This window comes from Microcebus murinus, chromosome 18 (assembly GCF_040939455.1).
Source record: "Microcebus murinus isolate Inina chromosome 18, M.murinus_Inina_mat1.0, whole genome shotgun sequence".
NCBI classification, from domain to species: domain Eukaryota; kingdom Metazoa; phylum Chordata; class Mammalia; order Primates; family Cheirogaleidae; genus Microcebus; species Microcebus murinus.
In genome coordinates, this window is record NC_134121.1 from 11567131 (window position 1) to 11855488 (window position 288358).

Here is a 288358-nt window from a genome sequence, read left to right on the forward strand (position 1 = left end):
CATCTGGCAAGATTATTATTATTATTACTCAGGGTGTGGGGAAAATGTCGTATTCACACACTGGAGGTGGGCCTGCAAATCTTTCCATTTTTTATCTACAGGATAATTTGGCAATACATATAGGAAGCTTGAAAATATGACACACTTTGATGTAGAAATTCTAATTCTTTAATTTTGATCTTAAGATAAATAAGCATATGTACAAAGGTTTAACCGTTAACATGTTGATCAGAGAGATATCTAGAACAACAGAAGATAAGAAAGAACATATTGCCCTAACAACAGTGTGATCCTATTTTTGAAATACGTTTATAAATTCACAGTGTTATCTTGGTTAGTCAGAATATGGGTGTTTTTCATTTTTTAAATGCATCTGAAATTTCCAAATTTTTATTCAATATCACTAAAATGTATGCATGTTTATATATAAACACATATACTGTTAGATTTTATTTACTAAAATTTATCAATAATTTCTATCTCTATTCTTGTAAGTGATATTGGTTTGTTGTTTTCATGTTTGTGCTATCTTTATCAGGCTTGATAACAGGGTTAAGCCAATTTCATAAGATGAATTGGGATGCTTTCATTTTATTTCTGTGCTCTGGAACACTTTAAATAGCAGAAGAATTATCTGTTCCTTGAAGCTTTGAAAGAGCTCCCCATAAAACCATCTGGGCCTGACTACTTTTGGGAGTGCTGTTCCTTGACAACTTTTCCAATTTCCTCAGGGCTCTTGGTCTATTCATGATTCCCACCTATTTTTGAAACACCTGTAGCAATTTATGGTTTCCAAACAAATAAAGAACTTCCTTTTAACATAAGCAAACATAAAATTGCAAAGGTATTCTCTTATCATGTTTAATATTTTTGCATCTGTTATTAAATCTTATTTTTCACTCCTAAAGTTGTGTGTTTCAGTGCTTCTTCTTTTCCCCTTTCTTTATATCTATTCATTTTTTCTATCTTTTAAAAAAATAACCTGAAATTAATTTATTAATTACTCTTTTAATTTATTCTGAGTTCTTCATTGGGCCTGCTGTGCAAGTGTCCATCTGGAGCCCAATAGGAAAGACAATCAGCCACCTGGGGCAAGTTCTTATAGTGGTGGTAGATGTTCCAGAAGGCAAGAGGAAAACGTACAAAGCCTCTTAATGCATAGCTTGGAAGTGGCACATGTCACTTCAACCCACATGCCACTGGCTGACGCAGTCTCATGGTCAAGCCCAAAGTTATTAGGTGGGGAAATACACTCTGCCCATCATGAGGCCATGGCAAAACTACAGATCAAGGGAGGGCTGAAAATTTGGAGTTGATAATGCAATCTACCATGCCTGAAGATGGGAGCTTCTATCATCTTGTTTAAAGGATAGCTTGGATTAATGGATATGCTTTAATGGTGCAAGTTAGATACTTGCAGGTATAAAGGTGGTTGGAATCTAAAAAGGATACAAGGATAGCTTGGATTAATGGATATGCTTTAATGGTGCAAGTTAGATACTTGCAGGTATAAAGGTGGTTGGAATCTAAAAAGGATACATAATATCCTCCAGTTGTATTGTAGCACTGAATGTTGTTTTGACACATTAAATACCATAGGGCTTAGGCATATCTACACTAATAGCAATTTATTGAGCAATTCATTGATTCCCCAAAATTTATGGCTTAGAGATCTTGTACTATAAACCCCTACATAGAAGGTAAGGAAAGAGGAGCCTGCAGAAGTCAGGTAAAATGACTGGTCATAATTATATTAAATAGTAAGCTCACAACCTCCTATTCTGTTTCCTTTCTTCTGCTGGATCCTACAAAACCATGTGTGATATAATGACATTTTGGTCAACAATGAACCACATATGTGACAGTGGCCTCATAAAATTATATTAATGATACCATATTTTTACCGTACATTTTCTATGTTTAAATACGTTTAAACACAAATACTTACCATTGCATTGCAGTTGCTTCCAGTATTCAGTATGGTACCATGCTGTACAAGATGTAGCCTAGGTGTATGTATAATAGGCCTTACCACCTAGGTTTGTGCAAGTACGCTCTATGATGTTAGAAAAATGATGAAATTGCCTAATGATGCATTTTTCAGAATGTATCCCTCTCGTTAAGTGACACACGATTGCAGTCTGAATTCTGTTCTATAGACCAGCGCTGTCCAATAGAACTGTGTTGATGGAAATGTTCTATTTTCCACTAATATGGCAGCCACTAACCACGTGTGGTTAGTGGGCACACTTGAAATGGAGAAACCGATTTTTTTGTTTTTTATAACCTAATTTAAAATTAAACTTAAATAACCACATGTAGCTAGTGACTCTCATGTTGGGCAGGGCAGCTCTAGTGGTGCTCACACTCAGAATTAAGAGGCCAAAACCATTCTAATTTGGGGGCTTCTAAATGGAGTATCAGATTTCTAAGGAAACATATTTCAAATAAATAGTACTGCAACGTTGCTGCAGCAAGTATAAAAGGCTTATTTTGTTGGCCAAAGCAAGTTGTCAGGCAAAGTGAAGGTCAACAGGAGGAGGAAAGTGTAATTCTCCCATAGGTCAAAGTTGGGTATATAAGAAATTTAATTTTCTTTCTCCATTCCTCCTCCTCTTCTTCCTCCTCTTTCTCTTCTTCTTTTACAAATTAACTTAATTTTTATTTCAAGTCTATTCAAATTTCTTCTAGATAGTAAAAATTAAATCTCAGGCAATTCAGTCTTCTACATTCTCCATCTTGGCCAATGCTGCCTTCTCCTCTTCCTCCTCCTCCTCTTCAATCCCAACAGCTTTTACAATCAGCTCTTTTGAATATCCACACACATATGCCAGATCATGGTGCATGGCTGGGGGCAGGGAACTCCGGGGCCTCTACAGGACTTGGTATAGGTGCTTCAGGCTCTCCATGAAGTCATCCTCCTGCTTCTGTGCCTTAGAAGGCAGAGGACCTCTGTGAGTTTGGCCTGCACTCCAGAAGTGGTGCACAGTTCTCCACTGTGCTCGCATCCCCCAAAGCTATCTGATATATCTGCCTCCAGCCTGCCTACTCCCAACCTAAGCGTTGACCATGGGAAAAGGCAAGACGCAAACCAAGCCCTCCGAGATATCCATTGAAGCAGTCAGCTTAGACTCAGTTATGTTGCGGCAACAAACAATCCCCAAACCTCTGACTTAATAGCAAAGGTACCTTTTTCACTCTGCCACAACTCTGTTCCACAGCAGCCCCTGACTGGTTCATTGCCCATATTATGGTAGAGTGAAAAAAGAAGGGGGCAGGATTCACAAAATGACTCTTAAAACTGCTGTAATCAGAAGTGGCATAAATCACTTCGGGGCATATTCGTTGCCCAAAGAAAATCACATGACTGATCTTGACCTCAGCAAGGTCACATGTGGCCTTCTAGGTTCTTACATGTAGCCTTTTGACTAAATCCAAATTTTACAGAACAAAGCATTTTATTAAAAGGGGTCCAGCAGAGAAAGATGAAGCTTTTCTTCTCTCCTTTGGTGCTTAAAAAAAGAAAAACCTTGAAATTAGAAGGCCACAGGTTCACCACCCCTGGATCCTTTCCCACAGGGATTGACAGTGAAATTTGGGGTATTAATAGAATCTACACATGCATCATCTACTTTTCCTCTCTCTCTCTCCCTTGCTTTCTAGTCCCCATCACCATCTTTAACACCCCACAGCCAGTAGATTCTTTATCTAGACTAGGCAGGATAGTATATTCTTCGTAATCTACTATTGATGACATAGACTTTTAAAGCTCCAAAGCCCATATTCTTGAAACTCAAAACTCTTTTCTTTAAACACTCTATTCTCTCACGTGTGTTTCTGAAGCTCTTGTTTCTGCGCTATCATCCCTTCCCTGGGTAGGAAGCAGAAAATGTACCGGCTGCTTCCTGAGCAAAGGGAGAGTTCGTAGAAGAACGAGAAATATTTGGAGAAACCATCAGTTAATAAAATATTACTGGACCACATTCTGGCAGGGTAGACTGTCTTTTGTGGGGAAGTAGGGATTTCCCTTTTGGAACTGAAACATCTTGGGATAGAAGGCAGCGGCTGGTGCATTATTAGAGTTATCTACCAGAGTTCTTTAGGACTAGTGCTATTCAGCAGAACATTCTGAGAGGGCAGGAAGGCTCTCTATCTGTGCTGTCCCTTATAGTAGCTCTTGGCCACATGTGGCTCTTAAGCACTTAAAATGTGGCTTGGATGACTGAGGAATTAAATTTTGGTTTGGGGGAGTTTTTGTTTCAAAATATTAAGGAGGTACAAATGTTTTTGTTACATGGATTGCTTTTGTAATGCTTGAGTCATGGCTATAACCTGAATACTGTTCATTGCACCTGTTAGGTAAGTTTTTGCCCCTCTCTCCCTCCCCCCTCTCCCTACTTGATTTCCAATGACTTTTACTTCTCTCTGCACATATGTGTGCCCCTCAGTTAGTTCCAGTGTATTAGAGAGTACATGTGGTGTTCGTTTTTTTTATTCTTGAGATACTTCACTTAGGATAATAGTCTTCAGTTCCATCCAAATGCTACAAAAGGCATTAATTCATCCTTTTCATGTCTGAGTAGTACTCAATAGTATATATATACCACGTGTTATTAATCCATTCATGAATTCATGGGCATTTGTGTTGATTTGTGAGGCAATCAACACTTGAGTGCAGGTGTCTTTTTGATAAAATGACTTCCTTTCCTTTGGGTAGATACCCAATAGTGAGATTGCTGGAGCGAATGGTAGGTCTACTTTTAGTTCTTTGAGAACTCTCCATACTGTTTTCCATAGAGGTTGTACTAATTTGCAGTCCCACCAACAGTGTATAAACATTTCTTTCTCTCTGCATCCACTCCAGCATCTATTGTTTTTGTACTAGGAACTAAATTTTGAATTTTAATGAATTTAGATTTGAAAAGCCACATGTGTCTCGGGGCTATTGTATTAGTGCAGTTCTAGAAGTTACCAGAGATAATAGTGCAGCTAAAAGTCATATAGTGACCTTAATGTCTCACTATTATTTATATCTATAAAAACCATGCTGTGCGTTTTTTTTTAAATCTCAAAATGAAAATAATTTCAGTTTGTATAAACATATTGGCATTATAGTTAGAACACAGTTGGTGAAAAGCAAATAGTGCCTTCACTTATTAATTGGCTAGAGCTGCCTGACCTAATAAGCAGAGGCTAAATTTACAATTAATTAAAGATTTTATGTTCATTCAGCCAAGACATGCCTCAAACCATTTTTTGTTCAGCTGGCCAGCAAGATACTTGGAGCCATATTTAGGACATCTTGCAACTATAATCAACATATGCAAAATATCCCATTTCAAAGAAGTTCTTTCATTTATCAGATTAGTAATTCTGTTGTACTAATAGGATTTTTCTCTATTATGCTAACTATAATCATATTTGTAGTAAATGAATATGGCAATGTACTACATGGAAATTTTTATGTAATTTGATTATTGGTAATTTAACAAATGGTTCTTTTTCTTTGCTACCAGGCAATATATTTCTTTATTAGAGATGAGGAAACCGAGGCTTAGAAAGGTAAAGCAATTTTCCTAAGGTTATATAATAGTTATGTGGAATTATGATACAGGAATTCATGTCTTTTATCCAAAGCCCCCAACACGCCTTAATACTGCTATTACTTGATATATAATTGTAAAACCTAACTACAATCACCTATCTTTTCCTAAATATAGAGACTGAAGAAAGCCACAACCCCTTGCAAGGAACTAACTGATGCCGATGGGATGCTGCTGCCTACACACTCCAGGCCTGCCACAGCCGATGCCCCTTGGTGTCCTGGTGTGAAAGGGAAAAGGGAATAGACAGGACACTGGAATCTAGCCATGCAAGAAAGCTGTCCCAGTCAGGTTGGGCCGGTAGACACAATGTCACTACCTGTATTGACTTCTAGTTACCTACTGGGTTTGGTGAAAATTAAAGATCAGACTCCTGGATTGCAGGCTATGCCCGGTTCAAAATCTGCCATCAGACCCTGTGCCCAGGCTTAACCCTGAACCACCACATTAACTAGGTGACCTTACACAGTTTTACGATCCAGGTACCTGCTAGCATAAATGTCCCTCCTGTGCATTCAGAACAGCGATGATGCCTCACCTTCACTTAAAAGACAATGGGAGACAGATGCTCGCTTTCTTTATTTGCTGCTGTATTCTTGGTCCCACTTTGCCATGTTTGAAACAGGAAAACGTTTCCCTTACTCGAATGCCAACGCGCACAAGCTACAGGCGACGCTGCCTTCTCCCACCCCCGCACCCCGCTGTCCTTGCAAACTTTGGACAGAGGAAAGGTGGGCACGGGCCGCGAAACTACAAGTCCCAGCATGCCCGGCGCCCTCCGCACAGGCGCACGGGGACCACCTGGCTCGCCGGCCAGCCAGCCTGCGGCGATCCCCGGTCCCCGCGGCGGACTGGGGCTGGGGGCAGGCAGCGCGCGCGGACCAGGCCGGCGCCGAGGGCGGCCTCGGATGGCTGCGGGGGCGCCGCGGCGCGCGTGAGGGGGATGCGGCAGGAGGCGGCGCGGCGGGAGGAGTAGGCGGCGGTGCCCTCGGGAGGAGCTGCGCGCGGGCCAGACGGCTCCGGAGGCTCCGCAGTGCCGCCGCCGTCGCCCCGGAGGCTCCGCGCGGGAGCCATGTAACCCTGGGGCGGGCTCCGGGCTGCTCCGTCCTTCCAGCTCCCGGGCTAGCGCGGCAGCGGGGCCACGATGAAGAAGCAGTTCAATCGCATGCGCCAGCTGGCCAACCAGACGGTGGGCAGGTAGGTCACCCGCGGGCCGCCGGGGGCCGGTGCGCGCCCGCGAGGCTGCGTCCGCCGGGGCGCGCAGGTGATGGAGCCCGTTGGCCTCCGTCCTCCTTCCCTCCCTCCCTCCCTGCCCGCCCGTCCCTCCCCCTGCGCCGGCTCCCTCCGGGCGCGACCCCTCCTCTCTGAACTTCCCAGACCCCCGGAGCCCTTCTCGCTCGCTGCCTGCTGCTCCCGGGCTCCGCTTGCCCAGCGCGAGGCGTGACGCATCCTCTACCTGCGTCCCCAGCTGCCCCTGCACCTCGTCCTCCCTGCCTTTCCCCGGGACTCCCTTCTCCTGGCCGCGTATCTTCCTGGAAACAGGTGTTTGCTCTGATTGTGCCGGAGGCAGCCGGGCCGCGGTCGGTCTCCGGAGATCCCTTCGCTCCCCTCCCCTGCGCCGAGTTCTGGGCTGCTCCCGGGTCCAGGGGAAATGCTGGGCCTGGTCGGCCTGCCCCTCCCGCCGTGTTTGTTTTCAGGGACTATGACTGTACGAGATTCTGGATCACTTTCCTGGCCCGGATTTTTAAGGCGTTTGGTGGTGGGGAGAGGATGGGGGTGGGAGAAGAGGGAAGGCGCTGGAGGAATGGCGCTGCTCTCGGTCCTAAGACTGATTTCAGGGGCGGGAGGGAGGCTGCAAAAAGGAGGCCCAACACCTCTGGAAGATGAGATAAGCGGAGGATCACAGCTAGGTAGGGGAGGGGGACAGAAGCCCCGCAGGCAAGAAGAGCCAGGCCCCGGGGGAAGCTACGAGACCCAGTTTGCTGTCATCGCGAGGAAAATGGGCTACATCTGGGCTAGTGTCTCCAGGAGTAGCTCTGCGGGGTGCCCACAGCTATTAAGGTTACATAAGGATCCTGGTGGGTCTCTACCAAAGCTAGACATTTTCCGAACACAGGATTGTTAGGTAGAAGGGATTTTTTGTGGAGCCCCTACTGCTGGGGAGGGATTTACGTCGCTACTGTGGCAAAGGAATCCAGGTGTGCAGTTCTAAAGCAGTCGGGAAGCGAAGAACCCAGCCTTGGGTGCAGTTCAAGTGCAAGCTCAACACATCGAGAGCTCTCCACTAGGTTTATCAAGAAACCAAATACCTTTCTTGGGTGGGAAGTGGAGCCCGAGCTGGCACCTGCTAGGTTGGGGGTGGGGACGTCCCTGGAGAATAGGGGACATCTAAACTCCCGTCTAAGCATACTGCCCTAGTTACAGTGGGCATTTGAGGGCAGGGGATGCGGTGGCTTCTTATGCTTCCAGGGACTCCAGATGGTTTCCAAGTAACAATATCTAAAATTGACTTGGATTCAGTTTTCCTTCCCAAACACATGTGCTTTAACATGAGGGGGAATTTATGAATAGCAGAGTCAGATTAGCCCAGATTTCTGGCATGATATTGCCATAAATATAGCCTCACGTGGACTGCCTTTTGATATGTTGGATAGTGTTTTCCTGGTACTCGTTGTTTAGCGGATGATGGAAAGCCGACTGGTCTTTAAGGTCTTGGCTTCTTTATCACCCTGCAGGTTGGCATCTGCCATCACATCAGACCAACCAAGGGACCAGGAGGCCCCTGACACTAGACTCGGGTTGCTGGTTTCTCTCGGTCTTGGGGTTTCAGCTCAGCGTTAGAATCTAAACGCATGGAGGTTGTTTATGCCTTTTCCCTGGTCTCCCTGAAACATAGCACTTTTTTTTTTAAGACTTATTTTAAAGGAGGAAGATTTTTGAGCTTCATCCATGCAGGGGATGAAAAAGGGTGAGGGAAAGTTGGGTTAGAAAAAGTAGCCTTACTTATTGCGAACACGTTCTTGGAAGTCCAAGCAACTGGCCACCAAGAGGGACTTTCCACTTGTTGCTTGGGACTCTGGTGGAGGTTGGCTTATGGATGAATTCTGTTTCTTTCTCAGATGCTGTCCATTGTGCTGTGCACTGGGTGAAGTGTGGGCCAGCCCGTATCTCTTTTGATCACATCCAGAGTGAACTTTGTAAAGCAAAAATGAGTTCGTGTTATCTTGCTGCTTAAAAGCTTCCAGTGACATCTCATTGCACTTAGCATCTCAAATCTTGCCAATGGCCTACAAGACCATTCCTGATTTGGCCCCTCTGTGTCTCTCCATACTCCTGTTCCATGCTCTCCTCATTATCTGAGGAGGGTCCAGCCACATGGCCTTTCTTGCTCCAAACACACCAAGCTCATTTCCATGTGCTCCTCCGAAGTACCCCTTCCGATGGGTCCAGTCCTAGTGCTAAGGCCTTTGAGAGGCCCTCCCTCCTCCATCTGCTCTCCAACCCATCATCCTTTTCATTTCTGCACAGCACTCATCACTGCTCCAACTGCTCTTGTTTTTTATTTTCTTGTCTGTCTGCCTCCAATAGAATGTATTGATTGCTGTTATATCCCCAGCGTATATAATGCAATGCCTTGTAGATAATTGATGCTCAATTGATGTTTGTTGCCAAGATTAAAACAGTTTACTTAAGGGTCCATGAGGATAAATGAAAGGAGCAGCACCTCCTTTGTCTTATGTGTATTGGAGTAAAAGGGCCAATGCTTCTTAATGTCTTAAATCACTAGAAGCACATAGGATTGGAAGTTTGGGCTTTTAGGTATGCAATCATTGCATACCTAATATGCAGCACATACCTCATATGCAGCACTTTCTTGATTCTTACTCTTGTGTGTATTTCTGAAATGGGGACTTCCTTCTCTCTGGGGGAGGACTAAGAAATGAACTTTTGAGAGTTGCTCTTCCTTATAGCTAGCCTTCCCTAAGTTGCAGGTCCTGGAGCTGTTCTGCATATAAACTGCTAGGGAACTGCTCCAGTCATTTAGCAATGTAGGAATTGCCCTACTTAAACATACCCTGCTGGGTTCCTAGTACTTTCTCTTGAAGTGCTCCTAATAGAGACTATGAAAAGAGTTGATAAAACTCATGTATTTAACTGGGAAAAGTTTCTTCTCCTCCCTAGTCTACTTGCTCAGTATTTGCACATGTTCTTTCTGCTTTAAACTTTCCCCTGTTTATCCTTTGACCTCAGTCCTCCTTTGGCAAGTGCTCCCTGGCCACCATGTGCCTAGTGGTTAGAAGCTTGGGCTTTCCAATGGGGCAGATCGGATTTGTTGCTCAAATCTAGAGCTTAGTTCTCTGCATATTAGTTTTTTTTTCTCTGCAAAAATGTGAATAATAAGGATTGCACTGTAGTAATATGATAATTGTGGTCATGATAACATGAGATCACCTCGGAAAAGTGCCTAACAGTGCACAGCACTAGGAAATGCATGATAAATTGTAGCTACAAGTATCTTTGGGCAATGTTATAACTATTATTGGATCAGATGCACTATGGCATGGGTACATGCACTTATTCATTCTGTAAATACTTATTAGATGCCTACTGTGTGTAAGCACTGCTCTGGTTTAGGGAATATTGCAGTACAAACAAAATCCCTGTTCTCTTGGAACCTGCTTTCTAAAGGATGCTATGGTCTTAGTGGTTAGATTGTATTGTAATTTTGATCTTTTCTTATTTAACTTCCATTAGACTTTAAACTCCTTGGGGCCAGAGACAACTGCCCTAATGTTGCCCGATGTAGTAGGTTCTCTGAAATTACTTGGCATCAGAATGAATAAGTGAACAAAAGATCCATGTGCTATAGAGAGAGAGGAGTCTTATGAAGTAGTTCAAATATGCAGAAGGCTCCTGACACAATGTTTCTTTAATTTTGTGATGGGAATGGTGTTCAGAGGAGTGAGGAACAGCTGTACTGCTGGGCTTTGGGGGATAGAGCAAGATTTAAGCGAGAATTTAGTACATACTTGATCTATGGCACTATTTTTTACCTTCAAGAGAGTCTAGTAGTTGCTCGGGTAAGAAGCATCCGGAAAGGCATAGAATATTTTTCTTGGAAGTGACATTTGGTTTATGTTGGGTGAAACAAAGCCCTGAGCTGAAATGTAGTGTCCAAGAAACTCACTAAGAGGAAGAGAAAATGGAAGAAGTAAAATTGGCACCCTGATCTGGTGAGGAGGACTTTCTTTTGAGTCTGTGCCGTGGGAGTCACAGTAGCCCCCACCTCAGAGGGCTGTCACAAGGTTGAAGGGAGCCTGTCCCCACTCCCCCCCTCCCCCCCCAGCACTCAACAAATGGTTGAGGGGGTTCATTGTCATCTTCCTTTTCTGCGTGCCCATTCAATCTTTCAGAAGACATTAGCCTCCTAAACAGGAAGGGCTTCTTAGATACTGACAGCCCCTCCCCAGTGCCGGTCCAAATGGGGTCTGTGCTCTTGTGTAAAATGGGCGGTGTTCAAGGTGTCTGTGAGCAGCCAAGGCCTGTGGGAGGGACGCGGCTGATTGGCCTGGGTTGGATTGCATGGTTTTAGAGGAGTTGGGAGGTAAAGACAAACTTTTGTCTCCAGAGCACTGTTTTCCATTCCTAGACTGCTCAGGCTGCAACACTGGCCAGGCTTGGTTTCTGCTGCACAGCCTTTGCCGGTGTCATTGCTGCTGTGCAGCTCTCAGAATTCAGCTGCAGAGGTCCGGGCACCGGCCAGGGGTGGTGAGTTAGGTGCTGAGGCCATGGCAGCCTCTAGAAGCACTGGCGCTGCAGATATTTCTGCTCAGGCCAAAGCCAGGGAGGATGTTTTCCTTGAAGGTTTCTCTGAGATGCTGCCCTGCCCTTTAGCAGGCCTTCGAAGAGCCGTGACCCAATCAATAAGACGTGAGGGAAAAGTCAAAACCAATTCCAAATTAGTCACTGGGCTGCTTTGTTCCCTCCCTGCTATTTCCCTGACTGTGGGTTGGACCTGTCAGACCAACGCAGGCCCTGCCTAGGCTTCCTGTTAGTCCGGCAGGGCTGGCCAGACCCAGACCTGCCCCCCAAGGAGCACTGTGTACATCCGTGAGGTCTCAGAGCAGAGTTCTTTATTAGAGTTTTGTGGCAGCCCAGGCCTTACCGCCTGCTGTGCGGCGCAGACATGAGAGATAACAAACAGAACATACTAACTCACTGATAACCGGGCTAGCAAATCTGGAGGGAATATTTTTTGCTGTTGTCTTCTAAGATCCTTACTGTGCAGATCTGCCAGGTTTCACCTGCTGGGCTGCTCTCAGCAGTCAGCCCGAGGCTGCCCGGGTCTCCTGCAGAATTCTCTTATCCCAGACCTGCAAGTCATTGTGAGGAAGCCATCCTCTTACATAGCAATTAATCATTTCTCCTCCCATTTGGCCTCCACCAAAGAAATTTGTCAATGATTTGGTGTTTTTTTTTAGGGTGGATGATAAGGACCATTTTTTTTTCCTGTAGAAAAAGTGAATCAGTAGCCATGTGAATATCCTAGTAATTTTAGGTTGTTCCTTTTAGAGGGTCTCCGTGAGTGTTCCTTTTATTAATAATCAAGAGCAGGTTATTTCAAATGCTATTTAATAAAGACAGAAAATGATGAAATTATGCTTCAGCTCTGTCTTGAGGTGGTTGTAGGGCAGAGAGAAGGTTAGGGAGAGAGTGGGAGAATCCGGGCTGTCCCCTGGGGCACAGGGCATCCGACTGAGCTGGCACCTAGAGCCCCCACTGCCTTTGGGAAGTTCGTGGCTGTCTAGCAACTTAAAACTGTCCTTTCTGTCCAGGAAGCAGATGTTTTTGCTTTCATTTTCCAACTTGAGAGCTTATTTTTAGAATAAATGTTTATTTTCCCACAGAATTCAATTTACTTTTTTTAAACTTTCTTTGTGGTTATGTAAGTAATATTTTAATATATACTATTTAATGTTTAAATAATATTTAAACATAAAATTATTTTTATTGTAGAAAAACTATAAACTTAGGGATGGACAAAAAGGAAAAAAAAATCACCTATAATCTCCTTGCCTGGAGACCACGGTTAATTTTTTGTAGTCTTATAGTCTAATAAGTTTTTAATAGGTATATATATATACATATACATATATATTCTTAGAAAAGAGTAGAGACCATACAGTGTATAGCATTTTGTAAGCTGTTTTTTCTTCATATTACATCTTGAATATGATCTTCTGTCACTAACAATATATCTATAGCATAATTTTCAAGGCTATATAATATTCCACTGTAGTTAGCTGATTTGCTAATCATTTAGCAAATATTTCTCACCAGTTTAATTTTCTAGGACAAAGTCTTAGAAGCGGAATTGCTAGATCAAAGAATATGCGAGATTTTAAGGCTGTGAGTGTGTATTTTACATACACAGACACGTATACACACATATTATTTTCCCATCCTTGGTAGAATTGTCAGTCTCCTTTCTCCAATTCCATTAGCAACCAACATTGCAACTTTGTTAATTGCATGGGTGAAAAAAGAGAATTCGCTTTTAACCTCTTCTAATTTCTGGTGAAGTTGAGCATTTTTGATGTTTTCTGGACATTTGTTGCCTTTTCTGAATTGCCTGCCTATGTCTTTGCTCCGTTTTCTAAAGTCATGTTCATAATTGTTTTCTTGTTGATTTTAAGGTAATCTTTATTATATAAGGTAATCTTTATTATATTAAGGTAATCTTTATATAAGGTAATCTTTATTATATTAAGCATATACATGCTTTGTCATTTACCATATATATCTCCCCACAGTTTTGTTTTAATTTTGCTTTGGGTGTGGTTGGTTTTTTTTGTTTGTTTGTTTGTTTGTTTTGCCATATTTTGTGATCTTAAGTCTATCAGTTTATGGTTTGTGCTTCAAGGTTATGTTTAGGAATACTTTTCCCAGACCCAGATTATATAAATATTTATATATTTTTATTACTATTTATAATAGTTAGCATCAAATCTTTAGTATGTTAGTCATTAATTTTGGCGTATGACATAAATTAGGTATAACATTTAGGTTTTTTAAAAATTAGTTACCTTACTATTGAATTGTTTATACCACCTGTACTGAAATATCCTCATCATTATGTACTAAACGATTTCATCTACTTGTGTTTATCTCTAGAATTTCTAGTTTGTTCCTGGATCTGTCTGTCAGTTCTAGCAGGACTTTGAGATGGGCTCAGTTGCTCAGATGAGCAGTGGTGGATTAATCCTTATTGTGAGACCCCATGTATTGGGTGGGAGTGGAGTTAGGCTAGGCCCCGCATCCCAGCCTCAACCAGGGCCACTCCTTGGCTTGGGAATTAGAGCTCAGCAACCTTTGCCTAAGGATCTTGCTGTGCCTTAACCACAGCTAATCTCCAAGTCACTCCTTTATGAAAGAAATATTTTCTTGACTGTGCTCGTTTGTTTATTCTCTTTCAGTATTTATTTTTTTTAAATGTATATATCAAGATGGGGAGAATTGACATTTTTGCAGTATTGAGTATAATGAGAATTCTTCCCATCTGGGAATAGCATATGTTTATTCAAGTCTGTATGTAATCCTATAAAGTAGTTTTTGTCCATTTAGGTGCTACATAATTTTGCTGTTAATTTTAGATAATTCATCTTATTGTTATTGTAGCTTCAGTGATTAGAATGTTATTAAGTTACATTTTGCCCTATAGCTTCTGGGCTTTTTGGCTAAGAGCAAGTGAAGTTATATTGGTCTTATTCTTTATTGCTGAAATTTAGGAAAGTTATTGATTTTTATGTAATTATCTTAATAATAACTTTCATGAACTATCTCATTACTTTTATTTTTTTTTTTATTTTTTATTTTTTTTTGAGACAGAGTCTTGCTTTGTTGCCCAGGCTAGAGTGAGTGCCGTGGCATCAGCCTAGCTCACAGCAAACTCAAACTCCTGGGCTCAAGCAGTCCTACTGCCTCAGTCTCCTGAGTGGCTGGGACTACAGGCATGCACCACCATGCCCAACTAATTTTTTCTATATCTATTAGTTGGCCAATTAATTTCTTTCTATTTATAGTAGAGACAGGGTCTCGCTCTTGCTCAGGCTGGTTTCAAACTCCTGACCTCGAACAATCCACCCGCCTCGGCCTCCCAGAGATTATAGGCATGAGCCACCACGCCCGGCCATATCTCATTACTTTTAAATACTTTTCTTTAAAAAAGTGAGTCTGTGGAATTTTCCAGGTAGATAATCACATCTTCTGCAAGTAATAATTTTGCATCTTCCTCTCCAGTGTTTATACTTACTTTATTTTCTTATCTAATTGCCTAGTCTAGGACTTGTAGAACCATGTTGAAATATTGTAGCCATATGTGGGCATCCATGTCTTCTCATTAATCACAATAAAAAATGATAGTTGGTTTGAGAGCTTTTATTTTTTACTCATGTTACATGTTGCATAATTTTATTATTTTGAGTTTTTCTTTGGCACCAAAGTTAAATTTAATTTGTTATCATGGCCTTTATAGATGATCATAATGTGGTGGTATTTGCCTTTAATTTATTAATATTCACTCAATAATTTATTTCATAAATATTTATTGAGCACTTACTATGTCCTACACATCATTCTTTGTGCTGGGGATGCATTAATGATAAAGTCTCTACCCATGAGGAGTTTGTGTTTTGGATGCTTGAACCTCAATAGATTTTCTAGGATTGAGCTCTCCATGCCTTCCTGCAATCAGTTTTGACTTTGGTTTGTTCATTTTTTTCTAGTATTAATTTATTATTGTTTTATTTAGGATGTTGGCATTCAATAGTCATAAGTGAGAGCATCTGAATTTTTTCTTCTGCTTTATCTGTCATGTTTTTTTTTTTTTTTTTTTTGAGACAGAGTCTCACTTTGTTGCCCAGGCTAGAGTGAGTGCCGTGGCCGTCAGCCTGGCTCACAGCAACCTCAATCTCCTGGGCTCAGCGATCCTCCTGCATCAGCCTCCTGAGTATCTGGGACTACAGGCATTTACCACCATGCCCGGCTAATTTTTTGTATATATATATTTTAGTTGGTCAATTAATTTCTTTCTATTTTTGGTAGAGACGGGGTCTCGCTCAGGCTGGTTTCGAACTCCTGACCTTGAGCAATCCGCCCGCCTCGGCCTCCCAAAGTGCTAGAATTACAGGCGTGAGCCACCGCGCCCGGCGTATCTGTCATGTTTTGATAACAGTGTAAAGTGGATTGGTCAACATCCTTCTTTTTCTATGGAATGATGAGATGGGGAATTACTCATTCTTTGAATGTTGGAAATAAATTCCTAAGGACATTTTTTAGATGTACTTCTTTGACAATTTTCCAAATTTCTTGAATGGTCATTGGGCTATTCATGTTTTCTATCTTTTCTTGAATAACTCTGAATAACATTTATTTTACAGAAAAGCATCATTATGATTTTAAAGTTTAGTAGATTCTTTCTGACTATAATTATATTTCCATTGTCATTTCTAATTTGCATTTCTCTCTCTTTTTTCCCCTGACTAGCTTTGCTGCAGAGGGTCCTCCCCAAACCTCCCCATCAACTCTTAGGTTTAATCTGTTGTCATTTAGATTTCTTTCTCATTAGTTCTTGTTCAGTATATTTTTTTCCTAGTAAATTCTGCTTTTTAATTATTTTTTTAAAATTTTTATCTTTTTGAAATAGAGTCTCACTCTGTTGGCCTGGGCTGGAGTACAGTGGCATCATCATAGCTCACTGCAACCTCAAACTCCTGGGCTCAAGCGATCCTCCTGCCTCAGCCTCCTAAATAGCTGGGACTACAGGGGCATGCCACCACACCTGGCTAATTTTTCTGTATTTTGTAGAGACATGGTCTCACTCTTGCTCAGGCTGGCCTCAAATCGCTGAGCTCAAGCAGTCCTCCCACCTTGGCCTCCCAAGCGCTAGGAGCCCAGGCATGAACAGCTAACTGCACCTAGCCAGATTCTGCTTTTTCAGTCTTCAGATTTCTTCCTCCTGATTTGCTGGGGTTCATTTTGTTCTTTTCCTAGTCTTCAGTCTTCTATGTTGTATTAGTCAGGACAGGTTAGGCTCTGCTGTGATAACACATGAGCTCTGGAATCTCAGTGGCTTAACATAGCAAAAGTTTAAGCTCATGAAAAATGTGATGTGAGTCAGGGGGACTCCCGAGGGCAGCTCTCCTCCATGTGTGATTCTGGAATCTGGTCTGTATTCATCTTCCCCTCTTCCTCCCGTTCTCAGTATGTGGTTTTCAGTCACTCCCAAAGGTGAAGAGAGGATATTGAAATGGCATGCTGGCTCTTAAATGCTTTGGCCTGGAATTTGTGTCACTTCTGTTCATGTTTCATTGGCCCGGACTAGTCCCCTGGATGTGACTGGGAGCAAGGAACCTCTACCACAGTTGAATGTCCAGGAGTTTTTTCTCTCTCCTCTCCCACTGCCCATTATCCTTTAAATCCACAGTCCCCTCTGCTCTGCCCTGTCCTCCAGTGTCCAGGTTTGAGAGGGTCATTCTGTGTCTCCATCACAAGAGGACGGCTATAGATTCTTTGTCCTCCCTGCTAATTAGTCAGATCCTTCAAAGGGGGGCATCTTGGAGACAACACATTTTTCTCTTGCTGATAATATATACTGCCTCTCATGCCAAAATCAGTTTTTGACTTTTTTTTTTTTAAGCCCATCCTATAATGGGGGAGAGAAATAATGAAGAGAACAGAAATTCTCATCCTACCATACTGGAATGGTACCTACTTTATGGGATTAAGTTAAGATAATAAATATAATATCCTTAACATAACCCCTGGTTATAACAAGCACTCAATAAATCATAGTTATTACCACTGTTCCTTGCTGTGCTGAAAATCACTCTGACATGAAGCTTTTATTTTATTGTATTTATATTCCTAAGTACCTGAAAATTACAAGTTGAAATTAATACCCAGGTGTCTTCTTTTCTCGAGTCAAACCCAGTCTTTCTGTCTTTAGCCAAGGACATGACTGAAGGAAATACCTCGAGGTATCAGTAATTGTAATGGCTTCACTCATTTAATCCCCATTGTGACCAATAATTATTGTATGGCTCAGGCTAGTCTAGGTTAAGCTGCTCTAACAAAAGTGCCCAAATCTCAGTGGCTTACAGCACTGGCCAATGGGAATAGGAACAGCCCTTACAGGACCCGCCTGCCATAGACTCAGTTCCACAAGTGCCTCTGTGGTGGCAGAGACAGTAAAGGAGGACACTGGCTCCTGATATTTCTTTGGGAAGTGACATCTGCATTTCTACTCTCATTTCATTGGCCAAAGTGAATCATGTGACCACTCCAGATAAAGCAGGGAAAGGCAATCTTGCTAGTGGGCCTGAAAGAATGAGAGCCGCAAAAGTCACGTGTCTTACCAGGATGGGCTATGTATTAATACTTTATAGGCGTTATTTTCATTTACTCATTGCAACATCTCTATGAATTGGGTGCTGTTTGCAGCCCCATTTCACAGATGGGGAAATGGGTACTAAATGGGGCAAAGCCACATTTGAACTGGGTCCTAAGTAGGTCAATCACAGGCAAACGCCTCCCCTGCTCTGCTCTCCCCACGTTGTTATTGCTGCAGCCTCAGGGCCCCTCTAGTTGCTTCAGTTTAGGTGGTTTTAGAAATGCTAATTAACTGCTGCTGACTTGAATAAAAATAAAAATGTCACATTCATTTAAGATAATTGAGTATCTTGCATGTACCCTTGACCACAAGGAGCATGAGATGAAATTTCTGCCAATAGAATATTCTTCACTTTGTTTTCTTTATTGCAATTTCAGCAGAAAGGGTAAGAGAAAGTTCTTTGTAGCTCTGTGCTCTATGTTGAAAGAAAGCAGTTTCTGTACCTACCTACAAAAGCCCTTACAGGCCCCTGTGTAACACACTAACAGAACAGGGACCAGAGAACATACAGTCTAAGAAAGGAACGTGGAAAGTGGACAGAGCTTTTAGCACTAGGAATCTCAGGAGCGCCGTTGTCTTTGGAGACGTGTGCATACTCACTTGCTTTTCATAGAGGCTGTTTTCTAAGTCTGTCCTGTGTCAGACACCTGTGCTGTACTGTACAGACCCTCCTGTTTAATCCTCACAGCAACTCTAAACGTAGGTGCTGGTGTGTCCCCCATTGTCTACACGCGCCTCGGAGCAGGTGAGTGCCTTGTTGCTGCTGGTTGTGCAATTGGTGAGGGAAACAATTGGCATTTGTTTCCAGATATGCTGGCTCCCACATGGGTAATCTTCATCGATATATATACTTTAGTGACTCTGCAGTAGGGGGAAAAGCATAAAAAACGAAATGTCTAATATTAATGGAATGATTAAGTAAATGCTGGTACATTTACATAATTGTAACTATTTTAAGTGTTTTTATAACATTCAAAATATTTTTAAGGGCCGAGAGAAATGTTTAAGATAAGGAAACAGGATATTCAAGTGCATACAGAGTTAAGATTGTACAGTATTTCTCCAAATGCATAGAAAAGACTGGAAGGAAATCAGGAAAGACTAGAAGGTTAAGCATTCTGTGTTTATCTCTGGGTAGGATTATGAGTGATTCAATTACTGCTGCTTGTACTTTTAACTTACAAATTCCTTGAAATAAACATGTATTTTATTACAGGAAAAAAATAAAAAAGGCCCCAGGACTCAAAGTGGGCAATTGTGGTCAGAATTTCTTTAATGATATTTTAATTCTAGGGCCCTTAAAGGTTTAAATACAAATATGTTTCAAGTTCTCTTGGGCCTTGGTTTCAAACATGGGAAACCTCTTATCTTCAATGCTCTGGGAAGAACATGACGTCATATCTCATAGGATAAAATAGTCAGCCATGAAGAAATGATATGCTAGTACCCTTTTAGGTCATTGCTACTAATTTTATAGATATAACACTTTGAAACTTGGTCTGCATGACATGTAGCCAAAGACTAGTGGTTCTCCCATGATCAGTTAGGGTTCTTTGGTTGCACCAGCAGAAATAGACCTTGGCTAATTTTAGCAAAAAAAAAAAAAAAAGTTTGAGGAAGGGCGGGGGTGGCTTACAAAATCAAAAGATAACTAGACAGTGCATCCTGGGAATGGCCACAGCATGCCCTGTGCTAGGCGACAGGACAGCCTCTTCAGAGGCCACCATCTAAAGGGTTGCTTCCCAGTTGTTTTCTGTTATTGGGTCACTCAAGTGATTCACAGGTGCCAGTATAATGGGTTAAGTTTGGTCATCCCTTAGGGGCAATGGGAGGATGCAAAGCTCTCTTGATTGACAGTCCACAAAGACAGCAGTCTAGGAGAGGAAAATCAGAGACTCTTGCCCAAGGGACCAAGAAGGGATGAAGCTGCTCAACATTCTCAGATGTTGCCCAGGCCCCTCTAATCAATAGCACCAAAGAAAGACCCCACCTAGATCAGTTTGCCAGGGTTCTACTCATTTAGCATGTGTCCTGGCATTCAAATAAGTCATTTTTCACCCCTGTATATCCAGTTAGTTTGCTACGAATCTATCCCTGAATTTCATCTATTTCTTCTTTAGTATTTCTGTATCTTAATTGTAGTCTGTGTCTCTAGCCTGGACTTATTGCAGGGACCCCTTTCCTTGTATTCTTTCCTAATCTCTTCTCTCTGACTTCCTGCAACACAGGCCAGACCATATTTTTGAATACATAGACTGAAGAATGTCATTTTCCTTCTTTATCAAGTTTTTTTCCTGTGGGAAGAAAAAAGAAATCCTAGGACTGTGGGAAATGCTGTATAATATAAATTTATCTTAGCAATTTATAATTCGTGTTTGTATTTAAGGCTCTAAGAAGTTCTGCAATAAAGAAAATTGTTGACTATTTGTATCTCTTGGATAGCTTTTGATTATAATAACAGATGTCATAATTCAGAGTGGCTTAAACAATAAGGAAACTTTATTTCAGATAACCTGGCATCCAAAGCTAAGGAGAGTCCAGGTACCTTGTAATTCGGGCATCTGCTTTATTCATGATGAAAATACAGGTATTTGCAGCAACTAAGGGGAATTGTTTCCATGCTGACAAACCAAAGAATAGACAAGGGAGAGAAGAACAGACCAAATGGCCCCAGTCATGGGATAAGAGCCCTCTCCTCCAGTCTAAGCCAATTTATCTCCCATGTTTACTATTGACATAGCACTTGCTGGAGGGAGGGGTTGCAGTGGGCTGATCGGGTCCAGGGAAGTAGGATTATGACAACTGGCTTAGATCCATCAAGACCCCTTCTGGAGTTGAAGGTAGGGGTAGCTTCCTGTGTGTTAGGAGACCTTCGTGGCAGAGGTACAGACACCTGGACAAAGTCACAGTTCTGCTAGGAAGGAAGGAAGAGGGAAACATTCTAGTAAAAAGCTGGCACTATCCCCTGTAGCTTGGTTTAGTGCAGCATTTTGAGTGTGAAAAACATTTTTCATGGGACACCCATTTTTTAAAACTAGAGTTTGTAGAATGTATCATGGGGAATGTTAGTCAATGAAGTTCCAGTATTCTTACTTTGGCATTCAATATTTTCACCTTCGGGCAGGCTGTTGCCTCTCCTTTCTGTTGATCAAAACTGTTCTTTTATATTCCAGAGCACTGGTCCACACTGCTGTGTGAATGTACTCTAGTGGTGGTGGAATGTACTCTGGTGAGAGTTCTCCATCCATCTGTCTCTTCTACTAGTCTGTAAATCACCAGCACAGGGTCTGGAACATACAACTGAGAGGGACTTCAGAACTGTTTGGCAGCTGGGCATGGGGGCTCCTGCTTGTGTAATCCCAGCACTTTGGGAGGCCAGGGTGGGAGGATTGCTTGAGGGCAGGAATTCGAGACCAGCCTGGGCAACATGGCAAGACCTCCATCTCTACAAAAGATAAGAAAACTTAGCCAGGCGTGGTGGCGCATGCCTGTAGTCCTAGCTACTTGGGAGGCTGAGGCAGGAGGATCACTTGAGTCCAGGAGTTCAAGGTTACAGTGAGCTACAGTCATGCCACTGCACTCCAGCCTGGGAGACTGAGCGAGACCCCATCTCTTAACAACAACAACAAAACTTAAAAGAAGGAGTGTTTGTCATATTTATTCTTAGAGTTCAATTCAGATGTCACCCCTTCCAGGCTCCCCTTCCTTTGTGCTTCCACAGCACCGTGCTTGTTTTCTTACACTGCTTATTTCATCCTGCATTGATTTCTAGTCACTGTCAGTTCTGTTTCCTCCACATACAGACTGGAAGCTGTATGTGTTTGCTGGGACCAGGGCTGTCTTCACCTCTGTGTCCTGTGTTGTCCACAGTGCTTTGCAAATAGCAGGGGCAGGTGCTTATCGAGAGTGTGGAGACGGAGCTGTATGTGCTGCTGTAAAAGGCGTCAAAGATGGATTTTTTTATGGCCACTACATTGAGGTTTTCCATGCTAAATGCGTATAATCATCCTTTCATGATCTCCAAGATTTTTCTATATTAGCAAAGATCAGACATGGCTTTAGAATGACAAAATTACTAGTTCCTAATATATGGTCATTAACCCCAAGGTATGATTCTCCATTCTGGAGCCATACCTGTGCCATTACAAAGTCATATATGCCAAGAGCAACTTGTCAGGCATGGCACCTTATTGAGTAGAGATGTCATTCATTAAACAGGTATTTGTTGACCACCTCCTGCCACAGCTTGGCTCCCTGGAAAGCAGATGCTGAGAATAACATGCTGAATGTTCACTGGGGCATGCTGTTAGCATCAGTACCGGTGGGAGGGGTTGAAAGGAAGCAAGAGTAGGCAGAGGGTGTTGAACTGTGATGCAGTTTCCATGAAGGTCTTAGCTGGTTCTACATTAGGGGTGAGTTCAGAGTTGTCCTGAGTTGGGCAGAAGGGGCTGAGCCTTTGTATCTCTGCATTGATCAGTCATTGAATGTGGGCTTCCCCTGGAAGATGGCGTGACTTGCAGCAGAGGCAATGTCAAAGGGCAGATGGCTGAGGATGGCTGTCCGGCAGCATTCCTAGCAAGTGGGGAATAAGTCCTTCATTCCTGAAGGGGAATCTAGTGCCAAGTCCTCTGCTAGAAGTATGAGGATGAGTAGGAAAGCAGTTAAACGAGCCCTTACTATAGAGCTGATATCTTTGGTGGTAGATGAAGTGTTCGTGGCTTGATGAGAACACACTTGAGTTTGGCTGGCATGGGGGTTGAGAGAAAGTCATGAGAGCTGAGACCTGAGGGGTGAGGCATTGTTAGTGGGCTAAAGAAAGTAGAAATTGCATGTGTGATTGCCAAGGCATGTAGCTGTAGCTCTTTCAAGGAAGCAAAATAAATTCTCTATGTTTGGAATATCACTGGGAGTTGCAGTAAGGCTTGTAAATAGGATGACCATCTACTTTACTGTTCACCATGATATTTCTGAGATTACAACTAACAGTGGTAGGACAGCAGGTGGAAACCTGGGCAAATGGGGTGGTCACCCTACTTACAAGACATGATTAAGCAGATGTAAAGCTGCTGCTAAGGGTTGGGCAAAGTGTGGGTGCTTGTGCCAGTCCCTGAGAAGGAGCCTGTGAGAAATGCAAGGGAAGAAGTTGCCCTTAGGCAGCTGGGAGGAGGGTCTGGAGCTTGGGAGGGAGGTCCAGGAGATGATGGAGTTAGAATCATCCACATGTGGGTGGTGTTAGAACTCTGAAGCAGGGAAGGTGCTAAGAAGAGAGGACAGCTGAGGAATGGCCTGGAGTGTGTTAGAAAATACTAGTTAGGCTGGGCATGGTGGCTCATGCCTGTAATTCTAGCACTTTGGTATGTTGAGGCAGGAGGATCACTTGAGGTCAGGAGTTGAAGATCACCCTGAGCAAGAGGGAGACCCGACTCTACTAAAAATAGAAAAATTAGCCAGATGTGGTGGTACTTGCCTATAGTCCCAGTTACTCAGGAGGTTAGGGCAGGAAGGTCACTTGAGCCAGGAGTTCAAGGCTGCAGTGGGCTGCAGTGAAGCCACAACACTCTAACCTTGGTGACAGAATGGGCCTCTGTCTCAAAAATAAAATGAAATCAAATGAAGTAAAATAATAAAATAAACTACTAGGCAGTATGGAAGGGAAGGGAATATACTAGTTGCTCTCATTTTAGCTTACAGCATTACCCATAAGAGAAATTCTTGCTCTACCCACTGTGTTAGTATTGTAGAACTACCATAACAAATCACTGCAAGCTGGGTGATTTAAAACAACAGAACTGTATTCTCTTACAGTTCTGGAGTCTAGAAGTTAGAAATCAAGGTGTCAGCAGGGTGATATTCTCTCTGAAGGCTCTAGGAGAGAATCTGTTCCATGCTGTAGTATAATAAAGAATATTTTGTCTTGGTCTCAGTTCTTGGCACAAAGCTTCAAACATCTTTGGAATTTCTTATGTGATAGGAATGTCTTTATTATGCTGATGAGGTAACTAATGGTGGGACCCCTAGATAGCTTCAGGATGGGAGCTCGTTATCAGAAAGACCAATCATGTGACTAACAGGTTGGAACTTTTGAGCCCCCCAATCTCTGGGGAAGGGAGGAGAGATGGTGATTGAGTTCAATCCTGTGGCCAATGACTTAATCATGTATATGTGATGAAACCCCATTATAAAAACTCTGGACACTGAAGCTTACTAGAGCTTCCTGTTGGTGAACATATTGGTATGTGAGAGGGTGATGCTCCTGGATTCCATGAGGAAAAGGCATGGAAACTGTGTTTCCCCTCAACCCACCCCAGACCGTGCCCTGTATATGCATCTCATCCATTTGGTTCTTCCCGAGTTGTATCATATACAATTGACTCTTGAACAATGTGGGGATTATGGGCACCGCCCCCATCAGTCAGAAGTCCACATATACCTTCTGACTCCCCCAAAACTTTACTAATAGCTTACTGTTAACCAGAAGCCTTACCAATATCATAAACAATTAACACATATTTTGTATTGTGTTGTATGTATTATACACTGCATTTTTATAATAAGTAAACTAGAGAAAAAATGTCATTAAGAGGAAATCATAAGGGAAAGGGACAAATTCTTGGAAACATACCTCCCAAGGCTTAGTCAGGAGGAACTAGAACTCCTAAATAGACCAATAATGAGCAACACAATTGAAGCAGCAATAAAAATCTTTCAATGAAAAAAAGTCCCAGACCAGATGGATTGACAGCCAAATTTTATCAGACCTACAAAGAAGAATTGGTACCCATACAGCAGAAGTTATTTTGTAACGTGGAAAAGGAAGGAATCCTCCCCAACTCATTCTACAAAACCGTTATCACCTTCATACCAAAGCCAGGAAAGGACACAACAAAAAAAGAAAACTATAGACCAATATCCCTTATGAATATAGATGTAAAAATCCTCAACAAAAGTCTAGCAAGCCAAATTCAGCAGCACATCAAAAATATAATCCACCATGACCAAGTGGACTTCATCCCAGGGATGCAAGTATGGTTCAAAATCCATAAATCCATAAATGTGATTCACCATATAAGCAGAAGCAAAAACAAAGATCATATGACCATCTCAATAGATGCAGAAAAAGCATTTGATAAGATTTAGCACCTTTTATGATAAAAACTCTTAACAAAATAGGCATAGATGGAACATATCTCAAAATTATAAAAGCCATATATGACACACCCACAGCCAGCATCATACTGAACGGGGAAAGGTTGAAAGCATTGCCACTCAGAATTGGAATAAGACAAGGATGCCCACTGTTACCACTTCTATTCAACATAGTGCTAGAAGTCCTAGCCAGAGCAGTCAGGCAGGAGAAGGAAATTAAGGGTATCCAAATGGGAAAAGAGGAGATCAAACTATCGCTCTTTGCTGATGATATGATTTACACGTAGAAAACCCCAAAGATTCTGCAAGAGACTCCTGGAATTGATATAAATTCAGCAAAGTCTCAGGTTACAAAATCAGTGTATGCAAATTAGTAGCATTCCTATACATCAGCAATAGTCAAGCTGAAAATCAAATCAAAGACTCAATACTATTCACAACAGCTACAAAGAAAATAAAATACCTAGGGATATATTTAACCAAGGAGATGAAAGATCTCTACACAGAGAACTACAAATCACTCAGAAAGGAAATTGCAGATGATGTAAACAAATGGAAAAATATATCATGCTCATAGGTTGGCAGAAGCAACATTGTTAAAATGTCCATACTACCCAAAGTGATATACAGATTCAATGTAATCCCTACCAAAATACCAACATCATTTTTTGCAGATTTAGAAAAAATCTATACTTTGTGTGGAACCAGAAAAGAGCCCAAATAGCCAAAGCAACCTTAAGCAAAAGAAACAAACCTAGAAGCATCACTTTACCAGACTTTATACTATAAGTCTGTAATAACCAAAACACCATGGCACTGACACAAAAGTAGAGGCATAGACCAATGGAACAGAACCAAGAACCCAAATATAAAACCATCCACATATTGCCATCTGATCTTTGACAAAGCAGACAACAGTTTACACTGGGTAAAAGAATTTCTATTCAATAAATTGGAAAATTGGATAGCTACATGTAGAAGATTGAAACAGGATCCATATCTCTTAGCACTCACAAAAATTAATTCAAGATGGATAACAGACTTATATCTAAGACATAAAACCATAAGAATTCTATCAGAAAATGTTGGAAACACTCTTCTAGATATAGGCCTAGGAAAGAATTTATGAAGAAGACCCCAAAGACAATCAGAGCAACAACAAAAATAAATAAATAAATGAGCCTTGCTTAAATTAAAAAGCTTCTGTACAGCCAAAGAAACAATCAACAGAGCAAATAGAACAACCAACAGAATTCTCCCAACCTACAAAATGGGAGAAAATCTGTATGCTATACATCTGATAAAGGGCTAATAATGAGAATCTACAAAGAACAAGCAAATCAAGAAAAAAATCAAATAACCCAATTAAAAAGTGGGCAAAAGACATGAACAAAAGCTTTTCAAAAGAGGATAGACTAATGGCCAATAAAATTGAAAAAATGTTCACTGTCACTAATCATCAGAGAAATGCAAATCAAAACTACAGTGAGATATCACCTAACCCAGTGAGAATGGCTTTCATCAAAAAGTCCCAAAACAATAGATGTTGGCGTGGATGCAGAGAGAAAGGAACATTTATACACTGCTGGTGGGACTGCAAACTAGTACAACTGCTATGGAAAATAGTGTGGAGATTCCTCAAAGAACTAAAAGTAGACCTACCATTGCACTAAAATATTTCAGCACAATTCACAATCACAAAGATGTGGAATTAACCCAAGTGCCCATCAAGTTCATGAGTGGATTAATAAAATGTGGTATATGTATACCATAGAATACTAATCAGTCATAAAAAATGGATTAATACCTTTTGCAACAATCTGGGTGGAACTAGAGACCATTCTCCTAAGTTAAGTATGGCAAGAATGGAAAAACAAATACCACATGTACTCACTATCAATTTGGAACTAACTGATCAACACTCATGTGCACAGATGGAAGTAAAACTCATGGGAATCAAGCATGTGGGAGTGGAGATGAGGGAATGGGTAAAATTACACCTGATGGGTACAATGTATGCTATCTGGGAGATGGGTACAATGTACACTTATATCTTTGACTCAAGCAGTACAAAAGCAATCCATGTAACCAAAACATTTTTACCCCCATAATATTCTGAAATGAAAAAGAAAAAACAAATAAATTCAAAGCCAAAGTAGGTCTAAAATAAAACTGAGAGGAGAAGATATAGGAAAAAAAAAAAAAGAAAATCATAAGGAAGAAAAAATATGTTTACTCGTCATTAAGTGGAGTGGATCATCATAAAGATCCTCATCCTCATCATCATCATGTTGATTTGGCTGGGAAGGAGGAGGAAGTGGAGGGTGGTCTTGCTGTCTCGGGGGCAGAGGTAGAGGAAGTGGAAGAGAAGGCAGGAGAGGTATACGTACTCTGAGTAACTTTTACTGGAAAAGTCTGCATGTGAGCGGATCTGTGCAGTCCATGCACATGTGGTTCAGGGACCACGTGCATGTACATCTGAAGTGGGACAGTCTTGTGAAGTCCTTTTCCTTAACTCGTTGGGTCTGTGTTAACTCTGGGTATTTAGTGTCAAACTGAATTTGACTGCGGGACACCCAGTTGGTGTCTGAGAATAGTGTCGGAACAGCGCATTTTCCCCTTCTGGTGCTGGTGGAGATCCTTAGTGCTCCTTGGCTACTGGGCATATCCCTCCAGTGTCGGCCCTGTCATCACGTGGTGTTCTCCCTGTGTGTCTCTGTGTCTCTTCTCCTAAGGACACCAGTCATACTAGATCAAGGGTCCACCCTACTCCAGTGCAACCTCCTCTTAAATAGTCTGTAGGGATCCTGCTTCCAGCTGCAGTCATATTCTGAGGTTCCTATGGTTAGGAATCCATATTTTCAGGGGACACAGCTCAGTCCACAACACCTACGAAACACACTTTTCTCGTTCAACAGACGGCATTTTTTCTGCCTGCTCTGTGCCCACCTCAGTGGTGGGGCCTTGAGACCAGCAAAGGTGAGTAATTCCAACCATCTTGCCCTTAAAGGGCTTATATTTCAGTAGGACAAATAAGCCCTAAACACACTGCAGGTATTTGAGGCTGGTTTTCACCTATGCCCTAAGATAATATGCAGTGCTAGAATGATCAGGAGACAGAGCAGTCCTCTGTGGCTTTAATAATCAGCCAGGATTCAGGGAACAAAAGGTAATTTCAGTGGGACTTTGGAAGGACACGTGGGATATTTGACAGATGGAGATGAGAGAAAGATACCAGGGAAGATTTAAGATAGCAAAGGGCACTACAAAAAAGGGGACATGTAAATCTAAGACGTGGATTTGGATTTGCATAGAATTTATTCCTCAAAAAATTACTGACTTGTTAAATAGATTATGAGGCATCTATAGATGAAATGTCACTTGGATCAGATCCAAATACACCAATATGCAGCCATCTCCAAGATGCACCGACAAGGGAGAAGTGCAAGATGCAGCGCATAGTTAACATGCTTGTAAACGTATAGGAGGGCTCTAGAAGAATATAAGAAATTGCCAACAGTGCCTTTGCATGACTGCATTTCTCACTGCAGGCACAAGTTAGTTTCAGCTCGTTTTTAAAAGTAAGTTACTATTCTAACTGACCTTACTTTTGCATTTTGAAATACCTTATTTCTTTTAACAAAAGCTGCAGGCTTGAAAAAAATTACAGTCGTACTTTGTCTGTAAAAGTCTATATTTATCTGGAATATTACTTTTATAGATCCACTCACTCAACGATGGCAGGTGCCAGGCAGACACGCCGGGGCCCTGGCCTGATTGGACCCCTGTTTACCCAGACTTCCTCACCCCTCACTGTCCGCCAGTGCAGTCAGGCCATCGCCTTAGAGCGCCATGTCACATGTCATGAATTTGCTCTGCATGCTGTAAGGAGCCGCAGAAATAATCATTCACGATTCAGCAAGCACAAATGCAAGGTCATAGGCGGGCAGGGCGCCCGCCACCAACCAGGATGGACTTGTGGGCAAGTTATTCCCAGACTGCAGCAGGGAGGCTGGCGGTTCTCCTGGCCCGCGGTGAGTGCCGGTGTGGAACTGGGACACACCCACTCCACCTGCTGCCGTCATGGCTCACTAGCCCCTTTGACCTTGCCCCTTTGGCGTCAGATTTGGGGATTTCTTTTTTTTTTTTTTGAGACAGAGTCTCACTCTCTTGCCTGGGCTAGAGTGCCGTGGTGTCAGCCTAGCTCACAGCAACCTCAAACTCCTGGGCTCAAGCGATCCTCCTGCCTCAGCCTCCCGAGTAGCTGGACTATAGGCATGCGCCACCATCCCTGGCTAATTTTTTCTATATCTATTAGTTGGCCAATTAATTTCCTTCTATTCATAGTAGAGACGGGGTTTCGTTCTTGCTCAGGCTGGTCTCGAACTCCTGAACTCAAGCAATCCTCCCTCCTCGGCCTCCCAGAGTGCTAGGATTACAGGTGTGAGCCACTGCGCCCGGCCAGATTTTGGGATTTCTTAATAGTCAAAGAACAGTCTTTTTTTTTCTCTATTAGGGTTATCTATTATGTTTTGTCTTTCTGTCACTGGCTACAGGCTTAATTGTCTACAGCAGTGTTTGTCAGGCTTTCTTAAGGCCCGTTTTGATAAGCCTGAAATGTGTATGTTCTTCTTTCTCGGTGGGGTCTTTCAGATTCCGATACGCTCTCCCTTGGGCAGTGAGGGGCCTGCCAAGTCACACACCCAGTCCTGTTGTCGTGCATGCATCTCCCAAGCTTGGTTTTGTAACTCTTCTGTACTTGAGCCTATACAGATTAATTCCTCCTTGAACTGAGGCCAGAAGGAAAGACAGGGAAGCTCATATAAAAATATAAACAAATATATGTATGGTGGGCGTTTGTGTATGCACGTATGTGCACATGTGTGTGTGCACGTGTGCAAGCACAGATAGCCCCCCCCCACATACATATGACAGAGGTTTTCAGTTCTTCACGTGGACCTGGCACATTCCTCCTCTGAGGTCCCCTCTTGTTTTTCTCTGTTCCCTCTTATCTCCTGCTCTCTACTTATCTTTACTTTTGATTTATTCTCTTTACCTTTGTAAAAAAAAAAAGTATCCTTGGCCAGGCACGGTGGCTCAAGCCTGTAATCCTAGCACTCTGGGAAGCCAAGGCGGGTGGATTGCTCGAGGTCAGGAGTTCGAAACCAGCCTGAGCAAGAGCGAGACCCCGTCTCTACTATAAATAGAAAGAAATTAATTGGCCAACTAATAGATATAGAAAAAATTAGCCGGGCATGGTGGAGCATCCCTGTAGTCCCAGCTACTCGGGAGGCTGAGGCAGGAGGATTGCTTGAGCCCAGGAGATTGAGGTTGCTGTGAGCCAGGCTGACGCCATGGCACTCACTCTAGCCTGGGCAACAAAGCGAGACTCTGTCTCAAAAAAAAAAAAAGTCTCCTTTACTTTCCACACATCTTAAAGTGCTGTGTATTCCTAACATGCTTACCTGTTAGGGCCAGGCTGTTGTGAGGAAACCATTTGGCTTCCTTGCCCATCTATGCACCTGTCCCACCGCCTCCACGGGCATCAGAAACCTCCCACCTGCTTTTACTTCCATTCGCTCCTGGCTTTACAGGTAACTGAGGACGAAAGGACTCTGCTGCAGGTGGTTCTTTTGACTTTTAAAAAAGATTTGTGTCCTGTTTTTCTTGATTCTTCTGAGTCTCCTGGGATGCCGTAGGGAGGGAGGAGCAGCAGGGTCCCCTGCAGCTGTCGGTGGTAGGCATTTAGAGTGTGCAGTCTGCTGGCCACAGGCCAGCAGGTGCCTGTTGTATTTCCTTGCAAACATACCCCCTTCGACCCATTCTGTGAGGGGAATAAGCGGTTTCCCCCCATAGCCAATAAATGTTCATTGTGTTCAATACTGGGAGAAATACAGAAATAGTCTTGGTTGGGTAGAAAAGGCTGGAATGGTGAACAAGATGATGTAGCATATAACAAGGAGGTAATGACTAAAAGATCAGAAGGATTTCGGTGGGACAGTGGAAGGATCACTGAGGAGCATGATAGATATATATAAACTATAATGCAGTTAGGGCCCCCAGGACCCCATTTTATGGGAGAGTGAACTGGGCAGGAGAAGATGAGAGATTTGCCCCAACTCAAGCAAATAAACAGCAGACTAGAACCCAGCTGAATCCAGGCACTGCCCGGGTCCCAAACAGGCCACCAGCTACAAATAACACTACAAACTGAAAACTCTCTTTCCTTTTGTTGCTTGAGAAGCTTCATGGAGGAGGTGGAACTTGAAAGCGAGCCTTTAAGAATAGTTCAGAGTTAATAAGGAGATGAGCAGGCAGTCCATAGGAAGGGAACCAAGTATGGAAAGTGGGAATAGATGTTGTGTTTCACAGTCAGTGGGACAGATGGAACTAGTTAGGAAGAAGTAGGAGGCCAGACACGGTGGCTCACACATGTAATCCCAGCACTCTGGGAGGCCAGGATCACTTAAGGCCAGGAGTTCAAGACCAGCCTGAGCAAGAGCAAGACCCTATCTCTACAAAAAAAGAAAAAGTACCTGAGTGTGGTGGAACAGACCTGTAGTCCCAGCTACTGGGGAGGCTGAAGCAGGAGGATCACGTGAGCTCAGGAGTTTGAGGTTGCAGTGAGCTATGAAGATGATGCCACGGCACTCTAGCTCAGGCCCCAGAGTGAGACCCTGTCTCAAAAAAGGATAAAGTGGGCACTGTGGAGGTTGATGGGAGGTCTAATGTTGGGAGACTGGGCTTTGGGGAGCTGCGGAAGTTGAGCACAGGGGTTGAGGTGGGGTCTGCCAGGCAGTGGGAGTTACCAAAGGTGATTGAAAGGGGGAGTGAGGTTATAGGCATTGTTGTTTTGGAAAGTACCTTAGCTGCAGTGTACAAGGTGGATTGAAAAAGGGGAGCCTCGAGTGAAGGAGGTCAGCAAAGAAATGTCAAATAGAAGGCAGCGCTTGTTGAGCCTCTGAATTTTTAGTCGTATTTGGGTGGAGTGAGGAATGGCTTTCTGGGTTCCTCAGCATTCCTCTTTTATTCAGGTTGAAGCTATGGGCTTGAGCAAGGAAGGTGGCCTTCCCCAGTTGAGAAGGTGTAAAAGTAACCGTACAACCCTCTGCTAAAACTGCCACACAAGCTTTTAGGCCAAAATAGGAGGAAGCTTTTAAATTAACTTGACTAGAATGTGATGAGGGCTTATATTAGGGTAGGAATGTGACGTATCCTCCATCCCTGTCCTTCTAAGGAGAAGTCATAAAAAAGTTCTTGAATGTGATAAAAAAAAAAAAAAGCATGAAAATTTGAAAGAAGCTGTAAGTTATCCTTTTCTATGCAAAAACACCAAAACCCTTGCAAATGAATAATTAGGATTAAGAGCTTATCAAGTTTGCTCAATTTAGAAGAAAGGTGGAGTGGATATATTAATATCAGATACAGTAGACTTCAGACCAAGGAAAATTACAGGGCTAAAGAAAGATATTAAAGGCCGGGCGCGGTGGCTCACACCTGTAATCCTAGCACTCTGGGAGGCCGAAGCGGAAGGATAGCTCAAGGTCAGGAGTTCAAGGCCAGCCTGAGCAAGGGAAGACCCCCTTCTCTACTGAAAATAGAAAGAAATTAATTGGCCAACTAAAAATATATAGAAAAATTAGCTAGGCATGGTGGCACATGCCTGTAATCCCAGCTACTCAGGAGGCTGAGGCAGCAGGATTGCTTGAGCCCAGGAGTTTGAAGTTGCTGTGAGCTAGGCTGACGCCACAGCACTCTAACCCAGGCAACAGAGTGAGACTCTGTCTCAAAAAAAAAAAAAAAAAAGAAGAAAGATATTACATAACGGTAAGAGCTTAAACTCACCAAAGAGACATTATAGTCTTACATGTGTGTGTACCTAAGAACAGAGGTTAAAAATTTAAAAGTTGTAGAACTGACGGGAGAGGTAGACAAATCTGCAGTCATAGATGAGGACTTTGGCATTCCTCTCTTCATTATTGATAGAATTATTACACAGAAAATCAGCAATGACATGGAAGACTTAAACACCACCATAAACCAACGGGATCTAATTGACATTTATAGAATGGTTCACCCAACGATAGGATATACAGAAGATACATATTATTTTCCAGTGCTCATGCAGCTTTCCCCTAGGTTGACAATATCCTCAGTCATAAAATAAATCTTAACAAATTTAAAAATTTGAAATCATACAAAGTTTACTCTGTGATCATAATAGAATTCAACTAGAGATCAGTGACAGAAAGATAACTAGAAAACCCCAAGTGTTAAACAATACACTTATAAATAATACTCTGTAGGTCAAAGAGGAAATTTTGTGGCAAATTTAAAAATATTTTGAACTGAATGAAAATAAAAATATAACATATCACAATTTGTGGGATGCAGCTAAAGCTTAGAGGGAATTTATAGCCTTAAATGCTTCCATTAGAAAAGAAGAATGGTCTCAAATCAATAATCTAAGCTTCCACCTTAGGAAAATAGAAAAAAAAGAACAAAATAAACCCAAATCAAGCAGAATGTATGAAGTAATAAAAAGATGAGTGGAAATCATTGAAATAGAAAACAGAAAAAAATTAGAATAAATGAAAATAAAAGCCAATATTCTGAAAAGATCAGTAAAGTTTAACTAGCCAGACTAAGGAAAAATAGAAGACACATTATATTGTGGAGAGTATTTACTTCCAGGTTTAAGTAAAATTAAGCTTAAAATTGACTTCTAGGTTTTGACCTGGGAAATGGATTTGATAAACTGTCGTTGAGTTTGTCCTGTGTGCGTGGCACTGTTGTGAGAATAGCTGAATGAATAAGACGGATCTGCCCTGGAGAAACACGTGGACTAGTGAGAGAGACCGTGTAGTAGGTGTGTGCTGTCTCAGCTGCACGTGCATGCCTTCACTGAGGCATTGTACAGCGTGGGGAATCAGATGACCATGGGTTTTGCAAGACATGGCTACCAAGCAGGTAGAATGAAAGGATCTTGGAAAAGAAGATTGAATGATGGAGATTTTATCCCACTGTGATAATTATAGAAGACATGAGAATGTTTGAATCCGGGAAGAAGACTCTTTGTTTTCTTCACTTGTTCTGACAGTCAGAGGCTCTGAAGACCGTGTCTTTTGCTCTTGAGAAGAGATGAAGTCTCTTGGCTTTATGGAAGAAGGGAAGTCTTAAAGGTTTTAACTGTGGTTAACTGCCCTAATCCTTATGCTTTTTCAAATGTGCCGATTAGATTTTGTTTGGCCTTTGGGGTGATGTTTGGCATTGACGACAATCTCTGTGACTTGGAGCATTCAGGATCTAGTTGCACAAACAGCTGAGTTGGAAGAGGAGACATTGTACGCTAACAGAAGGCACTAGGGAAATCTGACTCAAAACTGGACAGTTGGGCAACTCAGCAAAGATTAAAGACCAACAAAAATTAGGCATCGTGACGAGTAAGGGATGTAATGTCTTCAGATGTTTCTCTTTATCCAGAGGGATATCAATGATAGAAACCAGCATTCACAGTGCAACTGACATTTTGAGACTGGACCATTTCGTTTGGTTTTTGTCAACAACCTGGTCAGAAGGTTGGTTGCTCACAAAGAAAGAGTTCTAAATGTGCCTTGAGCCTTGTTATTTGCATGGCAAAGTAAGGAGCCATCTCAGCCTTAATATCCTTAAGGCAAACAAAATTCATTTCATTGTATATTATGCAATGTTACTATATTAATAGAAAACCAGTCTTGGCACTGTATGAGTTACAGGAGTTGAGCAGACAACATTGATGGGGCAGATAGCTTTCCCTGGCCTGCCATGAACCAGAGAGCCATCACAGTGGGCATCTGAGTGTTGGTCTCAAGCTTTGATCTCAAAACACCAACTAGAGAAAATAGAAAAGCAAAAGATAAGAAGCAGAACATCATCCTTCATTCCTTTAGGATGTTTTCTGAGCAATGTGAATCACAACCTTTTTGATTTCACTTTCACAGTGTTGCTTATTAAAAAAAAACAAAACACCTTAGCTTTGTAGTATAGATCAACTGACTTGCTATAGGGAAAGGTAAGTAGCCTACTTATTGCTTTGTTTTTGATTGGCATCTTCTGGGATTATTCCAACAGTACCAGTAGCAGGTTTATAAACCACATTACCAACTTACATGTAACGACTTGTGGTCCTGGTGCTGAGATGGCTTTGGGATTTCATTAGCTCTAGGTGCCAATTCTAGTTGATAGATATTTTTGCTTGAGGCACTGGCTTTAAAAGTAGAGAGGATTTGGCCAAGGGTGGAGGGGCTATGATAAATAACGGGTCAGCAGACTTTTCTGTCCAGGGCTGTATAGTAGATATTTTAGGCTTTGTGGGGAATTACTCTGCTGTTGCAGTGTGAAAACAGTCATAGATGATGCATAAATGAGCATTGCAGTGTTCCAGTAAAACTAGTTACAGACAGATATTTGAGTTCCATGTAATTTTCACACATCACAGAATATTCTTCTTCTTCTGATTGTTTTTCAACCATTTAAAAACGTAAAAGTTATTCTTAGCTTGTGGACAATCCAAATCCAAGCGATGAGCTGGATTCGACCTGCAGGCCGTAGTTTGTGGACACCTGCAATAGACACCACTGGCTGCCCTTGGCTGGGACGAAAAGCAGTGGCATTCATGCTGCATTAAAACTCCAAAACCTCAGGGAGTTCAGTGCCAAGAGAGGTCTATGAAGCATGAGTAAGGCCATACTCTGTTTAATAAACCATTACTGTTAAATATTTATGGAAAGGAACCAAAGTCTAGAATGCAAGCCATTTGCAAGCCGGGATAGAATTGTCTCACCGCCTTGGGCCTTGAGTAGAAGTGATGAGTGCTCAACAAAGACAATTGTGTGCAGCAGCAGAGCCAGGAAGAAAATACGTGGCATAATGAAATGGTGGTTCTCCCGTCTGCCCTCCTTGCCTGGTTGCTCTTCCGTCCTCCCCTGCCCGAGGAACACATCTGACCCTGAGGCTCGACTTAGGTATTAAGTCTGTCAAAGGGGCAGTAATTCTACCCACCCAAGTTGATCTCAAAGCCAGCAAGAAGTATTGGATAGATTTTGTTCTGTTAAAGCATCAAGATGGTGGTGGTCCTAGGCAGACCTTTCTCCTGTCTGCTACAATGTGTAGACAGATTTTGCTTTCTATTAATATCTTCTTTCATCCACAGAGGCTCTTAACTCAGAAATCTACCTTGGTAAAATCTCCAACTTAGCGTAGACTTTGTAATATAGAGTAACGCCCTGTCTGGCAATCTCTCTCAATGGTGAATATCAGCAGCAGCTTGTTTTTGGGGAAGAGCTTGATTGTCTTTATGACAAAATGAATCTTCAGGGTCTCAGCTTCCTTTAATATTTCTGATCAACTTGCTAACCATCAAACCTTCTTCGAATGCTTCCCATCATCTTTGTGCCTACACCCAGCTGGAGGAAGTGACTCAAAAGGCAGGTTGCTACTGCTACACATTCTTTATTTAGCACCCAACTCCAGTGGGCTCCAGTTGCTGCTTCCAGATCCTCCTTTTGTCAGATCGGCTTGTTTGTTCATTCTCCAGAATGATAGTATTTCTTCCCTTTCCTACTTTCCTCAAACCTCTGCTGCCCCAGTACTTTCTCTCGTGGCCAACCTCACCTTCTATTTTCTAGAGAAAACTGAAGCTCTGTTCGGATGGTTGGAATGATCTTGAGTTTTTGCTATGAAGTGAGAAGACCATCTGTGTGTCTTTAACCATTGCTTTTCTCTTTCCCATCTGTTCTAGTAGAACGAGGTATCCTTTCTCTAACATTTCATCTGAGCTCTGGTTCTCATCTCTTCCTGAACCATAGTATGTTATCAAGTATCTCTCCTCTTTCTCCTGTGAATTCGACTAATCTTTCAAATAGTTTGTTCCATCAACACTTGAACATGTTTGATTTCTTTCATCTCAGCAACAGAAGCTCCCTTGACACTCTCCCCAACCCAACTCCAATTGCCTCTCCTTCCTTTTATAGCCCCATACTTTTGGGAAGACTCATCTATATATTCCCTGTCTCCGTTCCTTTGCCTCACGTTCATTGCACATCCCACCCTGTCTGTCTTCTAGTCCCACTGCTCTACCAAAACACTCTGCACAAGCTCAGTAAAGAATCGAAGGCACCAAACTCCATAGTGCTGAATCCAGTACACATCTTGTAAGTCTTTTTTTTGTTCCACCTTTCAACAGCATTTGGCATTGTGGATCACTTTTTCTTAAACTGCTTTTTTCTTCCCCTTGGCTTCAGCAATACCACATTCTTCTGGGGTTGTTCTTGTTTTTCTGGCTACTCCTTCTCTGTCTCCATTGCAGGAAATAATGGATTTCCTCATGGATCATTCTGTAATCTCTCCCTGTGCAATTTCCTTCGTGCCTCTGGCTTCGGTGGCTATTTTGTACACACAACTAACAAACTTCCTTCTCCCGAGCCCTGTTTGAGCTGCAGATGGTAGAGCCTCAGAGTTAATATATCATGGAAAAGAACTTGAATTTTGAACAAACGAGTAATACGATTTTGCTTACATTTTCAAAAAGATCATTCTTTCATGTCTCTCAAGATGGTTGTGAGAATTCAGAGAGGTATTTACATAGCCAGTTGAGCCCAGCATGTCAGCTATGTCATGACTTCGAGAGGAAGAAGCATGGAATGAAACCTGAAGCATCTATAGGTGACAGAGTCCTGGTGGTTCAAGTTTGAGCCAAGTTTTCTTCATTTATAAAATGAGAATGATGATACCTGCCAATTCTGTCTCAGAAAATTGTTCCAAGAAGTGTATGAGACAGTACTAGTGATTCGAATTACACTTTATTTTTGTTAAAAATCAATAAAAGGGGTGGCCACAGTTGATACCCAAAGGCCCACTGCCCATGGCCACTTCGCCAAAACTTAAGTCATCTTGATATCCCTAAAATAATGGCTTTAATTTTAAGCAAAATACAAAACCTAAGCTTTTCATCTGTGTCAGCATGCTTCAGTAAAATTAAGCCAATCACCTACAGGGGAATCAACTTGAATAGCTCTGCTTACCTTTAAAAAAACGTGAAAGTACAACAGCTCATCACAAAAAAGGTCAAAATACTTTCTCCGTTATGATTTATAGGGTGTGCTGTAACTATTATAAGCTGAGCTTCTTGTCATTTTTGGTTTGACATCTCTGCATTCATGAATTGCTCATTTGTATGCACAATAAAGTTTAAAAAATGATCATTCTTCCTGCTGTGTGTATAATAAATAATAGGCAAAAGTGGAATCAGGTAGACCTCTCCAGAGGTTAATTTCCAGGGGAGAAGTCATGGGGGCTTGGTCTAGGGTGATGACTCGAGTTAGATGTTCAAAGCTACCTCAAACTGAGCACATCTAAGACCTAATTCATGATGGTCTGCCCAGACTTCCTGCTGTCACCTTCCATCCAGTTGGATGAATCGGAAACCTTGACCCCACTTTCTTCTTTAAATTCTCCATTACTGTACCCTCTGGCCGCCTTCTCTAACACAATTGCCGGAGTTGTCTTCAAAACACAAATCTGATGTCATCCCCAAGCCAATTCCGTTCAGTGTTTCCCATCACTCAGAGGGTGGTGACTGGAAAAATCTGACTGTGTCCACATGAGGTCTCTTCCCTTTGCTTTTGCGCTTCTCTCTGCTTGCCTTGTTCTCTGCCACCCTGACCACTTTCATCTCCTTAGCTCCTTGTTCTTCCAGAATCTTGGCTGAAGTGTCACTTTGGGGGAAGATTTATCATAATGCTGAACCCCAGTTAGGTCAGATTTTCTTCTTACAGAACCAGGTTTCTTTCTTTTAGTAGGCTTATCTTAGTTTCCAAATATATATTCATTTATAGGATTCTTTTGAAAAGACAGATGACTGTCTTTTATGACATGAGGGACTGTGTTAGGGTTCTTCAGAGAAACAGAACCAATAGGGTGTGTGTGTGTGTGTGTGTGTGTGTACATGTGTGTGTATGTATGTGAGGGAGAGATTGATTTTAAGGAACTAGCTCATGCAATCGTAGGAGCTAGAAAGTCCAAAATCTGTCGGGCAGGCAGCAGGCCAGAGACCCAGGGAAGAGTTGATTTTGCAGTCTCAAGTCTGAAGGCTTTTCTTCCAGGGACCTCAGTCCTTTCTGTTAGGGCCCCCAAATGACTGGATGAGGCCCAGCCACATTATGAAGAGTAATTCGCTTTACTGAAAATTTACCGATTTAAATGTTAATCGCATCTAAAGATGTTAATCACAGCAGTATCGAGACTGGTGTTTGACCCAAAACTGGGCACTACAGCTTAGCCAGGCTGATACCGAAGATTAACCATCGCAGGGACCATGTCTGCTTTAGCCCATCGTTGTGTCCTCGGTGTCTGCCGCAGTGAGTGACATGGAAGCACTCAGTACAGATTGTGTGGATTTAGGAGCGTTAGATTTCCATTTTCCACCTGCAGCCAGCGCCACTACGCACAATGCATTTCATAACGGTAAGCACTGCTCTTCACAGTAGTTCTTTGTGTTCATTCTAAAATATTTTGTTGATAGAGCTTTGTGATTCAAGAGATGGCTCTAATTTTTGACAAGTTTGTTTTCTCATAATTCATCTACAGTCCCTCTTAGGCTCTGATATTTTGCAAACTCTTTCAGCCTCGTCCCCTAAGAAAGCCTTATCGGCCATTGGACGTGATCTTCTTGATCATGGGTTTACTCTTCTCTGGCGGTCCTCTTCTGTCCTTTTTCTTGTATTTTCTTGGGTGTAATAACCAGAGCCAACTTTGTTCTCAGTATAATTGGACCATGACTTTATTTAAGGAGATAATTGGCATTTTTATTTCTCAATGCGCTTCCATTTTATTGGCCATTTTGGCTACGGCAGCACATTGTGCTGAATTTTCTGTTTCTAAAACCAAACTTATCATCCTGGCCCTGTGTCCAGAGTTTTCTATTTCTGTCATTGGTGCCAGACACCAAGACAAGAATGCTGGGAGTCATCTGGAATTTTCCCACCCCCACCATTCTCATTCAGTTACAAGATTCTCTTCTTTCTTTATATGGTCCTTCAATTTTAGGATATGATCCTTTTAATTTTTCCATTTCTCCCAGCAAGCCCTTATTATGGGCTTGTGCTATGATAATAGATTTATTATTATTGTCCCTGCCACTGTTCTCTCCTGACTTCAACTTACTTTATCCAACAGTGTGAGATTTATCTTCCTAAGAAGTATCAGCTGGAATATACTTTCGTCTCCCAAACTCTCAATACCCAGTCACTACTTTGAAACTTGGTGGTCCCCTCTGTATACCAGATTAACATCCAGACTTTATTTCCTTCTTATTGGACCTTCAGTATGGAGGGTTAATTTTACTTCTCAGACCATGGCATGCTGTCATCTTTGGTCTCTGAAATCCTGTTCTCTTATTTGTTTCTCTTTTTCTTTTCTCATAGTAACAATTTGAATGTATTGTCTTTTGTCTCTGTGTGTTCTTATAAAATAGGTATTATTGCTTTGTTATTTTAATATACATGACTTGTACTCTAGATCTCATTTTATTTTGTTTTACTGTATATATTTCACTGCTTTTCAGATCTATCGATGATGCCATGTGAACCCATAGTCCAATGCTTCTAATTGCTGTTTCTCTTTTTTATTCACATTGTTATCTGTGTTTATTCAAATTTGATACTTTTCTCCTTAGAGGCTTATGTATTGGTTAAGTTAATTTTTCTATATTTCCTGGTTGTATTGCTCTTATGAATGATATGTCATTATGCTATATTTTACATTTGGGTTTTGCTGCTGTAATGAGATTGACTTTTTTTTTTTTATCAACAATATTGACAGAGTCTCTTATTAATTCACATAGTTGCTTGTATATTAACTTTTGTTAATATTACATTGAACCATATGGCATTGCTGATATTAAATTATTTTGCCCATAAAAGCTGTCATTTCAAATGGTTCAACCAGATCGATGATCATGTAGTCTACATATAATTATTTGTTTTCTCTTCCTTTACACCTCATGTTTTTTCTTTCCCTCGGTTTGTCAGAATGTCTAGACTGTGTTAAATAGCACTGATAATGAATATTCTACAGTTTTCTTACTAACTATAGTATTTGTTCTAGGCTTTTGGTTCATGTAGAGATCCCCAGTTTACAATAAGGTATTTCCTTTTTTTTTCTAATCACAATAGATGTTGAATTGCATCAAATACTCCTTTTGTATCCATTGAGATAATCATATTTTTCTCCTTTACTATACATAAATGAAGTAAATGAAATTGACATATTATTTTTGTGTTGAATCATCTAGGTATTAGTGGGATAAACACTACCTAATTATTGTATATTTTAAAATTATAAAGTTGGGTTTCTTTAGCTGATATTTTATTTTGAATTTTTATATCACATTCATAGGGAAATTGGCCTGTAGCTTAATTTTTTTATAATCCTTTTATGGTTTAGAAATCAAGTTTGCAAAGTTTAGTCCCATTAAGTAAGTTAGGCAAGTTTCATTTCTGTTTTCTAGAACAATTTGTATAAGGTAGGTATTAGGTATTAACTATTCCTTGAAAGGCAGAACTCATCTGAAATCTGTTGGGTCTTGGGTTCCAACCTTGACTGTGTTCCTGTATCCTCCTGCCCATCATTCCTACTTTTACCTCAGCATGTTTTCTCTTGTTGTTGTTCTTCTCTATGTAGTGACTTCCCTTTCCTCTGTTTATCTCAGTCTTAGCATTCAAGGCCCAGGGTGCATCCAGAATCACTCCTGAAACCCTTTTTGATGCTCTAGGCCTTCAGCAGCCCTCTTATTTTCAGCTTCCTGTGGCATTTATCATCTCTTTCACTCTTTTGACCTTTAACACAAGCACCATTGCATGTTTACTTATTCCCACACATATATGTGTCCAGGCCCCTCCTCTCACCCCTCTTCCAAATCTGATTTTAAGCCTTAATATACATGGTAGCTTCTCTTAGGACCTCTGATTCTGATTGTTGGTGGTGACCATTTGATTGTATCACACTCACCTTTGGTCAGCCTGGCCTTTTCATAGTTCCATAATTGCTCCAAACATATTCCCACCTTAAGGCTTTTTCCACTATATCTTCCTTCTCTCTGGAATGTTCTACTACATCATACCAGCATGCATAGCCTTAGTTTTATTAAATCTTTGCTCAAATGTCACTCTCCTGGTATAGTCTCCCTTGACCACTCTATGTAAAATTGCAGTTCCTTGGGAGAGGGGACGCAAGGGTAATGTACGTAACCTTAACGTTTGTACACCCATAATATGCTGAAATAAATAAATAAATAAAATGATAAAATAAAATAAAATAAAATTGCAGTCCCACTGCCCCACATTCATCTTGCAACCTCTATATTCTACTTTATTTTATTCCCCCCATGGCATTTAGCATTTACTAACTTTATATATACATATTGAGTTTATTTTTTTTCTTCCCCCATTGTAATGTAAGATCCACAGAGGCAGAGATTTTGGTCTGCTTTGTTCATTGATGTATTTGGTGCTTAAAAGAGTACCTGGGAACTACTTAGTACTCAATATTAGAGTAAATGAATAAAATCAAATATGCGAGCTTTCTATTAAGAACTTATCCTGCAATTTGGGCTGCCTACCACTATGTGGCAGCAAAGGAATACTGGTGGTCTGGCCCCTGGGGTTTGGGATTGCAAGGGGGTTGCAGTCTTTTCATAAATCTTTATTCAAATGCTCCCCTTCTTCGCCAAAAAGAGCTATGAATCTTTTATTCTCTGATTGCTAAATTCTCTTAGGCCAAGGAACTTATTTTCTCTCTTTAGACATTCTGCTGAGGAAATCATCTTATCAGGGTACTCTTTGGAGCTGGTCCAAGGAGGGGTCCTCCCTTTTCTTTCCTGGTTCTCTCCTGGCTCCTGGGCTCTGGCTCAGCCCTGTCCCTCTTAGAGTCAGAGGAGAGGTGGGAGAAGGTGTGGGAGGACTGATTCCACAGATTGTCAAATGTTCATTTCTTGGATTGTTTGAAATTCAGTGTCTCCTGACTCAAATTTCTTGTCATCATCAGAGCTATTCTGTGATGCTTTCTTGAGCAGTGTTAGACTGAAGAATCAGCAAGGTGTGGTGAGCTTCTAGGTCCAGTCTAGTCACTAACTGCCTTGGGGCCTTAGGCAAGTCATGTTACCCCTGGAGGCTTATGCCTCTCCTACTGTCAAATGAGGGAGTCAGATTAGGTACCCTGTAAGGTCTTTCTTTCCAGCAGCTAAACAAAAATCTAATAAATATGTTGTTATTTCTTTCCTTTTGATAGGAAGCTATTCCAGACAGCTCTCATCTGGTGTTTTGCTTAATTTACACACAATGATTAATTTACACACAAGCTTAGCTCGTATCCCTTGGCAACACTTAGCAACTGCCTGCTTTCAGAAAGTAGATCAGTTAGGTTGTTTAAAGGGACATTATCCCTTATGTCAGAGCAGAGAAGTGAGGATTCAAATTGACTTTGTCTGGTGGGGACACAGCTGCTTTCAAGTTTGCAGTTATTTTTCTTTAAATGCATTACATTCTCCTGTCTGGGTTATACCTACATGCACAGTTTCTATGAGGTCTTCCAGAGGGTTATTCCTCCTGGCATTTTTAGGAATTATTTATCGAAGGCTTGCTGTGTTCTAGATGTGGTCCTAAATTCATGTCACACCTTATCTCATTTAATTCTTCAACAACTCTTGTGAGGTAGGAAGTGGTGCAACCTTTCATAGAGTCAAGGAAACGTCTTGAGGCCACACAGCTAGTGTGACGAGCCCAACAGTCAGACCCTGGGCTATATCACCAAAGTCGCCTGTTTATCCCTGTCCAAGGTACACAGCGCCGGACACCTGAGAAAGTGGCAGGGACAGAGTTTAATAGGTAATGCACTACCCATTAAAGGGGTAGGAGGGGGTGGGGGGTCCCGTGTGAACTATGTCAACAGGAGGAACCCAAACTCTGTAAAATAATTTAAAGAGGTTTATTCTGAGCTGAATATGTGCGACCGTGACCTGGAGAGCCACTCACAAGAAGCCTTGAGCAAGTGGTCTTGCTGTGGTTGTGTTACAGTTTGGTTTTATATATTTTAGGGAGCTGGGAATTACACGTGAAGTCATAAATCAATACATGGAAAGTGTGCATTGGCTTGACCTGAAAAGGCAGGACATATACCAGGCATCCACTGAGATTCAAGTGATCTGTTAAGTAAATTGATGACCAGCATGTGTGGTTTAACCTTTGTCTTAGGTTACCTTAGGCTTGTTAATGATTTCATGTCTTATTTTCACAATGCGTAACTCCAGAAGGAATGGGGCATAACCAGGCTGGCTGACCTCCCTTGTCCTCGTGGCCGGCAATTCAGCTTCAGAGCTTTTCTGGGGTTTGGCCAAGAGGGGATCCATTCAGTCAGCTGGGGGGCTTAAGATTTTATTTTAGTTTACCAGTGGACCCAGCTTCAATTTGTATGGAGGTAACAGGGATTTTAAAGGGAAACTGAGGGAGTAGGTGGGCTCAGTCAAGCCAGGAAAGTGAAAACTTGCTGAGGGTTGGGCAGTGGTGTGGATTAGACCACTGTGTCTGTCAGCTGGCAGGGATCCAAGAAGTGAGACACTCCCCCTGCCCCCCCCCCTGCTTCTTCTGATGATCACATTTCAAAACAGTGGCTTTGCATTCCTTTCCTTGAGAAAGACACCCCTGAATTGTAGGATGCATCTCAAAGGGACAGAGAAAAGATTTGCAATTGTGAGCCCTTTGTATTAGATTGGTGCAAAAGTAGTCCCAGTTTTAGCATTGTTTTGAAGTTTCTCGGTTGATATTGGAATACATTCTTAAATAAATGTGGTTATGTTATGCATCATTTTAATGTGCATCTCTCGCTTTATTTCTTTTTGCTAATGACTTACTACTTGCTGTTTATTTTATATTTATTTTAGACTATGGCAATGATGTTAGACAAAAAGCAAATTTGAGCAATTTTCTTATTCGAGTTCAAAATGGGTCGTAAAGCGGCAGAGACAACTTCGCAACATCAACAACGCATCTGGCCCAGGCACTGCTAACGGACGTACAGTGCCGTGGTGGTTCAAGGAGTTTTGCAAAGGGCATGAGAGCCTTGAAGATGAGGAGCGCAGTGGCCGGCCTTCAGAAGTTGACAACGTCCAATTGAGAGCCATCACCGGAGCTGATCCTCCCACAACTACGTGAGAAGTTGCCAAAGAACTCAACGTCGACCATTCTACGGCCGTTCGGCATTTGAAGCAAATTGGAAAGGTGAAAAAGCTCTATAAGTGGGTGCCTCATGAGCAGACCGAAAATCAAAAAAATCGTCTTTTTTTGAAGTGTTGTCTTCTTGTACGTAACAACAATGAACCATTTCTCGATTGGATTGTGACGTTCAATGAAAAGTGGATTTTATATAACAACCAGCAACGATCAGCTCAGTGGCTGGACCAAGAAGAAGCCCCAAAGCCCTCCCCAAAGCCAAACTTGCACCGGCAAAAGGATGGTCACTGTTTGGTGGTCTGCTGCCGGTCTGACCCACTGCAGCTTTCTGAATCCCGGTGAAACCCATTCCATCTGAGAAGTCTGCTTAGCAAGTCTGCCCAGTGCGTCAGTGAGATGCACTGACAGCTGCAAAGCCTCCAGCCGGCCTTGGTCAACAGAAAGGGCCCGATTCTTCCTTAAGACAACGCCCGACCGTGCGTGGCACAACCAATGCTTCAAAAGTTGAACGAATTGGGCTATGAAGTTTTGCCTCCTCTGCCACGTTGACTGACCTCTCGCCAACCGACCACCACTTCTTCAAGCATCTCGACAACTTTTTGCAGGGAAAACGCTTCCACAACCAGCAGGATGCAGAAAATGCTTTCCAAGGGTTTGTGGAATCCCAAAGCACGGATTTTTACGCTGCAGGAATAAACAAACATTTCTCGTTGGCAAAAATGTGTCGATTGTAATGGCTCCTATTTTGATTGATAAAGATGTGTTTGATCCTATTTATAATGATTTAAAATTCACGGGTCCGAAACCGCAGTTAACTTTTGCACCAATCTAATAGTGAAGGTTCTCAGACAGAGTGGTCAGGGGTTGGCTAGAAAACAGTAAATTCCAGTGGCAGCCTTGACCTTTCTCAGGCAGACACTTTGAGTAGGCCGAGTAAACTCATCCTAAGGGTGCAACCTTGACCCGTTAGAAACTGTTGATCTTTGTTAAATCTAACGAATTTAGGGAGGAGGTTGGACGAAGTCATTTGTTTTGAGAGTCTGTGGTTCTCATAAGCCAAGATTGAAGCTTACTGGAGCAGAGGGCTCTTGCCTGGCTAGAGTGTGGTCAGGGAGACAATTGTTGTCACCTCTATTGTTGGCAGAGGTGAAACACTGGACATCTGTAGGGATCATTCCTGATCATTCATGGTTGGTTTCTTGAACAAGCTTGTTCCAAGTTGTAAAATCACAGGTCTTCCTTGTTCTGCTAGCAGCCCAACCTTGCACAGTCAGTCTGTGGTCTTTTCCTTCCCCCACAGTAGATATCTGTGTTTCCCTCTTTAGAGTCACGAGTTCTGTGCCCAAGTTCAGGATGACTTGAGGGCTCCCCCGAATCCTCCTGCCCTTCCCGGGCTGTGGCAGAGCTGGGGAGAGGGTCCTCTCTAGACACAGCTTGGGGTGGTCTTCTCTCTGCTCCTCTGTTTGATCTGAGAAGGCAGTGCTGCAGGAGGGGGCTGAGGGTGGAGCGGAAACAGTAAGAATTACTGAGAATGCCTCGAGTGGAGTGGCTGGAATAGTGCCCTGTGTCTGTGTAGGACTTCAGCCCTGCAAACGAGTTTCATATTGCCGAACTTTAAACATGCGTCTGTCTGTATTGGTTGTACTCCTGTGATGTGGGGGTGTAGTTCCCCCGTTTTACAGTTGGGAAGCTGATACCCAGCCAGCTGAAACTCACATCCTCCCTGACTCTTTTCTGTGCATTTTGTTTGTGTGTTTTCCTTTTCTGTGTTGTAGAGTTCACATTTCCCTTGCATGGCGTTGCAGACCTGGTTACCTAAACGAGGGTTGTTTCTGTGATGCCTGTTGGGCCCCTTGGATCACCACCTGGTCCTTCTCATCCTCCTCTTTGTGTTTTCACTTTTCCCGACATGCACTTTTATAAATGTTAAGTTCTCACTGTCAGGAACCACTCCTCTGTCCCCTCCCCACCACCTGCTCTCTGAATTTTTATACCCAGCCATCGAGTCTCATTGCATTGATCTCATCCTTGTGCCTCCTTCCATGTGTCTAAGTGACAGCATGCTCCTTGCTACACACTAAACGTATAGGTGAGGTTTACATTCTCTGCACGAGGACTGTGCCTGCTGTGAATTTCTTCAGCATTGGAAAATTAGCTGTAACACTCAGCATTTTAACATTTAGTGATGCTAGAATCCTGCACTCGGTCATGAATTTCGCTTATTCACTCAACTAGCAGGTCTCCTGCACTGTACTGGTGTCAGGCATAAACCAGTCCCATTCCACACATCTACCCTTTGAATAAGACAAGCAAACAAAAACATAGTTCCTTCCCTCATGGAGTTTATTTCCTAGTAATAGTGATTTTCTCAGGAGAAGCATAACATTTGAGTTTGGGAGAATAAGGTGAAGAAATCATTGGGAAAGAGACAATTTGGAGAAACTTCAAATTTCTTTTTTAGTTCCCTTTGTAATGCTAGTATTCCTTTATTAAAAATCATGTAAATATATATAATTTTGTTTTATCCTATAGTCGTATTTATATATTAGATTTTAAAAGTATAGTTTATTCTAGTCATTGTAAGTTTAATTGCTTTAATTGTTTTGAGTGTTTGGTTGCTAAGGAGACTAACAGGGAAGGAAGCTTGCTATGAGGGCTGGAAAGGTCTGAAAAACAAAATGCATTTTTCTTCATCCCAAATAATCTTGCATTAGAGAAAGAGGGAAGCTGTGTGATCCAGAGAAAGAATATCACATAGAAACCCTTGTGGCTTCTACATCTAGTCTTTTGACAAGTTTAATTTAGAAAGGACATATCACGGAAAGGTTTTCAAGCAAGGTATAAATGACCAAATGGCATCAGTTTAGTATGAATTTTAACTGAAAACCTAAAATCCAATTGAGTAGAGGCTTTCCAACACCCTCGAGAATAAGGAAGGTATGCTGCGTGTGCGCTCATGCATGTATGTAGGGTATTTTTGCTCATGTTCAAACAAGATGAAGAATAAGAAATATCAGGTTCTGGGCTTTGTGATAAAAGGCAGAAAAGATAAATCAATTCCTTGGGCTTAATAAAAAAATGATAAATAGAAAAGGAAAAATTAGACTCCTCCATTTTTGTCTTCCATCTCCCAAGAACAATAATCTTCTGACTTAAAAAGGTAAAATGATCATTAGTGCTTTGGAGTCAAAGCCTCAGATTTAGTAAGAGAATGTTACCTCGTTTTTAACATTGCCACTTGGCCTGGTCCAATTGCCAAACAATTCTATTTTCCTATAATTAAAAAAAAATTTTAATTATAAAGAACCTATAACATAAAATTTACCATCTTAACCATTTTAAGTGATAGTTCAGTAGTGTTAAGTATATTCACATGGTTGTACAAGAGATATACAGAACTTTTTCCTCTTGTAAAACTGGAAACTCTGAACTCATTAAACAATAGCTCCCCATTTTTCTTTCTTTTCATCCCCTGGCAACTGCCATTCTACTTTCTGTCTCTTTTAAGTGGAATCATACAATATTTGTCTTTTTGTGTCTGGCCTAGCATTTCACTTAATGTCCCCGAGGTTCATCTATGTCGTATCATGTGCCAGGATTTTCTTCTTTTTTCGGGCTGAGTGATGTTCCCTTGTCTGTACGTACCCCGTTTTGTTTGTCCGTTCATCCATCACTGGACACTTGGGTTGCTTCCATTTGTTTGGCTGTTGTGAACGTGGGTGTGCAAGTATCTCTTCCAGATCTTGCTTCCAATTGTTTTGGAATTATATACCCAGAAGTGGGAATGACTGGTAACTTTTAAGGACTTGTAGATAAAGACAGAAATGCTAGAAGAGCAGAGCTGAGCAAAGTCATGCTAGGTTTTTTTTTTTTAAGTGTTTTTTAATGTATAGTTGATTGACATACTTGACTCAAGTCCCAAGTCCCACTTGAGTGGCGAGATGCCACGACAAATGATTAATGAGTTGGCGTGAGGAAATGCAGGAAAGGAAGCAGGGGTCAATAGGAGCTAGCATGAGAAGAGTAGAAGGTGTTGAAGACTAACCACATTTTGATTTTTCTAATCAAGCCACTAGACCTATAGATGTGGGCACATGGTGGAGCTGGTGCATGGCTTAGGCAAGGGCTGACGGTGACTTTGTGGGTGATACAAGGAGATGTGCAGATGCTGGTGTTGTTAGAGTGAGCGGAAGCAGGTAAATAAGATCATTATGCATTGGGGGCCCCATTGGAGGTTAGAGGTAGGGAATAGCTTATAGTGTCATGCAATTCGGGCCCTGCCCTGTTTACTGGTGGTTTGAGTAAACAGTAAGGTTTATAAGCTCATATGCAAAGATGGTGAGTGCTCCATGCAGAAGCCATCCTTTGACTTTCCCAGCACCCCCCGCCCCCAGAATGATCCATGTTCCGGTCCCCTTGCAGCTGCCTGCGCTTGGTGACCTCAACCAGACTCCCTCCCTTTCCATCCCTCTTTGATAACAGGTAAACCAGTAGGTGGTTTTCCTATTGTTCATTTCCTCACCATAATACATATTTAAATAACATTTTGTGAAAAACAATTTGATCATTGAAGATTAATTCCTAACATTATTATTGTCCTTAAAAATGGTATGTTGACAGAATTTCTCAGGACCTGAGAAGGTTTGTTTCCCTGGAAAATAGTAAGTCAGAATAAAAGCAGGGTACACCTTTATTTTTGTGTGTATCTACAGTTTTGTTAGAAAAATGCCTACATGTGCATATAAAACATCTGAAAGAAAATACATCCAAAAATTAAGTAAAGTTTTGAATATTTTAGATTTTTTTCCTTTAGTACCTGCATTTTCCAAGTGGTCGACTTTCTTTTGCATATAACTGTATATTAGTCTTTGACTATTATGCCTTTTCCACACCAGGAATCAGTGGGCTCCAGCTTTCAGAAGCACCTTAGTGCTCCCTGTCTTAAAGTGAATCGGTCCTGCATTTGGTGGTGGCTGGAGGAAGTCTGGGGTCAAGAGCCTCCCTGGGAACATGCCTTCTGAATTTGTGATTTGGACACAGGAAGATCTGGAAGCCTTACTCACCTTCTCCTTCCCAACCCCAATTTTGAGAACTAGTTTATGTATACCAGGTTCATTACCGTATTTGATGTCCACCCCACCTTGTTTAATCAGGTTCTCTGATTTTACTTACTGGGATGACAGCAGCAGAAAGATCCACTGCTAGACTGTTTATTCATCTGTGGAGTAGCTGGCACAGTAGTTAAGAAAGGATTGGCCATTTGTCATCATCTGGTCTCATCTCTGATATCTTATTTCTTCCGAGGGCTTTACCTTTGTGAATGTGGGGATCTTCCTAGCTCAAAATCGAGGGCTGTCATCATGATCCCTTGCAGCCTGTGCCTCTTTAGTGTCCCTAGCTCTTTCCGGGGTGTCTCTTTTAACTGGGTCCAGCTTTCTGCTTGGTCACCCTGTGGGTCCTTTGCCACGTCCTGTGAGCTTTATTAGTAGCAGTGAGATCCAACTTGTTTAAAATGATCTCTCCTTGCATTGCTATGAACAACAGTTCATTCTTAAGAAAAGAAAATTCCATAATGTAGTATGTTCTTTTACTTAAATGGATGAGACTTGGTCTCAGATACCTTTACCTATGTCCATGCCTGAACTTGCTGGGAATTATTTGTAGATTCTTGGCTGGATTACATTCCACCTTAAGAGTTTTTCAAGCCGGATGAGCAGAAACCTGCAGAGATTTAGCAGAGGTATTTCACGAATGAGTCTAGGCTTCAAGTGTTTTTGTTGTTGCCGTTAAAATATGAAGAATTCAGTACTTTAAATGGCAAGGATATTTATTTTTCCTTTCTTCTCAGCTCCTCTTCTCTTTCCAAATTATACCTTATCTTCATGCAGGTCATGTGTATTTTCAAATACTGTTAAGACGTTAACCCAGAAGTAACACGGGGCAGGCACTGATACCCACAGGTAAGTAATATGTGTGTTTTGCTCTGTGACCCAAAGACTAACCTAAAAGGGGGAAGAAATAACAACCACCATTCACACGGAAATGTTTATTTTCTCAATTGTAAAAGTTTCAGATACACCCCACTCCAGCCCTCGGCACACCCCCCAGCCTTTGCTGTTCTTCACTGAAACACCAGTGTACATTTGCTGTATTGCCATTTGCAATTGACATGTTTATTAAAATTTGATTTCTTAATTAATCTTTTATGGCTAGATTTTCAGCAGTTTTTTTGTCATCAGAAAGTTTAATAATAAACATAATAATCTTATTTTATCCTATATCTCCAATATTGCATATTGATCTTGTGTTAATAACCTGTCTCTCAGTGCACCTTAGTGCAAATACCCCTCACTGTTCTAGTCTGGGAGCGTGCATGTGGTTAGGCAGTTTACTGTGGGCAAAAAGCCCTTGCACTTTGTTCTTAGCTTTGTCATAGTGGCTCTGCCGTGCCTTGGTTTTACTCTGATCGTAGATTTAGAAGGAATAGCAAGTCATACACACAAGCACCTTTGAGAGCTCAGGATGCTGATCTAGGGAGCCAAGGTCAGAGAAGCCACGTTTGTTTGCTGCTAGTTGGCCGTGCTCCTCATCTCATCAGTCTTTTCATTGCTTTCTTTGTCCCCCGATTTCTTGGGATGCAACTTGTATCCCAGATCACCTTTCCTTGTTCCATGAGTCGAGGAACACACCTGGGATAGCCAGTGAGCTGAGTGGGGACAGGTATTGGGGTGGTTCACCTGGGCTGTGGAGGTAGAGGAGAGGTTCTGCTCCTTGGGGGAGCCGATGGCTGGTCCCACTCAGTGCCACTATAAAGGGGACTGCAGGTTTCACCTGCTCAAGATGCCACATGGAAGGGGTGGTATTTCATGTCCCTGACATAATTCTGGCTTTCCTGGCCAAGTCATGAAGCTACAGGAGAGAGCCCTGTCTGCATAAGCCCCACGGATGCCCATGGTGTGAACATGCCCACTGCTTTGTTTGTGGAGGTACCAAGACCTGATGTGAGTCAGGAGTCCCCTGAGGTCAGTTCCTACTCCTGCAGGACTCTGCCCCGACCTGGCCCCTCATCATGTATGTGTGGTGGGTGGCGTGTATGCTGTCTCTGGTGCCTGAGGAACATGCAAGCAGGTGAGAATAACACGGGCAGGTCTGCGTGTTCAGCCCTCCAGAGTTCCCGAAAGCCCCTCCAGGCAAAACTCTTTACATTGTGCAAATATATAACAACCTTAAATTAGTTTTACTTGAGGAAAGGGCATCTTTTTTCAGTTTGCTCAAAGGTACATACTGAGCCAACAGCAGCCTTGCCTATACGCAGGAAAGCACAGCTTGGTGCAGATGTATTGGGGGGAGGAAAGTTCTTGCAAGACTTAGGGCCCAGAACTAGGAAATGGGATTACCAGTGACTTCGGTAATCTTAGATTCTTCTTCAACACATGGTCTTTGGAGGCACACACTTGGGCTCCATTCTCACTTCTTCCACTTCCTAGCTTGTGTGATCTTGGGCATGCTACTAACCTCTCTGAGTTGCAATTTCTTCATTTTTAAAATGGAGATACTTGAGGCAGATTCATGATCATGTTTTTCAAGTGTGAAGCTCCTGTAATTTAGGAGGGCTTCTTAGAATGAAAGAATCTTTAAAAATCATTCAGATTTTGCAAGCATGTATGCGAACATGTTGCAAAAGAGCCTCCCAGTAGAGCGAATAGTCTGTAAGCTTGAAACAGCATAACTATTTTGTGGAAAGAAAAGTAATTCTGCTTGATCTCTAGGGTAAGGAGAATGCAGAGAGTGGTGGTATGTAGCCACGGAGCTCAGCTTTGGCTGAACATAAGAATTGCCTGGGAGCTGCCAAAACTGGTGACCAGATCCCACCCTCAAAGGCTTGATGTCATTGGTCTGTGGTGCACCTGGCCACCGGGGTTTTAAAAATCTTCCCAGTGATTCACAGGTGCTGCCAAGGTTAAGAACACTGATGTTAAGCAGTGGTTCTCCAACTCTTGTGTGCATCAGAGTCACCTGGAGGGCCTGTTATTAAAACTCGGATTCTTGGGCTCCAGAGTTTGTAGGTTGGAGTGGAGCCCAATAAATCGCATACCTAACCAATTTCCGGGTGCTACTGCTTCTGAAGGTCAGGGACCACACTTTGAGAACCACCGGCTAGCCAGTATGGTAGCATGTGATATTGGCTAAATCAGAAATGCACATCCCTGAGGACAGAAGAACAGGGAAAGACCTTAGAGCACGTTTAGAAAAGTAATTGTCCCAAGTGTAACAGGAAGTGGGAATTAATGTATATTAAACTCTCAGCATGTTACAGGGACAGTGAAGCATGATGTGGTATGTGGATGTAGCCCATTTAATACACATCATCACTCAGGCCACCCAGACTTCTGTTCACTCCCGTCCACCGCTAGATGCAGAAGGGCAGTATGTCTTCCCAACTCTGGGGCTTTGCTGGAGCAGCAGTTCTTCATGCTGAGGTCGGGAGCAGGTAATTCTTCATTGATCCCATGCGTGTAGCTCTCCTCTGGCCCCAGCCCACACGTTTTCAGCAACTGCCTCCAGCGGAAGCTTTGTGTGAGCAACTGCTGTGCCCATGGCAGAGAACATGTGAGTGTCCCTTCTGCCCTGTTGTTGCCACTGCTTAAGGGAAATTATGCTGGGATTTGTTGGCCTTGAGGTCTTCTGACCTCTATCCAATTCTAACCCTTCTCCCTGCCTCCCTCTGCTCCCCCTTCCCCATAACACCACCACCACCCCACATGCCCGTCTCAGGTGCTCATCTGCACCTTGTGGCCTTAATTGACTTCCTCGGACTTCACTTTTTTCTTCATACCTGTGGCATCTGTTCTCTGGTAAGGTTTGCCATCTGTTCATTCATTATAACCATTTTTTTAAATTATCTTAGACCATGATTGTAATTGCTGCCTCTAAATCCTTACCTGCTAATCCCAGTCAGTGTCTAGTTCATCTCTTGGTTGATTAACTTTTCTCGTGAGTTGCGTCATGTTTTTTTTTTCCTGTTTCTTATATCTAGTAATTTTGGTTTATATATTGGAATTATTATTGGAATTGGAATTATTGTTGGAATTATATATTGGAATATATATTGGAAATATTGGTTTATATATTGTGAATGACACATTCTAGAAACTGTGGGTGCTACTATAGCCTTCTATAGAGTGTTGGTTACTTTTTGTTTTAGTAGGCAGTTTTGACTGAACTCAGTACTCAAAACTGTATCCTCCCCTAGTGAGTAGCAGCTGAAATTTTCTATTTAGTTTATTTAGCCTTCGCTGGGTTCTTTGGGGTCTGCCCTGTACATGCATAGTTCAGGAGTCAGGCAGAAATTTGGAAAGAGTTTATATGTAGATTTGAGGCCACTGTGGTTAGGCTTTCTCATTTTTTTCTCTTAGTCTGTTTTCTGTTGCTATAAAAATACCAGAGACTGGATAACTATTAAAGGAGTTTATTTGGCTTACAGTTCTGGAGGCTGGGAAGTCCAAGAGCATGGCGCCGGCATCTGGCAAGGGCCTCGTTGCTGTGTCATATCACGGCCAATGGGCAAGGGAGCACAGGAGTCAGAGAGAGGCACCAGGGGCCAGACTCACTTCACAACCACCCACTCTCATGACCTGCTGCTGTATAATGACATTGATCCATTCATGAGGACTCTGCCTTCATGACCTAGTCACCTCTTATTAGGGCCCTCCTCTCAACACAGGTGCATTGGTTCTTAAGTTTCCAACACATGAATTTTTGGGGGTATACAATGAAACCATAGCACTCTCTCCCCTCTCCCCTTTTAGCTACTAAGGGTAGCCTTGAACTCTGTTCTCTGGTTCTTTAAGACCTTGACATTGATGATTTGTATCAAGTTTTAGCCACTCCTCCATGGTGTAGAGTGTATCCTGTCCTTTTAAACAAAAAGATAGATAAAAACTCACTCCTTTCCATTTCCTTCTTTCAAGTGTTGAACTTCCCTGCATTGTTTTTTTTTTTTTTTTGCCTGCTTTTGCTCATTCTCCAATGTCTACAGCTAGTCTTGTGTTTGTCTTGCCCAGACTTTATAGTTCTGCGGGAAGCTTGGTCATACAGAAGATACTATGCTGTTGTCAGAGGCTGAACTGACAAAATCAGTACTTTTATAAGATTTTCCAAGAATCTGATCAAACTAAAATGATGGCCACCTTTGCTGTGAGCTGGTCTCAGATTCAGCGCCTTCTTTCTCATCCAAGTTCCCCTGTCCTCGGTATTGAGAGCTTCTGTCCAGTTCTGAATGTTGGAGGGTCTACAGAAGATTGATGGCTGAAGAAACCCTCCCTGACCTTCTGTCCTCTTCCCCAGCAATCTCTTTGAAGCCTTTGTCACTTCCTCACACTCTTGTGTATCTGTTTACTTTTATTTATTTATTTATTTATTTATTTTGAGACAGAGTCTCGCTTTGTTGTCCAGGCTAGAGTGAGTGCCGTGGCGTCAGCCTAGCTCACAGCAACCTCAAACTCCTGGGCTTGAGTGATCCTTCTGCCTCAGCCTCCCAAGTAGCTGGGACTACAGGCATGAGCCACCATGCCCGGCTAATTTTTTATATATATATCAGTTGGCCAATTAATTTCTTTCTATTTATAGTAGAGACGGGGTCTCACTCTTGCTCAGGCTGGTTTTGAACTCCTGACCTTGAGCAATCCGCCCGCCTCGGCCTCCCAAGAGCTAGGATTATAGGCGTGAGCCACCGCGCCCGGCCTTGTTTACTTTTTTATCATCTCTCTTTCCTTGCTAGAACCTAAACCCCTGGGGACAAGGACTTTGTCTGGTTCATCACTTTGTCTTCTGTACCTCTAAATCTCTGTACACAGTAGGCTCTTAGTAAGCATCTATTAACTAAATTGGTTCATGCTCCATACAACTATCCTAATGAATCACAGAATATTTATCTGTGCCTGGGAAGGCAGGAATTGGTTGCATATCCCACCATTTGTGACATTTTTGTTTGACCCGTAACTATATTAACAGCTGCCATCACCAGATATTTACAACACACAACGAGAACTCACTAATTCCATGGATGCTCTCCCTTCAGTTCAGCAAGTGTCAATGGAGTGAACTTCAAAGCTCATCCCTGTGTGTTCTGTAAGATCTGAGGTCAGGGGTGGTAGGAAATAAATATAAGACAGATACCCTGGATTTAAAAAATCTATTTAGGAAAACATGTCTAAAAATAGGCTAGTGACAATTTTTGACCTTGTTTTTAAGCTCAACTGAGTCGTTCAGCCTATTATCAGGGAAGTGATACAGGGAGAACAGTTGTTTCCAGAAAAAAAAAAAAGTTCAGCGGGCAAGTGGATGGATGCATTTAAGGACACTTGAATGCTTAACTGATAGAATGCAGACTGAGATACACTTAGATAGGAATTAAAACCTATTAAAGGTTTCTATCAATGTTTATTAACTATTTTAAAATTGGGAAACAAATTCATAAACATGGTAACTTTTTTTATTAACAGTGTAAATTAAAAATGAAAGCATTTTCCCAATCCTGGATTTCCCAGGCCCCTCCTCCCAGAGGCAGCCCCAGTTAACAGTTATATTGGACGTCTCTCTGTGTGTGCACATATTGTCTGTGTATGTGCACCTTCTTCCTTTTTGAAAAACATAGGCACATGCATAGTTATGCTTCTGTACACAAGTATGTTAATCACCCCACATAGGTGTGTTATGCTTTTTTTTATGACTGCGTGGTATTTCATTACAGAAATATATCATAATGTATTTAAGCAATCCCCTATGGAAGAACACTTTGTAATGAAAACGTAAAATTTGAGATTGGATAAACATCTGTCAAAGAAGTAGTAATGGCAGGTGATGCACACTGGAGTCTGAGCCCGCTGTAGGGGAAAAAAAAAGTAGTAATGAAAGTTCTTTGCAGTGCTTCTGGTTACCTGGAGAACCTGAGATGTCTTCACATGCCAGGGCATCCCTCATGATGCTATTCATGGAGGTAAATATATGAATAAAGACTATTGACAATGACTTCAACTGGGGAACCCTTTGATTATTATATTTGTTTACTTAGTTTCTAAAAACCAGGCTGTTTAATTTCATTTTGAGTGCACATCAATTATAGTGTTGACTAATGCTACCACATAGTTTTAAATGATACAGAGGAAAACTTCTGTGGTGTTGGAGCAGAGCTGAGAATTCTCTACAGTGGCATTTTTAAGCTGTTTAAGGTTGATCCACCAAGTAGCACAGTGCACAGTGTTGTTGACGTGGCAGGCTATGTTGACTGTGTTTCTACCCATTCTGAAGTCAGGTCCTTTTTACCTGTCATTAGCTCAGGATAAGGTAGCACAAATTGATTTACTTAATTTGATAAGTAAAGTTCTTTAAAATATTAATAATAATTGGGGTTAACAGTATAGGCTAATTTGCTGCAAAGTGTGTTTTGCTACCCTAATTAGATCACACATGATTGGTAAACAGGGGAACTACATCAGTGCAAAGTAGAAGTTACATTGTTTCACATGCAGTTTCCCCATACTTTAACATTATGTTTTACCAAGTAACTGGTGCTGGATGCAGAAGAAACTAATGTAGTTGAACCCATGAGATGTGGAGGAATAAGCTACCATTCATGATGCTTTGTGTTGGAGGTGCTGGGGTGGGAGGGATGCAGGGAAAGAGGTCTCTTTCATCTAAAGCTCCATAAATTGGTAGCATTAGTCCTCCCTATACCTTCCTTTAAGCTGCTCTCATGGTTTTTTGTTTGTTTGTTTAATGTAAAGACCTAGTATAACTGTATTTTTCAAAAAGTAAATTAGGTTTATTATGGCTTTGCACCTGTGCTGGTGTCTGTGTTAGAATTGCTACTGCTTCTGTCAATGCTCTGGTAACAACATTGGGTAGGCTTACCCCAACCCTATCTTTCCTATGAGCTTTGGTATTTTTAGTGTGTAGTTTTGCATAATGTATAGTTTTTCAGGAAAATACATATTGCACTATAGCAGAAATGGTTCTGTTCTATAGCTATAAATAACAGTGAGGTGCTCAACCAAAGTGTCACTTTGAATAAAGACAAATACCAGCCTGTTTCATGTTATTTGCTGCTTTCAGTAAGAATAGAAGAGAAAATGTGAGAACTCACGTTCACCTTCTTTGAGGAAGTATAGCATAGAATCTTTCTGTTAAATATAATATTAACAATAGTTTTGAATCAAAGGATAGAAGTGCCATTTTTTTCAAGTTGCCATCTCTCCTGGCATCTCCTTTACTGCCTTTTTTGGTATAGATGCCCAGACTTTGAAATGATTTGTTATTTCTGCATGGTAACACTATGTGCTGCTTCAAACCACATTGTCAGCATCAACCCACTCATTTCTCACCTTTTATTAAATTTGTTGATTGGGTATGAAGCATGAGTATCCTTCACGTATTCCTGCTAATATATTTTTCCTGTAATTCATGCTACAGCCTGTTTTTTTTTTTTTTCTAGGTTAGAAGATACTTTGGGAAATTGGTTACCGAATTCTCTGCTACTGTGTGTGTAGGCCTATGCCAGGGCACTTATATACCTCTCTACTAGATTCTAAGCTCCGTGAGCGCAGAGACCATTTCTTATTGGGCAGTGTCATATGTTCTTAGAAGGAACACAAAATACATGTTTATTAAAAGGTTGACTAGGTTCTAGCATTCAGATTTGAGTGCAGAGACCATTCAAAATGCTCTTTTATGTTATAATAAGTCCTTTCTAAGGTGTGCCTGTCAGAGATCTTACCCTGACATGTGCATGTGTGTGGACTTTTCATATTTTGTATAAGGCACATTTTAGAGTCTATTGAGAATTTCTGGGTGAATGAATGCATCGTTTAGCCTGCCCTCGTGCCGCTTGGTCTGTCCTGTTCCTTACCTGCCTCCAGCCTGCCCCTGTAGCAGTCTGTGAATCTGTGCCTCGTATTTCCATGCTTAATTCTCTTTACATGTGTTTGTAACCTTGGCTGGGCTTATTGACCTGAATCAGATTTTCTGTTTCTGGTTTGAATGGTGGTTACTCCCTGGAGCCCAATCTCTCTGCTTCTGACGTTAGTTAGGTAACCTAGTCCTTCCTTCTGACTTTTGTCCTTTGTTGTTGTTTGGCTTCAGTGCTTTTACCTTAGATGTGTCTGACCCCGACCCATCCTGCGTTTGCTAATCAGTAAGAATTGCCCAAGCATAGTTCCTAATAGGTTCTGATAAAGTTTAATAGTAATCATGAATTATCGGCTTTCTAAGATATTAATTTTTTTTGGATCCAAAAATATGATAGCACATATTGTAAAAGATATGTAGCATTTTCTCATTTATAACTTTGCTTCTATTTTTCAGGCTGCATTTAGTGTTGGTTGACTGAGCATGACATGGTTGTCCAGGAAGTGTTTGCTTGCGTGAGTGATTCTGGGATGATTCAGTTTGTTTGTCATTGAAATGTTCGTTTCATCCAAGATCAGAAAAATAGCCTGGAAAAGAGCATTCAGATTGTCCTTATGCTCCAATTCAAGGGCACCAGATTCACTTCTGCCTGCTAGATTAGAAGTTGGTGGCCGGGCGTGGTGGCTCACACCTGTAATCCTAGCACTCTGGGAGGCCGAGGCCGGTGGATTGCTCAAGGTCAAGAGTTTGAAACCAGCCTGAGCAAAAGCGAGACCCTGTCTCTACTAAAAATAGAAAGAAATTAATTGGCCAACTAAAAATATATAGAAAAAATTAGCCGGCATGGTGGCACATGCCTATAGTCCCAGCTGCTCGGGAAGCTTAGGCAGAAGGATTGCTTGAGCCCAGGAGTTTGAGGTTCCTGTGAGCTAGGCTGACGCCACGGCACTCACTCTAGCCAGGGCAACAGAGTAAGACTCTGTCTTAAAAAAAAAAAAGAAGTTGGTAAACATTGCCAAAGTTCAGTGTCACTGACATATAAAGACTTGTCGGGGGATAGTTCAAGTATTAATATAAATATGAAATGATCAGCTATTAGAGCCAAGGAAACTCAGAGAGCATCTTCCATTCAGCTCCATTTAGGAGACAAGTACATGAAGGTGTAGACAGATGTAGACAGGAAATGCCCAGGATCCAACCCAGGGCTGGTTAATAAGGACCTGGGGGCCAAGGCAGGCTTTTCATAGTCACGGAATCATGTGTGGCAACTTGCTTTTCACTGCCTTCGTTTTCATATTAATGGGAACTCACTTTAAAATATGCAGAGGACAAGGAACAGAGCACCATATTAAAGAAATTGTAATCGCCTTACTCAGTTGTATTGGCCCATAAGGGATCCTTTGCCTTCTTATGTGCAGTGTGAGTAAGACTAGGCAGTCCCTGAGCACACATGTTCACAGGTAGGAGCAGGAGAATGTCAGAGGCTTTCTCATACTGTGAAGAAGTTCACCTCTCCACTGGCCTCCATATCACTGTTGGTGGGAACGGAGAGGGGGCCCAGGGGCTCCAGAAGGAATCTCACTCTCTTCCCCACCCCAGTGGCACCAGTAGCCACAGCCTCACCTCCACCTGATGTCTGCCTGGAAACACCAGGATTGCCCCTCATCTACCTGGAGCACCAGGACTAGTACCCAAAGAGCTTGGCAAGGACAGAGATGTTTGCATTCATTGCTGTGTCCCTGGGGTCTAGGCCAGTTCCTAGAACACATTTAGGTCATTAAATATTTAATGTCCAATTTTGAATCTAAAGTATAGTTTATTATATCTCATATAAGAAGCAGTACAGTTAATCAAAGTATGTGCCTAAACTGTCGACACAGTTTTGCCATCTTAATGGTACCTTGTTTATGCCAACAGCAAAGAAGCCTGGAGAGTGTGTGGCGATGAAATTGTGAAAGGTGTTTTCTAACAGCTTGTTAAGAATTGAATATTTTTCCTTCCAAGAAGTGATCCAAAGCCTGGAATAAGTGTTAGTCAGTTGGTGCAAGGTCTGGTGAACACAGTGGATGACAGAGAGTTTCCAAGTCCAGCCTTCATAGTTTGAGCAGCGTGGTTTGTATGACATGTGGTCAAGTGTTGTCTTGCAAGAGGATTGGCTTGTCTGTATTGACCAATCTCAGCTGCTTAATCACAAGCATTGTCATCATTTCATCCAGTTTGTTGCAGTAGACATCCGCTGTAATCGATTGGCCAGGTTTCATGAAGCTGTAATGGGCAATACCAGTGCTGGACCACCAAACAGACACCATCAGCTTTTTTGGATGAATATTTGGTTTTGGACTGTGTTTCACCACTTTGTCTTTATCCAATCATTGCGCCAGACTTTCTCAATTGTCAAAAAGAATCTGTTTTCATCACACATAACAAAACAGTGTAGAATTGGTTTGCCTTTATGTCGTGACAGCCTAGAAAGGCAAGCTTCCAGACAATTTTTCTTCTGACCCAGGTGTCCTCAAACTACAGCCCACGGGCCACATGCAGGTGTTTTTGCCCATTTGTTTTTTTCCTTCAAAATAAGATATGTGCAGTGTGCCTAGGAATTTGTTCTCAGGTTTTTTTTAACTGTAGTCCAGCCCTCCAAAGGTCTGAGGGACAGTGAACTGGCCCCCTGTTTAAAAAGTTTGAGGACCCCTGAATTAATCCATCTGTCTAGCTTCTTTACCTTGCCAGTTTGTTTCAAATGGTCCAATAGTGTTGGAATAGTAACGTCAGACTTTGCTTCGAATTCACCTGTAGGTTGAGATGGATTCGCTTTTGCTACAGCTTTCAGCTCATCATTATCTACTTTGGTCCCAGGTCACCTATGTGGCTCATTTTCAAGATTAAAGTCACCAGAATGGAACTTCTGAAACCATCAATGTACTGTGTGTTAATTAGCCACATCCTTCCCAAACACTTGGTTGATATTTCGAGCTGTCTACACTGCATTGGTTCCACACCAGAACTCATATTCGAAAATAACACAAATTTTTGACTTATCCATGGTTTCACGAAAATTGCTCTATAAAAAAATTTGCAAGATAATCATAAGCCAAACCATGCATTTGAAAGACTGAAGAGGTACCTTCACAAGACAAATAAAATAAGAAGAGTGAAAGTGAAAAGCTATGAGTCAGAGGTATCAACTGTCTGACTTAGTACTTAAGGAAATCAGACATTTCATAGTTAATAACCTGAATAGGTGTTCAGTAAGTATTTGGTGAATAAATGAATTTCTGGCTAAAGGTAGAAGGTTCTCGTAACCACTGACATCATGCATATAACAGGCAGTCTAGGACCTACCTGAAGATCAGAAGAGCTGGATTGTGTGGTCCACTTTGTCTTTGAACAGCATATCACCTTCGGGGAGTCATTTCTGCTCATCAGTATGATTATACATGATGTGGTCTGTAGAGTCTCTTTCAGCTTTAAACTCCTGGTTCTGTGTTCCGCAAGCACCGACATGATATGACTCTGGACAGCTTTGTCGGCTTCAGAAGTAGCCGCCTTGATTTCTCAGTTCCCGCCTGCCAACCGCGCGGCCTACCCACGTAGGGCCGGCTCCTGCGCCGTGGCCTCTCTCCCTGTCTCCCACGCTCGGTCGGCCCCATCTCTATCCATTGACATTAGCTTGGGTTGGATATAACAGGAACATCCCAAATGGGAGAGCTGTGAATTAAACAGAAGCCTTGAAAATAAGCAGAAGCCTAGTTTTCACTTTTCAGAGAGGCCTAGAAGGTGGGGAGGAGGCTGCACCTGGTACCGGGGACACACACTTTTTCAGCACGACCTCTGCCTCTCTCGGCTTCAAGACCCTCCATCCTTGCTTTCTAGATAGGAGAAGCCTCGCAGAAGGCTGTGCCTCCACCCACTCCATTGCAGGCTTTCTAGAAATTGAGTTGTGCTCGCTTTTGTCTACATCTCATTGGCCCAAAATAGAGACGGGGGCAATATCTGAGTCAGAAGGGGGCCAGGGAAGATGATCTTCCCTGCAGGGTGAGGGCGCTCTGCTGAGAATCAGTTATGAAGATGAGCTTGTCTGATCAGCCTCCTGGGGCGGTCTTTAATCCATTCTGGTTTCGAGGGTGTAGACATGAATTGGACTCTGCCTCTGGCGGTCTTTGGAGCCGATTGAAATGACCTGTTGCTGGCCTGGGTGTGCAGCTGGCCTGCAGGACCCCAGAACCCGGTCAGCTGTTCTGGATTATCTTAGGGGAGGGTGATACTGTCTGGGATGGATTTTAAATCCTGATTAAATATATTTCAGCAACAAGTCTTTGCTTTTGAAGACGTTTTCAAGTCAGTTGGAGCAATTTATGTGTTTCTAGAAATTTAAACCAAAAAAAAAAAACTCTCCATTTTCATTCACAATTATTTGTCATTCGTGCCTTTGCTCGGGTTTTCTTGATTCGCTGTCCCAGGGGCTTTTTTATTTTATGACTTCTTGAAGAACCTATATTAATTAGCTTTGGTTATTTCCTTCTATTGCTTATGTCGTCTTTTTTATGTTTATATAAAATATACGTATGTAAAAATGTAAGTAGGTATTTATTTTTTTCTATGCTGTTTGGTTTTAGTCTGCTGTGTTGTTTTTAATATTTTGTTTTTTTAAGGGAGAAATGAATATAGATTGCAGGATCAGGCAATTCTTTTTTAAGGGAAAAATCACTTCCAAGTGTGAGGAACGTTAAGAATTTTGAGGCATCATCTATGTTCATAGCAGCGTATTAAGCACTGAAGGGCCCCAAACGTGTAATAAAATGCCTGTGACCCGTGAGTTATAGGGGAGAGGGGACAAATCATAGCATGCTAGAGTAGAGGGAGTAAAAACTAGGACGAGTGAACATTGAGAAAGTGGAGACGAACCATTCTCGAGACAAGTGTGACAGCTGCAGGGACAGAAATGTAAATGTGAGCACAGAAAGGAGGAGGGAGATGGGGGTGCAGGCAGGAGCCAGGCGTCATGTCAGGGATTATTTGTCCTTGACCCTGCAGACCTTCCTATCAGCCTGAAGTTCTTGGTGACTCAGATCCACCGCAGATAAAAATCCCCCAGACAAGGCAAAGCATTACCTGGCACTTCCTCTGTTGTCAAGGTAGCTTTTGTTGCTCCGTGGCAAACCTGTTCTTCTGCACACCTGCTTTGCCACCTTCACTTCCTGCCAGTTTTCTGATTCCCAGCCCAGCTGCCTGCACATTCCTTTTCCCTTCTCCCTAGTGGACCCTGCCTCTGCCTGGCTTCTAACCCACCTCTTGCCCCAGTTCCCTGTTTCCATGTGTTCAGGCCCTAGCACATCTTGTCCCTGGTGACCTGACTTCTCACTTCTTTTTCCACCCATTGCCTCTCAGCTGTAGCAGGCGTGCCTCAGTCTCCCCAGGGCAGGCTGCGTTGTGACTTGGCATAACAAGGGGTAGGTGGGGAGGAGGCTGGATCCAGAAGCAGGTGCTGTGTGTCTTGGTGGTGGTGAGCAGGCTCCCAGGAGCCCTCCCCAGATGGCCTCAGTGCAGATGGAAAGGGCACAGGAGGGTGGAGGAAGGAGGCCGAGGTTTCCAACAGCTTCTGCAGGTGCGGCACGCAAGGACAGCCAACGCTGCTCACTAGCTGTGAGCAGGCACGGGGTAAAGTCAGCTTGTGTTTGCAGTGGTCCGATCTGCTCTGTTCTCTTTCCCCTCAAAGCATACCATAATCCTGAACCAAATTAGGGTACTGTCGTATAGAGAGCGTTCTGCAATCCTTTTCCTTTCCGTTTGACAATATGGTAACACATAGGCGGAAAGATAATTGTACGAGATGTTGATGGGTGCATCATTTATAAGAGGGAAACTTTGGAAACAAATATCTATCAGTTGGAGAAGGGTAAAACGAATGACGATACAACACATGGTCTCTAACGCAGCTGATAAAGAAAGTGAGGCACACCCGCATGTAGGTGCGCAGAAAGATCTCTAAGACATGCTCAGTGGCAGACACCAAGTCACAGGACAGTTTAGGGACTAAGAACCCAATTATGCAAAAAAGAATCAGTGCCTGCATGTACATGCACGTCTGTGTATGTTTTCAGATGTACGGAGAAAGGGCAGGAAGGGGAGTCCTTGGGGGTTGCCCTGGGAGAGGTTTGCTACTGAGGGTGGGTGGGTAAAAGACATCCACTTAGCCTCGATCTCCCAGATTTCACCCTCTGCTTCACAAACCCCGCCAGAATGCTTTGCAAAGAGAAATTAGTCCTTTGTTGTATACATTGCAAATATTTTCTTCCAGTCTGTCATTTGTCATGCATTATCATGTCTTTTGTCATGTAACAGTTTAAGAAAATTGCGTCAGGAAATCTATCGTTTTTCATTATGATTTCTGAACTTGGAGTCCTGCCTGGGAAGGCCTTTCTCATCATAAGATTATACATTATCTTCACTTTTTATCCCCTTGAAATTTTCAGCATTTCATTTTCCTTACAACTAATTATTTAATCCATTTGATATTTACTTCTCTGTGTGGTCTGAGCAATGGAATGCATCCAAATGGATATCCAGTTGTCCCAACACCACTTATTGTACAATCAGTGGATCCAGTGTTGTGTGTTCTAAATTCCCATATGTTCTTGGACCGCTTATTAAAATTTATCTAAAATTGAGGGTCTCTTTGTCTACGGAAGCTCAATTAAGTGATCCATTGATGTCGTAGATTTGAGAAACACCCGCATGATGAAGTATCTGGCATGGCTCTGGCACGAAGTGAAAGCTGCTATTGTAACACAGAAGCAAAAATAACAACGTGCTGTGGATATAAGGCTTCGAAATGCCTTGGGCGGGGTGTGTGGATAAAAAAGTCCTACTGGTGGTTGAGCTCTGGGTAAAGCCCTGGACTGCAAAAGGCAAAACGAAACAAGACAAAAATCCTCAAGCTGCATTAAGAAAAGGCAGGCTCCTTGCAAGGAGGCAGTAGTCACACTTAGCCATGCCAGGACCTGACCACGGCCAGGTGAACCCCTTTGGGAGCCAGGTTTGCTCCACAGCTGAGGGGCCACATTCTGCCTTGTTCTCTTGTCCTTCTCTTGCCTCACCACCCCTATTCCTGCAGGTTTCTCTGCAGACGGCCCAGGAAGCCACTGGCCCTACAAGTCTAGTCCCACTAACTGTCCTCTCGTATTTTAAAATCGCAAGAGAACCCCCCCTGTCCAGTCAGCTCTGGCTGCAGGGATGGAAGATGTCGCATTGTCTTTGGGGTAGCTGCTTCCCGAGGTTCGAAGGCAGATGGAACTCAAGTCTGTCGAGCATGGCAGGTAAATACCCTTCCTTTGTGCTTCCCTGCAGGTACCTGGAGAGCAGTAGTTTCCTACTAGTTTTTAAAAGTAGTAAGACTATATATAGAAAAATATGGAAAGTTGGCCCAGGCAGTTGTGAAGTAGGTGAAGTTCATTTTGGCATCCCCATCCTCACTCTCTTCCACAGTAGAAATGTTTATCTCAAAGGCACTGTGGGGATTGCTGACATTTCTAGACTTTTGAAAGGCTGTACTGACATTCGGACTATGAACGTGGCCTCTGAGGTCAGACTGGGTTCCTAAGTCTGCTTCTCCAAGCTTTGTGACCTTGGGCAACTTAATGTCAGCTCTAAAACCTCAATTTCCCCATCAATAAAATGATGTTATTAATAGTCCCAACCTCGGGGGTTGTGGTGGGAGTTAAATGAATGTCGAGCTTTAACGCTCTGGTGCTTAGTGAGGGCTTCATGAATGTTTGTTTTGGTGTTTTGTTTTGTTTTAACTAATGAAGACCCTGCTCATGACAGTGCATTCTTGGTGCTCTTTCTGTCTGTCCCTGTGCCTTCCCCAGATTTTGAGATTTGCCTTCTGTAATTTGTATTCTGAAAATAATATGTCATTAGAAGGATAATGGATATACTTTTTCGAGTAAAATCTATTACCCTCACCTTTTGCCATGTTATTTTAAAAAGTTGTCTCATTTTGAACCTCAATGACATGTTGCTAATTAGCCAAGCCACTAATCATAGTGCAGACCTCTGTCCCCAAGTCCCATGGAAGTTTGTTCACGCGCGAGGATCCGGTTAAGTGCACTTCCTGCATAGGCCTAAGTGGCTGATGACATATGTTTGTTTATGTTGCTATAGCTGAATACCCAAACTGGCCAATTTATAAAGAACAGAGATTTATTTAGCCCACAGTTCTGGAGGCTGGGAAGTCCAAGAACATGACACCAGCATCTGGTGAGGGCCAGCTGGCTGTGTCATAACACTGTGGAGGGTGTCACATTGCAAGAGGACAAGAGCATGGGTGTCAGTTCAGGTCTCTCTTCCTCCTCTTATAAAGCCACCAGTCCCATCACGAGAGCTCCACCCTGGTGACTTACTTAGTCCTGGTTGCCTCCCCAAAGCCCTTCTTCCAATCAATATATGAATGTGGGAATTAAGTTTCCAAAACATGGAATTTGGGGAACACATTCAAACCACAGAAAGGTCTAATAGAGGATAAAGTCTTAGGCCACCAAAGGATGAAATGCTTTTTTTTGAGGGGCCAAGAAATAAACTACCTTGAAATACCAAAAGTTACTTCACATGGGACTCAGGAGCTTCATTAAATGTGAAAGCAGCCCCATCAGAAGAGGAAAATTTATTCTGTTACTAGGTTCTGCCTTGTAAAAGAATAAACAGGGTCTATTTAGGTTAGACCCTAACTCAGGTGTCCTCAAACTACGGCCCACAGGCCACATGCTGCCCACCAAGGACATTTATCTGGGCCGCCCGCCAGGTGTTTTTGCCGCCGCTGCCTGTCCTGCTTAGCAGCCGACTCGTCCTGGGCCCACAGTGCGCACTCTCCAATGGTCTGAGGGACAGTGAACTGGCCCCCTGTTTAAAAAGTTTGAGGACCCCTGCCCTAACTAGATCACTTGGGTTCGTTAACTGCTGACTGAAGAGGATTTGGAGAACCTACAAGTCAAGACAGATTAAATGTTAATTTTGTATGTTTAAATTAGAAAGTAATATTTTGTCAGAAAGCCAGACATACCCCATGGAGTGAATGTCCACCTCGTGGTTTTCCTTCCAACAAGTGCTCACGGCTGTCTCAACTGAAATCTGGGCTCCACAGGGACTGGGCAGCGGTGGGACTGGCCATGGCCCAGAGAGAATACAGTAGATTCTCTCCCTTGCTACCTTTGCACAGATGGTCACAGACATGGCCCATGAAGTGTCTGTTCTTTTTCTGTTAACATGGATATATAGTCTTGTGGAGAAAAAGATGCCTTGCTAGTGCCGCTGTCCTGGTGAATTATTCTGTAATGGTAGAATGGTGTGGAGCTATCTTTTCTAGAAAATGACTCATGACCATGTTGCCTACAACAGGTAGGCAAACTTTATTGCTTTGGTTGCTCGTGTTATTTGCGTATATTCTGCCCCGTTCCAAAGGGGACTTATAGATTCATTCAGCAACTATCAACAGATGTTGCTAGAGATTCTGTCTGACTTGGGGCAAAATCTGCTTTTGGGGGCTAGGGTCACTAACAGACAAGACCCACTCAGCCACTGTTAGTGGTTGGCTGCCAGTATCCCGCTTGTACTTTTACCACCAATATTCCTTGTGCAAGGGACCCAGGAGGTTCTCGCACAGGTATATCTTGAGATGCCAGCATTCACTCTCGCTCGGAAGGAAGAACAGGACTGAGTCTTATGCCAAGCCTGTGGTAGGCCTTTGGCTACGTATTAGTGCACAGCATGGGGGTGCAGAAATCCTATGCATGGAACATTCCAACCAAGCCTGCTATACAAAAACAGCTCAGGAATTCAAGACCACCCCGAGCAAGAGCGAGACCCCGTCTCTACCAAAAATAGAAAAATCAGCCGGGCATAGGGGCGCATGCCTGTAGTCCCAGCTACTCGGGAGGCTGAGGCAGGAGGATCACTTGAGCCCAGGAGTTTGAGGTTGCTGTGAGCTAGACTGACACCACAGCATTCTAGCAACAGAGTGAGACTGTGTAAAAAAAAAAATAAATAAATAAATAAATAAAATTTTGGCGTTGCTTTACTGCCCCTATGTTGGATTGGCGCCCAGGGCCTAAAGATAGTTCCCGGACTCACTCCAGCCTGGGCAACAAAGTGAGACTCTGTCTCAAAAAAAAAAAAAAAAAAAGATACATTAACTAATATTAATATATCTATATTATCCAGTTGCGCAGTTTTATATGGTTCTTCCCTCCTCCCCCCTACAGTTTACCCTTTAAAGACTTCCAGAGCAGGTTAACAAGGCCCCTGACAAAGGTCTTGCCTCTAGCATTTGCAGGATATACTCTTGTCCCTTGTCACAAGACTGTCCAGAAATCCAGGCTTGTGATTGAACACCATCCACCTGTGGACCCTGCCATTCCATTTGCATTTCTTCTTTGTTCAAACGCTACAACCTTCAAGGGAAAGCAAAGTTGAAATGCTGTCTGCTGCCTAAGTGTTCTTTCTGACACTTTCAGTATTCTAGAGACGGATGCATCCAGGGTTTCTTCTGGCCCTCTTGTCAGGTTTCAGTCTGAAATGTCGGTTCTTGGCACGTTCCCTACCGAAGAATGACCAGACGCACCAAAGTTAGGCAAGCAGGAAAATAGGGTTTACTGAGGAGAGAAAGATAGGATTATAGAACCAGAGCAACACGTAGGTTTACAGAGCATGATACAGGCGCCACGGATGAGGACCAGACCCATCCTCGCAGTAGAAGGAGAGCCAAAGGAAGGGTGCAAACAAGGGACTTGGTTATGGTTTGTGTCTTGTCTTATAGCGCCTGGATTAGACCTCGCCGGTGGCTCAGATGTCACCATAGAACCACTTTGGTTGGACAGTTGGGAGTTGCGTGACCTGAGTCTTATTGCACATGCAGATATCCCATGTGCCTCTCTGAAAGCCCATGTGGGGGAGGAGTGAATCACAGCAGCACCCACTTTCGTCCCTAAGGAGACCCCGAATCCCTCCCTGTCTACCTAACACCCTGGTTTGTCCTCATACTGATCGGATAACGTTTTCTTTTTCTCTTTTCGCCTGTTTATTTCTGCCCCCCATTCCTCTGTTGGTGTTCTCCGGGGAGCCCTCCCTTCCCCACCGTCGGTCCACGCGGTATGAGCGGGGTTGGGCTCACCTCAGATTCAGGGGAGGCGTGTGTTTTGGGTGTAGCCCAGTTCAGGCAGAGCAAGTGAATCAAACTGGACTGGTCAGTCGGTGTATTATTTTTCTGTTGCTGCTGTAACAAATTCTCCCAAACTTGGTGACTGTAAAACAGCAAGGACTTGTTATCTTATAGTTAGTTCTGCAAGATTAGAAGTATGGCGCGGGTCTCATGGGGCTGAAATCAAGATGTCAGGAGGACAGTCTTCCCTTTTGGTGGTTCTAGGGGCGAGTCAGAGTCCTTGACTTTACAGGCGTCTACAACCATGCACCTTCTTACCGCAGGGCCCCTTCCCGCATCTTTGGAGGCAGTGGCAGTCGGTCCTCCACACGTCACACCCCTCCGCCCTCCTCTGTCGTCACGTCTCCCTCTCGTTAGCGAAAGCACCACACTTGTCCACGAGGCCGAATGAGAAGAACAAGGACAGGTAGTTGAAGGGAAGGAAAGAGGTTTATTTCTTTGCCAGCAAAGCGAGGGAAAAGGAGAGCTATTGTCCCAAAATCCAATTTTTCCTCCCCTACAAGCAAAAATGCAGGGCTTTTAAAGGGGAGGGTTCTCAGGTGGAGGGTGGCGTTGTCACCCACTGTTGATGGTTCTGATTATTTCATCTCCAGAACCTGCTGGGACCCTCCCCTCCACCGGTCTGGGGCTGCCCAGGATCTCCCAGGACTGCCCCCCCCCCACTCTCCTGCAGTGCAAAAGAACAAAGAAACGCCCCTGGCCTGCCCAGCCTGGCCTGGAGCGTGGAAGCCCGGTTTTAGTGAGAGGCAGAATATACCTTTTTTCCTCTTTTTTTCAAGCCAACCTGTCTGTTACACTCTGATTCCCTCTCCTGCCTCCTCTTCCACTTTTAAGGACCTTTGAGACAGAGCGGGGACTGTGCTTAGGGGCCTGCTGGGCCCTCGGGCATGGAAATAAAGGAAACTAAACTCTTAGCTCATTAGGGGGGAGGGGGGTTCCAGGCACCTGGCTAGCCTTGAAAAGTGGGTAGGCAACCAGGTGAGAACAGGGGCCTCCAGGTGAGGCAGGGTCTGGAGGTACCGTGGCTCCCTGTGCAAACTAGAAGATGGCGTCTTAACATGTGTTCCTGAGTTGTTTTCCAGAAACCCCCAGGGGATGGAAAACAAAGATGTGGGGGAACTGAGGAAATAGACTCTGGCTGCCATTCTTTGTTCTGAATTTCCCCTGAAAGGCCTGTCACACCCATCTTAACATGAATCTCTGCATCCACCCGTGCCCCCCACTTCAGGATAGCCCACCTTTCTGGGTCTGGCCAATGTGTAGCCTCCATGTATTGCTTTGCAATTTTGCCTGCCTGACACATGCCCACTCCTGCCTTGTAAGCCACCGGGAAGTTCCGGTCTTAAGCCGAGCTGCCTGTCCTCCCTGCTTGGGGCCCTGCAGTAGAGCCCTTTCATGCGGCTGCAGCTCTAGACTTTGGCTTTCCTGCAAAGGACAAGCAAACCCCAGTTTGGTTTGGTGACACCTCGGATAACAGTGGGCCCACCTGGGTAACCCAGGATGCTGTCCCTACCCCAAGGTCCACGTGGACATGTGTGAGGTCTCTGTTGTCCTGTAAAGTCCACCACACCGCAGGCTCTGGGGATTGGGACGTGGACTTTGGGGGGATGGGAGCGTTATTCTGCCTGCTGCCGTCAGAGATATTCCAGTCTGGGACTTACGCTGGGTCTGTTGGGAAGAGACTGTCCTTCAGCTGGGATTCCCGAGCAGACAGGCTCTCCGCCTGGAGCTGCCGGCTGCCACTGTGGCTCTAGGAGCGGAGGGTCGGCCAAAGAATGGAGCCCAGCATAGCACGTTAACTGCCGTGGGACTTGTGTTTGACTCACTCTAGTCCTGACCCCAGGGCCGCCTGGAGCCTGTATAAAATCTTCCTTGCTCATGTTCTTATTGTTACAATTAATACTGACGATTTAACTCTAAAAAAACATGGATTAAATGAGTAGGTCAGTAAATTTTGTTTTTCTGTTTACCTTTAAATTACATTGAAAGTTTTTATTCTGTTTTCATAATAAAACACTGTGGCCTCAAGGAAAAGTTTCTGAGTTTTTGTGTGGCAGTCAGTGTGTTAAGGAAAGCAGACCTGAAAGGTGGGTCAGGCACGACCACGTCTGGTGATGTCCTTAGGGGCCACCGAGGGCCACCGAGGCCTGCGGAGTGGTGTGAAGAATCCCTCTTCAGAGGCCAGGGTGCAGCGTCTTGGAAAACACCTGCTTCTGTCTTCCACAGGCAGAGCTTCACAGTGGCACCTTCCAGTGGTGGAATTCTGCTGCTGCTTTTCCCCTGGGTCCTCGTCAGGTCCTCAGCGGTTTCATCTGTGACATGATGGGGTTGTGGGCACAGTGCATTCTGGTATCGAATATGAGTGTTCGTTAAGCTTCCTGGGGATGGCCGAGCTGCCAGAACCCTTTTAAAGGTCATTGTAGGCCGGGCGCAGTGGCTCACACCTGTAATTCTAGTGCTCTGGGAGGCTGAGACAGGAGGACCCCCCTTGAGGCCAGGAGTTGGAGTTTGAGACCAGCCTGGGCAACACAGCAAGACCCTGTCTTTACAAAAATAATTTAAAAATTAGCTGGGCATAGTGGCCCCATGCCTGTAGTCTCAACTATTTGGAAGGCTGAGGCAGGAGGATTGCTTGAGTCTAGGAGTTCGAGGCTGCAGTAAGCTATGATTGTGCCACTGTACTCTAGCCTGGGCGACAGAGTGAGACCCTGTCTCTAATAATAATAATCATATATAATAAAAAATATAAAGGCCATGGCACCCAATTTCCTTACTTAACCAGTGAGGGAACTGAGACCTGGAGAAGCTATGTAGTCTTCACACCACCTTTCTAAAATTCCTTGACCTAGTTAAATGAATTCGCATAAGAATGTTTTCCCCTAAAATTTGTAAAATGTATTGTCATTCACTGAGATAACTCAAGATATTTGAGTCTCAACCTGAGAACTGACATAACATTTAGCATGTCTTCTTTAGCTAAGCATATTTTTATAAAATATTATTATATTATGCCAGTTTTCTCCCATTTTACCTCTCACTGCCATTTTGGTACCAAAGAAGTGGATGGCTCTAGAATCTCAGGGCCATTCTTAAAACCAAGGAGAGATCTGGAGACAACACTGAATCCTTGAGAAATATGGAAATTCCACATCAGAGCGTAAATCCTGGAGGATTCTAGGGAGACGTCGGTCTGAGGACATGTCCCTGGTTTCTTCTGTGGAATGGCACAGTGAACAAATAAAATGGTGGCTATTCTGGTTATCTGATGTGCTGCAACAAACCACCCCAAAACCAGTGGTTTGAAATAACCGTGACATTTATTTTCCTCATCAACCTGCCATTTGGGCAAGGCTCAGAGGGAACAGCTCATTTCTGTTGCAGTCAGCATGGGCTGTGAGGGTTTAAATGCTGAGCTAGCATCGCCTGCAGGCTTGCTCACTCACCAGTCTGCCCACCTGTGCTGGCCAGCGACCGGGGCCTCAGCTGGAGCTGGTGGCCGCTCCGTGTGGCCTGGGCTTCCTCACGGCATGGGAGCTGGGGTCCAGCACTGAGCACCCCTGTGACCTAGCTTGGGATGCCATTACTGCCATGTTGTATGTGATGAGGCAGCCACAAAGACCCTCCCAGTTTCAGGGGAATAAAAATAAACTTAGCCTCTTAATAGAGGGGTGGAAGGGCTCTGGCAGGGCATTTGGGACTGGAGTACTGCTCCAGTGTGTCTCGGGCCAGGATTTAATCTAGGATATCCAGAGATGAGAGACAGTGCTGGGCTCAGTTCATCCTTTCTTTCCTTCTCTTTCTGTCCTTCTCTCCTTTTCTTTTCTCTTCTTTCATTCCTTTCTTTTTTCTTTTTTTTCCTTCTTTCTCTTTCTTTTCCTTCTTTTCTTTCTTTCTTTCTTCCCTCCCTCCCTCCCTCCTTCACTGGTTGAATTGAGAGGCTAGTGTGTTACCATCTTTTCAAGCCTTGGGGTAACCACTGTTTGTCTTGAAGGAGCTGTTTGATCCTGTTGGCCTCAAGAGATTCAAAGAGGACTGAATGGGAGGTTTGAATGACTCCTTGTGATGAGGAAATTATCAGTGTCTGTACCCAGTGCGCTTCCAGTACCTCCCCTGACTCCTTCAACACCACCGCTGAGAAGTTGTGGTGTTCCCCATCTGCTGTTTCACTGCTCTGCACCAGAAGCCCATCCTGAGCAGGTGCCGTGGGATCTCGCAGCTGTGAGCAGGCAGAGAAACGTCACAGCTCGGTGAGGTCGCCTTAGAGACGTGAAGTCATGAGCATAAACCCTAAACTAGAAATCTGGCTGCCCGTTGAAATAGACCACTGAATACGGAGATGGAAGAGGACTTCTTTTAACAAAATGCAATAGGAAGGATGATTATCGTGCAAAGAAATAAAAGAGTGGAACTAAAAGCATTGTTTCCACATTATAAAGTTGTTTTTCAGAGGTAGTAAGAAAGTGATCCCTGCGGAGAACATAATGACTATTCTGAAGGGCACAGAGATGTAGAGGGAGAAGATAAGAAACTTGGAGAACAGATTCAAGAGACGGAAGAATAACAGGAGTACCTGGAGGAGAGAAAAGGCCAGATAGGAGAGGAGTAATACTTAAATAAAAGTAGAAGAAAAGTTCTCTGAGTTGAAAAGTCAGGCAGAGCTAATGGATATTTCACGCTACATGTAGACATTTCCTGGGGAAATTCTAGAATTATATGGATAAAGAGAAAATTATACACATCTAGACAGGCAGAATTAAGAGAATGAGACTGACATCAGACTTCTCATCAGCAATACTGGAAGGCAGAAGAAGATGGTAGAACAGTATCTGTAGATTATTAGGACAAAAAGGTTGTGATCAGACATCCTGTGTCAAGCCCAATAACCATTTTTTTGTTTTGTTTTTGCAAGTTTGACTCATGAAGGCCTTGGAGTTTGGGCATAACGGCCTAGAGTTTGCTGTTACTTACGAAATTTATCTGGGGAAAACAATTGATAAAATATCAGTTCCCATAGAGATCTCAAGACACTGCAGAAGAGGACAGGGAACAGTAGTGAGCAGTGAAGCTTGTGGTGAATATGTATAAAGAGATGAGATGCTTTTTACCAGGAATTTATACTGTATGTTAAGTAATGATGGTTCCAACAGTTTAGACAAACTGTGAGGGAAAACCCTAATGACAGCCTGAAGTCAAATCTCACCCAAACTCAGGAGTGGGGTGGGCATTGGGGCTGTGGGAGGGACACTGGAAAAATAAACGTGTTCTAAACACTCCCTTCTCACGGATGGGGGAGGAAGTGGAGCAGCCGGGTGGGAGGACAGAATTACTGACCTACGGATAGAGAGGAAGTTTCACCATGATGTTACGGTAGTAGTGGGAAGTTCCTTTATGGATCAGCTCCAGGGTCCCATATCCTCATCTGGGAAGTTGCCCTGCAGCCGGGAGATGGCTAATCCTCAGTAGGTGAGCTGCAGGTCTGTAGCTTGCTGTCTCCCTTGATGTTTTTGGCCCCAGGCAAACTGGGGTTTGGCAAACTTACTTTGCCTGGAAAAGTTTTCCCTGTAAGTCCCTTGCCTTTACACCTCACAGCATCGGCCTAACTTCACTTATGGCTGCATATCTGCCAAAAAGCCTGCACATTGCAGGTGAGGAAAAAATGTCCTGCCTGGGGCCCTGGGAATTAAACTGGCAAAGACAGGTTAACAAGAGAAGAATAGTTTATTAGCACGGGCAGAGTGCATATATGCAGGGGAAGAACTCAGTGATGAGGAGTAACTCAAAGGATAGTTAGAACTTGGGCTCACAAAAGCACCTTGGCAAAGTACAGTAAGTTTGTAGAGAGGTGAAGAAACAAAGGAAGAAGGTTTTTAGGCTTTTAGGAGCCTACACCAGGCCCTTAAAACCCAGACCGTGGGAAGGTAAATATATGGGGAAACTCATGAAAGATAAGGACCGTCTTAGCAGTGTTTGACAGGTCTGTCTTGGTGCCGACAGCCAGAAAGCTTCCCTGGGAGAGGGAGTTTATGGAAGCCTTTATTTCTCAGGAGTTTCTGCTTTGGATCAGATGAGGGCAGCTCTGAGAAGGGGCTTCTCTCTGCGTTTGTTGATTCTCGTTTGCCTCCAGCTCAAAATAATCCGTATGCAGAAGTGGCATATTGTGTATGGGGTGGCATATTTTGATCCCCTGCAACAGTGCGGCTCGGAGATTGATTGAGTCACACTCGAGAAATGATGTGGGATCCCAGGAAGTGAGAGGAGTGATCTGGCATAGTCACCTCTCACCCACAAGGAAACATGACAGGGCACAGTTACAAGAAGGAGCTGACAGACAGTTCCAGAAGGATTCCGGGGTTTGGGGAAGGATACCAGAAGAGGGGCCACAAAGCACTCATTTTGTTTTGTCTGGGCTGGACTCTTCTGTCTTCTCATGGAGGTAGTCAGGGAATAGCTGCCTTCCTGGCAAAATAGCGTTGTACTCGTTGCTTGTAGCCCTACCCGGCTACAAGTGCAGGAGGACAGTAGGTGTGTGCGTGGAGAGTAAGTCCACGCCGCTGGTCTTAGTCCTCTTACCCCATCATGTGCTGTCTCTCCATGGTCCTGCTTAGTGAAATGGGGTGGGGGTTGGGGGCACGGGCTTCCCAAGGTGCAATTTGAAAACCATACAGGAACCGTGCACCAGCATGCTTTGCATTTTCAGCATGGCAGACTTGTGCCTTGGAGACCTGTATTCCCTTGGGCTTGATCACAGGCTTATCTTTAAAACTGTGGTAAGAGAATTAGGCTAGAAAAAGACCTTGGCGAGTCATTGAGTCCGTCCTTACACATTAGAGAGAATCACACTTGAACTCCGCCCCAGAGAACCTTTCTTCCATGACAGATATCAAGAAAAAGACTCTGAGGGAGGGCTGGGAATCCTCCTGGGACACTTTGCTCACGTTGATGTGTAAGGTGCTGTTCACCCAGAGTCATGCTGTGGGCTGACAAGCGGCACCAAAACCGGGAGCGGAGGGATGGCGCGCTTTAGTGCTCAGAACACTTCTTACTCCGTCCTGCGCCTCCATGGTTGTGTTGGAAGCAAGGCTTAAAGCCATGAAGGTCCCAGAACTCTTGGAATCCACAGGGACGGAGAATTGTTACGGAAGATGAAGAATAAATACACTCCTGTACGAACCTGCATGTGCTACCCGTAATAAAGTACTGGGGGCTTAAACAACAGAAAACATTTTCTCACAGTTCTAGAGGCTGAAAGTCCACGATCAAGGTGTCTGCAGGATTCTCTTTGGCTTGGGGATGGCCGCCTTCCCCTTGTGTCTTCACAGAGTCCTCCCTGTGTGTGTGTCCCTGTCCTCTCCTCTTCTTCGATAGGGATACCAGTCGTAGTGGATTAGGGCCCACCTTCGTGACTTCATTTTACCTTAATCACTTTTTTAAAGACCCTGTCTCCCCAAATGTAGGTACCCACATTTGCAGGTACTGGGGTTTAGGGCTTCAATATGTGAAATTTTGGGGGGACACAATTCAGCCCATAACAACTACAGAGATCAGATAACCCGAAGAGCACCATATCCATATCCCAAAACCACTTCCAAGATCACAGGGAAAGCCCATTCTTCACAACCCTGGTCCACGTACAATAAGTGATGAGGATTAAAAAGCCAAAAAGATATTTTAAATATACATGCATAAGAAATATATATATATATATATTCTTATTGTAAAGGAGCATAAAATTATTTGGAGGACACAAAAATAGATATTCAAGGATTTAACATAATAAATGTCAAGACCTTTGAGGTTTAAACATCTTATTTTTGTGAAGAAAGTATTAACCTTAAGGCTAGAAAACATGCTTGGGAAAGATTCCTATTGTTGGAAGGACTCAGAGAATAATGAAGAATTGGTAGGATTTGGATTAGAGATTTAAAAATAATGCCTGGATATTTTAAAACCAGCAGGAAAATTCTCATTTTTAGGACTAGGGGAAAAGTAACATTTGGAGAGAATCTAAAATATATGTAACACTTTTAAAACTCCACGTACAAGTGTAGTCTTTTGGTTAACCTCAGTATTAAGATATGTCATCCATAATTTGGTTTGTTCATAAATTTATTCCATGCATATAAAATGTTTTGGTTAACTTTATAATATTTTTATTTTTATTTTTTGATATATTGTATTTTTAAAACTATGGTAAAATACATACAACTTAGAATTTACCATCTGAACCATTCCTAAGTGCACAGTGCAGAGGTGTCACGTACAGTCACATACAGTCACGTTGTTGTGCAGCTGTCTCCACCACCCATTGACAGAACACTGTCCATCTTGTGAAACCGAAGTCCTGTCCCCATGAAACAAAAGCTTCCCCCTTCTCCTTCCCACAACCAGCTTTGCAGCACATTTTATAATACATGTAATGTTCATTGTAGAAGAATTAGAAAATGTAAAACAAGAACAGAGAGCAGGCTAGTAACACTTTGACATATACCTTACATATTTTTTCCCTTCTCCTATATATGTAACTTTTTTTTTTTTACTTTGCATACTGGTTTGTAGTCTGCCACTTCATGCTGACTATATCTTCAGTAGCTTTACATGTCAAATGAATATTGTCATTTTTAATGCTTAAATAAAAGCCCGTTTATTTAAACAGCCTCCTTTGGATTTTTGGAAAAAATCTTTGGATTTTTTTTCCCCCAATCCAAACTGTGAAAGGGGGCTGGGGACAGACATAGACCTTCATGGAGCGGTGATCTGATGACTTTTCTTTCCATCTTCAATTATTTCTTCAGGATGAATTTCTGCACTTAAATTACTTCCAGAAAGGGCTTTTACATTTGAGGGCTTTTAATACATATTGCTAAATTTCCCTCAAGAGGAGTTGTACCAGAGAGTCTTTCCAATAGCCATGGAGGAGCACGCCTATTTCCGGACCCCCAGCAACCCTGGATATTGTCCTTTAAAAAAACAAAATCAAAACAATAGGTGGATGTGGTTTTAAAAAATCAAGTAGTGGAGAAGTGTTTATAATGAAAAGGTATCGGCCCTCCTACCGGATCCAGCTCCCAGTCCTGCTCCCTGGAGACAGCGCCTCTTAATGGCTTCTGTGTTCAGTTCCTGGGGTGGTTTCCTTCCGCCATCTCTGAGTGGTAGTTTCATACTGCTAGTCTACACACACACACACACACACACACGTTTTTTACACACCATATGCTTCCAGCTGATGAGATGAGGTTTTGATTCTATTATACCACCCACATCCTCTTTCATATCCACTTTTTAAATTGTCATATTACCTTTTTACTTATATCCAAACCTCTCTGCAGCTGGCATGGACGGTCTAGTTTCTCTTGACTGCCTTTACCGAGTATTAGGGATTGGGGCTTGTCTACCCTTTCCTTCTGGCTTTGGCCAACTGTTTCTTTTCTCTCTTTCTTTCTCTTTCTTTTCTTCCCTTCTTTCCTCATTCCCTTCCTCTTTTTCCTTCTCTTATTTTTTTTACATTTTGAAGATTGATACAATTTACATCATTCTATCCCGTAATCATCATCATTTTTTGCCTTGTCTGTCGGTTGATTCTAAAAGTTCAAAAGTGAATTAAGTACTTCCGTTATGGCTACTTAAATGTCGTTCATTTTAGACCTAAGTAGCGTGTTGATTATGTTCTCTTCTCTGTGGTTCTGCAGTGAAGATACCTGTTCCACGTGAAGGAGAAAGTTCTTAGTGCCAAAGTCAAATGGAGTCTCTTTTCATGTATTCTACAAATTATTCAATCATACTACATCACTTTACTTTGATTTATATTTGAATTCTAACTTTCTTGCACATTTTTGGGGGGGGAGGGCCTGGAATTTTATGGACTATCTTGTTTTTCCTATCAGGAGAATCATATGCATTCATATCTTCCGGTGTACTCATTCCATCTGTTATTTTGACTGCTTCCTTCATCTTGGAGCCTGCTGAATTCTAATTTGGATTGACTGATTTCTAAGCCTCCTGTTGGTCTGACACCCTAAGATTTCTTCTTGCTGGACTCAGGTTTGGTTCTGTCGTTTCTTATTGGATTAAGGTTTTAGCTTATTTTTCTGGAGCCCATCCTCAAGGAACTTTCTCAGAAAGGAAGGCAACCTCCCTTTCTCCACTTAAAGATGATTTTGTTTTGCCTCTGTATTTGACTGATAAGTTACCTAATAAATTTTTTTTTTATTCAAATGAATGTTCATTCACATCTTTGGAATTCCTCTGTCATATGCTAGCATCAGTTATTGCTGATAAATTCTGCTACTGATTTTTACAGCTTGATGGCTTCCTCTTCTCTGACAGCTTTTTAGGATCTCTTCTTTGTTTCTCACTCTAGTCCTCATAGCCCACATCCTTTCAGTTTGAGGACTTGTGTGTCTCTTTAGCTCTGTGAAAATTAATATTTCTCTCTCTTTCTTTCTTATAATTTTCCCCATTCTATTTTTCTAGGAACTTCTATTAGCATTTACATCCAAAAGTCTTTCCTGTTCTTTGATTGCACTTTTTCATAGCATCTTATTTTTGTTTTATAGGTGCCTTTTTCTTCTTGAATGTCTCAGAAGAAACAAGTTAAGAATGTTTTTGTTTTTTTAATAAGAATTCTCTTTGTTTAGCCGGTTCTGCTGTAATGTTGTTTTGAAAACACAGGGTTTGTTCCAATATTAGAATAACTTTGCCACTGTTTTTCCCATCTCCTTTCTTGTGCCCTAATGCCCAAGAGGTAATTTTCCCCTCGTTAATTTAATTATCTTTATTTAATAGCCTTTCATTGCTGCTAAGGGACTGCTTGTGGCGGTTGCCTTGCCATTTCAGACCTTCTTCATGTCTTGGCCTGGCAGATCCTACCCAGTCTTCAAGGCTTGCCCATGCACACCCCTTCCAGGAAGCCTTTCTCAGTGACTCTCAAAACCACCCCTCTAGTGTATATTCCTGTACAGCTTAGTATTATATGAGGAGCTTTAGGGAAAAGTTAACAATTGCTCGATTTTAAGAGCCTCAAACAATTGTACTTTTACTAAGAGCAAAATTAATCTTAAAATGTGACCCTTTGCTGCCAATGTATTGAGCTAGGATTGCCTTGAGATTCAGTAATAGAAACCCCTAGCTAGAATGGCTTTAGAAATAATTTATTTCTCTCGAAAATAAGTCCAAGCACAAATGGTTGTTGGAATTGGATCAATGACTCTGTGACGTTGACTCTTACATCTCTTTGCCAAGTCTTAATGGTTACATCATGGCTGCTGCCACTCCTGCCATCATGTCTGCATTCAAAATAGGAAGAAGAGAAAGAGTCTGGCAGCTGAATCCTAGTCATTGTTATCAGTAAAGCAAAGCTTTCCCAGATGGCCCTGCAGCATGCTTCCATTTTTGTCTCATGACCTAAGAGCAGGTTACATGGGTACTCCTAGTGTCAGAGGAAACTGGGACAGTATTGGTCTTCCACCCTCTGTAGTGGCAGCAGCAAAGCAGAGTGGGTGGAGGTGGGCATGGGAGTGCCATTTAAGAGAGTCTGCCGCAATGAGCAGGACAAGGTGAGGAAACAGTTGTGCCCAAAGGATCAAGTTCATATTCCATGTTTGTAAGCATGTGTAGAGTGCTTGCTTTGCCACAGCACTGTGCATATGTGATATGAATCCCAGGGGTACTTATTTGGGGAACAAGGGAAGGTTAGGTGGGCCTGGAGTGTAGAGTATATCGGGCAGGACAGAGCTGGGGAGGGACAGAATTGGGCACTGGAAATAGCTGGGGGTAGGAAAATGGGGGAAATGTAGAAGACCTTGAAGGAGATGCATTTGCAGATTCAGAATGGGCGGGCTCCAGATCATGGATTAGAGATTTTCTTCCATACCCCAGTAGTTCTTAGCATGTACCAGGATCACCTGGAGGACTAGTGAAAGCATCGATTGCTGAGCCCCACTCCCAGGATTTTTGATTCTGTAGGTCTGAGCCGGGGCCTGAGAATTTGCATTTCTGGCAAGTTTCAAGTGATGCTGCTGCTGCAGACCCGGACACAGCCCTTTGGTATATTGTGCTAAGGCAACGAGTTAATTTGGAGTAGCCTAATTTTCTCATACAAAAAGTTGGGCATAACACCTTGCAGATTGTTTTAGGAAATGAGTGATTTTTGTTAATTGTCTTTACTTATTTTCTGTGTTCTTGTTCTGGCATCCCGGGCCTCACTGAGTGGGAGAGACCGCCCTTCCCTGCGCTAGCTCCCTTCTAGAGAGAGCAAACAACTTGCCTGCGAGCGCGTGCTGATGTGCAAAGCATTCAATGCATGCCACGGTCCCCCAGCCCTAAATCATTCTGGGCCCAGTTACTGGACAAGTAGGGACCACCCTTGTAGGCCAGAACCTGCCAAAATTATTAAAGCTATCCCGTCCTAAACCTGCTCAGCTTGCTTGCTTCGCTTTACTTATTCCTTTCCACCAAACTGCAGTAAACGCTTTTGCCCATCCTTCCGCCTGCGTTCTCTGCCTTCCGACCAAAGCTGGTCTTGGTTACCTCCCCACGTGCCTGTGCCCCTGATTCTAGGGGTCTGTGAGTATAAACTTCTTCATGACAACTTCTTCACACGTCCCTGTGTGTCTCGCCATACGCAGTTAAATCTCGTAAGTTTTAGAACGGTGACACGATGCTTGTACAGCACTCACAGAGAGCCTCCTAGGCATTAGGCAGTAGGGAGTCCTGGGCGGCATTTTAGGGAGAGTGTCTAAGCAGGGGTTCTCAAACTGCAGCCTGGGGGCCACACGCAGCCTGCCGAGGACATTTATCCGCCCCGCTGGGTGTTTTTGCTGCCGCTGCCTGTCCTGCTTAGCAGCCGACTTGTCCCCGGGCCCACAGTGCGCATGTGTGGAATATGCGCCGCACTCCCCAACGGTCTGAGGGACAGCGAACTGGCCCCCTGTTTAAAAAGTTTGAGGACCCCTGGAAGGGATGAGTGGGAGGTGGAGATGGGGAGATGGTTAAAAATATTGTGTGGCAGTCCAGGGCTTAGTCCTAGTTTGGGACTATGCACATAGAAAGGGAGCAATTAGGCCGGGCGTTGTGGCTCAGGCCTGTAATCCTAGCACTCTGGGAGGCCGAGGCGGGCAGATTGCTCGAGGTCGGGGAGTTCAAAACCAGCCTGAGCGAGACCTTGTCTCTACTCAAAATAGAAAAGAAATTAATTGACCAACTAAAAATATATATACAAAAAAAATTAGCCGGGCATGGTGGCGCATGCCTGTAGTCCTAGCTACTCAAGAGGCTGAGGCAGGAGAATCCCTTGAGCCCAGGAGTCTGAGGTTGCTGTGAGCTAGGCTGACGGCATGTCTCTCACTCTAGCCTGGGCAACAAAGTGAGACTCTGTCTCAAATAAAAAATAAATAAATAGGCCGGGCGAGGTGGCTCACGCCTGTAATCCTAGCTCTCTGGGAGGCCGAGGCGGGCGGATTGCTCAAGGTCAGGAGTTCGAAACCAGCCTGAGCAAGAGCGAGACCCTGTCTCTACTATAAATAGAAAGAAATTAATTGGCCAACTAAGATATATAGAAAAAATTAGCCGGGCATAGTGGCGCATGCCTGTGGTCCCAGCTACTCGGGAGGCTGAGGCAGCAGGATTGCTAGAGCCCAGGAGTTTGAGGTTGCTGTGAGCTAGGCTGACGCCACGGCACTCACTCTAGCCTAGGCAACAAAGTGAGACTCTGTCTCAAATAAATAAATAAATAAATAAGGAGCAATTGGTGCTCAAAATATTATTGAAATAAAATTAAGGAGATTTGACAGTTTCGTCGGTGTTGCATCACTTGGTGACTTACCTGAAATGGTTTGTAGTAAGACTATCTGTGCTTTAAAAGCAGCCTCGCCACTTCCTTCAGTGACTTCTCTGATGGCAGCAGAGTCCTTGTTGCTTGACTCCAGTCCAAGTAAGTGTCATTTTGTGATGAGTCCAGAACTGCTGGGTAGCGTGTTGGGGAAGATTTCCAGAGTCAAGAGGTACCATACTGATTATTTTCTTCATCCTCCTGTTTCCTAGCATGTGTTCAGTACCTGGTATTCAACTACCTCGTAGTTATTAATTGGGTGCTACATGAAATATGTTTTCATATTTTTGTAGACTGGGAAATGACAGGTTAGCTAAAATTAAGCCATTTTATTCATTGTGACACTTTTCAGAGCCTTTAATATTTTAATGGGACTCCGTTAATGGAGAATGTTGTATTCGGTGTTTCCCTAACTCATTTGCTCACCAAACCTTTTCCTTCAAAGCGTCCTTATGAGAGGTTTTCCTATGGAACACATTTTGGGAAATACTGCTGGGACCTAACAAGCTGATGTGTAACACTGGTGACAGTCAAGATTGTTATGGGCGCTGTCGATTGTTCTTCTGAAGCTCATAAGTAGAACGGTGTTCAATTTTTAGATCAGTTTGCCCAGGCTCTGCTTTGCTTTTAAGTCTGTTGTGTAAAAAAATTAAAATAAAAAAGACATGACTTGTACCCAGATGTCATCTACTTGCAGTGCCTGTCATCTTCTGGAATGGATGGAATGACTCATCCCTTGAAAATGGTGTATAGTATTCATTGTCTTGATGATGAATGGTGGTCTGTCTTTCATTTGCAAAGATGAAGCCTAAAATAGAAGCCTTCCTATAAATAGCATCACCTGTTAGGCTGCTGCCTTTCATTGACAATTAGCTTCCCCCTCGGGTGGGTCTGGTCTTTAATGCTCTGCTGAAGTGCTTCAGGAGTTTTGAAGCATGGAAGTCTCAGATGAGTGGAAAATTGGGCTCAGTGACATCCTTTGCTCTTTTCCACTCAACATTGATGAGTTTTTCCATCGTCGGTAGTAAAACATGTTCTAAAAGTTTCTTAAATCCTTTTGGTCTTCAAATGAGTTTATGACCCCAACTTTTTGAGAGCAAAGTTGAGCAGAATTTCTCTCTAGCCCAATAATATCTTTTGCCTTCCACAAGCTCTCCCTTCAGCAGTGCTACAATGCTTTTATTGGTTATTGTAATTTACAGGTAGTTAATGTGTAATTGCTATTGCTAGCTGTCAGGATTCCCTAAAATTCCGCACTTATTTTTAAGCAAAAATTAGTAACAACTTTAAAGAAAGTGTTACAGTTTAAAAATATGTATGTAGTATAAATATATATTTAAACCAGAATATAGAGGACCTAATTGATCATAGGTTTTTTTGTTTGTTTTTAGTCTTGTGGGAATCATTTATACAAAGTTTGTGCTTAAATAACTAGTGCTTGGTTTTTGTTAATGTTTGTATTATCTATAATTTGATGTGCAGATCACATATATTCATATATATATATATATATTATGAAACAGATTAAGAAGAAGGTCATGAACCTACTACACAAATTCAGATCCAAAACATTACCGATTCTGTTGAATCCACCTGTATTTCATTCCCAAATCCTATCTTCCTCTCTTTCGCAGAGATAATCACTATTTTAAATTTTGTATTTATTATTCTCTTGCTTTCTTTTCATTTCACTACATATGTATATATCACTTCACAATATGTTGTTTAATGGTATTTGGTTTTGAGCTTTAGCGAAATGGTATTATCATTCAGGTAGTCCTTTTGTTATTTTTTTTTTCTGATCAGCATTGTATTTCTAAGATTTACTCATGTTGTTTGGGTAATTTTATTTGATTGCTTTTTATTACTGTATGACATGTTGTTATGTGACTGTATTCCAGTTTCTTTATTCTCCTCTTGATGACTATTTTTTGAATGCAGGTTCCAGCCTGTTAGGGGTGGTGAAATCAATTTAATGCATCAAACAATAACAGGAAATACTGTTCTGTTAAAAGATCTTTCATTTGGGTGTGGAGTTTCATTGTCAAACGTACAAGATAATGACATTGTTTTCTGAAGTGCTTTTAGCAATTTATACTTATAGTAGCAGTCTGTGGGGCTTCCCATTACTGGGTATCTTCACCATTTGGAATTCTCAGACTTCTACATTTTCACCAAAATGGTATCTCTTTGTGGTTTTAATATTCCTGATTACTAATGACATTGACCAAGATATTATGTATTTGTCGACCATTACTATTTCCTCCTTTAAAGAGTGCTAGCCTTTAGCCCATTTTTTAATAGAGTTGATTTTTCTTCTTCTCCTTGTCTTGTGAGAAATCTTGGTATAGTCCGAATATTAATCCTTTGGCAGTTATATTTTCTTTTTTAACCATCATAGCAATTTTAATGCAAATATATTAATCTTTTATGGTTAGTCTTCTTTACATTTTATTTTCAAAAGTATCATTCCATGGTCAGAAATATAAGATATTCTATATTTTTTTCCCTAAAAGTTTTAATATCTCACCTTTTAAATTTAAGTCTTGAATTCATTGGGACCTGTGCATGGTGTGGAATAGAAATGCTATGTCTTTCTTTTTTTCTCATATGGATAAATACCTGACCCAGCACTACTTATTAAATAACTAATTTCTCCTGTCCTTCTTCCCCAACCTTAGATAACACCCTCTCATCTGTCATTGTTCCACATTTGTGTGAGTCTATTCCTGGACATGCTCTTTCGTTCCAGTGACCAGTTGGAACATTGATATAATACTTTCTTAGTTACTGTGACTTTAATAAGTTTCAGTGTCTGGTAGTGAAACTTCCCCAACTTATTCTTCTTAAGAATAATAATCTTGTTTTTTCCTTAAACTTTTGCATTTCCATATAAATTTTAGATTCAGCTGGTTAAATTATTTTTTTAAATCCTTATTGTGATTTTTCTTTGAAGTTGCATTGATAGGAAGAGAACTGATATCTTTATAAAATTGATTCTTTCCATTCATTAATATAGTATATCTCTTATTTGCCTTTATTAATGTATTTTACTAGTTTTTAAATTTTTCTACCATAAAGATATTGCCCATCTTTCATTAAATGTATCCCAGGTTTATTTGCTATGTTAAATTCTTTTTTGAATTAGATTTTTTGAGTATTTAATAGTTATACTATTTTTGTTGTATTGATCTTATATCCAGACCCCTTTCAAAACTTTCATTATTTATAATAACTTTTATAGATTACTTTGGATTTTCTTTGTGGACAAACATATAATCTTAAAATTATTTCAGTTTAGGTTCTTCCTTTTTAGTTTTAAAATCTTCTATTTTAGTTGCTTATTGAGCTGGGAATCCTAATTTTATTCTTGATTATAAAGGCAATGTTTTTAATATATTTCCATTAAAAATAATGTTTTATAAGTACTTGAAAAATCAAGTTTTTTTCATTTTTTATATTTTTTCATGAACAGGCATTAAATTTTATTAACTACTTTGCAATTTTTGAAATAGTATTGTTTTTATCTTTTAAGTTGTCCATGTGATAAATTACACTTGCAGATTTCTGAAGTTAAACCACTCTTACATTGTAGCAATTAATCTAAGTTGTTTATAAAATATGCTACTTTGTTTTGTTAAGGACTTTTGTATCATATTTACTATATGACACTGATCTATGATTTCCCTTGCACTGCCTTTTCTAGATTTTGTATAAAGTTATGCTTGTCTGTTCTGAGTTGCACTGTTATTTCTTTTTCTATTCCTTTTTTAAGAGTTTGTGTATGTTTAGAAAGAAACACTTCTTAAAAATTTACCTGTGAAGCATTTGATCTATTTTCTTTTGGGAAAGATGTTTAATGACTAGTTTAATTTCTCTCATGTTTATAGAGCTATGCAGACTCCTATGTATTTTGAAGTCAATTTTGGCTTGCTTTTATTTTCTAAGTAGTTGGCCATTTTGTCTAAATGTTCAAAAAAAATTGTGCATAAGTTTCATTCATCTTTTTAATTTCTGTACCATCTCTGTTTATATTCTAATTTTATTTTCTATTATTAACATTTATATATTCCTTCTGTCTTTTTTCCCTGAATAAATCTTTTAGAGGTTTGCTATTTTGTTTGTTTTTTCAAAGAATTATGTGATTTTTTTCTATTTTTCTAATTTCTTCTCTTCATTGGTTTCTTTCTTCTCATTTCTGGATGTTTTTTCTGTTTATACTTCTCAAGTATTTTCAGTCTCTCGTCTATTATAAGCAATTGAGTTTCTATATCTTTTCTAAATATCACTTCATTATCTGACAAGTTTGATATGCAGTATTTTCATTGTTTTTCAGTTCTAAATATTTTAAATTCCTAATAATAATCATTTTTTACCTATGAGCTATTTAGAAGTATTTTAAAATTTCCAAATTTGTTTATTTTTAGTTTTACTTGCTTGTTATTTATTTCAACCTAAATTGCTTTGGGATCAGAGACCATACCTGTGTGGCTCCTGTCCTTTGATATTTGCTGGGATATGCTTTTTAGGCCACTAAGTGTTTAATTTTTGGAAATAAATTGTTGTGTGTATGAGAAGATTTTATATTTTTTATGATTAGAGTCAGAGTTCTATGTATGTCTATGTAATAAATTCTGGTATGTTTTTCAAATCCTCTATGTCTTCACTAACTTTTTTCCTACCCTGCTTCTCTAACTAAAGGAGAAATAATGACATCTTCCATTATGGTAAAATTGTCAGGGCTCTCCTGAGCTTCTGTCACTTTTGATTTATATATTTTGTGATTCTTATCAAGTAGACTCAAGTTCAGAATTCCTATAACTTCTTGACAAGTTAAGCCGTTCTGTCAGTATATTGCTGTCTTCTTTCCCTTCTGATGTTTGCCCCCCTCAAAGTCTATTATATTAATTAGAAATAGTGTTGTATGTGTTTTTATTTTTTCTCTTCTTACCTTCAAACTTCTGATTATTTGTGTTTTAGAGACAGCTTTTATTGTTAGCATAGAGCTATATTTTTAACATCTGAGCCGAACATCTTTAGCTTTTAACTGTAATATTTATCCATTTATATTAAAATATTTTGTGATAGATTTGAACACGAGTCTACTATTTTACTTTGTGCTTTGTATTTTTTTATATATTACTGTAGCTACCACCATTTTTTTTTCTTTCATTTGTTTTCAATCATTAAGTTTTTATTATTTTGCCTCTATTATTTTTGAAGATATATGCTCCATTTTTACTCTTTTAGTGGTAGCCTTGATGTAGCCTTTATGTAGCATAACAAAATCTGTACTAGGAGCTTAGAATACTAAACTCCAATCACCTTCCCTCCTTGATTTAAACCATATTGTTGTCTAGATCTCAGTTCTACCTTCATACTTTTTTTTTACTTTTCAAACTTACATAAAGTAAAATTCACTGTTTTTTTTTTTGTTTGTTTGTTTTTTGAGACAGAGTCTCGCTTTGTTGACCAGGCTAGAGTGAGTGCCCTGGCGTCAGCCTAGCTCACAGCAACCTCAAACTCCTGGGCTCAAGCAATCCTGCTGCCTCAGCCTCCCGAGTAGCTGGGACTACAGGCATGCGCCACCATGCCCGGCTAATTTTTTCTATATATATTAGTTGGCCAATTAATTTGTTTCTATTTATAGTAGAGACGGGGTCTCGCTCTTGCTCAGAGTGGTTTCGAACTCCTGACCTGCCCGCCTCGGCCTCCCAGAGAGCTAGGATTACAGGCGTGAGCCACCGCGCCCGGCCTCACTTTTTTGATAGACTTCTATGACTTTTAACACAAGCATGGATTTGTGCAACCACCACTACAGACAAAATACTTAGAATAATTCTGTTACCTCAGAAAGTTCCCACATGTAGCCCCTTTTACTCAAGCCCTCCCCCTCCCCCACCTCTGTCACCCACTGCTCTGTTTTCCACCCCTGGGGTTTAGCTTTGCTAGAGTGGCGTGTAAATGGAATCATTCAGTGTGTATGTGATCTTTTGGGATCGGCTTTTTATACTGAGCGTAATGGTTTTGCCTTCTAGCCATGTTGTAGCATGTGTCAACAGTCCGTCCCTGTTTACTGCTGAGTAGTATTCTATTGGATAGCTGGTCTACAGTTTGTTATCCATTCACCTGTTGAAGGACATGGAATGCTTCCAGATTTGTATTTATATTACATTATATTTCGTTTCATTGATATTATAAATAAAGCTCTATGAACATTCACAGGGGGTGTGTATGTGTGTGTGTTGCCATTTTAATATTAGTATCTCATTTTGTGATTAGTTTGCATTTTCTTAATGGATAATATTTAGCTGCTTTTCTTGTGCTTATTTGCCACCCACATGTCTTACTTGGTAAAGTTTCTATGCAGATTTTTTTGCCCATTTTTGATAGGATTTTTTTTTCCTTATTGTTGAATTTGAGAGTTTACGATTCTTTTTTCGCATATGTGATTTGCAAGTATTTTCTCTCTTTTTCTAAGTTGTCTTTTTATCTTTAAAAGGTATCTTTCATGGAGTAAAAACTTTTAGTTTTGAAAAAGTGTGACTTATTATTTTTCTTTTATGACTCATACTTTTGATGTCATATCTAAGAACCCATTGCCTACACCAAGGTCACAGATATCTTCTCCTATGTTTTCATCAAAAATTTTATAATTTCACGTCTTTTATTAAAGTCTGTGATCTATTATGAATTGATTTTTGTAAATAATATGACAAATGGGCTAGGGTTCATGTTTTTTGCATGTTAATGTGTTCCATCACAATTTGTTAGGAAGACTTTCCTTCATCTGTTAAATTGCCTTTGTACTTTTGTGAAAGATCATCAGTCATATTTGTTTAGGTCTATTTTTGGACGGTTTGTTCTGTTACTGTAGGTTTCAGTCTTTTTGCAGATACCATACTTTTCTGATTATTAAATATTATAGCAAATCTTAAAATTGGATCACGTAAGTTCTACAACTTTATTTTTCTTTCTAGAAATAGTTTTAGCTATCCTACTTCTTTTGTAGTTTCATGTCAATTTTAGAATCAATTTGTTGGTATCTACAACAAATTCTGCTGAGATTTTGATTGGGATTGCATTTAAGCTATGATCAGTAGGGGGAAAAGCACCATCTTTACCATGTGGGGTCTTCTAGCCCATAGACACGGTGTGTCTCTCCGTTTATTTAGATCTTCTTATATTTCTTTTGTAAACATTTCATAGTTTTCAGTCTACAAGTTCTGTACATGTTTTGATAGATTGACACCTAAGTATTTATTTTTTTAAACAATTGCCAATGGTATTTTTTTAAATTTCCGTATTCATGTGTTCATTACTAGTATGTAGAAATACTATTTATTTTTGTATGTTTATCTTGTATCATGCCATCTTGCTGAACTCTTTTTGTTTTATAGGTTCCTTGGCATTTTCTTCAAAGACAGTCATAGCATCTGCACTTAGGGATATGTTTATTTGTTCCTTTCATATGTATACACTTTTCCTTTTCCTTTTATGTCTTACTGCTTCGACTTAAACTTTCAAAACTATGCTAAATGGTGGTGAGAACAGACATGCTTCCCCTGATCCCTGTTTTAGGGGGAAAGCAGTTAGTCTTTCAACATTAAGTATAATGTTAACTGTAGGGTTTTTGTGTAGATATTATTTATCAAGTGGAGGATGTTTCCTTCTAGTTCTCATTTTCTGAGAGTTGTTTTTGTTTTGTTTTGTTTTGTTTTGTTTTTTACCATGAATGGGTTTTGTATTTTGTCAGATTCTTTTCTACATTAATGATGTGACTGTGTGATTTTCTTTAGTCTGTTAGTATGGTGTAATACACTAACTGATAATCAAATGTTGAACCAGCCTTGTCCATATTTTACTGTCCATATTTCTACAAACATTCTGATCGTGACCACATAAGTAATCTCTAAGAAGTTCCGTACTGTCGCACGGTTCTTCTCTTCTGAGCCTTCACCAGGTCACCCTTAACTCTCCGTTCATGGCCATACAGGCTTTCCTAGCCTGCTTCTGCAAAGTCTTCCAGCCTCCGCCCAGTCCCCAGTCCCAAAGCCACACCCACATTCTCAGTAGTTGTTTTTGCAGTATCCCACTCTCTGGTACCAATTTTCTTGGCCTATTTTGTTTCTGCTATGACTGAATTCTGCAGAGTAGGTAATTTATAATGAAAAGAAATAGGCCAGGTGTTGTGGCTCACGCCTGTAATCCTAGCACTCTAGGAGGCCGAGGTGGGAGGATCGCTCAACATCAGGAGTTCAAAACCAGCCTGAGCAAGAGCAAGACCCCATCTCCACTAAACGTAGAAAGAAATGAATTGGCCAACTAAAAATATATAGAAAAAAATTAGCCGGGCATGGTGGTGCATGCCTGTAGTCTCAGCTACTCAGGAGGCTGAGGCAGGAGGATACCCTGAGCCCAGCAGTTGGAGGTTTCTGTGAGCTAGGCTGACGCAGTGGCCCTCTAGCCCAGGCAACAGAGTGAGACCCTGTCTCAAAAAGAAAAGAAAAGAAATATATTGGCTCACAGTTCTGGAGGCTGGAAAATCCAAGATTGAGGGGCTGGTGTCTGATCAGGGCCTTCTTGCTGTGTCATAACAAGGTGGAACACATCGCCTGGGCAAGGGAGACCAAGAGGAGGCTGAACTTATCCTTTTATAAGAAACCTGCTCTCATGATAATGAACCCACTGCCATAGCAATGGCATTGACATATTATAAGAGTGGTGCCCCATGACCCAAACATCTCCCATTAGGTTCGGCCTCCCAACACCATCACTGGGGATCAAGTTTCTAACACATGAGCTTTGGGGGACACATTGAAACCATAGCAGTGTTTTTTAGGTGGCTCTAGGTTTTACATAATATACACATAACTTATCACAGTCTATTGGTGTCATCATTTTACCAGTTTGAATGACATCTTTCCTCTCTCTTTATGTCCCTTTACCCTCTCCTGATTATAATGTAATTGTGTTGAATATTTCCTCTCTATATAGTTAGAACCACATCAGACAATGTTATAAATATGAATGTTGCTTTAATTGTCAAACATAATTTAGAAAACTTAATAGGAGAAAGATAGTCTGTTGTATTTACCCATAGTTTTGCTCACCATGTTCTTTTTCCCTCTTGATATTCCAGGTTTCCTTCTTTTATCATTATTGGGTTGTTTTTAGATAACTTCCTTCAGCAATACTTTAAAGAGGCCTGCTGATGACAAATTTTGTTAAATTTTTTTTATATCTGAGATTGTCTTGGTTTCCCCTTCATTCCTGAAGGATATTTTCATTGGATATAGGATTCTAGTTGACAGTTCCTGTCTTCCCACCCTTGAAAAATAATGTACCACTTTCTTATGGCCTCCAAGGATTTTGTGAGAAATCTGCTCTCATTCTAATTGCTTTTCCGCTTCGGTGAGGTAGCATGTCTTTCCCCCTGCCTGCAGGACTTGCCTTTAGTTTTCAGAAGTTTGATTGTGATGAGTCTTGGTGAAGATTTCTTTGTGTTTAGAGATCCTCTTTGGGATTTGGTCAGCTTTTTAAACATGTAGGTTAGTGTCTTTTGCCAAATTTGGGGAGCTTTTTTGCCATTATTTCTTTGAGTTTTTTATTTTATAGTTTTTAGCCTACCTTTTTTTTTCCTCTCTCCTTCTGGGACTCTGATGACGCAAATATTTGATCCTTTGTTATAGTCCCATAAGGCTCTGAGGCTTTTTTGTTTGCTGATTTGTTTGTTCTATTTTTGCTCTGTTGTTCAGGTGGGGACATTCCTATTATGCTTTCTTCCAGTTCACGGATTCTTTCCTCTGTCACCTTCATTCTGCTAGTGAACCCATACACTGAGGATTTTTTTTTTAATTTAAATTACTAGATTTTTCTGCTCTAAAATTTTTCTCATTTGTTTCTATTTTTTTTTCATTTATTTCAGGTATATTCATAGTTGTACATGGAAGCATTTTTATAATGAATGCTTTAAAGTCTTTGTCAGATAATTTTAATTTGCATCTATTGATTTTCTTTTTTCATTCGGTTTGAGTTTTCTCTGGTTCTTGGTGAGTAATTTTTGACTGAAATCTGGACATTGCATCTGGTATTATATTATGAGACTCGGGATCTCACTTGAGCTTCGTCTTTTAGGTGGCTTTTGTCTAATACTGTGCCAGGATGGGAAGGAGGAGTGCTGCTTTGTTTCTGCCAAGCAGGGGTAAAAGTACAGATTTCCCACTCGGCCCCATGGACCCTTCACAGAGGGAGGTGCTCCTTGTTCCTTGGGGTGGAAGTGGGAATTCTGGCTCCCCACGGGGCCTCCTCGGCTGCCTCCATGGCAGGGAGGGGTAGGAGTGCCTCGTGGTTGCTCCCCACTTGGTTCCATTGATCCTGTAGGAGGGAGTGACCTTGTTATTGATGGGCATTGGCCAAAGGCCTGACTGTCCATAGGCCTCTGTGATACCCCAGTGGTATCACAGTGGGGTGGGGGGATGCTTCATTGTCACCGGGTGGGGGTAGATGTCCAGGCTACCCATATGATTGCCACTCTCCGCAGCAGAAGAGAACAGGCTTTGTCACTGCCCTATACTCAGCTTTCTCTGGCACTCCCACGCTGGTGAGGGGAGGTGGCTGGGTTACAGCGTGGCATGGACAGAACCCAGGCTCCCTGCTCAGCTTTTGCTGGCATGGGTAGAGTAGGACAATAGTTTTTTATGCAGTGGTTGGCTGCAGTGAGCAATTGGTACCTAAAAACCTTCTATCTTGCCAGGCTACCCCTTTCTTGGTCCTATCTCTGCAGAGATCAGGCTTTTTGGGGGGATTGTTTTGTGTGTGCCTGTTAGCATTTTAGGTTGCTCACTTCTTAAGCTCCAAGTTTGGAAAACGTGAAGCAAAACATGCCCACCATTTCCTTCCTCAGGTCTGGAGGTTCCCAGCCAGCGTGTCTTCTCTCCCTTTCCAGAGTTGTCTTCTGCTTGTCGTATCTACATACTGCCCTGGGTGTTCAGTTGTATTAGTGAGAGGACTTAGTTTGTTCTTAAATATTTCCTACATATGGTACAATCTTTGCTAATTCCAGTAGTCGAAGTCCTTCAGGCTCTTTATGTACTGTTTCTTCTCTCTCTCTGTGTACTCTTAAATCTTGACGATTTGTTCTCATGTGAATTTGCAGGGGGGTTGTACGTGTGTGAGAGAGAAAGTGAGAATGAGAAAAGAAGAGAGAACATGCGTTAAATTAGGTGTACTTTGCTCCAGCGAGGGTTTGCGTTCTCCTGTGATGTGAGGCAGTGGGTGCCAACAGCTTGGTTGGGGCCACTTCGTTCAGCATCTGAGTTTTTTCCCTAAATGTGGAAATCTCAGGTTTAAGGTGCAGACTTTCGCAGGGACCTGACGCTTGGTTGCCAGACCTCCGTGGAGCCCTTTGCGTTAGTTGCCAGGACTCAATACTGTCTCCGTGTTTGCTGTTTATTGATCCCGTCTCAGATTTCTGCTGATCTAGCTTACTTGTTGGGGGTGGGGGGAGGGTGACGGGTGAGGAAACCTTAGTTTGTTACTTAAGATATATATTTGTAGGGGAGCAAAAGAAGTCTGTCTGTTGTTGTTAACCCAGGTTCCAGTCTTCAGCAGGAACACCTCCAGAGTACCTTCTCCGCCAGGGTTGCTGGTGTGCTGGTTTTTAAGTTTGTTGTAAATGCCAGTATCGTCTCTGTATTCTTTTGGTAGAAGTGTCTGCTACTGAAGTCTCTGTTTTTCTAGCATTGCCTTAAGTGAAGAGACTGGGGAGTGATTATGAGGCCGTGTTCTTAGTGTTCTTACTGATACGTTTCTCATTGTTCTCTGTAGGGCTGAAAAGACTGAAGTTCTGAGTGAAGACCTTCTTCAGGTAAGGTTGTCACTGACCCTGGGCTCATGGTCACCAAAATGTTCTCCATTTTATTTTATTTTATTTTATTTTATTTTATTTTTTTTTTTTTTTTTGAGACAGAGTCTCGCTTTGTTGCCCAGGCTAGAGTGAGTGCCGTGGCGTCAGCCTAGCTCACAGCAACCTCAAACTCCTGGGCTCGAGTGATCCTTCTGCCTCAGCCTCCCGGGTAGCTGGGACTACAGGCATGCGCCACCATGCCCGGCTAATTTTTATATATATATATCAGTTGGCCAATTAATTTCTTTCTATTTATAGTAGAGACGGGGTCTCGCTCTTGCTCAGGCTGGTTTTGAACTCCTGACCTTGAGCAATCCGCCCGCCTCGGCCTCCCAAGAGCTAGGATTACAGGCGTGAGCCACAGCGCCCGGCCCTGTTCTCCATTTTAAAACTAAGCCATCCCCAGTGCTGTTAAAACTGCTCCAGCTGCTGCCCATACCAGCTGTTTAGAGATACAATTATTTTGCCTTTTATGACAGTACTTTGCATGTCGAATACTGGTTTAGGTGAGATCTTTCTGGAGAGAGATAAAGGCATTTCGTCACACAGTTAGCAGGAGAGTCCCGGAGTGTGCAATCACTGTCGCTCCAGTTCTCCAGGGTCAGATGTTTTCTCCCAGGAGTCCTCGTCTCTGCGGAGACTGGAGCAGTGGTGGTCCAGACTGACAAGCCCGCTCTCCCTGACCTTGCCCTCCCAGTGACACCGCCGCCGTTCTGTCTGCAGGTGGAGAAGCGCCTGGAGCTGGTGAAGCAGGTGTCCCACAGCACGCACAAGAAGCTCACCGCATGTCTGCAGGGCCAGCAAGGGGCAGAGGCCGACAAGCGCTCCGTGAGTACCCTCCTCGCCCCAAGCAGCTTAAAACCTGCCTACTGAGGACAAGGGTCCCGCTCCTGGGGTGTGTCCGGAAGTCAACCTGGCAGCCCTGGCTGCCTGTTTCTATGGCGGGACCACCCTCCCACTGTGCTTGCTCTTTAGCCCCACCTGAAGCCTCGCCACCCTCCCCAGGCAGGGTTGGGGTGCCTCTCCCTGTCCTCCCCAGAGTGGCACACCCGGGAGGACAGCAGGGGCGTGCTCAAGATCCCACCTCTAGGGAAGCTGTATCCTTGAGGGATGTCTTACCCCTGATTCAGCTCATTCATAGATTCCCTTTGCCTCAATACCATCTTAGGATCTCATGGGAAAAAAAAATTAGACTATAGTTTTAGAGGTTATGAGTGACCTATGAAGGCCTTTGGGAAATTGTTTTTGCTATAATGAGTCCATAAAGAGAGCTTGCTAAATAAAGCTACTCTGATGTCTTTGTATACAACCCACATTAGTAACAACAGGCGTGGTGTAATGTGATTCCACTCAGCAGTCCTTGGTGTGAACAGTCTTTGCAGGCACCCTCCCCTCTCCGCTGCCACCCCTCTCGAACCACCAAAGATTGGAAGACATTCTTAGATATGGCTTTATTACAAGGGATATGCAATCTAGATTTTTTTCCCTCCTCCTTTGAGTTTATAATCTACCTGTTTGGTGTCTGTCAGATTTTTTTTTTCTGACCTGGAGTTATTGTTGACTCACACGTCCCCATGTGTTCCAGTCCTTTCTCCCTTCACCTGCTGTGGTGCAAAAACCTGTCCTTCTTCTCTTCCTGGCCCTGTTTTCTTCTTTCTTAATATTCCCAGCAGGAATCACTTGTGTGTGGTATAAATAAAACTTTCATAGCTCTGAAAAATATCTATAGAAATAATTCTGCACGTATCAAGAATTTCAGCAAGGGGAAACTGTACAGTCTAAAGGGAGAGTTTGCAAACTACTTTAGACATGAAACCCTTTTATCAAACCAACATCTAAATGGGGGGACTCCAGGAATGGCTTCGGAATGGGGGGACTAGAGCCTAGCCTGCCTTTGATCCATGTTCTTTCTTATGCTCCAAGAAGCACTGTTTTTAAAATAACTGGTCCTAAGTACACTGTGTGTTGGCATCAAGAGTAGTATTTGAATGTTACCACCAGAAGCTTTAAACCAGCCTTTGGTGTTTAGGTAGATTAGTACTAGCATTATTTTTCTGGAATAAGATGAAGTTGCCTAGATTTGTGGAGTTTTCCTTAGATTGAGGATCTTGCACATCATATCAGTAAGGAGACATTTGAGTCCCTGAGTGGTCCATGCAGTGTTCTGTGTTTTATTTGAGCACATATAAGTTGCTTTTTGTTATTACTCTTTTAACAAGCTCATTAGCCCTTTAGCCATTTAGTTATGGTTTCCAACACTTAAATTTTTATCACAAACCTTTAAAAGTTTGGCCCTGAAAGCTGTGGCCGGCTGCCAGGTGGGGATGGGAAGAAAAATGGGGTTTTGTTACCATTGTCTCCGTGGCCAGAGGAAGCATTATTGTCCTGTGGCCACTGAGTAAAACTGGATTCCTTATGTGGGATGGAGACAGTAAAGATGAGAGTTATAGTTCCATTTTGCCATCTTTAGTCTGGGACGATAGCTGTTAGTTCATAGGTTTTTAAGACTTAACGTGATGAAGATGTTTGGTTTGTCAAAGCCCTTGCATTTCCAACAAAAAAACTGCTAGCCTGTGAAAGTGTTTCTCTACCTCGTTCAACAAATGCTTAGAAAGCACCGAGTCTGCCACCCACGGCGGTGTATGTGCCAAGTGCTGAGAAAGCTGAGCAGGACCCTGTGTCCTGGGAGCTCATGCCCAGAGGGGAGCAGGCGCCGCAGCGTGCATGCACCCTGACCGTGTCTTCCAGCTAAGAAGAGCTTGCTAGGAAGTAAACAATGGGAGGTTCCCACGAGGAGCTGGCCATGAGGACAAGTCAAAGGAGGCAGCCCCAAAGGGGGGAAACATGGTCCTAGGACAGGAGGCAACATGTGCAGAGTTCCCAGAGGCAGGAGGGAGTTGGGCATTTTTGAAAAACACAGAGGTGGCCAGAGTGACTGGGCCATGGAGAGCGAGGAGGATGTCGCGTGAGATGGGACTGCAGGGGACTGGACCAGGCTTGAGGGCCGTGCCGAGGATTTGGACTTTATCCCTCACAGCAGAGAAAAGCCGAGGTTTTCAGAGGGAGTGACGTGATCAGACTTGTTGACGACTGTGTAAATAACGGGTTCATGGGGCCAGTGACACGGATGTGGGAAGGCCCCAGGTGAGGTGCAGTGGGGAGAAGGAAGAGGGACGGAGAGCAGCATACGTGGTGGGCCCCGAAGGCGGAGTGTTTAGGGCTTGGTGACGGAATGGATGTGTAGGAGGAGGGGAGAGGGGTTTTATGGTCTCTGCCCTGAGCGCTGAGCGCCTGTTAAATCCGTGGGAGTTGCCGAGATCACCTGGGGAGAAAATACAAGGTGAGAAGACAAACGGCCCTTGAATCAAAAACCCCAGAAACAGCAGCGTTTCAAGCTCTCCCAGGAGGAGGACCCAACGGAGAGAGCGGGGAAGTGGAGACTGGTACTGCGCCTCCACCGCCCGCTCCCACCTAGGTCGCAGGCGGCGTCCTCGGTCTCCCTTTCCATCCCCCACGTCCAGGCTGTCAGCGAGTCCTGCGGGCTCTTCCGCCGGAGCATGTCCCTTCTGCTTCAGCGTGTGCCGCCCTGGCCCAGGCCGCTGCCATCCCTTCCTGAGCAGGGCGGCTGCTATCACGTCTTCCACTCCGACCCCTCCCCGTCTCCTTCATGTTCTATTCTCTGCAGCCGCTGCAGTTAGAGTTTAAAATGGAAATCAGATGATGTCATTCCCCAGCCTAATCCCACCCAAGGATTCCCATTGTGGAATAAAATCGGGACTCCTCACCTGGGCCCCTGGACCCTAAGGATGTGTCTCTGAGCGGGGCTCTTTCTCCGTGCCCCTCGGCCGTGGTTCTCCTGCTCTGCTGGCCGAGCACCCGGCACCCCCAGCTCACAGCCCTCGGGGGCCTTTGTACTCACTCGGCCCTCCGCCCTCCGTGAGGAGCAGGTCTACCCTGCATTTCAGCCCAGCAACTTCTTAGGCCAGGCATGGTGGCTCATGCCTGTAATCCTAGCACTCTGGGAAGCTGAGGCGGGCAGATTGCTTGAGGTCAGGAGTTCGAAACCAACCCAGCAACTTCCTAGTCTTTTTTTTTTTTTTTCCTTGAGACAGAGTCTCGCTTTGTTGCCCAGGCTAGAGTGAGTGCCGTGGCGTCAGCCTGGCTCACAGCAACCTCAATCTCCTGGGCTCAAGCGATCCTACTGCCTCCTCAACCACCTCCCGAGTAGCTGGGACTACAGGCATGCGCCACCATGCCCGGCTAATTTTTTCTATATATATTAGTTGGCCAATTAATTTGTTTCTATTTATAGTAGAGACGGGGTTTCGCTCTTGCTCAGGCTGGTTTCAAACTCCTAAACTCGAGCTATCCGCTCGTATCAGCCTCCCGGAGTGCTAGGATTACAGGCGTGTGCCACCGCGCCCGGCCCAGCAACTTTTTATTCTGATGTCACCGTCTCAGTGAGGCTTTCCCTGACCTCCTAATGTGTTTGCCTTCTCCTCCCACCCCAATCCCACCACCCTATTTTATTTTCTTCCTAGCGCACATGATTATCTGAAATCGCTGTGATCATCCATTCCCATCACTGGTGTGGGAGCAGGGATCCCGTCCCTCCATCCGCTGTGGTCCCAGTGTCTAACGCAGGGCCTGCCCCAGCAGAGCCCTGATAAAAATAGACGTGTGTCATGAATGGATGGTCTGTGAGTATTTTAGGCACGGAACCTGCCTCACACGCCAGCATGCCAATGCGAACCCTTCCTGTGCTCTAACGGGCAATTTAGCACGGGGTTTCTGAGGTGAAGCTCTGGAACCTGGCTGCCCAAGGGTGCGAAGCCCAACTCTGTTGCTTTCTGATTTTTGCCTGACCTTAGTTTCTTCCTTCGGGAAATGATAAGAACGATAATGATTTTCTACCCAGTCGGGGGTTTGGGAATTCAGCAAGGTAATGATGCACGTACACGCCCAGCGCCGTGCTTAGCTTCATGTGGAAAAACACGCCCTGCTGCTGCTCATGCCGCCCCACTGTTAGGCCGCAGGAGCCGCTGAGAACCGTTGGACCCTGAGCAGCAAGCCTGGGCTGTGTCTACTGGGGTGTGAGCCACGGACGAGCCGGTTGCCTGGGCGTGGAATTGGAGGACAGTAGGCGACAGTTTTTAGAGATAAGGAATATGAGAGGGTGCGCGTGTGTTTGGGGAGCAGGGTGGATATTAGAATGAGACTTTTTTTTACCTCTGAGTCATCCTACAAACTGTGTGGCTTATGTCCAAGATAATTTTAGAGGGAACAGTCATCTCAGATATGTCAGATTGACTGCATTCAAACTCTGGGACAGTCTGTCTTTCCCTTAATTCTTAAGGTTCTATCTGAACTCCAGAGCCAGGACAGAGTTTATTTTAACAGCTTTTTTTTGACCCTGAAATCACAGGCCAGCATGAAGTTTGCTAAGGTCTTTTCACCCAAGCACTGCATTCACGGGGCTCATTGACTGGCTCTCTTGGTGGATCCTTGGCAGTGGGGACAAAGGCATTTCAGCAGCTTTTCTACATCTTTGGGCAGTTTAATCCTTCTAAGACCGGATGTCCTTATATATGAAGTGGGGGTGACGCAAGTGTGGGGGAAAGAGCAAATAATGTTAATACCTTAGTTATAGAGAGCCATTAGGTTACATGAGATGGCTACAATGCTAGGCATTTATTGAACCATCATTTCCCCCTCCATCTCAGAGAATTTCTTTAGAAATAGAAATCGTTTGTAGTCTGTTGTGAGTCACAGTCCATTAACTTCTTATCTAATGCATTTGATCACAATTTGCCCTGATCCCCTTTTCATCTGAAAGTATACTTCCTTTATCCACGTCTTCTCTCCTCTTGTCACTTGGTGACTTCCTTCTAATTTCCTGATTCTTAAAGCATTGACACAAATAAAAACTCATCATTCATTTCTACTGAGTTTTACCCCAAAGCCCCCTTCCCCCACCCTTGGAATCCAAGCCCTCGAATGCACCTCAGTATCTCTCCTAGAGTGGCAGTGCACCATCAGTAGAGGACATGAGTAAATGCATTTTGTCATCTTTATTCAGTGATCTATGTAGCCATTAAAACTAAAAGAAAGAAAGACAGCTCTACATGTAATGATGGGAAATGAGACGAAAGATAGATATACTTACCCGAAAAGAAAGGCAAGGCACAGAGTGTGCCTGGAACATGCTAACCTTGTGGGGGGGAACTAGTCTCTAACTATGGACATACATGCATATAAAATCGGATCTGAGGCCAGGTGCAATGGCTCACTCCTGTAATCTTAGCACTTTGGGAAGCCGAGGTGGAAGGCTCCCTTGAGGTCAGGAGTTCAAGACCAGCCTGGGAGACATAGTGAGACCCTGTCTCTAAAACTTTTTTTTAAAATGGATCTGCTTAGAATATTTATGGAAGGATACACAAAAATCTGGTCACTGTATGGTCTCTGGTGAAGGGAACTCAGTTGAAGGATAGGCAGGAGGGAGTCTTTTTGCTGGAAACCCTCTATCACCTTTCAGTTTTATACCATATGCATATATTTCCTACTGAAAATTTAATTCATTCACTTGATATAGATAGATGGCAAAAAGGAGAAAGAAAACTGTTATGCTCCCTGTTAAAAACAAAAAAGCAATTGAAACAGAAATGCACTTCCTAGTTTTTGGTACTCTACCACTTAACACTATGCTCTTTGCTGCCTGAGAGCATCTCAAAACCATGGGTGAGGGTGCTGGGAGACCGAGATGAGGAGAGAATGATGCTCCTTCCCTGCCTCCTGGGCAGGGCACCTCCAGCCCTGTCACTTCAAACTCCATTTTCCAGTCTGAGTTTTGCAGGACAGACACTGGCTGTCCCCTCACCATCCTCCCTCTGAGACTCTGGGCAGCCTCATGGTCCTCCAGTGACCATTCTTGTCCTGTGAACTTGACCTTCCTTCCTTTGGTCACTCACCAGCACAGTTTTCTGCTCAATGCACCGACAGGACAAATCAGGCAAGTTCCTTTCCACGTTTGGGAAAACTCTGCTCACCTCTGGTAGGTGTGTTTCTCCAAAGGGGGTCAACTCCTGGGCAATTTGAAGTCCCCGTTATGATTGGCAGGATCCTCCTTTGCTTCTTTGTCAAATTTTGGGAAGATTCAGAAACGCTGAAGTCTTACCCTGCAGGACACTTATGGGACTGTGAATGTGCGTCACAAACCAAAGTGACCTTGTTATGTGGGCTGGCCAGCACCACGACCATGCTACCTGCTAGTCGGGGGAGTGTCTTCACGGATTGGTTATTGGGATATTTTAGGAACTTGTGCATTAAACCAGGTTTCTCAGCCTTGATGCTATTGACTTTTTGAGCCTAGCAATTCTTTGTTGTAAGACACTGGTGTACACTGTAAGATGCCAAATGTCCCTAGGAGGACAGAATGACCCTTGGTTAAGAACCAATACCTTAAGCTATGCCCTGTTTCTAAGGCTACAACCAGGATATCATGCCTGCTTTTGTGAAGAACACACTGTCTCCTCATACCCTCACACACACTTCTGCGACCACATGTGGGGGGATTGTCTCCTCATCCCAAGCAATTCTCCAACTCTCCAAACACCAACTGGGTGTTCTGCAATTTAATTCAGTTCTGGCATTGTCTACCTGGAGTTAGCACGAGATCCTATAGCTTAAGGTCTCTGTCCCACAAGGATACCCCCACTTCAGATGCTGATTGCAAATCCAGGCCTTTGGTATTTCTGACTGACCGGCCATAAATTGGGGATTCTCACAACCGCCACTTGGGTTTGATAATCTGCTAGAGTGACTCACAGACCTCAGGGAAACACACTTTACTTGTGTTTGCCAGTTTATTATAAAGGATACAGGTGAATAGCCAGATAGATGGAAAGAGACTTAGAGCCAGGCTTGACGGCTCACGCCTATAATCCTAGCACTCTGGGAGGCCCAGGCGGGTGGATTGCTCAAGGTCAGGAGTTTGAATCCAGCCTGAGCAAGAGCGAGACCCTGTCTCTACTAAAAATAGAAGGAAATTAATTGGCCAACTAAAAATATATAGAAAAAATTAGCCGGGCATGGTGGCGCATGCCTGTAGTCCCAGCTACTCGGGAAGCTGAGGCAGGAGGATTGCTTGAGCCCAGGAGATTGAGGTTGCTGTGAATTAGGCTGACGCCACAGTACTCACTCTAGCCCCGGCAACAAAGTGAGACTCTGTCTCAAAAAAATAAAATATAAAAATAAATAAATAAAATGCTTTAAAAAAAAAAAAAAAAAAACAGAGAAGCGACTTAGGACAAGGCTTGATGGTGTTTATTGTTTATCTCCACCATTAGAAATAAGTTCCATGGAGTCTGGTCGTCTTCACCCCTGGTGTGCTGCCTACCCTCCCTACATGTTGGATTGGGGGATGAATTATAGTGGAAGCCGTCTACGTCATAATAACACCGGGAGGCTCTGGGCTGAGTGTAGTTGTCACTTTCTGTTTGAAGAAGTAGCCGTGTAGACTGGAGGACCAGCGGATATGCTGGCAGTTCCTACCTTGCTTTTGCTCTGCTGTCTGTCTGTGGGTGCCATTTGTCTTAGCTCAGAAAGGAGAGGGCTCGTTGATGCTTAGTGAGGAGAGAACAGGTCATGCTACACACCTGTAGCAGCTTGCTTTTCTCTTCTTATGACATCAAATTTACCATTTTAAAGTATACAATGGTTTTAACATTTAATACACTCGAAGTCTTTTGCAACTATGGCTACTATCTAGTTCCAGAACATTTTCATCATCCCCAAAGGAAACCTCATACCCATCAAGCAATCCTTCCCCAATCCCCTCTCCCCTACAGCCCCCAGACAAGCACTAACCTACTTTCTGTCTCTATGAATTTGCTTATTATGGATATTTCATATAAATAGAATCATACACTACATGTCCTTTCTGTCTAGCTTATTTCACTTAGCGTGATGTCTTCGGCACTCATGCATGTTGTAGCAGGTGTCACTACTTCATTCCTTTTGCTGGCTGAATAGTATTCCACCGTAGCAATGGATATACTACCTTTTGTTCATGCATTTATCCATCAACAGATTTTGGTATTGTTCTCACCTTTTGGCTATTGTCAGTAGTGCTGTTATTCACATTTATGTGCACGTTTTAGTTTAAACATCTGTTTTTGGTTATTTTGAATACACACACATACACAGAGGAGTGAAATTGCTGGGGCATACGGTAATTCTTTTTAACTTACTGGCATATTACTAAACTTTCACAGCACTACACCATTTTAAACTTCCACTAACAATGCATTAGTGTTCATTTCTCCACCTGCTCACCAGTATTTATTTTCTGGGTTTCTTTTTTAAAAATTATTACTATTGTTATAACCATCTTAGTGAGTATGAAGTGGTATCTCATCGTGGCCTTGATTTGGGTTTCTCCTAATCATCTTTTCATCTGCTTATTGGCCATTGTTATATCTTTTATGGATGGCCCTTTATTTTGAGCCTGCTCCCTTTGCAGTGTGATTGTGTTTGAACACTTTTCTCTCTTTCTTGACCATAAGCTGCCTTATTTATAAAAGGAGGCTAATGCTCTCTTCAAGAAAGAGGTTGATTTTTTAGAAAGTAATACATTTTTCAAATCTTTGTTAACATAATTTTAAATTTTTCTCTCTTTTTGTTTCCTGCTGTCCTACTTCATTTTAAAATGCAGCATATAAACCTCAGGCTTATTTTCCAAAATGACAAATTTAATTCAGTTTTAATTTTCTGAATTTTGACATCTCTAAGTCTAACCTGTCATCATTGTATACTGTGAATCTTTAGGTTTAAACATGTTTTAAAGTCAGTTTGCTTCTTATCTAATATAATACCTAGGCACATGTTTGACTTTTTACTATTTTAGAGTCATCAGGTGACTGTTGAAAGTAGTTTTCATTACACTGTTTGTTTCCCTTCCAGAAAAAGTTGCCTCTGACAACACTGGCTCAGTGTCTGATGGAGGGGTCAGCTATCCTGGGAGATGACACACTTCTTGGGTAAGTCGACACCTTGCTTGGATTCGTGCCAAATCTAGGTAAATCCCCATCTGTAAAAAGGGGATTAGAATTCCTCGGGGAGGCAGCAAGGACGCCTCATTTCTGGCTGGAGACTTGGGTAGAGAAGAGGAAAATGTTACCGGTGAGAAATCAGAACCCTTGGCTCTAAAGTTACTGTCTGTGGAGTGAGACTAGGCCCACATGGAGAGATTAACATAAAACTGGTGCAGGACAATTGAAATCCTCAGGGCTCTTGCAGAAGCAAATATGAAACCTCTCAATGTCAGGTGTTGGAACTTATGGGATTCCCAGAAGAGCAGCCCTTGCCGATTTTGAGCTCACAGTAAAACAAACTAAAAATAGCACCATGAGAGAGCATCAACAGACAGGATGAGTAGGAGAATCATACCCTGAGGACCAATGATAATAGAATAATATGAAAAAAGTAAAATAACTATTTAAAATAAAATGTAAAAATTAACTAAAGGAAAAGAATCCTTGACAAAAGAATCCAATAGTATGAGGGAGAAAATGGGCAAAATTAAAGAAAAACCAAATAGATCTTAAAATTATGCTGATAATTTTTAAGTGTTGAGGTAAACAAGAGATTATACAAAAATAACTGGTGAACTTCATACTACCCAAAGCAATTTATACATTCAGTGCAATTCCTATGAAAATACCAATGCAATTCTTCACAGAGATAGAAAAAAATAATCTAAAAATTCTGTGGCACCACAAAAGATCTTGACTAGCCAATGTAATCCAGAGCAAAAAGAACAAAGTTGGAGGAATCACACTACTAGACCTCAAAATATACTACAAAGCTGTAGTAATGAAAATAGCATGGTACAGACATAAAAACAGACATGTATACCAATGGAACAAATTAAACAACCCAGAAATTAATGCACTTATCTACAGCAAACTGATTTTTGACAAAGTGCCAAAAACACTCATTGGGGAAAGGACTGTCTCTTCAATAAATGGTGCTGGAAAGACTGGATGTCCATATACAGAAGAATGAAACTAGATCCCTACCTCTTCCTCCATCCAAAAATCAACTCAAAGTGATCAAAGATCTAAAGTGATCAAAGATCTTCAGATATAAGGCCTGAAACAATAAGATTACTAGGACAAAACACAGGAGAAATGCTTCAGGACATTGGTCTGAGAAAAGATTTTATGAATAAGACCTCAAAAGCATAGGCAACAAAATCAAAAGTAGATAAATGAGATTATGTCAAACTAAAAAGCTTCTGCACAGCAAAGGAAAAAACAGAGTGAAAGGACAACCTACAGAATGGGGTAAAATATCTGCAAACATCTCATTCAACAGGAGATAAATATCCAGAATATACAAGTAATTCAGCATCTCAATAGTGAAAAACCAATTTGATTCAAAAATTGGCATATGATTCAAACAGATATTTCTCAAAAGAAGACATACAAATGGCCAAAAAAAATATGAAAAATGTTCAGCATTGCTAATTATCATGGAAATGCATATACAATGAGTTATCATCTCACCCCGGTTAGGATGGCTATAATCAAAAAGACAAAAAATAACAAATGCTGGCGAGGATGCGGGGAGAAGGGAGCTTGTGTACACTGTTGATGGGAATTTGAACTAGTGCAGCCAGTATGGAGAACAGTATGGAAGTTCCTAAAAAAACTACAAATAGAACTACCATATGATCCAGCAATCCCACTACTGGGAATGTATCCAAAGGAAAGGAAATCAGTATATCAAAGATACATCAGGACCCTCCTGTTTATTGCAGCACCATTCAAAATAGTCAGGATAGGGAATCAACCTAAATGGATAGAGAAAATGTGGCATATATACACTATGTAATACTATTCAGCCATAAAACAAATGAAATCCTGTCATTCACAGACAGCAACATATATGCAACTAGAGGACATTATGTTAAGTGAAGTAAGTAAGGAACAGAAGGTAAAACACTACATGTTCTCACTTGTATGTAAAAGCTAAAAAAAAGTTTATTTCAAAGTAGAACAGAGGCTGGGTTGGGGAGGCAGAAGGAGAGGATGGGGGAGATTGGTTAAAGGATGCAGGATTACAGCTAGATAGGAGAAGGAAGTTGTAGTGTTCTACACCACAGTAGGATAACTATAGTGAATACATAGTTTCAAGTAGCTAGGAGGAGAATATTGAACACAAATAATAAATACTTGAGATGCTGGATATGCTTATCACCCTGATCTGATCACTATACATGATATGTATCTAAATGTCACACGCACCCTGTGAATATGTACAATTATTATTTGTCAAGTAAAAAAAAAAGAATTGGTGAACTTGAAGACAGATCTGGAACTGCCACCTAGAAGGAACAGAATAAAGTGTGGAGATAAGGACATGGCCATCACTAAGTTGGAAGGCATGGTGTTAGAATGCAGAGGGACAGCATTCTGTCTAGTAGGACTTCCTGAAGAAGAAAATAGGAAGAAGGGGAAGTTTGTGGTTGAGTTTTTCTTTTCCAAATTTGAAGTGAAACAGAAGACTTTAGATGTAAGGAGCACAAAACGTTTTGACTGAGATCAACAATAAGATATCCATTCCTAGACACATTATAGTAAAACCACCGCTTATTAACAAAAAAGAGAGAAATTAAAATCTCCCAGAAGAAAAATGATAATTACCTATTAAAAGGGCAATTAAACTGATAACAAAGTATTCATCAGCCACAGTAAATGCCAGTAGATAACAGTGGAATATCTTCAAGTATTGATGGAAAATACAACAAACCTAGATCTATGATCAACATTATTCAAGAATATGGGAGAATAAAGATATTTTTAGGCAAAAATTTAGAGAAGTTACTACTCGCATATTCTCACTGAAAGAACTAGTTAAGGCTAGTGTGAGATAGATTATGTCCAGAAGAAAGGTAGGAAGTGCAAGTAGCAAGGTAGAATAAAAAGTGAATGTGTGGTAGAGGAGGAAAAAAAAAATACCTTTTCTCTCTAACCTTTGTCTGTGGGCTTGCAAATTAGATTGACAAGAGGAAGATTAATGAGAAATGCATACAAATTTTATTACTATGTGTACACATACACATGGACATGAGATGAGCAGCTGTAAGGGCAGTTAGAATGTGGACTTACATGGCATCTTAACAAAGAACAATAATTTTTAGAGAAGGGACAAGACAAAGGAGAAGGACTTTGAGTTTCTTGGGTGGCAGATTGTGGGAAGGTAGATATTTGGGGAACTAATGGAAGATGTGGACTACTTAGTGAAGTTTGTTGTGAGGATTCTTCTGGTGCCAGCTGACTGGGGTCTAGACTTGTCTCTGGTGATTGGTCTCTGCCCTTCCTTGTAGAGAGGGGAGTGAAGAGACACCTTTACAAATGCGTGTCCTACTTTTATGCATATAAAGAGGGAGAGCAGAGGGCTTTTTTGGTATCTCCTTCTTTTCATTTGTTTTCAGCTCAAAATAGTCCTTATGCCAAAGTGGCATATTTTAGGATGGCAGAGTCTGCTACCCTTCCGTGGAAAGAAATTTAAATAAGCATTGCATTAAAAAGTAGAAATATAATAATGGATTTTGGAGGGTTACAAGCGAAGTAAAACTAAAATACTGGACTGTAATACATGTAACATTGGAGGGGGAGCCAGGGCTTCAGGCTCTTGTATTGTTTGAAAGGAGGATAAAGGTATTACATTTAAATTTGATGTCAAGTATGCATGTTAGAAAAGTAAGAGTAACCACAAGAAGAATAGAAATGGAATGTGTAACTTCCAAACTAGTAGAAGGATGAAAAGGAAAATAAACAGGAAAAAAACCACAGAAGGGACTAAAAGAGAAAGAGTCAAGCAAAGGAAAGGCATAATAGATAGAAAACAGAAAATGAAGGTCAGAGCAATTGTTGCATATATATCTGCAGTCATAAGAGATGTAAATGGAATAAACTCAACCGCTAAAATATAGAGAATCTCAGGTGACTAAACATGGAATCCTGTTGTAATGGCATTTCTAAGAGTCATGCCTAAAATATAATGACCAGCAAGTTCGGAAGCAAAGATGACAGATTGAACACGCGTCTGATTTTATCTCTTTCCAAAATCCACTTAAACTACAATAAATGGACTTTTCTTCTTAAAAGACATCAATCCACAATGGCAGGAAAAACAGGAAAAAAGACAAGAGCAGCACAATTTTGTGAGCTGTAAAGCGCGTGAATGACTGGGAACTGACTCGGCGAGTCTCCGAGAGCTGACTCCCAAGCCAGAGGTAGGATGTGCTGAGATCCAACATAACTTACATGGTGAGAAGCTCACGGTGCTCAGGAATCGGTGGCACCAGGGGTGTCTAGAACAGTGGGTCTTTGGGGGTAGAATGGGTGATTAGAATAATGAGTGTGGGTTGAAGGCTTTTCAAGTACCACTTGGATCTCTAAAACCCAGCTCCTATGTGTATGTCTGGGACACTGTCCTGCTCCCCACCCCCACCACAGCAGAAGCCCGGAGCTTTGTTCTCTGGAGGGGATAAAACAGCATCTCTAGCACGGGGACTTGGGCAAGGTGGAGTGTGAGGCTGCCGCTCAGTAGGGAGGAGGATCCAGTGGTCTGGTGCACACGGGATGCCAGTGCTGAGACTCCTCAGCCCCTCCCCCGACTCACACGGGCCCAGGCCTTTACCTTCTGGCTAGGGAATTAGGAGACTCTTCCCTGGGGAATCTGCTCAGTGCAAAAAAAGCACGTAAAGATGCGAGGACATCTGAGGGGGACAGTGGCCAGGGACTGGCCCAGCTAGATCTTCCTACAGACAAGCTCACAGCCGACGAGTTTCACTCACATCTTCTGAGCTTTTTAGTCTTCACTTTTAAATATACACAGGCACGGAGATCACCAGACATCTGAGGAAAGTCTCTAACCTGAAACCTAGAGACCAGAACCACTGGGGAGAGACGTCCAACTTGGAAGAAATAGAGATTGTGTTGGGAGGGGAAGATTTCAGGAAAACTATCACTTATGTTTTCAAGTGGTAGGGGAAAATAAAACACTCATGAAGTGAAAAGCAGGATGTTAATACAAAGTATTTATGGGAAAGAAACATCCAGAGATCAAACGCAAACTTGCAGGAATGAAAACTGATGACAGCAGATATGAAATTCTCAGTAGAAGGTTTGGAAGATAAATTTGAGGAAGTCATCCAGGCTGGGCATGGTGGCTCACACCTGTAATCTTAGCACTCTGGGAGGCTGAGGCAGGAGGACCTCTTGAGGTCAGGAATTTGAGACCAGCTTGGGCAACATAGTGAGACTTTGTCTCTACAGGAAATTAGCTGGGCATTGTGGTTTGCACCTATAGTCCTAGTTACTCCAGAGGCTGAAGCAGGAGGATCACTTGAGCCTAGGAGCTTGAGGTTATAGTAAGCTAAGACGATGCCACTGCACTCTAGCCTGGGCAACAGAGCAAGACCCTGTCTCAAACAACAACAAAAAAAAGCCAGGAAATCAAGCAAGGAGACAAATCATAGAAAATAGAAACAGAATATTAGAGGACCCATCCAGAAGTCTTATGTCTGAATAACAGAAGTTTTTAGAAAAGGAGAAGAAGAAATAATAATAATAATAATAAATAATCCAACAGCATTTTCCAAACCCAAAGGACATGAGTTTCTACACAAAAGTGGCCCATTGAGCTCCCAATACAATGGGAGGACTTAAACCTGTGCTACAGGGCTCACCATCATGAATACTGGTGAGAAAAGATTCTACAACCTTCTAGAGAAAAAAATTATCACATACAAAGGATTAGAAACACGAATGCTTTCAGACCAAAAGCAACAATGGAAGCTAGAAGATTATTAAGCAATGTATTCAAAATTCTGTAGGAAACTATGCTCAACGTAGAATTCAATATCCTGCCCAAGTTTCAATCAATGTGAGGGTAGAGGAGAATGTTGTGGTCTCAAAAATTGACTTCCTACACACTCTTTCTCAGGAAGCTAATGCAAGATGTGCTCCATAATGAGGGAGTGACTAAGAAAGAGGCAGACATAGGGTGGGCCATGTCCAACACAGGACAGAGGGAGGAAAATCCCTGGGAATGGTGAAAGAAGAGTCCAGAAAGGCAGCTATGACCTAATGATAGAGGAAAACTCAATCTGGATTGAGGCAGGTCCAGGAGAAATTAATTCAAGAAGATGAAGTTCATTCACATCATGTATAGTTCAGTATCTTTTCCTTTGGTAATATTTGTATTTTAAGGCATATCAGAAAAAATAAAATTAGCACATAAAGTTCACAACTTGATGTTGATCATTGCTTAGGATGAGGTTTAATTTTTTTTTTTAGTTAGGCAAATTTTGGTTCAATATCTTAGGAGACAAATTAGAAAAGTGGCAGAGTATTTGGGGTTTAATCAGGTACCTAGACAACTAAACAAGCAAACCGAAACGAGGCAATTATTAACTCTAGGGAGAAAAAACAAATTTGCAAGAAAGATAAGTAATCATAGTATACTAGCCCCGCTCAACTCCAGATAATATGGAGTCAAGATATAAATTCTAAGCATCTACCAATATAAATAAATAGAGAGAGGGGAAATGTAAACATAGCTTAATTCTCATTTTCTGTAGTTGGGAGTTAATAACTAATGTTCAACTTTTTTTAAAATTAAGAAATAGCATTAGAAATATGTAGGTAAGTACCAGAAAATCAGATCAAAGACACCATTAAAAAGGTACAAGGGGCCGGGCGCTGTGGCTCACACCTGTAATCCTAGCTCTTGGGAGGCCGAGGCGGGCGGATTGCTCGAGGTCAGGAGTTCAAAACCAGCCTGAGCAAGAGCGAGACCCCGTCTCTACTATAAATAGAAAGAAATTAATTGGCCAACTGATATATATATATAAAAAATTAGCCGGGCATGGTGGTGCATGCCTGTAGGCCCAGCTACTCGGGGGGCTGAGGCAGGAGGATCGCTCGAGCCCAGGAGTTTGAGGTTGCTGTGAGCTAGGCTGACGCCACGGCACTCACTCTAGCCTGGGCAACAAAGCGAGACTCTGTCTCAAAAAAAAAAAGGTACAAGGACAAAACCACAACCTGGGAGTTGTCATTGGCAGCAGGTATGAAAAGGAATTAGAACCTACATTTACACACCTGTGTATAAGTAAATGAAGAGTTCCTACGAATATCACTCCTCGGCCTTTTGGCTGAGATCAAGTGAAGTTTTCCTACAAATAAATTTGAATAAACTGATCCCAGTACAAAAATAACCAAGGAATATGAATAGACACTTCATGGGAATCAGATCCTGGGTGGCCCAGAGTGTTTGAAGAGACACTCACTCTTGCTGCTAGTCAAGGAATGCAAATTAAAACTAGAATGTGATAATATTTTGTATCTACCATTTTGGCAGAAGTTAAGACACCTACCAGTACCAAGGGTCGGCGAGCGCATAGAGCAATGGGAACTCTCATTTGCTCTGGTGAGATTCTTACACACGCAGAAAAAGAGAGTGGACATGCATATTTACGACAGCGCCACATGTAACAGCCAAATACTCATGTGTGTGGGAAAGCTTACTGTGACGATGGTATTCATAGAATGGAATTCTATGTAGCAGAATGATCTAATTCTGCATGTATCAATATGGATAAGCCCCAAACATAATCATAAATTTAAAATGCACGCAGTTTAAGGATATGTTCAGTGTCAAATCATGGACGTGAACTATTTTAACTGAGCAGATCAGCAGTATTATGTACTGTATGTGAACACGTACGGACAAAGTACAAGTGTAAAAATATGGACAGTGGAGGAATATACTCATTTAAGAATAATAGATACCTCTGTTCATACTTTTGTTGAGTTGTAAAAACTTTTTACTTGGATTTCAGTTAACATGGCACCATGCGAGGGGAAGAGGGCCTGTGTGCAATTTGGGGAAAAACAAAACATCTGTGCAATAGTGTGTTCTGTCATCTAAGAGCATCGCACAACTTTCTACTCATTCAGATCGTCTCTTGCTCATTATTAATCAACACTTTGGAATGGTTTTTCCATGGGACGACATTGATATGTCCTGCACTAATTACATTTTCATGACTTAGGGGTAGGGTTTTCTTTCTGTTAGCACCTACTGAAATTGAATTTTGGCTGTGTTTGGAGACATTCATTTGTTAGTGGATCAATTTCACCTGGTTTTTCCAGTGCTCCCAGGGACCACAGAAGCACGTGGCTTTCTGAATTTGGCGTGTGTGAGTCTGTTTTCTCCACGTCTCTCTCACGTGTCCCCTCTTGCCCCAGGCACACAGCGTGTACTCAGCACCGTTTGGGAGAATGCGCCATTTCAGAAGTGAAAACAGCTGAGACGGGCTGGCCCATGGGACGCCATGGAGATCAACCCGCTTATAAATATTGACTCGTGAAAGTTCACCCAGCGTGCGGGAATGACGCTGTCTTCGAGGGTATTCAGTGTGGCTTTTTCCCCCTGTGATTGCAGGAAGATGCTGAAACTCTGCGGAGAGACAGAGGACAAGCTGGCCCAGGAGCTGATACACTTTGAACTGCAAGTAGAGAGAGATGTGATTGAGCCCCTGTTTCTGCTGGCCGAGGTGAGCAGCAGGGGCGGGCCAGGCCTGCCTGAGCAGGGGAGGGCAGGGCAGGGCAGGGCAGGAGCCCCCGTAGTCAGGCTACTTGCAGCCTTGTTATTGTTTCTGCTCCTCACCCTGCTCCCTGACATTGAGTTCACCCAACCACATGGTCAGGATTCCTGACTGTGGCAGCCCTTTCAACTGTTAGCTACTGCTCCTGCCCACCTCCCCACTGGCACCCCGTGGGTAGAGGTGACAGCTGGTAGGTTACCTCCCTCCCCACCCAGAGTCCCGACTGCTGGCGCCCTACCCTCCCCCATCTCAAGTCTAAAGGGAAGTGCACAGCAGGGGTCTGGGGACCCAGGTCCAAGAGACTCTGTGTAAGGCCCCCTGTAACTTATGTCTATGTTAGGTCCCTTCTCTTTGGACTTTCAAGGTCACTAAATTAAAAGACCTTATTAAAAAGCAACCTTAATGTCTATGTGACAGTTTTGCGAGCTTCAACCAAGTGACGTTGTATCCAGGGAGACAGGAGATGGTTGGGGAGCTTTTTCTGTCTTGAACCCTGGGCCCCTCCTAGTCGCCTTTAATTGCTCATACAGATTGAGCACCTGAAACCTGAAAATTCCGAATCCGAAATGCTCTTAAACTGGAAATGTTTCGAGCACTGAAATGACACCCAAAGGAAATACTCATTGGGACATTTCAGATTTTGGATTTGGGATGCTCACCTGTTAAATATAAAGTAGAAAAAAAAAAAAAAAAACCTAGGGCCCCAAGCATATCGATAAGGGATACTCAATCAGTATACAACCTAACCAGCGCTATCCCCTAGAAGTCTGTATTAGTGCGGGCTCTCCAGAGAGACAGAAGCAATAGGCTACATGAGAGGGGAGTTATCAGGGGAGTTCGCTCACATGGTCCCAGAGGTGGAAGGTCCTGCAATAGGCCATCTGCAGGCTAGAGGGCCAGAGAAGTAGTTCATGCCTCAGTCTGGAAGCCTAGAACCACAGCAGCTCCCCGTCCCAGGCTGAAGGCCAGAAGGCCCCCGGGAGACCACTGGTGCAGGGCTCAGAGTCCACGAGCCGAAGAACCTGGAGTCTGATGTCCACGGGCAGGAAGAGAAAAGGCTTCCCACTGCAGAAGGGAGAGGGCACAGAGAGCATCGCCCTTCTTCCGCCCGTTGTCCCAGCCGGGACCCCAGTGGACTGGATGGTGCTCGCCCCACTGAGGGCAAGTCCCCTCCCTGTGAGCGCTGACTCGCACATCCGCCTTCTCTGCAGACACTCTCACAGACGTGGCAGAAGTGACTCGTCCCCAGCTGTCCGGGCATCCCTCGGTCCAGTCAAGTCCACACCTAAAATTAACCATCACAGACTCCCTGCACTGACGCAGATGCTCTGTGTCCACACGGTGTGCCAGCCTCTGTTCCTACCTGCCTGTGGGACACTTGAAATGTGGTTAGGGCAACTCAGGAACTCAAGTTTTTATTTAATTTAATTTTTGTTCATTTAAATTTAGAATCCCAGAGCTGCATGTGGCCAGAGGCTGCCACAGTGTTAAACAGGGTTGCCCCAGACCCCGCCTGGCTTCCTTTCTGGGCCACCTCTGGCATGTCTTCGTCACCTGCACTCTCTGGGACAGATGTATGTGGGTAGATAATTATGTACCAGCCCAAAAGTATTCAAGGGGATAATGTAAGATGAGGGGCTTTGGCGTAAACCAGCTCCAGAAATCTCAAATCCCGTCTTGTGACGGGTCATCCTGTAGCCCAGAGCGTTCTTGAGAGGCCCTATGCTCCTCACGGGGGTGGCCAGGGCTCCGGCCAAAGCCCGAAGCAAGCCAGGGAGCGGGTCCCAGGTGGGTGCCGGCACTCGCTGGCCGCGGCTCCTTCGAGGTGACCGTGTGGCTCTCAGCTTTGCTTCGGGTCCCGGTGGTGACTCGGGTTGTCCAGGGACAGCTACACTTCTCCTTCCTATTCCAACTTGCCACACTCGGCCGTGACTCATCCCTGCCTAGGAGTGGGGATGGAAAGCGCCTCCCAGAACACCGGATTCTCCTCGTGTCTTCTCCTTGCATAAAAACCGCAGCCCGAGATGATTTTTAGTTCAATTTTCGGCCAATTTTCGTTTTTCATTCTCACATCCTGCCCTACTTTTGCTGGGCCCGGAACCAAAATCTTGCATTGGAATGTTCAGCGAAGTCATTTTTAGAATGAAAAGTATAAAAAGAGCATCCACATACGACCAAAATGGAAGGACGTGCAGCCGGGAAAAGCCAGGATGGCAATGTTTATTCATTATTGACTTTGGAAAAATCTTACTTTATTTTTATAAATATAAACATTGGCTTCCTTTGTTTTCATAAATATAAAAATCTGTGTCCTAGTCACAGTCATTGTAGCATCTCAGTGCCCTTCATCCTTCAGCCGTCCGTTCTGAGTTAGGTCTGTGTGTCAGCCCTGAGTGGCTCCCTTTGCTTCTCCCCACTTTTGGCCCTCTTGGGAGTAGAGATGTGATTGAGCCCCCACTTTTGCTAAGGTAAGGGCAGGCAAGTGGCCAGGACACGTGAGCAGGGAAGCATAGGACCTCGGAAATGCTCTGGGGTGGCGGAGGCCTGGCCTGTGTCCATCAAAGAGAGAACAGAGTTTAGCTCAGGAAAAGGCATCAAGAATTTCATCTGATGTCGGTCAAAGGGTGCAGGGTCTCATTTATGCAAGATGAGTAAATTCTGGAGATCCGAGTTACAGTATGGTATGTGATTTACGTATCTGGTATCTGATATACAGTATGGCAATAGTTAATAATGCTGTCTTGTATACTTGAAATTTGCTAAAAAGATAGACTTTAAGTGCTCTCACTATCAAAAAAAAAAAAACACGAAAATAGAAACTGGGATGTGAGGGATGTGTTAATGAGCTTGATTGTAGTAATCATTTCACAATGCATACATATCAAAACACCAAGCTGTATACCTACAATAATATGCGATTCCTCTTTGTCTGTTATACGTCCGTGAAGCATAGGAGAAAGAAAGTATTTCTTCTGAAAATAAGGGTTGGGAGACCTCTAGTGAATCTGCCCCATGCCGGCCAGTGGTTCTTAAAGGACTGTTCTGAAGAATCGTTCTGAAAGAATTTATCAGTTTGTGTCTCTCATCTCCTGTAACCACAGGTGGAAATCCCAAACATTCAAAAGCAGAGGAAACACTTAGCCAAGTTGGTGCTGGACATGGATTCTTCACGAACCAGGTAGAGTTCCTTTGCTTTCCTTTTTGCCTCTTTGAAGGAACAGTGGTCATATCTGGGGGGAGAGAGTTTACGTGTGGGTGAGTGTGTTTTCATCCTCCAAGTTTTTGTTAACACCTGCTGCGTGCCCGGCACTGGCAGTAATAGTAGCAACCTTGAGAGACCGGGCCCCTGCTCTTATCTAGGCTGCAGTGGAATTTTGGAGACACTAGGCACATGAAGAAATGAGATAATTTCAGGCAGCCATACCTCATATAAAGAAAACAACACAGGGTAATTTGGGAAGGGGATGATGGAGAAAGGGAGGAACGACATTAGTACGGTAAAGCAGAGAAGGCTTTTTTGAGGTGATCACTTGGTCTGAAACTTAGATGATAAGAAGGAGGCAGCCCTGCAAAGAGCTGGTGCGAAGTGTCTACAGCAGCGGGAACAGCACGTGCAAAGGCCCTGAGGGGGGAATAAGTTTGGAACAATCAAAGTTCAGAAAGAAGGCCAGCATGGCAGGGCTGGAAGGAGCAAAAGGGAGAGAGGAAGGCTGATATCTCCTGTCCATGAGAAGGGAGAATTTCCAATGCCGGGGATGTGCTCACCTTTTCCTAAAGCTGGTGCTGTAGATGCCTCTTTCTGTAGCCTTTTCTCTTCACTTGAGTCTCTTCAGAGAAAAGTCCCTGCGGTGCTGGTCTGCACCTGTCTCCTGCAGCCCACCAGAACATTCCTGTCGTAGCAGGAGATGCCAGAGACCCCGAGATGGCATCAACCGTGGATGCCACAAGTGGGGACTGTGCGTACATGCCTGTTTTTTTTACAACGAGGGTGTATGAGTTGACAGAAAGCAGGCACATGAGTATTAAGATGGAAGAACCTATTTGGTGCTACTATAGGGTTTTTTGTAGGTCACTTTTAATCATCTCCACAGCTTGTTTTTATTTTCTCAAAGAAGAAACAGAACCAGGATAAGCTTGGGCAGAGAGATGTGGGATGGAGAATCCCGCCACAGGAGTCAGAAGATCAGACATGTCTCCCAGAGTGTCAGCTTCCTCACCTGCACAGGGGCGGCTACAACACTGTGGGTTAACTTGCGGAAGTTGTCCCGAACATTGAATTGATAATGTGTGTCACATGACTTCCCAAGTGCTTTAACTAAAGGAAGCTGACACTGTAACTAGTCGCACTGGAATTCTGTGTCCGGAAGAATAAAAGATACAGGGCAGTCCCCCCAAGAACAGAAACAAAACAGGTTAAATCAGCAAAGAAACCATCATTTCCTTGGTCGACTAACTCTCTCTCTCAACCTTCAATCTACCTGAATGATTTTTGCCATCTGTGTCTACACATCTTTTTAAAAAGAGTTGATTACTTTTTCAAAATAAATCTGTTTTAAAAAGAAATCTTATAGCACTACCATACGTTGGGAAGCAGTGCCCTTTGCTACAAATATCAGGTAAGCATCAAAGTAAACAGATGAAAGCGAAGCCAGCGTTATTAAATTTTTAGATCCTGTTTACCATGGATGGCTGTCATCCTGAAGCTTATTTCCTTTTGTTAAAAAGGGAAAAGAGGAGGCATTCAGAGAGGTGTTCAGATTATTCTGATGCAAATCTAAGGCTATCTCCTTAGTGTACTTGGAGGAATAAAGAGCAGAATGGATGGGAGTATTGATTTGCTGTTATTTCTGTGACCTTGGACCACATAAAATAGTGTCCTGTAACATGAATGTTCAAGTCCCATGTTTTGGTTATTGAAGAAGCGCTGACTGTCCCATTGTCAGGGTCAGGTGGGCACCATGCTCCTGAGTTTGTGGAGTGACTTCCTTCTGTCACTAAACCTTGGTCTTAGCTTGGAGGTCTTGTCTTTGCTCCTCTAAGGAAAGCCACCAGAAGAAGGCAACGTCTACCCCAACTTCCTCCCATTTCCTCTAACTCCTCACCCTTATCAACATGAAGACTGTATCCCAGGATACACCAGTGAGAGTACGACCAAACACTGTGCCAGGTAGAGAGGATCGCTAGCTGCTTTCCTGGGGGCAGTTGGTTTCTCGGTGAAGCCAGAGAAACTATTTCTAGTTCGCCCCGTACTATTTCTCCATGAAGCCAGTTGCACATGTTAGGTTCTCCTCCTTGCTGCACCCCACATCTGACTACCAAAGCTTTCTTTAGTCTATCCTTCAGGAAGTACACTCTGCAGAACTAAAACCGTGTGTTCCACAGAGACACTGTGCCTCGTAAGACAGGCAGGATGTTTTCATATAATATCAGCACATCTTGAACAATAGTTCCACGACTGGATCTTTGAATTCTACTCCAGCTCCAGTGGGTACCGTCAGATCCAACTAATTTATCCAGTGTTTAATTAGGTCCCAATCAAATGTGTATGTTTGTCACTATTCAAGTGAATCTAACTTGTCTCTTTCCAAAACCAATGAGATAGACTTTAATATCCTAAGGGAAAACTGATGCTTAGAAGATGAATAAAGAAGGAAGCTTTGGCCAGTTATGGTAGCTCACACCTGTAATCCTAGCACTTTGGGAGCCCGAGGTAGGAGGAGTTTGAGACCAGCCTGAGCAAGAGCGAGACCCCATCTCTACAAAAAATTAAAAAATTAGCTGGGCATGGTGGTGTGCGCCTATAGTCCCAGCTTTTTGGAAGGCTGAGGCAGGAGGATCACTTGAGCTCGGGAGTTTAAGGTTGCTGTGCACTATAATGACACCATTGCCCAGGTGACAGAGTGAGACCCTGCCCCCCCCAATAAAAAAAGGAAGCTTTGTGCTGAATTAAAGAATGTAAATTGAATAGAATTGAATGTGAATGACACAAACATCTTTTCTGTGCTAGGCTTGGTTTTGCAGTGATTAAAGAAGAGGCCCCATCCTTCCCAAAGTCAGCCTCACCTTTTTCTGAACATATATCTCAAAGTGAACCCTTCTGAGTCCAGAACGCATTCCATTTCTGCTGAACAGCTGCCTCTGGGTCCCGTGGATTGAATTGTGCTGCCCCCCCCCATTCATATGTTGAAGCCCTAACCCTCAACGTGACTCTTTCTAAAGAAAGGGTCTTTAGGAGGTCATTCTGATTAAATGAGGTCTTAGGAGTGGGCACCTATTTCACTAGGATTGGTGACCTTATAGGAAAAGAGAGTGATCTCTCTCTCTCTGAACACCCTCAGACAAAGCTGTGTAAGGACACAGATGGTAACCGTCCTCGAGGCAGGAAAAGGATCGCACCAGAACAGAGGCCTGCTGGAGCTTTGATCTTGGACATGCAGCCTCCAGAGCTGCCAGGAGATAACCTTCTGTCCTTTGAGCCACCCAGTCTGTGGTGCTCTGTTATGGCAGCCCAAGCAGACCAATGCACCCACCTTCTTTGGAAGCGAGTGAGCTAGTGTGAGACAGCAGAGTTCTGGGAAGGAACCCGGGCAGCTCGAGGAGTTAGGGAGTGGATAGCTAGAGGTGGAGCTCTGCAGCGCAGCACTGTTGAGAACCTGTGGGGCTGGCAGCAGGGTCTCCACGGCCATCAGGGGTCTTTCCTCATCTCTCACCTGCTTCTCCACGCATGCAGGTGTCTTTCACCTACACTCGTTTTCTTCCTGGTCACTGATGTCCCTGGGGCACAGGTCTCCCCGCTGTGATCTCTCTTCCTTTTGCTCCAATCTGGGGAAGATTCTGCATTGGGGGGAGGGGGGCTCCATTTGTCTGCCTTTTGCTCCTGTGCCCCCTTCCGTGACCCGTTGGTTGGCCAAGGTGATGAAGCACAGGCATGGGTGTGGCTTGCATCAGGGGTCCTCTCCTGGGCCACTCATGGCCAGGGTCATGCCAGAGCTGCCAGCTCCCTTAGGACCACACATCGGTACAGGAGTGAGTGCAGGAACTCAGAAAGTAAAGGGTATTAATGACAGAGGAAAGGAGAAGATGGGACAGGTGAAACAGGAAATATCCCATGGAAGAAATGTCCCTGTTGGCTTCCCAAAATTCTTCTTCTAGACTTCCTGTTGTCCTCAACTGACCTTCATTTGCCTTCTTTACCCACTTCCTGTACCTGAAATTCCAAACCCTGTTCCTCACGTTTCCCTCTCACCTAGCCTTCGTTAAAGCTCGGGTCCTGTCTTCATCTCCCCCAGGTCAGGTGGTCACAGCCTTTCCCCAGACAATGAGGGTGGCACATGTGCTACTTCAGTGGGAAGAAATTATCTTTCTGCTCTTCAGTTTGCAAAGCTCACATTCTTCTTGGGCAATGCTGGTTCCCTGTTTCTTCTCTGACAAAACAGTCCAGCTCTTGAGTTTATTTGTACAACAGATGTCTGAGAAGACTGCTGTACCTTGCAAGTCATGCTTCATGACACTTTTCCCAACAGGTTACATACCTGTACAAAATATTCTAAGTTTCCTTTGATATTTGGTTGAGTTCAACAAAGGGAATGTTTTGGCCGGGCACAGTGGCTCAAACCTGTAATCCTAGCACTTTGGGAGGTGAGAGGATTGCTTGAGCCCAGGAGTTCAAGACCAGCCTAAGCAAAAGCCAGACCCCATCTCTACAAAAAATAGAAAAATTAGCTGGGTGTGGTGACACGCACTTATAGTCCCAACTACTCGGGAGGCTGAGGCAAGAAGATTACTTGAGCCCAGGAGTTTGAGGTTGCAGTGAGCCAGGCTGACATCACGGCACTCTAGCCTTGGGGACAGAGTGAGACCATGTCTCAAAAAAAGAGAGTATTTTTGGGCATCTTAACCCTGTTTTGTAATTTCAGAATAGATTGTTTATATTAAATATATTGCAAATGAAATTTCCTATATAGAGAGGAAAAGCATATGTTTTTAAAGTACCAGGATATTGACTAAGAGATAAGACTTGGAAAAATAGAGAGGAAAATAGAGAAGAAAAGAAGGAAAGAATGTGGGGAAATGTCCTAAGTTTAATGTGCATATATTAAGTATAATTCTTTTTTTAAAAAATCTAATCCTGATTTATAAAACCATAAAAATCTGCTTAGTGTTTATAGTCACTTTATATATACATATATTTTTAACACTTACATATTAAGTTGTTTTTTCTTTGGTAGCATGAGTCAGATCATGGTTATAACTTTATTTCATAATCTAATATAGAGGTATATGTATTGTCTGAGATATAAATTACAGCCATAGCATCTCATATTTAATATGCCAGAAAACCCCACAATACTTTAATACTTTATTTGAAATTATTAAACTGGGGACTTATTAATCAAATATATCATTTGTATAAGGCAAACCTTTATCAGAAAGAATTACCCAGGAATTCTCACTAATCCTTATCTGTCAATTTATTTCAACTTAGATTTTAAAACATCTTTCAGTAGAATATTTCCTTTCTCCCACCCAAGTACTAACCAGGCCCGACCCTGCTTAGCTTCCGCGATCAGATGAGATTGGGCACGTTCAGGGTGGTATGGCGGTAGACAGAATATTTCTTTTCTAATATGCCCTGAATTCTTCTCTTGGAATCAGGAATCTTTCCTACGGCATGTGTTTCATCTCTGGAGCTTCAAGCCAGCTTGGTGTCCCAAAACATTTTTTAAGTAATTTTCCTGTGGTTGCATTCTTTAAATAACAGAGCATCCTTAATTTTCCTACTTTTTGCAAATAGCAAAGAGACCTTTAGTTTCCCTTTCTTGTATTACAGAGTTTTACAGTCTTCTGTTTTTCCTGAAGATAACAAAAGAGAAAAGAAAAATAGAGAAAATCCCTAACAATCATATTTCTTGCTCTAAGGATGAGGGTGACGTTCCACGTTCTGCCTCTCCTTTGAAGGCTGATGATCTGAGAGCCAGACAGAGCCCCAGAGCTGTCTTGTTTGGTCTGCATACTGCTGGCCTGAATGGTGTTTAAAAGAAATGAAATCAGAATCTGTTGCCACATTGCATCAGGAGAGTTCCCATGAAAATTTCCAGCATCTCTTGTCAGTTGAAATGTCTGGCAACCCAGGGTCCACCCCCCTGCCTACCCTGGCCCCCTGGGTCTGAGCTCCGGAGCCCCTCCACCCCCACCTTCCCCTCCCTCCTGACTCCCCAAGACCGAAGCCAGACTGGGCTGCTCTTTGCCGTCCTGAGTATGCTGTTGTTTTTCTTAGAGCCAAGAAACAGTTTTATATCTCATGCCTCTGTTATAGGTAGGAAATAAAGGATGGGGTGGACTAGCTTTTAAGACAATAGCTCATCTGACTTGTGTTTCTTACTCGCTGGCTCCTATCACCTGCTCAATGGAAGAGGAACCCGCTGCCAAGCCCCAATTCAGCTACTCCTGTCTAATGTGATTGGATCCTTCTTTCAGGGCCTGTTTTTGGTAATTCCCTAATGAGGACATAGCAACCAGAAATATTTGTACTTCCCGCTAAAGAGTTTTTATGAGCAGCTTCCTCAGAAGGCCAGCACTCTCCCCGCAAAGACAGATTTTTAAGAAAATATAAGTGAAGTATCTAAATGTTGATATGAAGTTGTTTTGTGCTTCCCAGTGGAGACTTTTGGTTTCACATTTGTTTGTAGTCCATCCTGCGTATCTTCTCGCTGAGCATATGTTATTGGCTTCCACCAACCAGGCGACTATTTCCAAATTCAAATGCCCACAGGATAGGCAGGGAACTTAAAAAAAAAATGACAGGCCGGGCGCTGTGGCTCACGCCTGTAATCCTAGCTCTTGGGAGGCCGAGGCGGGCGGATTGCTCAAGGTCAGGAGTTCAAAACCAGCCTGAGCAAGAGCAAGACCCCGTCTCTACTATAAACAGAAAGAAATTAATTGGCCAACTGATATATATATATAAAAATTAGCCGGGCATAGTGGCACATGCCTGTAGTCCCAGCTACTCGGGAGGCTGAGGCAGAAGGATCACTCGAGCCCAGGAGTTTGAGGTTGCTGTGAGCTAGGCTGACGCCACGGCACTCACTCTAGCCTGGACAACAAAGTGAGACTCTGTCTCAAAAAAAAAAAAAAAAAAAATGACAGAGACTGTGCTTAAGAGGCAACAATACTGATTTTGGAATATACAACACATCATTATCAACTGTAGTCACCCTGATTAAATTTCAAATGTCTAGCCATAAAAAAATGATGAGTAGGCTAGGTGACGGATATGTTAATTAGCTTGATTTAATCATTCCACATGGTCTATGTATATCAAGACATCACATCATGCCCCACAAATGTATATAATTATGATTTGTAGATTAAAAACATTAATGTTGTAAAAGAGACTGCAGTAGTGATTGCCATCTGGCTTTAGTGTTTGCAAGACAACAGGAAAAACAGTGGCAAATTGGAGGGTGGGCCCCCTTTCTCCAGGTCTAGTACTTGGTACATTTCATCACCTCTCCTTTGCAGCGAGGGTGTGGAGTTCCCTGGGTAATATTTGTAGCCAGGTATTTTCTCAGCATTCCCACGATATCCCCGGGGCTCTACCTGTCTCACATCTCTCCTCTTTTTCTTCTATTTTTTATCAGGTGGCAGCAGACTTCCAAGTCTTCAGGTTTGTCCAGCACCTTACAGCCTGCGGGTGCCAAAGCTGATGCCCTCAGGGAAGAAATGGAGGAGGCTGCCAACAGAGTGGAGATTTGCAGGGTACCCGCCCTCTTTGCTCCTCTCTACTGGGACAGGCTGGGGAGCCCTCAGGGATTTCCTTCTCGTTCACTGGAGTTCTCTTAAAACTCTATTAGTGAGTCTCTAGTTGAACTAAATGCCCCCACGCTTGCCTGCCAACACCTCCAAGGAGTACAGGATGAAACCAAAGAGTTGGGGCTTTGGTGGTGGCCTAGACAGGGAGGCAGTATTGGATTGTCATTGGTGTTCCTGCATGGTAGGCAGAGAGAAACTGACCTTTGTATCTGTCTGAAGCTTTTGTGAACTATCTGAGTCCCAAAGAGTAAATTCTAGACCACACAGGACACTTGAGGGTTTAGAGCACAGGACTGTTGATATTAAATTGTTTCTTTTCTGAAGTTTGCTTTTTGATATTTCCTGAGTCACATTATCAGCCCTGTGCCTCCTAGAAGACATTTATCTAGAAAGTTGAAATGCTAGCCATGGAAATAATCATGGAAAAGAAAACCGCCCACTTGTTAAGAGACAGTGTGCATCATTCTGAAAACTGTGTCTCTGTACTTGTGGAAGGATGTCCTTTGTTATGCTCATTCGAATGTTTCCCATTCACTTTCCTGACAAACGTTGTCTGGGACTTAATTAGCAATATACCATTCATGATGCTCAGTGTATATGTGCATCTGTTTACATGCATATATGTCAGTTTGGGTTTCCAAGGAAACCAAAACTATATTTAAACCCAAGGAACAAAAATATGTTTTTATAACTATTCTGGAAACATATTGCTTTAATCACACACAGTTTTAAAGGAGAATGGCCACTGTGCACGTGGACATCGCTGTTCCTTCTGGCTCTGTGGAGTCTTGTTGGGCTGTCCATTGGCTTGTTCTTGTATAGCCGCCCTGTGCCAGTGGCTTTGACCCTGCAGTCAGGTGACATTCAGAATCAGGTAGAATTTATCCCTGGACTTAGAAACATTGAAAGATTTTTAAAGGATTCATTGTCTCCCAGCCTGCAGTACTGGGGAACCAAGCAAAGCAAGACCAGCACCTCAGAGCCAAGGTTCTTTGTGAGGAAAGCCGATTTGTCCTTTGAACGTCTGTGTAAATGGCAGATATCTGGCCGGTGTGCTATTCCTGAAGTGTAACTCTTCTCTCCTGCTGATTTGACATTTACTCTGTGTATTCTTTTACCATCTACCATAGATCTGTGTTCTTCAGCTAGGAGTCTTTTAAACATTCCTTTTCCAGTAGACAGAGAGGGCGGTGTTAAGAGGGGGTGCTGACTGTGAGTATCCAAATATATCGGGGTAAAAGTTCGATGGCTTTATACATTCTTGTGTAGAGTCTTACAGTTGCTGCTGTGCCAAAAATATATCCAATTCCTCTTCAAAGATCACAAAAGTAATATGTGTTCACCATAATCAGATTAAAAAATACAAAAATGTATTGAGAAAACACCAGTATTCTCCCACTTTTTGCCCAGCAGCCCCTCTGTTTCCAAGCAAGGTGGCTAATTCCTCCTCCCCACCGATACCTAGTAAGACTTTGTTGTGGGCTGGTGTGGTGGATTGCTCCTGTAATCCTAGCACTCTGGGAGGCCAAGGCAGGAGGATCGCTTGAGCTCAGGAGTTTGAGACTAGCCTGAGCAAGAATGAGACCACTGCTCTACCAAGAAGAAAGAAAAAAAAAACCCAGCCAGGCCTTGCAGCACACATGCCTGTAGTCCCAGCTACCTGGGAGGCTGAGGCAGAAGGATCGCTTAGACCCCAGGAGCTGGAGGTTGCATTCAGCTTCAGTGATGCCACTGCACTCTACCTAGGGCGGCAGAGTGAGACTCTGTCTCAACAAAAACAAACAAGGCAACTGAACACCCCTCCTCACAACCCCCACCCCTTCATATTTAAAAAAATAAATAAATTAAAAATTAAAAAAAAAACATTAAAGACTTTGATATGACAATATACTCCCTTACATGGCAAGTGGCCATAAAAGTGCTAAGGATATGGAAGCCAGTGTTAGGGCCTGTTTATGCCCCTCCACACCTTTCCTCATGATCATACAGATATACTCATATGTGACATTTTCCTAGTTACTTGTGTTTGTTTTTAATAAAACAGTCATACTGTTTATATTAAACTGCCACTGCTCTCAGTTAACACTACATTATGAATATCTGTTTATTTTAGTAGCTATAGATCTAATTTAGTCTTTTTTATAAAGTGCATAATATTCCATGGTAGGGATACTCACACACACGTATACACACACACACACACACATATATATATATATATATATATCATGATTTATTTAGTTATTTTCCTATTGAGGGATGTTCAAACTGGTGTGTTTTTGTTTTATTTTTTGCCATCCCCCAAAATGATACAATAAACATCCTGAGATGTATATCCCTACACCATGGTAAATTTTTTTCTACAGGATTGATTGCCAAAAATGATATTTTTAGGCCAAAGTCTCTGCATACCTTTTTAAATTTAATAGATATTGACAGTTTATTTTTCTGAAAAGGAAAGACAGTTCACGTTTCCACCAGCAATATATAAAATTGCACATTTTCCTTCATCTTTACCTGTCACGTATGCTGGTACTATTTTCAGTCTCTCCAGGGCTGGTAAGGGAAGAAAAGCCACCTCTGTATTATTGTAATCTTAATTTCCCTGAATATTAGTGATGATGAGTATAACTTAATGTATGCATTGGACATTCTTCATACATTTATATGCATTTTCAGTTTGGCAAATTGCCTATTTGTATAGGCAATTGGACCAATATTTCTATTGTTTTTTTAAGTATTAATTTATAAAAGTTCTCTGTGTATTAGGGATATTAAACTTTTCTCTGTCTTTCGTGCTGCAGATGCTTTTTTGAATCTGCCATATGTCTTTCAACTTTGCTTATGTTGACATCTACTATTAAAAACTTAACCATGGCCAGGCGCGGTGGCTCATACCTGTAATCCTAGCACTCTAGGAGGCTGAGGTGGGCAGATCACTCATGGTCAGTAGTTCGAAACCAGCCTGAGCAAGAATGAGACCCCGTCTCTACTAAAAATAGAAAGAAATTAATTGGCCAACTAAAAATACATAGAAAAAATTAGCTGAGCATGGTGGCACATGCCTGTAGTCCCAGCTACTCGGGAGGCTGAGGTAGCAGGATTGCTTGAGCCCAGGAGTTTGAGGTTGCTGTGAGCTAGGCTGATGCCACAGCACTCTTGCCCAGGCAACAGAGTGAGACTCTGTCTCAAAAAAAAAAAAAAACTTAACCATATACTTATATTTCCTTGCCATGGGAAAAAATCCTGGGTAGCCCATCGGGCATCTTCTATCCAAAAGTTAAACTATTTTCCTTCTTTAATTTTATTTCAATGTTTTAATGCAATGTTTTATACACCTATTTTATAAATTTTAATACACCTGACTTTAATTTTTATATGGTATGAGGTAGAGGGTTTCTTTCCTTTTTTCAGATTGATAGTTTTGCCAGCACCATTCATTAAATAAGCCACCTCTCAATCAAGTGAAATCTTACTATCAGTAATTACATTTATTTCTGGACTCTGTTTTATTAATCTGTTTGCCTATTCCTGAGACAATAATACACACTTTCTAATCTAATGGGTTCAAAATAAATATAATCTCTAGTAAGATAACCTCCCCTCTTTTTGTAGTTATCCTGGCTAGTCTGTGACATCGTTTTATTGTATGAACTTTGAAATGATCATATCCAGTTAATAAAACCCCATATGGTGCTCTAGGTAGTCTTATTTGTGTGCTGAGGTGATCTCAAAAGTGTTCACTGCTGATTTTGTTAAAGTTCTCTTCTGACTCTTCTTTTATCTCTACTTTGTTGGTTGCCAGCTGTTTCAAATATCCACCTTGGTCTTTCCACCTCCCCTTTCTGGGTTTCCTTAAATGGGTTGCTTTCCCTAATCTTTTTGTGGTTTTGTGTATCCTCAGCAAGCAAGACACGTCTTTGGGTCTCCTACATTGTGGCAGACCAGAAAAGTGCGAGTTTGTGAGCTGAAAGTCAATGAAGTAGCAATCTGATTCCTGTTTGTTTAGGCACTGAGAGGACCAAGCAGAGCTCCCCAGATCTTTGGAGCCCAGAGAGCTTTAGCCCACCAGGGAAGGGTTCCAGAAGACAGAACTTGCTGAGACCTCAGGCAGACTTACAGGTGCAGCATTGCCTGCCTGATTCTTTCAGGAGCCCATCTAAACCCTGCTGTGCTTCCTTCTCTCAAAAAAGGCAAGCCTCATTCTTCACAACTGGTACCTGCTTTCTCTTTTCTTCCTGAGATCATCTATTCCTCAACCAATACATCCAAGGAAGTATAAGTAGGTGGTAATTTTTCAATAAGGGGAGAGAAAGTGAAGAAGGACCTGTGAACAATGAATTAACAATACAGAACACAGTGACTGGAAACCTAATCCGCTTGATGATGGCAATGTTTGTTTTTGTGTTGTGCAGGAGACTGGCCACAGTCTTGGGATTTTCAATGGAAGGTGATTCTTTCACCTTTCCCACTTTTATCTCCCCATATCCTGGCACATACGTTCTTATCCTGGCTCCAGCCACTTCGCTGGTTTTCCCATTTAGCCTCCTATCTCTCTCTCTCTGTCTCTGTCTCTGTCTCTCTCTCTCTCTCTCTCTCAACTTGTGTCTTTTCTCTTCTATTTTATTCTTCTCCTGTGTGTAATCTTTGCTCTTTGAAAATCAAGCTTGAATCTGGGAAAGATGACAACTGGAAGCAGGTGTCTAGCCCATCTTTTCCCCCTCACGGTCTGCTTTAAACATATATTGTCAGATTAAAAGACAACATTGGATCTTGACCTACAACTCCTCTTATTACAGAATTGGTGTCATGTCATGGGAAGCAAGTAAAGGAGATCCTGGCATAACCTGTGAATACCCTGTAATCTGTCTGGAAGGCTGTGGAATGGTTGAGGAGCACTTCCGTTACTTGGAATTTCTCCCGCAAGGACAATCTAGCCCAGGAGATCTAAGGACAAGCACAGCCACATCCAAGGGGGACCTTCCCTGGTGTGTCAGGCAGCAGTACTACTAAGCAAGCTGGGCCCAGCCATACCATTTACCAAAACAGAGGATGGAGCACATTACAAACAAAGATGCTCCCTGGCCCAATGGCTTTACCAAACTCAAATCATTTTAATTATTGTGATTTTTTAGTTTTCCTGTAGACATCCTCTGCAACCACAGCCTCAAAGGCTTCCAAGTCACTAAACATATCAGAACTTAAATTCAGAGAAGATTCTGTCAGAATGGGAAGTAGGGGCAGGAAGGAGATGCTTATTACTATTTTAAGGTTAGAAAATAGTCCTGACTAGATTGTTTCTTTATGTCAGAAAACAATAACCACGTACCCAAGAATTAAAACACTTTTGATGTCACTGCTTCTTAGTACAAAAAAAAAAAAAAAACACTTTTGAAAAATATTTACTGATGGTAACTATAAATTTCAGGTAACATATCTTGGTTAGATTCAAGGGAATATGGACTTTAGGTACCAATAGATAAAGATTAGATAAAATCACCAAGTAACATGGAAAGGGAATTAAATGAGATTAGGAATTTTTTTTTTTTTAATAGAAAGGAATGCAGGCATGGAATTGCTCTTAGTAAAGAACAGAATTGACACTGCAGAAAATTGAGCCCATGATGTAGAGGAAACTTGAAAATTTCTTCTAGAATGTTAAGGCAGGAGTCAAAAGGAACAAAAACAATAAGAGAAAAGATGGTAGATGTCGAAGATAAAAAATGGAAAGCCAATGTACAGATAATAGGAAATTTGAGCAACAAAACAAATCAGAAGAGCATAGAAAAATAAAATTGGCCTGCACCAAAGATCTCTGTCTTAAATCTGAGATTCTGAAAAATAGACATTTTGTGCTTGCTTTTTTTTTACTTTTGAAATGATCTTTTATACTTTTTTAAATTAATAAACTTTATTTTTTAGAGCCCTTATAATTTCACACCAAAATTGAGTGGAGAGTTATAAAGGGAGTTCCCATATATCTCCTGCCCCAACACATGTGCACAGACTCCCCCACTGGCAACATCCTACAGCACAGTGGTACAGGGTTTGTTATAATTGATGAAATTACATTGACACATTATCACCCAAAGTCCATGGATTACTTTAGCGTTCGCTCTTGGTGTTGTACATTCTGGGGGGCTGACAATTATGTACTGACATATCTGTCATTAGACTATCATAAAGAGTAGTTTTACTACCTTAAAAGTCCTCTGTCCTCCACCTATTCATTCCTCCCTGCCCCCAAGCCTTGGCAACCACTGATCTGTTTACTGTCATACAGTATGTAGCCTTTTCAGATTGGCTTCTTTCACTTACTAATATGCATTTAAGTTTCCTTCAAGTTTTTTTCATGGCTTAAAAACTCATTTTTTTTTTAAGCACTGAATCATATGCCATTGTCTGTATAGACCACAGTTTATCCATTCACCTACTACTGAAGGACATCTTTATTGCCGCTGAGTTTTGGCAATTATGAACAAAGAGGCTACCGACATCCATGTGCAAGCTTTTGCGTGGACATCAGTTTTCCATTTATTTGGGCAAATACCAAGGCTCATAATTGCTAGACTGTATGGTGAGAGTGTGTTTAGTTTTGTAAGAAACTGCCATACCATCTTCCAAAGTGGCTACGCTATCTTGCATTCCCACCAGCAATGAACGAGAGTTCTTATTGCTTCACATCTAGTCATCATTTGGTGTTGTGAGTCTTGTGGATTTTGGTCATTCCAATTAAGGTTCTGATCCTTGTTCAGTCTCTCTTTTTTTTTTTTTTTTTTTTAGGATAGACTCTTACTTTGTTGCCCAGGCTAGAGTGAGTGCATGGTGTCAGCCTAGCTCACAGCAACCTCAAACTCCTGAGCTCAAGCAATCCTCCTGCCTCAGCCTCCCAAGTAGCTGGGACTACAGGCATGCGCCACCATGCCCGGCTAATTTTTTGTATATATATTTTTAGTTGGCCAATTAATTTCTTTCTATTTTTAGTAGAGACGGGGTCTCGCTCCAGGTGGTTTCAAACTCCTGACCTCGAGCAATCCGCCCACCTCGGCCTCCCAGAGTGCTAGGATTACAGGTGTGAGCCACCACGCCCGGCCTCTTGTTCAGTATCTTTAAAATCTGTGTTTTTTGCCTTTTTAATATGCCCTATAATTTTTATGTTGGAAGTTAGATGTGATGTACGAAGTAAAAGGAACAGTGGTCATGGATCTTTAGTGATACAGTCGTGAGGTGGGCGGAAAGGGGAAGTATTCTACAGGCCTACGATTAGGTCTCATTCTTTTGGTGAGCCTGTGTCCCTGGGCTGTGAATTTCACCCGGGCTTCTAGGATTTTTATTATTTCTTTCTTAGGTGGGACAGAATGGCTAGAGAAGGCTGGAATTGAGTATTTCCCTTCTCTTGGGCTAGTTAGGCAATGAAAACAGCCCAGTGGTTTAGACTTTGGTAAACTAATTTCTCTTGAGGGCAGACCTTGTTGAAAAGAATAGACTGTTCTATCATATTTCAGAACAGTTACTTCTCCCCCAACCTACCCACCACCACCACTCCCCACCCCCCACCTGCTGGAAGCAGGAGAGGATTTTTCTCTGAAATCCACTGTGAGAACCTGGTAGAGCTCTTGAAAGTAAAAGTGCCTCCCTCCATACCCCCACCCCCATGACTGCATCCTCTTGGAGATTTTTGTTTTCTTGAGACTGAATCTCGCTCTGTTCTCCCGGGTAGAACTGTAGTGGCATCATCATAGCTCACTGCCATCCTCCTGCCTCAGCCTCCCAGAGTGCTAGGATTACAGGCACGAGCCACCATGCCCCAGTCCCCTCTGGAGTATTTAACTTCCAGACTTGTCCACACTGAGCCCCCAGCAGTTCCTCGATTACAGTGTAGGTTGTCCCACCCCAGTACTGGTCTCTGCTGCAGTGAGTTGTAATTCTCTGTACCTGCCTGTCTCCAGTTTTGGGGGCAGCACCTCTTTGCTCTGTGACATCACTTCTCTGACAGATCTAAGGAGAGTTGTTGATTGTTTAGTTTGTCGGCTTTTTGCTTTTTGTTAGGGCAGACTTCTAAGCTCCTTATGTGCTGGACGGGAAACCAGAAGTCAATAATAAATATTAAGGTTTTACTTTTTACCAAGAAAAATTGTTTAAGAGACCAATATTTATAAATATCTTGGGGATGTTTTTTTTTAACAATAGAATATTTAAAATCCTACTGTAAAATTATGAAGTATAGGATAATTATAAAATATTGCTCAGGAAATCAAAAACAACTTTATAAAATGGAAAGATGTTCCTATAAATAAATATTATTAAACCCTTGGATTTTCCAGAATTAATTTGATTAGTAATGTGGTAAGTAGATATAATTGTAGTAAATTTTTCAAAGGGTGATAAAAGATTTCTAGAGTTAATGTGGAAGAATTATTGGAGCTTTGAATTACTATCTCTTAAAATATATTATAGAGCCATGGAATGGAATTAAAATTTAAGTACTATTTCAAAAATATAGATCAGTAAGGGAAAAAAAGACATTCCACCTTGATGAAAATTCAAGTATATGAGACGTTTCATCTGGTAAATATGATATTTCCAATGCATAGGGACAATCTCTTCATGAATAATTCTGGGACATTTGGTTAGTTCTTCAAAAAAGTTTTTTCTGAGTTAGTATCTGAGATGAGTACCAAAATAAATTCCAAATTTATTAAACATTTCAAAGTTATATTCTTTATTGAACATATATATGGGTATTTATATTGTTGGTTGGTGAGCTCTAAGCATATTATCTACAGGAGAAAACCATAAAGGGAAAAATTTAATAAATACTACTACATGGAAAAACTATAAAAAAAGTACAGTGACTCCTCCCCCCAAAGATGTTGTAGTGCTCCAAATGACAAATTGGGGGAGAGTGTTCACAATGTTTGATAAAGCCAATGGTCTCATCAGTCTAACTCCTAAAAGTCTTATGAATAAGAAGTAAGCCAGGCACAGTGGCTCACGCCTATAATCCCAGCATTTGGGGAGGCTGAGGCAGGTGGATTGCTTAAGGCCAAGAGTTCAAGACTAGCCTGGACAGCATAATGAGACCCATCTCTACAAAAAAAAAGAAATAACCAAGCCTGGTGGTACATACCAGCTACTCAGGAGGCTGAGGCAGGAGGTTTGCTTGAGCCCAGGAGTTTGAGGTTGTAGTGAGCTATGATGACGACACTGCACTCTAGCCCAGGCAATAGAGCAAGACTCTGTCTTAAAAAAAATGTAGATGAGAACTCTCATAGGAAAATGGATACTCAGTGTTGACAAGGAATTGGCAATGGACAATAAATATAATTGACAGACCCCTTGTGTCCCAATTCATTATCTTTTTAATATTTTAACTTTTAACTGTAGCAAATTATATAATCAGAATTCATTTAAATACAGAATTTATCATCAGTAGGATGACTAAACTGGACCAAATAATCCAGAGATGGTTGCAAACCTATATAAACAGTTGTTTATTCAGCTGTTACTATAATATGAAAAATTAGAACCACAATATCCAACAGTAGAAACACAGTTCATCCATATAATAAAATGTCATGTGACCATTAGACAGCATGTTCATCTGGGGGTAAATGAGCCACAGAGAAATCTGGTCCCATTTTCTTTCTTTTTTTTTTTTTTTGTAAATCAATTATGCAAAAACAGATGACTAATTAGAACACACAATGAGCAAGCCTCAGTGTTTATAGTGGTTATCTCTGTGGTGGGCTTACAGGTGAATTTGGTTATTGTATTTTCCTGAGTGTGGATTAGTTACAAAATCAGAAAACATGATTTTTTAAAATATAATACATTAAACTCTGGTGGTTATTAATGAAAGGTTTTTTTCTCTTTATAAAGCAAATTTCATAATGATTTAGATAAATGGAAATTTGATTTATAGTTTCCACTTTTCTTACTTGCAGAGTGGTTTAATTGGAATCCATACTGTTAGCTTAATAGCAAACTAGTCCAATCATAATTTTTAAAATCCTGTCTTCTTCCTGAGTTCACATGCAAATTTTTATGAGATCATCTGCTGGAGAAGCTCAAGTGCTAAGATGTTGAAGGTATATTTGAGGCAACATTTAGTGCTTCAGGGGCTCCCTTCCTTTCCTGTCTGCTGAGCCATTTTTATCACTCAACTGTTATTTTCTAACTTGAAATATCTACCGCTGGGTGTGGTGGTTCACGCCTGTAATCCCAGCACTCTGGGAGGCCAGAGTGGGAGGATGGCTTGAGGCCAGGAGTTCAAGACTAGCCTGAGCAACATAGCAAGACCCTGTCTCTACAAAAAAAATTTTAAAAATTAGCTGGACGTCGTGGCACATGCCTGCAATCCCAGCTACTCGGGAGACGGAGGTGGGAGGCTCAATTGAGCCCAAGAGTTTGAGGTTACAGTGAGCTATGATCAGGCCTCTGCATTCCACTGCATTCCAGCCTGGGTGACAGAATGAGACCCTGTCTCTAAAAAAAAAAAAAAAGGGAAGAAAAGAAAAGAAAATATATCTCCCTCCTAACTGCCACTGCCAGGCTGGCGATGGACATCTCCTGAGCACAGCTACTACAGGGATGGCAGACGGGGTAGATTCCCAACAAAGCCTCTTTATCTTGAAGCTTTGATAGACTTGGCATTCATTTAAGGGATTTTATTATTCTTTGGGAAATTTACCATCTCTGAGCCTTGCTTTCCATATCTGTTTGTTCAGCAAATAGTCATGGAGCCTCGACTGTGCTAAGCATGCTGAGACAGTGGTCAACAGCCAGATGACACACGTGAACTCTGTTACCTGTTGATCTGAAATTAGAAATTCAGTACTTACATAAAAGAGTTAGAGGTGAATTCCATGTAACAGTGTACCTGGCATCTGGATTATTCTCAATGAATGTTAATTCATTTTCTTCTTTCTTCATTCTCTGAAACTAGACCAAGCACAGCATTGTCTAATTTATGCTCAGAGCTCTCTGGAGAACAGATTTCTTCTTTTAACTCTGTTACTTGGTTCTGTTGCCTTATGTACAGAAACTCTTGAATTATGATCCCAGAAATTGCTTGCATGTCACAGCTACTGGAAAAGAAACATTGTCCCTGCACATCCCAGTGTTCTTAGTAAGAATTGGCTTCACTGGCAGCTGGAAAGATAGGATAATGGGGTTGGTTGGGCTTGCTTGAGGTGTCATGACATACGCTCTTCCTGAAGCATGTAGGTGCCTGCTGTCATTCACTTGTCGTGTAGGTCAGCTTTCTTGAGGTGTTTTCGTGTTTTCTCGCCTCAACCTGAACGCATAGGTTCTTTCTTCAACTGAGCGTCTTGTCTTAGGACCTGCAGCCTAGAGCCACTGAACAAGGAATAGCCTTAGAGATCATATGACCTGCACAGACCTGTTCAGAGAAATGACATGCTCAAAACCATGGTTAGTGTTGTGCAAAAATACAATTAGGGACAGAGTCTACATTATGCTCAAAATGTACTTTTATTGTACCATGCTGTGGGTGTTGCTGTGGCATTGAAAACTGTTCTCCTCAAAGGACGAAACATTCCAGATTCCAGGCAGCATTAGGTTGTTGCCACCCAATCCCGTGGAGCACTGAATGATGAAGGATTGTTAACACCATTAGATTTGTGTGCGATATTGGATGAGTCCAGATTTTGCCAAGCTTTGAGTCAGCAATCCTTTCCCTGTGCACCTGTCTTATCCAGGCTCCCTCCAAATTGGTACGTTTCCATCTCCTTCCCATATGCTTATGATTAACCAATCAGTAATGAGAACGAAAGAAAGCAGCAGAACAGCAAAATGATCAAAGAGAAGGAATGGGAATGAAAAGAGCAACAGCACAGTGTGTACTTGGAGCCTGCTTCAGAATGGGGGCACCAGCTGTAGAGATGCGTGGAATTTGCACATCACTCCCCTGCACCAGCTTTGACTTTAACTCTAGACGTGGCCCATGTGTTCAAATCCCTGGAGAAACGAATAGCATAGGTATTCTTTACAAACTTACGTGTGCGCCAGAGCTGTAGTTGGGTAACAGGGAAATGCCCATGGGAAAAGTTCGTAATGTATCAAGTATTATTAAAAATGAGCTTAAATGGTATATAAGGCTCTTTCTCCTGTATTGTCTTGACTCTTGCATGAGCCACTCTCCATTGGTTTCTGCTTTACCTTGGTTGTATATTTTACCTTGCACAGGACCAGCTGTCAGCTGACATGTACAGTTTCGTGGCCAAAGAAATTGACTATGCAAACTACTTTCAAACGGTAAGTGTCCAGAAAGGTGAGACTGCTCAGAGTCTGTTCGCAAGAGTCGTGATGAGGACAGGAAGGGTAGGGTGCATGGAACTGAGTGAGGGCCCCTTGGTTGAGCATGTGGTGGAAGAGGGTGGGGCTTTGACTGTTCTGCCTGAGAGTAAATCCTGCCTTCTATTATCCCTTGTATGGGTTTCTGCAAAAACCTGGTAATATAACCCAACTCCAACCCTGAGGATGATTGCAACTCAGTCCAGTGGTTCTAAACCAGGAGTGATTTGCCCCTTCCTCCAGTGAACATCTGGCAGTATACGGAGACATTTTGGTTGTCACAGCTGGGAAGGGAGGTGCTACTGGCCTTTAGAGGGACACCAGAGATGCTTCTAAATATCCCACAGTGCACAATGAATCATCCAATCCAAAATGTCAGCAGGTCTGACTTCAAAAAACCGTGGTTTGGGCCCGGTGCGGTGGCTCACGCCTGTAATCCTAGCACTCTGGGAGGCCAAGGCAGGCGGATTGCTCGAGGTCAGGAGTTCAAAACCAGCCTGAATAGGCACTGGAATCATGTCTTAAAAAAAAAAAAAAAAAAAAAAAAAAAACCAGCCTGAGCAAGAGCGAGACCCCATCTCTACTATAAATAGAAAGAAATTAATTGGCCAACTAATATATATAGAAAAAATTAGCCGGGCATGGTGGCGCATGCCTGTAGTCCCAGCTACTCGGGAAGCTGAGGCAGCAGGATTGCTTGAGCCCAGGAGTTTGAGGTTGCTGTGAGCTAGGCTGATGCCATGGCACTCACTGTAGCCTGGGCAACAAAGCAACACTCTGTCTCAAAAAAAAAAAAAAAAAATCGTGGTCTGTGATAACAAGGGACTTGAGAAAAATAGAAAGATAAACCTTCCCCCCCCACCAGCATGTATTTTTTTTAAAATCTAGATTTTTATCAAAGATAATGGCAAGTAGGTAAACCGTGATCAATGTGGCCTATTTGCCAGCCCCTCCATCAACCAAAGCAGAGTGAGAGAGTAAGAAACAGGAGGAAAGAAGATCTGAGTGGTATGAACTTGAATAATCTGGTGCAAATAATTAGGACCCTGGCCATTTACCAGGGTAGGTGCAAGGCAAGTAAAAGAGAAAGAAAGAAAAAGAGAGAGAGAGAGAGAGAGAGACAAGAAAAGAAGAAAAGAAAAGAAAAACTTTGAGAGAACCAAAGTACAAATTAAAAAAACAGTGATGCCAACCTGCTTTTAAAGTTGGGAATAAAAGGCTAAAGCCTAAAAGCTCTTCATTTATAATCAGGGAAAGGCAGCAACGATAAGGAAGGAAGGAAGGGAGGAAAAACACAGGGGAAATCCTGGAAGGTTAAAATGCTTCGACAAGTACGGTGGAACAGCGGGGAGCTATTAGCAATTTTCCAACACTTTCGTTAGTGGTCCAGCCTGCAGAGAAGTCCCTCCTACCCTAAAAAGGAGTTGATTTCCATTGCTTCCAACTGAGAACATTTGTTTTAAAGTAGTAGTATTGTTCAAGTATATTCCAATGGCTTTGTTTGTGAAGGTAATGTTTAATTTTAGAGTCTCTAAAACTAATGTACTCATTGCCATTCGAAGCTTTACTAGCCCTCCTAATTGTCATTTGTGTACCATTTATTGCAATGTTCTGATTTTCTAAAAAGAAAAATCCATATTAGTTTTGCTTTAGTTTTACTCGGGGATCACAGTGTCTGCAAACGGGGATTCCCTCCCCAACCCTCCCACATGCCTGATGGGTGGGAGTCAGAAAATAAATAAAGTAACTATTGTTCATGGGTTTTCACCTGCTCTTGTCAACATTTTGGTCACTCTTAATTAATGGGATGGTCAAAATAGAACGCTTTGAGAGAATTTGCTCATTGGACCGCATTTCTGTAGTCAAAGTAGTTTTACCTCCCAAGGTATGTGAAGAGGATTGTGGATCAGGCCACGAGTTTTCTGATCAGCTATATACTAAAGTAACTTTGCGGAAACCAAGATTATGTACAGGGTAATGGCACTGATGTATATATTCACAGGCAAATGAATTCTATGTGTACTTTACATTTATATCCTGCTGTGGTTGCACCTCTCGTTGTTGCCTCTCGTGCTGAGGCTGGGGTGCCGGTGAGGTAGGGTGCTCAACAAGGCAGGCTCTGGGGAGACCCCCTTCCTTCTTGATTCTCCTGCTTCTCAAACTCCCATTTGTAGTGACTTCTGTGTTACGGGGCTAGAGCGGAAGCATGCCCATCATTTTAGGAAGACTGGAGGAGGGAGCCAGGCATGCCCCCCCCCCAAGCACCTTCTGCAGAACACCTGGGCAGAATACTCGGCATACCGTGCTCCCTGCCCTTTGGCAAAGGGTAATGCTTGCCCTTGTGTTTTCTCAGCTGATAGAAGTGCAGGCGGAATACCACAGGAAGTCGCTGACACTCTTGCAGGCTGTGTTGCCTCAGATCAAAGCACAACAGGGTAAGTGCAAGCCCTCCGTGGACAGGGCAGGGCTGGGAGCCTGCTTGCCTTCCCGGGTGAGATCAGCTCCCCGTGTATTGTTCACGCTTTTGCTTTGCCCAGTGGGGTCCCCTTTAGATGAGCCACTAAGACTTCCCAGGCTGGTGCCTTGATCTAGGTACAGTGAGGCAGAGCATACTCACTCATGGCTGCCCCTCCGCGGGGTGAGTAAGGGGTGTGTGCAGGTATATGACAGTGCTGGGCACAGCCGTCTGGTCGTCCACCCCCTCCCATCCCCCATTATCCCCCAAACCACAGAATGAGGGCTCCCCCGGGCGTCTGTTTCTTTGGGGGTCTTAGGAGAATCTGGATGACAAAAGAAAGGAAGATTCCAGCATGCCCGACTTTCTCAAACTGCTGACCGACCCCTTTCTCGCTCCCCCCCTCCAGAGGCCTGGGTGGAGAAGCCGTCCTTCGGGAAGCCCCTGGAGGAGCACCTCACCATCAGCGGCCGGGAGATCGCCTTCCCCATCGAGGCCTGTGTGACGATGCTGCTCGAGTGTGGGATGCAGGAGGAGGTGGGTCTGGGCACGGCCACGCACACCCCGGGGCGGGTCTCCTCCTGCACGAAACGGGGCCTACAGGGTCGTCTTTCCTCCATGGTGCCTGCTCCGGCCCTCGCGAGTCCAGACGTGTTAAGACGATGGTACAGCCTCATGTACGAGTCCTGCCTTTAACCACGAGCCTTCGCTTCTGTAAGGACTGTGAGAGACTGATCTAGCCATTAGGAATTGATGGCCGTAGTGTCACCATTTTTTCCGCGTGGTTAACATGATTTGATGCTGTAGGCATTCTGCTGTTGCTGCTATTCCTTCTGCTTCCTCTTCCTCCTCCTCCTCCTTTTGTTTAATAAGTCACCTAGTCTTCAAAATAGAGCCCTTAACCTTTTTGATCATGACTTTTTTTATAGGGATACTGAAAATATGATTGATAGCTACATTAGGAAGTACTTTCTAGAGCATGTAAAAAAGCTCTATGAAAAATCGGGGGGGACTGTTGTGTTGGGTCATTAAATATGAAATGTCCGATTTCGAATCAGAAGTATAGTTTCTTGTATCTCAAATAAGAAGCAGTACAATTAATCAAAGTATGCACTTAAACTGTCGACAACGGTTTTGCCATCTTAACAGTAGCTTGTTTATGCCAGCAGCAAAGAAACCAGGAGAGTGAGGGAGTAGCAATAAAATAGGGAGAGGCATTTTCCACAGGTTGTTGAGAACTGACTATTTTTCCTTGCAAGAAGTGGTCCAAAGCCTGGAAGAAGTGGTAGTCAGTCGGCGCAAGCTCTGGTGAATACAGGGGATGACAGAGAGTTTCCAAGTCCAGCCTCTAGTTTGAGCAGCATTGTTTGTGGGACACGTGGTCGAGCATTGTCTTGCAAGAGGATTGGCCTGTCTCTATTGAGCAATCTCAGCTGCTTAATTGCAAACTTCCTCTTCATTCATCCAGCTGGTTGCAGTAGACATCCACTGTAATCACTGACCAGGTTTCATGACGCTGTACAGTATAATGCCAGCACTGGACCACCAAACACACACCATTAGCTTCTTTGGATGAACATTCAGTTTTGGACTGTGTTTTGGCACTCCATCTTTATCCAGCCATTGTGCTGAACAAATTGTGATTGTCAAAAAGAATCCATTTTTAGGCCGGGCGTGGTGGCTCACGCCTGTAATCCTAGCTCTCTGGGAGGCCGAGGCGGGCGGATTGCTCAAGGTCAGGAGTTCAAAACCAGCCTGAGCAAGAGCAAGACTCCGTCTCTACTATAAATAGAAAGAAATTAATTGGCCAACTGATATGTATATAAAAAATTAGCCGGGCATGGTGGCACATGCCTGTAGTCCCAGCTACTCGGGAGGCTGAGGCAGAAGGATCGCTCGAGCCCAGGAGTTTGAGGTTGCTGTGAGCTAGGCTAACGCCACGGCACTCACTCTAGCCTGGACAACAAAGTGAGACTCTGTCTCAAAAAAAAAAAAAAAGAATCCATTTTTCATCACGCATAACGATATAGTGTAGAAATCGTTCCCCTTTAGGTCGTAACAGCAAAGAAAGGCAAGCTTTGCGATGATTTCTCTTCTGATTCTCATTTAATTCATGTGATACCCATCTGTCCAGCTTCTTTTCCTTGCTGATCTGTTTCAAATGGTCCAGTATTGTTGGAGTAGTAACGTCGAACCTTGCTGCTAATTTCACACATGGGTTGAGATGGATTCACTTCCACTACAGCTTTTTCAGCTCATCATTATCCATCTTGGTCCCAGGTTGCCCACATGACTCATTTTCAAGATTAAAATCACCAGAATGGAATTTCTCAGACCATCACTGACCTGTGGTTAGCCACATCCTTCTCAAACACTTTGTTGATATTTCGAGCTGTCTGTGCTACATTGGTTCCACTATGGAACTCATATTCTAAAATAACATGAACTTTTGACTTATCCATGGTTTCACAAAAATTACTCTAAAAAAATTTTGAAGGATAATCACAAGCCAAACTGTGCATTGGAAAGAATGAGGGGATGTACCTTCACAGCAGAAATAAAGCGAGAGTGTCAAAGTGAAATGTAAGGGATATCAACTGTCAAACATAGTAATTAAGGGAATCGGACATTTCATACTTAATAACCTAATATTTATCGCTGTGTAAATCATTTCCTGGGAGATAGAGCTCATCTTTGGTTTCTTCCATAGGCTGTTTTGACATCTTTACTTCATCTTCCTTTGATCCGATCAGGCAGTCAATATTGATTTAGGGCATGCTTTGCGTTTATCACTGAGCAAAGTATGAAAGAGTGAGATGGAACTTGGAAACTTGCTGTGGGGGAGAGTCTAACATTTCTCAAGTGAGCCGAGTCAGCCCCAAGCAACGTGTGAGTCTCTAAACAAGCACTGGGCTGCACAGGGCCAACTGGAAGGGCCGTGGGAGAGAAGGAAGCCCGTGAACACGCAGATGCTGGCTGCTTCCCATATGCTAGGCCTGTCCTAGATTCTCGATATTCAGGAAGGAATGGGAATAAATGGGTTTTGTGCCAGGCATTTTCATGTTTGTTACCAATTTAAAGAGTGAGAAGATCTCTAAAGCCCTTGAGAGATAATTTCTTGGAGAGAGATGGATCAGCCTTTTCTTTCCCCGTTATCTTTTTTCATTATGGAAAAAACGTAAACACATACAGATAAAATAATGAGCCCCTTCACCCAGCTTATGGTCAATCTTGTTTCGTCTCTGCTTCCATCTCCTGCCGACAAATCCCTGCCTGGGATATTTGGAAGCAAATCCCAAACGTATATCATCTCACTAGTAATACTTTCATATGTAGCTCTAAAAGACAAGGAGTGTTTTCAAATATAATAGTATTATTATATCCAAAAACTAACTTATTAGTATCATCAAATATCTAATCTGCATAAACCAGCTCTTGAGGAACGAGATCTCGAACATCTCCCACCTCGTCTCCCGACTCTCCTTCCTGTCTCTGCCCGTTCCACCCCTGGCCAGACCTCACTCTCTCACTTGCATTTCCCCCCACTTTGTGTCTGCTCTTGCCCTTTACTCGCAAATAGGGTCAGATTTCCCTGAGGCTAGGAAAAAATATCTTCTTTCAACCCAGCCACCACCTCGTATTCCCTCCCCAGCGTGTTGGTTTTGTTTTCTATGCTACCCAATGGCTTAAAATAGCTTCCATCATCTGTCACTCGTGCGGCTTCACCCCCACTTACTGATCTTCCTGTGCTGTCACTTCTGCCCCACTACTGGGCTCTAAGACCACCCTCAGTGGTCCCTGGGCACCCCCAGATCGCCAAACCCAGTGACCTAGTGCCAGCCTCCCAGGCCACATCGCTGCCTGGTGTTGCTCATGGAGCGTCCTTGAGGCTAGTGGCTCCCTTGGCCCTCCCTGGTCCCCTTCTCGCCTCTGACCACAGGGGCCTCAGGGTCTTTGCACCACCCAACTCCACCCTCCAAGAGCCATGCCTCAGCCGCCATGGGGATTCTTCCAATGGAAGGGCTCCACTCTGTGTTCGCTGCCATTCTTCCATACTTCCATGCAAATTTTCCTCTAAAACTGGACTCGCTAGCTATCTCAACAATCTCCTCCTCCTCCTCCTCCTGGTTTTTATGCTTCTCTCAGTTACATAAGCAAAAATCTAAAGGCTGCTTACACTTGACAACTCTATTTCCCTCTCTGTGGCATTGGCCATCACCAAATCCTGTCCTTGCCTGGCAATGGCATAGTTCTGTGAAGATCTAGGCCACCACTCTGTTGCATTCTGTAACTTGCTATCTTTGCCATGGCAGCCTGACCCACATACCAGTCAGTCCAAACACGTTTATGTAGCTTCCTCATGTATATGCCAAGGAGCTTCGCACATCTATTTATCCAATATACCTTATTTTGAGAAGGGAGTTAGTGATCCTAGTGGACCATAGACTTAGTACCCCAGACCAGGAACATTTTCTTCTAAAGGAACTTGTGAGTCTGAATGGCTATAAAAGATTAAAGGAGCAAGATTCTGCCAGCTCGTTTCTCTGCCCGTGGATTGCAGCGTAGAATGCAAGGAGCTAAGAGTGAAACGGAAACCATTAGGTCTTTAACCCGTGTCTAACTTACCCGTGACGTGGAAGTTCCTTTCCAACTCTGACCTGTATCCGCCTTCTCTTCCACACAGCCCTCTCCTACTCTTGTCTTTCTTTGCATAGCTCATGTTAGCTCTGCAAGGTGCAGTGGTTCACTTGAAGGAGGTGGCAGGTATTAGAAAGTAACTCTTAAGAATGGAACATGGAGGGACCGAGGTTCATTTATTCAATAAATACTTACTGAACCAGTGTCTGTCCCCTCCCCCACTGCACCTGGCTCTGGCGACACTGCAGTGGGCAAAGCCCAGCTCTTGTGCTCAGGCTGCTTATATACAAAGAAGGAAACATTTAGAAAAGAGGTAGCTACGATACTGGAAAATGGTGCTGGGCAAACGCATCTAAGAGGTTTTGGAGGAGAGAAGCAGGTAGACTTGTGGTCTGTTGGTTTTGCTCTTGTGCCTCGGGGTTGTGGGGCTGCCTGCTGACCCTCTGTCCTGTTTGTAGGGACTCTTCCGAGTAGCTCCCTCTGCCTCCAAGCTGAAGAAGCTGAAAGCTGCCCTGGACTGCTGCGTGGTGGACGTGCAGGAGTACTCGGCAGACCCCCACGCGATCGCAGGTGGGCGTCCACGCCCTCTCGGCAGGGTGCTCGAGTGCACCGTGGGGACCCATAGGGACGTGGTGAGCATGGAGGCTGTGTGGCTGCAGTCTGGGACACTTGGGCCAGTGGCTTCCTGGTGTGCTTCAGGTGTGTCCACTCAGGGCCCAGTTCCAGACTGGACGCCACGGCCCCTTGAAGGATGGGCCCCCAGAGTGCCAAGAGCAGAGGAGGTGATGGTGGGAAATAAGAGGGTCCATGCGGTTGCCAGCCCAGGTCCCCTGGCAGAGCCTCACACTCACTCGCGTGGGAGCCGCCCTATGCTCTCGGCACAGCGGTCAGGGGGCCCATCCCCGGGGGGAGCCCACGTGGGCGGCACTGGCTGGTGGGTCTTGTCTCTGCCATGTCATAATGGCTCACGGCCAATGTTGTATTCGTGCCCAGGAGCTTTGAAATCTTACCTCCGAGAGTTGCCAGAACCTCTTATGACCTTTGAACTCTATGACGAGTGGATCCAGGCCTCCAAGTGAGTACCCTTGTTTGGAATGTTTTGTGTGCTGGAGTTTATTTGGAAGCGTGCACTGAAATTAGCAGTATCGAGCAACTCCGTTGCTTGATAATCATCGTGAAGGAGTACTTCTGCATGTGCCCAAGGAGGCGTGGGCAAGGATGGTGACGGGGCATCATTTGGAACCGCAGGAGCCTGGAAGAGGGATGTGGGCAGAGGCTAAATAAGCCACGGTATGTCTGGACCATGTCATCCTCTGGAGCAATTAAAAAAATAGAGCTATGATGTTAACATGAAACATGATGTTAACATGAAAAAATATGGAGATTTATTGTTGAGTGAAATGAAGCGAGTCAACAAGAACACCTATGATATTCTATTGGTGTCTCTATGTGCAAATGCACAAAATAAGATTCTGGAAGGGCTGACATCAGGCCAAATAGCAGTTATTCCTTCTGGAGAGAACCGCAGGACAAAGGAACCGGCCCAGGGTTCTTACCCTTATCTATGACAGTTAAATATATGTTAATAACATCTAAGTAATTATGAATTTAAAAGCACAACATGTGAGCAGGGGCCACTGTGCCCCGCTGCTAAAGAGGTGCCCGAGAGAGAGGCTGCAACTCAGCTTGAGGCCCAGGACTCTAGAGGTGTCGGGGACAAGGACAATGCAGAGCACAGGCGGCCGGCACCAGGCAGGTGGAACCACGGCCCTGCACACGCTGTGGCTCCTACGTGTGGTTTTCAATTTTGATTCCGGCTTCTTTCCTCAGTTTATGCATGCATTAGGACAGTGTTACATGTTCTCTGCAGCCCCAGGTAAGAGCCGCCTTCCGTCGTTGCTGTGGTTTGGAGGAATGCGTTTATACCGAGCAAATGAGCGTGTCTACACCAGGGCAGAGAGTTGGCATCAGAGCAAGGGTGGTGCCAATACGGGTAGAGACAGTCCAAGTGGAAGAGATGAAGGAGGAGGAAAGAAGAATGTTTCATGAGAGCAGGACTGGAGCGAGAAGCTACCATAGCTACGGGCCCGCGAAAGGAAGTGGTTTCTAGAGATCTCCCATCACAGGATTTAGTCGTCACAAGCAGCCGGCGTTGCCTGTAAGAAAGAACCCTGGCGCATGTATCTGAGGCAGGTCCTTCTACTTCTTGGAAAACCGGGGCCCAGAAGAGACCCACCTGTCCCAGAGGTGAAGCCAGGCTCGAGTGTGTAGATTAGGGGAGGCTAGTGCCTATAAAGCTGGATAACACTGTTTTTTTTTCAAAGTAGAATAGAGACCATGCATTTTGAAAGGCTGGCTGCATATATGGCACTCTTGTCTCTCATTGTGAAAAGTGGGTGTTGGGTCCCATGCTGTTAATAATCGTAAGTAGTACCATATAGTAGGTGCTTAGAAACTTGGCATTGCCCTAAGCTCATTGTATGTTTTTAATTCGTTTAATTCTCACAGCCATCCTATGAGCTGGATTGTGCTGTTTCTCCCATTTTCCAGATGAGGAGTTTGAGATACAGAACAGCTGTGTGACCACAGGTTGCTTGCTGGCCAACAAACAGCAGAATGAGAATTTGAGTCCAAGGACTCTGGTTCTGGGGCCCCTGCGCTCAGCGCACTTTGTGCCTCTCTGGAACGAGAACGTGGTCCTGGAGACGAAGTCAAGGGAGGAGCACACAACGTTTGTTGCAAACCCTTGCTGTTATTTACTGAATATGTAGGTGATCCAGATGCTATAAAGCCAGAGAAGGGGAGCATAGCTCGGTGCTTCAGGACCCTCTCACCCCCAGAGACAATGCAGGTCCCACCTCATTTGCAAAGGCAGGTCTGCGTTAGGAAATAAGAGGGATCCGTATGACTCAAAGAGCCCCAGCAAGGAGAAACAGGACTCATTTCTGCTACTGGATGATGTGCTTGTAGTGCCTAAGGTCACATCATCTAAAAAATAATAATTTTGCCTAGAACAGTGGTTTCCAAACCTCTGTGTGCATCAGAACGTTCTGGAAAGCTTTTAAAAGATACACTGCCTGAGCCCTTTTTTTCAGAGATGTGGATTGCGTGGGTCTGGGTTCTGTGCTTCAGAGCTCCAAGGCTGTGGGGTCGATAACCATTAACCTTTGATGAAGCCGAGTTTCACCAGGGGGCAGCACCACCCTTAATGGGGGATTATATTTCAGGCCACCTCAGCCCTGGGGTGGGGCCCCTGGCAGTCAGAGATGGAGCCGGGAGCAGCCGGGGCTGAACTGAGGGATTGCCAGGACAGTGTGAGATGGCCTGAAACTCAAAGGACACATCACTGCAAACCACATAAATTAAGTGCCTCTGTGCTAGGGTCATGCAAAACAGAGGCTCAGAACAGCCCAGAGGCTGAGAGGTCCCTGAAAGAAGATGCAAGAAGTGGGGCTCTCATGCCAGGAGACCCTCCTCAGGGTACTGACGCCTTCACGCTCACTGTCCCCTCGGATGCCACTGTTCCCCAAGACCACTGCCCAGTCAACGCCTTCCAATTATTAGTATTTGGGCCTCACCTAATGTAACCAGCCTCCTCAGAGAGATCCTCCCTGACAAGCTGATGGAAATCAGAGCGCAGTCTTGATCTGTCCCATCTCCTCCGTTAATTCTCGGCATGAAACTGATGCTCCTCGTGGTAGTCTTTGTGTAGCTGATCGGGTTGGGAGCACCGCCGGTTGCTTGCACTTCCCAGCCCTTGAGACAGAGCCCGACACACAGTGGGACCTTGGAAAGGGCCGAGGAGCAGAAAAGGAAGGAAGTATGGTTTGGAGACAAAAGGGAATGGGAGTGTGACAGAGCAGTGACAGCAACCGCAAAAAGCTAACCTTCAACGCTGATTGGGGGCTTTTAGTGGACCAGCCACTCTGCTGAGCACTTTGTCCAGAATCTCTTTTAAACTGCTCATGCCACCAGCTCTGTGAGCGAAGTCTTGATATTAGCTCCAGTGTACAGATGAGGAAGAGTGAGGTTCATAGAGGTTAGATGTTATAATCGGCACAAGATCACAGTTAGGGTGCAGCTGGGTCTTTGCAGCCTCCGCACAAAACCCACCTTGGCCAGCCCTCGGTCAGATTACAGCTGCTTAACAAATAGGATCGGTTTCCTGTCTATTTCCAAGTGGAACATTGGTTTTTCCCTCTAGTTTCCTAGTCAGATTTCCTTTTGGAGATGCCTGCCTCTTTCTCGAGGTTGAACTGAGGGGAGAGGGAGTTTCTGTCAAGGAGGACCTCAGGGTCCTTGGCCACAAGTGATGGTCCTTGTGCTGGGCGTGGGTCCGAGGTCAAGGGGTCAGAGCTGGGGCCCCACCCTGTTAGCGTTTACCATCCAGTCTTTCTAAAGGAAAGGTGTGAGGCTTTCCTAACCATGTAGGCCTTGGTGGAGATTTGTATAAAAATGTAGTCCTATGATAACTTTTTAAAAAAAGATTACAAAAGGGCATGTAAATAAAAAGATAACTTTTGGCTCACGCCTGTAATCCTAGCACTCTGGGAGGCCAAGGCAGGAGGATCCCTCAAGGTCAGGAGTTTAAAACCAGCCTGAGCAAGAGGGAAACCCCCGTCTCTACTAAAAATAGAAAGAAATTAATTGGCCAACTAAAAATATATAGAAAAAATTAGCCGGGCATGGTGGCGCATGCCTGTAGTCCCAGCTACTTGGGAGGCTGAGGCAGGAGGATCACTTGAGCCCAGGAGTTTGAGGTTGCTGTGAGCTAGGCTGACGCCATAGCACTCTAGCCCAGGCAACAGAGTGAGACTCTGACTCAAAAAAAAAGATAACTTTAGAGCAACTCTTTTTATAGAGTAAAGAATCCTTTGGTTAGTGGAAAGGGTCCATTCCCTGAGTTATGTCCTGAAAGGTCAGATTTCCTAATGTCTATATTGAGTTCAGGTAATTTACTTATTCAGAAGGTGCGTATCGAGCCTCTACTACGTGCCAGCTGCCAAGGAGCTGACATGTAGTAAGTGACATCCGTCGGACTGGCCTGCAGCCTGCGCCACTGCGATGTGAGGGCAGCACGGAGCTCCCTGGCTGTGCCCCACGTCCTCCTGACAGCCCGGAGCCCACGTGCCAGAGTGGGCCTCTGCCCTCTGCCCCCACCTGCTGCTCGGCACATGTTCACTTGGGAAATATGTGTGCGGAGGAAGTTTTGTTCCAATAGCAGAGAACAGGACAGAATAGACAACCTACAGAATGAGAGAAAATATTTGCTCTCTACACTTCCAATAAAGGTCTGATAACAAGAATCTATCTAGAACTCAAAAGAATTAACAAGAAAAAAATCAAACAACCCCATCAAGAAACGGGCAATGGAAATGAACAGAAACTTTTCCAAAGAAGACAGAATAATGGCTAGCAAACATATAAAAAAATGCTCAACATCTCTAATCATTAGAGAAATGCAAATCAAAACCACAATGCGATATCACCTTACCCCAGTGAGATTGGCCTGTATCAAAAAATCCCAAAATAACAAATGCTGGTGAGGATGTGGAGAGACAGGAACACTCTTACACTGCTGGTAGGACTGCAAATTAGTGCAACCTTTGTGGAAAAGAATTTGGAGATACCTCAAAGATCTAAAAATAGAAATACCATTCAATCCAGCAATGGCATTATTAGGCATCTACCCAAAAGAGCATAAGACATTCTATTATAAAGACATCTGCACCCGAATGTTTATGGCAGCACAATTCACTATTGCAAGGACATGGAAACAACCCGAGTGCCCGTCAATTCATGAGTGGATTATTAAAATTTGGTATATGTTTACAATGGAATATTACTCAATTCTAAGAAATGACAGTGAGCTAGCACCGCTTATATTATCCTGGATTAAACTTAAGCCCATTATCCAAAGTGAGGTGACACAAGATCAGAAAAATTGGGCTCCACATGTACTCACCATCAAATTGGTACTGACTGATTAACCCTATGGTACTTAAATGGTGGTGGTGCTCACCAGGGATTCGGGGGTTGGGAAGTTAGACCCACATCTGAGGGATGTGGTGAGCATTGTGGAGGGGAAGGGCATACCTCTAACCCTTGCCAGGGAGAGGCAAAGATATAAAATGCAACCAAAATGTTCGTACTTTCATATTTTCTTGAAACAAAATAAAAATGTGGAAAAAAAAGAAAGAAAGAGAGCACAGAGGGGGAATAATAATAACCAGTTTTTTAAATAATCATGTGCTGATGTGGTCAGTTATGACGGTTGGTTCCTTGTTAAATACGATGACTGATTAATATGATTGCCAATGAGACTTCATTGATTCATGTTCAACCAATGGCTTTTCCTATCAATTTCCCAGTATCCAGGAGCAAGATAAGAAGCTTCAGGCTCTATGGAATGCTTGTGAAAAATTGCCTAAGGCCAATCACAACAACATCCGGTAAGTGGGTAGTGAAGACACATGGCTTGGGCTTATGTAACCTCCAGACACAGCTTCCCTCATGGTAAGTAACATGCATGGCACTTTATGGTGCCCAGGGTGGTGTTAACATACGTGGTCTATTTTAAACTGCAAACTACCCTGTGAGATAAGGCAGGGGTAATTATTAGCATTTTGCAGATAAGGAAATGTAAAGTTTTCCAGTGGCAGAAGAAACAGACAGAGAGAAAGAGTGGGGCCAAACAAAGTAGCTTTATTATGCACTCCCAGACAAGGTTCTTGGGTCCCAAAAGAGGGGGGAGCCGAGAAGTCACGTCTGTTTGGAGGGGCTGTGAGCCTTTATGCTGTTTGGGGTGGGCTAGGGACTTTTGGTGGGAAGAGCTGGGGTGACCTTTGGTGGTCATTGAGAGATAGGAGGGGCTGGCAATATTTGGGGAATCCAGAAGCCAAAACTTTCTTATCCGGGTGGATATCTAGGTGTGGTTCTTCTCAGCGGAGTCTGATCTCGTGAGCCTTTTCTTTTTTGATCTCGGGAGGGGAGGGGGCCCACCACCAGCCTTATAGGACACAGACTTAAAGAAGCTCTTTGACTTTGGAGGCCACTAGCCATTAGCTAATTCAGTTAAGTTCTTTGATTTGCAAGGATTCAAAAATCAAAGCAAGCGGTCTTAAGATGTTGGGTATTTATGGTAAAGACCAGAGTCTGTGGACACACGGGAGAAGCTGAACCTGACCCTGCAGGAGCTGGAGGAGCCAGAGGCGCCCTTGAGGGAGTCTGCAGGAAGGAGAGGAGAGGGAGAATGTTCTTCAGTGCTCTGCACGCACGAGCCCCTAGATGCGTTCCACACGTCTGCCTCTCACACTTCCTGCTGCCACCCAAGATTTTACTTCCCGCTGTGCTGCGGGTCTTCCCCTACGCCTGGCTCCTGCTGTTTCACACTCTGCTGCTTTGTCACTCTGTCTCGCCGCCAGCGCCCTCCTGCCCCTGCCACCTTCCCTCCCTGCTTCTTAGCGTGTAGGGTTTCAGCGTCAGCACCTGCTGCCATCTGCCTGATTATTTGTTTTCCTGTTAAAAATCTCAAGAGCGACAGAGTGGTAGTTCCTCAAAAGATGAAACCTGCCATTCACATATGATCCAGCAATTCCATTTCTGGGTGTGTGCCCAAAGAACTGAAAGCTCGGGCTTGATATCTGCACACCTGTGTTCGTAGCAGCGTTATTCGCTGTGGGCAAAAAGGGGGAAACCCGGATGGCCGTGGGCAGATAAATGGGTGACCAGAATGTGGTGTGTTCGCACAGTGGGATACGAAATGCCAAGTCTCGCCACGGCGTGGACGTGGATGAACCTTGAGGGCACGGTGCTACGTGAAAGAAGCCAGACATACTAGGACTAGTACTGCAGGATTCCACTTACACAAAGTGCCTAGAGTGGTCGGACTCAGAGAAAATCCGAGGGTCGTGGCCAGGGAAAGGGAACAGGGAGGTTGTTGTTTAATGAGGACAGAATTTAGTTGGGAAAGATGGAAATGTTCTGGAGAGATGGATGGTGGGGATGGTTTCATAACAGTGTAAATGTACTTCATGCCATGGACTTGTACACCTGGAAATGGTTAAAAGAGTAAACTTTGTGTATATGTCATCGCAATTAAAAAAAAAATCCCAAGAGTGAGAATCGGGCCAGCACAGCTCACGGTGTGTCACTGGCACCAGCCAGAGGGTCGACTGCTATCGGCGTGGTCCCCGAGTCCTGGTCGCGTCCTGTGTGGCCCCCTGGAGGCTGAGGCATGGTCGGGAGAGGCTGTGGGCGGGGTTGTCAAAGTGACAGCTTAGTGACTACACGGTAGGGCCCTGGGTCAGCTGCACCTTCTACAGGGCGGACGGAAGGTGAACACTACCCCCCACCCCCGCCGCCCCTGGGGGAGCCACACTTCACTGTGAGCTGAGCACGTGGGGTGAGGGCCGCAGCCTTTTGTAACAGAGTCCAGGAGAAAACGTGTGCCCCTGGGGTGGTCCTGGGACCTCTTGTCAGGCCTGGCAGGTTTTCAGTGTGTTTTGCCAGAGCTACTTTTTGTGCTTAATTCGTGCATAGCTTCTTTATTGGTTCTTTTTTTAAAAAAAATAATTTTATCGAGCTGTGATTCATATACCATTGTATCTTTTTAAAGTATATAGCTTAGTGTTTTTTTAATGTATTCGTAGAGTTGTGCAACCATCACTACTATCTAACTTTAAGCATTTTCATCACCCCAAAAAGCAGCTCTGTTCCCATTAGCGGTCACTCACCATTTCCCCCAATCCTGCCCCTCGCAACCACTAATTCACTTTCTGGCTCTGTACTTTTGCCCATTGTAGACATTTCGTATAGATGAAATAATATAATATGTGGTCTTTTGTGTCTGACTTGTTTCATTTAGCGTAATGTTTTCAAGGGTCATGTATGCTGCAGGCTGTGCCCATATTCCTTTTTCTGGCTGAACAGTGTCACACTGTGTGGACATCCCACGCTTTATCTGTTCATCTCTTAATGAGTATTTGGGTGGTTTCCGTTTTTTGGGCTGTTGTGAATAATGCTGCTGTGAACAATCTGCGTTCAAGTTTGTGTGTGGACGTGTTTCTCTCTTGGGTATATTTGGAGGAGTGGGATTGCTGGATCATACGCTAAGACTACGTTTTAACTTTTTCTTCGTTGGATCTTTCCAGAAAGCCCAACTAAGGGTAATTCCAGGGGACACCACCTCTAGCATGTCCCTGCCAGTGACAGCTCGACACTTTATCACTTCTGCACACAGGCAGGGTAGCAGGTCATGGTCATTCCATACTGAGTCAAAAGGAAAGCCGGGGACAGGGTGACCCGTGTTAGTTGAAGCAGTTACTGACATCTAACCAAGTAAGGTCTGAGTCCATCTGTTTTTGGAAAGAGAATACAGAATTCCCATTTCCCGCCACGTGATGTATTTTCATCACATTGCGGGTCGTGTGAGTCTCGTCCATAAGATGTGTGACAGGAGAGAAGTTTCTGCCCAGTCCTGGGTGCACAGGGCTGGTGCCAAGCCCTGGTTAAACCTGGCCCTTCTGGTTTCTTTTCAGATACTTGATCAAATTTTTATCCAAGCTGTCAGAATATCAAGATGTAAACAAGATGACTCCCAGTAACATGGCAATTGTTTTAGGACCCAACCTCCTGTGGCCACAAGCAGAAGGGTGAGTTCAGGGCGGGGAGGCCGTGTGGGTGGCGCAGGTGGGCTGCAGGGCCTGCCCTGTTTCTGTCAGGACCTGCTTTTTCTTTTAGGCTGGGGAGGAGGGATAGAATTCTGTAGGTCTTTTTTTTTTTTGGTTGATGGTCTCAGAGCTACAGGTCTGTACTGAGGGCCTTCTCTGAGCTAACGTAAGTCACCATCAGGAAGGGGAGAAGACGGGAAGGGACACGAGGCACAGGCAAGGCAAGCTCTTTCAGGCCCCCTGGACACTCTGACATCCCAGCGTCAGGATTCAGCGGGATAGAGGACCGTCTCCAGGGACAGAGGACGACCTGGCAGCGATGAGAATGAAGGCATGTTGAAAATGCCTTCATGGACCTTGCCCGTGTGCCCCGGGGTTGTCCCCGTTCCGTAGATGGGGAAAGAGAAGCTCAGAAAGATGAAGTGTGAAGTGCCCTTCTCAAACCTCGGTCTGCAGGGCTCCAGTCTAGGGCCCTTCCCAGGCCCTGTGGCCAGAGGACCGGGCCTCTCCTGCCGCCTTGGCGGTAACCCGCCCATCCTCACTCTGTGCTTGCAGGAACATCACGGAGATGATGACCACGGTCTCCCTGCAGATTGTCGGGATCATCGAACCCATCATCCAGCACGCGGACTGGTTCTTCCCCGGGGGTACGTGGTGGCATCGGGGGTGGGGGCAAGAGGCAGGGAGCAGGACGATCACTGTGAGTTCTGAGCTTTTGAGACCAAGTGCCTTCAGCCACAGGTGTTTGTTTGTTTGTTTGTTTTTTGGAGACTGTGTCTTGCTGTATTGCTCAGGCTGGAGTGCAGTGGCTTCATCGTTGCTCACTACAACCTCAGACTCCTGGGCTCAAGTGATCCTCTTGCCTCAGACTCCCAAAGTTCGAGGATTACAGGCCTCAGCCACCTCAAACTCCCTGTTTGTTTTGATTTTAATCCTCCTACACACACGTGTGCACACACACACACACCAGGTACCAGGGTAGAGCCATGGCTGCTTCCTACTCTCCAATCCCTGTTTCAAGGGAAGCTGTGGCCTGAAGGTGTCCACTGTCGGTACTAACCATGTCTGTGGACTCTCCTGGTCTAACATCCACACCACGATTTCTTCAAATCTACGAATCGTGGGATGCTGGTACAGGAAGGACAGAGAGGTTCTCTCTCTGCTCCAAACCCTTCACTTTATAGATGCATCAGGCACCTGAGGCCTGAGATGGGTGGGGACTTTCATTCAGGGCTTATGATCACCTGGGTGCCCTGCGCTTTCCTTTTGCTACCCTAAGCTGTGCCCTTGGAGTTGCCCCTCAGCATGTCATGGTGGGGCTCAAAGGCAATGGGGCTCTTTTCCATACCTGCCTCGAAGTTGAGCTCTCAAGGCAAATCCCCCGCCTAAGCAGAGGATTCAGAGATGGTCTCAGCTATGGAAGCCCATTCCCTGATGACTTTCAAGGGTGACAGCTTTGAAGAGACAGCAGTAGCTACACTAAATTCGGTATCTGCTTTAAAGAAAAAAAAAAAAAGAAAGAAAGAAAGTGGCACTGTACCTCATGTTTCGCAAATATTAAGGGAGTGCTATTGGCTGTGTGATAGCAGCCGTTAATTAATGTGAGGATGAAACGTTGCAGTTCTGCGCTGTATCCATTAGAGGCAATCAGTTAATGCCGATCTGCCACGGAAGAAGTTTGATTGTCTTTCTTTTGCTTCGTGTGTTTTGACTGTGAGAGTGCTGAACTGCTGATTTCGTACGAGTTCTGTTGGTGACACAACGTTGGGTGGATGTAGGAAGTCGAGATAAAGAAGTGAAGTAGCAGGAGTTGAAGGCAGTGATTCCGTGGGTCCTAACTCATTACCACTGCAGACAGGGACCGTGCGGAGCTCGGTCACTCCCGCTCACCAGGCAAGGATGGGACGAGTCCGTCTGGGCATCACTTTGATAGCCAACGAACAACCTTCACGAAATCTCGTACTATTGCTAACCTTTTTCATTTATTTTCTTTGGTTTTCCAGAAGGACATTATCATCATCCACAAATATTAACATTGCCTCTTATTTTATTTTCTTGACTAATTTCATTGGCCAGCATTTCTCAAATAGTGTTGAATAACAGTGACGATAGTGGGCATTGCCATTTTTTTCTGATTTGATTAGGACTGCCCCAAGGTTTCACCCTTAAGCATGAGGTTTGAGAAAGATGATTCTGTCTGTTTCAGAAGGTATCCATCTGTTAGTGTTTTACTCTCTCTATATTTTTTAAATCACAAATGGACATCACTTTATTAAATGCCTGTCTAGGTGATCACATTTGTTCTCTTCTTTGGCCTACTCATATGATTAATTATATTAGTAAGATGAATTAATAGCAATAGATTACCTAAGGTGGCACTAAGGGATGACATTTTTCCAGGGGTAAAGCGTGAAGGAAGTGTCTCTCCTCATTCCTCTCCTGCCCAGGAAGGGTGCGACAGGCCAAGAGTTGACGTATACCAATTCTTTCTTCCCTGCAGAGATAGAGTTCAACATTACAGGCAATTATGGGAGTCCAGTGCACGTGAACCATAACGCCAACTACAGCTCAATGCCTTCCCCAGACATGGACCCCGCTGACCGGCGCCAGCCCGAGCAGGCCCGCCGGCCCCTCAGCGTCGCCACGGATAATATGATGCTGGAGTTTTACAAAAAGGATGGGTATGAACTGGTGTCCCTTTCTCAGCATTGGGGATTGGGGGAGTGGTGGGAGGTAGAGGTGAGACCTAAGAAAAACAGAATTACAAGAAGGCTACACTTACCCTCGGCAGTTTAGGTGACTTGTAGCAATTAAACTGTCACCTCATCCTCAATGCTTTCACCTGCACTCTGTGGTGAATTTCTCTGGCTGGCTTCCCTTTGGGCCAGAGGTAAGTGCAGCCTTCTTAGCTGACACAATTGTGATCAGTATTAATTAGTTCTCATCAAAAGAAAGAAAAGTTGGTCAACAAGGGGAATTAAAAAGAAATACATAGGCACTCTATACTCAAAATGTATACATGTATGCCAGTTCTTGAATTTTTAGTGGCTTTACTTTGATTATAGATCTGCTCATTTGCATTCTGCGGAAGGCATCCTTGCACAAACACCTTTGATTGCAGAGTTTAACATCCCCAGGTTCAGCATCTTTAAAATAGAGAAAACTTGAAGCAGTCCCAGCGTAAAATCGTTGTAGGTTTTTAAGATGTTTTCCTATCTTTTATTGTTAACACCTATACTTACTTTGATGCAGCTGAGCGACTCATAAATGCATTCAACTTAGTTTGCACAGAAACAACTATCTCCATATTCATATTAAATCAGTTTTCATACTATTTAACTACATCAGATGGTCCCCATAATAAGTAAAATGGGCATAAACAGGTTCATACCAAGCACAGCTGACTCGTGGTGGGCACTCACTCAGCTGTGGCCGCCAGAGGACGTGGAGTGGTGGCGTGTCCGGGGGGCTGCAGGCATCAGGGACTATGCCTTACAGAAGGCGTGGGCTGCTTCCGTTCGCCAGCCAAGCCAGTTAAGTAAACTTTGGTTAGGATTTAAAACTCACTACCGTGAAACGGAATTTAGCAACTGCTCCTTCAGAATAGCTGGGAATGTAAAGCCCTGAGTGGGAGTATCCGAAATGCAGGCAACAGGCAGTAAAGCAGCCACCACCTTCCCTGTCCCGCAGACCACTGGGCAGCCAGAAAGCTCCGTCTGAAAGGGGAACGGCCTGAAGGGCTCAGGAGGGAGGGGTGCAAATCCGAGAGCTGTTGAGGCACGAGTGTACTCTTCACCCTTCTTCTCTCTGGGTGGAGCTGGCATTGGAGACCTAGGCCTGTTTCCTGGGATTGTCTTCAGAATGCCAGTGTCCCTTCCTGCGTTAGCTTACCATGGGGGGGGATCCGCGTGTGCGGCAGGTGGAGGTTGGTTGTGTGCACTGTGCGAGTGTTTGTTGTTTCCTACGTAGCGGGGAAAGAAGAAATGGAAATTCTTAGAAATTCAAGTGAGTAAAAGGAACTCAGAATCAGAGCGACAGAGACAACTAGTGAGTGTATTGGAATCTGTTTTTAAATCTCGTTCTGGGTAACTCAGTTCCTTTGTGAAATCTCTGTAAGTTGAGGGGGTGTCTGAGGGTAAATTCTGGTCCTAGCTAGGTGACGGAGAACACCTGATGTTCGGTCCCAGGTGTTTCTGCATCAAAAGTGTGCTTTTTGGCCGGGCGCGGTGGCTCACACCTGTAATCCTAGCGCTCTGGGAGGCCGAGGCAGGCGGATTGCTCAAGGTCAGGAGTTCGAAACCAGCCTGAGCAAGAGTGAGACCCCCATCTCTACTAAAAATACAAAGAAATTAATTGACCGACTAAAAATATATATGCAAAAAATGAGCTGGGCATGGTGGCGCATGCCTGTAGTCCCAGCTACTCGGGAGGGTGAAGCAGGAGGATTGCTTGAGCCCAGGAGTTTGAGGTTGCTGTGAGCTAGGCTGACACCACGGCACTCACTCTAGCCTGGGCAACAAAGTGAGACTCTGTCTCAAAAAAAAAAAAAAAAGTGTGCTCCTCCCGCCTCCCTGCCACACCTGGTCATTCCCAGTGTCCCCCATGAAGCAACCCAGGTGGTCTCAGCCGGAGTTATCCCTGCAGAAGCACTGAGCACTCATAGACTGCTGCTGGCCGCTCCGCTATCGGTAGGCCGACGCAGAAGCTTGAACGATGACATTTTAAGCAGATGCCTCACCTCTGATAAAGTCCCCTTACTTAATAATTTTGCAAACGACATGCCCATTCTGCGTGCTACTCTGATGTAAAATTGAAACTACCACCATCTACTTTAAGAGTGCAGGAGATACACTGCACAAGTTATTGTTGCACATAAAATGAAATGCATGGTATGTATTTTTAAAGTTGTGTTAAATATTAAATTCAATGGAAGTCTTACCAGTTTGGGGTAACCTTGAGTTGTTTGGGGTATGTGGCATCTGTATGTATGTTTTAAGGTACAGCAAGTTTGTAGAAGATAAGTTCTTTTTTTTTTTTTTTTTTTTGAGACAGAGTCTCACTTTGTTGCCCAGGCTACAGTGAGTGCTGTGACATCAGTCTACCTCACAGCAACCTCAAACTCCTGGGCTCAAGCAATCCTCCTGCCTCAGCCTCCGAGTAGCTGGGACTACAGGCATGCACCACCATGCCCGGCTAATTTTTTCTTTATATATTAGTTGGCCAATTAATTTCTTTCTATTTATAGTAGAGACGGGGTCTCGCTCTTGCTCAGGCTGGTTTCGAACTCCTGACCTCCAGCTATCTACCCGCCTCAGCCTCCCAGAGTGCTAGGATTACAGGCGTGCGCCACCGCGCCCGGCCTAGAAGATCAGTTCTTAATAGGCTGTAAGAGAGAAACCTAAAGTTGCAATTGTGGGGAGAGGAAAGGAATTTACATTCACTGAGTCCCTATGTTATCTTAGCAACATTAGGGCAATTCCTTACATTTGTTCCCATTTCTGACCTTTTAAAATATATGAGATGCATTTTAAAGACTTCAAACTGCTCATTGAAACACTAACAAGTTAAAGCTCATTGAAGTTTCTTGACTAGGTTAAAAAGAAAATATGAATTATATATCAGTAAAGCTGTTACTTAAAGAAGAAGAAGAAAGTCTGGGGCAGAAAAACTGAATACAATTTGAAAAAAGTGCTAAGTTCCCCGTCTGTGTCAGTGACATTTTCCTGGGCTGGTGGCTGTGATGTCTTAGACATCACCCAAAGTAGTTTACTCCACTCGTGACCCTGGGCTTTGGTCCTGATGCCTTTCCGGTTCGCGATGACACAGGAGGCTGAGTTTATTTAGTGAGTCCTGGGTCAGATTCAGGAACTTTAATATTGAATAAACATTAATCTTTGTGGTAAGCAGAATAATGCCCCCCACAAGATAAAAAGATACCAGGTCTGAAACCCTGAAACCTGTACATAATACCTTATTTGGAAAAATGGACTTTGAATGTGTGATTAAAATAAGGATCTTGAAATAAAGAGATTATTCTGGATTACTGGGGTGAGCCCTACATGACGTCATATGCATCCTTATAAGAAGGAGGCAGAGAGAGGTTTTACTGCACACAGAGGAGGAGCGGTGAAGATGTGGCCACAAGCCAAAGGACGTCCACGGCCACCAGCAGCTAGAAGAGGAGAGGAATGGGTTCTACGCTGGGGCTTCTGGAGCGGCACAGCCCTGCCGGCGCCTTAATTTCAGCCCAGTGATACTGATTGCAGACTCCTGGCCTCTAGAACTGTGAAGGAATGAATTTCTGTTGTTTACAAACATTGTGGGTCGGGCACGGTGGCTCACGCCTGTAATCCTAGCACTCTGGGAGGCCGAGGCGTACGGATGGCTCGAGGTCAGGAGTTTGAAACCAGCCTGAGCAAGAGCGAGATCCCTGTCTCTGCTATAAATAGAAAGAAATTAATTGGCCAACTAATATACATAGAAAAAATTAGCCGGGCAGGGTGGCGCATGCCTGTGGTCCCAGCTACTCGGGAAGGTGAGGCAGCAGGATCACTTGAGCCCAGGAGTTTGAGGTTGCTGTGAGCTAGGCTGACGCCACGGCACTCACTGTAGCCTGGGCAACAAAGCGAGACTCTGTCTCAGAAAAAAAGAAAACAAACAACATTGTGGTACTTGTTACAGCCACAGGAAGCCAACACAACCATCCACTCCAAGAGCTTGGCGGAGACGATGGCAGCAGACACCCAGGTTGTCCTGCCACTGGGTGTTGGGATCTGACTGCCCTCCCTCCCACTGAGCGTGGCCCGAGTGATTGGCCTGGCTGGTCGGTGGGATGTGGTGGAAGTGATGTTCTGGGACTTGTGAGGCAGGTCAGAAGAAGCCTTGTAGATTCTTCCTGGGTCTCTGGGGGCACTCACTCTTGGAACCCAGCCACCATGCTGCATGGTGGTCCACACAGCCCCTTGGGGAGAAAATGAGCCCCACCCCTACCCCAGTCCCCACCCCTGCAGAACACCGAGCTGACAACCAGCACAACCTCCCAGCTCTGCAAGTGAGTCGTCTTGGTGGCATCAGCCCAGGTCAGACCACCTTAGCCAATGCTGTGTGGTGCGGACAAGCCATCTTGTCAAGCCTACCAACACTGTGGAGATTCGTGCTAAGTTTTGGGGTAGTTTGTTACATAACAAAGAGAGAACAAGCTTTTAAAAAAAATACTGATGTTCTGCACCCCCGCCTCCCAAATCCTCTTGTCTGATTTAATTATCCTGGCCCAGGATTGGGATGTCTTACCAGCACTCCAAGTGACCCTAATGTGCACCTAGGGTTGACTACCACTGAATAATAAAGAATTTGGCAATGGTATAATTTTTTTAACTTATAAAAAGTTGCCTACTGGCTCGATGTGGTGGCTCAGGGCTGTAATCCTAGCTCTCTGGGAGGCCAAGGCAGGAGGATCACTTGAGGCCAAGAGTACAAGACCAGCCTGAGTATGAATGAGACCTCCGTCTTTACAAAAATTAGAAAAATTAGCTGGGCATGGTGGTGCATGCCTGTAGTCCCAGCTACTTAGGAGGCTGAGGCAGGAGGATCACTTCAGCCCAGGAGTTTGAGGTTGCTGTGAGCTATGATGATACCACTGCACTCTAGCCCATGTGATAGAGTGAGACCATCTCTCAGAAACAGACAAACAAACCAAACTTTCCTACATTAGCCAGCATGATATAAAGATTGTCCTCATTCTGCCAACACTCAGAGCAACAAAGTATTGAATAAATCACACTGTTGCTTTCTGTACTTGGCTCCCACTTAGAAATTTTAGGGTACAGGTTATGTTTTTAGTGTACTTTTTATTTGTATTGTTTTACAGAATAGTGAAATTTGTATCTTAGGCCATTAGTCCTAAATAATAAATGAAAGCAACCCCATACATCCCTTCTATTTTTCTGACAGTGGCAGAATTCCTAGTTAAAATAAATATATATTTTTTCCTACTGCTTTCAAAACAGTTGGCCAGAATGTCTGCACTTTCTTGCTTATTGGTCAGGGGACCCCCAGGGGGCAGCAGTGGGCTGTGGCTGCTAAGCATTTGCCAGATGCCCGACAGAGCCTGGGTGAGCTTGGCCAGGACCCTTGAGGGCCAGTGGAGAAGCCCAGAGGCAAGAATGGAAATGGCATTGGTGATGCAGCTGATCCTAACGTCATGTCTCCACCTCCCAATGGCTGTCACCTTTCCTACTCCTCTCTGCCTCTCCTCCCTGCAAGCTGCCGGCCTCAGACTTGAGACACACTTTAAGGACCACGCCACCTGGTCCCCACATCTACCCCGAGTTTCCTCGGCACCCTCTCTCCACGCTGCCTGTTTGCTTCCTTCTGGCTCTGGCCCCTGCTCTCTGCACTTGCCCTGCTGCCTCGTCCATCTGTCCCGTGGCCACTGCGTAGCTGTAGCCTTCCACAGCGAGACAGCCACTGATGGCGAGGCCCCAACTGCATCTGTGAAGCTGGCCCGCAGGCCCAGGCAAAAACTGCCTGCATCCCCGGAGGCTGGCAGCCAGTCCGCAGAGATCCAGTCACCTTGCCTCTTTGTTCTCAGAAGACTAACATGCAGCTCCTCTTTCCAAGCTTGAAACCAGACACACCTGCAGCCACTTCAGTGGCTCCACAGTCCTCGGAGGTTCCTGCCAGAGCCGGTTGATGGCAACCCAAAAAGTCTACGAGGGTGTTTACACCAGGGCTAGCGGCCTCCCTTGGAGCTCAGTGTAGCATGTGACCCATTGTCAGCCTGTGCCTGAGCTGCTGTGCTGGGTCTTGTTCCACCCATCTGGTCTTTAATCTAGATGTTCAGTAATTTAGCAAAGGCACACTTTACTGGGGCTGTCCTAGAGCAGTCCTAACTGTGGGCTCTATGGAATACTAGTTTCCACTGATACACTACGAGTAGGGGGGTGGGGTGGAATCTGATGTCTGATGAGTTCCTGAAACACATGATTCAACATGTTTAAACCAGTTTCTTTAGTGTACAACTTCCTAGAGTCTTTAACATGCTGTTCCATGCCACAGATCTCTGCAAGGGGGCTGTAGTATGCATCATTTCCCAAATTTGTTAGATCACAAAGCCTGAGATAATCAGAACTAGTGCCCCAAGAGACTTGTTTTATAATTGCAGGTTCAGATGTTTTCTGTAGATCCTACAGTGGAAGGATGAACAGCACGTGGAAAAAAAGCAGCCCTGAAAGGGATGGACCAGTGCCTGAACCTGTGATAAGACAAGGTTACCTAGAAAGTCATCTGCAGACGGATGGAAAATCAGACTCACATGCTGGTTTAGGGTTGTCCAAATGGAACTTTGAGTGGCCTCTCCTCAGCTTCTTACAGAGGACTTCTGTATCTGTGGATGCTCGGAGCAAGTCTGAAATGTTGCCAGAGTACTTTGGCCTTTGTTGGTTTGGGGAGGTTAAGATACTCTGTTGCTACTTACTGAGAAGAGAAGTTCTTCCCGGAAGAGCTAGAAAATGCCTCTGCAGGCCTCACTGGGTGAGTGTAGGCAAGGCTGAGTCTTAGGAATCTTAGTTCCCTTGTCACCCACCTTTGCTGTCCAGAACAACATCTGCGGACCCCAGCAGGTCCCTGCCACCACAGCAGGGCCTCCAAGTCCATCTTACTGTCCCTGCACTTCCAAGTCTTCAGTGGATATTTGGGAAGCTCCCAGGTTTTCTTGTCTCTGCTTTCTTGGCTGGCCTTTGCCAAATGTAACTGATCTCAAGAGCAAAAACCAAAACCATCCAAATCTCTACAGACTTGAACACTTAACAGCCTTGTGTTGGCTGACACCTCCTCTGGCTAGGATTCTTCCTGACCGGGATTCAAAAATAGCACTGTGGCACTGTGGATGTCTATCCTTCAGAGGAAGAAACAGAAACCTGCCAACCTCCTGGCAATTTACTACCTGGAATGGTCCACAGCAAACTCCTGCTCAGTGAGTGATCAGTATATCCTACCTGTAGACACCTGTTCTTCTTGGAGCTGGGGTCTTCCAAATTTCAGATTTTAGCTTTACTTTCTCCTTTTTTCTTTTTCTTCTTCTCTCCCCCACCCCTACTACCACCACCCGCACCCCCACTCTGGGTCAGGCGTTTGTCTCTTTTAATTTTTGTAAGGTCTCCATCCGGGACAGGTTGTCTCAAGGGCCGGGCACTGGCTGGGGTTAGAGCTGAGGGTGTGGATTGGACAATCCTGACCCACAACTATTTTTTTTTTAGATGGGGTTTCACAGTGTTGTCCAGGCTCACTTGAACTCCTGGGCTCAAATGATCCTCCCACCTCAGTGGCCAGTAGTCCCACAGCTTTAGTGTGACCCACATGCGACATGCTGTTTGACCCACAGCTTTTAGTGGGCAGGTACGTCACAGAATGTTGTGTGCTGTGGTTGCAATGGCTGTGAGTGAATTTGTCAACTCCCCACTGGCCTCAGTTTCCCAACGAAGACAGGCTTATGCTAACCCAGCCATCCTGGGGAGATTGCAAAGGAGTTTTCCTCGCATGGTTTCCTTGTTTGCCCCGTCATAGCGCCAGTTTCCCCGACTTGGAGAAGAGGGGCCTAGCAGTGAGCAGACGCCCACATCTACTGCTTGGTCCCCAGCTGAGTGCCGAGCGCCTGCTCACCAATACGCCACTTCATTGTGTCCCTTGTGTCAGCTGTTCCGCTGATCCTGGACCTCTTCCTTACCCCGTGTGGCCTACCAGGTAACAGACTTTAGAAGAGGGATGCCATTTCATCTCCAACATCAGGGAGGCATTTCTAGGTCTTCCCATTCTACTCCTTCTCCCTGCCCGCTCTGCGAGAATAATAACCCTATAAATAGCCCTACATGCAAAGTCTCAGCTGTGGAACCAAGTCCTGGTTAATTAACCTCTGAAGGCCTCAGTTTCTTTATATGCAAAGTGGGGAAATCATAGTAAACACCAGCCTCAAAATAATGCAATATTACCAGGAAGTTTTTAGAACAACGCTCGGCATGTGGTAAATATTAGCTGTTTTTTGTTTTGTTTGTTTTGTTTTGTTTTGAGACAGGGTCTCTCTTTGTTGCCCAGTCTAGAGTGAGTGCCGTGGCATCAGCCTAGCTCACAGCAACCTCAAACTCCTGGGCTCAAGCAATTCTGCTGCCTCAGCCTCCCAAGTAGCTGGGACTACAGGCATGCGCCACCATGCCCGGCTAATTTTTTTTATATGTATTAGTTGGCCAATTAATTTCTTTCTATTTATAGTAGAGATGGGGTCTCGCTCTTGCTCAGGCTGGTTTCGAACTCCTGACCTCGAGCAATACACCTGCTTCGGCCTCCTAGGGTGCTAGGATTACAGGCATGAGCCACCACGCCTGGCCAGTATTAGCTGTCTTTTAGTGTGTGAAGCAGATTTTTGAGTGACATCCTCGTGTGTTTTTAAGACAACAACATGGCTGGGCCTACTTTTCCACTGTTGTGGCATCTGGTAAAAGATTCTTTGCCACCTCAGGTGCTTGAATGTATTTATCTGTCTTCAACTTGTCATGAGCAATTGAACTAATTCTGCAACACAAAATCTACTAAAACCAAAAGAGACTGGCCAAGACAGCTGAAGGTTGCAGAGGCTCCCAGGGCATGGGATGCTCCCTGTAGGCAGGATTTGTGGCCATTCCTGGCTGGGTCTCCTGTAGACAGCACAGTTTGTTTTCCAAAGATCCTTTCAGCCAAGGCGACCCTGATTCCTGCCTCCTTTGCTGCTCCAACGACCTAGGCCAGGCAGTAAGAAGGGTTGTGAGGACCCGCTCCCTTTACTTTTTCTGTTCCATAAGCCTAGGGTCATCAGAATGGGCTTTGGGCATCCCCTCTGAAACCCATATCGGCCCATCCAACTCACCAGAGCCCTGCAAGACCAAGGCAACTTAGGGAGAGGGACTGATAACTTATTTCTACTCCTGGTTCTTTGTTCCCTCTTCTACTTCTACCAGAGAACCCACCCCAGAATCTTTTGATGTTTAGGGCCAATGTTAGGGAAGACATCTGATGGCAGACCCTCTACACCAAGGTGACAACCCAAATTGGGTCTTTCTAGCATCTCCAGCTCCTCATGCTGTATCTGATTCATGGACAGAGTATCCTTTTTCCCTTTCATCAACATAGTTTACACTTCAGTTCACTCTATTTCTTTCTCCAAGTGGATTTTTAAAAAAATAAAAAGTACTTGTCACATGTAAGAACAAAGCACTATTGTTGACACCACTACTTACTGATTTATTTATTTATTTAGAGACAGAGTCTCACTTTGTTGCCCAGGCTAGAGTGAGTGCCGTGGCATCAGCCTAGCTCACAGCAACCTCACACTCCTGGGATCAAGCAATCCTTCTGCCTCAGCCTCCCAAGTAGCTGGGACTACAGGCATGCGCCACCATGCCCGGCCAATTTTTTCTATATATATTAGTTGGCCAATTAATTTGTTTTTATTCATAGTAGAGACGGGGGTCTCGCTCTTGCTCAGGCTGGTTTCGAACTCCTGACCTCGAGCCATCTGCCTGCCGAGGCCTTCCAGAGTGCTAGGATTACAGGCGTGAGCCAGCGCGCCCGGCCGTTACTGATTTCTTAGTAAGGGCTAAGGAGGTTGTGCGTGTAATTCTACTGATTCCTTACAACAACCCTAAGGGAAACAGATGTTATTACTTTCATTTTACAGAGAGTAATCAGAGAATAACTTCCATCGCATACAGTTAGTAATTGGAAAATCAGGGATCCAAGCCCAAATTCTCTGCCTCTGAAGCCCATTGTGCTGTGCTGAGCAGGAAAGGGGGTCAAATCACCACATTACACACAAACTCCACAAACCAGGCACTGGCCTTTATATTTTTCCATCAAGATGTCACCTGATTCTCTGAGCCTCCACCCTGTCAGCCCCATAAAACACAATTTGTTTAGCTAGCCAGACCTCTTTCTGGACACATCTGTTGTTTCCTTCTCTCACACCCCACTACAACCCACGGGGTGACCACTCAGCTTCTGCAGCCAGGTCGTGGTGCAAGGGCATGCTAGACATATATTAGAATCAATAACTGGTAAATTACCCTCGTGGAAATGTTGGAAGTGGGAAGGGAGGGATTAGCCTCATTCTGCAGAGGAGAGAGCTCTACCAAGTCAGTGAACTGGGACTAGAAGCCTGAATCATTCCAGAACCTATTCTGTGATACAGTCTTATGAAAAACACACAAGTGTGCATTATGATAAGTGCCACACTAATATAAGGTGCTGGTAGGCAGGGAGGAGTGAAGCTGGGCAGACTGGACTTCAGTGGGGCTACCTTGCCAAAGTGAAGACGTGACACACACACACCCCCTATGAACCCCAGTGATGAGCAAGGACAACTCGGGATTCCCTGTTCCTTGTCTCCTTACCCTGAGACAGTAGTGGGAGACTCCCAGATTCTACATGCTGCCTGCCTCCTGCCACCAGAAGGCGTAGAAAAGCCAGAAGAAAGGCCACCCTGGGGGTGACTCCTGGACTCTGCCAGGTGCCTCCTGCTTACTGATTTCTAAACTCTTTGCTGCTCAGAGATCTTTCCTGGCCTCTGGCTTCCTGCCTTCACTTAGGGATCTGGAAACCAAGTTGCTCCCGGTTTTTACCAGAAGTGCTGGGCCGTGTGCAATCTCTGGCATCCAGACTGGCCTTAGGTTTCCATGCAGTGATGTCTGCTAGAGTCAATTGCTTTTAATTAATTCCACTTCCGTTTTGTTCCTTTCTTAAGAAACACAGGCGGTTCTTTGATTCTGGCCACCGTTGCTTCTTTGTGTGATGAAACAATGAACAGAAATGTGTGAACTGCTGATGTGACTTTCTGATTGGATCCCCCCCCCCATCTGTCATTGGCGTCCCCTTCTTGGCAGCGTATTGAGCAGTTGTACAATTTCTGTCTTTGGGTCGAGTTTTATCTAGACATTGGAGCATTGAAATATACCAGTTTGCTTCAGAAGGTAAATGTACTTTAGGCCTCCAAGAGCATTGCTGCTGCCTTCGTGATCGGTTCACTCTGTACAGATCTGTGTTACTGTTCTAAATGCCCGTGAACATCCAGTGCACGTGCCCTGTGAACATGCGACGCTGCACGCGCGTAAGAAAGTCATTTCAGCCGGGAAAGTGCTGATTACCCACAGCACCGCCATCTCTTTATAAAGCCAGAAGTAGTGCATTCAGCTGGTGTTTCTTAGTTGCTGACATTTTGCCAGCGATGTTTAGCAGGCCTCGCTCAGTACCTACCCTATGCCCAAGCTGGTCCCTTCCCTTAGACCAGGTGAAGATCACCAGAGAGCCTGGTTGATGTCTGAAGTTGCTGCCGTTGGGAATAGAAGGCATCCCCCAGGGTGGGGTAGGTCTTTCCAAGTAGAATAGGGCAAGGAAGAGCAGACTTGGGGGACTTGCATCCTTTAGGGCTCCTTTCGCTGATCGCCACAAGAAACATCTTGCATGCCTGCCATCCTCGCCGACCCCTGCAACTCAGGGCTGTCAGTTCCCTTCCCCAGGTAGAATGTTGAGCTTTTCGTTCTTTCCATGCTGATAAATTCTGAAGCCTGGAGAGCATAGTTTGATAATCCCCTGCAGCCCGCGTTAAATACCAGGGGGTACAGCTGGACGCTGCCTCAGTCTTAAGTGGCCTCCAAGAGCATCTCTGGACATCCTATAAAAGGCACTTATTTATTGGCAGAGGGTTCTCAGACCCAAGGTGACTTGGAAGCTAGTGGGTCCAGGGAAGACACATCCTTGCCCCTTCCCCATCCCAGGCGACTTCTTGAAGCCATCCAGGGACCATGAGAAATGCCAACGGTGGCACTAGACGTGGACCAGTCCCTGGTGATCATAGGGAGGAGGGGTGTCCGGAAGCTGTCCTATCCCATGTCTGCGTCACTCTTCCCCTCCTCAGTCCTCACTGCAGGCTCCCTCCCATGCCCCATTTCCTTCAAGGACCCAAATCCCACCCGCTACAACCAAATCTCCATGCTTGAACCTTTTTCTTTTTTAAAATCTTGCTGCACTTCTACAAGGTAAATGTGTCCTTTTACAAGTGGGCAGGGTTTCATGATGTAATAGCTTTCTGCCTCTGACCAGCGTGGGTGACCACTTGGTAGGGAAAAAGTGAGAGAGTGAGCGTGTGACAGCCCTCATGCCCCCGCCCCGCTCTGCACGTAAGCGATCGAGACAAATGCTGGCCGGAGGTGAATGTTTTCTCCCTGCACGAATGTCCATGTCTCCCTTAATACTAGAAATGTGAGATCTTCTTAGTCCATGAAGCCCTCGACTAAGGCCCACTGTACCAGTACCTCCTAGACCAGAGGAGCCCATCTCCTCCTGAGTCCGCATAATTTAGAAATGAGCAGATGGTTACTTCTACCAATTTCTCTCTCCCTTCTGCCTCCCCGTCCCCACACCACACCAACAGCAACTCCAGCTGCCTTCTGTATTTACCTGCGTGCTGGGGAGGGTATGCGTTTCACCCACATAAAAAGGACAGTCACTTTAACTAGAGACCAACTCGATTGGTAGCAATGTGATAGTACAGTGAAAACCCCACCCCACGACCCCAACCATGGAAGGAGGCCCCTTGCAGAAAGACAACCTTTGTATCCAAAGGAAAGTGTAGATTTTTTTTTTTGACACTAATATCTGTATGTTTCTGTCCCTGCAGCCTTAGGAAAATCCAAAGGTACGGTATCCTCTGGTAGCTATGAGGCCATTTCAGTCTCGTAAACTAAGCCAGCTATGCGTCGTAGTGAGCTCCGTGAGAGGGTGAATGCTCCGTGTTTGGTTGCTTGGCCAACTTATTTGAAGCTCTGTGCCCATCATGAAAATAGCATCTGAGCCCAGAGGGACCGTAGGGTTAGCAGCCCCCTCCCTGCTGTGTAGACAAGAGGGAGTGGCCTGTAGAGATGTGACTTGGCCAGGGTCCCCAGCAGTAGTGGACCTGGAGCTAGACAGAGCCCACCTCACAAGGATGTACGTTTAGTTGTCACCTGCTGGTCACTTCCGTGTTCAGTGCCGCCCCCGTTCCTGCCCTGCACTGGGGAGGAGTGAGCGCCCCCCACCCCCCGCCCCCAGCTAGGCCAGTTCAGGAAGGAGGAAGGCTTGGATTCTCCCAGGGAGCTTGTCGGGCCATCATCCTAAGGCCAGCTGGCTTTGGCAGAGGGTTGACGCGCAGCTTGCGGACGCCAGCGTGCTGCGACTGTGCCCTGCTCCCTGCCGGGCGACAGGGCTGCCCGGGCCACCCCGGGCACCCGAGCACAGCCCAGCGCGTCGCTTCCCGCCGGGTGCTAGGCTGCGCTGCTGCCTCCTGACTCGGACTCGCTTACATGTTTCCGCTTCGTGGGGTGGGGGGAGCCTCGCCCGTGTCGCCTGTCATGCATGGGTAAGCAGGTGTCTTTGTGTCCCTCGCCAGCATGGGTGTGAGGGTCATGGACACCTCTTGGGTGGCCCGAAGAGGCTCCTCAGCCGGCCGGAAAGCGTCCTGCGCCCCGCCCGCCATGCAGCCGCCCGCGCCGCCACCCGCAGAGCTGGCCGCCCCCCTGCCGTCGCTGCCGTCGCCGCTGCCGGAGCAGCCCCCGGACAGCCCCGCGCCGCCCGCGCTCTCCCCGGCCGCCGCGGGCCTGCAGCCCGGGCCCGAGCGCGCCAGGTAAGCGGCCGCCGCCGTGCGCGGGTGCGGGTGTCTGGGCTTGCTGCACTCAACCTCGGGGCGGGTCACTGCCACCCCGCAATCCCAGCATCCACGTGTGGCTGTCTGCATCGCGCTGGCACCGAGTTAGGACCCCGCAGCTCCCTGGGTCCCCATAAAAGCCCAGGCTTCGCAAGAACAGCAACCCCAAGCAAACACACAGGGGACAGCTTGCCAAAGCCGGGAGGAATTGTACATCCCAGCTGTTTCCCCTTCCTCTGCCTTCCTAGTGCCAGTGGTCCCCCTCCTCCGTTCCAAGGCCCCGGGGCATGCCTGAAACCGCCAATAGCACCCAACTCTACATGTACCGTGTTTTTCCCCATACCCACATACCTGTGATCAAGTTTAATTTATAAGTCAGGCAAAGTAAGACCTTAACAATAGCTAAAAATAAATTAGAGCAGTTATGACACTGTGCTGTAACAAAAAGCCACACAAATGTGGTCTTTCTCTCAAAATAGCTTTTTGTACTGTTCTCTCCTATTTCACAGACCACAGTCGACCGTAGGTAACTGAAATGGCAGAAAGGGAAACCACAGGTAAAGGGGTGGCCACTGCACACCAGTTTGAAATTTAGGGTTTCAGTGTTTCTCTGCTTTCTCCTCTTTAGATTTACAGCGGCCGTTTTTGCTGCTGAAATGGGCAGGAGCGAAGGAGCCACTCAGGGCCTGGGGCCTTTGGCGCCTGCTGCGTGGGTGCATTGCGTTCTTTTAGGGATAGGGGAGAGAGAGAGAGAGAGAAAGAGAGACAGAGACAGAGACAGTCCATTCCATGGCTAGCTTGTGAACATTAACAGAAAACTTTCTCTGACCAAAGACAAAACAGTCACTCCCCTTAAGGAGTTCACGTTCTGAGAGTGAACCGGCGCTGACAAGTAATGACAGCGCTCCGTCAGGGGGATTCCAGGATTCCAGGGGGATCCTGGAAGTGGGAACGGCACCAGGAAACAACTGTGCTGTGTGTTTCTGTCTACTCTCAAACAGCCATTCAGTAAACTAGAAAAGCTACTTGAAAATCAGATGCTGCGGTGCCTTCTGCCAGGGGCGAGTCATTCCTGCATGGCCACTCCACACCGGAAACGTTTTGGAGACTTTGGGAAGCCGAACCTTCCAACCTAAGTCTTTCAGGGAACACACGCATCCTCACACGCCCTCACGCACCGTCACCACCAACACACAGACACACGATGGCCCACACCGACCCTCTAAAGAGGAGGAGGGCAGGCTTTTTAAAAGTTTATTTAATAAGTAGAAGGTATTTTCACTGTGAAATTGGGAAGAGCGGGCAGTCTTAGAGCTTGGGAGTTGGGGGGGGGGATGACGCTGGGGGTTCTGAGGTTGCTGCTGATGGCTTTAGCTCAGAGGGGATGCGACCCTGGCCGTGCACTTGTGGGCCTCAGGTGAACTTGGGAGACACGGTAGCAGGCAGAGTGAGTTCAGTGCAGAAGCAGAGCCCAGGCATGGTGGGCCAGTGTGGCTGACAAGGAGGAAAAGGACTCACAGGAGACTGGCTGGGATGGTTCCCTTTTAGGACACTTATGGGCTTCGTCCTGATTTTCCACCTTATAAAGGAGACTTGGTGTCATATGGCATTTGGCATATAAATGACATTTCTAAAAAATGCCCCTTGAAGATGGATTCCCCCAGGCTCTGAAGGTGTTGCAGGAATATTATGGATGGGTGATCTTGCAGAGTCACCCACGGGCAGGGACGTCACCCACTGGCTCAGATTATTGAAAAGGTCAGTCACATTGCTCTGCAGCCATATGTCTTTCCTCCCCTTTCGCCCGGGTTGACTGGCTTTGTAGCTTCTTTTGGGTGTGAGTGTTCTTATTTGTTGTACACCACTTTTTCTCTGTCCACGTGGATTTTCCCCAATACAAACGGGTGTTCCATTGTTTTTGTTTGTTTGTTTGTTTTCTGTTTCCTGGACATTTGCAGCACAGATGATGTTTGCTCCAGTGGCCGGATTCCTGTTACGGCTCCCCCTCCCCTGAGGATGGCAGGCCCTCCCTTCCCTCTGACTCGCCCCACCTTCCTCCCCCCACCCCAGGCCCCACCTTCAGCTCCTTCCCTGCCAGGCCTGGCGGTCCAGCTGGGCTCCGCCTCCGCCTCCTGCTCAACTGCTTAGCATTAACACGATCTCTAAACTCTGCTTCCTGCTTCTTGGCACCCAGCTCACTCCCTGAGCCACTCAGCCCCAGAACTAACCTGTCCTCACCTGTGCCTTAACCGCGCCTCCTCCATCTAGCGCTCCCAATAACCACCCCACACCCCACCTGTCCCCCTTGGGTCAGCCGCACCTGTGCTGGCGAGAGAGGACCAGGCTAAGTAGGTAAATACTCGTTTCTGTGCTGGGGAAGCTGATGCAGGCGGGAGGGAGCAGAAGGAAGAGCTCATCCCTAGACTCCCTGGATGGATGTCTTGTCTGTCCAAAGGAAGGAAAGAAGACTCTGTCACCCCAGAAGAAGCAGTGTTCTAATTTGTTTCGTGTTTTTTGGGATTGTTTGACCTCCTTTTTGGTGGTGGCAGAGCTGGATGGGAAGGTAGGCAGATGTTTGGCAGGAATGCCTGGGTGCCTGGTGACCTTGAGCCGGTGATGAACGGAAGACAAGTCTTTGTCCAGCGGAGTGAGGCAAGGGTTTTCTCGTTTTGTTTTCATTTTTCATTAGCAGAATAGAGAAAGGAATTGTTGCTCTTCTGGTTCCTCTGGGTAAAGCTGCTTCTTTCCCTTGGAGAATTGCCTAGGTGTAGCATAAAACTCATCCTGAGAGGGAGAGAATGTCCTCCCGCCTGGAACGTGGTCTTTCCTTTACTCCTCCCCACAGGGCAGTCGACTTGTGCTTTTATTTTATTAGCATTGTTATTATTTTAGAGACAGGGTCTCGCTCTTGCTCAGGCTGGTCTCAAACTCCTGAGCTCAGGTGAGCCTCCTGCCTCGGCCTCCCAGAGTGCTGGGATCACAGGCTTGAGCCACGGCTCCCAGCCTCAACCTGTGCTCTGGTGCAGTGCGCTGGTCCAGCCCAGTTCCCTGCTCCCTCTCTCTCCCCTCGGTGGGCCGGAGGGGTATGTCCCTATTGGTATTTCCTCCAAGTTAATATTTGGAGATTCTAGATACATGTAGGGAAGAAACAGGCTGTGAATGCTTTTATGGGGGAAGAAACGGCCATGGCAGAGGATTTAGGTTCCCAGACTCTCTAGCCCCACCTCATGGCATCAGAGTGCAGTTTCAGGGCACCTGCCCTACCCACTACTAGGGGCTACCTGAGAACACTGTGGCGGGGAGGAGTTATGGAGACAGTAGCATCTGCCCTGGGTGGTGTGTTGGCGGTGGTAGGGAGTGACAACGTGCCATGTGTGTGCCGTCCCTGATCCATCCAGCCGAGTCGAGTCGGGTGTCTTCTAACGTGTACTTTCTCCTTTGGAGAAGGCTCGAGAGAGAGCCTAGTGGTAAGGATGAATCCAGTTTGGGACCTGGTGACCTAGGGTGTCCCTTTGTCCATTCGAGGCGTTCTAGGGGCCAGAGTCCTCACTGCCGTCGACCCTCACCCCTCTCTGAGCCTGGGACGGGGGCTGAACTGGCCCTCGTTCAGGGCGCAGCCTGGGTCTGCGCCAGCCCCACCGTCCGCTGGGCCAGTTACCGCGTCTGAAGACGGGTCCCAGGATCCGGCCCCGTGTGGGCGCGTGCAGGAGGCTGACGGCCAGCAGCCCAGAGCTGCAGAGCTGTGGCCAGAGCCTGCGCCCGAGACAGGAGCCCTCGTCGGCACCCCGACCTAACGAGTCCTCTTGGCTCTGGTGGGCTGTGGCTGTAGAAGGGAGAAGGACACTTGGTGTTCCCGTTTCAGAATGTTCTAGAATTCCCATGCCGACGACAGGCTAGGATGCAGTGGGGATGTGCGGGGCCCTGCCCTCTCATAGTCCGTGGTCTCCTTGAGGACAGAAGGCAGAGGCGTGGGGGGTGCTGGCAGTGAGCACCAGGTGCCACGGGGATGAGAGTCGGACCGAGGCCAGCAGAGCTCCAAGAAGGGGCAGTCACCTGACGAGGCACCTTCGAAGGCTTCAGGAAGGACCAAGACAGACAAGGGCTGGGACAGACTCAGACGAGGCCCAGAAGAGCACGTGGGGTTGCAGTCGGCAAGGCGGGTGCTGAAGTCCACTGAGCTCCGGGGTTCTCTTTTGTCTGTGTGCTTGTATTTCAGCTCGTCAAAAAGCAAGGAACTCTCTCCAGGGTCGGGGCAGAAAGGAAGTCCAGGCTCCAGCCAGGGGACAGGCGGTGCAGGGACGCAGCCAGGGGCACAGCCGGCTGCCAGCCCCAGCCAGCCGCCCGCAGACCAGAGTCCCCACACCCTTCGGAAAGGTACGTCACCACCCTCTTCCTGTGGGTCTCCGGAGAGAGGTGGCTCCTCCATCCCCCAAGGGCTCGATTCCCTCAATGACCATGGATGCCGAGATACCGTGTGGTTTAGACAACAATTCCCCATCTGGGCGTTAGAGCTTTTTGGCATTAACCAACCCCGAGTGTGGGGATCATTTCACCATTATTCCTCACCTTACTCATTTGAAAACTGGACTTGTGAGGGACGTACATAGGACAGTGCTTTCTGTACACCAGATGATTCTATCAGCGCAGAAATCGTGGTGGTCCAGGATGACAGGTGTCTTCCGTGGACCTGCCAGGTCCTGCCTCTGTCATTTGAAAAGCTGTGTGGGCTTGTCCATGAGAGCCCTGTACCCAGGGCCAGCCGTGCACAGCTGCCCACCCCTGGGTCAGGCCTGCACCAGGTGACAGCCCCGGATTGTTCCTGTGTGAGTCCTGACGTTCAGTACTTCTCTCTGGGAAGTTCTGACAGCTGCTACACTGACCCGCAGCTGCCCAGCCCAGAATTCTGCCTCCAGAACACATTGTCGAGGGCCTACTGATTCTCTCTTCAGAGAGTCACTCCCAAGAGCTAATGAGACACTCCGTGCTGACATTTCATAAATGGGGAGCTACGCTGAGCATACTTATCTGAACCTTTTTGGTTTGTTTTAAAACTATGTCATCTCTTTGCGAAGCCTTTCACTTGTCTGAAATAGCATGTCAGTTAATGTGTTCTATATTCAGGCCATTCATACTTTCAGGAGTGGCTTTCACTCCAGGATTTGCCAAACGGGGCCGGGTTCAGCTCATCCACGCATACCCCCATAGCAGGTCCCTTTCCAGCCTCCTAGTTCCAGACTGCAGTAGCAGTTCGTCTCCTCTCCCGTCCTCACCCACGCCTCTGTTCCATCCCCACTCATTTTTTAGTTCTTTTTTTTTTTTTTTTTTTGAGACAGAATCTCACTTTGTTGCCCAGGCTAGAGTGAGTGCCGTGGCGTCAGCCTAGCTCACAGCAACCTCAAACTCCTGGGCTCAAGCAATCCTCCTGCCTCAGCCTCCCGAGTAGCTGGGACTACAGGCATGCGCCACCATGCCCGGCTAATTTTTTCTATATATATTTTTGGTTGGTCAATTAATTTCTTTCTATTTTTAGTAGAGACGGGGTCTCGCTCTTGCTCAGGCTGGTTTTGAACTCCTGACCTCGATCGATCCGCCCGCCTCGGCCTCCCAGAGTGCTAGGATTACAGGCGAGAGCCACCGCGCCCGGCCCCCCATTCATTCTTTATACGTTCTGCAAACAGTTGCTGAGCCCTACTGTGTGCAGAGCTCTGTGCTTTCCAGAAAGGCGAACACGCCGCAATAAGGCAGAGGCGGTGCTGCTGTGCTGGGGTGTGCGGGCACTGCGGGGACATGGGGGCACCCTTTCCAGCCTCAAGCGTTAGGTGGGTGGCCCAGAAGAAACTTCACCTTGAAGGTCAAATAGGAAGGAGTTGGGCCAGAGTGGCGGTGGTGGGCGTTCCAGGGCTCCCCTCCAGCGACATTGCGGTCTAGAAGCCATACTGTTCGGCACGCCTTTGTTTATGAGTCCTTTGACCTTCCTTCAGCCCTCCAAGGCAGAGGTGATGGCTAAGCCATTGTTTTGTCCCACGGGAGGGTCAGGGCTCCTGTCGCAGCCAGCCAGCTTCTTTGTGCTAGTGACAGGTTGAGCCTTTTGGTTTCTGCAGCACATTGGACCTATGCAGGGCCCTGTGGCCCTGAGTGACCCAGGTCCCTTTCCGAAGTGACCTTCAGTAGTTCAGAGCCATCTTTTCAAAGGTGTAACTGTCTTTCCGACTCTCTCCCCATTCATGCCCCACAAACGGCACACTTAGCTGGTTGTTTTTTGTTTTTATTTTTAACACCTGTTTTTTGACAGTGTGTCTACAATTTAACATCATGGCCTAGTCCTGTCACCACCTGGACGTGGAAAGGGGAGTGTCACTATGCCCTCTCCTCCAGCTCCTTCCTGAGCAGGCGTGTCCAGGCATCAGTACCCAGGGTCTCCTGCAGCTCCTATAAGTCGTGATCGTGTGGTGCCTTACATACATGGTCCGCCTCTGTTGGAGCTGGCCTCACCGACTCACTCCTCCCCAGAGTGCAGCCTCGGTGCCTTCACCACGGGGAAAACAGCCCGTGCTAGTGCATGGGAACGTGCTCTCCGGTTTGGCTGGTTGTGCGGGTGTAGATCAGGGCAGGGAGCCAGAAGACAGGAGGAGAAATTAGTTAACAGATGGAAAGATGTGAAGACTTGCAGTTCTGGGTTAATTTTTAAAAATTGGCCGCTCTCAGCGTGGTGAACGGCGGGGGGCAGGGAGGCGTGGGTGGACGGCGAGGTAGGGGCTGGCGACAACTATGATCCCTGAGGGTGTGTGAACAGGCCACACGGGTGGGCTTCGTTTAACAACGCTGTGCTTTGTTGTTGTGTTTTCTCTTTCAGTTTCAAAGAAGTTGGCACCGATTCCACCCAAGGCCCCCTTTGGCCAGCCGGGGGCTGTGGCTGACCAGTGCACGGGCCAGCCGTCCCCGGTCAGCCTGTCTCCCACCCCCCCAAGCACCCCGTCGCCCTACGGACTGAGCTACCCCCAGGGGTACTCCTTGGCCTCGGGCCAGCTGTCCCCGGCCGCCGCCCCTCCCCTGGCCTCTCCTTCTGTCTTCACAAGCACTTTGACCAAATCTCGGCCCACCCCCAAGCCCCGACAGAGACCTACCCTGCCGCCGCCTCAGCCTCCCACGGTCAACCTCTCAGCCTCTAGCCCCCAGTCCGCGGAGCCCCCCCTGCTGGACGGCGTGTCCCCTGGGGAAAGCATGTCTACAGGTAACCAAGCCGCGGGCTCCCTCTGTGACCGTAGTGAAATGTGCCCGGATGGGAGGGGTCGTCAGCGCCACTGCCAGGGAACAAATTCCCGGGCGCCACGAGCTGGCTGTGCTGGCGCCGTGCGGGGCTTGCGAGAGGGTCGCAGAGGCCCACGGGGGAAAGCAGCCCTGGACTCCGGTGGTCCGGCAGAGGGGCTCCTAAGCCATTTCTCCCAGGCCGAGCCCGCCAGCCCAGGGGTCTATTTCTGCTCTTCCTGTTTGGGCTTGAGCACCCAGGGTCCTCTGGAGCAGACCTTTCTTTGGGGGAGGCCTGAAGCAGGTTATGGTAACAGAATGGCATCAGAAAACTCAGGCGGGATATTCCCTGGAGAGAGCCCCAGGAACTGGTGGGTACAGATGCTTATCTGGAGAACGGGCTAGGAACCAAAGATATTTTTTCCCATTAGTAACATAAGCCTTGCTAGAAAAATATATTTCGAGATATAGAGAGAGGGGTCCATCTCAGAAAAGATGCACGTCCCTACCCCAAGCTGCCCCCTCTTCCACCTGTTCTTCGAGGAGCTAATTGGACAAACCCTCAACTACTTAATTTTATTTTGATTTAAATTTAAAAACAAAGGCGGAGCTGTCTTCCCGCAGAAAATCGCATAGGCATGAAATCAGGAACGCACACCACACTCAGCCAAAACCATTGACTGGCTGGAAGAAACGGGATGTTTTTGAAACGTCTCCCCAGACACTTCAAACCACTTAAGATCATAAAGCCGGGGGCATGTTTGCGGTGGCTGCTGAAGTCACGTGAGCGTTTTTCTGGTTCGGGGAGACAGGCAGAGTGCGGGGAGACGGGCAGAGTGCGGGGCCGTGCCTTGGAGCAGCGCCAGCCATTGCCTGCAGGGCAGGGAGCCTGAGCATATGTCTGCTCCGTGTGGTCCCAAGTAGCAGAAGGTGAGGCAGCTTGGGTTGGAATAAACACACACCCCACACACACACGCACGCCCCCGCACCGACACACACTTTCAAAAAACAACGCTGTCCCTAGGCCCGAGGGTGCACGGGGACTTCTCACGGATATTGCACGTTTTCCCGCATGTCCTTCTCCAAAAGAGTAGTTTCTTTTTCCTTCGGTTAGACGGGAGCCTGTGGGGCCCGGCTCCTGGCTGCCTATGAAAGGCTAGTCACGTTTGCAAGTGTTTGCGATGGGTCAGGTTTCAATATTATGGGGAGGAGCCATCTGGCGGTTTGGCGTCTTTATATTTGGTTGTGATTAATGTTGAATGTGCCACTGCTGTCATCGCTCTGAGGCTTATTAACAATTAAGGAAATTCCTCTAGGAAAAATGGCAGTGAGCATCCTCCCCCCGCCCCCGGTTCTTGGTGGTGACGCATGTGTCCTGAAGGGCCGTGGTGGGGACACAGGCCTGGAGGAGGGAACCTGCCTGAGCGCCCGTGGTCACCCAAGGCAGCCCTGGGGGCTGCTTCTCCCATCCAGCCGCCCCCAGGGAGGGACACGGCATAGTGTCCACACTGCAAGCAATAGAACGAGCAGGGGACAGCACTCAGGAGAGGCAATAAAGAGTGGAATGGGAGGAGAAATTGGGGAGCAGAGTGGGCAAGAGAAGGTATAGAGCACAGCGCCCCGACACGAAATGGAACCACCGGCCCCCCACCTCACAGTCTGAGAACCCTGACCCGTGGAGTTAACAATGCCCCTTGCCCTCTGCAGACGCTGTTTTGTTTCAATGTCCTTTTGCCAGCAGACTGTTGTCTCGTCCCATCCACACAGGCCTGAGCCAGTGTAGACTCCACAATGGTTTGGTGTGGCCCCACCTGGGACTGTGATATCGGCATAGTTTTTTTCTTTGTGACGTTCTTGTTTTGTCGTGTTGATACCTTTCTCCGAATCCTGTCATTGTGTTCTTGCAGCTGTGTGACATGAGTGGCGCAGTTTTGGATACGTGTGAGGGGGATTTGCAGGGTAAGCTGGCCCCAGCCTCGCCCCCTCCGCCCCGTAGCCAGGCCAGCCGCCGCCCGCTCCTCCCTCGGCCCCCGCCTCTGCATGTGGCTCGGCCGTCCGCATGGCTGCTTCGCCCTCCAGCCCCCGACTCAGCAAGGAGGAGCCGATCCGTGGCTCACCTGGCTCTGAGGGGTCGCTGGCCTTTCCCTCTGTCTCTGCACAGGAGGAGCTGGGGAGAGAGCAGCCAGCAGCTTAGCTGTCCTGTGCCCCACCTTCTCTTTCGCTAGCGTCACCTCCTTGCCGTGCCTCCTCTCTCCTCGGGTGCAGGATGTGGAGGGTGACAGATCTGTCCCTCATATAACGGATCTGGGGGAGTCTTTTGTGCCCAGTGCCCTGGGACGTTCACCTGCACACCTTCGCTTAGGAAGGGGTCCCCAGGTTGAGTGCGCGGGCAAATCCTGAAGCATCTGTAGTGTTAGAACTCAGCCCGAGCCCCTCTCCCCACCCCGCGGTGCTGGCCAGCCGGATCCTCTCTCTCCGGTGCAACAGAGTATCTTGGAGCATTTGTATCGGTATCTGCTAGGTCTCCTCCTTCTCCAGAGAGTAGACGCTCAAAACTAAAGCCAAGGCAAGAACATGAGGGAAGCAGAAAGGAATTAGGTGTATCTGCCTCAGTAAGGAGGAATGGCCACAGTAAACCGGGGTTTCCCCCCATTTTGGCCCATGATCCTGCAGAGCCTCGGGCAGGTCTCCTGGCAGAGTGGCCTGGAAACCGGAAGTCACAGCTTCCCTGCCCCCAGGAGTGCTGGTTTGGGCTTCTCCCCCAGCCCTGTTCCCTTGCTAAGTGGCTCTTCTCCCTCAGGGGTCTGGATAAGGGTACGGCAGCTCACATCCAGGGCCTGTCTCGGGCATGTCTAAACTCGTCACCCTGACTATTCCCATCTGACTGCTGAGGTGCAGGGAAGGTCAGAAACTTGTCCAAGGTCACACATCTACTGCGTGACAGATTTGAGATTTTGAAAGCAAGCAGTGGAGCTTGTGCTTACCTGATGGTGAGCCCCCACGTGCCGGCCACAGGCCAGTGCAGCCTCACACCTGTGCGTGCGGAGGGGCCAGGCAGCGAGGGGAGAGCAGAGGCAGGATGTCGGGGCCCGCGGACACCCTGGGAGGCAGAAGAGCCACCTGCTGCAGGAAAAGCAGGTGAACCTAGCAAGCCTCAGTGCCCACCCCCACCACCACCAGATCTCTCCTCCTCCACCAGGCAGCGACACAAAGACAGGCTGGGTGACATTTAGAGGACTCTCTGTGGGGTGGGAGTGGGGTGAGGGAGGAGGACCTTGTCCAGAGCTTCCATGTTTGTATGATGTCTTTTAGGGCAGTGTCCGAGTGTCTGTCTGTACACGCAGTGTGGTATTCCTCAGTCTGAACACGTGTCTTACAAAAAGCAAACAGAAACCCCACCTCCCGAGGGCGGTCCAGGGCTGCTCTCCCGCTGGGTTCACTGCCTGTATCACCCCAAGTGCTGCTGCAGCCCAGGCTGACAGCAGGCTAGGCGAAGAGCAGAAGCCAGCAGGCAGAGTTGGGGAGACAGCGTGACGGGGGAAAGGACCCCAGGGTCTGTGCCTCTCTGGCTCCCGCACGTGCCAGTTCGCTCCTGCAGCCCCCAGAGCAGCAGGCTCGGCCTCACCAGCATCCGCCAGGGCAGTGGCTGCGGCCCCAGGGCCATTTCCAGTGTGAGTGTCCAATGGGGGCCTTGCACATACTGAGCCGCTGCTGGCTCTGAGGACTCCTGTCTCCTTTGCCGACTCACGCATGTCCCCGCTGAGCCCTGTCACTCCAGGTACATCCTTCCTGACTGTCTCACCAGGAAGAATGACCTCTGAGTGCTTCCAATAAGGATGTGACCAGAGGTGGGGTTGTCCCTGCGTCAGGGAATGACAGTTTGCTGCTGTGCCTACCAGAGTCCTGGGGGAGGCCCTCTGCTCTGCCTCCACCAGCCACCCTCAAAGTCACTGTGTCCAAGTGAGGACACAGGTGCAGGGTGCCCCCCCCCATTCATGGATTTGGGAGAAGCAGCGAGCATTTTTCTACTCAGGCCCTGTCCCTGTAGACTCTAGGGGACAAATGCAGTCTGATACAGATCCCCAAAAATGATGTCACGAAGACCTGCCCCGAGAGCACCCTTCTCAAGAGCCGAGCACCGGGTGGCCTAGCGGGGCAGCGCTGTTCTAGCCTTCCCCTCTGACCCGCTGCGGCACGTCCTGGATGCTCAGGTACTGCAGGCTCATGAGGGAGAAGCTAAGCAGGCCCCGCCACACCTGATCACGCAGCAAAGCGATTAAACCAACCTCCAAGTGACCCATCCCTAGAGTAACTCCCCCCCTGCTGCTTTCTGAGGCTCGCCATACTTGTCCAGCCGGAAGCCTCCTTAACGACTTCTCTCCCGCCCACTTGCAGATCTCGTCCACTTTGACATCCCTTCGATCCACATAGAGCTCGGGTCCACGCTCCGCCTGAGTCCCCAGGACCGCGCGCAGCGACACTCAGTGACTGACAAGAGGAACGAGGAGGAGTCCGAGAGCACCGCGCTCTGACACGTTCCCGCCCACCCCACACCCTGTACATACACGCGTGGGCCCCAGACACGCCGCCAGGAGCAGCGTCCCCGAGCTTGCCAAGTGCTCTCCGTTGGCTCTTCCCTGTCACTGCCAACGCGAGGTTGGGGTTTGGCAGAAAACCGTGGTCTCTGGTCTGTGTGGCAATGCTGGTGGTGCAGATTTTGTTTTTTTTCCTTTCGGGTGGCGACTTTGGCCTTTGTTTTGACCTTTGCCTTTTGACTTTGTGCCTATTTTGGTCTACTTTCAGCCTCCGTGCCCCAGCAGCACCCACCTCTGCACCCAAGGGTTTGTCAGAAACGTCACCTGCAGGGAGGGGTGGTGCAGAAGAGGGTCGAGTTGCCCTGGTTAGACCCGAGGGCTGCTGCTTTCCTCGGACAGCTGATGCCAGGGCCTGCGCTGTCTGCTCAATGGCTACAGAAAGGAAACAGGACAGCAAGGACCTTGCACTGACAACGGGACTAGGTCCGGTTCTGGCGGTCCTGGGGCACTGACTGTTGCAGCTCCCCGGGGGAGGGCTCGCACTGCGGAGCCTTTCAGGCAGCCCCCAACCAGTGTGCTCCAAAGCAAATGGCGTAAAACAAAGTTTGCTTCATTTCCTAACAGTTTTCTTTTTCCCCACCATGTGGCTGAAAGCTGCCATTACTCCCTGTCACTTTATACTTTCGAATGTAAAACACGGTCTTGATGATATCTTGAAGGTAGCCCCCATCGCTCCCAAAACATTAACTGAGAGTAATTCTACCCCTCCGCGCACCTAGAGGTGCTAGTGCAGGGGTCCTCAAACTTTTTAAACAGGGGGCCAGTTCACTGTCCCTCAGACCGTTGGAGAGTGCGCGCTGTGGGCCGGGCACGAGTCGGCTGCTAAGCAGGACAGGCAGCGGCGGCAAAAACTCCAGGACCAGGTAAACGTGCTAGGCAGCCACATGCGGGCCGAAGTTTGAGGACGCCTGCACTAGTGTGTGAGGTCCTGGAGCCCACCTCTTCTGTCTGAGGTTACAACTGAATAGCAATAATTCTGTTACCCAAAGCATGTAGAGGAAAGTGAAACCAGCCACGGAGCCACCGGCCCACGCGCTCAGCCTGCGTGTGGCCTGCTTTGCTCGCCGGCCTCTGCCGCTCCTCCCTCCTCCTGAGTCCCACCTGGTCCCAGGACGAGCGCCGGGACGGCACTGGGGAGCCTCTCCACGCTTGGGGGTCAAGGGAGTGAGGAAAGAGGTGGGCCATGCATGCAAAGTCAAAGTTTAAAATTTTATCCTTTTAAAATAGATATAATATACCTATATATGATATAATATTTGTATATATGAAATCTCTCTATATTTGTTTAATTTGAGCCATTCAATCTAAACCAATGTACAGGTGTACAATGAAAAATTTAAATGCTTAGTTATTTTTCCCAACACAGTGTAAAGCCACCCTTCTGAGAGTGAGTGGGATCTGCAGACTTTTGACGTTATGGCTTTGCTCACTTCCTGGCAAGGGCAGTTCAATCCTCGATTTGTAATAGAGTGGGGGGGGAGGTGAAAGTTATCTTTAAATACATGTACAAATTGTTGTCAAAAGTAATGTTATTAAAATAGATTTATTATCCCTGAGCTTGGCATATGTTCTCGTTTTAATAATAAATCCGTGGGGACACGGCTATCAATCTCACGCGGTGCAGCAGGAGGGCGCCCGAGGGTCACCACTAGGGAAGGCAAGTCCTTGGTCTGTTGCTCTTGTCGCATTCTCCTGGGTAGGGAGAATACACAAATAAATACTAGGTTCAACTTTGAGAATTTTTCTCTTGATTTTTCAAGCACTAACTTGTGTTTGCAAATCCCACAAGGAGAGCAAGGGAACCAGCCCAATGTGACATTTCTCAAAACTTTCAACAGCAAAGAGTAATCCTTATTCTCATTTAGGGCAAGAGAGAGCAAATCTGTTGTTTCCACTTTTACCCAGAGCAGGAAGACTTGTGTGTCCCTGACCGGCTGCACTGGCCCGCCCGGGCTCCCACCACCGGAGGGTGCAGCCGCGACCCTGCTGCTGGGGCCAGCACAGCCTGACTCCCGCCAGAAGCCTCAGCTAGCAGGCGCGGCTCCCTGAGGACAGGCTCCAAAGGTCCTTGCTGCGGTCAGAGCCGACTTCAGGGCACACTGGGTCCCCGGCAGCGTGATGCCGCGGCACAGAGAGCCCTCCAAGGCAGCACTAGGATGGAGCAAGAGAACTCAGGGTTCCAAACTCAATCTTTATTGTGGCTGTTTTTTTGGAAGCATTATTCCTTGAGTCTTGGACACTCAGACCCACTGTTCCCTGTCATCTGGCTTCTCTCTGGCGTGCAGAGGGCATCGCTGTGGAGCAGGTGAGGGGTGCTGCCTGCTGAAGCTGCCGTGACTTCTTTAAAAACCAACTTGCAACGGAATTAGCCACACGTGCTTTCTTCTGTCCAGCACCTCGTGTCACACAGCTGTGCCGGGTGCCGTCACAGGAGGCACCTACAGACTAGGGCTTATCCAGGGGCCGAGCAGCCTCCTGGTGGGCCGTGCTCCCCAGCCCCCGCCAGGCGAGGAAAGCAGTTGCGGTGCCGGCGCAGGGCAGAAGACGCAGCTTCAGAGCTCGGATCACTCCCGGATCTTCACTGGGCTCTGACCTTCTTGCTCTGTGGGCTCCGCGGCTCCTCGGTGTGGGTCCGTTTCTGCTGGGGCTCCCTGTCCTCAGCGCCCCCTGCCAGCTCCCGGGAGAGGAGGGCCGCCCGCACCAGCCGCAGCTCCCGCTTCTCCCTGCGCTCCTCCATCTCCTCGATGTCGCCGGCAAACAGGGCTTTCAGCGGGGGGATCAGCTTGGGCACTGTGGGGAAGTCTCCGAAGCAGACCTAGAGCGCAAGGGGGGGACAAGGACACGCCTCAGAGGGGCAGGGGAGGGGCTGGCGGCACCAAGTCCCTTACAGACCCTCAGGCCCACTGATCACGGCCTAGAAAAGACCTTAGGCCTCGGCGGGAGTGAGAGCCACCCAAAGAAAGGGGCAGAGACTCCCCACGCCTGGCTGAGGGTGGCGAGACCGAACGGGCCTCAGGAACGGGGAGCGAAGGCCGTCCGAACTCTGAAAGTACAGCTCCTGAGAAACAAGGCCTGGCTCCGCCCTGCCCCTCATCCTAGAGGCGGGAGGGGCCGGCTTGGCTTGCCCATGGGTGAGGCCAGCACCCGTCTCAGGTCTGTGCTGAGGCTCAAATATCACGACTGAATGGTCCAAGCTGAAAAGAGACTCTCAAAAGCTTCCAGTGAAGCGGAGGCTGATGTCCAGACGGCCCCTGCAGAGGGTCTCGCCACCAAACCCGGTGCTGGCTATGACTCTCCCCTGAGCGGCCCGAGCCAGGAAGGAGACTCCAAACGACCATCCCAACCGTGTGTAAAGTCCCCTCTCTGCCCCGTCCCCACCCCCACTGCCCACCTGACACACACCTTCATGTGGTCAAAGGCAATTCCAACTTTCTCGTTGAATTCGGGGCTGAAGAGCGGGATCTTGGCGTAACGCTGGCTGAAGTGGTTCAGCATGATGAACTCCGCGTTCATGCGCATGCCCACGCCGATGGCTTGGGAGGTCGTGCTGCAAAGGACGGACACAGCACAGGACTCGGAGCCGCACACACTCCGGCCCGCAACTGCTGGGGCACCCAGGGAGGCTGGTGGGTTTCCCTCACTGGCAGCTTTTAGCCAACACATCTCTGCTTAGGGCCAGATCCTTCACACACTCCCCTGAACGAAGCCCACCCGCTGTGTTGGCTCCAAACTGTTGCAGAGGGGACCCGAGGGAAAGCAGGGGCCTACTTGGGGTAACGTGCTCTTGTGTTGAAATAACAGCCCAAGGTTCAGTCCCCAGCCCCCACCCTCCCCGGGCAATTCCCTCATCCCTTATGCTTTATTCCGGCCTGTTTCTAATTCTTTCAAAAAAACCGTGCCTGGCTGGGCGTGGTAGCACATGCTGATAATCCTAGGACTCTGGGAGGCCGAGGTGGGAAGATCGCTTGAGGTCAGGAGTTCGAGACCAGACTGAGCAAGAGCGAGACCCCATCTCTACTAAAAATAGAAAACTTTAGCCCGTGTGGTGGTGCACTCCTGTAGTCCCAGCTACTGGGGAGGCTGAGGCAGGAGGATCACTTGAGCCCAGGAGTTTGAGGTTGCTGTGAGCTAGGCTGACGCCACAGCACTCTACTCTAGCCCGGGTGATGGAACAAGATTCTGTCTCAAAAAAAAAGAAGAAAAAGAAACCGTGCCTCACTCTACAACCCTGTCTAGAGAACTCTGCAAAATAAAGGCAGAGGGCCCAGGGAACACTACCGAGAGGTTTAGGAAGCGCCCCAGCCCTTGGTGGGCAGCAGGGCAGCCCCGTGTGAGTGGAGAGCACAGGCCTCCCCAAGGGGCAGACGCAGGCTGCTCGGCGTTTCACTTGAGGGAGGGAGAGGGGCGAGGCCAAGACTGAGCGGCCTTTGCTACCTGTGCGTCTTTTCCACTGCCTCCTCTTCTAGGCCGTCTTCCAGGGTGGCCTCGTGTATCAGGAGGGTGGCGTCTTTCCCTGGAAAAGCAGCACAGGCATCAAGGCAGAGTCCCCTCCAAGAGCAGCACATGCCTCGGTGTCACACAGCTGTTCCTGGTCCCCACACTCGGCTCCCCTGGCCCTGTGACCTGTCTGCCTGTTGCAACAGCCAGAAACCATCAGGGTGGGGCCCCAGGCTGCTGCCTCTGCTGACGTTTCCCTCCAAGCTCCTCTACGTTCACCTCCAGCTGCGTGAACCCTGGAGCAACCTCAGTGAGGCTCAGTCTTCTTCTACTCACCCATCCGGACCAGAGCCTCGCAGGGCATGGTGTCCCCCGAGTACACCACCTTCCAGCCGGACGTGTGCACCAGCGCGCAGCCGAAGGCGTGCTTGCAGTGCCGCACCAGGCAGGTCTGAAACTGAGAGGGCAGGGCTGCAGGGCTGCGGCTCTGCCCGCCACCTGGCCCCTCCGTGCCTGAGGCTGGGCCCTACCTCTTGCAGATCACACTTGTCCAGCAGCGAACTGATCAGTCTTTCAACTGTGGGATCGGAGACCTCAGCCCCTTTCTGAAGGAATTTGGCAGGAATCATACTAGGAAAAGACAAAACATTTAAAATCATAATAAACATTTAAAAAAATCACCACATTCCTGCAGATCACATACGCAGGGATAAAAAAAACTACAAAACATTCAACACCTAGAGTCAAAGTTCAAGCCTTTGACTAGAGAGCCCCAAAAATCATTCTTATGAAGAAACATGATTTAAACCACAGTCACTAAGAGGGGAAACAGCTGTCAGACAGAAAGGGCCAAAGCACATCCCCCAGGCCACTGTAGGAAATCTAACAGGTGAATGCTGCCCCTGGCCCGGGCAACACATGCCACAGATGACTTCAGGCAAATGGGACTCCTTCCCTTTGAAATGAGGACAGGGCCAACTCCCAGCCGGCCACCTGCATGGTGTGACCTCTGGACCAGCCACTGTTCTGGTACTTGGCCCCGGAACCATCTCAAAGAGAAATGAGCCAGGCACGGTGGCTCACACCTGTAATCCTAGCACTCTGGGAGGCCGAGGTGGGAGGATCACTCAAGCTCAGGCGTTCGAAACCAGCCTGAGCAAGAGTGAGACCCCATCTCTACTAAAAATAGGAAGAAATTAATTGGCCAACTAAAATATATATAGAAAAAAAAGCCGAGCATTGTGGCACATGCCTGTAGTCCCAGCTACTCGGGAGGCTGAGGCAGGAAGATTGCTTGAGCCCAGGAGTTTGAGGTTGCTGTGAGCTAGGCTGACGCCACGGCACTCTAGCCTGGGCAACAGAGTGAGACTCTGTCTCAAAAAAAACCAAAAAAACAAGAAATGCTTCAAAGGAACAAACTAAGTGGGAACCATTTCATGGTTCCTGCCCCCAAGCCAAAGCCCTCTCCCCTGCTTCTGCCCCCTGGAACAAAGCCAAGGCGAGGCTGCTGGGGTAGCATTAACTGCCCAGTGTCACCCGGAGCTCTGGAGGGGGCCTGGGTGGAGGGGCCGCCCACCTGACGTGATGCAGGAGCGCCTGGCACTGGTTGTGGTACTGCTGCAGCCAGGGCTTGAGCTGCGTGGGGGCGACCACCAGCAGCGGGTGAAGTGGCTTTCCCAGAGACGCCTGCGACAACAAAAGCCAGGTCAACAGCAGAACGCTTCCGTAAACACAGTCTGCAGTGGCAAGAGGCGTGGCCGATTATGTGTAAACCAGCAAAACCCAAAACGCCAATATGGCACAAGTTCTGCTCTTACCAAAGCTCGTTCTCTCTGCAGCAAGATATTTAACAAGCCCTGTGAGGAAACAGGAGACATGGATTAGCCTGGTCTCAACTCAGTTTCTCCCCCTTGTTAGGGTTCTGCAGTCCTGTGTCAGTCGCCAACCCCCCAACACAGATAGCTGCAGGGGGGCACCACGCATCTGACCCACGACCTGAGATGTCACGGGCAGCGGCAGTGCAGCTGTGCTAGAAAGAGAGGGCCATGCCGGGGACCCAGCGCCCCGGAGACACAGCCAAGCTCCATGGCCGGCCTTCCTCTGAGCAGGCTGCGTGGGGAGGCACGATTCAAGCAAGGCTGAGTGAACTCCAAACCCGTCCTGCCGCAGGAAACAAGGCAGACGGGAAGACGAGACATTCTTACTGAGCGGAAGGACAGTGTTGGGTTGTGTAGAAGACCATCTCCTAGCAAGAGATGACTAACAAGCTCTGGGCAAGTTTGGGAACAGGAGGAAAGGGCGGCGGCAAAGTGAGTTCTGTGGTCCCGCCTGCCACTCACCGTGTGGTGATCTGCGTGCAGGTGGGACACAAACACAGCAGCCAGGGTGCCCAGGACCCTGTCCACCTGCTCTCCGTAATGACGGCACAGCTGCCCAAACGTGCCCTCGCCACAGTCCAGGAGCAGAGACTTGTCGGAGCTACAGAGGAAGAGCGAGAGGTTCACAACACAGGAGTGGCCGCTGGCGGTTTAGAGGAGCGCAGGAAGCAGCTGTGGGCACTCCCTCGCCTGCCATACTCCTCATGCCTTTCCTGTAAGGGGCTTATAGATAAGCCAATTAATTTAACCATAAAGGCAATTTTACATGTCCATCCTCTTTATATCAAAGAATTATCCATGGAACTCTGAAGCCCTTTAAAGCATACAAACTTACACAAATGCTGGGCATTTAAGGAAAAAAAACCTTTTGGGGAATGGAGGATAAAAACATTCTACCCTAACATTTTACCCATAAACATTAACCATGATTATGCAGACTGAATGTGGCAACACCCTCTGCTGAGAAAACCAGAGACAAGCACCGTGTGCATATGAGATTGTTCCAGCTCCAGCTGCCACGCGAGTCCCCCCCTTTGCTGGCAGCTGGAGTTTCTGTGCAGTCCGCCTCAGAAGCTCTGCCCTAAGGTGCAGAGAATGGTGTCCCCTCTGTCCTTTTTCCTTCTCTGAGGGGAGCCGTGAAGGATGGGAGGGCTGCACCCTTTTGTGGTGAGAAGCCTCAGAACGAAGACACCACCTTCCAGGGAAAAGCTGGAGTGGGAGGCAGGCTGGCAACGTAACTACCTCCCATCAACTCTAGCAGGCTCACGGCCACCTGCAGCGTACTGGGACTGCAAGCAGAGCAGCCCTTCTTCCTAAGGCCAGCTCATTCTGAGCTCTCTACTGCATCTCCTCAGTCACAAGTGACACGTGCCCTAGATTTGTCTACTTCTGATGTCAGGATAACATCTTCTCATTGCTGTGTACATCTAATGTGTTATCTGGTTTAGCACCCACTGCCAGCATCTGAGATGACAAAGCAAAATATAAAAACTAACCAGGTACTTCACAACCCTATTTCTTTCACAGACCCATCACAACGTATGCACATTGCACAATACCTGTGATTGATTAGTCTTTCTACAGATAAATGACCCCTGGCAAACCCAAGAGAATCAACTAAAAAACCTGTGTAGGGGAGTCCAATAGAGGCTGAACACAAAAAAATACACAAAACCCAAAAGCTTTTTAACATACCAGCAATAACTAGAGGGACAATACATACATGTAGCAATTAGGACACCATTTCAAATTTCAGAACCCTTACTTACCAGCTGCAGGAAGTAGAGTAACCTCTCTGAGCTTTGGTTTACCAATCAATGAAATGGATACTCACTACTTCTTAGGATGAATGTGAAAATTAAGCCAGAGAGTTTCTTAGCAATGTGCGTAGCACACGGTAGTATCAACTATATTTTTCCTTCCCCACCCCCCAACTCCTCACTGACTTGTCAGCTATTTTTATTAAAAGACATAATGGGATAAAATTTGAAGGAAAGTTACCTATTAAGGCTATAAAATGGAATAAGGCCCATCACTCCTCTCTGGGACACTCTAGCCAAGATGACAAGCTTGCAAGGCTTTGTATTGTTTACAAATTAGGCTGGTGGGTGGAGCAGGCCTTTTCTGACAAAGCAGCAATACCTTATGTTGACAAGTGTGGAGCTGACGTTTCGAATCTTCATTGGGATGGCAGACCCTGTTCCGAGGAAGATAATTTCTGGATACTGACTTTTTTCTGTGGAAAAACACATGTAAAATAGTCCATTTCTTTGGGTCAAATGTGAGCCAGCACTCAGCCATAAGATGGTGCTACAGTTTGGATATGGCTTGGTGCCATACCCACAGAAGTAAGGACTAACTCTGAGACTGGATCAGTTCTTCTTCTTCTTCTTTTTTTTTTTTTAAGAGACAGGGCTTTGCTCCATTGCCAAGGCTGGAGTGCAGTAGCCTGATCACAACTCACTGTAACCTCAAACTCCTGGGCTCAAGCAATCCTCCCGTCTCAGCCTCCAGAGTAGCTGGAACTACAGGAAGAAGCCACTATGCCTGGCTAATTTTTAAATTTTTTGTAGAGACGGGGGTCTCGGGGGTCTCTCCATGTTGCCCAGGCCAGTCTTGAACTCCTAGACTCAAGTAATCCTCCCACCTTGGAGACTGGATCAGTTCTTGAGGAAATAGATTAGTTCCCAAGAGAGTGGGGTTGTTACAAGGCCAGGACACCACTCCGGTTCTCCCCTCTTCACACATGTCCACTTCCCTTTTGACCCTCTCTGTTATATTGTCACACAGCACAAGAAGCCATGGCCATGACCTTGAACTTCTCAGCCTGCAGAGTCATGAACTAAATAACCCTCTTTTCTTTATAAATTACACAGTCTCAAGTATTCTTTTATAGCAATACAGAATGGACTAAGACAGGTGGGTAAGCAATACGGTTAAGCCCAGACTCCCGGGAGGGGGCCGGCAGGCCCCTGGCGACAGACCTTAGGCACAGGACTTCCCCCGTCAGAGAACAAATAAATTCTATAGTTCTTTCTTCAAAAGAATTGCTCTAATTCTTTTAAATTAAAAAAGGGACTTCTTTATGCTATGAATCATTCACTTCAAGGGAGTGGCACTTCCTTGCATCCAGCTCTCACTTCAAGACCATGTGCTTGGCCGGGCGCGGTGGCTCACGCCTGTAATCCTAGCACTCTGGGAGGCCGAGGCGGGCGGATTGCTCGAGGTCAGGAGTTCGAAACCAGCCTGAGCAAGAGCAAGACCCTGTCTCTACCATAAATAGAAAGAAATTAATTGGCCAACTAATATATATATATATAGAAAAAATTAGCCGGGCATAGTGGCACATGCTTGTAGTCCCAGCTACTCGGGAGGCTGAGGCAGCAGGATTGCTTGAGCCCAGGAGTTTGAGGTTGCTGTGAGCTAGGCTGACGCCACGGCACTCACTCTAGCCTGGGCAGCAAAGCGAGACTCTGTCTCAAAAAAAAAAAAAAAAAACCATGTGCTTCACGTGCGTCCTCACAACTCTACCAGGTAGGACATGCTCTGCTTTACAGGGAAGGAAACTGGCTCAGAGCCAGTCTGCATAGAAGATTCAGATCCATGGAAACCAGATGATTCTGAAGCCTGTGCCCCTTCCTTGGCCTCATCCAGCCTGAGAGGGCCCATGTGCATGTTTGTAAGCATCTCACGGTCTACCTGACCTTTAACATACACATCATAAAAGCAACCAAACAGAAAGGAATAACTCCTAGGAACTAACTCTTCCCAAACACACAACAGAAAAGGCTATTACAAGGGAAGGTGAGGATTTAGTCCCCTCTGTGGCTTGTCTGATTCTAACTTCCACAGAAAGATGCAAGTCTGGTGAAAGCTCACTGGGCTAGATTGAATCCCCTAACCCACCTTCTATTCCAGTGTTCTCTTGCTATTTATGTCACCAGTAAAAAATAATACTAGAAAAACCAGCAACAAGAGCACAGGTCACAAGTGCCCTAACTACTTTTTCTGATGGGGCAATGAAAACCCAACAAGGTGTGACTTGGCCAAAATCTTCCACAGATACTTACTAGCAAAGCCAGGACCAGATCCCAAGTCAGCAAGTCCCTACTCAAAGCTCTTTCCACAGGGTCTCACCTGTGTTCCCCGAACTATTTTACCCAGCATGTGCCTTGTAAAGAATGTCTGGGCACCATCAGGAAATGCTCTGATTTAGCTGGTCTGGGATAGAGTGCAGACACTGGGATTCTCAAATTCCCTCAAGTCCCCCACCCCCATGGCTATAATTCTTATGTAGAGCCAGAATGGAGAAACTAGATTAAATTTAAAAATCAGGTTAGAATGTGCCTGTTAACACTCTACTTAATGCTATGAAAACACTAACAGCGGGCAGAGCCCAGGAAAGAAAGGCTGCCCCGTGGTCTCCCGCTCACCTGCTGGGGTTGGGCCGTCCTGTGCAGTCCTCCTATACTCCTGCACACTCGCCTGGAAATTGGGAAGCTCCAGGGCCTCGGCCTTAAATTCATCAGGATTGCAAGTAATAATGGCATCCCTGCAGGGAGAGAAGCATCACAGGTGACTAAGGGGGGTGTGGTCTCAGCAAATGCCAGTCTAGATCCACAGAATAAATTCATGGGGACAATTGCAGATGGTTCTTTCAAATCATGATAGAAGGCTAAGTGACTAAGACCTGGAGTAGTTTTGTCCTGTTGCCCTTTGGTGCCTTTCTCTGCCAAGTGGGAAGGGGTAGCTGAGGGTATTCTGAATAACTAACTTGTCAGACACCTCTCAGCCCCAAAGCCTGACAACCAGAGGCATGACCAATGCCCGGGACAGGATAATTCGTTGTGTTGGGGACTGTCCTGTGCAGCATCCTGACCTCCACCCACTACCCCCACCCCCCATGGTTGTGACAACAAAACGATAGAGATGTCTTCAGACATTGCCCAATATCCCCAGGGGAGCAAAATCGCCCCAGCTGAGAAGCAGGGCCCTAGATCAGTGACTCTCAAAACTAATCTCATGGGAACCTGTTAAAAGGCAGACCCCAACTCAGCACTCTGAGGTAGAGATCCTGTAGCTCTAGAAACCCCCAGAAAATGCTGGTGTTGCTGGTCCTGACCACACAGAGTAGCAACACCTTGGACTGCTGGCTCTTCTACCTGGCTGAGCACTAAAATCACCTGGGAGCTTAGGACGTGCATCCTGAACCTAACTCTAAAGATTCCGTCTCTGTGGGTCTGGAACACGCCCCAAGAAAAGGTGAACCTGAATACTGACTAGGTTTTCAATCACTGCTCTACGTAACAGCCTGTGCAGATGCTGACAGAGGGAGAGCAGGCTCTTCAACCCCAAGATGTCTCCTGCGGGCCTGAGTCACGCTGCCAGAGTCTCCTGAAGAGCCCTGGCTGCTCAACCACAACAGCACAGGCATCCAGCACTAACCGGACGTGCTCTAGTCGGACACTATGGAGGGGAGTGGACAGGAAACTTGAAATTATTCAAAGATCAGATATTAAAAATTAAAGATGTGGGGCAGTAAGATTTTTCACCTTACTGGCCGGAGTGTACTAGGAGAGCCTTTCTAGATGGCAATTTAGATTTATCAAGTGCCTTAAGAAGTATCACCTTTGACCCAGAAATCCCACATTTAGGAATTGCCTTAAGGGAACACAGTTCCATTCAAAATTTATATAAGAGACATTTATTGTTTCATTAAAATAGAAAAAAACTGGATACATCCCCAGTGAGTAAACACTGCTATCTGGAACCAATAAAAATTCTGTTACTGAAAACTATTTAATGATATAGGAAAATGCTGACAACGTCAGGCAATAAACCTGTGGGTTTGTACATTTTTAAAACATAATATGCCCCCCCAAAAAAATTGCTTTAACAAAGAAAAAATGAAAAATAAATAAATAAATAAAACATATGCACAAATTAAAAAACAGGAAATGTTAACAATCATTATCTCTGGGTGGGTGGATTATGGGTGACTTTTTTCATCATACATCACCTATTTTCCATGTTGTTAAACAATGAACCCTATCATTGTTATTACCATGGAAAACAGTTCTGGCCCGAATCCTCCCACCTCAACCCAGCCCAGGGTCAGCCTGTTTTTCTAAATAAATTTGTCCTGGCACACAGCCAAGCCCATTCATTTACGTATAGTCTGTGGTTCTTTTGTGCTACACGGCAGAGCTGAGCAGTTGCCCAGAGACCACGTGGCCTGAAAAGCTCCTGAAACATTTCTGTATGGCCATTTACAGAGACGTGTGCCAAGCCCTGACCCGGAGGATTCTGCCAGGTCGGAACGGCACAGACCTCTGCCACTCCCTCCTGGGCCGGAGCTGGTACTTGAGGAGGCATTCGCCCCGCACTGCGGGCACACGGAGGGCAGGGCCTTCTTCCTGAAAAGACAAAACACATCCCATGGAGACAAAGAAAAGGAGTCAGGAGCCAGGCCCAGGGGACCGTCCCGGGACGCTACCTTACAGGGGAAACTGGTGAGCTGGGGAAAGATGCCCGGGTGGATGAGGCTGAGCTGCGTCTGGATCTTGTGGCTGCGGAGGTTGTGAACCGAAGCACAGCTCTCGTTCAGGATCAAGTGCTGGGTGTCAGGCCCGAACCTAGGATGAGACAGACCAGGCATTTGCCACGTCACTGCCATTCCACATGCAGATGAAGTGTTCACGGAGCTAAGTGATTTGCCTGGAAACATTGTTACTAAAGGCCAATCCTACTCCTGTCTCAAAGGCCACTGTTCCCACCTTACTCAGCTGCCTCTCGGGTGTGCTGGGAAGAGTGGTAGAAAAACTAAGAAAAATGAAGATGTTCGGGGCCTATAGATAGGGATTTGGAACAAAATGGGGCAGGGGTAGAAGAAAGACCGAATAGGGGAATAGATAACGTATGTTAAGCCCCAAACCCCGAAGGAACAACAGACGAGACAGTCGGAGAGCAAGAGGCTGCAGGGGACGCCGCAGGGCGGGGCTGAAAAGCAGCCCACGGTCTCAGCAGCCCAGGTTCGACTCAGACCCCACCGAGGTATGCTGGCCTTGGCCAACGATGCCACGAAGAACAGATAAAGTGCCCTCTCCTTCCAGGTACCAAACTGGGGCAGAACAGCCACCTCACGGGGGTGCTGGGAAGAGCAAGGCTGAGGAAATGAAGAGAAATGCAGCGTTGAACATAATGCCTGACGTGGAAGCGGGTTCAGTGATCGGAAGCTCTTGTTTCATATTTGCAAGTCTCTTCTTTAGGATTCACATGTGGAATCTTGGAATTCAATCATGTCACCCAAAAGGCAGCATTTATTCAGCTGCCGAGAGGAGGGCGGGTGTGAAGCGATGTGGGAGCAAGCCCTGTGCGAGTGCGACGTGCGTGCGCACTGCGCCACCTAGTGGCGGGTTTTGTCACAAATGTGGCACAGGTGTGTGCCCAGAGTCCAGGGCCGGCAGGAATCCGAGAGGGTATTTAGGCAGGCACAAAAGGGGAGGTGGCACTTGAAAGAGCAAAAGGACAGGAGCGAGGGGAACTCATCACCGCCCACAGCAGGTGCCCTGAGTGCTGCTGGGCTGGGCTCCGTACCTCTCCATCCACTGCTGGTACCTGCTGTCCACAAGCACGGATTCTGGGGCCATGTGAACCACCAGGGCCACGGGGGCATCGGCCTCGCCTTGGTACCTGGGCGAAAGGAACAGTGGGGGCTTTGCTTCACAATCTTTGCACTCGGGACATGCACAGGACCGTGCTGTTAGGTAGGGCTGCTCTGTGTGCACGGCAGTGAGCCGCCAGCCTCCAGGGCCCAGGTCATGCTCTCCCTGGGATGCCCCCTGTGGCGCCTGAGCATGGTGGGCCCCAGAGCCGGGCAGTTTCCACCTGGGGCAGGCTCTGCTCTGCACCGGGCTGAGCCCTCCCAGCGCTGTGCCGCAGTCTCAGGTTCCCACCATCCTCTGCGTTCACGGGGGCCAGACCTGCACAGCTGGACAAAGGCTCTCCCTGCCTACTCCTGCTCCCTCTCTCCTTCCTCTCTCATAGGCGTTCGCCCCAATAAATCTCCTGCACCCCCAATGCCGCCTCAGTGCTGCCTTCTAGAAGACCTGAGACACGGGTGTGGAAAATGAAAATCATCTGAAATTCTACCACCTAGAGAGAAGACCACATGTACTAACACGCTGATGTGTTTCATTCCAGTTCCCTTAAAAAAAAAAAAAAAAAGACAGACAGTAGCTCTTTTTACTAACCTCCCCCCAACCACCATCACACACACGTACGGTTCTCAAAGAACACCTCAGCCAGTGACTTGAAGTAGCTTTGCTGTCCAAAACTTGACTATAATACAAAGCCTGTGCCAACAGGTATCCAAATTCACTCAAAGGATAAAATGGACCCAGAAAGAACTCCTAACACTCTTACTTGGAAGGGTACAAATCCCAAAAAGATTTGTTATGCAAGTAAAATAAAACAAGTAAAAAAATACAGATAAATAAAAATTAGGAACAGGAAAAACATAGATATAGCATTAATAATAAAAGAAAAAATTGAAACACAGACATGTGGGTCAAAGATTCTACCCAGGATCGGCTGGGTACGGTGGCTCACGCCTGTAATCCTAGCACTCTGGGAGGCCGAGGTGGGAGGATCGCTGAGGTCAGGAGTTTGAAACCAGCCTGAGCAAGAGCAAGACCCCATCTCTACTAAAAATAGAAAGAAATTAATTGGCCAACTAAAAACATATAGAAAAAATTAGCCGAGCATGGTGGTGCGAGCCTATAGTCCCAGCTACTTGGGAGGCTGAGGCAGAAGGATCGCTTGAGCCCAGAATACTGAGGTTGCTGTGAGCTAGGCTGACACCACGGCACTCTAGCCCAGGCAATAGAGTGAGGCTCTGTCGCAAAAAAAAAAAAAAAAAAAAAAAAAAAAGATTCTACCCAGTATTACAGCTGAACTGCAAGCTGGTTAACTTTTTTGAGGACAAAACAGAGTGGCACTCGGGCCTAAAAGATGTCCCCTTATCACAGACTCGTGACCAAGACGGTCTCAAACACTCTGATCTACCTCATTAGCTGCAATGTAGGCAAAGTGATAAAAATTGATTCAGATACAAATAATCCAAATAACTTGGAGCATTAATCAGAACTCAGAAAACTTCTAGAATTTATTCTAGACTTAGAACTCTCAGAGTTTTAGTTAATTTTCTAGTCCTCAGTGGTTTCTGGTTTTCAATCTTTTCTAATTTCACTTCGAGGCTGTGTATACCACAAAGCCCACCGACAACCAACAGCCACATAAATCCTGCCAGTGGGACTGACCCAGAGGTAGGGGTCCTAGGCTTTCCCTGAGACGAGGCTCTATCCACAAGATGCCCATGTTGATGCTGGGCTGGGCGTCTCACTTCTCCCATCCCAGGCACCCTCATTACCTCTTAAAGGTGGCATTCTCACAGATGGGCTGGATGAATCCTTCATCTGGACATTCTACCACAACAAAAGCAAGACCAGGATCCGGAGGAGTACAGATCTCTTCAGGCAAAATCTGCAAAATCAAGTAAGTCAGCTCACTGGGGTCACAATGCTATCATTATCCCAGAACAGAGTCACAGCTTGGCAAAGAACTGAACAGCATAGCATTCAAGGCAACCGCTAACATTACATGTCCCTACCAGCAAGCCCACGAGATAGATACACAAAGCACAAAACCAACTATAAGGATCACCACCTGCATCCGTCCTGCTCTCTGTTTATACTTAAACAGGCAAGTATCTTGCAGAGATGTTTCAAACCTATAATGGCCAGGAAATGAGGTTTGGCCTTAAGGTTCTCTTCTACCTGTGACCATTGGTCCTAACATCCTTAGAGGCCAGAGAAAACACGGTGGCAGGCATTCCGTTGGGCCATGCACACAAAGCCCTTTCATCTGGGGTCTGTTGTTGGACACTGCCCTGAGCTCAAGTATGAGGGAAAGCATCCATCTTTTTAGGAGGAGGACCACCAAATCCTAAATGAACAATCTGCTGTCCAAATGCCCAAACACAGCCAATGCTAGCAAGACAAGTCTTAGCCAAGTGACAGGATTCCAATTTGTTCTATTTCCTTCAGAAGTGGTGTCTGTAGGGCCTGAACCAGACAGTGACTCTGTCCAGCATTCCAGGCCCTAACTGTAACTGCTGAAGCATCCAGAAAAACAGGCATCTTACCACTCGTCCTTCGTAGGTGACACTTTTCCCGTCCTTGACGGCAGCAATGATGGGAGCGATTGCAGCTGTCCCACTGAAAGGAAGAGGTGAGCCCCCGTGAGATGCGTTTTCTCTAGGAACAGAGGTGTACCTGGCATGTCCCCAACATGCTCCCTGACACTCACACTGGGAGGCCCAGCTCCTTTGCTTTGAGCACCAAGAAGCTGCCTTTCTTCACATGAAGCTGCAACAGAGAGAATGGAAGTGGGATTTCAGTAGCCAGTGAAGAAGCTTGGTTTTAATCAATTTTCTTAGAATTATATCTTTCTGAGTTTTTAAAATTAATGCCATATTCTGAAGTCATGTATTTTGAAATGCTTTAGTACCAAAACCCAAATAATTAAAAAACACAGTGCTTTATTTTCCAACATTAACTCACTATAAATTTAACAAAATGTAACTCATTTCCTTATCAAAGTTCAAAATAAGTATCCTCAAGTATTCTTGAGAAGAAACACTGTCCTATCATTCTACACTCATCAATTTATAGCTAAAGGAACATCACCAGAACACTAACAGAGCAATGACCAAGCAGATTTCGTATAATGCAATATTCCAATGACAATGACAGAGTAACGAAAGGATAAAGGGATTTTGTTTTCTACTGTATTTTTCAAATATTTGGCAATATAGTGTTGTCACTTTTAGAATAGAGAAAAATTGTAACACAATATTCCCAATATGCTCTTATTATGTTAGAAGAGCAAACAATAATCCTATCATAAAACCTCAAAAAGTCAGGCATGGCATAAAATGTTAATTGGTCTTTGAATGTTGAATTATATTTGACTTTCATTTTCTTCTTTAAATCTTGATAAACTATTTGCATTTTCTTTTAACTTTCTGAAGTTAAGAAGTTACTTTTAGGGCCAAGAATCCAATTTGTATCCCAAAGTCTTATTCTCAGGATTCTAGAATTTTCCATTTGGAGAAATATTGTTCTAGAGGAAAGAGGATTACAACTTCAGTGAGTGCATATCACACAAAGATGATCGAGTTCAGCTGACATCTTTAGATAATGACATTAACAAGCATTGCCTTGGTCAAACATTCTCTCCACACATCCAAATGAGTTGGAGAATGGCAACTACATGTTTCTAATGTTTAAAAGGAACTTTTAGACCCAAAGCTCAGGAAACCTATTTCTCTATGAGCTGAATTCAACCCATGGAGAACTGCTCCCATGTGAGGAATGCAGAGTATTTGGAATATGGATGAGAACCAGAACACAAGCCAACAAGGCCCCGGGCAATCCAATAGCCACTGAGCCCACGCTCTTCCATCACATGAGTTTCTCAGGCCCTCATGCCCAGAGCCTCCCAGAACTTGACCTAGCTCAGCCTTACTGCTTTCCAAACCCTCAGCTGAGCGCAGCCAATTAATTAGAAGGAGGAAAGGAGCTACAGGCTGACCCAGTGACAGCAGCCCTCAGAAGCAGCTGCAGACAGCAAGGGAGGGGACAGAAAAGCGCGGGTGTGCAGCCAACAGCTACTTAGTGTCATGGCCTGCAGCTCCCAGGACCAGGTGCCTGAAAACAGAGCAACTGGCAGAGTAAGAGTGAGCCTGCACCACGTGAAAGCACATTTCATCATGCCCAATGTCATTTATGCAGGAAGGCAGGAATACAATTAAAAATTAACTATAAATTATTTTTAAAAATTACTTTGCTGCCTAAAAACTCAGAAACACATAATAAGTCTATTGGCAATAGTACTTAACTTCATATAAATCACAATTATCATTCAAACAAATTGACAGATGTGATACTAGCAGTGATCCTGCAACTAATATTGCCAATGACGCTCCACAACTGTTTCCACGTATAAGCATTAGAATTTGGATGAAAATTCCAAATATATTTTAAAATCAACATTACTTCTTAAAAAGAAAAAGATCAAATCCTACAAAGGGCAAGGTAGTCTTCTTACATTAGACAAAAGTATTTGTTGCAGATTATATTACAATACAATTTTAATGCAAAGTTCTATTAAAAATAAGCCATTAGTCAGATCTTATAGATAGATTATAATAACATTTTTAATGGAGTTTGACCAATTTCAGAGTTGCAGATCTGTGCACTTGTGAATGCTAATATTAAAATTGATCTAATGTCAGACCTTAACTACTGCAGAGAAATGAAATAAACTAAAACACAGTTGAAAGGGTCTGAATAAAGCCCAAATGGATTTAAAGGAAACAACACACAGTTGCCTTCAACAATTTCTGAACTCCAAGAGGACCAACCACAGACAAATATAAATGAATATATCCAGAGACTGACAGAGCACTAGAAGAGAATTTAAAAGGATACAAAAATATAGGGGGCATTTTGAGAAACTGGGTATCTGTATTTTCTTCTTGGCTCAGGTAACTCAGCGGCTTCTACTTTTGAGTTACTAGAAAAGTACCAGCCACAGATTGCCAACCAACCCAAGACCACTTACAACCCTCCAGAAAGGCTCTCTCACCTTACAGACGAAAGCTACAACCAAGGAAGGGTCCCTGCCACTCCTTTTCTGGCTAACACCTGAGGAAGAACATATTTGATTATAACAGGTAAATGTGAATGTTGTAAAGACTTCACAAATAAAAATCACCTGATACCTAGTTTTACGTCACATTAAAAATTAATTGGACATTACTGTCCCAATACAAAGGTTGAAGACACTAATATTCTTAAGCAGAACTTCTCCCCTTTTTCAATTTATGTTGAGATGTATTTGGATAAATGGAAAACACAAAACTCTGACCAGAAAAACTTGAGAATGGCAAGTGGAATTTTTTTAAATGATATATTTTACTGAGAACTGGAGAAGATAGAAAAAAAAATTGTAATGTGCTTTACAACACATTTAAGAATATGAGAAATAACACAAAAGCTAAAAGGCCTGCAGAAAAAAATGTAAGTTTCAGTCTTTACCCTGTGCCATCCAAAAAAAGGACAGCATACAGGGTCGGCTTTTTCTAAGTCACCAGACAGACACGACCTCAGGACAGAAAGAAGGCCTTGGCCAGGCACAGTGGCTCACGCCTATAATCCTAGCACTCTGGGAGGCTGGCTGAGGCAGGAGAATCACTTGAGCTCAGGAGTTCGAGACCAGCCTAAGCAACATCTGTACTAAAAATAGACAGGAATTAGCGAGACAAATAAAAGTAGAAAAAATTAGCCGGGCACGGTGGTGTGTGCCTGAAGTCCCAGCTACTTGGGAGGCTGAGGCAGGAGGATCACTTGAGCCCGGGAGTCTGACACTGCTGTGAGCTAGGATGATCCCGTGACACTATAGCCTGGGCAACAGAGTGAGACTGTCTCAAAAAAAAAGGAAAGATGACTTTGCCAAGCTTTGCCAACACTGTCCTTCTATTAAGGACAATAAAAACTTGAAGTAGCCCAACCCCCTGATCATCTAATCCTGGACTTTTTTTTTTTTGGGAGACAGAGTCTCACTCTGTTTCCTGGGTTAGAATGCCACAGCATCATCCCAGCTCACAGCAACCTCAGACTTCCGAGCTCAAGTGATCCTCCTGCCTCAGCCTCCTGAGTAGCTGGGACTACAGGCATGCACCACCATGCCCGGCTAATTTTTTCTATTTTTAGTTGTTTGACTAATTTCTTTCTATTTATAGTAGAGACAGGGTCTCACTCTTGCTCAGGCTGGTCTCGAACTCCTGAGCTCAAGTAATCCTCTCACCTTGGCCTCCCAGAGTGCTAGGATTACAGGCTTGTACCACCGTGCCCGGTCTAATCCTGGACTTTTAACTTGGTTCCTCAGTAGGTTGTCATTCTGGAAGAAAAGGTGTAGATCCCTTCATGGATTTGACTGTTTAGTCAGTTTAGCAGTTACAGTTTCTGCATTAATGAAAAACTAATTTGCATTAATGTCCCATTAATGAAAAATATAAAAGCCCTCTGTATAAATCAGTTTGCCAGGCTCGGTTCTCCCCTAGGTAAACTGAATACAGTTTGGGGCCTATCCAGGCCCTGGTAGGCAAAAAACCGTGGACTGGTCTTTATAGCTCAGGACTGCTACTTTTATAGCAACCCTTCTCACTCTCCCCAGGGCCAAGTCACAATGTGCCCAGGAAGAAGAATCTGTTTTACACATGTGGCTTTCCTATAATAATGATTCTAACTTAGAGCATTATGAGGCAGAGAATTAAGAAAATACAAGCTGTCCTGGTGTGTTCTGTCCATACCATTACCATGGGGAAGGTGCTGCTCGTTTTCAGTTGACCCAGAGTCCGAAGACTGCTCTGGACTGAGCCTGCCGAGGGGTCTTTCTGGACTCTGCGATGGCTGGTGTTGGTTGCACCTCCGCTCACCTGGGCAGCACAGGACACCATCAAATTACACACCGCACAAGATGCGCACAGCCAAAGCCCAGGTGTTCACACGTGGGAATGCCAATGGAATCAAGATGCTTCTTACCATAAAGTAAATAACTAGTTACTTCCCCACCTGGTCTCTGGGCTGCGTTTATATCTTACTCATCTTTACATTTCTACTCAGCTCAGAGCCTTGCCCAGGGTACAAACTGAACAGTGATGACTAAACAGCATGCAGGCTGCAGGCAAGCTGATGCAGTATCTCTGTGCTCACTGAACAAATGAAGGCCCAAAAGGTACCCATCTCCAGGAGGAGCACAACTTTGCAGTTAGTTAAATCTCAAGGCCAAGATAAAAAATTCACAGCTCCAAGAAGCTAAAGCACAGCTGATGGTCTAAACAGAAACCCTGCCTGCTCCTCCATGCATGCGCACTCATTAAGGCCTGGTGGGCCCTGGGAAAACGATGATCAACAAAACTGAGCACGTATTATAGAAAAGCAAGCTGTTATACACAAAAGAGGGAAGAGCAGGGTGCTAGCAGGGAAATGAGGGACACAACTCGGGCTCAGGGGGTGGCAGCAAGGGTCAGGTAGGATGAAACTTCTGACGTGAGTGAACCAGGCCAGGAGCGTGCCGCTCAGCCCAGCCTGCTCACCGGCCCAGAAGCACTCGTGCCTCGCTGCAGCCTCACCACTCCCCGTACCCTCTTCTGCCCATGGGCCAGCGTAGGCCTCATCTCCCTGTCAAATGCTGGACTTCTCTGGCCTTTGTTGGGTGCTCTCGTCTGAAATGTCCCTACTGCTTGGTATTTTCTTCAAGTAGGTAAAACCAGACATGGAACATGTTTAGGAGGAGACTGACATGCAGCCTGTTCCTAAGTCCAAACCACACAGGCCCTGGAGCCTGAAGCTTTATAGGAGCTTCTGACCCACTAACAACACTTCCTTTTAAAATAAATATATTATCCAAACCTCTCCAGAATCCTCCCATCAAAGGAGGGTGCTTATGTCTGTGGCAAATAAACACTAAGCAATGAATGTGCAAATCTGGGTGCAATCTATGTTCTGACAGTGGTTGACTATGTAATATTCCAAAGCATACTCGCTATCATTATACATGAGTTAAACGGGTCTCAGGAACCATATCTTAATTCCTTAGCTAAATTCCTAGTCATGCTCTGAACACAAAACAGGGTGCCCAGTGCAAGTATTCAAACAGTTTCTAGCTTCATCCACATTTTCCTTACTTAGGACCTAGATCCTCCTACGAGGAAATCTGGCTTTCATACTCACTATATATGGGGATCTGGTAAACTGTCATGGTTTCGTCCTGGTATTCCGGTGCTGAGTGGGGCCGCACAGCTACATGAAAACCATACAAAAGGAGAGTGAATGCATTTGTAAGACATATGAAATTTAGCTTCCAAGATCAAGTCATAAGCAACTGAACTGCTTCAGAATTCTGGTGGCAATCTGCTACTAAAACCAGAATGTCGGCCCGTGGCTCACATCTGTAATCCTAGCACTCTGGGAGGCTGAGGTAGGAGGATCACTCAAGATCAGGAGTTTGAAACCAGCCTGAGCAAGAGCGACCTCGTCTCTACTAAAAATAGAAAGAAATTAATTGGCAAACAAAAAATATATAGAAAAAATTAGCCAGGCATGGTGGTGGAGCCTGTAGTCCCAGCTACTTGGGAGGCTAAGGCAGAAGGATTGCTTGAGCCCAGGAGTTTGAGGTTGCTGTGAGCTAGGCTGACACCACGGCACTCTAGCCCAGGCAACACAGTAAAACTCTGTCTCAAAAATAATTAATTTGGCCGGGCGCGGTGGCTCACGCCTGTAATCCTAGCTCTTGGGAGGCCGAGGCGGGCGGATTGCTCAAGGTCAGGAGTTCAAAACCAGCCTGAGCAAGAGCGAGACCCCGTCTCTACTATAAACAGAAAGAAATTAATTGGCCAACTGATATATATATATAAAAAATTAGCCGGGCATAGTGGCACATGCCTGTAGTCCCAGCTACTCGGGAGGCTGAGGCAGAAGGATCACTCGAGCCCAGGAGTTTGAGGTTGCTGTGAGCTAGGCTGACGCCATGGCACTCACTCTAGCCTGGGCAACAAAGTGAGACTCTGTCTCAAAAAAAAAAAAAAAAAAAAAAAAAAAAAAAAAAAAAAAAAAAAATAATTAATTAATTAATTTAAAAAATAAAAAGAAAATATCTGAGCGGATTAAAATTTTTTTTTTTTTTTGAGACAGAGTCTCACTTTGTTGCCAAGGCTAGAGTGAGTGCTGTGGCGTCACCCTAGCTCACAGCAACCTCAATCTCCTGGGCTCAAGCAATCCTCCTGCCTCAGCCTCCCGAGTAGCTGAGACTACAGGCATGCGCCACCATGCGTGGCTAATTTTTCCTATGTATATTAGTTGGCCAATTAATTTCTTTCTATTTATAGTAGAGACAGGGTCTCGCTCTTGCTCAGGCTGGTTTCGAACTCCTGACCTCGAGCAATCCGCCCGCCTCGGCCTCCCAGAGTGCTAGGATTACAGGCGTGAGCCACAGCACCCGACCCGCAGATTAAAATTTTTAAGAGAAGGCCGGGCGCTGTGGCTCACGCCTGTAATCCTAGCACTCTGGGAGGCCGAGGCGGGCGGATTGCTCGAGGTCAGGAGTTTGAAACCAGCCTGAGCAAGAGCGAGACCCTGTCTCTACTATAAATAGAAAGAAATTAATTGGCCAACTAATATATTTAGAAAACATTGGCCGGGCATGGTGGTGCATGCCTGTGGTCCCAGCTACTCGGGAGACTGAGGCAGGAGGATTGCTTGAGCCCAGGAGTTTGAAGTTGCTGTGAGCTAGGCTGGCACCACGGCACTCACTCTAGCCTGGGCAACAAAGCGAGACTCTGTCTCAAAAAAATTTTTTTTTTTTAAGAGAGAAACAAACATGTACTTTCGCCAGCCATTCATATTGACTACAGCCAAATGAAAAGATACGTATGAGCATTGGTGACCATCCATTAAAAAAATTTTTTAAAAGAAAATACTCAAATGTAAGAGGTCTGAGTTAAATAGGATTGTGAGGCCAGAGAATCTATCATCTCAACCATAAGGGCTGGTATGCACTTAGAAATAAAATGCTAGTGCTTTATAAAAAGAGAAGCATTAATAAGCGAAAGACAGACAAGGGACCAGGGCCAGGATACAAACTCAACAATGTCAACTGCCATCCTCAGTGAGGCCTCTTCCCATCAAGAGACCATGAGCCTCCTGGCACAGCTGAGCTAAAGGGCAGTACACACAAACAGCCATAAAACCTTTACGAACCCCTGCTCACACTTTCTCTTCCTCCTGCAAGGAATTTAAGGCAATTTGACAATGAAGAGCACCTCTAGGACTGAGGAAGGAGCCTTGGTGCCTGAATGGAGACTGTCACACAGCATGCATGAGAGTACATATCAGTTTTTAAATCCTGCCTACCTGGCCCATATTTTTACAGCATGAGGTGGGAGCACAGAAAATGCAATAGGCATTACTCCATCTCAGGTTGATGAAGCATTTGATTTTAAGGTTCAATTTAGACTTCTTTTTTTTTTTTTTTTTGGTCTAAACTCTACTTGAGCACAGATGTTTTCAATGGATTCTAATTTGAGAGGTCAGGAGCCTGGCGCAGTGGCTCACGCCTGTAATCCTAGCACTCTGGGAGGCCAAGGCGGGAGGATCACTTGAGGTCAGGAGTTCGAGACCAGCCTGAGCAAGAGCAAGACCCCGTCTCTACTAAAAAAATAGAAAGAAATTAGTTGGCCAACTAAAAACATACAGAAAAAATTAGCTGGGCATGGTGGCACATGCCTGTAGTCCCAGCTACTTGGGAGGCTGAGGCAGAAGGATCGCTTGAGCCCAGGAGTCTGAGGCTCTGTGAGCTAGGGTGACACGATGGCACTCTAGCCCCAGCAACAGAGTGAGACTCTATCTCAAAAAATAATAATAATAACAATAATTTGAGAGGTCAAGGTATGTATGAGTAAGAAACAGCAGATAATGAGTCATAGTTAAAGACATACCCAGGTCTATTCCTTTCAATGGACCAGAAAATATTTTGATTGCTTCTATGTATTTTTCCTAAAGAAGAAAAAACAAAGAAATGAATAGTTATAGTTAAACAAATAGAGAACACAGCAAAGCATTCAAGTATATAAAAAGTATCAATAGGTATCAACAGAAAACAAACTTTAATAAGTATTATGTACCTCATTTATGCAAATATTTACTAAGTGTCTACTATATGTTAGATGCCAAGGATTTAGCAATGAAAAAGAGAGATTCCTTGCTCTCATGAACCCAGTGGAGGAGACAAAAATGAAACAAATGGTAATACAGACAAGTTTGTGGCAATTATGGTAAGTGCTCTGCAAGAAAAATGAAAAGTGCAGAAGGCTGGAATCCAACTTGTCTGGAGAGGCAGGGACAGCTCTGGAATAAATGAGCTTCTGGCTGAGCCCTAAATGTTCAGTAATGATACAGGCAGGGACGAGAAGAGGCAAAGGGAACTCGTGTATGGATGAAAGCCCTAAGGTGGGCATGGCTTCGGTGGGGGCAGTGGGTGAAAAAAGCTGAAGAGCTGGCCCTTGGGGCTGTAGCCTGGTGACAGGTACAGATGGAAGTATATATAGGGGCCAGGGCCTATAGGACTTGTAGGCCATATTACAGTGCTCAGATTGCATTGTAATGGGGAGCCCTTAAAGGATTTTAGGTTGGGAAGTGACACTACATTTCTGTCTTAAAGTGATCTCTCTGGCTGTGGTATGGGGAATCAATTACAGGGAGGCAGGAATGGATTTGGGAGGCCATTGGAGTACACAGGTGTGTAAGACAGAGATAATGAAGGTCTCAATGAGATTAGGACAAATGGATGGATTTCAGACATTATTTTGGAGATAGAGTTAATAGGTCTTAGTGACTGGTTGCCTTTCTTCTTAAGAACTGGAAAATGAACTGATACATTCAACAGTTTTAACAATGTGCAAACAATTTGTCTACAGTGTAATAAGCTGGTTTTGAAGGTAAGAAGATATCTGAAATTTAATACACGAGTAAAAACAAAAGCTAACATTTATTGCATACCTACTTGGATGCCAAACATCTAATAAAGTGACTTAGTGCTTTATATGTGTTATTTAATCTTTAATAACAACTCTAGAAATATTATAGCTATTTTATAGATAAATCTGAGGCTCAGAAAGGCAAATTAACTCATTCTAATTAGGCTTTGAACTCAAGTCTATTCAACTTGAAAGGTGAAATGTTTACTCCATTACCAGGTATCTCTGGATAGCAAAAGACTAATTTGCAAAAATGAAAATTCTTATTACTAACATTAAAAAAGCAAGGGTTGGTTTTGAAAGGTAAGTCAGGAGAGACTCACCAGTTGTGGAGGTCCAGAAAGTACACACTTTGGAAGCCCGGTTTCCTTTAAAGTAAGAATCATTCCTAAAAAGGATGAATAAAATGAGATCTCTCATCAACTTGACCTACAGTCACTCCTGGGAGGAGCACCCTGTACTTATCTAGCTATTTATGTGTCCTCCTTCCAGCTTCTAAACACTCATCAGGGAACATGTGCAGAGCAGAAGTGATGCTAGCCAGAGGTATAATGGATGCCAAATATTTCTCAAATGCCTCTAGAATGGGCTGAGCTGATACTAGGGTGAGGCAGTGAGGCACCTAGTGTGCAAAATTTTAAGAGGTACTCACTCTCAGGGTCATACAAATGAAAGGATGGCCTTAAATTTTGTACCCTAGGTGCCTCACCTGCCTCAGCCAAGTCTCAGTCCTGAGAACTGGGACTGGGACTGGTTCAACAATCCACTCCTGACTGTCGTGTTTCAGCGGTGCCTGTGGTTGGAAGGCTTGTGCCTGCAGCCGGCGAATGCATTGCTCTCTGATAAAGGCACGTAGGTAGTGGCCGCAACCTCTGGGCTAGGATGATACACACTCCCAGTGGAAGCAGGGGAGCTGAGCCGAACCATGGCCAGTACAGTGGTAGCACTTGGACTGACCATTGCTGCTGCAGGATTTGCAGGCTGTTATGTTTTGCAAGCCATAAAGCACATGGAGCCTCAAGTAAAACAAGTTTTTCAAAGTCTACCAAAATCTGCCTTCAGAGGTGGGTTTGAACCCAAAATGACAAAACAAGAAGCAGCATTAATACTAGGTATAAGCCCTACTGCCAATAAAGGAAAAATAAGAGATGTTCATCGACGAATTATGCTCTTAAATCACCCAGACAAAGGAGGATCTCCTTATATAGCAGCCAAAATCAATGAAGCTAAAGATTTACTAGAAGGTCAAGCTGAAAAATGAAGTAAATGTATGATGAATTTTAAGTTCATATTACTTTATGTATATGAATACCAACTTTTTATAATAAAATACCTCAGATCTACAAAAAACAAAACAATCCATTCCTTCCCATCCACATCACCAAGCTTACAGAATTTGGCTACAACACAATCGACCTTCCCAGTTGACAGACATGAATGATGGAGTAATCTGGATAGTTGGTACCTGTGTGTGGCTGCCAATGGCCCCCATGGTAAATTTACTGAAATCACCACTGCTACACCCTCCAGTTTTCTGCCATAAACCTCTGGCCCAGCAACCCAAGAAACCAAGTAGACAGTAACACTGAGCTGGCATAAAAGGAAATCCACCTCCGCTGGACTCGGAAGATGTGCAAAAAAATGGTGAAGCAGATTAAAATTCCAGACTACCCGCCAGCCTCTGACCCTGCAAAGAATATACTCACCACACAACCCCCCAACATTACACCAGTGCATTCGAGTCAGGAATATGTTGTCCAGGCGAGCGACCTTCAACCTAAGAAAAACATTTGAGCAGGATCAAATGGACTGACCAAGGACCACATCTTTTGCTATAAACACACACCTGCCTCTTGTCTCAGCTTTCAAGCCCACAATCATCTCCACCCCAAAAGCAAATGATTGACTCACTTGTGTTCCTGCATGAGTCGCTGGACACCTTCTCCACAGTTGAAGAGATACCTACAAGATAAACATTACTGAAAGACTCTATTCCGTAAAATCTCTGACATCGATTAGATGCTTTATTGTAGACTCTGGAAACAAATCAACATACATTAAAAGCCCATGTACTGCCTGGCCACATATCTGCTATTAGGACGGCAAGTTTTGAACCCTTCTTAGAAAAGGTTGGAGGGGAGGCCACTGTGGGTTTGTGCTGGGTCAAGATAGGGCATTACCCCCATCAGCTCCTCACCAAATCTGTCTACCACATATGTCAACTAAGAGACCCCTGCCTTGGGGTGCACAGAGGGGGTATGGCTCAGAGTGTGCTAAAAGCCAACCCAGGGCCCATGGATTGGGAAAAGGACGCTTAGATCCAAGTTTGAAGTTCTTCCGTGATCCCAGGAAGTCACATGGACGAAGGCATACAAGGACTCTAGGATTTCCCACCCACCAAAACACCAAGAACTGCTGCAATGGTGAAATCCCACACGTGTAAAGTAGGGGACACTTAAGCTCAGGGAGGAGCCGCGACGCTCTGGGGCGGGACAGCATGGAGGGCCCGGCAGGGCGGCGCGGAGCTCGGTAAGGGGACGCCATGGAGGCCCGGCCGGAGTCCCGGCGCGGCGCACTGACCGGTTGTACTCGGAGAAGACGTAGACCGCAGCGCCCGCGTCCCGGCCGCCGGCCGCCACCACCTGCAGGTACACAGTGTTCGGGCCCCCGGGGATCCTCGACGGGCCGCGCTTCTCCCGCGTGCGCAGGTGCCGCAGTGGGTCCTTAGGCGGCCGCTGACGGCGGGCGGGTCCCTGCGACATGGTGCGCCCAGCCACGGACCGCAGCAGCGAGCGAAGCGCCCACATGCGCTCGCTCGTCTCCACCTGGAGTGAGAAAGCAGCCGGTCACCTCAGTCCGTGTGCCCCAAGCACAACCCCTCCGTTCCGCATGGCGCATCCAGCCAATCAGCGTGCTGAGAACCCAGAGGCCCGCCTACGGGAGGCTGCTCATCCAATAGAGAGAAGTCTTGCCGCTCGGGACCTGTCAATTGGCAGCGACCATAGAGCGAAGGAATGCTAGAGCGCCACAATCAGCCACTCCCATTGTCCCTTTCTGGCTCTCCCTGTCTCAATTTTTTCCGGAAACTGCCCTTCCCCTGGGGCGGGACTTCCGGGACTACAGAGCCAGGAAAAGCAAGACTGGTTAAAGCTCTGGGGCTTGGAGTTTGGTGTTGCGCTAAGAGGTGTGATCGATGCCTCCACCCGTTGAGCAATGCCCTTAGGCAAAGTCAGCCCCTCAGAGCTTTGGCTCGATCTTGTTTAAACGTGAGGAATAAACTGTGTTGGGCGTTAGCATGGAAGCGTTGGCTAATTTTATTTCTACTGTAATTCGTATGAAGACATGTTTCAAATGATCATTTTAGTAGATTTTGGGAAAAAAGGAAGAATCTATTAATGTATAACTGGGTTAGGAGAACAAGCTCTGGAGCAAGAGCGACTTGGGTCATTTATTAGCTGAGTGATCTTGACCTCTCTGAGCCTCAGTTTCATTATCTGTAAAATGAGAGTGAAAACAATACCTACTTAAGAAAAATGTTATTGGCCTGAAGTGCCCTTGGTCACTGGAAGAAAAAAAAATAAATAAAGAATGATAAATCTATTTTTAAAAAGAAAATTTTTAGAATTAAATCACATATTGACATCGGTTTAAGTGGCACTGGCACAGAAGAGGCGCTCAAGTAACATTGGGTATCAGGCAGGTGAGGGGGGAAGAGGGGATGGGTAAATTCACACCTAAGGGGTGCCAGTGCGAACTATCTGGGGGAAGGGCACGCTTGTAGCTCTGACTGGGGCGATACAAAGGTGATTTATGTAACTAAAGCGTTTGTACCCCTGTAATACTCTGAAATTAAAATAAATAAATAAAATAGTAAAAAAAGAAAACAGTGGGGTGGAAAATTAAAGAGAAAATAAACTGTTTCAACCCACATAAAATATACACTGACTAGGGACATCACAGGGGTAGATGTCCCAATACTAGTCCTTTGAAAAGCAAAGAAAGACTTGTTACACCCTTATGTAGCTAATGAGGATTTCTCCCTGAGAGAGATACCAGTTCAAGCCACTAGAAATACAGAGAGGGAGCTCCCTTAAACGGGGGAGATAGTTTACCTGAGAGCTCCACTCAAATATGAAACAGCCTCTATGGAGGATTACCACCCACTCTGTAAAAACACGTTTTGTAATTGAAGTAACCCTCCCAGTGAGGGTCAGGCAAACTCTGTAGATCTGCTTTACACCTTTAGAGGGCTTACATACTGAAAAGGTTATGATACCACCATCCTCATAAGTATTTAAAATAAAATAAAATGATACTTTTTAAAAGCTGCTTTAAATAAAGTGTTGGTGCAATAAAAGACTAATTTTTCCCCATGGCCATTCTGATCCATATTTTTTGAAATATCAAATTATACACACACACGCAGACACACATACACAATGTCGTTCCTCTATTTCCTTGGTGCCCTGGGCACCTATCTATCTGTCAGGTAATCCCAAACTTCTCATACCTTAAAAATATAGGAAGACTTTGGTCTTTTGGTCACTTTTGGTCATCTACTTGTATAAAATTGTGAGAGCTGGATGAAGAAGCTAGGGAGGATTGGTGGTTATCAGGTTGTTTCTAGGGCTTGGTATGCTTTTCTGCACTGATACTGTAACTGTGGGACTAGCCCAAATTGGGCCTGCTCTGTTGATAACAAAATGTCAAGTTACCTTGTAAGTAATACAGCACCAAAAACTGCAAGTCATGTAGCCTAGGCATGAGCAATAGACAAAGCTTTGGCCATTAACCTGGAATCAACAATTCCTCCCCTCAGAACCAAAAAGACCAGGACATGATCTGAACCCGAATGCTGGAACTCTTTCAGAAGCAAAGGGTCCATTGGCCCAGAAGATCTAGGGCTAAAATCTGCCTCAACATACCTTACCACAAATAGTCAAATTTAAAGCCCTTGAATCAGACCCTACAAAGCCAACACTGCTAAATCCTTTCCCTTTCCTTCCGAGACTGTGATTGCCCCAGATCTCAAATTGGAGAGAAAGATTTGAGCCGGACTACTTTCCCCTTGCAGGCTAGCCTTGCAATAATGCCTTTCTTTCCTCAGTGCCATGGTATTGGCTTTTATGCACATTGGTCATCGAGCCCATTTGCTCCATAATGATACTCTGGGTCATATTTTTATTCCTGGTAATATGAAGACGAAGGACTTTCACAATCTGTTACATTGGAATATTGCAACAGAAGGTAGCTTGAAAAATGTCAAAAACGTTTTCTGTGTGTTTAAACATCCCCTACTTCGTTTGGAGAAGTAGGGCCTGCCTCAGGCCTATTGCTGGGAAGGGCACGGGGATGTCTTTTGTTATTTGTGCCATAGAAGATGGCTCAAGGGAATTGTGTGGGCGGAAGTCACAGAATCATCTTAGCCAAAGATGGGATGCATCTGAGCAGAAGTCATGAGGTTGTCTTAGCCAAAGATGGGATTGATCAGAACCTTTAAAAGCTCTGTACATCTGCTCACAGGCAGGACATTGGTACTTTGAGATGGGATTCTGCCAACCTCCTCTTTGCCAGCAAATTAATAAACTCTTCTTTTCTTCTCCTCAAACCACTTGTCCTCATTATTCTGATGTGGCCTCGGGGACAAGCATCAAACTTTCAGTAACAATATAAATTTCATGAGAACAGGGCTTTTTCTGGTTCTCTGTTGTATCATTAGCCCCAAGGACAGGGCCTGACTTATGGCAGACAATAAATACTAAAAAATTAGGAAGAAGCCAATAGCTTAAAAGGAGTTGTCCCTTCCAAATTGAGCAAGGCCCAAAATTCAGTCAAGATAACAACAAATGTGTCATCCAAAGGGGATTTTGTCTGACTGGTATCTCCAAAATGATAGATCAGAGAGTCAGAGACAGAAAGATATCTCCAGACTTGCTGGAATAGAGGGATCCTGACCATCAGGATGGCAGAGAAAGTGGAAACTGAGGCAACAGACTTTCAGAACACAATGATACCGCAATTAATATAATCCAACCACTTCCTCTTGCTTTGAGTCTCTTTTAGTTGTCCATTTTGTATATAAACGCCCCCCAAACCCAGTGGCTTGAAATCACTTTCAACCATTTTATTGCTCACAGTTTTGCATACTAGGGATGGCTTGTCTGTGCTCCTCCCAGTGGCTGCTAGAGTGGCTTCATGTGAGTGGAGTATCCTACCTGGCCTCACAGATCTGGGGCCGGAGGCCATTCCACATGTAGCTCTCCATATGCACAGACTGCCCTCATTCAGCAGTCAGGCTGAGCTTCTTTGTATGTGGCTAGCCTCTAAGAGGGTGAAGTGAAACTGCAGTGCTTCTGAAGGATTAGGCCCAGAAGTCAAAGCAAGACACAGACAGTGCCCACCCAGATCCAAAGGGAGGGAAAATATACTTGACCTCTTGAGGGAAGAAATATCAAAATCACACTGCAAAAGGGCACTTGGAATGGAAGAGTCCAGGCTTTCCTGGAACCCTCTGACTATTCCGTGAGGATGTGGCTATCAGGCAGAATAAGCTGATACAGGTATATTTTCATATATGTACAGTTACAAATGTATAATTTGGAACTTGACTTTCTGTTATACACACTTGTAAGTATGGTTATCATGAGGTAATACCCTCTCCCATGGCCATCTATTGGGTGTATTCATAAATTGACTTCCTGCACCTACAAAGCTGAGGCAGGTCCTGGGCTCACCCAGGCTCTGGTGATCTGACCAACAGACACCTACTTTAGGGCCCTGTCTGAGATACCCTCTGATCTTCCTCACACATTTATTCGTTCAATCAAAATATACATATTGAACTTCTATCAGGTTCTAGATACTGTCCTAAGACTTTGGTGTACAGATATGAATAAGACCAACAAGATCTTGACCTCAAAAAGCTCAGAAAGCTGATGTCTTAGGGGCTGGGATGGGGTCCCAAGGCACATAAAAAAATGTTATAAGGGAATTGGGACAGGGATGCTTTTGTTTTCATTGGATCTGAGGTATTGCAGGTTTAGACCCCTAGAAACCAGACAACTCTGAATCTGCTGGCCACAGTGCATCTGAAGATGTTTTAAGAGCAAAAATTATTTGGAAACAAATCATATAGTCTGCCAAGGACGAATTACATTGCCCTTAAGTCCCTGAGCAGGTTCTCAAACTGTTTACGTGTGACTAAAAACTTTTAAACTATTCAAGTGTGGATGGAAAAATCCAAACTCTGAAATATTTGAAAGAAGTTTATTCTGAGCCAAATTTGAGGACCATGACCCGGAGTCACTCCCAAGAAGCCTTGAGCAAGTGGACTCGCTGTGGCCGGGTCACAGTTTAGTTTTATACATTTCAGAGAGATAGGGGTTAGAGGTAAAGTCATAAATCAATACATGGGAGGCATACATTGGCTTGGCCCAAAAAGGTGGGACATCTCATAGTGGGGAGGGGGCTTACAGGTTATAGGTGGGTTTAAAGATTCTTTGGCTTGTAATTGGTTAAAGACATGCAGTTTTGTCTAAAGGCTTGGCATGTTTTAACAGAAGCAGCTGTCATCAGAGATAAGCCACCAGACATAGATTTGTTGTATAAATTGAGGACCTGCAGGTTTGCCTTGCATACCCTTAGGCCTGTTAATGGGTTACAAAGGATGTCTTCAAGAAGGGAGCCAGGCATGATGAGGCATATCTGACCTCCCTCCTTTCAGCAGACAATTTAGTTTTAGGATATTTCTTTGGCCACAAGGGGGTCCATTTAGTCAGCTGGTGGGGGTAAGCCTTAAAATTTTATTTTAGTTCACATAAGCAGAAACTTCTCAGTTTAGTCTAGCAGCTAGACTTTAGCAGAAATGTCACATTGTCCGCTCCTTTCATGCAGGGAGAAGCCCTCTGTGCACCCCTGGCGTACTGACCTTACCCTTTATAGAAGACATTACTTCATTTAACACTTTTAACATCACTGCTTGGATGAAATTGTTATCCCCATTTGACAGGCAAGGAAACCAAGGCTCAGAAGCTTAATAACTAGCTATAGAGTACTCAACTGGCTTAGCCAACCTATGTGCCTAACCAACCTGCTGGATTTAACACAACGTGAGGATAGAATTCTGATCTTTTAACCTAAGCTTTCTATTGAGAAAGGGCCTCAAATTGAATTTTTTTTTTTTGAGAAGAAAAAAGTAGTTTATTAATTTGGCGGAAAATTAATAAGGAAGTTGGCAGGCTCCCTCCCATTTTAAAGTACCAACGTCTTGCCTGGAGCAGAAGTACAGAGCTTTTAATGGTTCTGATTAATCCTATAATCCCATTTTTGGCTAAAACAATCTTGTGACCTCTGCCAGGGCAATTCCCCCAGCCTTCTCCTCTGGCACAAAAAAACAAAGGATGCTCTCCTGTTCCTCCCCACCACTGGCCTGAGGCAGAGATGTAGGTTTTAGTTCTCAAAAAGGGTGACAGGGTTTTGAAGAGACAGAAACCATTTTTACCCTTTTTCAGGCCATTCTTTCTGTTACAAGTTCTCATTTCTTTTGTCACCTTTTGTACAGAGAATTTCTCTGCTTCTGTTACTGTTCTCCCTGTTTCTTCTTCCCTTCAATTTATTTCTACTTTTCTACAAAGAAAACAGAAAATCAAGTTTGTTCAAATTATATTTAAGAAAGAAAGAGAAAGAGGATGGAGGGAAGGAAGGAGGGGTTTTCCTGAAATTAAAGAGCATGTATTGGCCGGGCGCGGTGGCTCTCGCCTGTAATCCTAGCACTCTGTATTTAAGTTTCTGTTCTTGTTAGCCTGACAAGGAAGGGAAAGTAACCTCAGAGGCCATTGCTCTGTTACAACATGCAGTGTTTGATGACACATCCCTTGTCTTGCTGGTTCTTGGTTTTCTCATCAGCAAAATCTTGTTATGACCAAGTTATGTTGAAAATTCACTTTCTTTAAGTACATATGTTGGTAATCTCTGTTTAAAAGGATAGAAAAATCACCTTTGATAGAAAATTCACATAGTAAAAGAAAAGCTCCAAAGTGAACTTTTTTTTTTTTTTTTTTTGAGACAGAGTCTCACTTTGTTGTCCAGGCTAGAGTGAGTGCCGTGGCGTCAGCCTAGCTCACAGCAACCTCAATCTCCTGGGCTTGAGTGATCCTTCTGCCTCAGCCTCCCGAGTAGCTGGGACTACAGGCATGCGCCACCATGCCCGGCTAATTTTTTTTTTTTTTTATATATATATCAGTTGGCCAATTAATTTCTTTCTATTTATAGTAGAGACGGGGTCTCGCTCTTGCTCAGGCTGGTTTTGAACTCCTGACCTTGAGCAATCCGCCCGCCTCGGCCTCCCAAGAGCTAGGATTACAGGCGTGAGCCACAGCGCCCGGCCCAAAGTGAACTTTTGATAGGACTGTATTTCTAAATAAGGTTATACATTCAATCATAGGAATACAGTGACAGCAGTGAATGAAGATGCTTTTCATACAACTTTAAACTTACTGAGGCTGGGCGCGGTGGCTCACGACTGTAATCCTAGCACTCTGGGAGGGCGAGGTGGGTGGATTGTTCAAGGTCAGGAGTTCGAAACCAGCCTGAGCAAGAGCGAGACCCTGTCTCTACTAAAAATAGAAAGAAATTAATTGGCCAACTAATATATATAGAAAAAATTAGCTGGGCATGGTGGCACGTGCCTGTAGTCCCAGCTACTCAGGAGGCTGAGGCAGAAGGATTGCTTGAGCCCAGGAGTTTGAGGTTGCTGTAAGCTAGGCTCACGCCACTCAAGCCTGGACAACAAAGTGAAACTCTGTCTCAAAAAATAAAATAAAATAAAATAAAATAAAATAAAATAAAATAAAATAAAATAACCGAATCAGTAAGCCTCATGGCCAAATCCAGTCCCTCATTTGTTTGCATAAACAAAGTTTTGTTGGAAGTATCCATGCCCTTTATTTACATATTGTCAACAGCTGCTTTGGTGCTACAACAGTTGAGTAGTTGTGACAGATTATATGGCCCACAAAGCCTGAATTATTTACTATCTGGCCTTTCACAAGAACTGTTTGCTGACTGCTGATCTATACTATGAATTAATTCTAAAAATAAACCTCGAAGTTATTCTGGAACAACAAAATTCTATTGCACTGATTGTGTTAAAAGTATATTTGTGTTTTCAAAAACACCACAGCTTCTCGAACTTTTTGGGTTCTTTTTTTTTTTTTTTCTTTTGAGACAGAGTCTCATTTTGTTGCCCCAGCTAGGGTGCCATGGCATCAGCCTAGCTCACAGCAACCTCAAATTCCTGGGCTCAAGCAATCCTCCTGCCTCAGCCTCCTGAGTAGCTGGGACTACAGGCATGCACCACCATGCCCGGCTAATTTTTTCTATTTTTGGTAGAGATGGGGTCTCGCTCTTGCTCAGGCTGGTCTCGAACTCCTGAGCTCAAACAATCCACTCACTTTGGCCTCCCAGAGTGCTAGTATTACAGGCATGAGCCACCGTGCCTGGACAAAAAAATTTTTTTAAAATAGAAAAAAGACTTATAGATTAAGGATATAAAGAGAGAAGATATTTTCATACAGCTGCACAATGTGTTTGTGTTTTAAGCTAAGGGTTATTATAAAAGAGTCAAAAAGGTAAAACAAATTAAAAGTTCATAAGGTAAAAAAGTTGCAGTAAGCTAAGTTGAATTTATTATTGAAGAAAGAATAGGCTTTTAAAAAATAAGTTTATTGTAGCCTAAGTGTGCAGTGTTTATAAAGTCTACAGTAGTGTATTGTAATGTTCTAGGTCTTCACATACACTTGCCACTCACTTACTGATTCACTCAGAGTGACTTCCCATCCTATAAGTTCCATTCATGATAAGTGCCTATACAGGTGTACCATTTTTTGTCTTTTATACTGTATTTTTACTGTACCTCTTGTGTTTAGACATATTTGGATACATGAATATTAATGTTTACAATTGTGTAACAACTGCTTTCAGTATTCAGTACAGTAACATGCTGTACAAGTTTGTAGCCTAGGAGCAGCAGGCCATACCACATAGCCTAGGTGTGTAGTATGCTATACCGCCTGGGTTTGTATAAGTGCACTCTATTATGTCTGCTTAATGACAAAATCAACTACTGACACATTTCCCAGAACCTATTCCTATTGTTAAGCAATGCATGAGTATATATCAGGAGTCAGAAGGAAAGAGAGAGAAAAAGAGAGAGTGAAGAAATGGGGGTAGGGAGGGAAGGGAAGAGAGAGACAGAAGAAAGCAAGAAAGAGAGAGAGAGAGGGAGGAAGGAAGGAAGGAAGGAAGGAAGGAAGGAAGGAAGGAAGGAAGGAAGGAAGGAAGGAAGGGAAGGAAGGAAGGAAGGAAGGAAGGAAGGAGGGAAGGGAAAGATGAAAGAAGAAAAAAAAGAAAGGGAGGGAGGATAGGAAGGGGGGAGAAAGGAAGGCAGGCAGGCTCAGCCATACTTAATGCCTCCCAAGCTTTATTCGCCTTTAAATTCTCACCATCATGCACAGTGCCTGAGAACTATCAGGAGCTCAGCAAATGTTTACTTATGGCATGGAAGACCTGCCTAGTAACAGTTTGCTTGGGATGCCATCACTAAGTAACAAAGACCAGATGGCTTAAACAGGACATTATTATTTTTTTTTTATTTATTTATTTTTGAGACAGAGTCTCACTCTGTTGCCCGGGCTAGAGTGTCGTGGCGTCAGCCTAGCTCACAGCAACCTCAAACTCCTGGGCTCAAGCAATCCTCCTGCCTCAGCCTCCCGAGTAGCTGGGACTACAGGCATGTACCACCATGCCCGGCTAATTTTATATATATATATATTTTTAGTTGGCCAATTAATTTCTTTCTATTTTTAGTAGAGATGGGGTCTCGCTCTTGCTCAGGCTGGTTTCAAACTCCTGAGCAGATCACCTCGGCCTCCCAGAGTGCTAGGATTACAGGTTTGAGCCACTGCGCCTGGACAGTGGCTAAACAGGACATTAGGTTTCTCAAAGTTTGGAGGCTGTAAGTTCAAGACCAAGGTGTCACAGGGCTAGTCACTTCCCAGGCCTCTCTCCTTGGCTGGCAGATGGCCGCCTTCTCGCTGAATTCCCACACAGGCCTTTTTCTGTACACACACGCTCCGGTGTCTTTCATGAGTCCTACTCTCCTCTTCTTGTATGGACACCAGTCAGCTTGGATTAGGGCCCACCCTAACAGACTCATTTAACTTAATCACCTCTTTAAAGGCCCTTAGTCACATCTTAAGGTACTGAGGGGATCCACATATGGATTTTGGGGGGACACAGTTCAGCCCATTACAACCCACTCCCCTCCCCGCACCCTCCATCCCCCTTTCTATTCAGGATGCCCTCAGCTTTCCCTGTCCTGTGTCTGCTACCCAAGGATATTAGAAGGACAAAGCTTTGGGTCCCTCTTTTAGAGTAATCCCATCTTGCTGCTCTGAATCAGTCTGAAATGAGGGGTTTCCATCACTCAGACTCTTGCTTAGAGGCAGAGAAGGAGGCTTTGAGAGCATTCTCTCCCTCCACAAGACTGGAATGTTCTTCCCAGTTGAAGGGGAGCTAGCCTCTCCGTCTCACCTAATAGGTCCGCTCGGCTGGCACTGGCCCGAAGTAGTTAAGCCTTCTAGATTCTCAGCTCCTGTTCTATGCTCATCCCAGAAGCATTTTCCAGGTGTTTCCTATAGCCCCGCCTCCACGGCAGCCCCGCCTCCAAAGCGGAGCCTCCTCCGCTGCAGCCCCGCCTCTCCTAAGCCCCGCCTCCTAAAGCCCCGCCCCTTTGACCCGGCGCCCTTTACTGCAGCCCCGCCTCCAGTCCGCCAGGCCCCGGGCCGGGAGGGGGCGTGGCAGGCAGTGGTCTCCGCGGACTCTCCCTTGGAGTGCGATGCGCTCCCCTGGCCACGGGAGGGTGGAGTAGCGCCCCCTCCCGGGGGAATGCAGAGCTACTGGGAGGCGGTTCCTCCCCTGCCCAGATATTTTTAGAGCTTATTTTTAGCGCCGCTAAGTGTTGTAGCGCCAATAAGGAAAAGGCACTATTTTTCACCTTTAAGGAGCTTACGGGCTGACAGCAGGCGGGAAACGCGAACCATGTTTTCCCTCCACGGATTTATAGTGACAACTTTCACACGCACGGTAAACACCCATCTGTCCGCAGAACAGGCCCCGGTAACGCGCACCGCCCGTGCCCGGCCGCCCTCTACCCTTCCACCCGTCCGCGTTAGCTTTTTTTTTTTTTTTTTTTGAGACAGAGTCTCACTTTGTTGCCCAGGCTAGAGTGAGTGCCGTGGCGTCAGCCTGGCTCACAGCAACCTCAATCTCCGGGACTCAGCGATCCTCCTGCCTCAGCCTCCCAAGTAGCTGGGACTACAGGCATGCGCCACCTTGCCCGGCTCATTTTTTGTATATATATTTTAGTTGGTCAATTAATTTATTTCTATTTTTGGTAGAGACGGGGTCTCCCTCAGGCTGGTTTCGAACTCCTGACCTTGAGCAATCCGCCCGCCTCGGCCTCCCAGAGTGCAGGGATTACAGGCGTGAGCCACCACGCCCGGCCGCGTTAGCTTTTAATGCGTGTCAAGGGAAGGGAAGCACGTGATTTTGAGATAATATCCTCTTCTTCGGGTCCTCCTTTCCCTCACCTCGAACAGCTAGTGAGAGCTGCCTTGGGTCTCAGCAGGGAGATGAGGGTAAAAAACCCCGAGAAAACAGCCTGGAGTCTGCTTTGCTTTGATTCCAAAAGCCTCAGCTTTTGGGGGGAGAAAGGATTCGCTGAACAGGCAAAATGTCTCCGGCAGGAAAACCTGGAACAGACTCCCTTGGGCTGAGGGAAGGGGTGAGGGCAAAAGCAGTGGGAGCTGGCAGCAGGGATCCGAGCCCTGTTTCCTGGGTGGAGGCCCGTGAAGGTGACAGGTGGGCAGAGAGAGGACCAGGATGGCTTAGATGCCAGGAGAAGCCTCAGGAGAAACCAACCCTGCCGCACCTTGCTCTCAGACTTCCAGCCTCCAGAACCGTGAGGTGACATGCTTCTGTTGTCGCTGTGTTATTTCACTGTGGCAGCCCTAGCGGATGAGCTCGCCCCACACCCAGGAACACTGACGTGGCTCCTGAGGAGACGGGGGCCTCTGACACTCCAAGATTTGAATTTTCTGCAGACCCAGCACGATAGTGGCTCGAAATAGAAATAAGTGAAGGTATAAGAAATATACTTCATATGCTTTTTTGCACTGCTGATTTTGTATGTTGAGAGTCATATTCAACACACAACTAAACAACTTTTTTCTTTTCTCTTTTTTGAGACAGAGTCTCACTCTGTCGCCCAGGCTAGAGTACAATGGTGTCATCGTAGCTTACTGCAACCTCAAACTCCTGGACTCAAGCGATCCTCCTGCCTCAGCCTCCCAAGTAGCTGGGACTACAGGCTCGCACCACTACACCTGGCTAATTTAGTTTATTTTTTCTAGAGAAGGGTCTCTCTATGTTGCTCGGGCTAGTCTCCAACACTTAGTCTTAGGGGATCCTCTCACCTCCGCCTCCCAAAGTGTTGGGATTACAGGGGTGAGGCACTGGGCCCAGCCACCACACATTTTATATGTACAAATCATCTACCACTCCCAATGATCCTGTGTCTTGTATCTTATTATTATTGTCATTTCAGAGGAGAAACTGCGAGGCAGCAAGGGATCACTTGCTGAGACTACAAAACTAATAGCTAATGCAGATAGTGGGTTTCCAGCCTGCCTAGTTCCCAGGCTTATGTTCCTCCCAGCTCACTATTTTGCCCCTCTAGTAGCTGCTGTTACTGCAGGATAAGCTTGGGATGAAGGACCAGGCCATGTGGCTGGAAGTCAGTGAAAGTCAGAACACAAAGGGTCTTAGGGGCTTCGTTTTATCCTGCAGGCTAGCATTATTCAGGCAAAGGGCTGAGTCTATTGATTTGTTCTGGGGGATCTGAGAATTCTATAAGAATTCATAAGGTTAGTACTTTCCATTAAAGGTATTCTAAAATCATGACTACAATCACCACAGGCCTGAGGGAGGCACTTTGATAACCAGGGATGGCCACCCAGGTCAGGTCCAGGCCCACATTTGCATGCCTAGGTGTAGCCCTGATGGTGCCAGGTGGTCTCTGAAGGAACCAGGGTTTACTGTTTAGTCTTTTTTTTTTTCTTAATTGTTTTTTAGAGGGTCTTCCGGTAAGAACCGGAAAACCTGCTAGACAAATTCTAAAAGAGCTGTTACACTTACTGTTTAGTCTTAACTCGATCTGGAGTTCACAGATACATTCTCAGGGGCCTCAATACTTTTTCATTTAATTAGGTGCCTTATGTTATTGAAATCTGAGAACCAGCCAGGTCACCTGGGGCAAATTTCTTATCCCCTCTGAACCCAGCTCTCCAGAATTGTAACAGAGATTAAAGGAGTAGTAGAGGCGATGAGTGGTGGTCTCTCCCTTCCTCTCCTCCCCTTTCCTCCCTCTCTTTCTCTTCCTTCTTTCCTCCCTCCATTCCTCTCTCTCCCTCCCTTTCTCTTCCTCCCTCTCCTCCTCCTCCCCTCTCTCCCCTCTCTCTCTTACTCTCTCCTTCTCTCTCTCTCTCCCCTTTCCTCTCTCAATCTCTCTCACTCCCTATAGGTACAGAATGCCTCCTTCTTTCTTTTCCTGGCAGTTTCCACCTGAATTATCATCAATTATTTAATTATATGTCCCTCTAGACTGTGGCTTCAATAGTGACAAAGAACAACGCGCTTGCATCTCTTCCTAAGGGTAGCCTCAGAACCTGCTGATGGATGAGGGTGGAGCAGGGGGATGGACATTCAGGAACCAAAGGCACCTCCAAGGTCTTGAAATGGACAAGTGGGCACATGGGGTTACCTCTTATGGGGACAGTCAGTGAGTGAAGATCAGAGCTCTGTTTTCATTATGTCATGTTTGGACTGCCAATTGCAGGTGGATATAGCAAATAGTCTGTGGCGTGCATAATCCTGGAGTTCTAGAAGAGTTGAGGGTTAGGGATATAAAATTGGGGCTCATTGACATTCAGATGTTATTTAAATCCATGAAGCCACTTGAGATCCACTGGGAGACAAACCTCATATAGCGAGGAAAATGTGGCCCAGGCCCAACCCTGCGACACTGCCACATTCCCACTACTTAAAACTTGAGCAGCGGAGTCGGGGCCGGGAATGGAGGCTAAAGGGAGTCAGAGGAAAACTAGCAGGTGGAATCTGAGAACAAGGAAATGGAGCGTTTAAGCGAAGAGTGAAAACCCGGTGAGACCAGCGCTGCTGAGAAGCCGGGTTTGGTACAAACACAAGTGGGCACGCGTCCCCGCTCTGCGCGCGCCAGCCATTGCTCACGGCGCCCTGAGCCTCGCCACGGACGCCACCTCAGAGTCCTCCTCAACATAGTGTTTCCCGGGACCCCCTCAGAGACTGAAGGTGCATGTAAATTAAATCTATTTACCATTCCTCATATAGCCTAATCTCCTAGCCTTCTAGATGAAGAAACTGAGTCCCAGAGAGATTGTCACTCTCGCGATATTTCATGGTAGCCTCCGGTATTCGCCTTCCAGGGCGGCAGCTCGGTGGTAGGGCCGTGAGGAGAGACACGCTTGTGTGGATTCGGTGATGTTTTTGTGGAATCACTGTGCTATTAGTCAGGGTTCTCCAGAGAAACGGAACTGAAAGAACGTGAGGACAGACAGATAGATAGACAGACAGATAATTTTAAAGAATTGGCTACTGTCATGGCGGAGATGGGCAAGTCCAAATCTGCAGGGTAGGCCAGGAGGTTGGAGACTCGGAGATGACTTGCCGTTCAAGGCCAAAGACAGGTTGGTCCAGGTGCAGTGGTGTTTGCAGCTAATTGATCACAACCAGTTACAGATTCCTTTGTTCCTTCCCCACTCCCACTGCTCTACTTGACCAGCCTAAAAAAACAAAAAAAAGGCCAACCAGGCGCGGTGGCTCACGCCTGTAATCCTAGCACTCTGAGGGGCCGAGGCGGGCGGATTGCTCAAGGTCAGGAGTTCAAAACCAGCCTGAGCAAGAGCAAGACCCCGTCTCTACTATAAATAGAAAGAAGTTAATTGGCCAACTAATATATATAGAAAAAATTAGCTGGGCATGGTGGCGCATGCCTGTAGTCCCAGCTATTCGGAGGCTGAGGCAGAAGGATCGCTTGAGCCCAGGAGTTTGAGGTTGCTGTGAGCTAGGCTGATGTCACAGCACTCATTCTAGCCTGGGCAACAAAGTGAGACTCTGTTGCCTCCACCACCACCACCAAAAAAAGAAAAAAGGCCAAAGGCAGCCGGCTGGCAGAAGTCCTTCTTTCTCTGGGAACAGCAGTCTGTTCTCTTAAGGCCTTCAACTGATTGGATGAGACCCACCCACATTACACACAGTCATCTGCTAAAGTCCACTGATTTAAATGTTAATCTCATCTAACAAAGCCCCCTCAGAAACATCTAGAATAATGTTGATCACATATCTGGGTACTGTGACCTAGCCAAGTTGAAACATAAAATGAGCCATCACACATTGGTTGACATTGGTTTATTTTAAGAAACTTAGTTAAAAGAGGTCTTGTTTTCATTGTGGTTTCCTTTGTAAAAAAAAAAAAAAAAAGAAAGAAAAGAAAAGAAAAAAAGAGGTCTTGTTTGGTGTTGGGAGGAGGGGTGGAAGGAGGGATGGGAGGAGGGAGAGTGGCCTGTGCTGGGGGTCCTTGCTGAGGAAGTGTCCCTCTGCCTACCACAGAAAACGTGGCTTTGGCGATTAGCACGTCACCTGGAACTCCGAGCACCCTAATAAAAGCAGTAACAGCTGCAGTTTATGGAGCACTTGCTGGGTCCCGGCATCCTGCTGAGTGCCTTTCACGGCTTATCTCATTTGGAATCACTCTGGCCCCATCTGGCCAGACACAGCACACAGCCCTGCACTGTCTGGGGGCTGTCACCTCCCCAGGACTCTATCCCAGGAAGTCGGACACAGGGCCCAGGTCTCCAGGACCCACCAATATTTCTGCTCCCTGCTCCACTGTTTTTCAAGAGAGATGTGAGGGGGTCTTAGGCTTTTGGAAACCAAAGCCTAGAGGACTTTTTGTTCTTTGCTCTCTGTTCTGCCTAATCCCTCCCAAGAGTGGGCCTAGCTGTTCAGATGGGGTAAGGGCAAAGGCGGACTTTTCTTGGAAGGAAAAGTCAGTTAATATTTTTAAGACATTATCCCAGCTTGTCGGTGACGGTCCATCAGTCAGTCAGCTCATCGCCTTCTCCTGGCCATATATTTTACTTTTTCCCCTCCTTCCCCCTCTCCCACCTCCATGTCAATAAAGAAGAGGGGGATGAGTTCAGAGCTTTGAAAATGCCTGACCATTATTGACTTGAGACAATGCCACAGGCTCCTGTTTTATAAGAGAAAAGAAAAATTCATAAAAGATTTTCTTGAATGCAGCTTTATGTTCATATTCTGTCTCTGTCTCCCTCTCCTTCCCCTTGTAACTCCAGAGAGCTGGTAGCAGCTACTCTGCTTTGCTGCTCAGCTGGTAGAATGCCTGGACAGCAGCCAGCGGCCTGGGTTCAATCTCCTGATAAGTCACCAATTTCTTCCTCACCCAAAACATCTGGTTTAGGACCCTGAGTTATGAGCTAATATTAAATATAAAAGTTCATAGCATCACATATATAATACCGTTGATTAGAAACATCAAGAAAAGTAATTGACTGGAGGGGACTCAGTGTGACCAGCTGCTTGAACATCTGGATGGGATCCAGGGGGCCTGCACTGAATTCCCGATCCATCCATTCTTTCCTGGCCACTGGGACCTGGTTTGGGATCTTTAAAGGTTTGACTCTCCTCCTCGGACATTACTATTTCCCAGTGTTTTATATACAATAACGTGGATGTGTATTTCAGTTAACTCAAAAAGGTTAAAATTAAATCATTATCGTTTTCATCTTCTCATGCATCGTTCTTTAGACATTTATGGTTTGGATGATTTCCCATGTCTCATCGTCTTACCGAGCACGGCCACTTGGTGGCGGTGCACACTCGCGCTTCCCCGTGGCCGAGGAGCGCGAGGAAGCACGTGGCGGGGCCGGCTCACGCATCTGGCTCGCAGCTGAGCCCCGCAGCGGGCAGCCCTCCTACCCGTCTGGGCTTTGTTCTCAGGGCGCCTCACTGAGAGACACTACTTAGGTACGTCCACAGAATTCCTCGGTCCACTGCATTCCTGTGACCGACAGCCAGAAGTTAACCCGGCATTGTGGTGACACTGTGTGTCCTGGTGTCGAAGAGTTGCTTCGCTTTCCTTTCTTCATTTCTGTCGCGTTGGCTTCCACCAGGACACTATGGATTTTTTTTTCCATCTTCCCTGACATGCTAGGGTCCAGCACGTAAGAAAGGCAGTGGTTTCCTGCAATCTCTCCGCAAGCAGCGTCTTTCCAGGGTCGCGGGCAGAAAGTGTCGCATCCCCTGCGCTCAATGGGCTGGGAGCGGCGCGGGCGCGCCTTGTGCAGGGGCTCGGCGGCGCGGAGGCAGGATGCGGGCCTCGCTGGCCACGGCCCCTTCTCTCTCCTTCCGCCCTCTCTCCATTTCTTCTTTCTTTCCTCCCTCGCTTCGTCTTTCTTTTCTTTTCTTCCTTCCTTCCTTCCTTCCCTCCCTCCTTCTTTCCTTCCTTCCTTCCCTCCCTCCTTCTTTCCTTCCTTCCTTCCTTCCTTCCTTCCTTCCTTCCTTCCTTCCCTCCCTCCCTTCCTCCCTCCCTCCTTCCTTCCTTCCTTCCTTCCTTCCTTCCTTCCTTCCTTCCTTCCTTCCTTCCTTCCTTCCTTCCCTCCCTTCCTTCCTTTCTTCCTTCCCTCCCTCCCTCCCTCCCTCCCTCCTTCCTTCCTTCCTCCCTTCCTTCCCTCCCTTCCTCCCCCCTTTCTTCCCTCCCCCCTCCTTCCTTCCTTCCTTCCTTCCTTCCTTCCTTCCTTCCTTCCTTCCTTCCTTCCTTCCTTCCTTCCTTTCTTCCTTCCTTCCTTCCTTCCGTTTATTGAATTCCCCTGCGGCGCCGGCCCTGGACTAGGGTTTCAGCAGCGACCAGAGCGCCGTGGTCGCCGCCCTCAGGCTCCCAGGAGGGACAGTCACAACTGGACGCGTGGCCAGCCCCGTGGAAGGGACGCACCCGCGCGCCGCGGGGCACACGGAGGAGTGGCCGCACCTGCCCGGGCGTGAGCCGAGAGAGGGGGCGCAGACGGCAAAGCCAGAGCTAGGGGGACATGCTAGAACAAAAAAATGCAGGTAGGAGGTCTCCGCCCCTTATCTTGCTGCTCTGGGTGCAGCATTGCTGAGAACCCACCCTTGCACCCCGGCAGACGAGGACTCGCGCGGCCTGGGCCCGGAGCGCGGCTGGCGGGCGAGGGACGGGGCCGACCCCAGCACCCCCGCCCCCCGCTCGCCGGCAGGTGCGGCCCTCGGCGGGCGGGGCGCCCTGCGACCTGCGGGCTGGGACGGCGCCAGAGCCTGGGAGCGTTCTGCAAGAGTGGCCGAGAGTCTCGATTTGTGTGCGGAATGTCTTGAAGATATTTATAAGCGCTCTGTGGCCGCAGAGCATCATAAGCGTGGGAGCCCCTTCCCGGCCTGGACGCCCCTGCTGGTGGGGACCGGCAGCTGCGCCCGTTTTCCCGCCACAGCCGCGGGAACCCACCTCCTTCCTCCCTTCCCAAGTGTGGCTTTTGATTTCCAAAAAAGAAAATGCTGTGATGCAACGTGTAGAGAGCCACCCTGACGGCGGTTTCTCGCCTTTCCCTTCTGGAAATCAGTCAAATTGAAGCGGGCTGTGGGGTGCTGTGCACACCCGGCCCTGCCTGCGGCGCGGGGTCGGTGACGACAGCGACAGGCTGGAGTCCCTGCTTGCTGCTGTGAACTTGCAGGCTGATTGCAACCGACGGAATGAAATACAGTTAACACCTTGACCTGCCTAGAGTCCAGTTCCGAGACCTGACTGCTCCCTGCCACTGCAAGGACCCGTGTTGCTACCCTGCAGAGGGGCCTTCTCCGCGGGGTCCCCAGATGCCTAGGGCTTTTCTTTTTTTATTTTATTTTATTTTTATTTATTTATTTATTTATTTATTTTCAACAGAACTACCAGAAGAAGTAGGGCTTTTCTTGAATGGGCTTCATGGTGGTCTTTGAACTCCCCTGAAATTGTGTGCAAAAGTGTTTGCTTGTTCCTTTCTTCTTGGGGAAAGCGGCTAGCCCGAGGCGGAGTCTCCAAGAACCCGTAACTCAGGGGGGGGGAAGACACGGCTGCAAAACAGGGTAATCAGACCTGCGTGGGCGCCCCAGTGTCCTGGCGGGCTTGATAAAATGCAGTTTCTGATTCGGTAGGTCCGGGGTGGGGCCCCAGAAGTTACCTTGCTAATTTAATTTCCCTAAATTCCCAGGTGTGGTGCTGCTGCGGCTAGGCCACACGATGAGGACTCCCGCGGTCCCCAACAGGCACTTAGAGAACTGATCTCTCACTCTCTGCCTTTCTGCTCTGATGCTGGAACTCATGGGCAGGTGTTTTGGTTTGCACGGTGGCTCACGCCTGTAATCCTAGCACTCTGGGAAGCGGAGGTGGGTGGATCGCTCAAGGTCAGGAGTTCAAAACCAGCCTGGGCAAGAGTGAGACCCCGCCTCCACTAAAACTAGAAAGAAATTAATTGGCCAACTAAAAACACATAGAAAAAATTAGCCGGGCATGGTGGTTGCATGCCTGTAGTCCCAGCTACTTGGGAGGCTGAGATAGGAGGATTGCTTGAGCCTAGGAGTTTGAGGTTGCTGGGCACTCTAGCCCGGGCAACAGAGCGAGACTCTGCCTCAAAAAAAAAAAAAAGCACAGTGTTTCATTTCATGATACTACCTAACTCCTAAACCCATCCTTTGCTATGTCAAAGATTTGGGGTGACAACTCTTCATTGTATTTTTGTTTTGTTTCGTTTTTTTGAGACAGAGTCTCACTTTGTTGCCCCCCAGTACCCCGCCATGACGATTTGAAATATAGTTGGCATTGGCAATTTTTGACAATCTCTATGGAGACTGAATTAAGAAAAGAAAAGAAAACAAACACAGATTTATTCTCTTAGAGTTCTGGGTGTCAGGAGTGAGTTGGCAGGGCTGCCTTCCTTCCACCGCTCTAGGGGAGAATCTCTTTCTTTGCCTTCTCCAGCTCCTGGGTGCTGTCTGCATTCCCTAACTCGAAGCCCCGATTCCCTCCCATCTTCGCTTCCTTCATCACATCCCCTTCTCTGCCTCTGAACGCTCCTGCTCCCTTCTTGTGACGACCCCTGTGATTACAGCGGGTCCCCTCTTACAATCCAGGATCATCTCTTCATCCCAAGATGCTTCACACAATCACATCTGCAGAATTCCTTTTGCCATATGTCCACAGGTTCTGGGAATTAGGACGTGGACATCTTTGGGAGGGGGGGATTACTCAGCCCCCCACACTCCCAAAGCACAGGAAAAACTCCCAAGCCTATAGCTGAGCTTTCTAGATCAGACCCCCCATCAAGAGGCCCGTGTTCATCTGCTCAGCCACGTCAGCTTCTCTGCTTCAACTTCACTACACAAGCCAAAGAGGTTTTCTCCCTCTTCAAATAAAAATAGTACTAGCTAATAGGAATTCTGCATCTCATATGTGCCAGACACTTTCCTAAGCACTTTATGTACCCTTAACTCACTTAATCCTCACAGCAGTCATAGGAGGGAAATGCCATTTTTTTTATTCCTGTTTTACAGCTGAGAAAATAGAGACAAAAGCAAAAGGAAGCTTCCCAGATCACACGGTGAATTTGGTGGAGCGGGGATTCAACCCAAGGAGACCAGCGCTGGCCCCTCCTGGTCACTGCACACATCCTACTGCCTCTCTAGAACACGCCACCGTGTTTTCTTAGCCCAGCCTTGGGGCCAGACGGTTTCCTCATTGCTTGTGAAGGGGATCAGAACATGTCAGCCCCAAAAGTGCCACTGAGACATACTGATCATACTGAGCTGAAGGCAGTTGAGAAACAGAAGGCTCAGGAAGGGTTCTCTGTCCTCACCCTTTCTACCTAAAAGCAGGGCACAGATTTCCTGGGAGAAATGCCCTCTCTGTACGGAGAGGAGGGGGACATTCTTATCACTAGAGATGGGGAGTTGATGCCAAGATCAATCTGTATAACAAACCTGCTAAAATAACCCTTATCTTCCATTAGTCTCCCCATACATTTCCTAGCCACTTTCCCACCATATTTTATCCCCCTCCTACAAACCCCTGTTCCCTTTGTCTTATCATCTCTACACAATTTATTGTTAAAATGGTATATAAGCTCTCGGCCTCTCCACTTCTTTAGGTGTTCATTTTGTATATACAGAGGCCTCTATATACACATACAAATATCAACATCAAATAAAATGGATGTGCTTTTCTCCTGCTAATCTTGGTTTTGTCAGTGGAAGGCACAGGCCCAGCCACAGAACCTAAGAGGGCAGAAGAAGAGTCTTTCCTTCCCTACAGTTCTCACACATTCCATCTCCTCTGCCCCTCCTCTCTGCCTTATTCTGGCTATATTTAAAGGTCATATTCAAATCTCCACTTCTTCATAAACTCTTCCCAAGTCACTGTTGGCTTCTTGATGAAGCTGCACTCTCCTCCCTGACCCCCACTGGACCCTGGGGTGTAGGATGATTGTACATCTGAGGGGTGAAGATCTAGGATAGATGAGACCGGCGGGGCTGGGAGAGGAGTTCATATGTGTTCCAGGCCAGCTCATCAAAAAGCCATATTCAAGTTTGAAACCAAACCTCCTCAGGAACATAGAGCTGTGTTAACCTGAACACAGAGCTGTGTGAGATCCTGGGGTGCTGTGTTCAGATGCCCGTTTCAAGGTCTACCTCTTAGCTCCTGGGAATATTGTTCATAGGTACAAGGACATACCCAAGGTGGGCCAGGAGCTCAGTGCCCACAGTTGTGCCCAGACTGGGGCCCACTCACATCCCTTCCGACCTCCTCTCCCGCAGGTGAGGGGTAGAGAGAAAGCCAGTTGGGCTAAGGACTGATTTCTCTGTTGTCACCTTCTCTCCTGTACCCCTCCAAGGGGGCTAAGGACTGATTTCTCTGTTGTCACCTTCTCTCCTGGACCTCTCCAAGGACGTTCTCCTAGGAAATTGTCAACCTCACCTCTAGAGTCGCCCCCAAACTCACTGATGGCCCAGGAGGGAAAAGCAGCGAGTGGAAAGGGCTGGGACAGAGCTTTGGGTTCTATGGGCTCCAGGGACTGGAGGTTTGAGCCCCACCTGTGCCTCACCGGAACCTCACAGTGTTGGCTTCAAGCACCTGTCGAATGCACGGATGGAGGAAGCAAAGCTCCTGGGAGGTGTTCACGCAGCATTTCTGACCCCTCCAGGATGGTAGATGTGTGGGTTTGGGGCGGGTGTCAGACTTGGGAACATCTCAGGGGGCAGGAAGCCGGGAGCCACGGACCGGCACAGGGACCACGCCCTCCGCAATGGTGCTCTGTGCAAATGAGGTTTCAGGGAGTTTTTGGCACGCTGCTTCTCTGGGCCCCTGGCTAAGCCATTTCCTCGTTTATAGCTCTGGGGCCTAATCCACTCACTGTCTGCCTCCTCCTCATCATCATTCTCTAGAACCTTCAGTGAGGTATTTCTTGAATTTGTGTATGGATTTTGTGGGCCCCTCTCCGGATCTTTCCTTGGGTCCTTGCTTGGGTCCTTGTTTTTTTCCACCTTCATGGAGCCCTTCCTAGGGATTGTTTCCCGCACAAAACCCACAAATCTACCTTCCTGGAGGGGTCAGAAATGCTGCGTGAACAGGAGCTTTTCTTCCTCCATCTGTGCATTCAACAGATGCTTAAAGCTCACACTATAAGGTTCCGGGTGAGGCACAGGTGGGGCTCAAACCTCCAGTCCCTGCAACCCATAGATGTGAAGGCTCAGCCCCCACCCCTTCCACACTCTGCTCTTTCCTCCTGGGCATCAGTGAGTTTGGGGACGACTCTAGAGGTGAGGTTGACAATTTCCTAGGAGAATGTCCTTGGGGAGGTCCAGGAGAGAAGGTGACAACAGAGAAGTCAGTCCTCACTTTGACTGTTTTTCTCTCTGTCCCCTCACCTGTGAGAGAGAAAGTCCAGAGAGGGCCCCAGTCTGGGGACAACCGTGGGCACTGAAAGGCCCTCCCGCTGGACAGGAGGGCAGGTGACCTTCTCAGACTCTCACATTCAGCCTCGGGGGACAGAACCTGGTAGAGTAGGACTGTCCTGGGGATCAGGAGAGGCACCGCAGTGCCAAGCCAAAGTCTAGCAATGGCCAGAATGCACCAGGGGAGGAGAAGAAGAGTGTGGCCTCAGGAGACCCCTTCAGCGCCAGAGCAGTGCTGGAGCTCAGTGGCGGGTCCCAATCTTCAAGGAGCCAGGAGACCATAGAAGCTGAGGAGGAGAAGACTCCTGCTTGGGAAGTCACCTTGGGAGCAAGTGGGATCACACACTACCAAGCCGTCAATGTGAATCTGAGCTCAGGGTCTCTGGGGACCCGTAGGAGCTCCCACTCTCTAGCCTTTCTCCCAGCCAGGATCCGGGAGAGCTAAGCCCCAAAGCAAAGGCTGTGAGTCAGTTTGAGTTCAAAGTGGAGGTAGAGTCAGTGAACCAGCTTCAACGTCCTGCCACTGGTGTCCTTCTCCAAGACTGTGCCACCGGCCTGACTTTCCAGGCTGTCACACTGACATTCCTCGTCCTCCCCCCCCCCCCAGCCCTGTAGACATGTTGCCGTCTCAGGCCCCTCTGTCCTATTCCGTGAATGTATCCAGTAGGGAAATGTCATCCTCTCGGGGGCTGTGTGACCCTGCATGGAAGGGAGGGAGCAGCCAGGGACAGCAGGAGCCCCGAAGCCCCAAATTCAAGGTGCCCTGTAAAAGTCCGAGGGAGAAGTTTGTCCCTACTGAGAAGACACAACCCCAGGGGGGGCGCCCAAACTAGCAGAGCACAAACCAAGGTCTGCAGGACCGAGGACCTCCCAAAACAGTGGGATGAGCCCTTCTGCCCGGGTCAGGGAATACTATCATTTTCTGGCAGAAAACTTACAGAGGAGAGCTCTGTTCATAAAGGGAACACTTTCTGCAGTGCCCGAAGCCCAATAAAAAAGGCCAAAGGCAGTAAGGTCCCCTGCACAAGGGCAAGCCTGGGTCAGCCCCAGCCCAGAGCCCAGGGCCAGCCACAAGAAGAGTGTCTGTGCACAGCAGGGCTGCTCAAGTCCAGGCACTCGTTACACTAGTTGGACAGATCCTGGTAAAGAAATTGGGGTTCAGGTAGGACTTAGTCCCTTGGAGTTCAGTTGTCACCAGCAGGAACTCCAGGCTCGGCACATGGTTGTTCCTCCTACTCCAGGGAACCCTCCCATCCGGTGCAAAAGAGAGTGATGCCAAGATGTGACCTGTGGTCACTACACCACCACCAGGGGTCACAGCCATCCTAGGAAGAACAGGTGGTTCCAAAACAGGAACAGCAGTTGGGCCTCTGCACTCAGGGAGCCAGTGCCCCAGCCAGTTCCTGCCAGCATCAGCTAAGGGTGGCAAGAGCCTCGGGCCACCTTCACTATCACTCGATATGGTTGTCCCCTCAACAAGATCATGCTGCTTGTGCCTTTCCTGGTGGGAACTTTTCTCCAGGAGAAGGAACGTTGGGTTCATTCTGAGAAAACCTGTTTTGTCTCATGGTATGACATCCCCTAATCGCTAATGGCTTCCTCCTACCAAGACATATATTGCTTCCTAATATTCCTAACAGATGTTTTTTTTTTTTTTTTTTTTTTTTTGAGACAGAGTCTCGCTTTGTTGCCCAGGCTAGAGTGAGTGCCATGGTGCCAGCCTAGCTCACAGCAACCTCAAACTCCTGGGCTCAAGCGATCCTCCTGCCTCAGCCTCCCGAGTAGCTGGGACTACAGGCATGTGCCACCATGCCCCGCTAATTTTTTCTATGTATATTAGTTGGCCAATTAATTTCTTTCTATTTATAGTAGAGATGGGGGTCTCACTCTTGCTCAGGTTGGTCTTGAACTCCTGATCTCAAACGATCCGCCCGCCTCTGCCTCCCAGAGAGCTAGGATTACAGGCGTGAGCCACCGCGCCCAGCCAGATGTGATTTTTTATTATTAGTGTTGGTGGCTTTTGTCTGTGGGGTGCCGGGGTGCAGGTAGGGGGCCAGTGTCTCTCTCCCTGAGAGTGGCTCCTAGAAGGGACAGGCATGGAGGAGCCTGAAAGGGGTTGCAGACCCACCCCCACTGCAGGGTCCCTCACTGCACCTTGTTTTCATAACCCGGTCATTACAGAGAGTGGTTGCGACTGTCAGACCCAATGGAGACCCCACCCTGGGGTCTGGCTCACCTCTCCTTCCAGGGCTTTCCCTCTGCTGTGAACTTTGTGCAGTGGTAGGGGCTGGGTTTCCAGAGGCTTCTTAGGGCTGAAATTCCCCTGGGGCTTCAGGAATGTGGGAGCCAAACAGCCTCACGTGTTCAAGTGGGCCGGGAGTTCTGGGGGTGAGGGGCTGGCCCTGGGTTCAGAGACAGGAGAGATCTCGGTCCCCTGGATGTCATGGTGGGGAACAGGCGACCCTGCCCACTGGAGGCTGGCACAGATCCAGGCCCTGCTGACCCCTCTGGGCTCAGCCTCGATGCCAGGAGCACCCCCATCCCCTGTGCATGCCCGCCTGCCTTCCCCTCTGCCCTGACCTCATGCGTGGGCGCCCCGGTATAAATAATCACGTGGGATTCTCTCCTGGAGTTGCCACAGTTACATGCACAAGTTCCTCTAGAAGAAGTAGAAATGTGACACTGATAGTTCAGAGAGAATCTTGCGTGAAGCATAGCCCTAGTTAAAAGAAGGCGAAACCCTCACCTGTCTGTGCAGCTGTCACCCATGAGGACAAACATGCTCCAGAGTCGAAACACTGAGAGTGGGAACTGCTCTTCTAGGCTTATATTCCACCACTTGGCCTCTGGAGAGCTCATTGTGAAAAATCGTGGGATTAAAACATTTGCTTGTGTTTTTGTTTTGTCTTTTTTTTTTACCCAACAAAATTTAAAAGTGAGTCATGTGGCTTTTTCGCAACGGGTTTGCCTCCAGAACACAGGTGCCGTGAAAACCACCCATAAAAGCCAAAATGGGGAAGGAAAAGACCCACATCCACATCGTCGTCATCGGAAACGTAGATTCGGGCAAGTCCACCAGTACTGGCCATCTGATCTACAAATGTGGTGGGATTGACAAAAGAACCATCGAAAAATTTGAGAAGGAGGCGGCTGAAATGGGAAAGGGCTCCTTCAAGTACACCTGGGTCTTGGATAAACTGAAAGCTGAGTGTGAGCGTGGTATCACCATTGATCTCTCCCTGTGGAAGTTTGAGACCAGCAAATATTATGTGACTCTTACTGATGCCCCAGGACACAGAGACTTTATCAAAAACATGATTACGGGCACATCTCAGACTGACCGTGCTGTCTGATTGTTGCTGCTGGTGTTGGTGAATTTGAAGCTGGTATCTCAAAGAGTGGGCAGACCCGTGAGCATGGCTTCTGGCTTACACACTAGGTGTGAAACAGCTAATTGTTGGTGTTAACAAGATGGATTCCACTGAGCCGCCCTACAGCCAGAAGGGATACGAGGAAATTGTTAAAGAAGTCAGCACTTACATTAAGAAAATTGGCTACAACCCTGACACAGTAGCATTTGTGCCAATTTCTGGCTGGAATGGTGACAACATGTTGGAGCCAAGTGCTAACATGCCTTGGTTCAAGGGATGGAAAGTCACCCGTAAAGATGGCAATGCCAGTGGAACCACACTGCTTGAAGCTCTGGATTGCATCCTGCCACCAACTCGTCCAACTGACAAGCCCTTGCATCTGCCTCTCCAGGATGTCTACAAAATTGGTTGTATTGGCACTGCCCCTGTGGGCCGAGTGGAGACTGGCGTTCTCAAACCCGGCATGGTGGTCACCTTTGCTCCGGTCAATGTTACAACTGAAGTAAAGTCCGTTGAAATGCACCATGAAGCTTTGAGCGAAGCTCTTCCAGGTGACAATGTGGGTTTCAATGTCAAGAACGTGTGTGTCAAAGATGTTCATCGTGGCAACGTTGCTGGTGACAGCAAAAATGACCCACCAGTGGAAGCAGCAGGCTTCACTGCTCAGGTGATTATCCTGAACCATCCAGGCCAAATTAGCGCTGGCTACGCTGCTGTACTGGACTGTCACACTGCCCACATTGCCTGCAAGTTTGCTGAGCTCAAGGAAAAGATTGATCACCGCTCTGGAAAGAAGCTGGAGGATGGTCCTAAATTCTTGAAGTCTGGTGATGCTGCCATCGTCGATATGGCTCCTGGCAAGCCCATGTGTGTCGAGAGCTTCTCAGACTATCCTCCTCTGGGTCGTTTTGCCGTTCGTGATATGAGACAGACAGTTGCTGTGGGTGTCACCAAAGCAGTGGACAAGAAGGCTGCTGGACAGTTGCTGCTGCTGCAAGGTCACCAAATCTGCCCAGAAAGCTCAGAAGGCTAAATGAATATTATCCCTAATACCTGCCACCCCACTCTTAATCAGTGGTGGAAGAACGGTCTCAGAACTGTTTGTTTCAATTGGCCATTTAAGTTTAATAGTAAACGACTGGTTGTTAATAACAACAACAACAAAAAAAAAAACTGAGTCATGTGGGACATAATCTAGCCTTGCAAGTTCTGTTACGACAGTCTGAGCCTAAAGTCTGGTCGTTGCCCCCACAAAAGGGGAAGACAACAGAATAGTATAAGTTCAAATAAAACATGCTGGAGAACTTTCCGTCTCCAATTCACGTTTCCCAAAGCAGCTAGGAACCAAGTCTGTGGCTTCCTTCCTGTAATGTCACACCGTCTGAGCAGCAGGCGACGCCCAGGGAGGAGCCCGCAGGTGCCCGCAGTCTAATAAAGAGTCCCTGACGTTCTCAGTGTGGCAGGTGCCCCGCATTCTTCTCCATCACGACTTTCATCAAATCAATTTAAAACTTTTCATTTCATTTTATTTTTTTTTATTTTTTTTCTTTTTCTGTTAACCAGAACATGTGGATCATTTCATTTTAAAAAGCCTTTGAAGTCTATAAACATTAGTTTCACAATTCCAGTTGGTAAAATGCAAGTACATCAACTTTCTCACGTGTAGGGGACGTCCCTCAGAAATGGGAGGGCAGAAGCACCCCTGAAGTGTCTTCCCAGACCTCGGCCCGTCCTCCGGATGGGACCATATTTCTAACCACTTAGAGGGGAAGTGACATTGCACAAATGCCCCATTGCTCTGCTGTTGCCATCTCTGGAAGCTCCTGTCCATGGAGGAACATAGTGATCATGCAAGGAAGTGACACGAAGCCCAGGGCAGAACAAGCCACGGAATGTGTGGGTTTTTTCAGTATCGCACATTTCCACACAGGGAACTGGGGAATCGCTGCTGCCCAAGGAGCCCAGTTGCATTTTTAGCCACGATCTTTCCTTCCTTCTCAGGAAGCACTGTCACCGCGCCACACAATTAGCTGGAGCGCCACCATCCCCAGAGCCCTCACCTGCGTCAGCTCAGGGCCAACCCCCTCCCCAGCATAGCTGTCCCTTCCAGAATGAGGAGGGGTCTGCAGATGGCAGAGCTGGGACACAAACAAACCTGGCCGGCTCCAGCACCCAGTACAAACGTGATGTGGCAGACCCCGCCCACCTGCCCCATGTCTTCCCTGAGAGCCCAGGACTTAATGTAGACACCTCGTGAGTCCTGCCCGGTGGGAGAAGGTAAGCAGGGGGGGTGGCACAGACCCACAGAGTGACCCACCATGCAGCCACCCAGCCCTTCTGACCTGCAGGGAGGTCTCCACCATGACTAGTGCAGCCTTCAGCCTGGGCTTCCTCCTCCAGGCACGACAATCCAGTGGCCAGGCCAGGTGCACCTGCCTCCTCATAAGGCAGGTGCACACAGAGCCTGGGCCGGCCAGCAGCAGCCCCTCAACTCTACACGTTTCCTGAGTCCCTGCCATGCACCAGGCCCACCTGCTAGAAGCGTGGAAAGAATCTGGACCTTACTATAATGCTAACTTGCATTTCTCTTGTTACATGCAAATCTTCTCACATGTCTAAGGGCCATCTGAATTTCTTTGTGAACTATGTGCTTATATCTTTCACTCATTTTGTACATGAGATTACTGGTCCTTTTCTCCCCAGATGTTAGAAGTTCATTATACAATAGACCCTAGAAAACCGCGGAGCTTAGGGGCACCACACTCCATGCAGTCAGAAATCCACATGTTTTCACTGATGCCTGAGGACCAAGCACCCTAAAGGAAAAAAAAAAAAAGAAATCCACATGTAACTTTTGACTCCTACAACTTCATTCCTAATAGCCCACCGTTGACTGGAAGCCTTACTGACAAGGTAAACAGTCAATTAACATATACGTTATATGTTGTGTTCTTACAATAAATAAGTTAGAGGAAAAAAATGGTGTTAAGAAAATTATAAGGAAGGTACATTTACAGTATGGTGCTGCATTTATTGATACTGCAAGTTTAAATAATCTGTGCACAAGACAAATCGTCTAGGCTGGGCGCAGCAGCTCACGCCTGTAATCCTAGCACTCTGGGAGGCCGAGGCGGGCGGATTGCTCGAGGTCAGGAGTTCAAAACCAGCCTGAGCAAGAGCGAGACCCCATCTCTACTATAAATAGAAAGAAATTAATTGGCCAACTGATATATATAGAAAAAAGTAGCCGGGCATGGTGGCGCATGCCTGTAGTCCCAGCTACTCGGGAGGCTGAGGCAGAAGGATTGCTTGAGCCCAGGAGTTTGAGGTTGCTGTGAGCTAGGCTGACGCCACGGCACTCACTCTAGCCTGGGCAACAAAGCTAGACTCTGTCTCAGAAGAAAGAAAAAGAAATGACAAATCGTCTAAAAGAGTGGGTACCCAGAGCTGCAGACCTCAATCTACAGTACATATCGAACACTTCAACTCTTTCTTTTAATATTATGGCTTTTCTCTGCTGCTTGGGAAAATTCCAGCATCACTAGTGGCACTTTGTATTGACCCCCGGTGTTATTCAAAGTTTGTTTAGGGCATTGCCATGAGCACATGAAAAATAGGGGAGAACCAGAAGAGATCACTTTTTATTGCAATATGCAATTTACCAGAGAACTGCTCAACAGAGATCATTAGCGTCACCTGGCGTTTTAAGCAGATACTTGCAACACTTGAGCTCACCTCAATAGCAACAGGAGGCGGCTACAACATTATTACAGCTGTAGTTGTACCACAGTTAATTTTATGCAGCTATGATTGAACACTGCATCTTTACATTTGTTTGCATTTCTCTCCACTGCAAATGGCACCAAGTAAAGTCTGTAAGTATGTGCATAAGTTTTGATTTTTTATAATAGATTTGTGTATATTTTATGGTTGTAAATGATAAAATAGATTCATATCTACATATATTTTATGCATTTATGACATATCTGACTTTTTCTTATTTTTTCAATATTTATAGGCTATATGGTTTGTCTGCAAGTTTTTTCAAATTGTCACAAATCTCCAAAATATTTTCCAATACATTTATAGAAAAAAAAATCTACAAATAAGTGGACCCATGCAGTTTAAACCTCTGCTGTTAAAGGGCGGACTATATATTAAAGTGATAGCCCATTGTGGTAAACGTTGCTAATTATTTCTCAGTTTGCCATTTGTCTTTTTTTGTTCATTTCTAGAGTTTCATCACTCAAATGATTTGTTTGTTTTGTGTATATATATATATATATATATATAGTCAAGTTCATCTTTTTTTGATGTCTGCTTAATTTTGAGTCAGTTAGAAAAGTTTTCCCACTGCCAGATCTAAAAGAATTCACTCATATTATCTTTTATCACTTATGTGGGGGTTTGGGAGGGTTGTTTTATATTTTATATGTAAAAATATATATTTTATATGTTTTACATTTTTCCATATTAAAAAGGTATCAATTCCAATGTTATAATATTATGTTACCACTTTTTAAATCTGTTTAATCTACCAGATTCTCAAAGACATAGGCCAACTTCACCTACAGAGATTGAGGATTTATCCATTAATCTTTCTAATTTTGTTGCTTGTTGACTTATATGTTTTCTAGTGTTCAATATATACAAGTTTATAACCATCATATCATCTTGGTGATTATTCCATTTGACATTATCTTTATTAGTGCTTTTTGGCTTTCTGATTTTCTTAATATTAAAAAATAGATTTTTTTAAAACATGGATTTAGTCTATTAGAAGTGTAAAAAAGAAGAAATTGAAATATAAATAAAAAATAAAGTTTTAAAAAATTATTTTAAAAAATAAATAAAATAGATTTTTTAGGTTAGTGATTGCATAGTATATCTCTTGCCGTCTATTTTTATTTTTAGCTTCTCAGTGTGGTTTTGTTCCAGATATCTCTTCTAAACAGCATACAGATAGATATAATTTTTTTTCTATATATTTTTAGTTGGCCAATTAATTTCTTTCTATCTATAGTAGAGACAGGGTCTCGCTCTTGCTCAGGCTAGTTTCGAACTCCTGACCTTGAGGGATCCACCCGCCTCAGCCTCCCAGAGTGCTAGGATTACAGGCGTGAGCCACCTCGCCCAGCCAGATATAATTTTTATAATCCAATCTGATAATCTCCAGCTTTTTCCAGGTAAATTTATATGAATTGGAAATGCTGATACACTTGGACTTATTTCTACTATCTTATTATGAGCATAATGTTTTATCCCCTTTGCTTTTTATTCTGTATAATTGGCAATGTTTTTATATAACGTTTTCCCCTCTTCTATATTAGAAGCCACCAACTTTTTCATTTCTGTTTATGTGTGTGGTTATTTTTACACGTTTTAAAATCACAGATCTAACTCTAAACTTTTTCTGTAAAATCTAAAAGCATTGGCCAGGCATGGTGGCTCACGCCTGTAATCCTAGTACTCTGGGAGGCCGAGGTGGGCGGATTGCTCGAGGTCAGGAGTTCGAAACCAGCCTGAGCAAGACCCCGTCTCTACTAAAAATAGAAAGAAATTAATTGCCCAACAAAATATATATATATATATATATATACAAAAAATTAGCCGGGCATGGTGGTGCATGCCTGCAGTCCCAGCTACTTGGGAGACTGAGGCAGGAGGATCGCTTGAGCCCAGGAGTTTGAGGTTGCTGTGAGCTAGGCTGACGCCACGGCACTCACTCTAGCCTGGGCAACAAAGTGAGACTCTGTCTCAAAAGAAAAGAAAAAACCTAATTTTCAAAAGTTTAGGAGAAATGCTGCAAATTCAAAATTATGTGAAGGAACCAAGCCCTCCTGAACTTGCTAAGGTTTGGAAAAACTGACAATGCATGAATATATGAGTGCTATATTTGCAGTAAATCATCTTTCTAGAAACATGGAAAGGAACCCTTGAGCTGCACAGCATGGGAAAGCTATTCTTGTCTCTCCATAACCCAATACCCACAGGAAATTTCTGCAAATAGCCGATAGAGAACAATTTAACTCATTTAAATATGAGTTTTAAAAAAAGAATTAATACTTCACTCACATAGAGATAGTACATACTTTTAAATATAAGAAATAGCACAAAGCATTTCTACAGAAAGCATTCACCAGAAATAGTTTTCATGGGTTGGATAAAAATATATATCCAAAGATTTCATTGTGAGTGAAAAAATACTTAACAAAGCAACTGCCACTGTAAAGGAACAATACAAAGTAGAAAATGGTTCAAGAATGAGAAGACTAGGCCACAGCAGAAATTAAAATGGGAACTGGTAGAATTCAGAAAAGATATAGAAGAAAAAACAAAACCATCACAGAAATGAAGACAAAATTAAAAGAAGTATAATAAGATATTATTATATAAACAGATATTGCAGAGATCACAATAATACAAAGGATAAAAATGAGATAAGTAAACATAATGAAACAAATCAACAAGAAGATAAGGATATTAACAGGATTAAGAGGTACAAAATACAAGTCAAAGCTTGCCAACACACACATAGTAGAAGTCCCTGAAGAGGAAACCATAGAATAGTCTACATAGGAAGATCATTTTGAAATACAGTACAAGTAAATGCTTCTTTTAAAGAGACACTCAACTCTATATTTTGAAAGAGTACACCATGTCCAGAAAAAATTGATCCAACATGGTAAGCACCAACACACGTCCTAGTAAAGTTACTGGATTTTATTTTTATTTTTTTGTTTGTATTATATAAATTTAAGGGTTATTAGTGCTGTTTTGTTAGATGGATATATTGGGTAGTAGTAGACTCTAGACTTTTAGTGTAACCATCGCCTGAATAATGTGTATTGTACCCATTAAGTAATTTCTCATTCCTCACTCCCCCACCCTTCTGAGTCTCCAATGTCTATTTTCCACACTCTATGTTCATGTGTACACATTATTTAGATCCCACTTATAAGTGAGTACATGTGGTATTTGAGTTTCTGAGAAACACTTAAGATAATGGCCTCCAGTTCTGTCCATGTTGCTGCAAAAGATATGATTTTATTCTTTTTATGGCTGAATGGTATTCTATTGTATGTATATACCATATTTTCTTTATTGAATCATCCCTGTTGATGAACACTTAGGTTGATTCCATATCTTTGCTATTATGAATAGTGCTGCAATAAACATATGAGTGTAAGTATCTTTTTTACACATTGATTTCTCATCTGTTGGGTAAATGCCCCATAGTGGGGTTGCTGAATTGAATGGTAGTTCTATGTTTAGTTCTTTGAGATATCTTCATATCATTTTCCATAGAAGTTATACTAATTTACATTCCCACCAAGACTGCATGTATTCCTTTTTCTCTGCATCCTTGCCAAAATCTGGGAGATTTTTTTGCTTTTTAGTAATAGCCATTCTGACTTCTGTAGAATGATATCTCATTGTGGTTTTAATTTGCATTTCTCTGATGATTAGTGATGTTGAACATTTTTTCATATGCCTGTTAGCCATTTCTATGTCTTCTTTTGAAAATGTCTATTTATGTAGTTTGCCCACTTTTTAGTGGGTTATTTAGTGTTTTTGTTGTTGTTGAGTTGTTTGAGTTCCTTGTAAATTCTGGATATTAGTTCCCTGTTGGATGTATAGTTTACAAATATTTCGCCCATTCTGTAGATTGTTTATTCACTCTGCTGATTATTTTTTTTTTGCTGTACAGAAGCTTTTTAGTTTAATTAAGTTCGATTTGTCTAATTTTGGTTTTGGTTTTGGTTGCATTTGCTTTGAGGTCTCAGTCATGAATTCATTGCTTAGATCAATGTCCAGAAAAGTTTTACCTAGGTTTTCTTGCAGTATTTTTATAATTTCAGGTCTCAAATTTAAGTCTTTAATCCATCCTGAATTGAATTTCATATGTGATGAAAGATAGGGGTCTATTTTATTCTTCTGCATATGCCAATCCATTTTTTTCCAGCACCATTTAGTGAAAAAGGTATCCTTTCCCCAGTATATGTTTTTGTTGACTTTTTCAAAGACCAGTTGGCTATAGATGTGTGGGGTTTTGTTTGTTAGTTTGTTTGTTTTTAGCTATTATAAATGGGATGACCTTCTTGATTTGGTTCTTAACATGATTGTTATTGGTACATAGAAATGCTACTGATTTCCGTACATTGATTTTGTATCCAGATATTTTACTGAATTAATTTCTCAAATCTAAGAGTTTTTTGAGAAGTCTACAGGGTTTTCTAGGCATAATATCATATCATCTGTGAAAAGGAATAATTTGATTTTTTTCTTCCAGTTTGGATACCTTTTATTTCTTTTCCTTGCCCAATTGCGTTGGCTAGTACTTCCATCACTTTGTTGAATAGGAATGGTGAGTGGGCATCTTTGTCATGTCCCAGTTCTTGGAGGGATTGCTTTCAACTTTTCCCCATTCAGTATGATGTTGGCTGAGGGTTTGTCATATATGGCTTTTATTATTTTGAGGTATGTTTCTTTTTTCTTTTCTTTTTTTTTTTTTTTGAGACAGAGTCTCACTTTGTTGCCCAGGCTAGAGTGAGTGCCATGGTGTCAGCCTTGCTCATAGCAATCTCAAACTCCTGGGCTCAAGCAATCCTGCTCCCTCAGCCTTCCAAGTAGCTGGGACTACAGGCATGTGCCACCATGCCCAGCTAATTTTTTCTATATATATTAGTTGACCAATTAATTTCTTTCTATTTATAGTAGAGACGGGGTCTCGCTCTTGCTCAGGCTGGTTTCAAACTCCTGACCTCGAGCAATCTGCCTGCCTCTGCCTCCCAGAGTGCTAGGATTACAGGCATGAGCCACCACGCCCAGCCAGTATGTTTCTTTTATTCCTAGTTTTTTGGGATTTTATCATGAAGTGATGCTGAATTTTATCAAACACCTTTTCTGCATCTATTGAGATAATCATATGGTTTATGTCCTTATTCTGATTATGTGATGAATCACATTTATTGATTTGCATATGTTGAACCATCCTTGCATCCCTGGATAAAACACACTTGATCATAGTGTATTATCTTTTTGATGTCTTGTTGGATTTGGTTTTGCTAATTTTTTTAAAGATTTTTGTGTCTATGTTTATAAGGGATATTGGTCTGTAGTTTTATTTTTTTATTGTGTCTTTGTCTGGTTTTGGTGTCAAGGTGATACTGGCTTCCTAGAATGAGTTAGGGAGAATTCCTTCCTCTTTGATTTTTTGGAAGAGTTTCAGGAAGATTGGTACTAGCTCTTCTTTGTATGTTTTGTATACTTTGGCTGTAAATACATCTGGTCCTGGGCTTTTTTGTGTTGGTATATTTTTTATTACTGATTCTATCTCACTACCCATTGTTGGTCTTTTCAGCATTTCTAATTCTTCCTGGTTAAATATTAGGAGGGTGTATGTTTCCGAGAATGCATCCATTTTCTCTAGATATTCTAGTTTGTGAGTGTATAGTTGTTCATAGTATTCTCTGACTTTAAAGATAAAAAGAATGATGCTTTGGGCCACTGGCACAATGGCTCATGCCTATAATAATAGCACTTTGGGAGACCAAGGCAGGAGGATTGCATGAGCCCAAGAGTTGGAGACCAGCCTAGGCAAGATAGCAAGCCTCTCTCTATATAAAAAAATTTTAAAAGAAAAAGAATCCTTTGGACAGCTGGACCAAAATATGAAGTCACTTAAACTTCTCCACACCAACAGTCCAGGCCTGAATACACTGAGCAGCAGTAAAAGACATTCAATAAAAGAATGAGAAGTAAGCCAAGGATTTTATATCTAGCCATACTGCACTTCTTGTATAAGGGTTACCAAGAGTTTTTGAACAAATAAGAACTGAAGAAATATTGTTCTCATGAGCTCTTTCTGTGGAAACTACCAGAGGACAAATTCTAGCCAACCATGAGAAACTCTGGCAAAAGGACTGGTGGTAAGCTTAAAAACATATTTACTGCAGAACTAACATGAAAACAATGGAGGGGCTAAGAGTAACATAATATACTGTAAATAGTCTATGTTTTGATAATGTGGAAATTACATAACCAATAAAATGAGAGAACAGTGAGAAAAGTTGGAAAGTTCAAAAAGCCTCAAGTAGTAAAAGTATAAGCATATTTAACAGGAAAAATAAACATTAAGACATTTTAATGGGTGGTGGAGAAAATGTAAGAGGAATAGTATATAAGCTAATCTTAGCATTGCTCAAAATAAGGAAATAAAACAATAAATGTTAGGAGATAGGAACACTCATACACTGCTGGTGGAACTGCAAACTAGTACAACCTCTATGGAAAGTAATATGGAGCTATCTCAAAGAGCTACAAGTAGAACTACCATTTGATACAGCAATCCCATTACTGGGCATCTACCCAAAGGAAAAAAAATACATTCTATAAAAAAGACATCTGCACTAGCATGTTTATAGCAACAAAATTCACAATTGCAAAATGTGGAAAGAACCCAAGTGCCCATCAATACATGAGTCGATTAATAAAATGCAGTATATATATACCATGGAGTTCTACTCAGCCACAAAAAACAATGGTGATATAGCACCTCTTGTGCTATCCTGGATAGAACTGGAACCCATTCTACTAAGTGAAGTATCCCAATAATGGAAAAACAAGCACCAAATGTACTCACCATCAAACCGGTTTTAACTGATCAATACCAAAGTGCACATATAGTAATAACATTCATCAGGTGTTGGGCAGATGGGAGGTGGAGGAGGGGATGGGTATATTCATACCTAAAGGGTGCAGTGCGCACCATCTGAGGGATGGACATGCTTGAAGCTTTGACTTGGGCAATATATGTAACCTAACCATTTGTACCCCTGTAATATGTTGAAATAAGAAAAAAATTTTAAAAATGAAAGTAGAAAACAAAGTAAAGACCTAATAACTATTGTTTGAATTAATCAAGATAGAATTATGCTGGTAACTGCTAAGATAAAAATACAAACCTTCCTGAATATAAAACTACAATAAAAAGAAAAGCAAGTAGGCCACATAATGCAAACATTTAAATATCTGTGTATGTGTGTATATAAATAGGTAAAGAGATATATAAACATATGAAATTAAGATTTATATATTAACAAAATCATATGACAGAACCAGGGACAGATATATATGACAATAAATAAATTTATCTTACCAATTACTAGAAAATATATTTCTATTGGCTCAAAAAAATACTCTTATGCTGCATAAAAGAGACATACCTAAAATAAAATTGATCAGAAAGGCTAAAAATAAAAAGATTGGTGCTTATGGAATAGAGTTTGAGATATCAGTATAAGCTCATGTTTAGCTTTTTGATACAGATGATTATATATAGAAATATTTACCGATATGTGTGTTTACATATATATATGAGTTAGTGTACATAATGTATATCATTGCACTGTCCTAGATATAATGAAACTCCAGTAGCAACAAACACATCTGATGCCCAGACCTTCATTTTTAATACTATTCTCCAATAAAAAGAACCAAGTCTTCTTAGGGAAGTGGCTGATTCTAGAAATGGACAGACATGATATTAGATGAGCCTAGAGTATCTTGTAATGGCACAAAGTAAGGAAATGCTCATTCACACACGCATTATCTACAAACACAAAACCAAAGAGATCAGACTATTTCTAAGGGATACAGGAGCATACTGAACATGATCCCAATGACCAAAGCTGGAACAATTTGAGCAATACATTAAATAAAGTAATATTTATAACTCAAAATATAAAATAAATATCCATGAGTCTATATGGATACAAATTACAAACAAATGATCAAATAAATAAATAAATGGAGGAGAAGATATTGTTTTCCCATGCAGAAGAATTCCAAGTTATTTATGCAGATACTCTGCTCTGAAGAAGGTGGAGCATCACTCTCCACCCTTTCAGTGTGAGCTATTCATAGTGATTTCCTTCCAAAGAGCAGAATATGGAAAGTAGGGGAGAGTAACTTTACAATGGAGAAAGCTGACAAACACTACTTCAGCCAGGTGAACATTAATAGCAATCAGTCATGTTGGTACTGTGCACCTTTGTTATGATGTGGTGAGAATGACATTTAGGTCTGTGGTCTTCCTCCAAAAAAACGCATGGCTGTCATCTGAACATGGGGGAAAAACATCAGACAAATCCCAATGGGGGGGCATTCTGCAAAATAGTGGAGCAATACTTCTCAAAACTATCAAGGTCATCACAAACAAGGAAAATGCGAGAAACTCTCATGGGCAAGAGGAGCCTAAGGAGACATAATGACTAAATGTGATGTGGTATCTTAGATGGAATCCTGGAATAGAAAAAGGACATTAGGTAAAAACTAAGTAAAAAGTTTGCTTTTTTTTTTGTTGTTTTTTTGTGTTTTTTTTTAATGAGGTAGTCCACCACTCAGGTCCCATACTGGCCACTGGGGGGCACATACATAGGACAGAGCCAAACAGCATTGCAAAGGCCTGGAAAAAAACTGGCTTTGAAAATACAACTACAGAAGACTTATTGGAACTTGTAGCCTGAATTCAACCAGGTCAATTACTTAATAAAACAAAAAACCCCAGCATTCTCCATAGGATCAAAAACTGAGAAGAAATAGTGTGGTGCAGGAAAAAAAAAATGTTTAAAGAAATAATGGCTTAAAACTTCTTAAATTTCATGAAAGACATAAATCTACAGATTCAAAAATCTTAGCAAATCACCAACATGATTAAAAAAAAATTCTCACCCTGGTGTATCACAATCAAACTATCAAAAACCAAAGCCAAAAACTTTTGCAAGCAGGCAGAGAAAGGCAATGCATTTCCTATAAAGAAACAACAATTCAAATGACTGCAGAGTTCTCATCAGACACAATGGAGGCCAGAAGAAAGCGGAATAATATTTTTTGAAGTCCTGAAAGAAAATAACTATCAGAGATGGACTCAAGATGGCCAACTAGATACAGGTAGTTTGTGCCTCTTTCATGCAGAGGAACCAGAATGGTAAGTAGATATTCATATTTTGAATAGATCCTCTAGGGGAGAATAGTAGGAGTCACCAACGCAGTGAGGGGAAGCACCAACGGTAAGTGAGGCGAGGGTCAAGGCAGCTTGCACAGCCAAGGACTGGGTGAGAGCTGGGGGAGGTTCCTGGATACGGGAAACAGTAACAGAGAAACCCCCAAGTCTCCACACTACAAAAAGGCTTTTAGGATCTTGGCTTCGGGGAAACCCCTCAACCCACACAGGCCTCGGGGCTAACATAGGGAGCTGCCTAGAGATTGCACAGAGACATTGTCCCAGAGGGGAACTCACACGGGATGCCACAGGCATCTGAGCCTAGAGCAGCTTGAGCTGTGCCCCACTCTGAGAGCCTAGAGGCCAGAGACCACAGCTGCAGCTGCTGGCACCGCGGGGCTCTGAGGAGGGAGAGGGGAGACTGGGCGCGCCCAGAACCCCCGGGGAGGGCCCCACCGCCCTGATGCAGGCTCTGTTGACACTGAGATGTGAGTCAGCTGCACTCCCCACAGCACCTTGCCCACACCGCTTGCCTGGGAGAGGGCCCACCCTCTCCAGCTGCAATCCCCAAGGTGCCTTTTTGGGAGTTTCATGCTGGGCTGCAACCCGTCCTTGAGGCAATTTTGGGCTGACACAGCTGCATCCACCTCCTGGCCAAGGAGGACAGGGGAACCAGGCTCTCCAACACATGCCTAGGACAACAGCCACTGCACTGGAACGGGCCACTGTGAGACTGAGATTCATGTGGACCACACTCCTCACAGCTTCTTGTCCATGCTGCCTGCCTGAGAGGGGCCGCACCCTCTCTGGTCACAGGCCCACAGGCAGCACCGTTTTCAGAGTTTACTGCTGTGCTGCACCCACCCTTGGGCTGAGTATGAGGTGACTCAGCTGTAGCTGCCACCCACTTGGGAGAAATGGAGGAGGCCAGGCTCTCCTAAGCACACGTGGGACAATACCACTTCCCTGCTGCAGGTGCTGGCTTTCTTCTTTTTTTTTTTTTTTTTTTTTTTTTTGAGACAGAGTCTCACTTTGTTGCCCAGGCTGGAGTGAGTGCCATGGCATTAGCCTAGCTCAAAGCAACCTCAAACTCCTTGGCTCAAGCAATCCTGCTGCCTCAGCCTCCCGAGTAGCTGGGACTACAGGCATGCACCACCATGCCCGGCTACTTTTTTCTATATATATTAGTTGGCCAATTAATTTCTTTCTATTTATAGCAGAGACGGGGTCTCACTCTTGCTCAGGCTGGTTTCGAGCTCCTGACCTTGAGCAATCTGCCTGCCTTGGCCTCCCAGAGTGCTAGGATTACAGGCATGAGCCACCGTGCCCAGCCCAGGTGCTGGCTTTCTTACACTTACACACTTCCTCCTCTGCACCTCTTCCAATCATGGCATCAGAGAAAGTAATTTTAGCTTGGGCTGGCTGGTAGCCATGGCCCCTCCCCCCATTGCAACAGCGAGACTATGATGAATCAAGAAGCTGCTTCTCAATGGCAGGTGCATGTTCCAGCCAAGCCCCCCACTGAGAGTGGGGCTGCCGCAATTTGTGAGCTTTCTGCCTGGAAGCATTTCATAGGATTGTGCACGGCAGCTTAGATAGGTGAGCCGGACTAGGTTCCCCCCCTCCCCGGACAAAAGAGTGGTACAGGGAGATGCAGGAGAGAGGTCTCAGTCCCAGACTTGGGTGGTGAGGAAACCCTTGTGGACATATCCAAATGGGGAAAGATGAAGTCAAACTATTGCTCTTTGCTGACAATATGATCTTGTATCTAGAAAACCCCAAAGATTCTGCCAGGAGACTCTTGGCATTGATAAATAAGTTCAGCAAAGTCTCAGGTCACAAAATCAGTGTACACAAATCAGTAACATTCCTGTACACCAATAACAGTCAAGCTGAGAATCAAATCAAAGACTTAATACCTTTCAAAATAACAATAAAGAAAATATACTCCCTAGACACATATTTAACCAAGGAGGGGAAAGACCTCTACAGAGAGAACTACAAAACACTGATGGAGGAAATCGCAGAGGACACAAACAAATGGAAACACATCATGCTCATGAATTTGCAAAATCAACATTGTTAAAATTTCTATACCAATTTCTGTGATTTCTATTTACAGTTCGGTGTAATGCCCATTAAAATATCAATGTCATTTTTCACAGATCTAGAAAAAATAATGCTATGCTTTCTATGGAATCAGAAAAGACTTCGAATAGCCAAATCAACCTTAGCAAAAAGAACAAATCAGGAGGCATCACTTTGCCAGACTTCAAGCTATTCTACAAGGGTATAGTAACCAAAACAGAATGGTATGGGCACAAAACCAGAGACTTAGACCAATGGATCAGAACAGAGAACCCAGATATAAAACTATCCTCCTATTGCCATCATATCTTTGACAAAGCAGAAAAAAATATACACTAGGGGAAAGAATCGCTATTCAATACATTGTGCTGGGAAAATTGGATAACCACATATAGAAGACTGAAACAGGATCCACACCTCTCACCACTCACAAAAATTACTTTATGATAGATAACAGACTTAAGCCTAAGGCAGGAAACTATAAGAATTCTAGAAGGAAATGTTGGAAAAACTCTTATAGTTGTCAGCCTAAGCAAAGAATTTATGAAGAAGACCCCAAAGGCAATCACAGTCAGAAAAAAAAAAAAATAGGACCTGATTAAATTTAAAAAGCTTCTTCACAGCCAAGGAAACAATCAATAGAGTGAATACACAACCTACAACCTACAAAAATATTTGCATGCTACACATCTGTAAAGGGCTAATAACCCTACAAAGAACTCAAGCAAATTGGCAAGAATAAAACCCCAAACAATCCCATTAAAAAGTGAGTAAAAGACATGAACAGAAGATTTTCAAAAGAAGACAGACTAATGGTCAAAAAACACATGAAAAAATGCTGAGCATTTCTAATCATCAGAGAAATGCAAATCAAAACCAGAATGAAATAGCCACTACCTCCAGTGAGAATGGCTATTATTAAAAAGTTCCAAAACAACAGATGCTGATGTGAATGCAGAGAGAAAGGAACATTTATACACTGTTGGTGGGACCTCAAATTAGTACAACTTCTATGGAAAGTAGTATGGAGATAACTCTGAGAACTAAAAGTATACCTACCATTGAATCCAGCAATTCTACTATTGGGCATTTACCCAAACGAAAAATCATCATTTTATGAAAAAGACACTTCCACTTGAATGCTTATTGCAGCACAACTCACAATTGCAAAGATGTGGACTCAACTCAAGTGCCATCAATATATAAGTGGATTTATAAAATGTGGTTAGAGTAAAGAAGGACGGTGAACTAATACCTTTTGTAACAACCTGGATGGAACTGGAGGCCATCCTTCTAAGTGAAGTATCACAAGAATGGAAAAACAAATAGTTTAATAAATTATTATTGTTTATAGTTTGAGGAATCTCCCTATTATTTTCCATAGACGTTGCACTAATTTATGATCCCACCAACAGTGTAAGAGTGTTCCCTTTCCCCCACATCCTCACCAATATCTGTTATGTTTTTCTTTTTCATAATAGCCATTCTGATTGGTGTAAGATGATGTCTCATTGTGGTTTTGATTTACATTTCTCTGATGATTAGCAAATGCTGAGGGAATTGTGTTTATGAGTGCTGAACTAATCGATCAACACCCATGTGCACATATGGAAGTAAAACTCAACAGAAATCAAGCATGTGGGAGGAGTTAGGAGAGTATGGGTAAATTCATACCTAACAGGTGCAATGCATACTCTCTGGGTAGACGGGCACACTTATAACTTTGACTCAAACTGTACAAAAGCAATTAATATGATCAAAACATTTGTATCCCCGTAATTTTCTAAAACTTAAAAAAAAATAGAAAAATTAGCCAGGCATGGTGGCCTATGCCTGTAATTCCAATTACTCATGAGACTGAGGCACGAGGATCCCTTGAGCTCCGGAATTTCAGGTTTTAGTGAGCTACGATGATGCCACTGCACTCTAGCCTAGGCAACAGAGCAAGACTGTGTGGGGGAAAAAAAGGAAGGAAGGAAGAAAGAAAGAAAGAAAGAAAGGGAGGAAGGGAAGGAAGGAAGAAGGGAGGGAGGAGAGATGGAAGGAAAGAAAAAAAAAGTTCAGGATTATTATGGGACACATCATTTGGTATACAAAAAAGTTCTTTAAAGGCTCAAGCCTTCCCAAAATTCTTGTTGATAATGTGTACCAAAATACTATCATATTGAAGTATTTGTTTAACATTTGTGTCATTTTATAAAAAATTTGCAGTTGAAAATTCAATTTCTAACTGTGATGACAGAAGAATGTTAAAATTTGCACAATACAGTTCTTCTTTTGATTAATAAACTCTTGTAGCTTGTTTGAAAAAAAGAAATTCTGCAGCTGAAAAATTCATTGAAGGAAATACAAAACACATTCAAAAGTGTCAATAATAGACTAGACCAATCAGAAGAAAGAATCTCAGAACTTGAAGACAGGTCTGTTGAAATAATCCAATCAGGTAAAAATAAGGAAAAAAGAATTTAAAAGAATGAACAAAGCCTTCAGGATATGTGGGACTACATAAAGAGAATGAACATGCATATTATCAATATTCAAGCAGTGGGGAAAGAAATCCAAAATTTAGAAAACCTATTTAAGGTAATAATCAATAAAAACTTTCCAAGTCTAGCAAGCTAGTTAGACACCCAGCTACAGGAGGCCCAGTGATCCCTAGACAAATACATTGCAAAAGCAACTTCAAAATTATACATTATAATCAGAATGTCTAAAGTAAAAGTGAAAGAATGAATTTTTATTTTTTTTATTTATTTATTTTTTTTTTTGCGTTTTGATGTTCCTGAAAAGAATGAATTTTTAAATTGCCAAGAGAAAAGCATCAAGTCACCTATAAAAGAAACCCCATCAAACTAACAGCAGACCTCTCATTAGAAGCCTTAAAGGCCAGAAGAGAATAGGATGGTGTTTTTTTTTTGTTTGTTTGTTTTTTTGTTTTTTTTTTGAGACAGAGTCTCACTCTGTTGCCTGGGCTAGAGTGAGTGCCATGGCGTCAGCCTAGCTCACAGCAACCTCAAACTCCTAGGCTCAAGCAATCCTCCTGCCTCAGCCTCTCGAGTAGCTGGGACTACAGGCATGTGCCACCATGCCCGGCTAATTTTTTCTGTATGTATTACTTGGCCAATTAATTTCTTCCTATTTATAGTAGAGACAGGGTCTCGCTCTTGATCAGGCTGGTTTCAAACTCCTGACCTCGAGCAATCCGCCCGCCTTGGCCTCCAAGAGTGCTAGGATTACAGGCGTGAGCCACCGCACCCGGCCAGGATGGTGTTTTTAAAGTGCTGGAAGAAGAAAAAACTGTCAGCCAAGAATTTTTTGTCCTGCCAGAATAAGATTTATAAATGAAGAAGAAACAAAGTCTCCCCAGACAAGCAAATGCTAAGGGAATTTGTGACCACTAGACTGGCCCTATAGGATTTGCTCAAAGGGGTCTTGAACATGGAAACGAGAGGCTATACTCACCATGGCAAAAACATGAAAATATAAAACTCACGGGTCTTATAAAACAATCACACAAAGAAGGAAGAGAAAGGCATCAAATGGCAACACGATAGAATTTCATCAAACCACAAAGACAAAAAGGCAGGAAAAGAAAGAAAGAATTTATAAAACAATTATCAAATATGACAAGAATAAAGCCTCATATATCATATTAACCTTGAACATAAATGGGTTAAATGCTCCCGTGAAAAGATATAGATTAGCAGAATGGAAAAGGTGGAAGGATCACTTGAGGCCAGGAGTTTAAAACCAGCCTGTGCAAGATAGCAAGACCCCATCTCTACAACAAAAACAACAATAAAAAGAAAAATAAAAACAATTTACTTTTGTCTAAGTTCATATCAAACTGAAAGAGAGCCTAAATAGCCAAAGCAATCTTGAGCCAAAAGAACAAAGCTGGAAGCATCACATTCCCTGACTTGACCTCAAATTATACAACAAGGCTATAATAAACAAAACAGCAAGAGACTGGTATAAAAATAGACACAATCTTAGATTAATGGGACAGAATTAAAAAAAACAGAAATAAAGCCACATACTTACAGCCACCTGATCTTTTACAAAGTTGACAAGAACATATACATGGGAAAAGGACATCCTTTTCAATAAATGGTGCTGGGAAAATTGGATTGCCATATGCAGAAGAATGAAACTTGACCCCTCTCTCTCACCATAACAAAAATCAACTCAAGGTGGATTAAAAATTTGAATGTAAGAACCTGAAACTATAAAAATAACAGAAGAAAGCCTAGGGAAAACTCTTCTGGACATTGGTCTAGGCAAAGAATTCATGACTAAGGCCTCAAAAACAAATGCAACAAAAACAAAAATAGATAAATGAGACAATTAAAATACAAAGCCACACAGCAAATAATAATAATAATAATCGACAGAGTGAATAGAAAACCTACAGAATGGAAAAAAATATTTGAAAACTATTGAACTATATTGAACAGGGAACTAATATCCAGAATTTACAATGAACTCAAACAACTCAACACACACACACACACAAAATCCCCAAATAACCCCAGTAAAAAGTAGGTTAAGTACATGAATAAACATTTTCAAAAGAAGACAAACAAGAAGGCCAATGAGCATATAAAAATGTCCAACATTACTAATCATCAGAGAAATGCAAATCAAAACCACAATGAGACATCATCTTACATCAATCAGAATGGCTACTACGAAAGAGAAAAAAATAACAGATGCTGGTGAGGATATGGAGAAAAGAGAACACTCTCACACTGTTGGTGGGGTCATAAATTAGTGCAACCTCTATGGAATACAATATGGAGATTCTTCAAAGAACTAAAAATAGAACTACCATGTGATACAGCAATATCACTTCTACCTAAAGGAAAAAAATCAGTATGTTCAAAAGATACCTATACCTGTACATTTATTAACATTGCAGCACCACCCACAATAGCAAAGATATGAAATCAACCTAAGTGTCCATCAGGATTGGATAAAGACAGTGTGGTTTATATACATGATGGAATACATTTAGATGTAAAAAAGAATAAAATTATGTCTTTTGCAGCAACACAGATGGACCTGGGGACCATTATCTTACGTGAAAAACTCAGACATAGAAAGGCAAATACTGGCCGGGCGTGGTGGCTCACGCCTGTAATCCTAGCACTTTGGGAGGCCGAGGCGGGCGGATTGCTCAAGGTCAGGAGTTCGAAACCAGCCTGAGCGAGACCCCGTCTCTACCAAAAATAGAAATAAATTAATTGACCAACTAAAAATATATATACAAAAAATTAGCCGGGCATGGTGGCGCATGCCTGTAGTCCCAGCTACTCGGGAGGCTGAGGCAGTAGGATCGCTGAGCCCCGGAGATTGAGGTTGCTGTGAGCCAGGCTGACGCCACGGCACTCACTCTAGCCTGGGCAACAAAGTGAGACTCTGTCTCAAAAAAAAAAAAAAAAAAAAAAAAAGAAAGGCAAATACTGCCATATGCAAGGAAGCAGAGTGTGGGCTGATGGACGCTGGAGATGCAGAGGGGTGGGTGTCTGGGAGGAGTTGGGTAATAGCAGGTTGTCTGATGGGTACAATGTGTGCTGCTCCAATGATGGATACACCGGAGGCCCTGACTTCTCCACAATGCAATATACCAGTGTAGCAAAATAGCACTTGTACACCATAAATATATACAAATGAAAATTTTTTTAAATACATAAATAAATTATAGGAAACTTCAAAAAATAAATGAATGGATGATTTTTTTTTAAATAGAAAATGACTACCAACTAAGAATTCTATATCCAGCAAAAATATCCTTGAGGAACGAAGGCAAGATGAAGACATTCTGAGATTAAAAATAAATAAATAAGAGAAGCCATTGCCAATAGATGCACTCCAAAATTATTTCTAAAGGAAGTTCTTCAGACAGAAGAGAAATGATGTGAGAAGGAATATCATGAGTGAAGAACAAGAAAAAATTTAAATATCTAGGCCAGGCGCGGTGGCTCACGCCTATAATCCTAGCACTCTGGGAGGCTGAGGCAGGCAGATCGCTCCAAGTTCAGGAGTTCGAAACCATCCTGAGCAAAAGCAAGACCATGTCTCTACTAAAAACAGAAAGAAAATTAATTGGCCAACTAAAATATATAGAAAAATTAGCTAGGCATGGTGGTGCATGCCTGGAGTCCCAGCTACTCTGGAGGCTTGAGCTCAGGATTGCTTGAGCCCAGGAGTTTGAGGTTGCTGTGACCTAGGCTGACTAGATGGCACTCTAGCCTAGGCAACAGAGTGAGACTCTGTCTCCAAAAAAAAAAAAATTTAAATATCTAGGTAAATATAATAGACTATTCCACTCCTAATGAATTCTTTAATACATATTTGATGGTTGAAAGCAAATGTTATAACATAGTTAATGGGTTTTGGTATGTGTAGATGTGATTAATGGGATGATCTCTGAGTCCATCTGTTTCTCAACCTGAAAATAACTTCTTCCTCTGCTCAGCATGTCTTTTCTGTACCGTGCAGCTTCTCCTTCTTTGTAACTTCTATTCCCCATGGCCATCGTGGCCCTTCTGGCTTCTCTCCATCTTTGTTCCTATTGATAACTGCCTGATTTTCTCTGTATTTTCCAAACCAACACACACACACACACACACACACACACACACACACGGAGCCATAGTGAGAAACTGACCCTGTTCCTATCTTTGGGCAGTGGTCCCACCTCAGTACAACTCTTAAACTGCTAGAAAGCTTATGATTTGTCTATCTTTTGGCACGAAGTGACCTGTGTCTGGGTAGCAGTTTCATTTTGTATAAAGCAAGTATACTCAGAGCATCCTCTCAGCAAGGGCTGTGGACAGGGCGGACTTCCTTATAAGGAGAGGGCAGGCATTGTGGTTGCCATGTGAAGTACTGCCGTATGAAACATTTTGTTATCCTGAGAACCATGCCACGCACTTTCACCTCTCTAAGCTTTATTTTTTCCTTTTCTTTTTTTTTTAATTTTTTTTTTTTTTTTTTTTTTTTTTTTTGAGACAGCGTCTCACTTTGTTGTCCAGGCTAGAGTGAGGGCCGTGGCGTCAGCCTAGCTCACAGCAACCTCTAACTCCTGGGCTCAAGCAATCCTGCTGCCTCAGCCTCCCGAGTAGCTGGGACTACAGGCATGCGCCACCGTGCCCGGCTAAGTTTTTCTATATATATTAGTTGGCCAATTAATTTCTTTCTATTTTACAGTAGAGATGGGGTCTCGCTCTTGCTCAGGCTGGTTTCGAACTCCTGACCTTGAGCAATCCGCCCACCTCGGCCTCCCAGAGTGCTAGGATTACAGGCGTGAGGCACCGGGCCCGGCACTCTCTAAGCTTTTATACGGTCTATTCCTCTTTCCTGGAATGTCTTTTTCTCTTTGCCTAGAAAACTTGTATATGTCCTTAAAAGCCCAAGCACAAGGGCTAAGTCACTCTCTCTTGCCCCTGAATTCCTTGCATCCAACCTCTGTTCAAGTGTGCGATATGCTGTTTTGACACTGGCTGTCTATGCATTTGACTCCCCAACCAGACAACCAACAATCCCAAAGGGAGGGATACAGAAGATTCTCATGGCTGTATTCCCATTACCATTACATTCATTCATGCACTATCAGCCATTCAACATGCATTAGTAACTGTCCACTGTGTGTCAGTCACTGTACTAGGCACTGGGGTGCACATGTGAACAAGTCAGACAGAGTCCCTGCCCCCCTGGGGATTAGCGCAGGCCACACTGTGTCTGGCACATAGTGAATATTCAACAACTCATTTTGAATTGGTTGCACTTGCTAATCGCTCCTCTAACACGGATTCCTTTGACCTTTCTCAGACATCAGCGATTTCTCACATGCAAAGTACTGGACAGTTAAGTGGGCCATGAGGAGCTCTTCTATAATTCCCAGAAGCACCTCAACTTGATTTGTCAAAAACTGAGTTTATCACATTTCCCAACCCTTCCACTGCTCTCAGTAAATGACACCATCACATACCTAGTTGCCCCAGCCAAGACCCAGGAATTAATTAACATGTGGTCTTTCTCTCTCTCTCTCTCTCTCTCTCTCTCTCTCTCTCTCTCTCTCTCTCTCTCTCTCTCTCTCTCTCTCTCTCTCTCGATGTCTCTTACTTTCCTCTCTTCCTCTTTCTTTTCCTGTCACCACCATTTGAATAACAGAGTCCTGACAATTCCACTTTTCTTTGCATCTCTTTCCCCCTCCCCCATCTCTATTCCTGCTGCCCTGCCTTGCTGCAGGCCCTGTCACCCGCACACCAAAGAAGTCTCCGCGTGGGTCTCCAGTTTTCTTTGCGAACACATCATTTATCTCTTCCTGGCCCCAACCTCATGAACTTTCCCCAAGATTTCGCCAGCTCCTTGCAACTCTTGCTGCCTATCTGCCAGAATGCCCACCCTCTGCCTAATCTTCCTCTTTTCCCAGCAACCTGGCAGATGCCTACTCAGCCTGAAAGACTCAGCTCAAGTTGCCTCCCCAAGAAGCCTTTGTCTTTTTCCCCAGGGTGAACCTATCCCTCCCTGCTCTGTGTCCCAATATATATACAGGATTATTTCTCCATTGTAACACGCCGTTGATTTTATTTTATTTTATTTTATTTTATTTTATCTTATTTTATTTTATTTTATTTTTTGAGACAGAGTCTTGCTTTGTTGCCCAGGCTAGAGTGAGTGCCGTGGTGTCAGCCTAGCTCACAGCAACCTCAAACTCCTGGGCTCAAGCAATCCTTCTGCCTCAGCCTCCTGAGTAGCTGGGACTACAGGCATGCGCCACCATGCCTGGCTAATTTTTTCTATATATTTTTAGTTGGCCAATTAATTTCTTTCTATTTATAGTAGAGATGGGGTCTCACTCTTGCTCAGGCTGGTTTTGAACTCCTGACTTCGAGCAATCTGCCCGCCTCAGCCTCCCAGAGTGCTAGGATTACAGGCGTGAGCCACCGCGCCCGGCCTAACACATGGTTGCATTTATTTTTTGTCTTTGTTTCCTCTACTACACCAGAAACTCCTTGAGGGAAAAAAACCCAGCCTGTATTCTCAGTGTCTGATAAACAGTATGTGCTCAATAAACACTTTTTTAATTTAAATGAATCCAGTAAACAAACAAAATATTTCCCTGTTTTTAGTCTTCTTTTTCTGTGAAACAAGAAGGTTTTTAGATCTTCCAGCAGGGGCTTCCTTGAGCCTCTGCAACAGTTAAATTAAATAATTCATTGATTGCCTGCGTTGGCTGAGCTGGGAAGGCCAACCACACCTAATTTTCCCTAGCCTGAGACCCATCTGGGCCATCACCCAAAAACGTCATGACCATGTCCAGATCGACGCTCCAACCCAGGCGCTATCAATGACATGTAGGAGAGTGACCTTCAAGCAATCTCAATCTCGTACTCTTATCCCTCTTCTTGGATCTTCATCCCCAAACTCATTTTCACCTCCCCCTCAACCACAATTTTAGCCCTCGTCTATTCCCACAACACCTCCCTTATCTGTCCCCTAAACTTTATCTTCTTTGCCTCCAAACCTTCAACCTATACCTCAGCATGGTCATCGTACATAAAAGCTATTGAACATCTCCGATGTCCAGGCCCTGTGCCAAACATTAAAGGTAAACAGAGGAAAAAGGCAGAGTCCCTTCACACGGGAAACTCAGGGAGGCCAAAGAGATAGCATGTAAATACCAATCCAGTCTATATCAATGACCAGTGGCCTCAGGTTTTGGAAGGGGCCGTACCATCGACAGTGGAGGTGGTCAGAAAATGCCTCTTGAAGAAGATAGGGCTTGACTGCATTCTGACACGGGAAGAAAAGTTCTAGGACAAGTTCACAACATGGGATCAAAATTTCAGATTGAGTTAGTGGCTCGAGCAAACACCCAGGAGTCAGCAAGTGCAAGGTGCTTTCAGACAACAATAATTAAATTATTTGGGCCGGAATGGAATGGAGTGTAGGAAAGTCACGAAGATGAGTTTGGGAAGACAATTTGGTGCCAGACTGTGAGAGGTATCACTGCCAGATTGAGAAACTGGAACAGTGGTAAGCGAGAGGGTGAGGAATTCTATGTTAAGGAGGAAAAGAGGATTAAGCTGTAAATAGCAATTATAAAGGTTGGTGTGGCAGCTATGAGGAGATGAATTAGAGCAAGGAGAGATTCATGGCAGGATATTTATTGTCGACGGAAAAAAGCCAAACTCTGTAAAATAATTTTAAAGAGATTTATTCTGAGTCAAATTTGAGGACCATGACCCGGAGCCACTGCCAAGAGGCCTTGGGCAAGTGGACTCCCTGTGGCTGGGTTACAGTTCAGTTTTATACATTTTCAGAGAGACAGGGGTTATAGGCAAAGTCACAAATCAATACATGAGAGGCATACATTGGTTTGGCCCCAAAAGGTGGGACATCTTGAAGCGGGGGCTTACAGGTTATAGGTGGGTTTAAAGATTCTTTGGCTGGCAATTGGCCGAGAGAGTTAGACTTTATCTAGAAGACCAGAAAGGATATGCTTACTTTAAGATAAGGGCATGAGCACTCTGGGAGGTCCAGACAGGAGGACATTTTAAATTTACAATAGGCGCCTGCTAGGATGCTTGAGTTAAGATATTTTAAATTTATGATAGGCATCTGCTAGGATGCCTGAGTTAAGACAAGGGCTTCCTATCTTTTAGATGATGTTAATGCCATACCAGAATCAGGTTGGGAAGTAAACCACCGCTTTATTTGGTTAACAAAAGCCGCTTAGTAGGAATTTACCATTTGTCAGCCTGACCCAGCTGGCCTCCTTAGGAAAGAGTTTTTAGCAAAAGAAAAAGATCAGAGTTCAGTCCTCATTATCATGGTCTAGATGATAAAAATAGAGTAAGAAGATGGAATGGAGGAGAAAGATATCATGTGAGAAGAACCAATCGACCTGGATGTTAGTGAGAGAGAAAAGTCAAGGAGAAAGCCAATGTTTTGACACATGATTTGGGGTGTATTTTGGTCATTCATAAAAATCGGAAAGCTTGAAGAAAGAAGCTTTGAGACAAATGATTGACCCTGGTTGTAAACAAGTCCATACGAGTGGTGCTGGGTAAGAGATAGAGGAAGAGACACCCAGCAAGTGGCGGGAAATACAGGTTTGGAACTTTTGAGAGAAGTCAGATATTGAAGAGGAGATGGGGAAGTCATCTGCATGGGACAGGAGGGAGATCTTTAAGAGCCAAGAATGTAGAGGGAAGAGCAGGAATCTAAGGACTGAGCTTTGAGATACACCGTCTCTTGGGGAAGAGGTGGGGGAAGGAAGACTGTCAATCTAGGGGTTAGGAGAACTGTCACAGGGTCAAAGCAGCCAGTGGCAGAGAGGGGTTCAAGGCTTAGGGAGGTTGTTGCTGTCTGGTATAATGTAAGTTTGTATTATATATGTTTTGTATGCATAGGGAAAAGCATGTAAGGAAATGCACCGAATTGTTAGGAGTGGTGAAAAAAGACACAGAGAATATTACCTTCTATTGTGCATGAATTTTTATAATTAGTAGGCATTATTTTTATAATTACCACCCACCACGACCCAGCCAAAAAGCAGTGGTGATAAGCCACTTTGCCCTCCCACATCTTTCTATCTCTCTCTCCAGTCATCTCTCTTAGCTCCTTCTTGGCCTGTGTCCTCACCTCTCCCCCAGCACACCTCTAATCTTCCCACTCCAGCCTTTAAAGTCTCTGCTCTAATTTCCTCAAAGTGTCAGTCAGCCACTCTTTGTGGGAAGGAGGGTAAACTGCCTCAGGGGACAACATAAAAAGAGAGCTTGTTTCTGCATCTAAAGTTTTATTTATGGTGGTTTCCATACCTGTCCCTTTCCACCTAGTTATTGTTTCCATCTTTAATAACACCTTCTTCAGGAAGCCTCCAAGATTACAATTGTCTGGCTTTGGAAGCTTTACTCTGACCCTCTGTATCTCGATATTTACTTGGCAAAATAATAACAGACATATAGTGATTTCTTACTTCTGTATGGTACAAGGTGGCTTACAATGCACTTTCACACGTATTATTTTATTTGAGCTTTTCCTGGAAGGTATGCATGATAGATATTTCTCCCATTGAACAAAGAAACTAAGGCTCAGATAGGCTGCAGGCTGCAGAGTTTGCAATTGATAGAATAGGAACCAGAATGCAGAATTTATGATTCCCAGTTCAGTACCTTTTATATAATATGTATATAGTGTTACTTCCTTAATATTGTCATGTCTTCTTCAGATATGTATCTTTGTCTTCTCAAATTGTAAACAAAAATTAAATGACATTGCCTGAATATCAGGAAAACATCTTCCCATTTGGCCAAAAGCCTTATTCTCAGTGTCACTGACATTTTTATTATAACTTTAGGTCATCTTTAACTTCTCATTATTTTTGTACGTCCATACAAAAATACACACACACACACACACATTTGCAATGACCAGATCCTACTACTTGTTCTACTGCAGTATCTCTTAAATTCATCCCTTCTCCATTCTTTTTTTTTTCAATTAATGTAATAATTTTACTTTTTACTTTTTTTTATTTTTTTGCCCAGCATGACAGGCACCTGAACCTTCTCCATTCTTACTACCAAACCCTCTTCTCCTTTCTTTAAAGGACTATCATATTTCTGAAAGAAAGATAAATTTTCTATTATTTTGTACAATGGCAAAAATTCACAAAGAAAATATTATATAACAAGTTGAAGATTTGATAACTACTATAGGACTTGCCCTCCCACCATAAAACAACAACAACAAACCCCTGAAAGTTAGGAAACTGTGAAACAACTGTTTTCAAACATGAGAAAACAGGTGGTGCAGGACTGTGTAGGGAACAAAAGCCTTGAACCCTATAATCACCCAGGCTTTCTGCCTAGGGGCAATTTCTGGACTGTAGCATAAGAAGTCTCTCAAACAGAGCTTCATTGAAAATAAGAAACAGAAACTTAGTTCTGAGAGGCTGAGGAAGAATTTAGGGGACAGAATATCAGACAGGAAGAAGCTACACAGAGAAAGAGCTCCAGAAATCTGCATAGAGGTCTCCTTGAGTGTTTGGCTAAATACCAGTCTGACAGTGGGTGAAATTCAATGAGGCTAGGCAAAGGATTGCCAGGAAAAGAATAATTACTTGAAGATCTCTAAGTCAAAAACCCCCCTGAGTTGGAAATTTTCCACAGGGCTGGAAATTCTTCAAGCACCTACCAGTCAGAGTAGAGAAACTGCATTAAATACATGCAGCATTCAATAAACACCCAGGAGGGTCATGCTTAGTAGTGTGGCTAAACTAGCCTCGGGTACAGGCTACTCAAGACTATCTTTAACAATGCTTAAAAACAAGCCTAAAAAGATCAAGAGGATCTGCAAGTAAATTAACTATCTGACAGAACAAAGTCCAACACTCTTTAAAGGGATGCCACAAAATCAAGCCCTCAACAACATAAAATTCACAATATCTGGCATCCAATCAAAAACTTCTGGTTGTGCAAAGAAGCAGAAAAGTCTGACTCATAACCAGAAGAAAATGTAATCAACAGAAACAGACCAGATATAACAGAAATGATAAAATTATCAGACAATTCTAGTCAAAACAGAAGTAAAAAGAAATTTTAAAAAATTGTCAGACAAGGCCTTTAACACAGCTATTATAGATATTGTAAATATGCTTAAATATTTAAAGGAAAACATACAGATGATAAGGAGAGAAATGAAAAATATAAAAATCCCCAAATGGAACTTCTAGAGATGATAAATACAATATCTGAAATAAACATTTCACTAGATATAATTAACAGCAGATAAAACACTATGGGAAGATCAATGACTTGAAGGCATTGCAATAGAAATTATTCAGAATAAAGCATAAAGGTAAAAAGGTAAATATTTAATGTATAAAAACTAAAACTTAGTGGAACATAATAAATATAAAAAGACAAAAATAGGCTATACAAATATTTGCAATAAATACATAAACCTTGTCTATATTATATAAGAAACATTTGCAAGTTGATAAGAAAATTATTGAGGCCGGGTGCTGTGGCTCACGCCTGTAATCCTAGCTCTTGGGAGGCCGAGGCGGGCGGATTGCTCAAGGTCAGGAGTTCAAAACCAGCCTGAGCAAGAGCGAGACCCCGTCTCTACTATAAATAGAAAGAAATTAATTGGCCAACTGATATATATATAAAAAATTAGCCGGGCATTGTGGCGCATGCCTGTAGTCCCAGCTACCCGGGAGGCTGAGGCAGAAGGATCACTCGAGCCCAGGAGTTTGAGGTTGCTGTGAGCTAGGCTGACGCCACGGCACTCACACTAGCCTGGGCAACAAAGCGAGACTCTGTCTCAAAAAAAAAAAAAAAAAAGAAAATTATTGAGATACCAAAGATGAATGTACCCAAAAGTAGGCACAGACCATTCACATGAGATGAAATGCAATGAGGAAAAAATGCAGATAATAATGTTTCACCTCACCAATATCAAATGCATTCAGAGAAAAATACCAACAAGGTACTAATTTATAGCTATTGAATTAGTAAAAATTTAAAACATTCAAAAGCTCATACCATCTGACAGGATATATTCCAAAAAAATAAAATAGTTAAATGTAAAACTTAAATGTCTTCAAGTTCATTGATCTTCAACAGTATTTTATCTGCTGTTAATTGCATCTAGTGAAATGTTTATTTCAGATATTGTATTTATCATCTCTAGAAGTTCCATTTGGGGATTTTTATATTTTTCATTTCTCTCATTATCTACATGAAAACCTTAATAACCATGACTCAAAATCCAGAAGCCATATCATCCCAGAGATGCAGGGATGGTTCAACATACACAAATCTATAAATGCAATTCACCACACAAATAGAAGTAAAAACAAAGACCATATGATCCTCTCAATAAACAAATAAAAAGCATTCAACAAAACTCAGCATGCTTTTATGATAAGAATGCTTAACAAAATAGGCATAGATGGGACTGATCTCAAAATGATAAAAAGCCATATACAATAAACCCACAGCCAACAAACATCATACTGAATGGGGAAAAATTGAAAGCATTCCCCACTTAGAACTGGAACCAGACAAGGTTGCCCTCTATCACCACTTCTATTTAACATAGTGGTGGAAGTCCTAACCAGAGCAATCATATGAAAAAAAAATCAAGGCTATCCAAATGGGGCCAGAAGAGGCAAACTATCTCTCTTTGCTGACAATATGATCTTATATCTAGAAAACCCCCAAGATTCTGCCAGGAGACTCCTGGAATTGATAAATAAATTCAGCAAAGTCTCAGGTTACAAAATCAATGTACACAAATCAGTAGCATTCATATACATCAACAATAGTCAAACTGAGAACTAAATCAAAGACTCAATACCTTTCACAATACTAACAAAGAAAATAAAATACCTAGGAATATATTTAATCAATGAGGGGAAATACCTCTACAGGGAGAACTACAAAACACTGAGAAAGGAAATAGCAGAGGAAATAAACAGATGGAAAACCATACCATGCTCATGGATCAGCAGAATTAACATTGTTAAAATGACTATACTACCCAAAGTGATCTACAGATTTAATGCAATCCCTATTAAAATACCAATATCACTTTTCACAGATCTAGAAAAAATAATTCTATGCTTCATATGGAATCAGAGAAGACCCTGTATAGCAAAAGCAAACTTAAGCAAAAAGAACAAATTGGGAGGCATCAATTTACCAGACTTCAAGCTATACTACAAGGCTGTAGTAACCAAAACAGCATGGTATTGGCATGAGAACAGAGACCTAGACCAATGGAACAGATCTGAGAATCCAGATATAAAACCCTCCTCATATAGCTATCAGATCTTTGACAAAGCAGACAAAAACATACAGTAGAGGAAAGAGTCCTAATTCAATAAATGGTCCTGGGAAAATTAGATAGCCACATGTGGAAGACTGAAACAGAATCCATACCTCTCACCTCTCACAAAAATCAATACACAATGGATAATAGGCTTAAACCTAAGGCATAAAACCATAAGAATTCTAGAGCGAGACCCTGTCTCTGCTATAAATAGAAAGAAATTAATTGGCCAAGTAATATATACAGAAAAAATTAGCCAGGCATGGTGGTGCATGCCTGTAGTCCCAGCTACTCGGGAGGCTGAGGCAGAAGGATTGCTTGAGCCCAGGAGTTTGAGGTTGCTGTGAGCTAGGCTGATGGCATGGCACCCTAGCCCGGGCAACAGAGTGAGACTCTGTCTCAAAAAAAAAAAAGATTTCTCTCTCTACTGTCTTCATAAATTCTCTGTAAATTAAAATTATTTCAAAATCAAAAGTTTATTAGGAAAACATATTAGCAACATGGAAAATGCTTATGACACAATATTAAGTGAAAAAAGAGGATGACAAAGATATATCTGTTCAGGGCAAAAGGGAAGATAAATGGGAAGAGAAAGAGGAATTGAAAGTTGGCTCCCTCCTGCCTGTCCCACCTAGTCTCAACTCCCTGATTCCAGTTTTGCTGATGCAGCTGCCCAAACACCCATAGGAATATCTGACGATTTCTTTCCTGCCCATTTGATTCCTATCTCAGCAGCTCCCATTTGGGTATATGCCCAAAAGAAAGGAATCAATATATCAAAGAGATATTTGCCCTCCCGTGTTTATCGTAACACTATTCACAATAGCCAAAATACGGAATCAACCTAAGTGCCCATCAACGGATAAACACACGATAGAATATTATTCAGCCATAAGAAAGAAGGAAATCCTGTCATTTGCAGCAACCTGGATGGAACTGGAGGTTATTACATAAAGCAAAATAAGCCAGGCACAGAAAGACAAATATTGCATGTCCTCACTCATAAGTGGGAGCTAAAAAGGTGGATCTCATGAAGATAAAGAGTAGAGTGGGAGGAGGGATGGCACAAAATTAAAAAATAATTTAAAAAAGAAGAGTAGATTGGTAGTTATTGGAGGCCAGGAAAGGGAGTGGTGGTGAGGAGAAGTTCATCAATGGGTACAAATTATGGAATAGAAGAAATAGAAAGAAATAGAAGAAATAGAAGAAATAGAAAATTCTTCTAATAGAAGAAATAAGACCTGCCATTTGATAGATCAGTAGAGTGACTATAGTTTGCAATAATCTATTGTACATTTTTAAATAGCTAGAAGAGAATAATTCAAATGTTTTTAGCATAAAGAAAAGACAACTATTTAAGGTGATGGCTATTCCAAGTACACTGATTTGATCCTCACAAATTATATGAATGTATTGAATTATCACATGTATCCCAAAAGTATGTACATCTATTATGCATCAATTAAAAAATTACTGGAAAATGAAAAAAATATAAATGAATGAATAAATAAAATACTGGATCTTAGATTAGCCAGAAAATTTGGGAAGCCTGATACTCTCCCATATACCACATTCTGGGAATTCCATGCCAGACTAAAAGTAGAATCCCCGTTGTAAAAATGCATCCAGTAGGTTATAATCTTGGGGAAATATCACATTATAGGGCTTCATTTTCCCCATCAGATGTTTCTAATTGTTTAAAGCAGAGGTCAAAGTGAAAGCACTCATTTGGCAGATGGGGAAAAGCCAGATTAGACCACTGGTAAGAAATAGAAACCACAAGGTGAGGATCAAGAGTCCAGGTCCAGGTTTAGACAACACCTCTAGATTTAGTTATTATGTCACAGAATCATCAGCTTCATGTCAACTGAAGTTTTAAATATTTCCCCAAAACTCCAACCCTGGAAATAGGTACCTGTCTTTTTTCAATCCTTAGGAAAATATCCAAGCTATTAAAGCAGGTAGCTCCCAGAAAAGAGATTCCCTTCGTATCTCTCTTAGGTATGACCATGGAAGACACGGGACAAGAATATTTATCTTTGCAGAGGGAGGTAGATATCTTTTTCCTTAATTTCAGAATATTATGAGAGTGCAAACGTTTTGGTTACATGAATTGTTTTTGTACAGTTTGAGTCAAAGTTATAAGTGTGCTCATCACCCAGATAGTGTGCATTGTACCCCTTAGGTGTGAATTTACCCATCCCCTCCTCCACCCTCCCACCTGGCTTGAATTCCATTGAATTTTACTACCATATGTGCACGTGAGTGTTGATCTATTAGTTCCAATTTAGTAGTGAGTACATGTAGTGTTTGTTTTTCCATTCTTGCAATACTTCACTTAAAAGGATGGTCTCTAGTTCCACCTAGGTTGTTACAAAAGGCATCAGTTCACCATTTTTATGACTGAGTATACATATATCATACATGGTGTACATATCCATGGTATGCATATATCATATTTTATTAATCTACTCATGAATTGATGGGCACTTGGGCTGTTTCCACATGTTTGCAATTGTGAAGTGTGCTGCTATAAACATTCAAGTGCAGGTGTCTTTTTTATAGAATATCTTTTTTTCCTTTGGGTAAATACCCAGTAATGGGATTGCTGGATCAAATGGTAGATCTACTTTCGGTTCTTTGAGGTATCTCCATACTGCTTTCCATAGAGACTGTGCTAGTTTTCAGGCCCACCAATAGTGTATAATCGTTCCTTTCTCTCTGTATCCATGCCAGCATCTGTCGTTTTGGGACTTTTGATAAAAGCCATTCTCATTGGAGTTAGGTGATATCTCATTGTGATTTTGATTTGCATTTCCCTGATAATTGGAGACATTGGACAGTTTTCATATGTTTATTGGCCATTAGACCATTTTCTTTTGGAAAGCTTCTGTTCATGTCTTTTACCCACTTTTTAATGGGGTTGATTAATGTTTTCTTGCTGATTTGCTTGAGTTCATTATCCATTCTGGTTATTAGCCCTTTATCAGATGTATAGCATGCAAATATTTTTTCCCACTCTGTAGGTTGTCTATTCACTCTCTTGATTATTTCTTTGGCTCTGCAAAAGCCTTTTAATTTAATCGGGTCCCATTTATTTATTTCTTTTCTTGCTGTGATTGCTTTTGGGATATTCATAAATTCTTTGCCTTTGTTTCATTAATCTTCTGTATAATTCATTTTAATCTGAATACTCAATGTAGAAAGAAGAAAAATAATAGAGGCAGTTTTGAAACTATATGTATGATTAGAATGGTATGTGAGTGTATATATATATATATGTGTGTATATATATATATATATATATATATATATATATATATACACATATACCAAAGAGATAAGGGGTGGAATAGAGTAAAAATCTATTACTTTTTTACTATACAGCACTCATTTTCAACTGTCTTCTCTCTTTTTTTTTTTTTTTTTGAGACAGAGTCTCCCTTTGTTGCCCAGGCTAGAGTGAGTGCCTAGCGTCAGCCTAGCTCACAGCAACCTCAAACCCCTGGGCTCAAGCCATCCTCCTGCCTCAGCCTCCCGAGTAGCTGGGACTACAGGCATGCGCCACCATGCCCGGCCACCGCGCCGGCCTCAACTGTCTTCTCATATCTAAACTCCACTTTTCTGTGGGGAACCCCTTTCCTGTGTTTATGCTATGGCCAACATTGACTTGGCACCATGATGACCTCAGGGGACACTTGATGTAGACTCTGCAAATCATGATACTCATATCATTGGCTACCATGATCAATAAGACTTGGATATGAAAATAGATGATATAATTTCTAGCATGAGGCCGGGCGCGGTGGCTCACGCCTGTAATCCTAGCACTCTGGGAGGCCGAGGCAGGCGGATCGCTCGAGGTCAGGAGTTCGAAACCAGCCTGAGCAAGAGCAAGACCCCATCTCTACTATAAATAGAAAGAAATTAATTGGCCAACTAAAAATATATAGAAAAAATTAGCCAGGCATGGTGGTGCATGCCTGTAGTCCCAGGTACTCAGGAGGCTGAGGCAGAAGGATTGATTGAGCCCAGGAGTTGGAGGTTGCTGTGAGCTAGGCTGACAGCTATGGCACTCTAGCCAGGGCAACAGAGTGAGATATCAGTCTATTGCCTGATCTTTTTTGAGGCAATCTGTCTCAAAAAAAAAAAAAAAAAAAAGTAAAAAAATAACAAATGTTGGTGAGGAAGCAGAGAAAAGGGAATTCTTATACACCTGTTGGTGGGAATGTAAATTGGTACATCTTCTATGGAAGACAATATGGTGATTTCTCAAAGAACTAAACATAGAACTACCATTCAATTCAGCAGTCCCATTACTGGGTATATACCAAAAGGAAAAGAAATCATTACATCAAAGATACCTGTGCTCATATATTTATTGCAGCATTCACTATTCACAATAGCAAATATATGGAATCAACCTAAGTGTCCATTGACAGATGATCAGATTTAAAAAATATATATATATATATATATATAGTATTTCACACACACGCACAGACACACACACTGGAATACTATTCAACCGTAAAAAAGAATGAAACCATGTCTTTTACAGCTACATGAATGAAACTGGAGGCTATTATCTTAAGAGAAACAACTCAGAAATAGAAAGTCAAATATTTCATGTTATAAGTGAAAACTAAGTAACATTACAAATGGACATAGAGTGTGGAATAATAATTACAGACTCATAAGGGTGGGATGAGGGTGAGGGATGAGAAATTACCTAAAGAGTACAACATACACTATTCTGGTAATCTTTAAACTAAAAGCCCAGACTTCACCACTATGAAATATATCCATGTAACAAAACGGTACTCGTACCCCTTAAATTTATGCAAATTTTTAAAAAGTTAAACATAGAATTATCACATAACCTAACAATTCTACTCCTAAATGTATATCCAAGAGAGCTGAAAATGGGTGTTCAAACAAAAACATTTGTTTGATTGTTCACGAAATTTTTTAAACAAATGCAGAAGCTCTACTCACAATAGCCAAAAGGTGAAAACAGTCTAACTGTCCATCAATGGATGAACAGATGAACAAAATGTATTTTTTCACACCGTAAAACTGAATGTTATTCAACCATAAAAAGAAATGAATGACATATACTACAACACAGATAAACCTCAAAAACATTATGCTAAGTAAAAGAAGCCAGACACCAAAGACTGGAAATTAGACGATTCCATTTATACGAAATATCCAGAAAAGGCAAATCAATGGAGACGGAATGCAGAGTGGTTGCCAGGTGCTGAGGCGTGGGGGAAATGGGGAGTGACTGCCTAATTAGTGCAGCATTTGCATTCAGGGTGATGAAAAAATTCTGTAACTAGGCTGGGCGCAGTGGCTCACACCTGTAATCCTAGCACTCTGGGAGGCCAAGGCGGGCGGATTGCTTGAGGTCAGGAGTTCGAAACCAGCTTGAGCAAGAGCGAGACCCCATCTCTACTATAAATAGAAATTAATTAGCCAGCTAATATATATAGAAAAAAAATTAGCCAGGCATGGTGGCACATGCCTGTAGTCCCAGCTATTTGGGAGGCTGAGGCAGCAGGATCGTTTGAGCCCAGGAGTTTGAGGTTGCTGTGAGCTAGGCTGATGCCACGGCACTCACTCTAGCCTGGGCAACAAAGCGAGACTCTGTCTCAGAAAAAAAAAAAAATTCTGTAACTAGATAGTGGTGATGGTTGCTCAACAGAGTGAACATGCTTAATGCCACTGAATTGTACACTTTAAAATGATAAAAATTTTACCACAATTAAAAAATGTAAAGGATCTTTACTAATTTAAGCCCACTTTGCACCATATGGTCATGAACTAGGACATGTCAGAGCTGGCACAGAGTGGAAATTTATCAATAAAAGTAATAATAGCTAAGATTTTAGAATCTCTCTTAATGAGTTATAAACTATCCAAAGTATTTTACATATTGTAATGAGGCCTTTGTGAAGTAAAAGCTCTTCTTTAATAGTAAACTAATACTTTACAGATTTGTTAGCCATTTCTGTTTCTAGGAAGAGAGTTTTAAAAGTACCTCAGAGTAGGCTTTTTTTTTTTCTTTTTTTTTTGAGACAGAGTCTCACTTTGTTGCCCAGGCTAGAGTGAGTGCCGTGGCATCAGCCTAGCTCACAGCAACCTCAATCTCCTGGGCTCAAGTGATCCTTCTGCCTCAGCCTCCCAAGTAGCTGCGACTACAGGCATGCGCCACCATGCCCGGCTAATTTTTTGTACATATATTTTTAGTTGGTCTATTAATTTCTTTCTATTTTTAGTAGAGACGGGGTCTTGCTCAGGCTGGTTTCGAACTCCTGACCTTGAGTGATCTGCCCACCTCGGCCTCCCAGAGTGCTAGGATTACAGGCATGAGCCGCCACGCCCGGCCAGAGTAGGCTTTTTTTAATTTGCAGAAGTATACAGTTTGGTCACTTAGTTACACAAAAGTAAAGGAAGAACCCACCCATTGTTCTGGAGCAAAAAATGTAGCACTGTTTTTTTTGAGGGGTGGGGAAGCTTTGCAGAGAGCAAAAGTTTAAGTGCTTCTCAACAAAAAAGAACTCAAACTCTGTAAAATAATTTAAAGAGGTTTATTCTGAGCCGGATATCTGTGACCATAGCCCAGAGGGCCATGCCCAAGAAGCCTTGAGCAAGTGGTCCCACCATGGTTGGGTTACAGTTTGGTTTTATACATTTCAGGGAGACAAGAATTACACATAAAGTCATAAATCAATATCTAGAAAGTATACATTGGTTTGGCCTGAAAAGGCAGGACATCTCAAAGTGGGAAATTACAGGTTATAGGTGGGTTTAAAGATTCTTTGATTTGTAATTGGTTAAAGAAATGAAGTTTTACCTAAAGGTTTTAAGATAAGGAAGTCTGTTGGTCAGAGACAAACCACCAGACTAGACTCAGACTCAAGTGATCTGTTAAATAAATTGAGGACCTGCAGATGTGGTTTAAGCTTTGTCTTGCATAGTCTTTGCCCTGTTAAAGAGTTGCAAATGACATCTCCAAGAAGGGAGGGGGGCATGATGAGGCATGTCTGACCTCCCTTCTCTTGGCCAGCAACTCAGCTTTAGAGTATTTCTGGGGTCCCCTTGGCCAAGAGGAGGGGAGTCCATTCAGTTGGCTGGGCGGCTTAAGATCTTATTTTAGTTCATACGCTCTTGGTAGAAAAAAGTAGGTGGTACCTCCCTATGTCACCTGTAACCCAAAAGAAACCATAAAAGGACAGGAGGTCTGGAATGGTGGTGTTATTGAAAGTTCAGCACTTGTTCCCACAGCCGAATGAAGAATAAGGACAAATGGTTTGAGTAGAAGGAAAGAAGAGTTTATTAATTTGCCAGCAAATGAGGAGGCTGGCAGACTTCTGTCTTAAAGTACCAATGTCCTCCCTATAAGCAGAAATACAGAGTTTTTAAAAGGTGAGGGGGTCAGCTTCTGGCTATGGTTGTTTAACTTTAGTTGATGGCTCTCAGCCATCCCATCTCCGGTGAGGACAATGTGGTGGTGGCTTCCACCAGTGCAATTTCGTTGAGCCATCTCCCGTGGTACAAAGAACAAAGGACACTCCTCTGTCCCTCTGATTACTGGCCTTGGGAAGGAATACAGGTTTTAATTCCCAAAAAGATTGAGAAGAGTGTTTTAAAGAGACAATTTGTAAAACATTTTACTCTTTTCCAGGCCATTCCCACTATTACGGTGGTCTGGGGTCAACACACGGTTATAGGTTAACTAGGCTATCATAGAAGAGAGCTTATACTACATCTCATGCTGTTAGGATGGAGACGCCAGTGCGTGTGGGTTTTGAGAAAGATTTCTCCAAAGGTTAGGATACAAAGAAGAGAAAACTTTTCCCTGAGGGGAGAGAAGGGAAAAGGACCAGCACAGAGGTAGAAACAGGAAAAATGTGCTAGCCCCCAAAACCAGCTATTGGGGCTTTTTAAAGGGGGTCATAAAAATGGCAGGTACAGTTGAGAAACTGCTGCATCTGCTCCTTTCTTCTCGGCAGCAGGTAGATAACAAACTGCAAGGATGTCACAGTCCAAGCGTTGGCTCTCCTGCCTTTCCTTGAAGACAAGATTATCACAGGATGTGGCTCCGTCCACGAGATATGGTTGAGGCTGGAGCTCCTTCTTCTGCTGTTTACTCAAGAACTCCGTAAAAGCAAATTATCAAAAAACAATTTGAGAGAGAGAGAGATTTATATCTCTTTTCCATCCACTCAGCTGTTTTCAGAAGTTGTGAAAAACAGAACTCCTGCACAGTGCCTGTTAGTAAGAGAATTCATAGGATTGATCTGTAATCGTTACTGGGAAATTGTAGGATTGGGGATTTTCCTGTTATTTTTGCAAGGCTGCCCCTTTCAATGCTTGCACTACCTCTGATCCAAGTACCTCGCCGACACTGTAAGCCTGCCTAGTGGAAAATAGGTTACACATGTGACCTGAAGGGATTCTGGCACTTCTATGTGTTGGCCCCTAATTGGAAGTAATATTGAAGAGAAAGGTGTCACGCCATGAGAAATTACTGACTTGGATATTGAGATAGTTCCTGAAACAGAGCCAACCTTTAAATAACGTTCTAGCCTTCCTGTTTTCACCAGCATCTCCAGGAAGTGAGGATGGCAGTGTAGTGTTAATGGAAAAAAACTCAAACTCTATAAAATAATTTAAAGAGGTTTATTCAAGCCAAGTATGTGTGGCTCGTGGCTGGGAGCAAACATTTTCAAGATATTCTGAGAAAATGTGCCTGTGGTAGCCAGGTTATGGTTTGGTTTTACACATGCACAGAGACAGGAATTACATACCTTGTTTCCCTGAAAACAAGACAGGGTCTTACATTTATTTTTCCTCAAGAAGACACTCTAGCGCTTATTTTCAGGGGATGTGTTATTTTCCCCTCAAAGCCTCAGCTTGCAGCACGCACAGGATAGCTGGGACCTGACAGGGGGAGCCGACCTTGTTGGTGGGGCTGCCCGCACCTTTCCGGTCACCTCTGGTATAGTAGCTGTCACGATGGGGCAGATGAGAAGGGCTGCTCATCTCCTTTACCACTCCGAGACAAAATGCATGGGTTGTGCAGATACTCTGTGTAGCCACGTCCATCACTAGGTCTTACTTTTGGAGTAGGGCTCCTATTGCATAAATGCTTAAAAATCCTGCTAGGGCTTATTTCATGGGTAGGTCTTATTTTCAGGGAAACACAGTAGAAGATCATGAGTCAACATGTGGAAGACATACATTGGTTTGGCCTGAAAAGGCAGGACAACTTGAGGGTGGGGGTGGGGCTTACAGGTTATAGGTGGGTTTAAAGATTCTTCGATTTGTAACTGGTTAAAGAAATGAAGCTTTGTTGAATTTGTTTATTAATGCCAATAGTCTCATGGCAGAATATTTGGGGTTTTCTAGGTATAAGATCATATAGGCAATCACAGCAACAACAAAAATAAATAAATGGGACCTGATCAAATTTAAAAGCACAGCCAAAGAAACTGTCATGAGAGCAAACAGACAACCTATAGAATGGAAGAAAACATTCACATGTTACACATCCAATAAAGAAATGATAACTAGAATCTATATAGAACTCAGGAAAACCAGCAAGAAAAGCTCAAACAACCCTATCAAAAAGTGGGCAAAGGACATGAACAGAAACTTTTCAAAAGAAAACAGACTAATGGCCAACAAACATATGAATACATGCTCAACATCTCTAATCATTAGGGAAATGCAAATCAAAACCACAATGAAATATCACTTATCTCCAATGAGAATGGCCTTTATCAAAAAGTCCCAAAACAATAAATGTTGGCGTAGATATGGAGAGATAGGAACACTCATACACTGCTGGTGGGACTGCAAACTAGTACAACCTCTGTGGAAAGCAATATGGAGATAACTCAAAGCGATACAAGTAGATCTACCATTTGATCCAACAATCCCATTACTGGGCATCTACCCAAAAGAACAAAAGACATTCTATAAAAAAGACACCTGCACTAGCATGTTTATAGCAGCACAAGTCACAATTTCAAAGATGTGTAAACAACCCAAGTGCCCATAAATACATGAGTGGATTAATAAAATGTGCTATATGTATACCATGGAGTTCTATTCAGCCACACACAAAAAAAACAATGGTGATATAGCACCTCTTGTATTATCTTGGGTAGAGCTAGAACCCATTCTACTAAGTGAAGTATACCAAGAATGAAAAAATAGGCACCACATGTACTCACCATCAACTTGGTTTTAACTGATCAACACCTACGTGCACATATAGCAATAACATTCATCGGGTGTCGGGCAGATGGGGGCGCGGGGCGGATGGGTATATACACACATAATGAGTACAGTGCCCACCGTCTGGGGGATGGACACACTTCAAGCTCTGATTTGGGTGGAGCAAGAGCAAAATATACATAACCTAAACATTTGTACCCCAATAATATGTTGAAATAAAAGAAGAAATGAAGCTTTGTCTAAAGGCTTGGAATTTTTTAAGTTAAGGATGTCTGTTAATCAGAGACAAGTCACCCTACAAGTATGGAAACTCAGGTGATCTGTTAAGTGAATTGATGGCCTGCAGGTGTGGTTTAAGCTTTGTCTTGTATGGCTTAGGCCTGCTAATGATTTAGGATGTTATTGTAACAAAAAGTAACTCCAAACTGGAGGGGGCATGACAAGGTGTGTCTGACCTCCCTTCTCCTCTTGGCAGACAACTCAGCTTTAAGGCTTTTCTCGGGTCCCTTTGGCAGAGGATGTCTTTTCGGTTGGCTGGGTGGCTTAAGATTTTATTTTAGTTCACAGGAAAATGAGGCATTTAGAGGACTGATCAGCCTTTCCGGTTTCTTCTCCTCAAAGGCATGATTAATCAAGACTAATTCCCTCAGACTGACTATCACAGAAGACACTGCAGAGGAAAGATACAGTCTCTTGTAATTAAGGGGTTGAAGCCATTATAATTTGAGCATAAAAAGGCAGTGAGAAAGAGACATGGCTAGAATTCTAGTTCTTATTTTGGAGGAGTAGATTGTATCAGTCTAAGCCTTTTGTCAAAACTATTTCTAAACTCTGGGCAAAATATAACAACTATTTGAAGAGACTGGAGAAAAACCAAAGTAGGCAGAAACTGGGTAGGGGACAGACTATCCTTGAAATAAGAGAAGCACATAAGATGAGCTCCACATTTACCAAGATTTTCTCCTGAGAGGACTTCCCAGTTTGCTGCTGCACACAGCAGAATAGAACTCAAACAGAAAGAAGCAATTTTCGTGGGATACAGAGACAGACATTGGAGTTGGGGCTTCTAAAGCATCTTGGAAATGAAGGAGGAAAATCCCATAAAATGGGGACCTACAGAGGAGAAACCAAAAATCTACTTGCAAATTCCTGTCAAATCCTTGCCTGACTCCTCAAGAGAATCTAAGAGATTGAGCAAAAACCAGCTGCTGAGGCCGGGCGTGGTGGTTCACGCCTGTAATCCTAGCACTTTGGGAGGCTGAGGCGGGCGGATTGCTCAAGGTCAGGAGTTCGAAACCAGCCTGAGCAAGACCCCGTCTCTACCAAAAATAGAAAGAAATTAATTGACCAACTAAAAATATGTATACAAAAAATTAGCCGGGCATGGTGGCACATGCCTGTAGTCCCAGCTACTCGGGAGGCTGAGGCAGTAGGATCGCTGAGCCCCGGAGATTGAGGTTGCTGTGAGCCAGGCTGACGCCACAGCACTCACTCTAGCCTGGGCAACAAAGTGAGACTCTGTCTCAAAAAAAAAAAAAAAAAAAAAAAAAAACCAGCAGCTGGGAGGCTACAGAGCATATTTTAGCAGCTTCGTAGTGCTTCAGAAACACAGTTTGGAATTCAAATCTTTGTGAATTATAGGGGCATGGTAAATGCCTTGGGCTTTCCACTGAAACCCCAGGAACATTGCCCCCTAGGAAAAAGAACAAGTAGCAGGCCTGAGGGTTACACCCTAGAACTAAGAGCAAAATTGAAATTTCCCTACCCTAAAATAGTCTAAGTCTCAACATAATCAAGCTAATCCACCAGTCATTTAATCACCTCCTAGAACAAAATGCAACACTCATTAGAGAAAAAAGGTATAATCCAGAATATCTAGGTTTCATACACAAGATCCAGCATGGTTTTTTTTTAAAATTACTGGATGTGAAGACACAGGAAAATATTACCCATAATCTGAAGAAAAATAATCAAAAATAATAAATAGAAGCTGAGAACCCAAATGTTAGAATTAGCAGATAAAATTTTAAAGAACTATCATACATATGCTAAAGAACTGACAAGAAAATAAAATCGGTGAAAAGTTGAGAAATGTCAGGAGAAAAAATGAAAATGCTAAAACGTGAATCAAATGAAAACTGTAGAACTGAAAAATATATCTAAAGTGGATCTGAAATGTTAAAAATTCATTGGCAGGCTTGCCAGCATCCTGGAAATAGCAGAAGATAAGATGAGTGAACTCAAAAACAAGTCAATAAAAACTGTTCAAACTGAAATACAGACAGAAAGAAACATTAAAAAAGAAACAAAATGTGGTATCTCCATACAATATAATCCCATTTAGCAATAAAAAGGAACAAACTACTGATACGTGCTCCAACATGGATAAAACTTGAAGACATTATGCTAAATGAAAAAAGCCATATGTAATAAATATATTACATGTTGTACTATTCTTGTAATACAATACATACTGCATCATTCCATTTAGATGTGGAAAGGAAAAAATTTAGATGTTGAAAATTAAAAAAAAAAAAAAAAATGGCCAGGTGCGGTGGCTCACGCTTGTAATCCTAGCACTCTGGAAGACCGAGGCGGGCAGATTGCTCGAGATAAGGAGTTCAAAACCAGCCTGAGCAAGAGTTTACTATAAACAGAAAGAAATTAATTGGCCAACTAATATATATAGAAAAAATTAGCCAGGCACATGCCTGTAGTCCCAGCTACTTAGGAGCCTGAGGCAGCAGGATTGCTTGAGCTCAGGAGTTTGAGGTTGCTGTGAGCTAGGCTGATGCCACAGCACTCACTCTAGCCTGGGCAATAAAGCAAGACTCTGTCTCAAAAAATAAAATAAAACCTGTCAAGCTAAATTCTATACCAGTAAAACTACCATAAAGATGTTTTCAGATAAACAAAAGTTGAGATTAGCACAATGACACACACACAAATGCTACAGAAAGTTATTTGGGCTAAAGGCGAATGATCCTAGATGAAAACCCATATATGTACAAAGGAATGTAGAACACAAGAAATGGTAAATATGTGAGTAAATGTAAAAGACTATATTTTCCTTAAGTTATTTAAAAGATTACTGACTATTTCAAGCAAAAACCATAAAAATGTATTTTATGGAGTATATAATTTATGTAGAAGCACTATATGTGACAATACCAGCATAAAGGGCTGGAGAGGAAGTAAGTAAAACTATAGTCCTTTCATATTTGTATGTTTTATGTGAAGTGATGTACTATTAATTTAATGTAGGCAGTGATAAGAATGCATGTTACGGCCAGGCACAGTGGCTCATGCTTGTAACCCCAGCAGTTTGAAAGGCCAGCCTGGGCAACATAGCAAGACCCATCTCTACAAAAAACAAAAATTAGCTGTGTGTGGTGATGTGAGCCTGTAGTCCCAGCTGCTCAGGAAGCTGAGACAGAAGGATCAGTTGAGCCCAGGAGTTCCAGGGTTGCAGTGAGCTATGATCTTGCCACTGCACTCCAGCCTGGGCAACAGAGTGAGACCTTGTCTCAAAATATATATATATATAATAATACCTAGAGCACCTGCTAAAAAATAAAATGGTAAGGTATAGCTATACCTACAGAAGATAAACAAAATGCTAAATAATACAAAATTAATTCAAAAAAAACCAGGAAAAAAGAATAAATATTACATAGACAGATGGAAAATAAATAAGATGGTAGATTTAAACCCAAATATATTAACAACTATGTGAAATAGAAATTGTCTAAAGACTCCAATTAAAAGACACAGATTGTCAGACTGGATTTTTGAAATCAAGAGCCACCTATATGTCACTTATAAGAGATACATTTTAAGTATAAATAAAGATACAGATAGGTTGAAAGTAAAAGTATATTTAAAAGATATACCATACAAACACTAACCAAAAGAAACCTGGTGCGGCTGTATTATAATAATATCAGCCAACATAGACTTCAAGACAAAGGGTATCAGTAGAGCTAGCCAGGGACATTTCATAATGTTAAAAGGGTCAACAAATCCATCAGGAGGACAATACAATCCTAACTGCATACATATCTAATAGCTTACCTTCAAAATATATGATGCAAAACTTGACTGAAATAAAAAGAGAAATACAGAAATCCACAAACATAAATGGAGATTTTACCACTACTTGCTCAATAATTTATAGAACGAACGGGAGAAAAACCAATAAGAATATAAAAGAATTAAAAAACACTATTGGCCGGGTGCGGTGGCTCACGCCTGTAATCCTAGCACTCTGGGAGGCCGAGGCGGGTAGATTGCTCGAAGTCAGGAGTTCGAAACCAGCCTTAGCAGGAGCAAGACCCCGTCTCTACTATAAATAGAAAGAATTTAATTGGCCAACTAGTATATATAGAATAAATCAGCCGAGCATGGTGGCACATGCCTGTAGTCCCAGCTACTCGGGAGGCTGAGGCAGGAGGATTGCTTGAGCCCAGGAGTTTGAGGTTGCTGTGAGTTAGGCTGATGCCATGGCACTCACTCTAGCCTGGGCAACAAAGTGAGACTCTGTCTCAAAAAAACAAACAAAAAACACTATTAACTAATTTGACCTAATCGTCATATTTTTACAATATTAGACCCAACAACTACAGTATACACATTCTTTTAAGTGCATACAGAACATTCTCCAAGATATACCTTATGCTGGACCATAAAACAAATAAGTTCAAACAGATTGAAATCACACACAAAGTATGTTCTCAGACCAAAAAACTAGAATTAAATTAAATTAAAACGTATTAACAAGATAACTAGAATTTCCTAAATATTTGTAAATTAAGTGACATACTTCTAACTAGCCCATGAGACAAAGAAGAAATCCCAAGGGATATTAGAAAATATTTGTAACTGAATGACTATAAAAACACAATGTATAAAAATTTGTGGCATGCTGGTAAAATACTCACTGCATAAACAGAACTTTATAGTTTTAAATGATACATAGTTTCTACACATTAGAAAAGAGGACAAGTTTAATTTTCCAATTCAAGAAACTAGAAAACAAAAGCCAAATTAAGCTAAGAAAAAGTAGGGGAAAAGAGAATAATAACCACAAGAGTAAAAAGTCAATGAAAAAGAAAAGGAACAAACAGAAAAAAAATGCAACATAGTCAAAAGTTCGGTTCTAGAAAATAATTAACAAAATTGGTAAGGGCTGGGAACGATGGCTCATGCCTCTAATCCCAGCACTCTGGGAGGCCAAGGTGGGAGTATCACTTGAGCTCAGGAGTTCGAGACCAGCCTGAGCAAGTATGAGACCCTCATTTCTACTAAAAAGAGAAAAATTAGCCAGGAGTCATGGTGTGTACCTGTAGTCCCACCTACTCGGGAGGCTGAGGCAGGAGGATTGCTTGGGCCTAGGAATCTGAGGTTGCAATGAGCTATGATCAGACTACTACATTCTAGCTGGGGTGACAGAGTGAGACTCTGTTTCAAAAAAAAGACATTATGGTCGTCTCCCTTTATCTGCAGGGTATACGTTCCAAGACCTTCATTGATGCCTAAAAAGTATGTATAGTGTTAAGCCCTATGCATACTATGTTTTTGCCTCTACATCCTGTACATATGTACCTATGATAGAGTTTAATTTATAAATTAGGTACAATAAGCGATTAGCAACAATAACTAATATAGAACAATTATAACAATGTACTTGTTCACAATGTCACAGATAGAGGATCCAATCTTAGCAAGGATCTTTAGCAACCTCCCTATTAGGTTGAGAACTTTCACCTTTTCACTTAAAGGAAGTATTTTATAGCTTCTCTTTGGCATATCTGAATTGCTAGCATCACTACACTTGCGCTTTGGGGCCATTATTAAGTAAAATAAGGGTTATGTGAACACAGGCGCTCCAATACTGTGATGCTTGAGCTGATGACAGTGAAGGCTACTCAGTGACTTAGGGGCAGATAGTATCTACAGAGTGCATGATTCACATCCTGGGCAGGATGAAGCAGGAGAGAGTGAGATTTCATCACTGCTACTCAGAACGGCACACAATTTAAAACTTAAGGATTGTTTATTTCTGGAATTTTCCATTTAATATTTTCAGATCGCAGTTGATTGCAGGCATCTGAAACTGCAGAAAGCAAAACTTCAGATAAGGGGAGACCGCTGTATAAAGCAAACAAAAAGGGCAGCCACAGATAAGGAGAAAATATTTGCAACACATAAATCAGACAAATGACTCATATTCATAACATATAAAGAAATCTTACAAATAAATCTTAAAGAGCAAATAACTTAATTTTTCTAATGAGCAAAAATCTTGAACAGACACGTCACAGAATAAGATGAAGAAATAAGCACATGAAAAGGTGATCAACAGCATTGGCCACCAGGGAAATGCAAATTAAAACCATAATTAGATGTACTACTATACACCCAAGAGAAAGGTTAAATTAAAAAGACTTACAAAACTGAGTTTTGGAAAGGATGTGAAATAACTGGAACTTTCCTACTTTACTTATGGGAGTATATAATGACAGAAGGCGTTGGGAACTATTTTGGTGATTTCTAATAAATTTAAACACACATCCTGTGACCTAAGTATTTAACCAAGGGAAGTGAAAGCATGTCCACAAAAAGACTTGTACCTGAATGTCCATAGCAACCACTCAGAATAACCAAAATCTGAAAAATCCAAATGCCCATAAACAAAAGTATTTAAAAATTGTAGTGTAGCCTGTCAAAGACAAAGCCACACACTAAAGTGGTAAAGACAGATTTTAACAGTGACAAACGACTGCAATAGGAAGGAAAGTCCAGTGTGAGCTGAACTCAACTTCAATTTGTAGAGGTAACTGAGTGTTTTAAAGGAAGAATGAAGTAACAGGGAAAGGAGTGAGTGGAAGCTCAGTAGTCAGGAAAGTGAAAAATTACAGAAGGTGGGAAGGCAGGGTTGGTCCACATGAAACCTGTCTTGAGTTTGCAAACTGGAGCTTATCAAAGTTAAACCATCCCATGGATAATGGGAGACAGAGACTCTGTCTTCAGGTTTTGTCTGGAATAAGCAGTTAATTCTTCTGGCAGCCTTGAGTTGTCTCCGGCAGGTATTTTACAGGGGCCAGGCAGTCTTGAGCTGTTAAAAACTATGTTAGTGTTAGTTCAAGTCTTATAGGACAAGGTTGTCCTTATAGGACAAGGTTGAGGTCTAGTTGAGAAAGGGCTCAGAGGAGCCTGACTAGAGTTTGGTCAAGAAGAGAGTCTTTGTCAAGTCACAGGGTTGAATACTGATATATGTAACAACATGGATAAATCTTTAAAAATATTGTGGGGCAAAAGAAGCAAGACTAAATGCATATACAATTTAATTGCATAAAGAGATAGAAACCAGAGCAATGGGAGTTTCTTGGGATAAGAACATGGACAGCTGAGAACATTCAGGGATGATGGAAATAATCTATTTTTATTTGGGTAGTGGTAAATGGGTGTGTAAATTTTTTAAACTCATCAAATTTAAGATCTGTGTATTTTGCTCTATATAAAAAGCACCACAGTCCTTTTCATACATTGTTTGGAATTGCTGGATTGTCACGTTTGGGATAAGAACAGATTAAACCTGTTAGTCTTGTTTTATGCAGGCCTGAAGAAGTGCTTCGGAGGATGAATGTTCAGCCTGAGCTAGTGAGCTAGATTCATTGAATTTGAGCTAGATTCAAAAGTTGAATAGTGTGGTTTTGCCATCTCAACATTTCTCTGTCTGAACTTATCAAACTTATCAAACTTAAAAACTGCTGTTAATACTTTGTATATTGTGTTAAATTAATTTCAATAAATCATGTAATTATATATATAGTAAAATAAAGACCTGTATTTTATTTTCCAAACAATAAAAATAAACAAAGAAATAAAAAGCACCACAAAAAAAAAAAACTCACCAAAAATGTGATCAAATTTTTTCATACAACAAAATGATGAATGGACCTGAACCAGTGTCAAATGTTATTTCATGTAACCCTGTCATCAAGGATATAAGATAGGGATTATTGACACTGTGGGGTTTGGGATACGTGTATCTGCCTCCCACAGCGTGATCTCAATCCCCAACCGTCAGGTGCAGAGCCTGAAGATCCGTTAGAAGGTGGGTAAAGGGCTCAGGTGTGGGCATCATGCAGCGCTGTGACAAGGCTCAGCCCGCTCCTCGCCCTTGTGTTACCATGGCAACTGCCAAACTCTCTGAGCATCCATTTCCTAATCTTGAAGGAGGTTTGTTATGAAAACTAAATTTATGTACATAAAAAGTTGAGCAAAGTGCCTCCTATAGAAGGGAAATCTAGCCAGAACGTGATGATTGGCAAAGCAGAACTTGGACTCAGGAGGAAGCTTCTTGCTTTCTCTTAGAAACTGTAATGATTAAGGCTCAATTCCAGGTAAGACAGACATACTGGTGGACACTCCCATCGTGATGAGGATAACATGGGCTCTTTGAGGTGGATGTTGACTGAGAGTAAAGCAGAGAGGAATTTATTAGAGACCCATTGAAGATGTATTTGTTTGGGTCTAAGGGTTGTATGGGTGGCCACACCTAGTAGCAGGTTTAAGTAATTCCTTGTTTAGATCTCCCATTATTCCCAAACCCTTTTTAGAATATTGTTCTAAGTTATAATTTGGTCTATTTTTGTATAAAAAACATAAAAAAGACAAGACTAACTCACATGTGTCACGTAACCTCATAGATTGGAAAAAGAAACAAATAGAACATTTAAACATAACATGAGGCCGGGCGCGGTGGCTCACGCCTGTAATCCTAGCTCTCTGGGAGGCCGAGGCGGGCGGATTGCTCAAGGTCAGGAGTTCGAAACCAGCCTGAGCAAGAGCGAGACCCCGTCTCTACTATAAATAGAAAGAAATTAATTGGCCAACTAATATATATATGCAAAAAATGAGCCGGGCATGGTGGCGAATGCCTGTAGTCCCAGCTACTTGGGAGGCTGAGGCAGGAGGATTGCTTGAGCCAGGAGTTTGAGGTTGCTGTGAGCTAGAATGACGCCACGGCACTCACTCTAGCCTGGGCAATAAAGTGAGACTCTGTCTCAAAAAAAAAAAAAAAAAACATAACATGACATTAAAACTCAATGAAGCCGGGTGTGGTGGCTCACGCCTGTAATCCTAGCACTCTGGGAGGCCGAGGCGGGCTGATTGCTTGAGGTCAGGAGTTCGAAACCAGCCTGAGCAAGAGCGA

At 44.2% G+C, this 288358-nt stretch overlaps 2 protein-coding genes, 1 non-coding gene and 2 pseudogenes across 7 annotated transcripts; 3 read left to right on the top strand and 2 right to left on the bottom strand.

Moving 5' to 3' along the window:
* Nucleotides 1-6526: 6526 nt before the first annotated feature.
* ARHGAP44 (Rho GTPase activating protein 44) lies at nt 6527-184982 on the top strand. 4 transcript variants are annotated; one of them, XM_012777387.2, is made up of 22 exons: nt 6528-6800; nt 96233-96272; nt 97035-97139; nt 106272-106348; nt 114831-114942; nt 118095-118171; nt 125634-125751; nt 138016-138084; nt 140477-140558; nt 140988-141115; nt 145675-145786; nt 146210-146291; nt 151588-151668; nt 154756-154869; nt 155443-155534; nt 157388-157568; nt 170585-170602; nt 171332-171565; nt 175803-175960; nt 178440-178817; nt 180739-180790; nt 183227-183363. In XM_012777387.2, exons 1-21 carry the CDS (start codon nt 6748-6750, stop codon nt 180744-180746), a joined length of 2319 nt encoding a protein of 772 aa, XP_012632841.1. In that variant the 5' UTR covers nt 6528-6747; the 3' UTR covers nt 180747-180790; nt 183227-183363. The 4 variants fall into 4 exon arrangements, with proteins under 4 accessions (XP_012632823.1, XP_012632841.1, XP_012632834.1 ...); XM_012777369.2 differs by lacking the exon at nt 180739-180790 and having other exon boundaries at nt 6527-6800; nt 183227-184982; XM_012777380.2 differs by lacking the exons at nt 170585-170602; nt 180739-180790 and having other exon boundaries at nt 183227-184982.
* Nucleotides 184983-185597: 615 nt separating this feature from the next.
* ELAC2 (elaC ribonuclease Z 2) lies at nt 185598-212302 on the bottom strand. Of its 2 annotated transcripts, none has more exons than XM_012777357.3 (24): nt 211981-212302; nt 211312-211362; nt 211107-211177; nt 209724-209788; nt 208363-208420; nt 205601-205669; nt 204184-204303; nt 202452-202510; nt 200109-200167; nt 199945-200017; nt 199171-199283; nt 197337-197432; nt 196237-196375; nt 196071-196156; nt 194174-194292; nt 191883-191976; nt 190203-190341; nt 189681-189719; nt 189440-189549; nt 188394-188493; nt 188200-188320; nt 187861-187939; nt 186829-186973; nt 185598-186241 (listed from the first exon to the last, which is right to left on the bottom strand). In XM_012777357.3, the coding sequence occupies exons 1-24, from the start codon at nt 212205-212207 to the stop codon at nt 186005-186007; spliced, it is 2469 nt and encodes an 822-aa protein (XP_012632811.1). In that variant the 5' UTR covers nt 212208-212302; the 3' UTR covers nt 185598-186004. The 2 variants fall into 2 exon arrangements, with proteins under 2 accessions (XP_012632811.1, XP_020136706.1); XM_020281117.2 differs by having other exon boundaries at nt 204178-204303.
* LOC142861909 (mitochondrial import inner membrane translocase subunit TIM14 pseudogene) lies at nt 210326-210749 on the top strand (annotated as a pseudogene).
* Nucleotides 212303-224591: 12289 nt separating the features above from the next.
* On the bottom strand, nt 224592-224653 carry LOC142862291 (U7 small nuclear RNA). Its single transcript, XR_012913358.1, has one exon. It is a non-coding gene; the product is annotated as a U7 small nuclear RNA (small nuclear RNA).
* Nucleotides 224654-237504: 12851 nt separating this feature from the next.
* On the top strand, nt 237505-239087 carry LOC105878117 (elongation factor 1-alpha 1 pseudogene; annotated as a pseudogene).
* Nucleotides 239088-288358: the final 49271 nt, after the last annotated feature.

Bases quoted from the DNA above. Each gene is read 5' to 3' on its own strand.
- ELAC2 (XM_020281117.2), bottom strand. From the start codon at position 212,207: ATGTGGGCGCTTCGCTCGCTGCTGCGGTCCGTGGCTGGGCGCACCATG. The intron at 196,376-197,336 runs GTACGGAGCCCA...GTCTCATCCTAG, and splicing joins TACCAGCAGTGGATGGAGAG to GTTCGGGCCTGACACCCAGC. The intron at 190,342-191,882 runs GTATTGCTGCTT...CTTCCTCTGTAG, and splicing joins TCCACACTTGTCAACATAAG to CTCCGACAAGTCTCTGCTCC.
- ARHGAP44 (XM_012777369.2), top strand. From the start codon at position 6,748: ATGAAGAAGCAGTTCAATCGCATGCGCCAGCTGGCCAACCAGACGGTG. The intron at 96,273-97,034 runs GTAAGGTTGTCA...TTCTGTCTGCAG, and splicing joins TGAGTGAAGACCTTCTTCAG to GTGGAGAAGCGCCTGGAGCT. The intron at 175,961-178,439 runs GTACGTCACCAC...TTTCTCTTTCAG, and splicing joins TCCCCACACCCTTCGGAAAG to TTTCAAAGAAGTTGGCACCG.